Source organism: Chionomys nivalis, chromosome 15 (genome assembly GCF_950005125.1).
Source record: "Chionomys nivalis chromosome 15, mChiNiv1.1, whole genome shotgun sequence".
Lineage (NCBI taxonomy): Eukaryota > Metazoa > Chordata > Mammalia > Rodentia > Cricetidae > Chionomys > Chionomys nivalis.
Window position 1 is genome coordinate 69,263,866 of NC_080100.1, and position 288,358 is coordinate 69,552,223.

The 288,358-nt window shown below is 39.5% G+C and overlaps 3 protein-coding genes, 1 long non-coding RNA gene and 1 pseudogene across 10 annotated transcripts in view; 4 read left to right on the forward strand and 1 right to left on the reverse strand.

Annotated features, from left to right (window-relative positions):
• The first annotated feature begins 42,649 nt into the window (after positions 1-42,649).
• On the forward strand, positions 42,650-156,242 carry Cast (calpastatin). Of its 5 annotated transcripts, none has more exons than XM_057789641.1 (31): positions 42,650-43,048; positions 56,647-56,709; positions 67,431-67,502; positions 98,764-98,823; positions 102,812-102,877; positions 103,408-103,446; positions 105,864-105,977; positions 108,268-108,357; positions 111,747-111,815; positions 113,005-113,100; positions 114,405-114,485; positions 115,061-115,099; positions 115,766-115,852; positions 115,983-116,072; positions 116,998-117,099; positions 120,183-120,266; positions 121,231-121,278; positions 122,069-122,164; positions 123,388-123,480; positions 125,187-125,288; positions 125,759-125,842; positions 128,973-129,023; positions 129,187-129,258; positions 142,766-142,864; positions 146,078-146,182; positions 147,774-147,866; positions 149,021-149,056; positions 149,562-149,654; positions 151,480-151,551; positions 153,926-153,986; positions 155,541-156,242. In XM_057789641.1, exons 1-30 carry the CDS (start codon positions 42,974-42,976, stop codon positions 153,971-153,973), a joined length of 2,319 nt encoding a protein of 772 aa, XP_057645624.1. In that variant the 5' UTR covers positions 42,650-42,973; the 3' UTR covers positions 153,974-153,986; positions 155,541-156,242. The 5 variants fall into 5 exon arrangements, with proteins under 5 accessions (XP_057645624.1, XP_057645626.1, XP_057645625.1 ...); XM_057789642.1 differs by lacking the exon at positions 42,650-43,048 and adding an exon at positions 43,581-43,688; XM_057789643.1 differs by lacking the exon at positions 102,812-102,877.
• On the forward strand, positions 87,248-87,326 carry LOC130887686 (small nucleolar RNA U3; annotated as a pseudogene).
• Positions 156,243-156,727: 485 nt separating the features above from the next.
• On the reverse strand, positions 156,728-198,192 carry Erap1 (endoplasmic reticulum aminopeptidase 1). 3 transcript variants are annotated; one of them, XM_057789638.1, is made up of 19 exons: positions 197,919-198,192; positions 192,499-193,042; positions 188,379-188,517; positions 185,735-185,869; positions 183,354-183,474; positions 182,201-182,355; positions 181,511-181,624; positions 180,278-180,409; positions 179,864-179,995; positions 179,678-179,749; positions 178,289-178,443; positions 176,709-176,788; positions 175,753-175,936; positions 165,711-165,867; positions 164,836-165,020; positions 163,090-163,251; positions 162,477-162,617; positions 162,003-162,084; positions 156,728-160,003 (listed from the first exon to the last, which is right to left on the reverse strand). In XM_057789638.1, the coding sequence occupies exons 2-19, from the start codon at positions 193,023-193,025 to the stop codon at positions 159,851-159,853; spliced, it is 2,826 nt and encodes a 941-aa protein (XP_057645621.1). In that variant the 5' UTR covers positions 193,026-193,042; positions 197,919-198,192; the 3' UTR covers positions 156,728-159,850. The 3 variants fall into 3 exon arrangements, with proteins under 3 accessions (XP_057645621.1, XP_057645622.1, XP_057645623.1); XM_057789639.1 differs by lacking the exon at positions 197,919-198,192 and adding an exon at positions 197,724-197,858; XM_057789640.1 differs by lacking the exon at positions 197,919-198,192 and adding an exon at positions 197,358-197,486.
• Positions 198,193-202,800: 4,608 nt separating this feature from the next.
• Positions 202,801-210,169, forward strand: LOC130887293 (uncharacterized). The gene is made up of 3 exons (XR_009058360.1): positions 202,801-202,970; positions 208,112-208,181; positions 209,779-210,169. It is a non-coding gene; the product is annotated as an uncharacterized LOC130887293 (long non-coding RNA).
• A 74,474-nt stretch (positions 210,170-284,643) lies between these two features.
• LOC130887134 (putative GTP-binding protein 6) overlaps positions 284,644-288,358 on the forward strand; it is a 4,874-nt gene continuing 1,159 nt past the window's right edge. The window contains exons 1-8 of the mRNA XM_057789394.1: positions 284,644-284,979; positions 285,250-285,384; positions 285,697-285,767; positions 286,138-286,268; positions 286,871-286,941; positions 287,167-287,325; positions 287,477-287,685; positions 287,847-287,995. Of these exons, the coding sequence (XP_057645377.1) occupies positions 284,646-284,979; positions 285,250-285,384; positions 285,697-285,767; positions 286,138-286,268; positions 286,871-286,941; positions 287,167-287,325; positions 287,477-287,685; positions 287,847-287,995 (1,259 nt within the window). The 5' untranslated portion in view covers positions 284,644-284,645. The remainder of the gene's footprint in view (positions 284,980-285,249; positions 285,385-285,696; positions 285,768-286,137; positions 286,269-286,870; positions 286,942-287,166; positions 287,326-287,476; positions 287,686-287,846; positions 287,996-288,358) is intronic.

The window sequence follows — 288,358 nt, forward strand, 5'->3', positions numbered from 1 at the left end:
AGAAATAACTGTGCCCATGTTCCCAAATATTGTTTATAAATGTTCTTTTACATTTAAAGGGGGATATGATATAGATATGAATAATTTGCATCGGTATGGATTTGACTTTATTGATATAAGTTTAAGGTCAATTTTATTATATGTATTTCTGATATTGATTAAGGTATTGTGATTGTGTAGTTTACTTAAAAATGTAATATATATAGGTTGTTAATGGATAATTATCAATAATAGTCAAGCTTGTAGTCATGTTAGTTAGATTTTCTAGATGTACATAGATATATTTTAGATAGGCATTCTTCATATCTTTCAAAGATTATAAAATATGGCATTTTAAGTGTTTTAATAACTTAGGGTTTTTCATGACAGTGAGACACGTCTGCTCCTGGCAGCACCAATCTACTTCAAGAAGAAAGAAGATGGGCATCGAAGAGGCACCTTATGGAGTTTGATAGCCATTTGGGCAAGAAACTGCTCTTGCTTGGACTATTGTATAAACTAGACACAGAGAACCCACAGAGAGAGGACTACTGAACTTTCCTAAAGGTGAGATGATCTTTTGGGGTTCCAGATTCATGAAAGAGTCTGCGAGACATTCTGCAGGACACAGCAGATAGTGACTGACTGCCTTTGAAATTTCCTGCTTCATTGAAATGTCTGCTGGAAACTATGGGCCTATAGGCCGAAGATGGATGCCCCAATGGTACAGAGAAACTTTGGGTGACTGTCAAGGCAGCGAGATGTCTCTGTTATTTCTAGAGTTTGAAAGTTGCTTATTTGTTGTTTGCTTGGGTAATATTGTATCCTTCTCGAGTCTTTGATGGAGTTGAAGAATAGATAATTAGTTATAGTTTTCCTTAGTTATGATAAAGATAAAATAGATGTAAATATTGTTATTTTTACTTGATAACTGTTTTGTTATATGTAATTTTGCTATGTTAAAGTTAAAGCCTTCCTTTTTTTTTTGTTTAAACAGAAAAAGAGGAAATGATGGAGGAAGGTCATTGGTTAAAAAATAAAGAAACTGCTTGGCCCTCATAGGTTAGAACATAGGTGGGTGGAGTAAACAGAACAGAATGCTGGGAGGAAGAGGAAGTGAGCTCAGACACCATGCTCCCCTCTCCCGGGAAGATGCAGGGCAGCTTCTCTGAGAGACAGACGCCATGCGGCTCATCGCCAGGGCAGGCGCAATGAAGCTCCGACCCAGGATGAACATAGGCTAGAATCTTCCTGGTAAGCACACCTTGAGGTGCTACACACATGAATAGAAATGGGCCAAGCAGTGTTTAAAAGAATATAGTTTGCGTGTTGTTATTTCGGGGCATAAGCTAGCTAGGCGACCAGGAGCTGGGGCAGCAGGAACACAACCCGCAGCTCCCACTACAGGTTAGGATTCAGTACACCCAATATTGCTTGAAGGGGCTGTTAGCTTCATCCCAGAGTCCCAGCAGCCCTGCTACTGGATTCAGGAAAGCCACCCCAATGCAGAGGACCACCAGCTTCATTCCAGAATCCAGGATGGGTGTCCCCTAGAGTATCCCATTGTGATTGTTTCTCAACTCTTCTCTTTAATAATAATAATAGTAAAATATGGGTTTTAATCATGAAAGGGAATCCATCTCTTTTTAGTCTTTATCACTCTGATCTTGGTCATGTAAAAACACTCCAGTTCCGTGAACTGTTGAGACTAATCTCCCTAATAAGCCTGTGCATGAGGAGGCTCCTGCAGTGACCTTTAGAGTGCTTGGCAACTTTCTGTAATCCTGGCCAGGTCCTGCCTTATCCTGCAGCAACCTCCCTTCTACTGATGTGTACTGCCTAGGGATGTCTTCTAAAGGGGACTAGCACAGTCTAGAGCAGTTCTTCACAAGGCAGTGATGTAGAGACAGTGGAACAGGAATGTGTACCCAGGGCACGCTTCCCAGGGCTGCAGCAGAGTTCACCAGTTTCTTGGGACTCAGGCAGACAGGCTCCTGAGCATAAGAGGGGCCAGAGGAAGAGTAAAGCCTGAGTAAAGAGCCATATTGTTTAAGGATCCCTGCTTTTGTGTGTGTTCTGGAGAAAAGTAGGGAACAAACCACTGATGTTCCCTGTTCTTTACTAGGACAATTGTCAAGATTCAGTCCAGGTATTTCTTTTATGCCTGTATCTCCAGAAGGCATTTCTCTTGGCCTATATGTTATCTTGCATTGAGTAGTATCCTAGTAACCCCCCTTCCTAGCTCTGCCTCCATTACAAAGTCCTAGGAAAGAGTCAGACAGAGGAAGTTTCCAGAGGTAGGACGTCTGGCCTCTTGAACTGTCACACTCCCTCAAAGCCAGAGGCTCTGTCAGTGTTAATGGAGCATGAACTCTGTCACTGGTCAACTTTGCTTCATCAGTATACTTTAACCTCACTACTGTTCTGTGAGGAAAAATATGTAAGTAAACAGCAGCACAGAATGGCCAGGTCACTTCAAAATCATTTACCAACTAAATGTACAGGTATAATATGAACATGTGACTAATGTTTTAGCCCTAATATAAGAGCTTTTAGATCCCAGATACAATATTAAGTAAGTGTGCTTTAAATTATTTATGAGAAAAGCTGCATTTTGGAAGATAACATGAGAAATAAGAATCCAACTATCCAAAGACAAGTTTCTGGCCAAACGAATGATACTATCTTAGGTGTTCTGCCATAGGTCACAAGGTTATGTTTAAGGGTTCTGTTTAAGGTTTAAGGGTTGTAGTTCTAAGCACACCCCAAGGTATGGTGCCCTGCCTACTGGAACTATAGCTGTATTTCCTTGGCACTGCTTTGACCACACCTCTCATCAAATTCCACCTTATCACTCTGACACACCTAGGCCACAACTCGAATCACAGTTAATACTTTGAGGCAGGTTACTACTGTGAATCACTTTGCCTTTGAGGGAAACCTTGTCTTGAAAACAACGACGACGACAACAACAACAACAAAGATATTCTTTCAACTGGATTCTACATTAATCTTTAGACCATAATCTTTCTGGGAATCTAAAAAAAATTACTAAAATTAGCTAACCAGCCCATTAGGGCAGTCATAATATACTAGTCTAGTATTGCTGCTACTGTCAGGATGAGAAGGCCAGGACCTCTGCTCCCTCACTTTATTTGTCTTCAAGGAAGACAGGCCCTAAATCCCACAGTTGGCTATCAGAAGTCAGAAGGACAATCTTTGAGATTAAAATGTTACAGATGTACAACTAGCTTTTAACCTTATTTTGCTGTTTTCAATTTCTACCCTTCCATCAAACCCATTACACCTCAAACTTCCAAACTTCTAACTGAAAATGCTCTCAGAACAGGATTATTAACAACCAATCACCAGTGAATTCAATTATTTAAAAGACAGTTAGTGTTTACATCTCAGTTCTCTTGTCTTGCATAACTGAAGGCTGTATCACACCAGAGATTCTGATCCTTTGGTAACTGTATCAGTTCAGCTACAGCCAACCTCCCATAGGCATACAATTGTAGCCATTTAAACAAGATGGGAGTTTAGTTTCAACAGTCAAGGTCTGGTGTGGCAGTTTCCTGGCCATTGTGGATCAGGTATCTTTCATCTTTGCCTCTGTCCTAGGGATTTTTCCCTTCTCTGCTGTCACTTTCGGATCTCAGGATTCTGTTGGAGCTCTGAAGAAAAGTGGGTAGAGGGGATGTCTGCTGGTAGGGCCAACTCTCTTTAAGCCCACCTTTCTGAAGTCCTGTGCATTTCTTAGGTTTCTATCACAGTGCCAGAACAGACACGCTGCCATCATTCATTACAAAAGGCATTTGGAAACACAGTCTCCTCCAGCTTTGTTGTAGACTTCATAAAAGGCAATGTTTGTATACTAGGGGAATAGGGGAGACTGCATCAAGGGAAAGCACCAAGACTTAAGCCCACAATGTGGCTTTAGTGACTGGGTAGTTAATCACATATGGCTCTGATCACAGTAGCTGCAGTTCTCTGTACCTCAGAGACCAGTGGCCAATAAAATATTGAATGTAATTCTGCTGATAGTGGAGCTCAATTGTTAGGTCAATAGGCAAGCAAGATGTTTAAAAAATACTTTGTCTTAGGGTTTTAAATTCCTACAATACAAAAATTTTTACATATTTGCAGTATTAAGGATTCTTATATTCTCTTGAGAATCTATTTATGGGGTTATAGCTATTCCTTAACTGGGTTATAAATTAATTCTTCAAGTAGCCAAAACCTCTTACAAAACAGAGACTGTTGCGGGAGCTCCTTCTGTTCTTTCAGCCAATAGCTGCTGAGATACCAGCCCATTGGGGCATGATCTCTCTCTCTCTCTCTCTCTCTCTCTCTCTCTCTCTCTCTCTCTCTCTTTAAAAAAGCTGCCACTGCCCTCCGCTTGCTCTCTGGCTTCCGGAACGGATTCTGGCGACTAGGCTCCCTTCCTAATTGGGCAGAGGGCTGTTGTCTGGGACGGTGATCTGTAAGTTTTTCCCCCTTAAATAAATAACCATTCTATTAATCATAATTCCAAACTGGTGTGGGATTGTATGTGACTTACGCCTTCAAGAGACTATTTCTTTTCTAATATATATCGATTAGGATTCACCTATATCCAGAATGATGAGTAGATATTCAGCCCATGGTTTAGAATTGGTAATGTACTGATGACTGTCTGCTGATTGAAGCATAAGTCTTATGGAACAATTTTTTAACCAGGAGTGAATCATTCAGTTGCTGCATGCAAACAGGAGCTAGAATTCCTCACTCAACATGATTTATAAGGCTTTAAACAGGAACCATGCACACAGTACAGTGTGGTGCCCGATGCCAGATACACTCTCCTAATACTTTCCTTTAGATCTGTGATTCTTCCCAACATTGAGCTTTAGTCTCATTCATCTGAGCAGTAAACAGAAGAATTTTCTCAGCTAAAGGCAGTAGTGAAGAGTGTCAGTGTTGACTGTACAAACAGAACAGCTGAGTTTTGTGAGGAAAGAATCCTGGATACCTATTTCTAGGAATAAAAAATCCGGCTACCCTGCAGAGCTTCCACTGTCTTAGGAAAAGACTTCAAAGTAAATCATGGTATATATTTACTGTAAAGAGCAAGACAAAAATAGGCAGACCTTTTACTTAGAAGGAACAAAAACAATTTTAAGATATATAAACCACGGGTGGCCATTTGTTGACTTATAGAAACCTCTAAGAAATAATTTCAAGGCAGTGGCAATAGTGCAATGTCCTAGCTTAGATCTGGCTATTTTCTGGTCCAAAGCAGTCATATCCAGTGATTCCTTGGAGTGGAAGGTCCTGTGAGGAATATAAATGGTCATGAACAGATTTATTCTGTCCTCAACCCCATAAATTGTATCATGTACAATATACATTTTTCTTTTGAGACAGAGACTCACTGTGTAATCAAATTTTCCAATTTGATCTGGAACTTAGTGTATTGGTAAAGCTGACTTCAAACTTGACTTGTTTCTTCTTCCCGGGGCCAGGGGCCAGGTGTGCACTAGCATGCCCGGCTTTTCTATTTTAGCTTAAACGTTCTCAGGCTGATCTAGAACTCCTGGCCCTGGCTGGTCCTCCTTCACATGCTGAGAACCTGAGCTCGACAAATGCGCCACCACATTCGCCCACCCAGGCACAACACCAGTGCTTTTCTCTGTCCCCTGTTGTCATTGCATCTTATTGGTCACAGAATCCAAATCACAATAATACCATTTGTTTTTCCAATAGCTCAAAAACAACCAGTCGAGTGAAAATTAAAACAGACGCTCTTAAATGAGTAGTACATGGTACTAAGTGTGAGCACGGAGCCTTTAAGATGAGGTTTTCAAAAATCGTTCATAATAGTAGCAGCTGCTGTCGAGTACGCTATCTGCTTTGTGAGGCGTTTAGAGTTATATACTCATTTAATTTTGTCATTGATGCTTAAAAGATACATTCATATTCTGGTCTTTCAGAAGACAAAAGAAAGAAAAGCTTGAGGTCTTGCTGTATCAGAATTCAGTGTCATTGTTTAAAACTGGGCCTGCCTGACATCAAAACCGTGCTCTTTTCTCCTGTTCATTTGTGAAGATTCAAATTCCTTTCTGCTGACAACTTTTAGCACATCTCCTTGGAAGAAAGGGGAAGAAATATAAAGGCTGGTTTTATTGGTATTGCTCTGTGTTTTAATTAAGAAATTCCTTAACTTTTAAGTGTAATTTAATTCATGTTATCAGGCTCAGATTTAAGTTGCAGGCGACATTTTCGCCCATTTTCCTAGGGTATTATTGGTCTGTCTTCTGTTGTATTTTACTTGAAAGTCCCTCCAAATTCTTCAAGGTTTAATGAATTCATCACACCTGACTCAGGCTATGCTATGGTGTATTGCTATTAGTTCATTCTTCGAGAAAGTGGAAACTCCCCTTAGCCAATAAGATGTGTTAACTCACAGACTGGGAATCAAACACTGAACAAGTTGAAAAGAGGGGGGACTTCCCAAGTTTCATGCAGGGATAAGGAAAAGCCTCTGACAACCAGGGGGGAAACATCTTTCAGAAAGAGATTTCACACACTTCTAACAACTTGTCAGACTTTCTTATAGAACTAGACTGTATGGTGGGCAGGCCTGGGACAGGACTGCTTAGATATGCATATTCTCATTCCTCTATTTAAACTCCTCCAGGAGTGCAGACAGGGAGTCACTGAGTCTCTCTGTCCCTTTTCCCAATTTGGTCATATTGAATAAACTTCCTTCTTTTCTTTCGCCCACCCATAAAAGAAAAGAAAAGAAGAGAAAAGAAAAGAAAAGAAGGGGAAGAGAGAAAAGAAAATAGAGTTAGAGGAAAGAGCTCGTCTAGTTTGTTTTATGATGAATTTTGTGGAATTATCTGGGAAGAATTTCTACAGAATTGTGAAAGAGATAACTGCTGAATTATAGGATTTCAAATAAATTTTCTTCTTTTTTCTTCGTAAATACATTACTATTTTAAGCCCCCCCAAGCAATATTTTGATGGATATTTTAAAGGACAAGGGTGTTCCCCAAGCCAAAAATGAGGAGGCAGAGGCAGAGTCACATTTGAACTCTTTTGCTCCATGGTCTCTTCCTGTATTATAATCACGAATATGAATATCTTTAACTCCTCTGTGTCACTATTGCATTTGATTGAAGGAGAAGCTAACTTCTGTAAAATAATTAATCCAATCACTGTGAGCCAATGGGCTCCACCACCTTCATGTGACTTTGTGTTTTCACTTCTTTTGTACAGGGATTATTTCTAGACAAGAGAATCATGGCATAGTTTTGAGTATCCATTTACATGGCAATATATGGATTTGATGAAGTGATATTGATATCTTTCCTATTTATCTTGTGTGAATTTTACAGCATTGTCCTTTCAAATAGAATCATTATTTTCCTGACAGATTGCTCCATTTTGTGATAAATATTTGAAACATCAGAGTTACAAATTGGCCTTCAATATTCTCAATAATACCTATAATTCCTTGAGCAGTCATAAAAAGTTCAATGAAATGTCATGTTTTCATTACAGTTTTTTTCTTTTTTCATTTCTTTTTCTTTCTTTTCTTTTTTTTTTTTTTTGAGACAGGATTTCTCTGCGTAACAGCCCTGGCTGTACTGGAACTTGCTCTGTAGACTAGGTTGGTCTCCAACTCACAGAGATCCACCTGTCTCTCTGCCTTTGAAGTGCTGGAATCAAAGGTGTGTGCCATCATGCCCTTCTTATTTTTCTTGGAACTTATTTTCCTTTCACCTTTTATCCCTTTGCTTAGGTGTCTGCAGAGGAGCTTAGAACCACTCAGTGATGGCTCCAGTCTACTCGGTGACCTGCGCTGTGGGAGCTGCTGACTAGTCCTCAGTGATGGGCTGGGCAGCCTTCGGTAGGGAACTGCTGAATGGGTATGGAGGTCACCTGCACACCCTCAGACCAGTCTGCCCCACTCTGGCTGAGCAGCAGTGAATGCAGGAGCTGGCATGGTCCATTTGCCCTGAAATTCTTCTTTGATCACAGTCTTCTCAGCAGTAGCCTGTCTTTCTTCTCAATCTCCTCTGGGTCTCTGTGGAAGTTAAAGATCAGATATAACTTCTTAAGGTGCACACTGGAGGCAGTTCCACACATATGAAGTACTTCCCGGGCCAGAATTCATCACATCATACCCACTGAGTGAGCTCTGTTGGTACGTGGATGGTAGTCACCATGTAACACAGATGAGCCTGTCATACAGAGCAATAATGGGAAGGCTGACATAAGACACTTCTGTTAGGGGTTGTTGATCAACCCTGGGAGCAAACACAACTAGATGTTGTGGCTCCCTGAAGGCTGCTTGGATTTGGTTAGTGAAGGCCCTAGGCTTGAAGCAGCCAGCAATAGTCTGTTTGACAAAGATCCATCAAAACAGGACCATATGATGGACACCATGCCACCTTTGGTTTTCATCTCCACCTGATGCATACTTTGGGGACATTTAACATTTGTATAATCTTGGGATATTAGATTGATAAGAAATTTCATAGGAATAATTTTTGCCTTTTCCCAGGAATGCTGCTTCTAAGGTTCCCCAGGAAAGTCCTGAGCATACTACCCTACCCACCCCCACCCCCCACTTTTAAGGAGATATCCTTATCTACTTTATTGGAGGTTGTAACACACATAAAGAAGCCAGAGGTTCCTTTATGAGGCTATGAGATATTCAGGAACAAGATAATCAAAGTGAAGTAAACTTATAGAGGTCATCAAAATTCAGTGGGCTAGATGAGTTGGCCACAGATCAGATTAGATTGTCAGCCTCTTCCCACTATACACTCAGCCAATTACACGGCATATACAGCAACAAAGTTAGAATCACGGAAGTTAGCTCAGCCCTTCACAGAGACTTATACTGATGAGCAAAGTATAGAGTGGAAAGATGATAGAAGAAGGAGATGTCCTGACCTCCCTTTCTTAGAAAAGTTTGCACATGCAGAACCATTGTGGTGTCATGTGATCAAGAAATAACAGAATGCCAGGATTAGACATAAGACAAATTATATAGAAATATAAAATATAAACATTGTATTATGCTAGAATTTGAATGATAACTTCAGCAGCTTTGGCCTGAGGATTTCAGGGGAGGGCACTCTAACCATTAAGAGTTAATAATACACTGCTTGGGACATGGCACTATGCCTGGGATGGCTTGAATATTTTGTTTTGACCTAGTGTCCTCATAGCCACAAAAACTACTAGCTTTAGAATAGGCTAGCATATGCCCCTAGATTCTCAAAAATTGAATTATAGGGTTAATGAGTAAAAATGACAAGTGTTTATAAATGCTGTCAAAACTGGAGGGATAATGATTGAAAATGAAAACTCTTTTCTGTCATAGTTTATTAATGTTGACTAAAAGATGAGCAAAGGGAAGTAAAACACATGTCCTAAACCAAAAATGATATGATCTATGCTTTGGAAGAACATGAATGTGTTCCTGCTGTTGTATTTAATTATGCTGGTTTGCCCTGTCTCCTGGGCACCCTATCCTTTTAAGAGACAAGCTCTTCCCGCTCTCACAATGGGTCAAAAAATAAAATGCCTTTCTAGTATAGATTCTATAAAGTGTGTTATCAGTTGTGTTTCTCCTTCTTGATACTAAATATCTCTCCCACTCTCACTTTAAAAAATAGGAGTTTTCCCTTGGTCTTTATTGGAATGGAACAGAACAAACTTTTTTCTCAAATTATTTCTTGTAGTTTTTTTTCCCCGTAAATAACTAAAACTAGGTAAACAATACCTGGGAAGCTCAAAGAACAGGGTACTAGACCAGTTTACCACCATGCTTCTTGTCCTGTTTTCCTCCCATCTACCTGGGCTTCCAGTTTCTCACTAGTCAAACAATCTGTAACAACAAAGGGAAGACCAGTTTGAAGGTCTTCTAGAAGTATTCTAGAAATGAAGATGACATAATCTAAATTAGCATATTGTTTTTCAAGCACTAGAGAATACCAAGCTGCATTCCCAATTGATGCTACCTTTCTCTACATTTTAAAGTTTGAGACTGAGTGAAGGAAATTCCTCACTACCCTCTGAAGGGATGAGGTAGATGAACCAAAGAAAGAACTTGACTTTTGAATAGTTTGGGATGATGGACCTGATAGGTCCATGGAGATTAATTCTTCCAGTTTCTGGAAGTTTGGGCCTACTGCTAGGAGGGATGATGACTTAGAGTGGAAAAGGTGAGGTATGAGAGTCTTCTTGATGAGCAACCATTCCAGATGCTGTATTGTGGGATGTTCCACAGTATTTATGCTGAGCTTATACTAACCTGTCTGATGCCATTATTTGAGCATGGCAAAGGTAGTGGGAGGCCCATTCTTGTTCTACGCAGAACATTCACGATTGACATCTCCTCTTGAATTCCCTGTCAACAAGGTTAGACGCTCTAAATTCTCCTGTAATTTGAGTTACCTGCTAGTCTTACTTCCACCTCTAGAAAGATCTAGGCTGACGTTACAGTCTGATGCTAGCCACTTCTTCTTAACCTCCCCAGTCAACCTTTCCTCCTCTGTGGGTGTTCCCCAGTTAAGCTCCCAGGTATCTAAAACTATGTTGGCATTTGATGCTCAGATAAGAGCTGGTGCAGGTGGGAAGAGTCAGTTGGAGACTTAGGCTATTCAATGAACCAGGAACCTTTAAAAAGTAGCTGTTCCTTTCCCATAGATATTACCAAAAGCTGAGGGGCACCTTTTTGCACCTTTTTGCACCTGGTTGACTTGCTTTTCTCTTAACTTCTACAATGATTAAAGAAAATGGTTAGGCCAGGTCCTTTCTAACATACACCTTCCCATTTCTCTTACACGATAATCAATTCATCAGAACCTTTACAGACCTTTTAGTCTAGGCACTGCTTCCTTCTCCAATTTTGTTTCTTCTTATTATATCCTTCAAACCTCTTGCTTGGCCTTCTTTGCCTTTCTCAAAGGCATTGAAGAGCTGTCTCCTGACAGTCCTTTTATGCTCTTTTTTTTTTTATTGAAAAAATTTCCGCCTCCTCCCCACCTCCCATTTCCCTCCCCCTCCCCCCACTCCTTTGCCCCTCCTTCTCCAGTCCGAAGAGCATTCAGGGTTCCCTGCCCTGTGGGAAGTCCAAGGTCCTCCCCCCTCCATCCAAGTCTAGGAAGGTGAGCATTCAAACAGGCTAGGCTCCCACAAAGCCAGTACATGCAGTAGGATCAAAACCCTTCTCATCAGCCCTCATTGTCCGCCGTGTTCAGAGAGTCCGGTTTTATCCAGCTGGCCTTGGTGACCTCCCAATAGATCAGCCTCACTGGCTCAGTGGGTGGGTGCACCCCTCGTGGTCCTGACTTCCTTGCTCATGTTCTCCCTCCTTCTGCTCCTCATTTGGACCTTGGGAGCTCAGTCCGGTGCTCCAATGTGGGTCTCTGTCTCTATCCCCATCCATCGCCAGATGAAGGTTCTATGGTGATATGCAAGATATTCATCCGTATGGCTATAGGATAGGGCCATTTCAGGTTCCCTCTCCTCAGCTGCCCAAGGAACTAACTGGGGACATCTCCCTGGACACCTGGGAGTCCCTCTAGAGTCAAGTCTCTTGCCAACCCTAAGATGGCTCCCTTAATTAAGATATATACTTCCCTGCTCCCATATCCACCCTTCCTTTATCCCAACCATCCCATTCCCCCAAGCTCCCCCCATCCTCCCCTTCTCACTTTTCTCTCCCCATTTCTCCTTACTCCCATGTCACCCCACCCCCAAGTTCCCAATTTTTGCCCTGCAACCTTGTCTACTTCTAATATCCAGGAGGATAACTATATGTTTTTCTTTGGGTTCACCTTCTTATTTATATGCTCTCTTTCTTATAAGCAAGCCAACCCTCCCCTGACCAAGCTGCTTATTCAGTGTCAGAGCCCAGATCTAACATCACTGCCTCAGAGAAGGGCTCACAGACTTCTTCCAAAGTCCTGCATCCTACCCTTCCTCCAGATTCTCATTCAACTTTCTTGACAAGTCCCTCCAATACTGTTTATATTATTGTCACCTCTCACTAAAGCTAAAACAAATACAAGCTGTTTGTTATCAGAAAGAAGTCTTGTGGCTCTGTTTATAGCAGGAACCACATCAGTAGTTTGTTTAATTAGTTGATACTCATTAAATGAAGTTTAACATTGGGTATTATCTTTATTCCAGTTCCACAACTTCAGGTAAATTCTATGATGCTTTTTAGTATTGTGGTAGTTTGAATGTAATTGACCTCCATAGTCTCATAGGAAGTGGCACTATTACAAGGTGTGGGTTTGCTGGAGTGGGTGTGGCCTTGTTGGAGGAAGTGTGTCACTGTAAGGGTGGTAGGCTTTGAAGTTTTCTATGCTCAGGATTCTTCCCTGTATCTCAGTCAACTTGCAGTTGCCTGCAAGATATAAGACTTTTAGGTACTACTCCAACACCATATCTACCTAAATGCTACCATGCTCCCAATCATGATTACAATACATGGAATTTCTGAACTGTAAGTGAGCCACCCCAATAAAATGTTTTCTTTACAAGAGTTGCAATGGTCATGGTGTCTCTTTACAGTAATAGAAAACCTTAAGGTATTTTCACCTTAAGTACTTTATTTGATGGAATATAAATTAATATATAGACCATATTCTAAGGCTATATAGACCATATTATAAAGCCTCAATCAAAACAAAATTATGTAAAAACACCTATATGCCAAGGGCAGAAACAAGAAACTATTGAAGTTGAATTTCAGGAACCAGTATTACAGAATGAGAAAGACAAGAGTACAAAGACCCTATTCTGATTCTCCATCTGTACCTGGGTGGTGGTGGTGTCGTAGTCTCTGATTGGCTACCTCTGTAAGATAAGGATAAGAGTATATACTTTTAAGAGTCCTACTTAGATGACACACAACAGTCTTCAGTGGTCACAGTACAGTCTTTGTAATGTCCCTAGGCCATTGTTAAAAGCAAAAGGTTTTTATGGCTCGGTGAGAATCATTCAGGTACAGCTAGTCAAGGCTTCTTTGAGGTCCTAGAAATCAATAGCTATTTCTCAGGATAACTGGAGTGAACTTGGAAGATTATCAGGAAGTTAACACAGTGCTGAACAAGAGAGTTCAGGCTAGCTAATGTGATCTCAAATTCTAACACATCCTCACCTGTCCTCTTATCCTCCAACATTCCACCCATAAACCTTTCAATCAACCATACTGCGTTCATGTATTTACTTCCCATCTTTGTAGCCCACTGCTCTGCTGCTTTGGAGCCATGTTGTCCCTTGGTATTGCTCTCTGCTCAGTCTTGAATAAGCTGGACAATGAGTCCAAGCATTTCTTGACTGATGATGTTGCAGTAATAAATTTCATTTGCCATAAATATTATGAATTTTATGAATACAAATTTAAACAATGACCAAGCCATAGACAAACTAGAACTAGAATATTATCGACCAGGTTTAGCAGGATTATAGAGTAATTCAACTTTTGGCTGCCTCTGGACCATTAAAGGAGAAGGCTTGATCTGCATTCTCATAACTTTCCACCCTGTGCTAGGCACTGGGGATAAATCATTAAATCAAATAATCAATCACATTTTCTATACACAGACTTTTTGAAAATTTATTCAGGGTTCATTTATGTTATAACAAGCATTAGCACTTATTTATTTTGATGGGTAAATTCATTCATGTGTAGGTACATTCATCTTTATCTGTTCATCTTTTGATAGAAACTGCTTTTCTTTCCAGCTCATGTGAGTAATGCTATTATGAACATCTGTGTACACTTTTTTAAGTGAATACTTATTTTCAATATTCTCAAATATTTATTTAAAAGAGAATGGCCCCATTGTGTAATAATACCAGGTTTAACTTTTTATTTCATAATCACTATTTTGCTTCAACCATTTTACTTTCCAGCCAGCAATGTATGTGTCTTCCAGCTTCCGTCCCCTCAGCAGCCGCTCTCCTGCATTTTCAGTTATTATCATAGTAGGTGTATAATGGCTGTCGACTGATCTCCTCCTTTTCACTGGGTTTTCCTGGCACTCTAGTCAAACAATTTCACTATAAATAAACTGCCTATTTCTGTTTTGACAATTATTTTCTATTTCTGTCTGTATTCCATGTATGTCAGTACTGTATCATCTTGATAGAAAGATTTAAATTGCCAAATGCCAAATTCCTTTTATGAAGCTACAGTTACTCTGATACCAAAACCACACAAAGAAATATACTGAAAGAAAAAAACCATATGATCATTTCATTAGATGCTGAAAAAGAATTCGACAAAATTCAACACCCTTTTATGATAAAGGTCTTGGAGAGATTAGGGATACAAGAGTCATACCTAAATATAATAAAAGCTATTTACAGCAAGCCGACAGCTAACATTAAATTAAATGGAGAAAAACTCAAAGCCATCCCACTAAAATCAGGAACACGACAAGGATGTCCACTCTCTCCATACCTCTTCAATATAGTGCTTGAAGTTCTAGCAATAGCAATAAGACAACATAAGGGGATCAAGGGGATTCATATTGGGAAGGAAGAAGTTAAGCTTTCGTTATTTGCAGATGATATGATAGTATACATAAGCGACCCCAAAAAACTCTACCAAAGAACTCCTACAGCTGATAAACACCTTTAGTAACATGGCAGGATACAATATCAACTCCAAAAAATCAGTTGCCTTCCTATACACTAAGGATAAGGAAGCAGAGAGGGAAATCAGAGAAGCATCACCTTTCACGATAGCCACAAATAGTATAAAATATTTTGGGGTAACTCTGACCAAGGAGTAAAAGATCTATTTGACAAGAACTTTAAGTCTTTAAAGAAAGAAATTGAAGAGGACACCAGAAAATGGAAGGATCTCTCTTGCTCTTGGATTGGGAGGATCAACATAGTAAAAATGGCAATTCTACCAAAAGCAATCTATAGATTCAATGCAATCCCCATCAAAATCCCATCAAAATTCTTCACAAATCTGGAGAAGACAATAATCAAGTTTATATGGAAAAACAAAAAACCCAGGATAGCCAAAACAATCTTATATAATAAAGGATCGTCTGGAGGCATTACCATCCCTGACTTCAAACTCTATTACAGAGCTACAGTATTAAAAACAGCTTTGTATTGGCATAAAAACAGAGAAGTCGACCAATGGAATTGAATAGAAGACCATGACTTTAGCCCACAAACCTATGAACACCTGATTTTCGATAAAGGAGTTAAAAGTATACAGTGGAAAAAAGAGAGCATTTTCAACAAATTCTGCTGGAAAAACTGGATGTCAATCTGTAGAAGAATGAAAATAGATCCATGTCAATCACCATGCACAAAACTCAAGTCCAAATGGATTAAAGACCTCAATATCAGTCCAAACACACTGAACCTGATTGAAGAGAAAGTGGGAAGTACTCTACAACACATGGGTACAGGAGATCACTTCCTATGTATAACCCCAGCAGCACAGACATTAAGGACAACATTGAATAAATGGGACCTCCTGAGACTGAGAAGCTTCTGTAAATCAAAGGACACTGTCACTAAGACAAATAAGCAACCCACTGACTGGGAGAAGGTCTTCACCAACCCCGCAACTGACAAAGGTCTGATCTCCAAAATATATAAAGAACTCAAGAAACTAGACCGTAAAAGGCTAATCAACCCAATTATAAAATGGAGCACTGAGCTGAACAGAGAATTCTCAACAGAAGTTCAAATGGCCAAAAGACACTTAAGGTCATGCTCAACTTCCTTAGCGATCAGGGAAATGCAAATCAAGACAACTTTAAGATACCATCTTTACACCTGTCAGAATGGCTAAAATAAAAAACACCAATGATAGCCTTTGCTGGAGAGGTTGTGGAGAAAGGGGTACACTCATCCATTGCTGGTGGGAATGCCAACTTGTGCAACCACTTTGGAAAGTAGTATGGTGGTTTCTCAGGAAATTCGGGATCAACCTACCCCTGGACCCAGCAACACCACTCTTGGGAATATACCCAAGAGATGCCCTATCATACAACAAAAGTATATGCTCAACTATGTTCATAGCAGCATTGTTTGTAATAGCCAGAACCTGGAAACAATCTAGATGCCCTTCAGTGGAAGAATGGATGAAGAAAATATGGAATATATACATATTAGAGTACTACTCAGCAGTAAAAAACAATGACTTCTTGAATTTTGCATGCAAATGGACGGAAATAGAAAACTCTATCCTGAGTGAGGTAAGCCAGACCCCAAAAGAGGAACATGGGATGTACTCACTCATATTTGGTTTCTAGTCATAAATAAAGGATATTGAGCCTATAATTTGTGATCCTAGAGATGCTAAATAAGAAGGGGAACCCAAAGAAAAACATATAAGCATCCTCCGGAATATTTACCTTCATCAGGCAATGAAAGGAAACAGAGACAGAGACCCACATTGGAGCACTGGACTAAAATCTCAAGGTCCAAATCAGAAGCAGAAGGAGAGAGAGCACGAGCAAGGAACTCAGGACCGCGAGGGGTGCACCCACATACTGAGACAATGGGGATGTTCTATTGGGAACTCACCAAGGCCAGCTGGCCCGGGTAGGAAAAAGCATGGGATAAAACCAGACTCCCTAGTGCTGGGATTAATCCCAGCACTCGGGAGGCAGAGGCACGTGGATCTCTGTGAGTTCAAGGCCAGCCTGGTCTACAAGAGCTTTAATAAACAAATAAATAAATAAATAAAATATTTAAATTGGAAGTGGAATCATCTAACTTTACTTTTCTTTCTCAATGTTTGCTATTTGGTACCCACTATAGCTGAAAGCTAGAACTCTCTTTGGATAGAGGCCAAATTTTGGGTAGCATTGTGAGATCAATAATATTAAACCTTTGATTCCATGAATATAGAATAGACTGTCTGTCTGTTTGTTTAGGTTTTTAAAATTCCTTTTTAATGATTTTCTCTCAGTTTTTAGTGTGCAAGCTTTGCCGCAATTTGTTAAAGTTTTTCCTAATATTAATTTTTATTGATACTATAAAAATTGTAATGGCTCTCTTAATTGAATTTTCAGATTAGAATATTATCTTATGTAAAACTCATCTTGCTCTTCGCATCCTCCAGATGACAATCGAAAGACCCATGTGATGTCTTCAATATTCTATGTACATACTTGCATTATATGAACCTCTACTAGGTGCACAAATCTATCTAATTCCTATCTCCTTTATTGTGGATAAACTCAGTGTTCAGTTTCCACTTCCCTCAGGATCTATGATAAACAGGACTGGTAAAGACCAGGGTTCAAACCTGATTTGAAAGAAGGCTAGAAGAATTTGAAAGCTTAGTAAGACAGTTTAGAGAGGGAAACCGTGATGTGGCTATCTTTCAGGGAGATTACATCTCAGTCATCTTCCTTTCTAAAATTTGCTCCTCTTCCTTCACCATCGTATGTCCAATTGATAGTTCTCTAACCAGTAATCCATCCTAACTCCCATAACAGTTTTGTCAAAGCTCAAAAATAATTTAACTATTTATTATGTCTCTCTGAGTTCTCTATTCCAAGCTGTATTAGATCCTTGGGAAAACAAAGTTTTATATTGTGTGCTCCACAGGTGTGATGACTAACTATATTACTACCCATCCTCTCACAGAATACAAACAATTCTGCATTTCCCATTTGCTTTTGCCTGATTTTCAAGTGACGAGGGACTCAGAGAAAGTAGAATTTCAATTATTTCTCGCCTCATTATATATACTATCTAATCATTATTAAATTGAGGGTGTTTTGTTCACTATGTAAACATGAAGTTTTGGTTACAAATGTAAATTTTGCTTCTTTTCAATATGGGATCCACTCATCACTTCAACTTCAGATGAACTAAATCAGGGAGAGTGTACTGTTCTCTTGGGGAAAGAGCTAGGCCTTACAGTATAGAAGCAGGACCATTTCCCTACCTCCTCTGGTGCACCAGATTTAGGAAATGCCAAGGGTGTCTCCAGTCCAATTCCCACCAACACAATGTCTCATGTAGGACACCCTCTGAGGTGAGATCTGTAGCACCCCAAAACAGTTTATATTTAGAGCCACCTTTTAAAAATATGTTCTATGTAACTATAATTTTCTGCACTGAGATTTTAAGAAACCCATTGAAACCTCAAGACTGAAATACATTCATGAAACTATCTGTGATTAAAAACAAATGAATATTTGCATTCTTTATGGCACTCAGATGTTTGGAGGAATAAGAGGAGAAGTGTTGGACATGATTTCTTTTCTTAGAAGGTTTCTCGTTTCACAGTGTATATCACCAGGCCTGCCTCTGGAACACAGCAGCAATTGGTGATGCACTCCCCAAGCCCCAGCTCTCTCATATATGTTAGACAATAGAGAAGGTTAATTTTAGGGTAAAAAATCTATGTACTTGTAGATATTGTCCATATCCAACAAAGACTTTCTCTAATGCTCGCAATTTTATTTGGTATGGCTTGCCAGTCTCCCAGGTCTCCATTGAAAATTATTTCTATTGGTAAATGAATTCAGTTTCTTAGAACATATTTTGTAAATATTTCCCCTGTGATCTATTGTAGGGAAAGCAATCAAAGGAATTGTAGGTCTCTAAAATAACATGAACAGATAAATAGCTCAATTAACCTTTAGTAATTATAGTATTGCCATATTTTTAACCTTTAAGAGTTGGGGTAAAGATAGTTTGCTAGACTAGCAATTGCATTGATAAAATAATGGTCTTACCAGAAAAATAAATAAATTTAACTACTTAAGTGAAATATGATCACATGAGAAATCTATGTAAATATGTCAATCAAGAAAGTTCAAAGATTCAGAGTTTGGCCTTATATGCTGAGTTCATTTTTCCAGAGAAAATATAACTGGGCCTTGTGGAGAGATGGCTGCATTCCTAAGTGATTATTACCTTAGAAAAGTCACTAGAAAAAATGCAGTTTTCTTCCTTGAGTGAACTGGCTAGGAAAAGCTGTGTTCTCAGACTGGAAGAACAGGCAGAACATATGGTTTGGCAGGAGGCTTGAGTCCCTTGCTTGGGGACTCAAATGAGCAATACAAAGTACACAGGCAATGGTTTACTGGGCCATGTATCACAATTGATTACTCCCCTGTGGAAAAGCTTTCGATTCCATTTTTTATTTTTTGTTGGAAAGGCCTTTGGGTTTCATTAGAAGATTCACTCAAATTCCTAGGATGTTTTGTACCAGAGCCTGATAGGAAGTGACATTTCTTCCTTTTATTCATGACCATTTGTTTCAAATGTAGTTCTTCAACTCTCAGTACACTGTACTCTTCCAACCACTCGCAACAAACATATTCCAGATGATGAGAGTAGGTTGAAGAAATGTGCATTTCCCAGAAGCCTATGCAACTCATTCATCTCAGTATTTCCTGTCAGTTCCATCAAATTCCAAGGGTTTCTTTTCTAAATGACCCATTAAATGAGTTGTAATTTTTTTTCTTTAATGATTGTGACATTTCTCTGCCTTTTTACTTTCATCTCTTTACCTGTAAAGTAGCCTCTAAGGAGAATACTGCCAGAGAGATAACTCCTGAGCATATCATTCCATATATATATCCTTGAAGATTATTTTGTCTGTTTGTGAAATTTTACATATTTTGATAGCCCACTCATGATTCTTTCCTGATAAGTATCAATAGATCCAGCATCAGTGGGTCATATACCAAAATTATGTAGCCCCATTTCAAGGCCTATTTGTCCTGGAAAAAATGAGGTCACCCTAAGTTGAGAAGATGCATGAACAGAGGAATTTCCATACATAAACTTAGCATGCAGGGCCTTTGTCTTGTGGTTAAAGGGTAAGCCCTGAGAACTTTCCCTGTACAGTACTCCCTCCTGTCCTCTATAGAATAGAAACACAATCTGAGTCAGATATAACTGTATTTTTAAGAACATAGAAAACCACATTTAATGAAAAAAAATTTCCTTGGAATTTCCTCTGTAGTTCACTGTTGGAAGTTAAGGCCTACCAGGCCAAAAGGAAGCAACTTGAAGTCTGCCTGGCACTGTCAGAGGTCCTAACCATGCCTACCTAGCTAACACGGAGTAACCCAAGTGTTATTTCCTGAGTGCCTAGCAACAGGTGCTGTCAGAGGTCCTGATCATGCCTAACCAATGAGGGACAAGCGTGAGATGTCAACTGTCAATGGATCAAAACGCCTGGGTCCTAGGAGGGTATATAAGCCCCCTCCCTATTGTTAAATTAATGAGTCTGCTGTAAGTCTTCTACCTGACTCCCAGTGTCTGAGATGTTGACATTGCATGTTTTTACCCCCTCTTCTGAGGAAGACATTAGGGCCCAGCAACAGTTCACCTCTTTAAGTAGATGCTCTTTATACAAGCTTAAGTGTACTCAGTTGGGAGCTAGCATTTTACTGATCTACCCAAATCTTCTGATACTGAAAGGACCAAACATTAGACCTGTGAGTTTTTCTATTTGTTATTTTTTTGAAGCTCTGTTTTCCTAACAAAGGAAAATTAAAATCTTATGTGTAGTCATTAGTAAGTAGACATATTTTATTTTTGAAAAGTTACCTTTTGAATAAAGGTTTACAAATAAGGGCTTTAATTTTGATTTTTTCTTCAGTATAAAAAATGTCATGGTGGCATATTATAATGTAATCCTAACTTTTCGTAGGATAATTAATTGTTGTTATGGAAACCTAATATCTAGCTACCACCCTGTAGATGTGGACAAATGTTACCAAGTATGTGTGTTATATTTTGTTGCTCTGTATGCTGCAACTAAGACAAGGACTACCAATTAACATAGGTGCATGCAATGTTTTTAAAATTCATAAACTAAGCATGATAAATTGTCAGTGTAGTTTAGAATTTGCTAACTTTACTATATTCCTTTATTATATAGATGCAGGGAAGTCATAGAGATCATAAACTCAGTTTAAGTAAAGTTTAAAGCTATATTTTTAGTAAAGGCCTTTAGACTCAAGATGGTCAAAGCACTGATACTATGCACTTGCTATAAAGAGAATTATAGGTTTTATTGTTCTGATATTAAAAGTTATTAGTAAAGATTTGTTCCCACTCCAGCAGATGATCAGCAGGTAATATTCCTGTGGGCCGACCCCTCCAACTTCTCTACCACCAACTCCCTTGACATACAATTCCCATGGCTTCAGAAGACTCTGAGGCATAGGTTCTTTTGTACCAACTGGATGCAAAGATGAATGACTGGTCTCCCAGGTGCATAGCCCCAGCCTCAGTTCTTATATTCCGGGATAAATCCTATGCTCCTGTCCCACCCATTGAAGCCCCAGCAACCAGTCAGAAAGAAATACTCCTGAAGGCAGACCCCTCCAGCATCCCTACACCCATTCCCCAGTCCAAACAACCCCAAAGCATCAGAGGCACAGATACACCTGCACTGACTGGAGGAAGAATCAACATCTGAACCTGCAATTACCCCAAACCAAGATGGGTAGATGACAAAGTAAGAATACATTCAACAACAAAGATTAATATTGCACCACCAGAAACTAGTGATTCTACAACAGCAAGACCTGAACATCCCAACACAGATGAAGCAGAAGAAAATGACTTTAAAAATAACTTTACAAAGATGATAGAGATCTGTAAAGAAGAAATGAATGATTTTCTTAAAGATATCAAGGAAAAGACAAATAAAAATTGGAAGAAATCAATAAGTCCCTTAAAGAAAGCCAAGAGAAAACAAACAGGTGAAGGAAACAGCTCAACACTTGAAAATTGAAATAGAGGCAATAAACAAAACACAAAATGAGGAAATTTTGGAAATGGAAAAGCTGGATTAATAAACAGAAGCTATAGGTGCAATCATAACCAACAGAATGCAAGAGATGGAAGAGAGATTCTAGGCACTAAAGATACAATAGAGGAAATAGATTCATCGATCAAAAAAAAAAACATTAAATCCAAAAAACCAAAAAAAGTCTTAACAAAAAATATCCAGGAAATCTGAAACACCATGAACAGATCAAAACTATGAACAAAAAGGATAGAAGTCCAACTCAAAGGCACAGAAAACATATTCAACAAAACCATAGAAGAAAACTTTCCCAATCTAAAGAAAGACATACCTAGGAAGATACAAAAAGCTTACAGAACACCAAACTGACTGGAAAAAAAAAGTCTGGCAGCACATAATAATCAAACCACTTCATAAAGAACAAAGAAAGAATATTAAGAGCTGTAAATCAAAAAGGTCAAGTAACATATTAAGGGCAGACCTATCAGAGTAACACCTAACATCTCAATGGAAATGCTAAAAGTCAAAAGATTCAGGAGAGACACTTTATAGACACTAAGATACTATGGTTGCCAGCCCAGACTCCTACATCCAGCAAAACTTTCAAACACCATAGATGAAGAAAACAAGATTTTTCCATGATAAAACCAGATTTAAACAATACCTATCAAAAAATCCAGCCCTACCAAAAGTACTAAAAGGAAAACTCCAACCTAAGGAAGTTAGTTTCAGCCATGAAAATGCAGACAATAGATAATTTCATACCTGCAAATCCCAAAAAAGAAACACACACACACACTATCACCACCATCAATAAAAACAAACAAACAAAAAATAACAGGAATTAACAATCACTGGTCATTAATATCCCCTAATACAAATGGACTAATTTGCCTATAAAAAGACATAGGAATAGATAGAAAACAGGATCCATCCTTCTGATCCATATAAGAAATACAGCTCAACTTCAAAGACAGACATTACTTCAGAGTAAAGTCTTGGGAAAAGATTTTCCAATAATAAGGATTTAAGAAAGAAGCTGATATAACTTCAAATGAAGTTATCTTAATATCTAATGAAATAGACTTCAAACTAAATTTATTCAAAAGGGATAAAGAAGGATATTTCATATTCATCACAGGAAAAAAATCCATCAAGATAATGTCTCCATTATGAATTTATATGTCCCCAATACAAGGGCACACACATTTGTAAAAGAAACATTACTAATGCTTAAATCACACATCAACCCACACACACTAATAGTGGGGGACTTCAACACCTACTCTCACCAATGGACAGGTCAGCCAGAGAGTAACTTAACAAAGAAATAAGGGAACTAACAGTTCTTATGACTCAAATAGACATAATAGACGTCTATAGAACATTCCACCAAACACAAAAGAATATACCTTTTTCTCAGCACCCCGTGGAACCTTCTTTAATATCAACTACATAATTGGTCAAAAATCAAATCTTAACAGATACAAAAAAAATGGAGTAAACCCTGTATCTTAGCAGATCACCATGACAAAGTTAGAAAACAACAACATAAACTGTAGAAAACATACAAATTCATGAAAACTGAGTAAAACTCAACTGAATCTCTACAGTGTCAAGGAAGAAATAAAGAAATTAAAGACTTCTTAGAATTCAATGAAAATGAATGCACAGCATACCCAAATTTATGGTACACTATGAAAGCAGTGTTAAGAAAAAAGTTCATTGTACTAACTACCTACATAAAGAATTTGGGGATATCTTACACTAGTGACATAACAGCATACCTGAAAATTCCAGAACAAAAAGAAGGAAACTCATCCAGGAATATGAGATGCCGGGAAATAATCAAATTGAAGGCTGAAATCAATAAAATAGAAACAAAGACAGCAATAGTAAGAGTCAATGAAGCAAAGAGTTGGTTCTTGGAGAAAATCACAAGATAGACAAACCTTTATCCAAACTAAGCAAAAGGCAGAGAGAGATTATACATATTAACAAAATCAGAAATGGAAGGGGGACATGACAACAGAAACTGAGGCAATCCAGAGAATCAATAGGTCATACTTCAAAAATCTGTACTCCACGAAATTGGAAAATGTAAAAGAAATGGACAATTTCTCGATAGGTACCACATACCAAAATTAAAGCAAAAACAGATACAAAACTTAAATAGATTTATAACCCCTGCAGAAATATAAGCAGTTATTAAAGTCTCCCAACCAAAACAAGGTCAGGGACAGATGGTTTCAGTGCAGTTCTACCAGAATTTCAAAGAAGAGCTAATACAAATACTCCCCAAATTGTTCTACACAATAGGAAAAGAAGGAACATTACCAAACTCTTTTTATGAGGCTATAGTTACCCCGATGGTCAAAGACACAACAAAGAAAGAGAATTGCAGACCAATCTCCTTCCTGAACATTGATGAAATGATACTCAATAACATACTGACAAACCAAATCCAAGAACACATCAAAATATCATCCAACATGACTAGGCTGGTAGATTCCCTTGTCTCTGATGTTAATCCCCCCCAAACTCTATACACCTAAATTATAATGCTCAAACGACGGGTATTAGGTAGTGGGCTGTTGAGCGATAAAGAGATCATAAAAGCAGAGCCCTCCTGAAGGATATTAGTGCCCTTAAGAAAGAAACACTAGAAAAACTCCTTACCTTTTTACTGCCTGGGTTATGATAAGAAGATGTGGCTCTCAACAGACACTGAATATGCTGACACCTAAATCTTCTACCCTCTAATCCACAGAGATGTGGAGTAATAAACCTTTGCATTTATAGCATTTTGTTAAAGAAACCTAAATGCCCCAATTCAGGCTGAAATAGAAAGCAACATCTTTAGTCCATATTAATGCATAAATTGTTAAATAAAATAATAAATGCAGAAGAGAAAAATGTTTCACACACAGAATGTCAGTTAGTTTAATAGCTATTTTCTTAACGAGGTGAGCTTGTATTCTAGTTAAGTGGTCGACTCTCAAAGAATATGAGAAAAGCAACTTTTCAGTGAGCAACTTGCCAAACACTGCAGACAGTAAAGGTAGCATTATACCTGATGGCTCCCACTTTGTTCTTGACAAGATCCTTCACTTCTTCAATAGTCCTCAAAAGTCTATATCCACAGACTAGACAAGTACTAAACAAACCCAAATTAAAGTACCTGATTTTCGTTTCTCAACACATTTAAGGTCATCAAGACCAAGATAAATCTGAGAAACTTAAACATAAGTTCCTATTAAAATATGGCCAATATATGTAAAGTAGTGTCTGGGATAGGATCTTAAAATGGGGAAAAGATATTATGAAAAGTGAAACATAAATTTAGTTAGAGTTTAATTAGTGGTAGAAAGTGAACGTTGGTTGATTAATTGTGACAAGTGTATCAGAGATAGTATTTGAAGGACTGCCAGATGTAGTCATGCATGCTTGAGGTCCAGCCCTTGGAACCCAGTTGCAAGAGGATCTGAGAGAAAGGTGAGTCTGGGATCTATAATGAAACCAGAGTAAAATAAACTAAATATAAATCAAATGGTGAGAGAAGCCACAGACAGAGCATTTAAAAAACCTTTACATAATCATTATGACTCTATAACTACTTTAAAAATACCTTTGAAAAATAACTATGAATTAATTAACATATTAATATACACTTGAAACAGTAAAGAAGAGAGCTGATAAAATTTCCAGGTAAATATTAGTTGCTATTTGTTGGAGGTAGCCATAACTTTGCAATGGGACATAGTAGGTGAAGCCAAGGAACTAGCAAATACACACAGCTGTGTTTAAATCCCAGCATGTAACATTGATCAGTCACCTGATCTTTTTGTTCCTCAGTTCCTGCACCTGTTACCTGTGGGTAATAAAACTGAGCTTAGGGTCTTAGGGTCTTTCTGAGGCCTGAGTGAGCTGTGTATAATTGCACAATACATCATAGCTGCAATTATTAAATTGTGTGTTATTATTATATATTGAATACTAAAAACTGAAGGTGGTTTTCTAAACAGGGTAAAGGATTTTTTTTTAAACTGGATTTTAGGTCAGAAGCAACTTCTTGCTCAATGATGAATGCTCTATACCTATTTCCATTCTGTGAACATTCTAGATATTCTCCAGACTGGAGGGGAGCCATGTAGGTTGAGCAATAGGAAAGCTCTGGCCTAGACCACACTCTTCAAGTTAACGGCAAGAATTGAACTGAATATGCCCACCCCCAAGAGTGATGTTGTTTTAATTTCCTGAGAAAATAGAAATTCGATTGAGAAGTGGGTCAGTGCGGATAAAATGACTGGTTATCTGAAATCACTCCAACATTTACTATGTAACAAAGAAAATGAGTCTGGGACGATGTGTGCTTAGTAATGATGATATGCACCACAAATCTCTGTCATTCTCCTGTTTAGAGACTAGTTAGATGTTCATTATTGTCCCTCATACCTAAAGGTAGCAGAGGAGACAACTGACCCAGATTTTTCAGCTATGGTCGCTGTCCTGTCATTTTCATTCTTTTCCCACTCTGTAAGCAACCTTTATGTTGGATTAATATCTGATACAAAAATTTCAATCCTCTCTAATGCAAACAGCTTGCTTCCAAAACTTAAGAATATTAGATGAATTCATTAATGTGTTGATTTTGTCTAAAGTTTCCTAGGAGAAAGTGATGCACAGAAATCAACTCGCTGTAGTTGGAACTTTCTTGTTGGGCCACCAGCTCCCAAATCACAAAATAAAGACTTCTTATCAATTATGAAAGCTTGGCCTTTGGCTTAGGCTCCTTCCCAACTAGCTCTTATAACTTAAATTAACCTGTTTCTATTAATCTACATTCTGCCATGTGACTTTTTATAATTTAAATTAACCTGTTTCTATTAATCTACGTTCTGCCATGTGACTTTTTACCTCTTTTGCATTCTGTATGCCTGACTCTCTCTGTGTCTCCTCAGTGGCTTCTCCTGTGTGCCTAAATTTGCCTCCATCTAAGTTCCTCTCTCAGCTGGGAAGTCCCACCTATTCTCTCCTGGTTAACTACTTATTATCAAGCTCTTTATTAAACCAATCAGAAGGTGCCCTGACGAAAATATATCTACACGGTGTACAAAAGATTATCCCACAACAACTCATAAAAATCATTTATGACAGCCGGGCGGTGGTGGCGCACGCCTTTAATCCCAGCACTCGGGAGGCAGAGGCAGGCGGATCTCTGTGAGTTCGAGGCCAGCTGGTCTACAAGAGCTAGTTCCGGGACAGGCACCAAAGCTACAGAGAAACCCTGCCTCGAAAATCCAAAAAAAAAAAAAAAAAAAAAAAAAAATCATTTATGACAGACAGAAAGCAAAATTAATAGTGTCATCTTTTCTAATATCTGTATCAAGTCCACCACCTCCTACTAGCAACAAAATAGTCATGCTGGAGCTAGAGAGTTGGCTCAGCAGTTAAAGGTACCTGCTACCCTTGCAGAGGACCTAGATCAGTTCTCAGTACTGATATGGTGGCTCCCAACCATTTCATGACTCCAGTTTCAAGGCATCTAATTACTTCTTGTGACTCCTCAGGTACCAGTATGTGTTTTAGGCATATATGTAGACGACAACAAAACATTCATATACATAAAATAAAACAAATCAATCTAATTAATTTAAAAATTAATCTAAAAAATTTCTCTAGGCAATAGGCATATATATCCCTGACCCAGCCCTCATTTCCTCTTTTAAGACTTCTCCTTTCCCCTCCTGACCTCCTCCTCTTTTTTATCCTCCCCTCCACTTCTCTCCTTTACCCTTCCCTTTCCCTCATGCATCCCAGGCTATCCTCAGACTATCCAGCATACTCAGTCTCACAGATGCTGGAGTTACAAGCATGCACCAGCACAAGACTTGCTTGCAGAATATCTAGAAGTCATTCAGAGTAGATGGCGTGCTGAACAAGCCACATTCCTTCATTATATATAAAAAAAAAAAAACACCTCCCACTATTGCTCATCAATGTGACTCACACCAGACTTCCACCACCACACCCAAACCACACAATGTTGCAGAAGATCTGGTTAGACTAATCCAGAAAATATGATCATCATGGGTGAAGATGTCAATGGCTGTCAAACAACACTTCTCTCCAGTGTTTATAGTAGTCTTGACTTGTCTGTCAAATCACTTCACATTACATGCACAACTTTTGTCTTATTTATTTTAAAAGTTTTAAAGTTATTTTTGTTTGTGTTACTGGACTAAAAGCCACACCCTTACATGTGCAAGGCAAGTGTGCTATCACTGACTTTAATTCTTAGTCTTTGGGTTTGCTCTTATTTCCTTCTTGTCTTTTCTATGTCAGGTTCAGGACACCACATTAGGACAACATGCTGAGGAGGCTTTTTTGCCCATTTAAAGAATCATACATAGTTATTTTTATTGAGGAAAAAAGTGCCTCTTTAACAAAAACAATTTGGGCATATAAATAATCTTGATTTCTTAACCTAATTTAATACTAATGGGAAATGTATTTTGTAAATGTGTGCATATAAAAGTAAACAAATCCAAAAATCAATAGATTATGTTAGATCATTTGGAATTTCTGCTCGATCTCCCTCAGATACTCTTTGGAGTGGACAGTTAATGCTTGACCATTCTTTTCCTTCCTGAGCCCTCATTTGACCAAGGCAGACTTGCTTTGAACTCACCCAAACAGGGTTGCTTTCCCTGATGGGAAGTGACAACTAGATTAAGAAAAATATCTTCAGGTGGCAGGAACTGCAGCAGGAAGCCAGACTGGCCTGTATTATGGGAACTGAGGCCAGAAATCCAGCCTCTGTAATAAGACTGATCAGGCCTCCGAGGAGGGGGAAGGAAGTGTGGACTTAGAGCACCACCACAGCCCTCAGCTGTGCAAGCCCTCCACGGAGCCCTGCCCCATTGCAGTCAGAAATCTTTAACAGAAAAAGGTGTCTTATATCTCTGAAGTCATCTCCCTGGGTTTTGTCTGAATGCATGCTAGATGCTTTCCTGTTTCTTAAGAACTAAAAGTTCCAACAGATTTAGAAGTTAACCAAAATACATAGGAAGTATGCAAATCAGCTTTGGATAAACTGATTTTTCTTATGTTTCTCCTACATAGTTCTCAGGAAGGAAAAAGCAATTTATCCTGCAACCAGTCCATATAATTTTTTCACATAAGTACAGCATGAAGTTTCATTAAACAAATTTTGTCTTTATTACTTATTGTCAAGTAAAAACATAGTAATAGAAAATATTTCTTATAAGTGTAGAAGGATTAATGGGAACAAACCCAAAAAAATAAAAAATAAGGATTAGGAAAAATATCTTCTAATAATGGTAATTGTCTACTCATTTTTATTTAAGTCTGGAATACATAAAAAGAAGCCCAAATGTGCCTCTGGAACACTATTAAATGTGGTTTTGTTTTCTTTCTTTTAAAAGAAATTGACTCAAGCTTAAAAATCTTGGTTTACTGAAATAAATTATTGAGAATGATGATGGCAGGTCATAGGTAAATTATATATGTATATATATATATATATATATATATATATATATACTTTTTTCTTTATCTCTCTGCCACTCTATCTCTCCCCTATTTTCTAACTTGTTTGTTTTGAGACAGGGTCTCACCATGTACCTTTTGTTGTCCTGGAACTTACTGAATAGAATAGGCTGACCTTGAATTCACCTAGATCTACCTGCCTTTGGCTCCAGAGTGTTGGGATTAAAACTGCTCAAAGTGACCAACCAAATTTTACAATATACTGATTGTACCCTGGTTTTAAAAGCATTGGGTCAACTATGTTATTAAGTACCAACCACAAGGGCAGCTAAGGAAAAGCAAGCAGTATCCTTGCTCTAACCTAGACTGTTCTCAGTTTGGAAGCTCTCCCCTTGAGAAATTTCATTTTTACTCCTGTACTACTTTTAACTGCTACTTTTGGGTGGGGGGACGGCATTCTCTCTTGACTATGGGCCCCCATTCAAATCCACTTCTCCTTACTGGTCTTTCGGTGATGGTAAAGAACGGGTCCTGTAAGCTTTCCCTTTGCTTGGCTCCCCACCTTGTCCAAAGACAGCCAGCTCAACTGTCCTCCCTGATCATAGTGCCTTCGCCCACTGAACCACACATGAACTGTGTTCCTTACTCCATTCCTAAAGTTTTCCCCATTGCTGTTCTTGCTGGAGAGGGTCTTTTCCCGTAATTTAAATCCTGCATAGTCTACATGACCCAGCACAGTCTAACCCACTAAGAGGCCTCAACATTATTCTGCTCCACATTTTTTTCCTTTTTTGATCTTTTAAGGGACTTTAAGCATTTCTATTTATTATTCAGTAACACAGAAAAATGTCCAGGAACAAATGTAAGAAAAACTGCATATATTGTATAGCCATATGAAAAACTGACATGACATGTACTTGGTTTATGTTTTCTCAATCATTTTTACAGCAAACACATAGCATAATAAAAGTAGCAAAAGAAAAATATTTAAATTCCTGATGTTTCAAGGACTTTCAGAATTCAAGCCTTTTCATAGTTTAGCACCACGTTTTATGCTCATTAATTGTTCTCTGCTAATTAATTCAGCCTAGCTTCCACTTGCAAAAAATACTGCAATATTCTTAAAGCTCTGCACTTTGCTCTTCTTTTTCTTACCATTCAGCTTTCTGTTCCACATATTTTATATGCTAGTTATTACCTGATTAACTTATTTTTGACAACATCTGAATACAGTCAAATGATAGCTATATTATATATGTCTACATGTTTGTGTGATATCAAATGATAGCTATATTATACATGTCTCCATGTTTGTGGAATACCTTGCTTCTTTCAAACAGCTGAAAGGTCTTGATACCAGACAGAACATTGTGTTTTAAATTTAAGTGTAACTGTTAAAGAAGACAATGAAATGTCCTTCACCATCTCCTTTCATTAACTTTGGTTCAAAGTTTATTTTGTTAGATATTAAGATGCTATACCAGCTTGCTTTTTAAGTCCATTTAATTGGAAAAATCTTTTTCCACTCTTTTATCCTGCGGTATTATTTATCTTTGGTGTTGAGTGTGTTTCTTGTGTGCAGCAGAAGGATGGGTCATGTTTTTGCATCCATTCTCTTAGCCTGGATCTTTTGGAGGGAATTCAGTTCATTGATGTTGATAGTTAGTTCCTGATGTTTTGTTTTTGGTGGTGGTAGTGTGTATGTGTGTGTGTTTTTCCTTCTTTAGGTTTTTCTGGTGTGGGGTTATTTATTGCCTGTGTTTTCGTAGGTGTAATTAACCTCTTTGGGGTGGAATTTACATTTCGTAGTACTGGATTTATGGATAGATATTGGCTTAAATTTGACTTTGTTATAGAATAACTTATTTTCTTCATCTATAGTGATTGAAAGTTTTGTTTGGTATTGTAGTCTGGGCTGGCATCTGTGGTCTCTTAGAGTCTGCCAGACATCTACCTGTACAGGCCCTTCTGGATTTTAGAGTCCTTACTAAGAGGTCAGGTAAAACAACCTAGATGTCAATCAACAGAAGAATAGATAAAGAAAATGTGGTGTATCTACACAATGGAGTATTACTCATTTATTAGAAACAATGACATCATGAAATTTCTGGCAAATGCATGGAACTAGAAAAGATTATCCTGTGTGAGGTAACACAGATGCAGAAAGACAAAAATGGTAAGTGGTTATTATCTGTAAAGTAAAGGATGACCAAGCTATAATTCACAGACCCAAACAAACTAAGTAACAAAGAAGGCTCAAGGTGGGGTCAGGGGTGACACTAATCTCACTACAGAAGGGAAATAGACTTGACATTACAGGTGGATGGGGGAAAGAGGTCTGGATGAGTAATGGGCATGGGAACAGCAGAGATCAGGTGAGGGGAGGATAGACGGAGAGAGAACTATGAAGGACACGTAGAACCAGGAGCACCTCTGGGATAAGATAGAAATCTAGTGCAATGGAAACTCCCAGGAATCTCTGAGGATTATCCTAGCTAAGACCCCTAGAAATGCTAAGATACAGAGCCTGAACTGGCCATTAACTGAAACCAGGAAAGGCTGTCAGTGGAGGGTTTAGGACCCTAACCCAATCCCACAACTTCTGACCTATAATTTGTTCTACCTATAAGATATGCTGGGGCAAAGGTAGAGCAGAAATTATGGGAGTGGCAAACAAATGACTGGTCCAGCTTGATACTCGTGCTATGAGAGGGAGCACACCCCTGACAAGTCCTTCAGGGTCAGGTCATAGAGCCTAGACAGCTTGATACTCGTGCTGTGAGAGGGAGCACACCCCTGACAAGTCCTTCAGGGTCAGGTCATAGAGCCTAGACAGCTTGATACTCGTACTGTGAGAGGGAACACACCCCTGACAAGTCCTTCAGGGTCAGGTCATAGAGCCTAGACAGCTTGATACTCATGCTGTGAGAGGGAGCACACCCCTGACAAGTCCTTCAGGGTCAGGTCATAGAGCCTAGACAGCTCAGAAATCGTGGATAGACTGAACTTGACTGGAAAAAAGAAAAAAAAATCAATGAAATGATTCCTAATGATTTTTTCTATGCTCATAGATCATTGCCTGGCCTAATTGTCATTAGAGGCTTCACCCTGCAACTTATGGAAACAACTGCAGAGACCCACAGCCAAACACTGCCCAGACCTTGAGAAATCCTGTGGAAGAAGGGAAAGAGGGGTTATGCAAGCCAGAGGACCAATGACACCATGGAAAAACATGCAGAGTCAATTGACCAGGACTCATAGGGGCTCATAGAGATTTTACTGCCAACCAGAGAATTTGTATGGGATTGATCCTGCCCCTCCGCACATGTGTTAGAGCACATATGGGACTCCTCGCAGAGGGAGCAGGAGCTATCTCTGATTCTGTTGCCTGTTCTTGGGACCCTTTCCTCTTGCTGGGTTGCCTTGCCCAGCCTTAAAAGGAAAGGAGGTGCCTAGTCTTACTTAACATCCTGTCTGACTGATATACATGGAAGTCCTGCAGTTTTCTGAAGGAAAGGGAGAGGTAGTGGATAGGGAGGATTGAGAGAGGGAATGGGAGAAGAAGAGGGAGGGATGAGAAGCTTAATCAGGCTGGAAAAAATTAATTCATCAATTAATTAATAAAAAATAAAAAACTGAAAAAAAGAAAAGACAATGATTTGTTTTTGAAACTGGTAATCTTGCACACACACGAATTTCTTTGTCCACATCACATTTGCACGTTTGCACACTCTCCACACTTCAGGTTCATAAGGGGAAAACACAAAGGAAAATGTGGAAATTAGAGGAAGTAAAAGAAATTTTTTTAAAAAAATAAGAGAGAATCTCATCAAGAAAACAGCAAAGAAACAGGATATTTAATAGAAAAGGAGAGGGGAAGAAGGAAATGACTTGTGAGAAGGCAGGGGTTAAAGGGGAAGTCTGAGGTGGGAACTTTAAAGGAAAATAAATATTAAACCAAAGCCTGCTACTAGGAAAGGATTGAGAATTCGTAGGGATGTGTGTTTGCTTGTTATGTTAAAGAACACTGTTGTGATGCCTGAAACTTTTTTTTTTGCTTAATGCAGTCAAAATAAAAATATTCATTGGTTTTCCAAATATAAGATCAAAGCACAAAATAAAGATGACAGGAGATAGAGGGAAAAGAAGACAATTTTTAAAAGTTATTTGGACTTATCTACTTGTATTGTTTTGTTTTCTGAATCCTTGCAGCAGTATTGCCAGGTTTTCTTGGTACCCTCATGTCACTCATGTCGCAGAGAAGGAGAAGGCTGGTCCAGAAGAGAAATGTTCATCCCATTCGTCCCACACCTGCAGAGGCAGGCTGGCTACAAAGATAGGTCACAAATTCCTGGCCTCCAGGTCCTGTCCTCTTTCTAAAAGCCTCTCTTTTTCAGATCCCTGCCACCCCCACACACTGAGTGACACATCATTCAGGAACCTACTTTTCATTTAGCTCACTCCCACATCCATACCTACAGCCAGGGCTTACCCCTGTGCTCAGGGGAATGCCATGATGATGAACACCTGTCTGCTTATCTTCAATTACAGGTTTGGCCCTGGCTCTGCTGCAAAGCGGGGAATGTAGATTGGTTGGCCTGATGTCTATTACTACTCCTGGGGAGGTCTTATCAATGGAGATACAAGATAAACTTAGGTACAGAGTCGTATCTCACTGGAGCCTGGGAGAATACAGCCTAGGCAGTAGCTCTTTGATCTGGGGAGTAATGACTGAGGGAATGACAGTGATAGGTGGATCCTGCTGAGTCTTCTGAGAGATGCTCCTCTAGCACTCAGCTGAACCAGTCCAGCTCCTTATGTAGAGCTGTCCAGTTCAGCTTTTTTCCCAAACCTATAGTACTTCAGGAAAGGGTACCATGCAGTGTGTGTTCCATCACAAATGTGCAATAGTCAGCTCTTGGATTCCTAGTGGTCACAGTTTCTGTCACCACTCTTTCTTGTTTTAAGGATCCTTTACTCATTGTATCTTACATTTAGCTTTGCATTACATTTAAGATCACTAAGGTGACCACACATGCAGAGTACATACCAAGGGACAATCTTGAATGAAGGTGCATGTCTCATTCATTCTGTGGGTTTGGATGAAAGCTGGGTATCAGGATTTTCCATGATCATTTAAGGAGGCTTCAAAGAGGAGTCGCCTAACCATAGGGTTTCTTCTTGTGGGTGTGCCTGACTGTATCAGTAGCCAAATTTATAATTAGGTACTATAGGTTACTCAGTTCTACTTCATGTCTCTCCTGAAGGGCTTTAATTGTACATTATTTAGTGCTTAGGATAAAATGAAATTATATCTACTGTCTTTGTTTAAAGATAACCCCCATGTCCCATTCATTGTATAGTCACCCCAAAGCTTGTTATTCTTACACCATGAATATTCTAGTTATAGACTGAAGGTCAGAAATCACTCAAAATTATTAAATAAAGAAAAGCCAAACATTTTAACCCTGTTGGGAAATATTTAGCATCGGTCAATCTTACATGATCTGAACACTGTCTTCATAAAACTATAAGACAGCAGTTGCCTGCTTTCTGCTCCACATGGCCATGGACAACAGAATTCTATATGGAAAAAAAGATATAGACTTTAGACTCAGGTAAAAATAGATTTGAATCACAGCTTTGGGACTTAGTTGTGAGGTACTAAGCTACTTAGTGGACCTCTCTGAGATTCAATATATTTTTCTATATTGAGTGTGTTAATAAGAGCTGTTTTTTTTTTGGTTTTTTTTTGTTTTTGTTTTTTTTTTTTTTGGATTTTCGAGACAGCAGGGTTTCTCCGTAGCTTTTAGTTCCTGTCCTGGAACTAAACTAGCTCTTCTAGACCAGGCTGGCCTCGAACTCACAGAGATCCACCTGCCTCTGCCTTCCGAATGCTGGGATTAAAGGCGTGCGCCACCACCACCCGACAAGAGCTGTTTTTTTTATTATATACCACAGGAAAATTCTAGCTTAATGAATAGATTGATCATGTATTTTTATCCCTTTTCTCATCATGTATTTTTATCCCTTTTCTCACATGGAACCCCAATAAAATGGGGAAAATGAATTTAAATCAAAAAGGAAAGTTATAAATTACATAGATAAAGGGATTAGGATATGGGGCAATTGCAGACATAGATATTAATGCAGTCTTACAACAGGAAAGCAGGAGAGGAGTAGTGGAAACTGACCTGTTACAGAGTGAAGAAAGCTACAATTTGAGAGCCTTGAGGGTGGACTCAGAGTACCGAGCAAGGCGCAAGGCCAGTTTGAGGGCTCTAATGTAAACAGAGACAACTCATTCATTTCCTGGCCACTCAGACCCGAATAATCACACAGAAACTATATTAATTACAAGACTGTTTGGTCAATGGTACAAGCATATTCCTGGCTTACTCTTATATCTTAAATTAACCCATTTCTATTAATCTATATATTGCCACGAGGCTGTGGCCTAATGTAAAGTCCGTCAGGCATCTGTCTCCTTAGGCAGTAACATGATGTCTCCCTAATTCTGCCTACTCTCTACATCTTTGTTTGGACTTTACACCTGGCTTTACTCTGCTAAGACATTGGCAGAAATAGCTTTATTCATTAACCATTAAAAGCAACACTTACACAGAAGGACTTCCCACATCACTCTAACTTCGTACCCAGGCTGAAAAGAGAGGTTCTGCAGCTCATAGTCTACATCTCAGGCACTTTTCTTCATTTCACAGAGCAAGGCAGATACACCATCTCAATGTTTAAAAGGTTAAGTGGTTCCCAACAAAGTAGAGTGTGCAGGGAGGATAAACTGTTAGACAATCAACTCAAAACACATAGTGTCTGCCTAGTATATATTCTAAAAAGAGACAGCAACACACACACACACACTTGGGCACATCACCAGCATTTTGTTCCAAATGAAAACATTCTAGAGATGCTCTAGAGACTCTGAGATGCTACAGAGCAGGGGAGCCCTCACTTCACCACAAGTCTCTGGCATCTTCCTCAGGAAACTCTGCATTGATATTGAAGAATCTAGGCCACAATAGATCTTTGTTTAATTTATACAAATAACATGAGGAGAACTAAGTCAACCGTACCTTCTCTTCAAAGTTATATTATCTGATTTTTCATTTCTTCATTCAAAAAATGTTTTCAGTATATTCTTAGAGATTATCTATACATACTGTCACCAGTATTCAATCTTGTGAGAAAAGAAACAATTAACATATTAATCAACACATACTTAAATGTCAAAATCTGAAAATAGAATTTTAAATTTCAAGCATAGAGTTCTAATTATCAGAGTTGCTCTAATCCTTTGAGAAAAACATCTTTTCCAATTCTCTCTATATCGACCTTCAAAGTATAGTGTAAATTTGAAAATCAATAAATACTGTTTATAATAGTATCGTTCCTTTCTTTTCCTCCATCTAGTCTCTCAAACAAGCATTCACAGACATGTATACACACATGCTCATCAATCACCTGGGCATATCACTTGCGCTCTGTCCATACATATGTAAATATAGCACACTCAAGATTATTTAAGAGATAGACACTAAGGCTATTCTAGTGTATGAGTAGAAAATAGAGAGCTATGAAGAAATAATTCCAGGTATGGGATACCTCCTTATGAACTTTGCTCAGAGAATATAATGGAGCATCCAAAACAACACAGACTATTATCATAGTTATCTACCATAACTGGACAGTAAGACCCTATGCTGAAAGTTTTGTATACTTTAGATGCAAGTCATAGACAAATTAATAAAGAACTGATCTAACAATCTTCCTGTCTGTTGAGTAGCTTTCATAGTGCCAGAAGGTGCTAAATAGAATGCTGGGGGTGGGGAGAAGTTTTAAGAGAACCACCCAGCAGTAATCCCTGCATGCTATTTATCTGCAAGGCAAGATGTGCCTACTGGTGAAACAGTGGCAAGACTGTTGGGGGGTGTAGTCAACCACTTCTCAGTTTGATTTGATTCCCAATTGGATTTGAGTCTTGTTGTTCATAAGGAAATATGTGCCTAGTATTGTAAACCTGGTCAGAACCTGGTAAGACCATAGAGGGGTCTTAGTTTGTGTTTCTATTGTGTGATAAAACAAAATGGCTAAAAGTAACTTAAGAAGAAATGGGTTTATTTCACATTGCAACTTATTAGTCCATCACAGAGGGAAGCCAGGGATGGAACTTAAAGGCAAGAAAAGATGCAGGGGCCATGGAGGAATGCTGTTTACTGACTTGTCCCTCATGCCTTGTTTAACCTGCTTTCTACATCACCCCAGGACCACAAGCCCATGGATGACACCTCCCACAGTGAGTTGTTCTGCCCTACATCAATCACTAATTAAGAAAATGCATGACAGCCTTGCCCATTGGTCAATCTGGTGGAAATATTTTTCCAATTTGGATCCACTGTTCCCTAATAGATCTAGCTTATGGCAAGTTGACACAAAACTAGCCAACACAGGAGGTCACAGGCCCGAGGGGTGATTTACTGCCATTTTTCTGATAAATGGTCATGGCATCAAGCTTCTAGATATTTATGGTTATATGATATGGAATTCCCCTCTGTATGAATACCATTGGTTAATAAAGGAACTGGCTTGGCCTGATAGATAATTGGCATTGCCTAGAACAGCAAGAAGAGACAAAACCCAAACTTCAGGCAAGTAAAAGATCCTGGTAAAACAAAGAAATTTCTTTGTGATGCTATGTTTCTTTTCACAGAACTATGCTCTGTCCGTTTAAATAAAAGATTATCTTTATTGTGTGATCTTATGCAGCAAATGCCTTTGGAGTCTACACTGGATCTAATGGAGAAATACAATGTACATAAAACCCCTAGGGTTCTGTTGATACCATGGATGCTTCCCCACCCCCTTAAGAATTAGAGGAACATGAAACCACAATGATAAGGAGAGAACATTCCAGGACAACCCACCTGGTTACTCCCAGTATCTGGCAGCAGGAAGATATAGATTTGTCTTCCCAGGTCAGATACTGCAATTCTTGGAGGGCATGGTGAAGGCTTGTCTCTGTTGGTACCTAATGTCCATCAGGACGATCAACAATGAGATGGGATGATTCGCACAGCCTAGTCAAATGATGGCCCATCAAAGACAGTGACTTTTAAGAGTGGAGCTCTTTCTATAGCTCCACACCTCAGGGGACGCAAAGTTTCAAGTCTTAGAAAATTTACTGAAGAAAGCAACCCATAGACAGAAAGATCATGTGACTTCCTAATAAACAGAAAGTACCTGATTCATCTGTGTGCTGCCAGATTTGTAAACTTACAACTTTGTTTATTGTTAATATCAATTGACAAATCTAGAAGTGGAAGTTATATTTATTCTTTATATACAATCATTTGTAGTAATCCACAGGCAGCAAAATTGTTTCTATAACCCTAGATGGTAATATTGACTTCATGACTGTTCCATGAATCAAATTATTTTTTAGTAACCGCTCTTGAATCATAGCAGAAAGGGAGAGATGTAAATAACTGGGTGATATTTTCAGTTCCAATGCTTCATGATGGAGCAGTCTGACAACATGCTTCTGCAATATGTATTCCCTCCTCAATTTTACTTGCTAAGTTTTATGGTGTTGTGCAGCACTGAATAGTGGACTAGATGTGACAAGTCATTCTGACATTTTCCAGCAGTAACAGAGACCTTGCCTTAGCTCCTAGGAATGCTTCCAGGAGACAGACCTTATCTGTTAAACTAATTTGGGAGTTGCTCTCTCCTCACCAATAATAATAGCTAGTGTCTGCTTGTTCCAGGTATATTCAAAGGTTAGCTCCTGTTCTCCAGACGTAATCTCAGACAACTATAAATGACCATCCCATGATAAGAACCTGCAATGTTACCTGAGACATCTATTGAACCTGCCTTCCAGCTCAGCATCTTCATTTGCCTCCTCATCTCTCCTTCCTCAAGTGTCCTTTCTACTAGAAGCACTCCTGAGAAAACTGAAACCATCCTTTTTGGTTTACAGAAATAAGGAAAATAGCACGTGAAGGTCATTTGTGGGCATCTTAGTTTGTTTTTAATTTGGAGCAAAGTAGAGCAAAACTCATGAATAACAAACTCTTAAGGACTCAGCTGTAGGTCCTGTATGAATCAAGTTCTTGCTTGGTGGCAGAGCCAGTCAAAAACTGCTTTTTGCCCTCTTCCTTTGCTCTTTCCTCTTCCTTTGCTCTTCCATATCAATTGTTTTCCCTCCACTCATTACACTGTAACCAGGTGCACACTTTAAGTGTATGACCTGAGAAGCACTCTAAACTCCTATGGCCTCCTGTGGTCTCCAAGGAAGACACACTTTTTTTTGCATAGATTTTATTTTACCAGTAAAATCATGTTTTGAGGGAATTTAACAATCAGAATTTTGAAGCTCCTATGCAGCTATGTTCATGTTACACAGGGCATAGGAGGAGAAACTGTGAGGGATGGACTTATTTTGCTTATCAATCTGTCTATTTGTGAAGACTCTTTTCTTCTTTCAGGAAACAATAGCTATAGAGCAAAGAAAACTTGGCTAAAAGGAAATGAAGAAAAACCCAAGGAGACTGGAAGATGCTGCTTTTCATCTGGAAGACCCAGGTTTTGTGGCAGTGCTTCTTTTCTAGGGATGGGAAACAGTGTGGAAATAAACAGTATCCGAAGTGGAAAGGGACTTCCAGGACTACGGGTAATGTGGGATTCCCGTCTGTATGCTGTGAATATGCTTTATTATCGTTAATGAATGAAAGCTGCTTTGGCCTATGGCAGGGCAGAATAGAGCAAGGTGGGAATTCCAAGAAAGAGTAGAGAAGTAGGCGGAGTCAAGGGGATGCTGCATTGCTGCTGAAGGAGACAGATGCCCAGTTGCCTGGAACCTTACCAGTAAACCACGAGTTTTGTGATAAAATAAAAAAATAATAAAATGGGTTAATTTAATATGTAAGAGTTAGTTAAAAATAATCCCAAGATAATAGGCTTGGCACTGTTGTAATTAATACAGTTCCTGTGTGATTTTTTTTGGGGGGGTGGGGTCAGGGCAGCATGGAAACAAACAAGCAGTCTCTGCCTACATATGGGTACCTCAAAATTACTTATCTGCTATCTGAGATAACCAAAAACTCGCAGATTCCATAGAACTGTTCCTTCCTCATCCGATTCAACCTTTGGACTACATCTTTTATGTCTATATAACCCATATTGAGAATTCCTCCTTGCCTTGGCCTCTAGAGTCTAAAGGTCTACCAGTTTCCTTCTGCCCCTGAAGTCCTCTCTCAGCTCCAAATTCATTTTTTTTCCTTTTCTCCTTTTACCCATTTTCCATTGAGAAGGAGTAAGGTTTTTTTTTTTTAATTTTTTTTCCATTCAAAAATTTACACTTCCTCCCCTCCTACCATTCCCCTTCCGCCCCCCCCTTCAACCTCCTCCCTCTCCCTCCCTCCTTAAGAGAGGGCAGGGAATCCTGCCCTGTGGGAAGCCCAAGGCCCTCCCCCTCTACATCCAGGCCTAGGAAGCTTTGCATCCAAATAGACTAGGGTCCCAAAAAGCCACTACTTGCAGTAGAAACAAGTCCCAGGGCCTTTATCAATGGTTTCTCAGTCAGCCCCCATTGTCAGCCCAAGGACCTAGCTGGGGACATCCCCGTGGACACCTGGGATCCCCTCTAGAGCAAAGTCTCTTGCCAACCCTAAAATGGCTCCCTTAATGTAGATATCTTCTTCCCTGCTATTATATCTGCCCTTCCTCCATTCCACCCTCCCACTCCCCCAAGCTCTCTCCAGTCTTTCCTTTCTCCCTTTTCTACTACTCAGCGGTAAAAATAATGACATTTTGAATTTTGCATGCAAATGGATGGAAATAGAAAACACTATCCTGAGTGAGATAACCCAGACCCAAAAAGATGAATATAGTATGTACCCACTCATTAGTGGACTCTAACCATAATCAAAGGACATTAAGCCTATAGTTCACAAGCCTAGAGAAGCCAAATAGCAAAGTGAACCCCAAAAAAAACATATATAGATCCTCCTGGAAATTGGAAGCAAACAAGATTGCCGGGCAAAAGATGGGAGCATGGGGGTGGGGGTAGGGGTGGGGGTGGGGTGGGGGAAGGGGAGACGGTGAGGGATAAGTTCTAAACCAGAGTCGAAACAGAGGGTATGAAAAGAGGACCTTGACTCACAGGGATCAAGCATGTGAAAAAGGAACAGGTGAGAGAAGTCTTTTTCCATGGTTGACCGACAGTCCCTTTTCCATTGAAGCAAGAAACCCCTTCACAGAATCCTAGAGCGGTCCTCTCCCCACCTCTGCCTGCTTTTGGCCCTGTCCTGTAAGCAGGGGAAAGTGACTATGTGTTTTCTTTTGTGTTTCCCCTATACTCCTATAAAATCCCTTAGCATAGGTCCCTGATACCTGATACCTCCTTGTAGCAGGAAACTGATGCTGTTTTGCTTGGTTTACATAAATAGTTAACAATGTAACAATATGCACAGACATTGTTTCAGGAAATTCTCTGTCTATACAGGGGATCTCTAAGATCACCCCATGAGGAACCAACCTCCTTTCATGGTCTCAGTAACTCTTCATTACGAAGTGAAATACTTCAACTTCTTTGAGATTAGTTTTTATTCATGGCTGTAATAGGTTCTGTGAATTCTACTAATGTGAATTCTGAGTCAAGCAAAGCCTGAGGAATAGCATTGTTATCTTTAGTATATTTTGATTCTGCCAAGCTCCTTATAGCATGATTAGTCGGACTTCCATCTCTCCAACTGTCTAAATCAGCACTCCAGCATGTTGTCTTAAGGCCAGAAGGGACGATCCTATTGCAGTGGTGCAGGCTTTTCCATTGCCTGCACCAGCCAACAGCAGCTGCAGGCTGGCAGACTCTTTGGGTGAGCACGCCAAGGGATTGTTAAATTTTACATCTAACCTCAAACCAGGAAGTGCTGCCTAAGATCAGCCCAACACAAAAGCAAAACAACCTCAGAAACAAAACCCACAGCCTTCAGAAAAGGATGTAAGAGTTTAAAATCTGTGCTTATCTACCGGTTTGGACCAGGGCCGGCAGGCTCCTGCTTGTAAAACATTAGGAAACTTGCAGAATTGCAATAATAATAATAATTATTATTAATAATAATAAATAAATAAAAAGGACATAAAACGCACAAGTACCCAAATGCATGCTCACACTCAGAGACCAATTTGTTTTTAAAATCCGCTTTCAACGAGTTCAAACTTAGGCTACATTTGAGTTAATGACAGATTGAAGGAAAGGTGTCTAATTCTCCAAATTCTTCGTAAAGAGGGTCTAGGCCACGCCCCAGTCTAACTCTCTGGTTGCACAATCGCTAGTTTGGCCTAAAGTCGACCCGGGAACGGCAACCTCCGGCTCCCCCTGTTTGTGTCCCACCGAGACAGCTCTGGGGCTCGCCCGGAGAGGGTACAAACCCGGAGCGGAGGGTGTTAAGTTGCGGTTCTGGGCCAGTGACAAGTCAGGCCGGCCGCTGTGAGCTGCGGGCAGGAAGGGGAGGGCCTAGCGGGGCAAAGGGGAGCGGGGCGCGGGCTCAGGGCTGGGTCGGAAAGCTACTTCACTGCGCAGTCCGGCCGCTCCCGCCCCGAGCTCTGGCCCGGGCGTCTGGTAGCTTCTGCGCCTACCCCTGAGGCTGAGCCCGCAGCGCCTTCCCCAGAATGTCCCAGCCGGGTAGGAAGCCCGCCGCCTCCCCCAGGCCTCGGCGCGCCGCTGCAGACCGCCACACCCAGGAGGTGAGTAGCTCCCCAGCCTGAGCTGCCCCGGGGCTAGCGGCAGAGGGATCCTGCTCCAGGAGTGGCCCGCCTCAGTCCTGGGGCGTTGTCTAACCTGTCCGGGCTTGGCACCTTCCAGGATCCGGGAAAGGATCAGGGCTCAGTGCCTGCGGGAAAGCAGGTGGCCCGAGGCTCTTCGTACTGGGTAGTGACGTTAGTGGGGTACGGGGGCTCGTGGAGAAAAGTGGGCTAATGAAACAGGCGTGCGCATGGGCGTGGAAGGGGGGTAAAGTTCACTCGGGATCTCCAGAGTGAGTGGGCTCGCGTCACTGGATAAGGGGGCCTGTCCTCTGTGTGAAGTCGCCCCCAAACCTGTAGGGAGTGGCACCCTGAAGAACCGACACCTCTTCCCTAACCAGCCTCAGGCCAAGTCGGATGGGGCGGGGCCGCGGTAGCGGTGGGCGGATCCTAGTGTCCCTCCCCTTAGCGCCCTCCCACCGAGCGGCTGCGGGGCGCCCAGCGGGGTGCCAGTAAGGTCCTAGCCTGGGAGAGTCAGCCTGGGGCCACCACTTCACTCTGCGTCGTCGACGGATCCCCAGCCGCACGGCTAGAGCAAGTCTGGGTTGGCGCCATGGCATTCGCAAGTTGGTGGTACAAGACGGTAAATAGAAGGAGCCTCGGCAGGACTGGGGAAGGGAGTGTATTTACTTCGCCCATGTGGGTGGTAGAGGAAATACTGTCAGAAGTTTGTAAGGGCAGGAATGGAGACGGATGGGTGCGACCTCCTTGCAAACCTGGTTAGGCTGGGGCAAAAGGCAGAGGCTCACCCTTCTGTGGTATGCGGATGCGCTCTGGGCTGTAGAGTCTAGGAGCTAGGTGCACCAAGTTAAATGGAAAGTAATCCTTAATTCTGTCCTTTGGAACGCATGCCTGGATACAAGAGCCACTGGAGCCCAGATCTAGTTTTTCAACTGCTAAATAAAGCTAAAAACTTAAAAAGAATGCTGGACGTGCAGTTTCAAACTCGAAAGAGGAGGGAGGGGAATGGAAAAGAAGAAAACATCAGAGAGCAACTGAAATGAAACGAAAGCAATGGAGAGAGAGGTGAACAATGGGCTGGGATGGGAGAGAATAAGAATATCTCACTACTGTATTTTACTTTGCAAGCGGATAAATGTGTTCTATTTGTTTAGTGCACTGAATGTCTGTCCTACCAGTTAGGTGCGATACCCTGTCAAGCTGGCCTTTGTAATGTTTTGAAACCAGGGAGCGAGGAGGTTTTAACATTAAATTAAAACAATCGAACAAACAAACAAAAAAGGCTTCACAAACACTTTGTTGACAGAGAGACATAAGTTGATTTATGGCTGGAATTTCAAAAATTTAGGTCTACCTCCTTTCAGCATGTGCTATGGTAAAATTAATTACTAACGAGGCAGTCATTGCATCTAGCAACTGTGTGTTCGAATTAGAAATTGGTCACCTAGGTGTGCTAGCTTCTTGCGTGATCTTAACTCAGTTGGCAAAACTATCAATAAGTCAGTCTTTTAAAATAGATTTCTTTTTCTGTAAAATAGCCAAGATAAACATAAGGAGTAGATTCTCTGGACATGCCACATTCATATTTCCAATGATGCTTCTTCATGAGTATTCCCCATTATTCTTTTCTGTGCTATTTAAGCATGTAGTTTTATTGATGTGTTCTAAGAGCAAAAGTTTGCTTTGAGTGATAACTGTCCAACAATTAAATTATCTGCAAATATGGATGACAGGTGTTCAACTAACAGACTTCTCCACCCAAACTCAGCATTGCCTAAAGGAAATTGTGCCAGATTCCTTAGATGAAGATGGTCTAAATCTTTTCATTTATTACCTACTGTAATGTGCTAGCCACTTTGCTGTTTCTGCTAAAATATCCACTAGAATCCGCTTTGAGAACTATTGCTTAAAGACTTCTGCTTGATGGTAACTTGTAGAATCTTCAGCATGCCTGTAATCAGGCTCTGACTTTAACAGAAACGTACGGTGAGCGACAAATGGTTTTAAAAAATTTAACAGCCACATTCACACAAATGTTTTAAGAGGTAAAATTAATGCTAGTAACATTTTTGTTAACATCCCCATCCCAGGTAACACTTGAGCATGTAATTATGTTCTAACAATTATGGTAACTCACCTCTTTTTTGTATTAATTATTTAAAATCTGGATGTGCTTTGTATTTTATACCTATATTATCTCCCAATTTGCAGTTCCCACAAGAGCATTTACTTGTCACGGTGGCTAGTGGCATAGCATCAGACAGGAGAGCTCTAGAGAGACAGTTCCTAAACTTAAAAAAAAAGCCATTTATATGTGATCACAGATCACTGTAAGAATTAAATAGAAGTCATGTAGTACTTCCTCTCAACAATATACATATATAAAATGCAGCTTTGGGGCATGCAGAGTTTGTTCATAAATCTCTTTCTAGTTGTTTTTAGAATCAGTTTTTAACATATAAATACATATACATGCATATGTTGTATATATATTCTATGTATATACAACATATGCATACATTTTCCATATATATAGTTGATTTGTTTATGTACCAAGGAATAAAGATATGCAGTTGGACCCTTTTGTCCCTGTATTCAGCCACAATCAAAAATAATTTACAAAAATGTGTCTTTACTGAACAGGCACCAATTTTTTGTTATTATTCTTCAAACAAAATAGTGTAAAACTGTTGAAATGTCTTAATATTGGTTATTATAAAGCACACATGGGAGACTGTGCATAGGTAGATGTAACATGTCATTTTAGATAAGCCATTTGAGTGTCTGCAGGATTTGGTTCCTGAAGTCAGTTTCCAAAAGATACCAAAGGATGGCTGCACACACCTCCATCTCAGAATACGTCTAGTAAATCCTATAATTAGAGTACCTTTAGTGGGATTCTTTAAATGCTAAAAATAATGTGAATGATCTAACTTTAGGCACAATAAAATTAGAATAATGTGAAGTTGTGTTCATGTAAGAGCATGCTATCTGTAAAGCCAGCCAAAGAAATGTAGTATTGTATATTGTCACACTGAACACCATTGCTGTCTGAAAAAAATTTCTGATTATGATAAAAAAGTCACTTCATAAGATATTAAAAAGCTACATATAAAGAATATCTTATAAACATTATAATTATCAGACTTAATAGTAAATTTGGGTCACATTACTAATCAGATTCCTGACTCATAAGTTGATTCTATTATCTTGTGATAATTAAAGGTGTTTCTTAGTTTAATTAGATTCATAGCCATAGCGAGAGCACAGACAAGAAGCCCAGTCATCTGGAAGACTCCATCTTTTCAGCCAGGCTGGGCAAAGTGTTGCAAACTCCCATGGCAAAACAGATGACTTTGCTACAGTGAATTTTAGGGTCTGCACAAAGGGCATAGTATTTAGGGTAGCAATAATTAAGAGGTTAAATGTCACTATTTTTTGCCTGGCCATCCCTGAATGGATCATTTTCCATTGCATTAAAGCCTTTTAAAGGAACATATGGTATTGTTATTTAATCAGTTTTCAAACTTCTCAGAAAGTTAATTATATTATGCAAGTGCTTTTAAAAAAGTGGTGTGGCTCTCTGGGGTGGAAACTCGGGGTGTCCATTTGAGAGTCCCAAGTGAACAAGGGGATAATTAGTTCCAAGAAGGCTATTTCAGGGCTTGCGGGGTGGGTCAGTCAAACCTTCATTTTTCCCACTTTGGGATAGTTTTAAGATGTAAATCTTTTTAGCACGACAGTAAAGTTCTGTTCCTCATGTTGTTTTATTTTCTTTTTATGAAAATTTCTAGCCATAAACAAAAAATATTGAGTCTATAGTTTGCCATCCTAGAGAAGCTAAGTAATATGGTGAACTCAAAGAAAAACATATATAGATCCTTTTGGAAATTGGAAGCAGACAAAATCGCCAGGCAAAAGATGGGAGCATGGGGGTGGGCGTGGGGTGCGGGAAAGAGGAGAGGGGGAGAGAGAAGGGAGAAGGGGAGGGTTGGGGAGAGCTTGGGGGAATGGGATGGTTGAGATGGAGGAAGGACGGATATGGGAGCAGGGAAGGAGATATCTTAATTAAGGGAGTAATTTTGGGGTTGGCAAGAGGCTTGGCTCTAGAGGGGTTCCCAGGAGTCCACGGGGATGTCCCCAGCTAGGACCCTGGGCAGTGGAGGAGAGGGTGCCTGAACTTGGTTTGTCCTGTAGTCAGACTGAATATCTTGAAAATCACCTTAGAACCTTCGTCTGGTGACAGATGTAGATAGAGACAGAGACCCACATTGGAGCACTGGACTGAGCTCCCAAGGTCCAGTTGAAGAGCAGAAGGAGGGAGAAAACAAGCAAGGAAGTCAGGACCAAGAGGGGTTGGTCCACCCACTGAGACAGTGTGCCTGTTCTAATGGGAGCTCACCAAATCCAGCTTGACTGGGACTGAACGAGCATGTGATTAAACCGGACTCTCTGAATGTGGCTGACAATTGAGGCTGACTGAGAAGCCAATGATAATGGCACTGGGATTTGTCTCTACTACACGTGCTAGTCTATTTGGATGTGCAGCTTCCTAAGCCTGGATGGAGGGGGGAGGGCCTTGAGCTTCCTAAAGGGCAGGCTTCCCTGCCCTCTCTTAGGACTGAAGGGGAGAGGGGGAGGATTAGTGGGGGAGTGGGGGTGGAGTGGGAGGAGGGGAAAAAGTGGAAATTTTGATTGATATTATTTATAAAGTAATATAAAAGAAAACTTATTAAGAAAGTTTTATGACTATCATAATTTTGAAAAAATGTCTATCAAATTTTACCAGTTAAAAAAATTACAAAAACTGTTCCATGTGAAGAAACTTGGTTGGATAAATTATCACTTTAGAAAAAGCTCTAGTTCGTTCAAGGGGAGTGTGTCGTGGGGCATGGGTGGTATCCGTATGCCATAGTGTTCGTGTGGAGGGCATAGGACAGTTGGGGGAACCAGGTCTCTCTTACTTGCTGTGTGGCTGCTGGGAATCAAACTCAGTTACCAGGCTTGCTGCTAAGTGTCTTTACCCACTGAGCCATCTTACTGGTCCACGTTCTTTGATATTTTCTATTTTGTTCCCACAACATTAGCTTCTAATGGACACTCACTGATTTTTCTTTTTTATAGTTAGTAAACTATATATATATATATATATATATATATATATATATACATATATATCTTTTCTGTGAGTTTTCACATTTTTCAGTTTTAACTAGAATAGCTAGGATTTTGCGTTTGGATAACTCAATGCGGCAAATATTCCTGAGATAAGAGTCACCTAAAGTTTTCAAAACGTTTTCTTAGTAAAACTTTACATACATATAGAAGAAAAGGGATATAATGAACTGTCACAAATCAAGTTGCGTCATTAATGACCAAGATTGTGCCAGTCTTGCTTTATCATCAGATCTGCTCTTACACGAAGTATTTTAATGCGTGTGAATTGCCACTTGAAGTGTTTCATGCACAGCCAAGTTGTAGGCTGTTGGAAAGAATGGACTTTTCATTCTACATGCAGTTAATGTGCTCTGGTATGATCTGGTAGGAGACAGTCTCATGCGCAGTGATGTGCCAGAGCACCAAACAAACGCTCACCATGGCAACTGGAGATAGTGAAACATGAAATTCCTTTCCCAGCTGTTTCCTGACATAGAAAGTGAAACTTTCATATCTATGCTTAGTTCTCTTATACATTTCACACAATCAGGCTGATACCAAGAGGAAAAGCTCTGTGGCATCACTTGATTGTACTTTTTAAGAACAGCTTTGTCTTTGAGGCCTACTTCTGTTCTCTATAGTTGTTAACTATATTCCCTCTGCCAGTGCAGCAAAAAACATGGGCTTAGAAAATTCTAAAATCTTATTCTTTCTGCAATAACACATTTTTCAATTATTCTTAATTAAAACTATTATTAGCCAGAAAAGAAAAAAATAACTGAACATTGGGCCAGGTTCCACCTTAAAATTGAAAATATACTGGGATAGTTACCTTTCTCTATTAAATTAGGAGAAACTAAAAGGTTGAATTATTTACCTAAGACTACGTGACCTTCAGGGCTCTCCAGTCTGTCAGTTTACTGCATCAACTAAGAGACAGATGTGATTCTGAGCATTTAAGTCTAGGGGAATGTGAGACAGGAATAGAAAACAAAGATTGGAAAACCAACAGAGAAAGGTGAGGTAATCAGACTTTAGAAGCTGGAGAAGCTACAATAACCATAGGCAGGAGGAACTAAGTGAGCTGCATTTTGGTCATGTAGAAGCCAAAATGACAATTCTTTTGGTCTGCAGACAGTATATCCTTGAGAGGCCCTGAGATCACAGAGAAGGTTGTGGTGCGGGGGACACATACATTCATATCACTCTAGGTCAGTGGTTCTCAACCTTCCTAATGTTTCCTCATATTGTGACCTCTAACCATGAAATTATTTTCATTACTACTTCATAAATGTAATTTTACTAACGTTATGAGTCATAGTGTAAATACCTGTGTTTTCTGATGGTCTTAGGTGATCTCTGTGAAAGGGTCATTTGACTACCAGAGCAGTTGAGAATCACTGCTCTAGATTCTCACAGACACTACTGGCCAAACCCAGTTTGAGATTATCCATTCTGCAAACTGGCCAGCCAAGATTTCTGATACCAACAGAGATGTGGTGAAGGGAGCCACTCCAGGTACACAGCCAGGACTGCCGTTTTGAAGCAAAAGCAGCTTTACATCTTGGCCCTTTGGCTTCAACTAGCAAAGCACATACAAACATATAAGGTTTTGTTGTTGTTTTCTTTTGGAAAGCTTCAATTTGCACATGGACTCTTAAATTTTAAACCTATTTCTCAACCTTCCTTCTTTATCTAGTTTAGTGACCTAAAAAGACCAGACATACTTCTTAGGGGATTTTTAAAGGCTTATGGAAATAAATGCATTTAAACAAGCTTTGCAATTCATAGTCTCACCTGCCATGACCATAAAAAGAGAGGATATAATTTCCGTCTGGTTAGAAAGGCAATATGTGCATTCAGATAGTCATCAGTAAGCAAGTGCCAATCAAGTAGCTGTTTGTTTGCTTTACTGAGAGATAGACAGCAGTACACATAGGAAGTATGGTCCTTTCCTACAAGGCTTGGAATTGGGCCAGAGAAAATAGAGCACTGAGCTCCATGGTTGAGCAGTCTGTTTCCCCAGACTATATAGAACTATATAGCCTGCCTGACCCTGGGAAACTCCCCATAATACCAGCTCAGTTGGTGTTCTAAGAAGCAAAGAGTTCTGTAATGGTGTCTACAAGACTCCCTTCAATGATGGAGGAGTTACTTTCATTTAATAAAGAAACTGCCTTGGCCCATTTATAGGCCAGCCCTTAGGTGGGTGGAGTAAACAAAACAGAATGCTGGGAGAAAGAAGCCGAGTCAGTGAGTCGCCATGATTCTCTCACTCCAGACAGACGCAGGTTAAGATCTTTCCTGGTAAGCCAGCTCGTGGTGCTACACAGAATATTAGAAATGGGCTAGATCAATATATAAAAGCTAGCCAATAAGAGGCTGGAGCTAATGGGCCAGGCAGTGATTAAAAGAATACAGTTTCCGTGTAATTATTTTGGGTAAAGCCATCGGGTGCTGGGGACGCAGCCCCGCCGCTCATATTACTACACTTCAAAACCAGTAGTTCCTGGTTCTGGATGCATAATAGAAATAGCAGAGGAATTTTAGAAAAATAGATAGACTTCCTGACCTACACAGGCACAATCTAATATCCTACACACTGGCTCAGGTGTTTTCCAAAACTCCTTCAGTGCTTGTCGCGTGCTGGGCGGGAGGGAAGCCTTGCTAGACTAACTGGGTGGTTTCTGTCCTCAGGAGGGCACTGGAACAAATCATGTCCAAGTTTGTGACAGCATCGACAGCTGGGTTTCTTGTGCTGGGGAGATCCAGGGCTCTGAAGAAAACCTTGTCCTTGCTTCACAGTTTTGCCGTTATGTCTCTGGGCGTGGCTGTGTACATCTGAGTGACCTATCTCCAAGTTGAAGGACAGTTTTCAAGTAACATTTTCAATTTTTCAAGCAATTTTTTTTAGACATCACACTCTTTAATCATGTAATTTACTCATTAAAGTACATGATCAGTATTTTAAAGTTTATTTCTAGATTGATGCAACCATTCTTACAGATTGTATCTGTTTCCTCCTGAAAGAAACTTTATATCTTTTTCTTTTTAATCCTTAGTTTCAGAAGCACACTAGTCTCACTAGTCTTAGGCACCTCTTATACTACTGGAATTCCTTGTTCTCTGCCTTTCCTTGTAGGCAGATGTTTATATCCCACTTGTCTGTGCGTGGACCTGTGTGTGTCTAGATAACACTAAGAGAGGTCTCCAGTTTCTGCAAAGCTGAAGCCTGGTGGAAGTTCGTAGCAGGGTAAGAGCTCCTGCCGCAACCCTGTAGACTCCTAACTTCCTCATAGGTTTGTGTCTTTGCTGTGGGGAACTATTTCAAGCATATAATACTATGTCTTAGAATGAGGACTCTGGACAGCTGTCCTTGCCAAATTTCTGCCAGTGTATGGGATAGAATGGATTTGGAGGATTATTCCTCCTTGATGTAAGACAGAAAAAGTCTTTTAACTATTACCCGTCCCAAACACACATCTGCCACTAATCTCCTGCAGCATTGGCCACCTCTCCCTGTCTTAGCCCTGTGTGGTTTCCCCTCTTGCTCTTTTCTGACTTTGACTTTTCCTCTAATTCACACATATTACAGATTGGTTTTAGAATCGGAAGATGTTTTGCTCTGCTGTTTTGCTTTCATGTTAGAGAGCTATATTACCCTAAAGACTAGATGCAAATCACAAAATCCTATATAGATTATACCTGGTTCTATATGGTGCAATCTTCGACTAGACTGTAATCTTTAAGTATCTTGGCAGAGTAGAGCATCAGCTCTCTTTATCCTTAGATGAGGCGACAGTGTGTGGTCCCTAGAGTCATTATGGAGAACAAAGGGGAACACATGCCTAGTACCTAATATTGTCACTAGTCTCTTTTCCCTCATATGTGGTCCTTTAATAATATAGTCTATTCTATTTTGGAATCTGTTACTCATTCCCTGCCTCATGCTTCTCTCCTCTGTGACCATCCTACCAGCCACATATGGTAACAATAAACTAAGTCCTCCTTGTTATCTTTTAGAAAGAGTACTGTAGGTTTCTGATCTGTGTCAAATATGATGTGTATCATCCCCACATATTTTATTCACCAATATAAATGAATGAATTATGGTCAGTTATTTTCATCATTGAATTTTCTGTACTTGAATTTCAGTGAAAACATTTAACTGATTTGATATTATTAGCAGGAATATATATATATATTATCCTCAAGAAGCTATGAGGCAATGATTATAAAGTGGTTGTTTACTGGAAATTGAATGTCATTAGGGAATTTTTGTTAATGTTCTTGACATAATAATGGCAATGGGTTTATACTGGGACCTGTGCTAAATTTAAGGAGTTGCTTAGTATTTGAAATGTTTAGTGTTAAATTTCAAGACTTTTATAGCTTACTTTCAAGTACAGGTATACATCATAATCCTGTGCCCATGTATGTGCAAGCATAGCAAAAATATAGTGTACTGGATGATTTTGTTTCATTTGAGAAGAGGGAACATCAATTAAGAAAACGCCTCTATAGGGTCTGGCTTTCTTAGTTGGGAGTGGTGCCATCCCTGGGCTGGTGTTGACAGAGGTTTTTGTCCCACTGGGTCCTGGAGCCATTCAGTCCCAAAAAAACACACAGAGATCTACATTAATTATAAACTGACCTATTAGCAGAGGATTTCTTATTAATTAACTCTTATATTGTACATTAATCCATTATTTTTGTCTGTGTTAACTACGTGGCTTGATACCTTTTATCAGCAAGGCATTTTCATATTGTTTCCTCTGTGTCTGGGTGATGAATGTAGACTGAGCCTTTTCTCTTTCCAGAATTTTTCAGTTCTCATCACCTGACTATACTTCCTGCCTGTTCACCCCACCTATACTTCCTGTCTGGCTACTGGCCAATCAGCATTTTATTAAAACAGTACAAGTGACAAATCTTTACAGGTACAAGACCATTGTCCTACAGCAGGCTGGTGGTCACAGGTGCTATATGGAAGTAGGCCGAGAAAGTCATGAGGAGAAAGTCTGTAAGGAGCACCCTCCATGACCTCTGCATCGGCTTTTGCATCTAGATTGTTACCCTGTTTAAACCCCTATCCTGCTCCTTTGATGATGAACAGTGATATGGAAGTGTAAGCTGAATAAACCTCTTTCCTCCCCAAGTTTTTTTGTCCATGGTGTTTTATCACAGCAATATAGCCCCAACTAAGACATACAGTAACAATATTAATTAGCTTCTGAATCTAAGTAGTGAGAATACCGAAAATCAGGATATTATTCTTAAAACATTTATGTGTGTTTAGAAAACTTTAATAAAATGCTAGATTTAAAAAATCACTAGAAAAATGTTATCTAAGAAGGTATAAAAAATGTTGGGGCTTGATCATAAGTGATTTTTATTATTGTCATTTATTGCTAATGAAAACCTTTCCATTCATTTAAAATGTAATTTTTTGTTAATAAAAATACTACTGCCTATAATATATTTTTAAAGTTGAAATTGTAACTCATCATTTTGGAAAACACTCATTACAGATAACTCTCTGGAAATAGCATTTGGAATCTTTAGGCCTTGGGGGATTTTGTGTGTGTGTGTGTGTGTGTGTATGAAACTAAATGATTGGGACTTCAGTAAAAATCATTTAAAGCATTCCATTAAAAGAATTTTAAAAATGTGTTTAAATCATACACATTGTTAATACTTCAATGGGGAAATTTCTATCAACACTCCTGCTGGTGGGTAGTGTCTATGACTCACATTTGCCCCATGAGCAAGAAGCAGAGTGAGGTCCTTGCTTGAAGGAGAGGGGAGACTTGTACTGGAAAGAGCAATATAGGTTTTTCCTCTTGTAGAATGGAATGCCATACTGCCGGAAAGGAAAGTCCGCACTCAAAGCAGTGAAGCAGCAATGAAACCGTGGGTGTTGTTACTTTGCTGACACTGAAAAGGGAGATGTGGTTACAGAGAGCAAGCAAATGTGCTGTCCTGGTTCTGGAGTTATGAATCTTCAAGGAGACAGATGGGATAAATCTGTGTTTTTGTAGATTTGACCTTACCAGACACTATCTTCACACTGAGTGGCTCTTTTAGAGATGTGAAATAAAATAAATTTAAGTGAGATTTTTCTGAGATATGATATAATTCATGATTAGGGCAGCACTAAAACCTAGAAGAGAGCTAGGTTTCATCAGCAGGATGTGGGGGTGCTTTCACAGACTGAAGACAGATAAATTACTGGATTGGCTACATCTAGGCCTTTGCTTTATTTAGGTTTTGATCTACTAGGAGGCCTGTAGTTTTGTAGCCAATCATCTAATTGGCTGTTTAAAATCATTTGTGGTATCTGGACTTTCTTTTTATTTATAAAGTCCATTACTAATACAGCATTTAGCTTCTGTTTCAGGAGCTGATGCAAGAATGTTCTACAGAGCTAATCTCAAACTAATGGTTGTGTGATTTGAGGAAATTATTCTCTAGCTCTTAGTATTGTCATTGTGTTCACCAATTATAACTTGGTATATAGTTTTACTGTATATGTGAACTTGTGGACCTGCTTATTATTTGTATGCTTAATGAGACCAAGTCTCAACATGTTTCCCAGACTGATTTCAAGTTCCAGGGGTCAAGTAATCCTTCCACTTTAAGTTCCAGTAAGTCTATATTGTCACATTTGTGTTATACATAGGCCTTTAGGTCCTGTTGTTTGTTTTTGGTTTTGTTTTATATTTTTTTTTAAGATTCATTAATTCCTCATTGCCGATTGCTCTCACTTTTAGATAAGCAAACCCTTGATCTGGACACATAACAATAATAAGCCCTGCAGGAAATTCTTTTCATCAAACTGTTCAATATGGCTCATTTCAGTAGATTCAATTCACTTATCCCAGAAAGTGCTTTTGTAGGGGATGAAGTTTACATTCACTTAAAGTTATTCATATAAAATACAATGAAGGGAATGTTCTTGCCATAAGTGAGTTCTTTTATCTTGGCCATTTTTTTCCTTTTAATATATCTATTGATATATTAGAAACAACAGATTTGAAGTAAAAAAACTTGCTTTGTGACTGTTTCACATTTACTAGATATGTGTCTTAAAAACACCAAATTGCTAGTATGCTTAATTTCTCTTTTATAAAATTGGATAGCTCAGTTTTTCAGTTCATATAGAATGTCATAAAATATCTGTGGATAATGCAAATTGTTACTATTATTATTATTATTATAATTTCTGTCTACATATCAATGTTTTGATTCTTCTCTAGAAAATATATTATTTTCAAATTTGGTTTATTTTTTATTTTATTGTTCTAAGTGTATAAATGTTTAGCCTGTATGTCTGTGCACCATGTACAAGTCTGGTGTCTATGGAGGACAGAAGAGGGTTTTCCCCTAGAATTGAAGTTACAGATGGCTGTCAGTTACGATGTGAATACTGGTATCCAAACCTGTGTCCTTTGGAAGAGAAGTCTGTGCTCTTAACCATGGAGCCATCTCTAGCCCCTGCAATTTGGTTTCAATAAAGATGATCAGAATTGGAACCAACAGAGAACTGTCATTTTTCTCACATTTGACTCCCTTGTCTTATTTTTTTTCAGTGCCTAACACTTTTCACAGTAAGAAATTAGATAATGTTTTGTTTCTTCTTCTGAAGAGCATGCAAATATTTTTTTCTAAAAAAAGTGATCAATAGAGGAAAGTGAATGTATTGACTTACTTTACCTATTGTCAAAACAAATGACTATATGAACTTCTTGAAACTCTGTGTTCCTCATAAAAATACTTACATCTTTCTTTATTGTGTAGGAAAATAATGATGATTCTATTCATGCACATAATTAAAATTTAAAATCACAAATAGGAGCAGTTACATGCGTGGTCTTTCTCTTCATAGTTATAATTTCATATTGGTGAATATTTGATGGAAGAACTCTAAGAAAATGTAGAACTGTTGGAACTGATGGGTGACCTGTAAGGTTGTAGACCTTTGTTCTTTTACTAGATATCTGCTTGTGCCCATGCTGAACTAATGGTTAAGTATGGCTTCACATACAATATGGTCTTTAAAAGATCTCATCTCAATAATGAGCCAGATGTTTCCCCTACTAGCAATTCGTGCTTCAGAAATCCATGAGAAGTATACTTACAGGGGATTAGATGCCAAAGAGGCATTACCATCAGTTTTTCACATGGTTAGTTATAAACTGATTTCCTGACTCCTAAATCAATATCTGTATGATCCTATGGTTTTTAGAGCCTCTGAATAATGAAGAATTCCAATATTCTCTAGGGAACATAAAAGGGGTGCTTGTTTTCTTGTTTGTTTTGTTGTTGTTTATGCATTTGATCTTTCTGAATTAAAGATGCAATTGTCTTATATCACCTTCCTTTATTAATTATTACCTGCTTTTCTGTTTTTATATTTTTAGCATGTTAACAAAAAGAATTCTGGATCATCCTCTAAATCAGGAGAAAATAAAGGATCAGATGAGGTAATTTCTGTAATAGTTATTATCATTTTTTTTGCTTTGCTTTTAAAATTGTGACTCCTGTTTTGCAATATTAAATAATGATGTAGTAAGTAAGGTGTACTTATTGAACAGTTGACAAATTTAGGGATTTTTTATATGTATTTGAACTATGCTATGTCTGTGTGCATCTGTGCAATGATGTTTGTAAATGTGGATTCTGTAGGTGCACACGTACCCATGTGCATGGGTTTAGAGGTCAGAGGTCAGTTGCCTTCAACTTTCAGAGTCTCTGTTATTTCTCTGCTCTGTATACAAGGTTAGTTGACCTAGCCATTTCCAGGAATTCTCCTGATCTGCCTTCCATGTCCCTGGAGGAGCCCTGGGGTTACAGACTTTCACCCTATGAATCTCGAAATTTGAACTTGGATCCTCATGTTTACACAGCAAATGATTTTGACCACTGAACCACCTACCCAGTCTTAAAAAATTTATCTTGAACTAAGATGTGATTGAAGAATATTAGTCAGAAATCTTGAAAATAAAATCTCCATAGTGACCCTCAGAAAGGAACCTTTTGGGTAGTTTCAATTTTAAAACAGAGCTCAGTTTTGAATGTCTTCTGATTAGAATCGGGAGTTGTTTTGTTATGAGCATGGCAAATATAAAAAGAACCCAAATGCAATGGCAGGAGGGAATAGATGTTTTCAGGAGAATGCACCATGGAAGGAGAGCAGTGATGGCCTAGAATAACAGATCATTCAGAATGGAGACAAAAGGAAGAGAACTGTTTTTATCTACATTAGTTCAGTAGAGACACTGTAAGAACAATTCTCTGTCAGAATGGCTAAGATCAAAAATACTAAGGAAAGCTTATGCTGGAGAGGATGTGGAGTCAGGGGAACACTCCTCCACTGCTGGTGGAAGTGCAAACTTGTACGGTCATTCTGGAAATCAGTATGATGATTTCTCAGAAAGTTAGGAATCAATCTACCTCAAGATCCAGAGATAGAACTCTTGGGCATATACCCAAAGGATACTCAATAATACTACAAGGACATTTTTTCAACTATGTTCATAGCAGCATTATTTGCAATAGCCAGAACCGGTAAACAACCTATATGACCCTCAACTAAAGAATGGATACAAAACATGTGGTTCATTTACACAATGGAGTATTACTCAGCTTTAAAAAAAAATGACATCATGAAATTTGCAGGCAAGTGGATGGAACTAGAAAAAACAAACAAACAAAAAACAAAACAAAAAAACTATCCTGAGTGAGGTAACCCAGACTCAGAAATACAAACACAGTGGGTACTCACTCGTAAATGGATAGAAGATATAAAATCAGCCTGGTCTACAAGAGCTAGTTCCAGGACAGGCTCCAAAACTACAAAGAAACCTTGTCTCGAAAAACACACACACACACACACACACACACACACACACACACACACACACAAAAGAAGATATAAAGAAATGGGAGCATGGGGTATAGAGGGAGGAGGAAGGGTGGAGTGAAGAATGGAGGAAGGGGAATGGGAAAAATATATAGCCCAATAAAAACAATAATAAAAAGTTACAAGAAGAACAATTCTCCTTGCTTTGAGGTATGTCTTTTTTGCCCTCCTGAATATCTGCTTTGATTGATGGCACTCCATTGTGTACTACCAGTGCTGACCTACTTCATTACAGAAGTGCCCTGTAATAGTCTTGTTCTCCAGAGGGCACTGGGTTTCCATCTCTGTCCTGTTACTGATGTTTAGAGGATTACATCTGCTGGCACACAAGAAGCACTCTTCTGGGAAGAGAGTCCCAGTCAGGGACGTCATTCATTGTGAGTTGTTCACTCAAAGAACTGCTAGGGAAGAATTATACGCTGCTGTCTGCTCTCTTGGCAGATATTCTCAGTAGATCTCACCACTTTTCCTCAGAAGAAATTGCCTCATTTTGAATGGTTAGTAGCTATATGGCCCTGAAAGACTGGATACATAAAAAAACATACAGTGGTGGTCTTATTTTTTTTTTTCATTATCAATATTGAGCAAGTGCTTTTGTAAGTTCGGGCTCTCTTCCTTCTCCTTTTCTGTTCTGGAGCATTTATATGTAAGGAGGAGTCAAGAACTGGGACTTGCCATGTGCTGTTTTCTCTCCAACCTACCAATATCCATGAAAATGTACTTCAGAGTATTTCTTTGTGCTATGTTCTAGCCTTCAGCATTGCTAGTGTGCAAGTGTGCATGTATGTATGTGTGTGTGTAAGTCATTTATCCAACAGTGTGTTTATTGAGGCCAGAGGAAAAGTCTTTGAGGAGTTACTTCCACACTGTGGATCCCAGAGGTCAAGCTCAGGTCACCATAGATTGCAGCAAGAACCTTGACCCAGTGAACCACCTTACGGACCTTAATTTACAATGTTTCTTACCAATGATATTTTTATTGAAAGTTTTTGTTTCTATGAAATGCAAATTTTTTAAAATGAAAATAAATGTAAGATTCCATTCCATTTCCTTTAAAAATCACTAAATAATGAATTCCCATATGGAAACTAACATTTTTCATTTTTAATATTATGTCAGTATTGGACATTATTTAATTATTTTACCAACACTACCCTTTAAATATATTTCCAAATTAGTTATCTTTTAAATAAATTTTAATGAAACAAATTGCAGGAACTTTATGTCTGAAATCACAGTGTCCTTTATTCTTCAAAGGGGACATATACTCTGCGATGTCATTCTCAATTGATGTAGAGATTAAACTAGATGCACGCAAAGGAAAATCTTTTCTGGTACAGCAAAGTGCACGATAAAGTAGTTTCCATGCTGTTTTTCTGACCAATTGCATTATAATCTGGAAGCTTTAAAATCGTATCTTGAATAGACAGGCATTATTGGTGTAGGCTTAATTGCTACCACAGTCTTTGTGATATGTGGATCATTAAAGCCGGTCCTACTGTCAGAGGCTCAGGAGGACTACTCAGAAGCCTGTGCGTGATGCTGTTAGGAAAGAAAAAAAGATCTGATTCTGCCAAGGCATCCTTCACTTCATACTTAAACTGTCAAGTCATAATATAGATCAAAAGTGGAGAAAAACTGTTCTCCTGACTGTTAGCATTTGAAACAGTTCTGACGTTGTTCGATGCTCGAAAATTCACAACTCCTGACCCTGTAGTAGAGGCTGTTTGGCTCTGTTCCAACTGGAATACATAAAGTCTTTCCTCTCCCTCATAGCTTAAATTATGGCTTTAGACAAAACAAATTCAGTAGAGTGTAAACATATGAACGATAATCCATGAACCAAACGCCTTCCAATATTAAGAATTCTATGAGCTCTGGGATCTCATCAAATTCTGACTACTTCTTTTGGTTAGAGAAGATAAACATGGAAATTGATACTTAATAACTAAGATGTTTCCAAAAACAATTATCTTCTCAAAAATCTCTAATGCATGTGGCAAATGATGAGGTATTGTGACCCAGGTGATAGTTCAAGAAACAGTTACATTAAGCACTATTTTAACCTTTGTATTCATGGTATTACGGCTAATTCAAGAAACAGTCTTACATTAAGCACTGTCTTAACCTTTGTATTCATGGTATTACGGCTAATTCAAGAAACAGTCTTACATTAAGCACTGTCTTAACCTTTGTATTCATGGTATTACGGCTAATTCAAGAAACAGTCTTACATTAAGCACTATCTTAACCTTTGTATTCATGGTATTATGGCTAATTCAAGAAACAGTCTTACATTAAGCACTATTTTAACCTTTGTATTCATGGTATTATGGCTAATGCTTTTTCAGTTACTAAAGTGCGATTAGTAAAACCAGGGTCAGAAAATGGGGTTCAACCTGAAGATCTAAAAAGTAAAACAGCCAGCCACTGTCTCTTAACCTCAGTCTGAAATAGTGATCCTGTGTCTAGCATCTCAGAATGAAACGGTGTCTGAGAACTGTTTCCTCCCATTTTATAATCCTCTATAGGGCTGGAATTAAAGGCATGCATCACCATCATTAAAGGCATGCACTGCCCAGTTTCTATGGCAACTAGTGTGGCTACTGAGATTAAAGGTGTGTGTTACCATAACCTGGTCTGTAAGGGTGACCAATGGGACTGTTTCAGTCTCAGATCTTCAGACAGTCTTTATTTATTAAAATACAATTGAAATGCTACTACAAGTTACTGTATCTTTTCTTTCCAAAACTGCTGGAAAAGGGCCTCATGAAACTAATTCTTTTTTTCAATTATGTATCATTTCTTTTCTCTACCCCTCTTCTGAAAAACATGGGTAGGATTAAGAACATTTGAATGGGTTTTCTGTTACAGAGCTGTCATTGCTACTTGGAAGGCTGAGATCAGGGTGCCTAAACCCAAATTTTGTGTGGGAGTCCTCTCTGTGTGCTGTAATTACCATTAATGAATAAATAGACTGTTTTGGTCTGTTGATAGGGCAGAACTTATGTAGGCAGGGAAGACAGAACTGAATGCTGGCCGGAAGAAGAGTCAGGGAAACACCATGGATCTGCTGCCAGAGATAGATGTGCTCGAATTTTGCTGGCAGGCCACGACCTTGTGGTGATACACAGATTAATAGAAATGGGTTAAATTAAGATGTAAGAGTTATCCAATAAGAAGTTAGAGCTAATGGGCCAAGCAGTGATTTAATTAATACAGTTTCTGTGTGTTTATTTCAGGGCTAAGCTAGCCAGGTGGCTGGGACAAACAAGTGGTCCCTGCTCCTACACTAAGTCAATCTGATTTACAGTGTGAGGCCCTGTTTCAAAACAAGAAGGCACATGAGAAACAGACAAGTTTGTGTTTTGGTAATCCATTTTCAAACCAGAACATGAAGCAGGAATTCTTAAAGATTGTCTCACTTTTAGGCAAGTTCAACAGTCATTTCTCTGCAGGTGTTGCATGTACAATTCATCAAACAGTCTAGGCTAGAGCAGATACTTGCCCAGATGTCTAACCAATTCCATAAGGAGCCTCTTTGGTGCCCATCTTCCTCTTGAAGTAATTGGTGCTGCCAGGAGCAGATGTGTCTCATTGTCATGAAAAGTCCTAAGTTCTTAAAACATTTTAAATGCCATATTCTGAAGGTCTCTGAAAGATTTGAAGAATACCTAACTGAAATATATCTCTGTATATCTAGAAAACCCATTTAACATGACTACAAGCTTGGTTAGTATGACTATCTATTAACCTATATTTCTTAATTATACATTACATTTTTAATTGAGCTACACAAACACAATGCTTTAATTAAGATCAGAAATATATATATATATATATATATATAACAAAATTGATCTTAAATTTGTATCAATAAACCAAGATCCATATCAGTGTAAAATATTCATCTCTGTAGCATATCCCCCTTTAAATGTAAAAAAACATTTACAAAGAATATTTGGGAATATGGGCATAGTATTCTCCAATCTGCGTCCTGGTGTTTATTGGGCAAAGTAATTTTTTGAGCCATGTTCAAGGTGGTCTTTTGGAGGGTCTTGGTCCATCAAACCACATTAGTCTGGAAGAAATCCACAGATTCTCATCCTCTGTGGAAACAAAAGAAGAACCTCTTTTCCAAACAACATATCCTTAGACCCATATTCTGAATTCAAGATACCTTTAAAACATATATGCTGGTTTAGTTTAACAGCCCATACAATGAAATGTCTCTCTGTACTTAGCTCCTTCATAGTCAAAAAATTAGAAGAAAACACAATTTATATATATATATGTACATATATATATTCCAGTCTCTGAATTTTCCATATTTACATGGCTTATTTTTTTACTCCTTTTAATCTATTACTGTCTGTATTCTGTCTCTTTAAAGACTTTGTTTATTTTTTTTTAACAATTTGCTTCTTTTCCAACTTTCTATAGTCCTTTTCTTCTTTCTCCCACACCTCTGTACATTTATCCATCACTGTGTCCCATTTAAAGGTGTTTGTCTTCATTGCATATCTGTAATTATTTTCTGATGAGAAGTGCTTCTTAAAAGGCTAAGCTCTTCTTATAAACTTAAGTGACACCATTGCTAGGGCAAATATGGCACTGCCTGCTTGCCCCACCTAGTCCACCATGGCGAAGCTGTTTGCTGCCTCTGGGAGCCAGGCTCACAGCCCCATTTTTAGGCACACAGGCAGTCTATGTTTCCATTAAGCAAGTTGTAGCACTCTGTTCAAAAACCTCATTTAAATGCTCGGTCTCCTGAAACAGCCAGAGGTCGCTCTGGCAGCATAGCCCAGAAAGCCGGCATTTCAAAACTGCAGCTTTTTCCTGCTGTTGCTGAGTCAGGAAAAGCTCTCTTAAAGGAGATGTGGCATGCCACCACCAAACAGCAAGAAGCTGTGTTAAGCTCTTCATTTTTGTGTCTAGAATTCCTTTTTAAGTTTTTTAGGTTTTACATGGATTTTAGTTGGCCATGTGGGTGCCAATTTGTTTTATGGAGACTGCTTGGTCATTCCTGCCACTTGGCAGCTCAGACCTGATATAAGCACACATAAACTATATTATTTAAAACACTGCTTGGCCCATTTGCTCTAGCTTCTTATTTGATAACTCTTACATTTGAATTTAAAACATCTCCATTAATCTGTGTATCACCACGAGGTCATGGCTTACCAGCAAAGTTTCAGCATGTCTATTTCTGGCAATGGCTCCATGTCTTCTCCTGACTCTGCCTCCTTTCTCCCAGCAATCAGTTTAGTTTTCCCTGCCTACCTAAGTTATGTCCTATCTACAAGCCAAGTTAGTTTATTTATTCACCATTGGTATGCACAGCATACAGAGGGAAATCCCAAATCATTGATTGCAGGGAGCTCAACCACATTGACACATCTACAAAACAACCTCTACACCTAAGGCTCAAGGAATATCACAGAAGAGGATCTTAAAAGATTGTGAGGACCAGAGGACCAGGATAGGACATCTGCTTCAAGACAGTGTATTCTGTATATGACAGCAAAGATTGCACCCATGAGATCTCAAAAATATGATCTCCTAAACAAGACATGTACAATGACAATACCAGCTCTCATGCTGTCATGGTTAGTTTTATGCCAACTTGACAGAAGCAACAATGATTTAGAAGGGGGACTCTCCATTGATAGTTTTATAATTTCCTTCATAAGGCAAATCTGGTTGACTTCTTGATTAGTGATTGATGTGGGAGGGCCCACACTACCATGAGTAGAACCAGTCCTGGACAGGTGGGTGTTGACTGTGTAAGAAAGCAGGCTGAGCGAGATATGAGCAGCAAGCTGGTATGCAGCGTTCTTCCAGGGTTTCTGTTTCAGTTCCCATCTCCAAGTTCCAACCTTGAGTTCCTTCCCTGACTGCTCTCAGTGACAGAATATGAGTAGAGTGTTGTAAATTAAAATAAACCCCTCCTTCCCAAATTGCTTCTCATCATGGTGGTGTTTGGTGTTTTAATACAGCAAAAGACAGCTAGCTAAGACATATACCGATGAAACCTTACAAGGTCCCACTCCAGATGATGAACTATGGACAGCTAATACCTACTGAAGAGAGAATCACTCTTTTCCAGGCATGGACTGTTTGATAGATTATCTGAACTAAGTGGTCAATATTACACAGGTATACAAGTCATACTAAATGGATTCAGCCACTTATAAATTTGTATGTATGCATATATGCATGTAACAATATATTTTTATATGTTAGTGTGTATATATGTCCATGTATGAATGTATTTAAGTACATGCATATACTTAAGTATATGTATTAATTAGGGTTCTCTAGCGTAACACAATTTATAAAATGAATCTATATATGTAAATATATATACATATATAAAGGGGATTTATTAGAATGATTTACAGGATGCAGTTCGGCTAACCCAACAATGGCCGGTTGTGAACAGAAAGTCCCAGAATCCTTAAGTTGCCTAGTCCATGAGGCTGGAGTTCCAGCTGGTCTAGGTAGTTGCTGGAATTCTGAAGAAGTAGACGTAATGTTAGTAAAAGAATGGGCTTTCTAGCAGTGCTAAGGCAAGTAGGCAAAGAGCAAAACCTTCCTTCTTCCCTTACTTATATAGACTTTCAGCACAAGGTGTGGCCCAGATTAAAAGCATGTCTGCCTGTCTCCAGATCCAGATTAATAGAATGTGTCTTCCTGCCTCAAATATCAGGGTTAGAAGTGGATCTCCCTAATTTAAATTAAGTAAAATTCCTTCAGAGATGTGCCCTCCATTTCTGTATTTTAGTTAATTCCAGATAAGCCTTTGTTTACCTTTGAGGATATTCAGATAGTGCGCTACAGTTTAAGTAGTTCAACAAACAGGGACCCAAACCTATTTTTAGCAGTTATTTGAGCATGGTAGCTTCCAAGTTAAGCCTTTGAAAGCTTCAGCAGTCATTCAGACACAAAAGTTTGTGTAGTCAAAACTGTCGTTCATAGCATCAGAGCAGTCACTTGTAGATCATTGCAAACTAGAGTCAGAACCCTGGGCCCTGGACTCTGGGATTCGTTTTTATGTCTTAAGTAGAAAGGTGGGCCAGTGCCCTCATACACTCATCTTCACTGTATGTGAAGACAGAAACGAGAATTGTTGGGTTGGGGATAAGCTGCAATCTCACCAGCTGCCTTGTGTGAGGCAGATGGCATCATCATCACTGAGTATCTGGGGAATATAAACTTGAAAACCTGCTTTTTCCTTTATTTTATACTGTGCATGAATCAACTCCAATAGTGATTAAATCAAAGTCACCAAGAATGAATCAGTGTCTCATTAAAAAAATAATAAAATAGAGATTCCTGGAGTCATTTAAGCAGGAGTGGTCCAGATTTGAATTTTCTTCTCCATGATCTCTATGGCTTACATCTTCTCTCTGTTGTGCGAGTCTGAATCTGTGCCTGCCTAAAGGGTGTCTTGTGAATCTGTGTCTGTGTTCTGTCTGTGTATCTTTCCCTGTGTATATCTGTGTGTCTTTATCCTTGGTACAGGACTTTGCTCTGTTTTTATTGAACAGCTCAGACAGTATCCCATAGGGGAAGGAAGAGGATACTTCTCAGAAATCTTAACTAAGTTTCCTAAGGGGCTAAGCCACTGGATCTGACTGACCCCAACCGACCCAGACAGCAAACAGTATTACAGTCATCATGGTTCATCAGCCAATGTCCCTATGTCTATAACTTTGTGTTCAAACTTTATTGTGAATTTTAGGTGGTTGATTTCAACCTTTATATTTACTGCTTTCAACAACTGAACCATATGTATTACTCTGGGTCAGGGCATGGAAGAGTAAATAATTCAAGATTACAGCTATGCCTTAAGTTGGGTTGTAAAAGTTGATTATCTGGAAATCCACGGAAAGTAAGGGTAGTTGTTACATTGTCCTCTTTAAAGGCAAAGTACACAGTAGGATAGCAGTCTTTAGTCTTAAGTGACCACAAGGTGGCCTGTGGTTGTGTGATCCAGCAGAAGTTCCAGTTTCAGAATGGAAGAAGTATTTTCATAATAATGCATTGTCATAATATCCAACCCTTCTTTGGGATTTATTAAAATTCTTAGATTGTTAGGCTTATATTTCTCATAGAATTTGAAAACATTTTGATCATTTTAAAGTATTTTATTTCTATACCTTCACACCTTTCCTTGGAAATTTACAGTTACATGTGAACTAGCAGCTTGACTTCACCCTACTAATGCCCACATGCTCTTTGTACTTTCCTCTGACTCTTTTGCTCTCTGTGGTCTTTTGGGACATTTTCTTTTCTTTTTTTTTTTTTTTTTTGGTTTTTCGAGACAGGGTTTCTCTGTGGTTGGGACATTTTCTGTTACCATGCCTCCAGTGTTTTCTTCTGCAATTTGTAATCAGTTCCTAATTGCATTTTCTTTACATAGATATTGATTACTATATCCATATTGATTATATGTTGATATTGATGATATATTTATAGCACAATATCAAAACTAGGGTATTGATGCTTGTGCATCATGTATACATCATTCTGGCCCTGTTACTATTTGTGTAGATCTGTGTCACCAGCACTACAATGACGATACTCTTGACACAAGGCACTCTGGAAACACCGTGTGGGAAATAACTCTGTATTTTATTTTGTCTGTGTATGTCTTGTCTTGTTACTTTTGGTTATTCTATATATACATATATATATTTATATATGTATAAATAATATCTTGTTCATATATCTTTGTTCCTACCATATTGACCTCAGAATTTTCTTCTGTTTGTTGATGGCAGTCAGCATGTGTTCGACACATCATATGTTCTCAATATACCCAAGTACTATGTATACTGTTTTCAGTTTCTTGATGTTATAGTGGTTTACCTTTTTATAGAAAAGTTCTTGCTTTTATTTCTCTAAGACAACATTTTCTAAGTATAATTATGTCCTTAAGATCTATTACTAAATCACCCTCCAGAAAAGTTGTGTGACTTTATGCTCTGTCAAACCATAAAAAAGGGGGTAGGCTCTATATAGGAAATGACATTTTTGGAAGGACTTCATGGTTCAATATGGTGACTGCTCGGGTGAGGATTTTTGCGAAACTTGCTTATCTTTGTATTATTTAGATATTCTTCAGGCAACACTGCGAAAATTACAAACTTTCATTTATTGTGTGTGGTAGCGTATTAATCTGACTGCTGTTTAATAAAGTGTTTTAATGGTATGATCATTTGCACACTGTTCAGGTGTTCTCTCGAACTGAAATTAATATTTTCTGTTTCCAAGAAAAAAGAAGCCAGTTTGGGGAGCAGTCAGCCATCCAGAACCCATGCTGGTGGAGCTGCCACAGCCACCAAGGTAGGTCATTTCTGAATCCAAGAAAACCTTTGTTCTTCTCTGTTCTACAAGAAAGGCATCAGTCAGTGAGGCTCAGAGGGAAAGTAACCAGTATACATACACCCCAGGACCCCAGTCTTTAGTGTCATCCTTTCTCTGGCAAGGCTACACTTGCTAAAACTCTGTAAACATCATTACCAATTGGTGTGCCAGTGATCACGTACCATTGCCCACAGGAGGCATTTATCACTCAGCCACATAGGTGCTTGCTTGCTTTGATATCTGACTGAAAGAGCATTACATACATAAAATTATTAGATATATGATTTCTAAAGTGTGAGAAGAAAGAATGTAGCTTTTAAAAATTATATATTATTTGTGTGTTAGTTCCTATGTGAGCTTTTGTGCACCAAGCAGGTGCAGGTGCTCTCTGAGCCAAGAGGTGTTGGAAGCCCTGGATCTGGAGTTACAAGTAGTTCTTGTAACTGACACGCATGCTGACATGCGTGGAAAATGAATCCAGGTCCTCTTGAAGAGCAGGTGCTCTTCCCTACTCGACCATCTCTCCCATCCTGGATGGAGCTACTTCACATAGTTTGAATGATTTAAAATCTAGTAAAACCATTTATGGTATAAGTATTGCGACATATAATGTGTTCAATAGGTATTATTATAATAAATATCTGTAAATAGTCTTAGGCTTTTTCATATACTGTGAGCAAACTATTGTTCTGTTCTACTTCTTCAGAAAATAAATCAAATATCTCTCATAGTCATTTATCACATCAGGCTCTCTGCTAAGCGTTGTGTAAACTCCCTCAGAATTTTATATTATTTATTTTTCTATTCCTTAGGAAACAATAGTTCGGAGAGGTTAGGTAAACTTGATGTGCTCCCCTCATGAATAAGATAGAGTTTGGATTGACCTAGGTTTCCTGAATGGCCCTTCACAATGAGAGGTTCCATGAAATCTGAGTATTTTATTGTAATATTAAAACCTCTAAGCTTTGCAACTTATTACAGAATCACTGCAGCATCACTTTTCAAGTCAAAAAATAAAAGAAAATTTTCTGTTGATCCTATTTCTACTCTGTGCTGTGGTCAGTTATGTACAAGATTATCTGAAACCTTATGCTATTTCAGAGTTCTTTACACAATATTTTATTTAAACACCTTTTCTTTAAAGCTAATGATTATCCTATGAAGTCTGGTGATTTTTAAATTTATGCCATTTTTGATGAATGGTTGATGTTTTAGTGTGTCTAAAATCATCAAGGTACTCAATCCAACAGTCAGTAAAAAACTAATGTTGAGCCTGTAAAATCAAGTTAGCGCCAGTACCACTGAAATTTAAGGTCTTGAGTTTATCTTATAGACCTTTTCAAATCTCTCTTCTACTGCCCAGTAAAAATTACTAAAGCATTGTAAGACGATGACTCTTAAATATCAGAGTTTACTGTTTTAGAGCTGCACTATTTTAACCTTTGCTGATGCTGGGGATCCATGACACTGACACTCGCTCAAGAGGTACTGCTTCCGTGGAGTAGCAGTGTGAAGTTTGGGTTTCCTCTTTGCCATGCATTTTCATTTATTTATTTATTCATTCATTCATTTATTTATTTATTTATTTATTTAATATGTATGCAATATTCTGTCTGTGTATATGCCTGCAGGCCAGCAGAGGGCACCAGACCCCCTTACAGATGGTTGTGAGCCATCATGTGGTTGCTGGGAATTGAACTCAGGACCTTTGAAAGAGCAGGCAATGCTCTTAACCTCTGAGCCATCTCTCCAGCCCCTTTACCATGTATTTTCTTATTTAAATGACTGAGCTCAGCAGCAGGTGAATATGATCTTTGTTGTAATGGCTGCTGTGAAGCTGAAAATGAGATAGAATGTATTGAAGCATGGCACCCTGGGCTGGACAGCTGCCAACTCCTGTGAAACCTGCTCACCATGGTTCCTCTGGTCAATCCTCATTATTTGTTGTTAAGGTACTGAAGAAGATTTTCCAACTCTTAATTTTATGTTATTGGGGCCTATATTTAATGCCTTACATCTAATTTATGCCTTTAAAATGTGATGTAATTTATGAGGAAATCCATGTGCACAGTGGTACTTAGTGAAGTCATTTGAAGGTTCCAGAATTACTGGATGTTCAGTACTAAGGATTGGAAAACAATCCCTAGTTTTTTTCTAGCATAGATATGTGACGTGAGAGACCTTTTCTATCATTTTTTTCACACAGAAAGCTACCATCTCACCTTTCTGAGGTTAGGTGATCAGTAAACCTGTTCTCTTTTTAGAAATAGAGGGACATGGCATAGGTGAAAACTGGAAGCATTTTGACCACATCTTTTTTGTTAAAGGAAAGCTTGAAAGATCTTTCCTCGGCTTTTATAACTGCCCTTTATCCTTTAATCTCAGGTTTCACCTTGCTCTTCCTTGGTGCCTTTCTGAGTCACTTTCTTTCACTAGTTTCTTGAAGACTAGATTTTGTAGGGTTTAATTGTAACTCTTTTGCCTTCTTAGTTCTTAGGAGACTTTAGGCTGCATTAGTTACCTTTCTATTGTGATCAAATAGGATGACTAAGGAACTCACAGAACGGAGAATTTATTTGGACTGGCAGTTGCGGAGGGCTAAGAGGAATGGTAACGAGGTGGGAACATGTAGCAGGAAGCTGAGAGAACACATCTCAACATCAAGCACTAAGCAAAAAGAGTGAGCTAGACCTGGTGTGAGGCTTTAAACTTTGAACGTCTGCCATGAGGGCAGCAGTTCCTCCAGCAAGGCTGCACCATCCAAACCTTTGTAAACAGTAAAGCAACTGGTGACTAAGTGTCAAGTACTGCAGCCTAGGGAAGACACCATTCAAACTACCACATAGGCATTTGCCTGCTTCCTTCCATACCATGTTGAAAGGGCTGTAACTCAGTAATAGCATCTCAGGGAACAATAAAAAAAGCAGGGGTTATTAGTGTGGAATAAGTGAAGCCTTTTACTGCAGAATTGCCATAATACATATAAGAAAGCAAATATTATCCTGAAACAGAGAAGTCATACCAAATGGCAGATACAGCAGGCTGTCAAGTTTAATCCTAGTTTTCTTGATTATGGACACATTCATCATGACAGTTAAAATAACTAATAATTTTATACTTGTTGATAACTATTAAATCAGAAATAAATGTGTTTTTGATTTTATGCTAGTGATGTGTTTATAGAATGTTTCTGCCTATTCCTAAACAGAATTTGTCCTAACAAAGTTAATGATTATCTTCATAAGCAATATCCTGTCTGCCATGTAATTATAGGCTTAAAAGATCTAAAATTATGACATAATTTAGATATATCTAACTCAAAATAGTGACTGAAAAGTGTTAAGCACCTAAAATTCAGTTTTTAATAAATAATGAACACTGATGAAATTGTCAACTTTATATAGTCTCTGACTAAAGTCAATATGACAATAATTGTGAATCATAATTTGTCATTTGGTTTTATAACTGCAAGAGTCCTGACAACTATTTTGATCATCAAAATAGCTTGTATGGTTGTCTCAGTAGAAGAGTATGCTATCAGGATATAGTATTCAGAGTTATGTCTGATTAGAACACACCCTGACTACTAGTTTAGGATAGAAAGGAATTTCTTCAGGGACAGTAAATAGTTCATAGACAACTCATAAAAATCCAGCAGAAGGAGACTCAAACTTTGCTCCTGTATTACTGTACAGCATCACATAGATCTTTTCTGTCTAAATCCTGCTACAACCACGGCCCAGCATTTAGCTCCATTAGGACTGGTAGCAGAGCCTGTTGCTGTCAAGCCCGTTCTGTAGAATTGCTGTTCTTATGGTTAGATGCCTCTTCACATTGTTCACCTCCAAGCTCTTCTTAGTAACAACAAAAGAATTTATTTTTATTTTTGTGAATGTGTATGTGTATGGTTATATGCCACATGAGTAGGTGCTCTCAGAGACCAGAAGAACGTGTTGAATTCCCGGGCCTGCTATTTTAGGCAATGGTAAATTGCCTGGTGTGGGAACTAGAAACTGAACTCAGGTGTCCCGGAAGAAAAGCAAACCGCAGCTCTCATTCTGAATTTTCCAAGTATAGAACATTTGACGAGCCAATGTAACTAACAAGACTCAATCTTTCTACAAGAGACTATGGACATAACTTTTCTACATTCTAGTTTGGGGAGACACACACTATTGAAATGAAAAATTAGCAATATACTAAAGATTTTTAATGTGCCATCAGCTGTCAAGTGGCAAGTCTTCACTAAAGATCGAAAGACACAGGAGAACTCTCTAATTGAACAGAAAGTTCAGTTAGGTCACTGATGGTTTGTTCCTCGGCAACAACCTGCGTATAAACAGAAGAAACCACACGCACCATTTTTTTTTTTCCAGTCTGGATGGGAAAAGATCAACAAAAGCAAAGCAGCCTTCAGGGAAATGCTTCGCACATCTTAACTTTGGTACTACAGACATCCAAAGCTCTTGCTTTTCTTCCTTCTCCTTAGTCAGCGCCAGGAGCTGGACTAATTCTGATGTTCAAAATTAGAATCCCCTGGGTACTCTGAATCATGTGGGTCATACATATACTGCAATGTACTATGAAGTGGCACTTTAACCTCATAATCATATCAATATTGTTGCTTAAGGCAAGGATAAGTTCTTGAATTTAAAGGAAAATTCATTCTAAAATTAGTAATCATAAAATAATTGCAGCACATTTTAAAATATTTTCTAAGTAACGTACAAGTGACTAACATTTGTCAATACATTCCTGCTGGTAACCTTCATGTTATTTTTATATACAATTGAATCTTTGGAAGTTATTAAAATGAGATTTCTGATTAAGGAAGTCTGGGGTGAGGCTGATACTCTGCTTTTCTCACAAGCTCCCAGCTGTTTAACTACTCTGTCTTTAGATTACCTGTGTATCAATGGAGAATTTGGCCAAAATGAACATGTTCAGCTTTGAAGCCAAAGAATCAATTCCCAGTGTGGAACAAGATGTAGTATTTTAAGTGTTGACTAGGCACAGCCAGGTGATGAAAACACCATATGATCTGAAAACCATAAGCAGACAGAGGACAACCCTCAAAGAACATGACAAGCACAGCAATGGTTGGCCACAGAGGCAGGAAGAATGTCTTTGCTCCTTTCCAAGCCTGGGAGCCCCTTTCTCCCTGGCTAACTTCACTGGACAGTTTCCTTCTAGCCCTGTGGTTACTCTTCTGACTCATCCTGGGCCCAGAAACCTTCCCCTCCACCCACTTTTCATTGAAGTCACAGCTGCCTAATGCTGGAAGCTAGGAGCCAGGACTGGAGTATGTCCAACCAAGTCAGGAGGAATATCATTCAGTAAAAACTAGGAGAACTGAAATACCCTACTTCTCCCAAGGAAAGAACAATTCTCACAATCAACAAGAAGTGAAATTTAAGTTATATTTTCATTAAGATGAATTCTAACAAGATATTTTGGGGGACTATAAAATATCACAGCTGGACATTGTCTTACTTCACAGGCTCTATTTGATAGAAGTAAAAGAAAACTGAAAACAAGTCCATTGTGCTGACCTCCCTGAGTGGGAAGGCAGAGTGGCACCTGCCCCGACTGGCAGTGGGATGTGGAGAAGAACATAACAGGGAAAGGGAGAGCTTCGCTCCCCAGTGATCCTTAGTTATCACCTCTGTGTTGGCATCTCAGCTGGGACTGAGGTCTCCACTCCTCAAACACCTGTCACCATGATTCCCCTCACTCCAATTCCAAGCCAAGGACAAGGGCGGTTATCCTAGTAAGTTTGTGACTTTAGAAAAACTTAGATTGCCATGTGACTTTTAAAATATGGTAACTAACTGCATCAGTCACTTTTTAACTTGGTTTTCTTCTCAAAGAGTTGTGCCTTAATTAACTAATTTATTTATCTTCCTAGAATAGCAGTATCCATTTATGAATTCACATATTTTATTCACTGGTTTCAAAACATTTTTTGATGTTTTCAAATGTGAAATTGTATAATAGTCAATGATTTAGTACAATTCAGATTCTGTTAGACTGTTCTTTTTAAATTTTTTCTTTCTTTTTTTATTGTTACTTAAAAAAATACCAATCCAAATTCTTACTCCCTCCCCTCCTTTCAGTCCCCTCCCTCTCTCTCCACAGACCCTCCCCCACATCTCCAGCCCTAAGGGAGTGCCATGCACCCCGCCCTGTGGAAAGTCCAAAGACCTCCCTACTACATCTAGGTTGAGCAAGGTTTACATCCAAAGAGAATAGGATCTCATGACGCCAATATATGCAGTAGAGACACATCCCAGTGTCACTATCAGTGGCCCCTCAGTCTGCCCCAGCTGTCAACCCCCTTCAGAGGGTCTTGGTTGTTCCCATGCTCATTCACTCCTAGTCCAGTTGGAGTTGGTGAGCTCCCATTAGCTCAAGCAAACTGTCTCAGTGGTCAGTGGATGACCCCCTCATGGTCTTGAATTCCTTGCTCATACTCTCACTCCTTCCACTCTTCAAATGGATCTTGGAGCTCAGTCCAGTGCTCCAATGTGGGTCATTGCTTCTGTTCCCATCTGTCATTGGACGAAGGCTCTATGGTGATATTTAAGATAATCATCAGTCGGACTACAGGGTAACGTCAGTTCAGACACCCTCTCCTCTATTGCTTGGGGTTTTAGCTGGGGTCATCCCTGTGAGTTCTTGGGCATTTTGGGCTCTAATCAGGTTTCTTGCTAACTCTATAATGGCTCCCTTAATCAAGATATCTCTTCCCTTGTTCTCATATCTGTCCTTCCTTCATCTCGACTATCCCATTCCCTCAAGTTCTCCTCAACCCCCCTTCTCCACTTCCTTCTACTCCCTGCCCCCAACTCCCAAATTTTTGTCTAATTCTAATTTCCAGGTGGGTCTATACATGTTTTTCTTTGGGTTCACCTTATTACTTAGTTTCTCTAGGATCCTGAGCTAAAGGCTCATTGCCCTTTGTTTATAACTAGTATCCACTTATGACTGAGTACATACCATATTCGTTGTTTTGGGTCTGGGTTACCTCACTCAGGATAATGTTTTCTAATTCCGTCCATTTGCATGCAAAATTTAAGATGTCATTGTTTTACTGCTGAGTAGTACTCTAATGTGTAGATGTGCCACACTTTCTTTATCCATTCTTCAGTTGAGGGGCATCTAGGTTGTTTCCAGGTTCTGGCTATTACAAATAATGCTGCTATGAACATAGTTGAACAAATGCTCTTGTACTATGATTGAGCATCTTTTGGGTATATTCCCAAGAGTGGAATTGCTGGATCCTGAGGTAGGTTGATTCCCAGTTTTCTGAGAAACCACCACACTGATTTCCAAAGTGGTTGCACAAGTTTGCATTCCCACCAGCAACGGACGAGTGTTCCACTTGCTCCAGCAAAGGCTATCATTAGTGTTTTTGATCTTAGCCATTCTGACCAGTGTAAGATGGTATCTCAAAGTTGTTTTGATTTGCATTTCCCTGATAGCTAAAGAAGAAGAACATGTCCTTAAGTATCTTTTGGCCATTTGAAATTCTTCTGTTGAGAATTTTCTGTTTAGTTCAGTACACCATCAATCTGTAGTTTTACAGGTGTTTGGAATCGGTATTACCATTGCTACCTTTCATTAACTTCATGACTTCAAATGGCTATTTAGGGAGTGTGCTAAGAAGGATGTCAACCATTGCTGCTCATTTTGTTAGTCTAAAAGTGACATCAAAAAGAAGACCTGCCATCCTCTGCCGCTTACAGTACTTAGGGCACATAGGACATGTGGCCTGCATCACACATTGTGGGCTTAGTTACCTAGCCTGGGGATGCCAAGCGCCACCACTAGAGAGCACCAAGGGACCTCAGCCCAGGCGGAACAGGTTCAGTGCAGGAGTCCTGAGGAGGAGGGCGAGAGCACCGGCAGGCCCCGCCCAGCCCTGTGAGTCACTCTGAGGGTTCAGTTTACACTCGGAACTGAAAGGCGGAGGTTGAGTTTCTACCGGAATGCAGTCATCCCCTAAACCAAGCTGAGGTCTCCGGCCCGGCATCACGCTCTGAGTGAGTACTGATTTGGGTCGCTTTGCTCCAAAACCGCCTCTGCCTTTCGCGAGCTCTAAACCTGTCTGTGCCAGGATCCTGCCTCTGACTCTTGGCCGGGGATTCGGTCTCTTTCTGTTGTCATGACTGAAGCTAGCATTTCTCCCCAGATAGGCTCTAACTCTGAAGGACTTTGTTCTCCACCCTTCCTGTCTGGAACACTCTTGCTGGCCCTATAGCTGGGAAGTTATCTGCTGACAGGACAAGAAGGATTACAAAATAGGGGTTTGTGCCCCCTGGACCTCATGTTGAAAGAGTAACAGCAGCAGCTACCTAATGATTTGGCTTGACACTCTTTGGTCTCCAGCATCAGATGCCCCCCCCACCCGACCCTGGAGGCCTGTGCCCAGCCCCAGCCCCAGGGCCCCCAGTCTATCTGTTTCAGAGAATGAGCTCACTGTGTGTGACCTTTCAGTGTACCTGACACATACTGGGTGTGGTGGGGCAAGTGTTGTAACACGTTTGAGCTCTGTTTCCCTGAACATAAACCAAGACTGTGGAAGGATAAAGTCACTGATGAAAGTTTCACATCTATCAAGAACACAGAGTCTTCCCAGAGATTTCAGAATGTCTTCCGAAGTACTAGGGCTCCACATTGTCCACTTGTTTACTCTCTAAGAAGCAAGTTCATTATTCCCATTGTGCATGCACCTTGAGAAAACAAGAGAGAGTTTATGCAGCTTCCCACATTCAGTAGAACTGGGAGCCAGGAGTCTTTAAGAACCCACCACTCAGTCAGTGAGACACGGATGCTTTATTCAGAAACTCTGGAAGCTTCCTGCATGTCATTTTTTTTTTCTAGAGGGAATTTCTCCAGTGTAGAGCGGCTCAACAAGGAGCGGCATGTACTGCTCAAAGACAGAATGTGTGTTCTCTTACCAAGAGCTAATATTTTGCTTGTGGGAATGAATTTAATTTTCAATATCTGGAAGGAGTATTAAGTTTCATGGGGATGTGGTAAGGGGTTACACTTGACTCTAAGACGCTTAAAGGGCTGAAATGAACTGGCAAAGGTTAGCAATTTCATGTCAAACTAGAAAACTCACATTGGAGACTAACGGAGAAGTAGAGGAGACGGCCATTGGAGTGAAAGAGTAAAGAAGGAAAGCGTGCGAGTGTGTGTGTGTGTCCGCGCGCACACATTTTAATAACTTCTTGTCTGTTACAAACTTGTGCTTTACACACTGTGAGATGGTGTTTATGAAGCAGTCATTCTGAAATGAATGCTGTCTTTGTTGCAGTTCTGTTGTTTTGAGAGAGGATTCCCAGTGCATGATTACATATAATTATCCTTCAAGTAACTTCAGTTAGACTAGAGACAGTTCCTCTAGTATCTGGAAGGATTGGATAAGAATACATCTCCCCCACAATGAAAATGTAAAACAATAATTTAGAAGAATGAAACCAAACAGAAAAACAACAAAAATGGTGTAATTAGTTTGAACTAGTTTCTTAAAATTTGGTGAGGTATTAGTTTTCCTATTGATGATTTGTAACAATGGCTATATCTTTAAGTCATTACATATTCTTAGGTAGAAGTACTTCCTTTCCACAAATATCAGCTGTCTGATGAATCTAGGCTTGTATTCTTGTGCACACAAATGTCTTTGCATCTTCTCCCTATTAAAAAATATTACAGTTTCCTCATTTTGGAGATGATGTGAATCTGAAATAAATATATTAGCATCCTTATGTTTGGACTGAGAGCATACTTTTTTTTCAGTATGCTGTATTAATAATAGGACTTCTGGGAAAGCACAGTTGTTCTTCATAAACAATTATATGTTCCTCCGTGAATGACTTGCAGAAAAGCACATCAGTTACCCATTGCTTTTCAACAGACAACTTTTGGAACTTTGTGTGACAGTTCCAAGTTATTCTGTTACCTTGATATTTTAAGGATAATTTACAACATCCAGAACTTTATGGCTTCTGAGTATGTCTATGCATTTGAACATTAGGTATTCGGATACCAACTATATTCATGTTAGTAGCAAAGAGGCATTGTTTAGTTCATACATAGTAGTGCTCTATATTGTCTACACTAAACAGTAATACGTTACTTCAAAGTGACTGCAATAGGCCCATGAAAATAAGTTAGCATAGTTTGTATTGAAACAATATTAATACTCATGGACACATTTTCTGAAAAATACTATGTTCTGAACTACACTGAGTATTGATATGACAGTGATGATGTAGATATAAAATACATTTATTGAATCCATCTTAAATATTAGGAAAGTAATATCACCCCCCATTTATTATTTCCTCTGATATATTCAACAGCTATCTACAAAAAACTTTCTAAGCATTGAGTCTTAATGCATGAAAGGTTATTGCATAATCTAGTCTCGTTTGGTTGCAATAACCTTAGTTTTCAGAATTTCAGGTTTCCTATCCTGTGAGCCTGCCAAAGGCACAACCTCATCTTTGAACTGCCACATCATCTACCATAGTGTCTTCCACAAGCACTCACTCAATCAGTATCTCTTTAAATGGGTTGCAAACATATATTAGTTTTATTTTAATATGAATAGAACCCTGGGATGCTCTTACATTAATATCCGTTTCTTACTTCTATTTTTATACAATATACTCTTAAACTTTTGTCAAATAATAAACATGTTAAGTTTCAAAAAGTATTTGCATCTTATAGAGTATTATAATGAATGCCATTTTATATTTCTTTCTAACACCAAAACAAGTTTCTTCATCAATGCAACAGTATCCAGAGACTGTCGTATTAGAATAAAACTAATCTGGCTGATTGTAAAACCCTCCTTTGAGATTCCGTTGATTAATCTCCCCTGGTTGTGGACTGGGTTTCCATTCATTGTCATGTGTGCCAGTGATTTTTACTTTGTCCTGGTGCTTTCCACAGCTGAACTGGAACCCTCATAGCAGCAGCTTAAACCAGCTGTGAGAGTGTTTTCTCCAGCTGTTCATCTTGGTTGGCATGTGTTTGTGTCTTTATTTTTCTTGACAAGAATGCCAACGTATAAAAAAAGGAGAGGCAAGCTTATGGGCATCTAGAATCCCATCCTTTTTCAATCTCTAATGATGCAATTCTTTCAGTTTAGTTCCTGATCTCATATTTGGCATTCAGAGTCTGGAGGATGCTGCCTTTAGTTAGAGGGGAAGAAACCCATACAGTTTTACATATTTAGAAAATTATTTTCTTGTCTCTTTCCACACAAATGGTTCACAGACATTCATTCCAAAGTGTTTAATATTTAGAGTTGATAGTAGTTATATGTTTCATTACTAGTCCCTTTGAATACTCTTTAAGATTTGAATTTCTTTTAAATTGTATGTATATTTATATATGGACAGGTGAATTTGAGTATAGGTGTCCATAGAGACCATTGGCATTGAATGACAGATGAATTTACAGATATCTCTATGCTGCCATATCTGAGATTATACCTGAACTTGGTCCTCTCCGAGAGAACAGTACATACTCTTAGTCAGTGAGTGATCTCTCCAGTTCCTGCTATACTCGTAAAATAATAGCAATTAAAAATATAACTTTGAGCCTCCGTGTGGTGGTGTAAGCCTTTAGTCCAAGTGCTTGGGAGGCAGAGGCAGGAAGATTACTGTGAGTTCAAGGCTGGACTGATCTACATAATGAGTTCCAGAACAACTCGAGCTATAGTGACCCTGTTTTTAAAAAATAAAACAAAAATGAAATAAATTGTTGTGTGAGTGATGCCTGTCAGAGTTCAGAAGTCTAACAGTCTATTAAAGAAACCTCTATGTTCTACCAACAGGCACTGCTTTTGGTCAGTCTTATTAAAAGTGTAGCCAGAGAAAGTTTCAAAAATAGAATTATTAGTCCATTTTCCAGTTATATGTCCTTTTTCTTTGCTGTACATATGAACAGGGCAAATGAAATTATTTTTTATAAGTCAGCTTCAAAGACTAGCCATCATTAGTCACATAACATCATTTTTTTGAGGTGTACTTTTTATAAGACACAATTTCAAAGATGTCTAGGCCTACAACAAGGAACTAAAACTCATGACCATAATTTAAACTGTTCACAACTGTGACTTCTCTTTAATATTCTCCATCTCTTTTCCTCTGCTGCAGTTAGATAAATGTCTGCAACTGCCTCATCCACTCCCTTATGTCCCTGTTCAGTTATTCATAATTCATGCTTTTATCTATGAATGATATGACAGTTTCATTCCTTTGTCTCTGAACTTTAAAACATTTCAAGTCTGCTTCAGATTACCTTGTTGTATCCAGCCCTTGAAGATGATTTCTCCAGTGTTTGCAACTGTTGACTTTCACTAACAGTGTGTCCTTTCCAGATGGCATTTGAAACAAACTCAGAAGAGTTTCAGGGAAGATTGTTTCCATGAGTTTGTCTCTTTGTGTTGTAGACTTGTTTCACCAGATATTCATAAAACACTCTGGCTGTCATCATTTAGGTCTTATGTGTGTGGCTGCTTAGCTTGGAACGCTTTGCCACATGGAGAGAGTGATTTGATTTCTGAATGTTTGATGTCATAGCTGTGGCTTTCCTCTTTCTCATTGTGTGTTTTTAAAGTCTTGGTTACATCTAGAGAAAAAGTTCATTGCTGTTGCCCAGGGTAGGGATGTTGGGGTGGTGTTGCTTAATATGTGCTGTGGATAGTGTATTCTTTGTATTTCCCAGCTTTATGCCAATAACTCTTCACAAAGTCTGCAGCCAAGATTCCTTTCATCTTGATATACTGGGAACCCAGTATTGGGTCTGTTTCTAATATCACCATGAGCTGATCATCTTTTAGTGTGCTCAGGAGATCTCTCCAACAACTACTACTCTAAATCATTCACATAACTTTCATTTATTCTCAGTATTTGTATATTCATAAGGTATATTAAGACATTTTAATATATCTAATTCTAATGCAATATTTTCTATGTAAATGTATAAAGTCATATTTATAAATAAAGTTCCAGAGTCCCAGAGAAGTAGCAAGATTTGATTTGATTCTGATTATGGCTAGTGAATAATCTTACAAAGTCCTACACTTTATGTTATGTGCATAACTAAGCAGAATTTGTATCTGAATTCAAGTAAGCATTGGAAATCAATCTTATACTTTTATTGTTGTGCCCATTATATTAATATTATCTGTTTTTTTTTAAATAAATGTTTATGCCTACTGATTGGAATTAGAAGATCTGGTGGTTAGTTTTGTGTCAACTTGATGCAAACTAAAGTCATTTGAAAGGCAGGAACCTCAGTTGAGAAAATGCCCCCATAAGATAGGCAAACGTATGGGGCATTTTTAAAGTTAGTTATTAATGGGAGAGGGCCGAGCTCATTGTCGATGGTACCATTCCTGGCTGGTAGTCCTGGGTTCTATAAGAAAACAGAATGAACAAGCAACGAGGAACAATTCAGTTAGTGGTATTCCATGGACTCTGCTTCAGTTCCTGTCTTCAGCTTCATGCTCTGCTTGAGTTCCTGTTTTGGCCTCCCTCAATGGACTATGACTTTGAATATGTAAGACAAATAAACCCATTTCTCCCTAAGTTGGTTTTGGTCATGGTATTTCATCATGCCAATACTAACCCTAAGATAGAATAGGGTTATTTAGATCCTTTACATATGCAGCATAAAAGAAGTGTTAGCCATCTTTGAATATAGAAAAATATCATTAGTTAAGAGTAGAATATATTAATAGTAATATTAATACTATTATATAGTAGAATTAATAGTAGTATATAACCAAAAATTCTTTTACTATGTAGGAAATTACAGGACTTCTGTTCAAATTGAAAGATAAGTATCATTGCCTTTATTGTTTAACTCAATTTCAAATAAATCATACCTTAAAACATACTCTATCCCACTATATTTCTGCCTGAAGTGAGGGTGGCATGAATTAGTAATAAACTGAAAGACATTTATCTGAAATAGGCACAACATAGTTCAGGACTTTGCTGTAGGTCACACAGCAGTTCAAGACCCACAGATACTCCTCTCTAATGTCACGATGACTCTTCAACATTTGTGAAGACTTACTTAGTTTGCCATTAGTGAAGATTGTGAATTTCCAGGTTTCATTTTTTTCATTCCCCATTTTAATTTTGGTCTTCTGAAAGTCAACTTGTATAAGAGAACCTTTCTATAATTTCTGCCATTTTAACATTCTTATTAAGAACACAGTTTAGAGTCAGACATTGGGATGCATACCTCTAATCCTGACATTGCAAAGGCAGAGAAAGTTTCTTTGAGAAAGGTAAACAAGATTAGTGTGTAACTTCTTAAAGCAATGATAAATACACAACTGTCTGCCGTTCTCGAACAGCTTGACTCACCAGCTAAAGTAAATTCTTACTAGAAAAGCTTGACTTTTTGACTTTTGTGGACTTTCATAAGCTTATAGAATCCCCAGTGACAGGATTTATAATCAGAGACACATAAGTATAGTCACTCATACTCTGATCTTCCTAGCTTGTGCTGATTTCATACATCAGCTGTGGCTATTGTCCCAGTTGCTAGGCAACATTTGCATGTTTATTTTGATTACACCAGAGGCCAAAGTTTCATTTATGCTCCACTGCCAAGAGCAATTTGAGTTTTGATACTCTATTTTTTATCTTAAATATATTCATCATTTTAATATACCTCATAAATGTATGATATTCTCAGCAGAGATGTCATCATCCACCCCTCCTGCCAGATGATATTCAAATTGCCTCAATCTGGAGTACTAGATATGCTACAGTCTGAACTGAGTATCTGTAGGATTTCCTCATATCCAAGTTTTACCTAAGTTATGTTGCTCATCTGGAATGCTTACCTCATTCAAGCATTCATCTGCAGTTTTTGTAACCTCCAACTATTTTTAGTTTTGTAAATGAAGGAATGGAATTTGTCATAGCAAAATATTTATGGACCCTGTTATCAGGTTTGTGACCAAACGAAGGTTCCATCACTTTGAAGCCTCACTTTGCTCACTTATTAAATGCTGATAGTGATGTTTACCTCCTAAGTGTTGGTTGACGTACCCTGAAATTAGGAAGGAGAAGCATTTGATCCAGTTCATAACAAGGGGAAGAGTCTGTAGCTCCTCACCTACCTGTAGGTTATACTGACTAAATATGCAATGAATAGCATCTCCTTCCTCTGTGAAGCCTTCCCTAATCATCTTTTGGACACATCTTGAGAAATGCAGATTGCCTCTGCTGACCACCTATGATGTTTAATTCTACAATAGGTGTTTTCATGATCAGTCTACTATCCTCTAATATATAAGTGACCCACTAGCACACTGTTGTGTTTTTCCTGAGATAGCTCAACTTCATTTATAAATGACAATTTGCTTATTTGTTATAAGATTCATATTTCATTATATTAAACATTATATGTTGTTAATCAGAGCTTCTTAAACCTTTCCACCCATAACTCCTTTTATCACAAGAAAATTTAAATAACAGTGGATAGAAGTTATATAAAATAGGTATACAACTTGAACATTTATTGATAGTAAATCATAAAGAAATTTTACTTTGAAACAATTAGTTTCTATGTACATAATTTTGCCATTAAAGATAAAAGTCAAAATACAGACTGATAAGATGGATTTGCTTATTTATTTTTATATTAAGAATTCAGTCCTGATTGAACACTTAATACTGAAAAACATACAGCATCTTCAGTGTAATTTGGAGTTGATTTTATGATTTTCAGAGCTGAGAATGCTATTTCCATAAATACATAGTACAAAATAGCAGAAGGATGTGTAGGGCTATTTTAAAATTATTGAAAACACTCTCCTAATCCAAAGCAAAAATTCACTTAATTGTATTTTTGTGAAACTCAAGTCAACAATTCAAAGAGCAGTTTTTCAAAACCAAACATATTATTATAACACAATTCAAACTAATTTTATACTTACTAGTTAAGGAACGATAAGAAGGAAATGTTGAAAGGCTTTGTTTTCCTCAGTTAAATCATTGTGTTTTCAAAATCATGAATCATATGTGCAGTAAAATCTCTGTAATTCATAATGGTAGCCAACATTCTCAGCTGAGGTTCTTCTGGAAGAATCTATTGGCATTTAATGATGTGATCTCATGCACAGTGCACTTTGGCTGTGTTGTATGTTCAGAATCAAGGCCACAGTAAAGTTCCATCATGTGACATGGATTGGCACTTCACAGTTCTTTGTACAGGAAGAAAGTCTGTTTGTGGTTACGGTTCCAGTGCAATAGGAGTCCATTCTGGCTTGGTAGCATGGCAGTAAGTGACAGGCATGGAAACAGAAGCAGGAAGCTGCAAGATGACATCTTCAAGTCCAAGAAGGCCTGAAACTAAGGCAGAACTGGACCAACATCCACTCAGGAGGATCCTGCCAAAGATTCTCAGTGGGTCTTTCTGGAGCTATTCCCACCTCACAGCTTGAAGAATGTCCCCAAACCTCCATCTTAATATTCTAGAGCTCACAATTATTGAATTTGAATTATTCTTTGGTAATTTCATGTTTAGAAATCTTTTACTCTTGGCATTTTTTGTAACCTCTATGTTCATTTAGATGACCCTCACAAGAAATTGCAGTTCTTATTAAAAGCACAGTTTTATTTAATAGTTAAAGGTACACAAATATATTCTATGATATGACAACATTACACACAGTAAGAAATCAGAATGTCTGTATATTCACTTTCTGAAGTGAATAACCCACTATTAAGAAGGAAACATATAAACTTGTATTCACTGGGTGCAGTATTGCTGTTTGTAGAGAGTGTAGTTTTCTCTAGGCAGGCACTTGCTAGGGAATAAGGCATTTACTTATTGTTTCTTACAGTTGTCCTGAAAAAAAAAAAAAAGACGCTTTAGGGCTTGACTGTCTAGATCTCCTTTTTCTAAGATGCTCAACAACTAATTAGTGAATGTAGTCGTGTAAATGGCGAAATGTTCACAGAATGCCTTATCTTTACCATTTTTCTCTTCTCTTCTCTATGTGAACTTTCTGGTGATCATGCAGTAAAGTTCACACGATGCTGCATTTGGACAAATTCTAATAATTTGTGTTTATTGTTGTGCAAAATTCATACAAATACACATTGAGCCACTTCTGTATAGTTAGCTTTGGAAACTGGCAGGGTATGGAGCACCTGGGATAGGTCTCCTTGAGGGGTGCATATTCTTCTTTATTTCAGAGATCTTGTGGTTACATCCTTCATTTCTTTTACATTATTTGAAGTGTGTTATTAAACAAGACCTAGTTTGTGAATCAGAAATGAATTTCCGTCTCTCTTGTACATCTAGTAGTGCTAATTTTAGAAGTTAAAAATCAGTGTTGATTTGTCAGCCTTTATTAAATTTAGACAATGGTTAGTATTAGTTTTGTATTTTGTTCCAATTGCCCTTTGCTTTAGGATATATAAATGAATCTTATAATAACCCCATAGAGCACCTAGTCCTGCAGTCAGGAGATGTTAGGGTTAATTAACATCCTGTGAGGGCATAAAGAAGCCTCCAAGACTGAAACTTAACTCTTGTGACATACAATTGGTTCTAGGCAAAAAAAATAAAAAAAAAAAGAACAGGTATTAAAACTATAGTTTATTATTGAATGTTAAAAATGGAATCAAGATTTCACTCAACTGGTGATTTTTGAGCTCCTTTTTGCTGCAATATACTCAGCACATAGGCACTGGAGAGAATGGGATACCTTATTTCTTTATAAGCCCATAGCTTTACTGATAAATCATGACCCTTAAGAACTGGGTTATGCCTCCAGAATATATGATTACACCTTCAAGTGAGAAGTACAAAATTTATGGATCATATCTTAAACTTGTGAAAGGTTTCCTAGGGATGGGGAGGGATGGCATGGTGAGGACGTCAGAGGTGGGAGCAGCATGATGCTGAAGCTTTGACAACAGGTAATGTTTTACAGCAGTTGCTGTTCATCAGCCCTCCATTCATATATTAGCTTACCCTTAAAACAGTTTTCAGAATGCTTTAACTAAGGAAAAATTATAGCTATTCTCATTTTGCCTCTGCGAAAACTGAGGCATAGAGTGGCGAAATAACTTTCCTGAGTTTGTGCATTCACTGAACTGTCAGATGTATCCCATCAAGCAGTCCTGAGGCTGGGTTTCCTCCTTTGCACTATGAATTAGAGCACAGGACTACTTGCTGAGGTTCTGATGAGATGACAGGGACTCCATCCTGGTGGAAGGGATCATACGTTAGGGAGCCATAGTAAGAAAATAAATCAGTTGACTAAACAGATCAAATAATGAAGATTTTTTTTTAAACAAAAAAGACAGAAAGCACTGCACTATATCCAACATAGAAGATTATTGATATTATTAGTGTGGAAATAAGATGCCTTATTCATTCTGGAAACATTTGTTAAGCAGCTATAGATCAGAAGGATTTGAGAAATAAATTGAAATATGGATGCCAGTGGGAGAGAACAAAGCCCCGAAACTATTAGAAGAACCTTGGTATAATATAACTGTTGGTGTTGGCAGCTAGACCAAGAGTGTGTGAAATGAAAAAACAAAAAAACAAAATGAAATGGTGGGAGGTTAACAGCCAACACTGCTAATACAGGATATTCTAAGTGAGATAAATTCCTTACAAGGCCAAAGCCAATGGGTACTATGCCCATTTTACAGATGTTGAAATTTAGACCCCAAAGAGTTCAATAATTGGGATGAATAAGTTACAAAGCAAGGATATTAACTCAAGTCTTTCTTAGTTTCCTCTTTTTAAAGTAGTCTAGTGGCAAAGCAGACTTATTGATAAAATAAAGTGAATTGCTCATACAATGGAAGATACTTAAAACTATAAAGAATTCAATATTCTGAGAAAGCAACATTTTAAAAGTCATAGTGACTGATAGGATTATGAATGAGTAGTAAGGAGCTTGGAGTAGGTGGAAGAGGCTTCCAGAAGAAAGCAGATCCAAACCTGAGACTCCCAAGGTCACAGCAGCCAGTGGAAAAGAATAGCAGAGGCGTGGGGCCTGTTGTTTTTGGTAACCTTTAACAAAGGCAGGTCCATGAATATGAAGGACCACAGGCAGGGGGAATGTTAAGGCTGGTATTGCTACTTGGGAAAAAAAGCAAGGTCTAACTTACAAGAATAAAATCTAGTACGTCTGATGCTCCATTCTGTCTTTTCTGAACTGAACCAGCAGGTTAAGACGAGGAGAGATTGAAGTGAGGCCAGCTAGCCCCAGCAGAGGCCGTGAGAATCACAAAAGACATGAGCATGCCTGAAAAGAAGCCAAATGCCTCTGGCAGACAAACATTAAGTTAGGGTTTCTGTTCTGCAACCAGAGAGTAAGGAACTGAGGGAATAATTTTTCTTTTAACTGGAATTAGCATCAACAGAATGGGTAAAGGATCATAACAGAAGTCTATCACTTCATCAGAAGCCCTAAACCCCCACCTTTTCCCATTTATCAGAACCTTTGGAGGCTCTCAGAACCAAAATCTACTCAACCTTTACAAATGGTCCTCTCGTAATCAAGAATAAATACAGAACTAACAAGTTCCTGTCAAGTACTGTTAATGTGTTTTCCAAGCTTTATAAATGTTCCAGGTAATATGAGACAACTCTGCCTTTTCAGCTAATATCTTCTTTTGACGAAATAAGAAATCTGCCATATTAAGACTATACTTTCAGGGATCATTTCTATAGTTCGTTACTAGAGAAGTTTCTCTGACTGCAAAACAAAATTTTCCAGGATAAAAACAAATTTAAACAATACGTAGCCACAAATCCAGCCTTACAGAAAGTAATTGAAGGAAAATCACAAACCAAGGAGTCCAACAATGCCCACAATAACTCAGTCATCTAATGACCCTTCACCAGCACAACTTGAAGAAGGGAAACAAACAAACTCTACTACCAAAAAAAAAAAAAAGAAAGAAAGAAAGAAAAAATGACCGGAGTTAACAACCACTGGTCATTAATATCACTTAATATCAATGGACTCAACTCACCTATAAAGAGGCACAGGCTAAGAGATTGGATACGAAAACAGGATCCAACATTCTGCTGTTTACAAGAAACACACCTCAACCACAAAGACAGACATCTACTTAGAGTAAAGGGCTGGGAAAAGGTTTATCAAGCAAATGGACCTAAGAAACAAGCAGGTGTGGCCATACTAATTTCTAACAAAGTTGACTTCAAACTAAAATCAATCAGAAGAGATGGAGAGGGACATTTTATACTAATAACAGGAACAATTCATCAGGATGAAGTCTCAATCCTGAATATATATGCCCCTAATATAAAAGCACCCACTTATGTAAAAGAAACATTACTAAAACTCAAGGCAGTCAACAAACCACACACACTAATAGTAGGAGATTTCAACACTCCTCCCTCACCAATGGACAGGTCAATCAGACAGAAACCTAACAGACAAATAAGAGGATTAAGGGAGGTAATGAATCAAATGGACTTAACAGACATCTATAGAACATTCCACCCAAATAAGAAAGAATATACCTTCTTCTCTGCAGCTCATGGAACCTTCTCGAAAATAGACCACATACTCGGTAACAAAGCAAACGTACACAGTTACAAAAAAATATTAGTAACCACCTGTGTCTTATCAGATCACTATGAATTAAAGTTAGAATTCAACAACAATGCTACCCCCAGAAAGCCTACGAACTCATGGAAACTGGACAGTCAACTACTGAACCACACCTGGATCAAGGAAGAAATAAAGAAAGAAATTAAAGTCTTTCTTGAATTCAGTGAAAACGAAGACTCAACATACTCAAACCTATGGGACACTATTAAAGCAGTGCTAAGAGGAAAGTTCATAGCATTAAGCACCCACTTAATGGAAATGGAAAAAGCACACATTGGAGACTTAATAGCCCACCTGAAAGCTCTAGAATGAAAAGAAGCAGACTCACCTAGGAGAAGTAGAAGACTGGAAATAATCAAACTGAGGGCTGAAATCAACAAAATTGAAACACAGAAAACAATCCAAAGAATCAATGAAACAAAAAGCTGGTTCTTGGAGAAAATCAACAAGATTGATAAACCCCTATCCAAACTAATCAAACAGCGGAGAGAGAATATGCAAATTAACAAGATCAGAAACGAAAAGGGAGACATAACCACAGACACAGAGGAAATTCAGAGAATCATTAGATCTTACTACAGAAGCCGGTATGCCACAAAATTGGAAAATGTAAAAGAAATGGACACTTTTTTAGATAAGTACCATATACCAAAGTTAAACCAGGACCAGGTGAACAATCTAAATAGACCTGTTAGTCGCGAAGAATTAGAAGTTGTTATAAAAAACCTCCTTACCAAGAAAAGCCCAGATCCAGATGGCTTCAATGTAGAATTCTACCAGAACTTCCAAGAAGACCTAAAACCTATACTCCTTAATGTATTTCACAATATAGAAACAGAGAAGTCATTGCCAAATTCCTTTTATGAAGCTGCAGTTACTCTGATACCAAAACTACACAAAGACACAACCAAGAAAGAGAACTACAGGCCAATCTCACTCATGAACATCAATGTGAAAATCCTCAATAAAATACTGGCAAACCGAATCTAAGAACACATTAGAAAAATTATCCATTATGATCAAGTAGGCTTCGTCCCAGAGATGCAGGTTCAACATATGAAAATCTATCAATGTAATCCATCATATAAATAAACTGAAAGAAAAAAACCAAATGATCATTTCATTAGATGCTGAAAAAGCATTTGACAAATTTCAACATCCCTTTATGATAAAGGTCTTAGAGAGATTAGGGATACAAAGGTCATACCTAACTATAATAAAAGCTATTTATAGCAAGCCGACAGCTAACATCAAATTAAAGGAGAGAAACTCAAAGCTATTCCACTAAAATCAGGAACACGACAAGGCTGTCCACTCTCTCCATACCTCTTTAATATAGTGCTTGAAATTCTAGCGATAGCAATAAGACAACATAAGGGGATCAAAGGGATTCAAATTGGAAAGGAAGAAGTTAAACTTTCATTATTTGCAGACGATATGATAGTGTACATAAACGACCCCAAAAACTCCAGCAAAGATCTCCTACAGCTGATAAACACCTTTAGTAGCATGGCAGGATACAAGATCAATTCCAAAAAAATCAGTTGCCCTCCTATACACAAAGGATAAGGAAGCAGAGAGGGAAATCAGAGAAGCATCACCCTTCACGATAGCCACAAATAGCATAAAATATCTTGGGGTAACCCTAACCAAGGAAGTGAAGGATCTATTTGACAAGAACTTTAAGTCTTTGAAGAAAGAAATTGAGGAGGATACCAGAAAATGGAAGGATCTCCCTTGCTCTTGGATTGGGAGGATCAACATAGTAAAAATGGCAATTCTACCAAGGGCAATTTATAGATTCAATGAAATCTCCATTAAAATCCCATCAAAATTCTTCACAGATATTGAGAGAATATTAATCAACTTTATATGGAAAAACAAAAAACCCAGGATAGCCAAAACAATCTTATATAATAAAGGATCGTCTGGAGGCATTACCATCCCTGACTTGAAACTCTATTACAGAGCTTCAGTATTGAAAACAGCTTGGTATTGGCATAAAAACAGAGAAGTCGATCAATGGAACCGAGTAGAAGACCCTGATTTTTAACCCACAAACATATGAGCACCTGATATTTGATAAAGGAGCTAAAAGTATTCAATAGAAAAAAGAGAGCATCTTCAACAAATGGTGCTGTTAGTACTGGTTGTTAACCTGTAGAAGAATGAAAATTGACCCATATCTATCGCCATGCATAAAACTCAAGTCCAAATAGATGAAAGACCTCAATATCAGTCTGAACACACTGAACCTGATAGAAGAAAAAGTGGGAAGTACTCTACAACATATGGGTACAGGAGATCACTTCCTACGTTTATCCCCAGCAGCACAGACATTAAGGACAACATTGAATAAATGGGACCTCCTGAGACTGAGAAGCTTCTGTAAAGCAAAGGACACTGTCACTAAGACAGAAAGGCAACCCACTGACTAGGAGAAGATCTTCACCAACCCTGCAACAGACAAAGGTCTGATCTCCAAAATACATAAAGAACTCAAGAAACTAGACTTTAAAATGCTAATTAACCCAATTAAAAAATGGGGCACTGAACTGAACAGAGAATTCTCAACAGAAGAAATCCAAATGGCCAAAAGACACTTAAGGTCATGCTCAACCTCCTTAGCGATCAGGGAAATGCAAATTAAAACAACTTTGAGATACCGTCTTACACCTGTCAGAATGGCTAAAATCAAAAACACCAATGATAGCCTTTGCTGGAGAGGTTGTGGAATAAGGGGTACACTCATCCATTTTGGTGGGAATGCAAGTAAATCAGTGTGACGATTTCTCAGGAAATTTGGGAATAACCTACCCCAACATCCAGTAATACCACTCTTGGGAATATACCAAGAGATGCCCTATCATATGACAAAAGTATCTGTTCAACTATGTTCATAGCAGCATTGTTTGTAATAGCCAGAACCTGGAAACAACCTAGATGCCCTTCAATGGAGGAATGGATGAAGAAACTGTGGAATATATACATATTACAGTACTACTCAGTGGTAAAAAACAATGACTTCTCAAATTTTGCGTGCAAATGGATGGAAATAGAAAACACTATCCTGAGTGAGGTATCCCAGACCCAAAAAGAGGAGCATGGGATGTATTCACTCATAATTGGTTTCTAGCCATAAATAAAGGACATTGAGCATATAATTTGTGATCCTAGAGAAGGTAAATAAGAAAGTGAACCCAAAGAAAATCGTATAGTCATCCGCCTGGATAGGGAAAGTAGACAAGATTGCCGGGCAAAAACTGGGAACTTGCGGGTGAGGTGGCATGGGTCTAAGGGGAAATGGGGTGAGAAACGTGAGAAGGGGAGGATGGGAGGAGCTTGGGGGAATGGGATGGTTGGGATATAGGAAGGGTGGATATGGGAGCAGCGAAGTATATATCCTAACTAAGGGAGCCATCTTAGGGTTGGCAAGAGACTTGACTCTAGAGGGGCTCGCAGGTGTCCAGGGAGATGTCCCCCAGCTGGTACCTTGGGCAACTGAGGAGAGGGACCCTGAAATGACCCTATCCTATACTGATGAATATCTTGCATATCACCTTAGAACCTTCATCTGGCGATGGATTGAGATAGAGATAGAGACCCAATTTGGAGCAAGGGTCTGAGCTCTTAAGGTCCAAATGAGGAGCAGAAGGAGGGAGAACATGAGCAAGGAAGTCAGGACCACGAGGCGTGCACCCACCCACTGTGACAGTGGAACTGATCTATTGGGAGCCCACCAAGGCCAGCTGGACTGGGACTGAATAAGCATGGGTTGAAACTGGACTCTCTGAACATGGCAGACAATGAAGGCTGATGAGAAGCCAAGGACAATGACACTAGCTTTTGATCCTAATACATGAACTGGCTTTGTGGGAGCTTAGCCTGTTTGGATGCTCACCTTCCTGGACCTAGATAGAAGTGGGAGGACCTTGGTCTTCCTGCAGGGCAGGGAATTTGGACTGCTCTTCAGTATCGAGAGGGAGGGGGAATGGAGTGGGGGGAGGAGAAGAGGAGTGGGGATAGGGGGAGGGGGGAGGGGGCAATATGTGGGAGGAGGGGGAGGGAAATGGGAAATGGGGAGAAGGTGGAAAGTTTAATTAAAAAAGAATAAAAATAAATAAAAAAATCTGCCATATTTTCAAGTTGAGTGAATACAAATATTACTAAACTGGAGACGCCCATTTCTTTTCTTTTTTCTTTTCTTTTTTTTATTGAAAATTTCCACCTCCTTCCGTCCTCCCACTTCCCTCCCCTCCCCATTCTCCCTCCCCCTCCCTCTCCAGTCCAAGGAGCAGTCAGGGTTCTTTACCATATGGGAAGTCCAAGGTCCTCCTAGCTCCGCCCAGGTCCGGGAAGGTGAGCATCCAAACAGACTAGGCTCCCACAAAGCCTGTCCATGCAGTAGAACCAAAACCCAATGCTGAGAAGTCCTTGGCTTCTCAGTCAGCCTCCACCATCAGCCACATTAAGAGAGTCCAGTTTGATCACATGCTCCATCAGTCCCAGTCCAACTGGCCTTGGTGATCTCCCATTAGAGCAGTCCCCCCATCTCAGTGGGTGGACACACCCCTCGCGGTCCTGACTTCCTTGCTCATGTTCTCCCTCCTTCTGCTCTTCATATGGACCTTGGGAGCTCAGTCCAGTGCTCCAATGTGGGTCTCTGTCTCTATCTCCATCCATCCCCTATTCATCAGTGTGGCTATAGGATAAGGTCAGTTCAGGCACCCTCTCTGCTGCCCAAGGAACAAGCTGGGGACATCTCCTTGGACACCTGGGAACCCCTCCAAAGTCAAGTCTCTTGCCAACCCTAAAATGGCTCCCTTAATTAAGATATCTACTTCCTTGCTCCCACATCTACCCTTCCTCCATCCCAACCATCCCATTCCCTCAAGCCTCTCCCCATCTCCCCTAATCCCCACCCCACCCCCACCCCCATGCTCCCAGCCCTTGTCGAGCAATCTTGTCCACTTCCAATATCCAGGAAGATAACTATATGTTATTCTTTGGGTTCACCTTCTTATTTAGCTTCTCTAGGATCACAAATTATAGGCTCAATGTCCTTTATTTATAGCTAGAATCCACTTATGAGTGAGTACATACCATATTCATCTTTTTGGGTTTGGGTTACCTCACTCAGGATAGTGTTTTCTATTTCCATCCATTTGCATGCAAAATTCAAGATGTCATTGTTTTTTTTACCACTGTGTAGAACTCCAAAGTGTATATGTGCAACATTTTCTTTATCCATTCTTCCACTGAGGGGCATCTAGGTTGTTTGCAGGTTCTGGCTATTACAAATAGTGCTGCTATGAACATAGTTGAACAAATGCTTTTGTAGTATGTTTGGGCATCTTTTGGGTATATTCCCAAGAGTGGAATTGCTGGGTCCTGAGGTAGGTTGACTCCCAGTTTCCTGAGAAACCCAATCTCTCAAACTTTTAAAAATACCTTCACATACACCTAAGTAGAAATCTACTGTTATATATCAGCATTTAGTGTTCATGCTCCACATCTTTCATCTGTTACACAAATAAAGCCTAGTGTTCTGTTTTAAAAAGTTAAAAATTCTCATTTTTTTTAAAATTGACAATATTAAATAGATTTTCTGTGAATAATAACAATGTGATAAGGTTTCTTGACATATTGTGTTCAAATATTGCCTTTTATTATTCTTTGTATAATTTCTAAGCATATATAACAAAACATGTAAAATATATCCTTGATTACTCAAAACTGAATTTTATCTAAGTATTTGAACCGTATCTTTTATCCAGTTCATGAGTAGATTTATTTTAATAGGTTCTTTATTTAAAATGTTGACTCAAATTTTTAATATTCCAATTAAAATGAATGATTAAAACAGTGTCATAAAAATCTAAAAAACAAAACAAAACAAAAAAAAACAAAAACAAATGGTCCTCTCTTCTCAGGCAGCCTCATAACAAGCTTGAGTTTGAGTGTCTGCTGAGTAACCTTTTAGTTCACTGGACTTAACCCCTCAAGGCCATGGTTATGTCTAATTGCGTAGTCTCAACTCCTGGGGCAGTGCTTTTTAAACAATGGCTCTTAAGTGGGAGGATGGTGAATTACTTTTATCAGGTCATTTCTCTGATGCTTGTTAGTCTGACTCTGCCTTATCTCACATTAAAGAATCAGTACTACTTTGGGTACTAAGAAATTTCCTTGGATATTTGATAGGACAAGTATTGTTTCAACTGCACTCTGGTCTGACCTGCAGTGCTAGTTCCCTGGAGCATTTCAGTGTGTGGGAATACTTAAAATCTGGCAGCCCCTTGACATTTCTAGGACCAATGAGTTCTAGGCATCACAGTACATAGACACAGATGAACTTCACGTTGGTTCTGGCATACACAATTATGCATGCCTTATTTATGGATCATCTCCCGGCATCTTAGTTTGAGTTTCTATTGTGGTGAAAAAGCGTCAAGACCACAGCAACTCTTATAAAGGAAAACATTTAGTTTGCTGGCTTACAGTTCAGAGGTTCAGTCCATTCTCATCACAGTGGCATGCAGGCAAATATGATGCTGGAGAAGGACCTGAGAGTTCGACAACTTGATCCATAGGCAGCAGAAGTGACTGTGTACTGGGAGTAGCTTGAGCATATAAGTGGCACACTTCCTCCAACAAGGTCACACTCATTCCAGCAAGGCCATACCTCCTTATAGTGCCACTCCCTATGGGCCAAACGTTTCAACCCATGAGACTTTAGGAGCCATAACTATTCAAACCACGACACTGGCCTTTGTCTTTGTGGTTTCCCCCTTGCCCTCTGCAATACCTTCAGAATCACCTGTCTCAGCTGTCCTCTGTTATGGTTCCATAGTTGGGTTTTCATGAGACTCTGACTTGTAACGTGATTGTTTAACTCTTGTCAACCTGGATAGGCTCTACCTTTCACAAAGGCTTATCTGTTGATCTCACCACAGTATCCCCAGAACTTAACAGAGGTACACACTGTGTTCCACATAAACTGGATCCAGTAAACTGCAGTAAACCCTGGACATGAGATTCCATTTTCTCATCTGTTTAAAGTCTATATGTTAGTCTTTAACAAGGTTATTGCTAAGGTTCATACCCTTTAAAGATCTATGAGTTAACTTTTCATAATTTTTTATTCAAAATTAATATTTACATTCATGTTTGGCAATTCAAATGGTACAAAATGAAGGCATATTCAGTCCTTTACATGAGATAATAAACATTAAACATTCTTTACCTTCACTTCTAATATAAGAGGTGAACAAGACACAATAACCCAGAGTTGTTGGGTCTGTAATGGGGTAGGGTCATTTCCCTTGCCCCCAGCTGCCAAGGATCAGCATCCATATTTCAGTTTTAGAAAACTTGACATGTCTTAATGTAGAGCTTCCATAGAAATCTCCATGCTGAGGATAGGTGGAGCCAACTGGCCTTAGGCTAAAGTCCATTATGACCATGCTTATTTGTAGGTGCTATATGGAGAGGTTTTATTATTCTTGGTGGGCCATTCAATGTCTACATTATTGCACATGAGGTACACTTTCAGGGATTATTTAATGGAATAGTATTCAGGCAGGAATAATCTGGAGATATATGATCTTATAAACATTTTAATAAATTTATATGATTAAGGTGGGCTGGAAAGATTGTTCTATGGAAGACAGTACTTGATACTTGTTGTAGGGAGACTGCTTGTCATATCCCGGCTGCCCAGACTCCCAAAATAATGACACAGAAACTGTATTATTTAAAACACTGCTTGGCCCATTAGCTCTAGCTTCTTATTGGCTAACTCTTACATCTTAATTTAACCCATCCCCATTAATTTGTGCATCACCATGAGGTCATGGCTGACCAGCAAAGTTTCAGCATGCCTGTCTTCATAGGCAGCTCCATGGCTTCTCTTTAAACTGCGCCTTTTTTCTCCCAACATTCAGTTTAGTTTTCCCTGCCTACCTAAGCTCTGCCCTGGTATAGGTCCAAAGCAGTCCTTTATTCACAGCTGACAGAGGGGAATCCCACATCAGGGACTCTTGCAGAGTATCCTGGTTCACTTTTAAACACACCCTTGGTGGTTCACAACATCTATAATTCTAGTTTCTAGGGAACATGATATTCTTTTCTGACTGCCCACTGGACACCAGACATACACATAGTACATATACTGACATGTAGTTAAATACTCAGACAAATAAAATAAGTGATAAAACTCTTTTAAAATTTAATTTTTGCATAAAGATTTTCACCATAAAAAGCATTTTTATTTACAGAATTTATTTCTGCTACTAGTGATTGCATGATTGTGAACTTACTGAATTTGATTAGAGATTTGTACATTTCTACCATTCCACTGTGAAGATAGAATTATCTCAGTATGAGCACTTTATTTCCCATCAAATTTTACTCTTAATAAAAAATATTTCTCCACTAATTTAACTATAAGAAAAACCTATCTTTGTATATGTTCTAGTTTTTTATCCCAAAGAGAATGTAAAAGAGGTTATTACAGTGTGTGTGTGTGTGTGTGTGTGTGTGTGTGTGTGTGTGTGTATGTGTGTGGTGCATGCTATTGGGAGGCAGACCTGATGGCTGCCTAAGAATGCTTATAAATAAGTAAGTTCATATGGCTTTGTTTGAAAAGTCAGTGTGCTAAAACTGTGGTCTTCTATCTGTAAGTCACCACACTTTAGCTGTAGTATTAGTTGAGGTCCAGGGGTAAGTGATTTTGGTCATGGTCATCAGGTAGTAACAGAGTCATCCTATCATCCCCTTGAATGGGCATGTCAGTGGGAGAAGAACAGTAATGGGTCTTTGCTGCTTTGTCATAGCTTCCAAAGTGGCTCAGGGCCAGGCATTGGAGACAGAGTGGAGGCCCACATTGTAGAGTTTTCCCAACTTCCTGACAGTCACAACTATTTACTAACAGTGGCTTGCTTAGGCAGCTTGTTCCAGATGGAATCCTTGAGCTGCAAATTCTATGAATTCAAATGTGAAGAGATTTAAGTGAACTTGAATGATAAATGCCTATTTTTAATATTATCACGGTGTTACAAGCTAAGTAATGGAACAGTACTCAATACCATGCATGCATTGACATGCTCAGGTGCTACCCACTGCTTGGGTGATTCACTTGCAGGACTCCACCTCCCCCATGCATTCCAAAGGAGGGTTATTTACTAAGTCTTATGCTCCAAGGAGGAGCCAATATGACACAGCAACATTCTTTCTATACCCCTGTCTTCCATCTTTTTTTCTTATATAGAATTACAAGGACAATTGTTATTCATGTTATATATTTGTTTCTTCTATTTTTTAATGTAGAGATAGATGATAGATAGATGAATGGATAGATGAATAGATAGATGAATGGATGGATGATAAGTTACTGGTAGCTATGATATAACACCTGAAAGAATTTTTATAAAGAAAGCAGGTTTATTTTAGCTCATAGTTTCATGGATACAGTCCATCCCCTAACCATGCCATCCTAATGACCACTTTCTCCAACTAGGTTCTATTTCTAAAAGTTCTCTCAAAAATGCACTAGTTGGAGACCAAGTATTTAAATACACTTGGAGCTTCTTTCATACTCAAACTATGTCCCTATTTGAAATAATGTGCTAGTAATTTTGTTAACATTTATAATGTGGTGGAAATTTTCCACAATTATTGCAAGTACTTATAAAACTTGCAAAATAGACACTAAGACCCACTTTTACATATATGAAAAACTGAGGCTTAAAGTCACAATGCTAGTAAATAACAGAGCTAGCTAGGATTTAAACAGGGTTTAAAAAGAGCTCTAACAAGTGTCAAAGTGCACGTTCTTTTTAAAAATAGTATTAACAGGTATAGCAAAGATTACTGAACAGTTATGTATATAAACTTGTAAGGTAATTGTTATCTATTGAAGAAAAGTTGTGCGTGGAAACTAAAGATCAAAATCTTTAAGTAACTGGTTAATATTATGTAGCGCATTCCAGACTCTACATCTGAGCCCATTTGATCTGGTCACAGACGTTGGCCGGCAATACCTATTGGGATTTGTGAACATGGTACTACAAGCTAGGTGAAATCAAGGTGGAAAGTTAAGGGAAGTGTGGAGAAGAAAAGCTGGGGATAATTTTAAGTGGGTGTCTTAGATAGGGTTTTCTTGCTGTGATGAAACACCAATACCAAAAGCAAGTTGGGAAGGTAATGGTTTGTTTGTTAAACTTACACTTCAGCATTGCTGTTCATCATTGAAGGAAGTCAGCATGGGAACTCAAACGGGGCAGGTCTGGAAGCACTAACTGATGCAGAGGTCACAGAGGGGAGATGCTTACTTGCTTGCTTCCTATGGCTTGCTCAGCCTACCTTCTTATAGAATCCAGGACTAGCAGCCCACGGATGGCACCACCCACAGTGGGCACTCCCCCATTGATCACTAGATGAGAAAATGCCTTGCAGCTTGATCTCAGGATCCTCAGCTGAGGCTCCTTCCTTCGATGACTCTAGCTTGTGTCAAATTGACACACAAAACCACCCAGTAGGGTGTCATGGCAAGTCTGACTTTTTGTTTCCTTTTAGGTGCCTGCTTCCTTGGCTGCAACCAGCAAATTTCCCAGTATGAGTACCACAGAAGCTAAGGTAAAGAACCGTTGAAGGGCAACCTGAGTGAATGCCACTTCAAGTTTATCATGAGCAATATCCTTGTTGACAGACGGGTTCCTTATCTTAGGATGATCACATTCTGGAAGTCGGTGTCTTCTTCCTGAGTTGGAAGCTTGTGCAAATTCTCCTCTTAAGAGAATTTCTGTCCAAGAGGTGTATGTTGTTTCAGAGTATTTCAAAAGTGTTACTGCTAGAATTCCCCCCTTGATTACAGTTTTGAAAAGAAAAGAGATAATTTCTCTAAATACATTCCTCTGGAACTGAGAAAATAGGGAGTCTAGCTTCCTGGTAACAATAGTAATATTTTTGGTAGACATTTAGAATTGAACAAATTTATACTAAGTGACCTAAGTGACCACAGAAGCAAAGGGAAAGAGTATGGTTGTTTGAGATGCATTCTAATCCTGTGCCTGACAGAGAAGAGGATTGTCTCTATGACAAACGTCTTAGAGCCCTAGTGGGTATTTATTTTCATATGTATCCCTCAGAATTTCAAAACAATGAAAGAGGTGTCATTGCTGCACAGGGTGACCCCAGTTCTGACAAACGACTGAAGCTGCGATTACTCAAACTGTTTCTTAGAACTGTTTCAGGGTAGAAATAAAAAGAAGAGACATTTGTAAAATGTTCTCAACCTCTTTGTGCATTCCATTATTTGGCTGTTTTAAGAACTCCCAGCTCCATTATTATTAAATTGCTTTATCAACAGTTTTCAGCCTATGTATGCTGTCTGTGTCCCCTGTCACTGTGCTGTCTCGGCAGTTTCCTGTTCCAGGGGAAGTGGCAGCAGAAGTTACTACCAGGGATCCTCTTGCCTTATCTTGAATTAGAACAGTGAAAATATTTGGGAGTGTCCTTTTGCCTAAGTTTTATAAAGGTTAACTTAAATTTTATATTTTCCTGACTTAAAGTTTTACCTTCAGACTAATTTCTTAAATATGTTATAATATTAACTATACTATCTATTAGTAACTAATTAGTTGCCTTTTGTTAAATTATTTTAAAATCATATGTACAAATATACATATATAGATTTGTAGTACTGGGAATTAAACACAAGACCTTGAGACTTCATGTGTGCAAACAACTAAATACTATACCTTTGAGGGATGTCTCTAGCTGCCTCAACCTATTTTAACTTTGAAAGACTAAAGAAGGGATACATACAAACCAAAATACAAAGTAAAACCCCATTGAATTTGATATCAAGGGCTAGGATAGACAGATAATTGGGCTGTTTCTATGTTTTTGGTTCATGTAGCTGTTGCCCAAGGATGATCCTGTGTTACCTGAGGGCCAGTGTTTATTTCTATGTGCCATGGTTTCCAGAGCAAGTATCAATAATCCTTGGGTATCACAAATCATTTATCATGAGAATTCCTGGCAGTCAAAACAAACAAAACCTTTGAAGGAGGAAGAAATATGGGAGATGGAAGAGAAGGGCCAAAGAATGAGACACATGTGATCAGGCCTTACCGTTGTCAGATGTAGACACATGTGATCAAGTCTTACCGTTGTCTGATTTAGACCATTTGTGGCCTCTATTTTTGTTCCTTTGGAGTGTGTCAGTCACACAGCTCTCAGTCATTGTATCTTCATTGCTTCTTCTGTTTCTCGTGATTACACAGTGACGACTGTAGTAGCCTCCTTTTGGAGATGTCAGTACCTGGAGCTTCAAAGGTTCACATCTGCAAATACTTTGAGCTTTTAGTGAAAAGATGATGGAGGAAGGTCATTGGTTAATAAAGAAACTACCTTGGCCCCTTTAATAGGACAGAAAATTAGGTAGGCGGAGTAGACAGAACAGAATGCTGGGAGAGGGAAGCCAAGTCAGGCAGTGGCCATGATTCTCCCACTCCAGACAGGCGCAGGTTAAGATCTTTCCTGGTAAGCCAGCTCATGGTGCTATACAAAATATTAGAAATGGGTTAGATCAATATGTAAGAGATAGCCAATAAGAGGTTAAAACTAATGGACCAAGCATTGTTAAAAAGAGTACAGTAGCCGGGCGACAGTGGCGCACGCCTTTAATCCCAGCACTCGGGAGGCAGAGGCAGGCGGATCTCTGTGAGTTCGAGACCAGCCTGGTCTACAGAGCTAGTTCCAGGACAGGCTCCAAAGCCACAGAGAAACCCTGTCTCGAAAAAAAACCAAAAAAAAAAAAAATGTAAAAAGAGTACAGTTTTCGTATAATTATTTGGGGGCATAAGCTAGCCATGCGGACGGCCGGGGACGCAGCCCGCCACTCTTATTACAACAAAAAGATGCTAATTCATTGAAGTAGCAACTACAGAACCTTAACCTATTTACACTTTTCAAATAGGAAAGACTATGTATAAAGAAGCGTCTAGACATACAATAGGAGTTCTGTATTTTTGTCTCTGAAATGTTAAATTGCTTTTCATACCACTAATTGTATTCATGATGCAGTTCCTGATAATATATGCATCATGGACACTGGAGCCAGACTACAAATCTGAGAATGCTATTTCTGTGCCAGCTATGGTGCTGGACAGCCCTTCCTTGCATAAGAAAACAAACAGTGGACAGTGCCTGTCGCAAAGCTAGTGCCCACTGTGAGCACTACAGCTGACCAGTAGCCACCATGCAGCCTTGTCACTGCATACACAACTCCAGCTCTATCACACACTCTTCTTGAGAATTTCCTGGAATTTTAGATCTTTAATTATTTACTGGAAAGAGGTATAATAACAATGTTGTCTCTGAGAGTCATGACACATTACAATTGAGCTGGTAATTGCACTTAGGGAAAGTCCTGGTACCTCTGTGCTGATAGACAGCCCCTCGTGCATTATTTCTCCCATTAGGATTAAGTTTGGTACCATTACTACCAAATATAATTTTTGCGTTTATTGATTTAAATTTATATTATATTAAGAAGCTTCTTAGGTCTGAATACAGAATGTTAATTGTAGTTTAAAGTTTTCCCAAGTACTATCTTGATTACCAAATTGTGAATGTGAAGTTTTTGATAAATCCAAATTCTGGTAATGCTAGCTGGTTTATTTCCTTTGTAAATTATTTAATGAATTGCATTTGTGTAAACTAAAAGAGGATTCACAAATAGAGGAACACAAACAAAAATTTATCAGCAAAGACATAGTGTGAAAGGACCCCAAATTTCTTTAGAAACATTTGATAGTGAACTTTGATTTTTTTGTTACTCCAAACAATAGGTTTACTGGTACAACTGGGAGGCATTTTGTGAAGATGACTGTACCTAAACCAATACAGCACCAGGGATAATAAATTAAAAGAATATTTGACTTAGTGTCTTCAAATTATAAAATTTAAGTTGAAGCTTTGTGGACAACTTGAAATGTCCAAGAGGGAAAACATTAACAGACGGCATTAAGACTGATTTGTGGTCATCACCTTGGAACATTTAGAAACATGTATCAAGTTCTGTGCTGATTTCTGTCTTGCCTCCATCAATGTTGATTGTATGCATTTATGGAGATTTTTGCTCTTTGTTTGTTTGGAGAGTTCAGCTTTAGCTAGTGAAAAGTCTGTAAAACATTGTACTAGAGAGCCCTTTAGAAGCATGTTTAGAACTTTAGAATAAATTTTATATTCAGGAATATAACACATAACTTACAAAATTGTTTTTAAAACTACAAACAGAATTTCAAAAAGCTGATCATGACATGGGTCTTTTATTCATAGACAAATATGGGAAATACAGGTATAAAAAGACTATGAGAGCTTTTACACAAAGATTTAACCTTAAAAATTAATTTTGTAAATGAAAATCCTCATGAAAAAATATAAATACAAGCTTAAAGACTTCCTTGGTCACTTGGTGTTTGTGTGCCTAAATCCAAGTAGAATTAGATATGTATTCATGTAGGAGATGTGTTAAGCTAGAAGAATGAATCTTGATATAAACATTTTAGCCATTTATGTAGATTGTCAGATAAAAATGAAATCACTCTTATATTAGGCCATTCCAGTCTCCAAACAGATGGAAGGACCACATCCACATGACAAGAAAAGGCACAGGAAACAGGTGATGTGGTTCACTGTGCCTGGCAGTAATGTGTATTAGTCACTTCAGCCTCTCAGCATACACTGTCCTCTCTAAGGCTTCAGCATGGCCTTCCTCTGGGCTTACCCACCTAGCACATGCCGTACTAAAAATAACTGCTCTGCTCTGTTCACCACCCTTTTCTTTCATACTTTGAACCCAATCCATGGCTAGTATTTCAATGATAAAAAAATTACATTTGTAACTTGGAAGTACAGAGCCCTTGGATTTGAAGAAGGAAGGAAGACTTACATTTTATGTGGCTTCTGTGTTTACTACAATGTTATTAGTAAACTCTCTATGTATTCTTGATGCACAGAGTAAGAAGTAAAGGGTTAATTACCATATGACCAGTAATATCTGAAGTGTGTAAGCAACTTAAGTCAAAAATTTTATATTGATAATAATACCAAAATCACACATAGTTGAGGAAACTCTGTTACCATCTTAGTAAACTATCTCCATTGTAATTTTTAACTTCTCTTTCCATTTAATTTTTTTTCTAAATTTAGGCTGTGAAAACAGAGTCTGAGAAGTCACAATCAAATAAGGTAAATAATTTAAGTCTGAGTGAATTATTCTGACCCTTTTTTAATAATAATGAATGAGTTGTTTCCTATATGGGTAAAGGAATTTGTCAGCTAATTTAAATAACTTTGACTATTCTGCTGAATATAAATCCATAGAATACATATAAAATATTTACCACATTAATTTCATGCATTGATAATAAGATATACAGTATTTATAGACAAAAGTATTTCACAAGTTGTTTTATTCAAATCTAGATTTTAATCAATATTTTTTTAAAGAAAGTAATGAAGGAGGGAAGGTCAAGCAGAGAAAATAGTCTGGGAATTAAAGGTGCTTGCTATGTAAGCTTGACGACCCGAGTTCAACCCCCAGAACCAACAGCTGAAAGAGAAAACCAATTCCTGAAAGTTGCCTTTTAACTTCTATTACTCCACCATGGCACATGCTTGTGCAAGCATACATGTGCACACACAAATATACACACACATACACAAATACTCATGTACATGCATGCACCTATACACATACTTACACACATGCACTCAACTTGTGCACATACGTGCATACACATATAACATACACAGCACATATTCATGCACACACATGTACACTCACATGCATGCATGCACTAATAATTTTAAAAGGACAAAGGTCATAGGTACCTTGAAACACTAGGAACAGTGTGCTGAACCTGTCCCTAGATCTTTAGAGACAGTCTTCTCTGGGATGGTGGAGATGTCATGAATCACTCAGGATCTTTGTCCTGTGAACAGCTATTGTTGCTTCCCTGATGCTTGGCTGTCCAATCTGAAAGTCTTTCTGCCTTCACAGTAATGTGGATTCCAGAGTACCAACAGCAACACATCTTTCTCTTCAGTGCAGTGCTGCATTTCATTCTTTCAACTATTTAAGCAAATACTTAGATAAGACCCTAAGGTTTTCTGTAGGGCAGAGAACTGAGTGAAATATTGGAAGCACAGATATAGATAGGGCCATGGGGTGAATAAGGAAGGCTTATCTGATGCTGTAAAAAGCCTATCAGCGGGTTTTGATCCTACTTCATGTTCTGGCTTTGTGGGAGTCTAGACAGTTTGAATGTTCACCTTACTAGACCTGGATGGAGGGGGGAGCACCTTGAACTTTCCACAGGGCAGGGAACCCTGACTGCTCTTGGGACTGGAGAGGGAGGAGAAGAGGAGTGGGGGGAGGGGGAGGGGGCTGGGAGGAGGGGGAGGGAATTGGGAGGCGGGGAGGAAGCGGGAAAAATTTTTTTTTTCAATTAAAAAAAAAAAGGAAAAAAAAAGGCCTATCAGCGGACCCCTGCCTTCAGCCTTTGCATAAGGGATTTTAGAGCAAGTAGGTGAAAATTGTCTTTGTTTCATATTTCAATGTTTGTGGGTTTTCTACCAAATGTCAAAAGAATTGGCCCTTAGGGGATGTGCCTATATTTCGTCTCCTATGGACAGAGACTTTTCAAAATGAATGAGTGGCAGAGAGCACAGCAAACTCAGCTCAGCGAACTTAGTGCTCACCTTAATCTTTTGATGCCATTGTAGGTTGCCTGACAACTACTGATCAATCTTAGGGGATGTGCAAAGCAGCTCAGAGGTTAGAGGAATGTGTGTCTTTGGAGACATCTTAAAGACCCAGTTTTCCCTTGCTGGTGATTGTAACTAATGGAGACTGTTGGCAGGTCATTGATGACTACAGTATATGCCTGGAGTTTCTCCTGAGGACAGAGTGGGTTAGCCCAAATTGTGTTTGTGGGCCACCTTATAATTATAAAAATAGTATATTCTAACACATTAATTTATTTTTTACTTATTTGAAATTAAGAGCCATCTGTGGCTCATGAGAAAGATAAATGCTGTTAGCTAGGATTTGATCGTGTATATCAATTTCTGTTATGAGACAGGCTTGTTTCCTCAGCTGACCCAGAACCATTATGTGGCCATAGCAATGTTCACTGTTCCCCCACTCCCTCTGAGATAAGGTCTTTCTGTATAGCCTTGACTGTCATGGAACTAGCTCTATAGGCCAGGCTGGCCTTGAACTCATAGAGATCTCCAAGCATCTGCTTCCCAAGTGCTGAGATTAAAGGCATGTGCCACCATCACCTGGCATAGTCAGTGATTCTTAATGAAAGTTTTGGGAAGATTTGCAGTATTTCAGATTTTGTACCTAAAGTATGATGGTGGTGGTGCACACGGATCTTTGTGAGTTTGAGGCCAGTCTGGTCTAAAGAGCTAGTTCCAGGACAGCCAAGGCTACACATAGAAATCCTCTCTTAAAAAAAATTACAATGGCATTTACCTCACACTAACTGATATTTGTGCAATACAAAACTGCAAAAAGCACAGCCCTCATTCTATAAAGAAAAATATCTGAACTGATTTAAACCACCATCATGTTAATAATATATGTGTACTTTCAGCCCCCAAATTTTCCAAAGCATGCATCAGATACAGGAAGTAAACATGCTCATAAAGAAAAAGAAGTTTCCAGATCAAATGAGAAGATTGTGTCAGAGAAATCAACAGAACCAAAGGTGAGCTTGATAAATATGTAGCCACTAATATCAACTATCTAATATCACAGACTGAATCTGTGGGGTTGAACTGGATGCAGTTGGTATTGTAACGATTTAGAACTGTTGTTGCCCTGGTTTTGCAAGATGCAATTGTTGGAATATGGAATTATGGAGAATTATGTGCCTGAGAAAGGCATGCAGATAGATTTAGAGAAATGCACTGTCCAACCTTCTCATTCTGCACATGGTGACCATCATGACAACAGGAGAGCAGACTTTTCTGTCTCCAAACCAGAAAGTTTGAAATAAGGCTGTTTCCTAGTCCCCTCTAAACTTGGGTCAGCGAACGATTGCAAATGCCCTACAATCTCGTTCACTTGTTCATATTTGCGCTCTCTCTTTCTCTGTTTCTGTGTCCATCATTCTGTCTGTCTGTCTCTCTCTCTGTGTTACTCAATCTATGCTTGAATCTATGGACTCAAATAATTTCCTCCTCAACCTTCAAAGCATCTGGGATTACAGCATGACTGACTCCCTCTGCTTCTTTTTTTTTATTTATTTATTAAAAATTTCCACCTCCTCCAATCCTCTCATTTCCCTCCCACTCCCCCATTCCCCCTCCCCATCCCTCTCCAGTCCTAAGAGAACTGCCCTGCCCTGTGGGAAGTCCAAGGCCCTCCCCTCTCCATCCAGGTCTAGGAAGGTGTTCATCCAAACAGACTAGGCTCCCAAAAAGCCAGTACATGCAGTAGAATCAAAACCCAGTGTCATTTTCATTGGCTTCTCAGTCCGCCCTCATCGTCAGCAATATTCAGAGAGTCAGGTTTGATCACATGCTTGTTCAATCCCAGTTCAGCTGGCCTTGGTGAGTTCCCATTAGATCAGTCACACTGTCTCCGTGGGTGGGCGCACCTCTCATGGTCCTGACTTTGCATGCAAATGGATGGAAATAGAAAACACTTTACTAAGTGAGATAACCCAGATCCAAAGAGAGGAATATGGTATGTACTCACTCATAACTGGATTCTAGCCATAAACAAAGGACATTGAGCCTATAGTTCGTGATCCTAGAGAAGCTAAATAGAAAGGTGAACCCAAAGAAAAATGTATATTTATCCTCTTGGATTTTGGAAGTAGACAAGATCACTAGGAAAAAGCTGGGAGCACGGGGGTGCGGGTGGGTTGGGGGGATGGGGAGAGAGAAAAAGGAGAAGGGGAGAATTGGGGAGAGCTTGGGGGAAAGGGATGGTTGAGATGGAGGAAGGGTGGATATGGGAGCAGGGAAGAAAATATCTTAACTAAGGGAGCCATTTTAGGGTTGGCAAGAGACTTGGCTCTAGAGGGGTTCCCAGGTGTCCAAGGGGATTTCCCCAGCTAGGTCCTTGGACAGCAGAGGAGAGGGCGCCTGAACTGGCCTTCTCCCATAGCCACACTGATGAATATTTTGCATATCACCATAGAACCTTCATCTGGCGATGGATGGAGATAGAGACAGAGACCCACAATGGAGCACTGGACTGAGCTCCCAAGGCCCAGATGAAGAGCAGAAGGAGGGAGAATATGAGCAAGGAACTACTTCTGCTTCTTTATACAGAAGTCCTCATGCTTATTTTGCATCATAAGACATGAATTCATGAAACATAAACTCAGGAATCAATTCTGAGTTAGAGGCACTTTGCCCTTAGAAAAAGAAATATCTATGAGACGTTTCTCATTGAGAGCATTTTGGAAGATAATACTAGGCCGGCCCAGTTTACAATGCATTTTATATCAGATATCAGAGTTCACAAATATATGATTCAGGAGTTAAATACAAGAACATGGGTTTTTGGTTTGGCTAACAATATTGTTGAAAATTATTTCTAACAGGCTCAAAATTATTTTTAATTAGGTACTGGCAAAAGATACCAGGACATTTCACGTAAAAGATACCAGGACATTTCACGTAAAATCCCAATTCGTAGCTTCTCTTAGAAGTCAAACTATGTGGAGAACTGGGTTTAGATGAGAGCAGCTGACAGGGGCAACCCCAGCTCATTTGTGGGCTCCAGTTCAGCACAGCACACTGAGCTCATTGGTCAGGGGCAATGGTGTTTTCACATCTGTCTGCCCTGAATGAACACTGGAGGCTCGAGCCCACCCCTGTGCTGTGCCCAGCATTGCACTACATGCAGAAAAAGCTAGCAAATGTTTTCAACAGTGGATCCATGAAAGCAAACTGTCAGGTGTTGGTGACATCTGAAACTCACGCTCTTGGTCATAGTCAAAGGTGCTTACTTAGTCCTGTCACTCTTCTGTCTTTGCTCAGACAAAATCACAAGGTGTTCCTTCTGCTGCTGGTGAGGGTGTGGCTGCTGGTGTGACTGTGACTGCAGCATCGGAGAAGGCAGATGACAAGGTGAGTACACATTCAGATGTAACATGATCTTTTATGTCAGACTTCTGTTCTAAGAAGCACACAGAAGACAGAAATAATAGGCACTCTGTATGAATTTTTGTGAAGAAGAACATATGTTTTCAGAATCTGTAGTACTAAAGACTAAAATAGTAAGTAGTTTTCAAAACTAAAATAGTTTTGAAATGTGTGCATCCATTAAATACTTATTGGGCACCTGGCATATAATGGTATCAATGCCAAAGAAATTAAAATGTAAGTTGGTTCAGGCCCTGCCTTCTAGACTCACAGGCATGAAGTCAAGATCATAAAACATTAATGCTTAGGTACGTATTATACTTACCTTAGAATGTTTCCATTAGCAGTCTTACCACTAAGTCAGTTACAGCAAGGGTGTGAGTGGATAGCATGGCAAGCCTTCACATCACGAGTGTAGATGTACTGGCCAAACCAGGAAGCCTGCCTTTGCACCTTGGAGGAGCTCCAGTTGCCAGTCCTAAAGTCTCAGACAAAATAAAAAGTGTGACACATGCCCTGAAACATCTTGCTATATGGTATCTTGGGATATCATGCACATTACTTTAACCAAGCTCACAGAAACTTTTAAGTAGAAACACTCACATATGAGGGCTTTTGCAATAAATTGCTTGTATATTTGGTCAGGACCCACCATTACCTGGAATGATCTTATCACCGTGGTTGTAATGAACTAATATGAAAATGAGTAGATTTCAGGTCAAGTTTGGATATGTTACAACTCCTCATGAGTGCTGCCCCTAAGCCTCTGGTTTCCTTTGAAAGGTTGAAAAGCTTGTAGAATTCATGTGAGATAAGGGTGCCTAGTTTAGGCTAGACTAAATGAATGTATTCAAAATTTGAGGTTTGATTCTGCATATAAACCAGCCCAAGTCATCAGTAAAAGCTAAATGATCCCACTAAGAAAAGTTTGCATAGAATTCTGTTATACATTGGCTTGATTCTGAAACTTTCCATAAGTTATTTTATTTGATTACTCCTGATTCTGTCCCAAATTAATCAGATCTGTCTTAATTTCATATATGGCGTTATAATTGACTGAGAATGTACTAGCTTCTGGGCATTAGTGGCGCACGCCTTTAATCCCAGCACTGGAGAGGCAGAGGCAGGCAGATCTTTGGGAGTCAAGATCAGCCTGGTCTATAAGAGCTAGTTCCAGGACAGGCTCCAAAGCTACAGAGAAACCCTGTTCTTAAACAAACAAAGGAAAAGAATGCCCTAGTTACAGGCTAGCCCATCTAGTGTTGAAGTAGAGGAACTTTAACTCAAGGCAGAATAAGAGAGGCTCCTAAAGAGAGATATTTTGTAAGGAAAGGGTAGATTTCATCTTACTTGGGGAAACCATAGCACTTTGAGAGAGCAGAGACATTTGAGGTAGGCATGGAAGGACAGCCGGGATTCCAGGTTCACAAAGGCTTCAGGGTATTGCCAATTGTCACATGAGTTCTGGGCACAAACACATTCCAGTGTCAGAAGGCAGAGTCCAGAGGCAGCAGTAAGACCAGAAGGACAGGTTAAGGCTGCTCAAGAGAATGCTGTGGAGCATGTTGGTAGTAACGGGGATAAAGGTTGCTGGGGGCTGTTCAAAGGTACTAGTGAGTCATTATGTAGTGTGGCTAAGAGCTAGAATAGAGGAAAAAACTGGGAGCTAATCAAAGTTATTGCAGAGGTGAAGTCTTCAGGTTTTAGAGGGAGTTGGCCAACGAGGGCAGAAGTAAAGTAAAATACAGTGTTCTGGGACTTCAGAATCTGGCCTGAGTACACTGATTACACCTAAGTAAGGCAAGACAGATGCTGCAACACAAAGCTTTTGGAAGTTGTCACTGTGTGGTCCACACCCAGGGTCAACTGTGAGCACGTGCCTCCTTAGGAGTGGAGTGGAGGCCTTGCAGTGCTGTCCCAGAACCTCTGGTTACCCTTGAAAGGCCGAGAAGCTCATAGACTTCATGTGGAGGAAAGGGTGCCTAGTTCGGGCTACACTTAATTGAAGTTTATGACAGGCTAAGAGGGAATGTGTAGCAAACTATTGTTTGGTGCACAGAAGAAGGGAGGACAGAGAGAGATGAGGGAAGGGAGAGAATGAAGAGAGAAAAAGGAAGAGATTGTGCTGACAGAAGGAATAGGAAGGTGTGTGAATGTCTCTACACAAAGTGGTAACTGACTCCCCAAAGGTGGCTCAGATCCCAGATCACAGCTTGTACATAACAGGGATTTCAACACCAAAGTCGTAGCAGTTGATTATTAGTCTTTAGTTGTATGCAAGTACTTACATTGTGCTTGTCAAGTATCGTCAACACAATCCTCACATCCCCTAGTTAGGTAACATCACTGTCCTCACATCATCACTGTGAAACCAAGGAATAGCGCAAGTGACTGCAACATTTTAAGCAGCCATGCATGTCACTGCTGGTGTACAAATGCAGGCAACCTGGGATCTGCTTCCCAAAGTTGATGCTTCCTAAGTGAATGAAGCCTCATCCATATAATCCCTGCCAAAAGTTTAGTCCCTGGCCCTAGAAGATTTGGGATAGATCATCATCACAAATCAGGAACATACAGAATGTGTGCCATTGGAAACAAGCAAGAGACCCAAGGTGCCAAGACAAGGGCACAAACCCAGCAGCAGAATCAGAATGTTGCTTTGCTATGGTAGGTTGAGGGATGTGAGCTGACATCTTCAGAAATCATGTCTGAACAGAGGCAGGATGCTACAGGTAGGAAAGTTACTAGCTGTCTTTGAGAGGAAGTATGGTAATTAATGATGAGAGAGGAAAATCAAGGAAAGAACAAGGATATACCAAGGCAAGCAACACAGTGGTCTTGATGAGTTGATGCGAAGACCCAGGGAACAGTGGCTACAAGAAGCAATTTCAGAAAGAACTTGGAGGGTTGAAAGGCCCAGGACAAGTATGGTGAATAAAGGCCAGGCAGTCCTGATACAGATCATGGCTTTGTTCCTTGCTCTGCAACCCATGGAAAGTTGCCTCATCTCCTTTATCTTCCTTCTTTTTCCTCTCTCAATCTTTTCCTTCCTATCCCCCTCTGCTTCCTTTCCCTCCCTTTCTTTCTTTTCTTCCATCTCTATCTCTTTCATATACCAAACAATATTTTAATTGCCTTTCTATAAGGAAAGCCTTTTATCACAAATCAGATACATACATACTCTCTTTCACATCACTAAATAGGCTTCACATTTATAGTTAGTTCTGAAACATGCAACATTGCTCTCCAGAGCAGATTAGGGGACTAGTACATGATCTAAGCTATTACATTTGAATAATTCATCTTAAATGTGTCATAAAGTTGTTTCATAAAGGTATATGAAAGTTTTTAAAGTCCTTCTAAATTCCCACTAGAAAAAAGAAAAGAAATCATTAACACCAGCTTCACCAGTGGAGTCCAAAGTAAACAAGCCATCTGACAAGGTATGGACATCACATCAGTTCTTCATCAGACATTTGTCCTCTGCTGCTTGTCTCAGTCTGATGTCTTGTGATTTTAAAGCAAAAATTTAATGACTTTGAGTTTAAAGAAATTATGACCAAGTTGAAAGTGAGGCCTTCACACTGTTTGTACCATTTCATGATAAAAGCCTGTTTGAAACTCTAGTTCCAATACACTGAGCTTATTAATAGTTTCTATTTTTAAAATGTGTTCTTTAGCAACATCATAACTGATTAAGACTTGACTTTGCCCGTCACTTGGTTGTAGAGTAGGGACAGCTTGAGAGTTAAGTATTACCTCTCTAAGTATTCCGTATTGGTAAAGAATATAAGGTACTGTCTAACTATTCTGTATTGGTAAAGAATATAAGGTACTTTTTTGAATTCTATCCTCTCTCCAAGAAATACCAACAGTAACTTAAAAAGGAAAAATAGTCCAAAGTTAGTAGACCCTAATTTCTATTACTTATATCAATAGTGATGAGTCCTAAAACCATCGTGGGAATGTGGTCATGTTCAGTGACATGTTTAGTCTGCAGTGAGGGTCTTTCCATTTCAGGTGCCTGTCCATTCTGAGTTATCCATAACTACAAAGCAAGGTGGTAGATACTTCTCATTAACATGCTGAGTTCATGTTTCAAACTAAACTGACAGTTCATATATATTTTACCATTGATCTCAAATGATTTCTCTTCAGAGCTATCTTTGGGCAAGCAAGTGAGCAACAACAATGCTCATAAAGAAATGGAAAAACGCAGGAGAATTCATTTTTAAAAATAGCTTCTATTTGGAAGACATGCTGTCTACAGATTATGTACTATGAAACGTGAGAGTGGGGGAATGAAAAGCAACAAGTACCAAGTGGCTAATTCTTGCATTTGTTTTTCTTTTTCGGTTTTTACTGTCAGTATCTTGACTTGATAGCCATTGTGAACTAATAAATTTGTTGCTGTAATTAATGACTTGGTACATTTTGAAATGGTGATTCTTACCTGAATGTAGCCTTTTATCTTTCCAACTTAGAATCTGGACTCTGTATCTTCATAATAAAAATGGGCTGAGTTTTAACTCTTTTTGGAAAAGTTACAGTACCTGATAAATTTTTGTAGTTAAAAATCAAGGGCAATATATCTACCAAATAACATTTACATTCTTTCTATTTCCTTTCCAGTCAGACATGGATGCTTTAGATGACCTGATAGACACTTTAGGGGAACCTGAAGAAACTAGCAAAGATGATTCATGGTACACTGGACCAGAAGTTTTGGTATGTAATTGGAAGCCAGTAAGAATTCATCTTCAGTGGATAGGCAAGCACATGAAGCTGTGACTGTTAAGTATAGGAGGACATATCATATTCTGTTGAATATGTAGAAGCAGGATGGTATCAACATTGATAATAGAAACCAAAAGTTAGTGGTCAGCATGGAAACAGTCTGCCTTGTGACAGCTACACAATTTCATTGGCTCAGAAAATATCTGATGGTGCTAGGACTCTCCCTGACTCGCTCAGAAAGTCTTCTTTTATGTCCTTTAGATTTGATGTAGTGCACTTGAACTTATTTTGAGTTTTATATCCTTATAATCTGAGTTAATCTATTCTTACTTTCCAAAAAGTAATATAATTTTGTTTCCTGATATTAAAAATGTTGTTAATTAGATGAAAACATTTTCAATAGATACCATTAAATATTTGTTTCTACAATTTACAATAAATAGAAAACCAGAGAAAAAGACAACTCAGAAGAAAATTAAGAAGTTGTTTGGACAATGAGCAAATAACATTCACCAGGGAATTAGGAAAATGACTTAAAGCATGGTGTGGTGCCATTTGTATGACCAGACTTCCAAAAGTTTGAAAGTCAGACAACTCAACTAAGGCACTAGATACTAAAAATAAGTGTCCCTTTCAGTCATAGGTCCCTTCCAGGGAGAGCCTAGGAGCTTTGCCAGTGTGTTCTGCAAGAAGCATAGCTGGCAGAACATTTGGAAACAATATAGTTAACAGAATATAGGGAGCTACTCAGTGCTTTCTAAAGGGAAAGTGGCTTCCTTATTCATCAACATGGATATAATACAAAGCCATAATTTTGAATAAACCAGACCAACAAAATTATATTATTTATATGGCATTAGAAACATGCAAAGTTATGGTGTATAATGTTTATGAATAATCCCACATGCAGAATAATATTTTTAAACTATGATCCACTTTAATGTCTAAAAATTGATAAAATTACATTTATCATGGTATAAGAAATAAACCATAGATGAGATGAAAATATTTTAAAATGTAACAAAGTTTTACTTCTAGAGTTTATGAAGGATAAAAAACACAGAGAAAATGGTGGAAATGATGGACTTAAAGAGCAATGTGCTATCTGTAAGACTAACTAAATAATTGTTAGCATACCGGAAGAACTTTTGGGGCATGTTCAGTTTTAGCTTCTTAATGATTTATTTTCATCTCAATAGTTACAAAAAAATTAGTATTGGCATATCCTTTTATTTTATATATCATTGTCAGCATATTAATGGCATAATCAATCTTCATGTGTGATTTAATTCTAGGATCCAATGGATTCTACCTACCTGGAGCCACTTGGTATAAGAGAAGGAACTATTCCTCCAGAGTACAGGGAACTTCTGGCTGTAAGTTTTCTTCTACTTTTATTTCTTTCTTGGAAGATAATTTCCTATCAATACCAAAGTTTAGAAAGTTGAATGGGGCATATACAGTGGTTAATAAAAAGTGTGCTAACCTTTTAGAACATCCCTGACAATGTATTACAAACTGGATAGCTTAAGCAAGAAAAATGTGTCATCTGCTGTTTCCAGAGTCTGCAAGTCACAGTTAGGCTCTGGGATAGCTGGCTTCTTCAAGGTCTCTGAGAGGCAGCTTCTTCCAGGCCTGTTTGCTAGGCTTGTTGATGGCTATCTTCTGCCCGAGTCCTTTCACATCGCCTTCCCTCGGTTGCTCTGGGCCTCAGTTTGCTCTCTTCATAAGGACATGAGTTTCACTTGATAAGGATCCCCACTAATGACCTAGCTTTACTGAATTTCTTATTTAGAGATCCTGTGTCCCATAAGATACCATTCTGAGGTTCTTTGTAACTTCAGCATATCCGTGGGAAATTACACAGTTTAGTTCATAATAGACTGAGAATACATTTTATCAATCAGAAGAATTAATTTTGACTTCTCGCTTTTTTTCATTTTTGTTTCAGAAAAAGGAAGGAATCACAGGACCTCCTTCAGACTCCCCTGTGAGTTTGTGTTCATGTATTTTCAGATCTGTATCAATGCGGTGTATCTTCCTTTGGGGGTATAGAACTACCAGTCCCAAACTGGGTTTGGTGATGCCGTTCTGTAATCCCAGTTATTTAGGAGGCTGAGTTCATGGCAGCCTGGGTAAATTATACTCTGTCACAAAATCAAAAGTAAAATGTTATCTGGGGATATAGCTCAGTGGCAGCGTACTTGTTTGGTGTGCCCAAAACTCTGGGTTCAATCTCCAGGATCAGACAAAACACAATGAAAAAGCCCGAACAATTCTGTATCTGAAGATGATTACCACACCAATCTCTTAATCAGATAATGTTTCTTTTCTGTTTCTAGAAAAAAAGGTAGGCATGGGGCTGTTTCACTGTTCCTTGGCCATGTATATGTATGGAGTGATGGGGTCAAGAAGATAAAAGGATATAGCAAATACTGATAATTATTAGTATGGCGAGCACATATAACCACATGTAACTTGGTTAGAAGGAGGGAAAAGGAGAAGCCACCCACTCCCTTCCAAACATGGCCTCCTTCTGAGTTATTTCGTTAATGTTTTTCATTTGGTATCTAAGGAATGCAAAAAAAATGTTTCTTTGCAAGTCTCGTAATCTCTAGTTTGGCAATTAGGAGTTATTCTGTGCTCTTTTCTCTAGAAACCCATGGGACCTGATGATGCTATAGACGCCTTGTCTTCTGACTTCACCTGTAGTTCTCCGACTGAAAAACAAGCTAAGGAAGAGGTATTGTTTTTAGCTCTGTTAAGGAAGCCTCTGCTAGAAAGTGTCTTGGATGTAAAAATAGTATTTTAGTTCTGTTTATAACAATTGAACTTCCATCATCTATAAATATCTGTTGTATTTTCTTTTTCAGAAATCTACAGGTGAGGTTTCTAAAGCTCAGTCTGCTGGAGTGACCAGAAGTGCTGTTCCTCCCCAGGAGAAGAAAAGGAAGGTGGAAGAGGTACGCTCTTCCTTAAATAGCCAGAGCCCAGATGACAACAGTTATTTGCCTGATTTTGCTTAGTTATGAATAATTTTAGAGCATAACCTTTACTATTGTCATACAAGACCATCTCATGTTGTAACACAGAGACAGACACAACTCTTGAAACATGGAATCTTAGACTTGAGTTCCTCAAGGGAGCTTTGTGGGTCATTTTAGGGATGTCAGCAAAGCTGTTTCTGCTGCCTCAGCAACAAGCTGTAACCGAACTCTGTCTTCAGGGTTGATCCTGCAGCTCCAGGCTGGATGTGGGCACGTGTGCCCTGTGTGAGGGGTGCTGATAATGCTAAGGGCCATTTCTATCAGGGCTGCCTCTGCTTCGGCCCTGCTGGAGGGAATAGTTTATTTTTATCTCAATGGCTGGGAGAGCTGTGAGGAGCACCACGCCCTGGCAGTGGGAGTTCTCAGAGCCCTGACATTGTCTTCAGAGGCCGCTTCAGCTTTCACGGTTACTTGAACTCAGCTGTTTTGCTGAAGGGCCGAGCTTTCAGAAGACATTTCAAACACATTTTTAAAAAGAGAAAGAAAAACAGGATTGTGCAAGTCTACTTGCTTGCAGCTTTTATTTTGATCAGGGTCTTTTGTAATATCATTTTTATTATAATCATATATCTTACTTGCAAAATAAGTCTTGAGTGTACCCTCTAGCTGTGCTATAGGAACAGGTCTGGTGTCTTAGGCCAAGCTTTCATTCATCGGTAAGTCCTTTTTCTTCCTCTTGTAATTTTCAAATAATGCTTCCTCTCTAGTAATTTCCCAATCCACAATTCACCTTCTGTATTTAAAATGTATATTTAACAAATAAATGATTATATGGATTCTCTAAACTCTAAAACTGAAGAATTTTCTGTTTTGTTTTTATGCACTGTTTCCCTTTTAACAGGATGTCATGAGTGATGAAGCCCTGCAGGCCCTGTCAGAGTCACTGGGCAGCCGGCAGCCAGACCCTGAGTGCCACATTAGCGAAGACGACCAAGTCAAAGAGGTACTGACCTATAATTCATATATGAAGCTGAACACTGGCACAGGACGAGAATTCTTTTACATTGATAGAATTGAAAATGAGCAACTCTTCATTATCTCATTTTTAGGATCTGGTAAATGTAGGTATTTATTTCTGGACAGTGAGAAACCACGGCAGATGTTTCAGTGTTTATGTAAAACATCTACTGTGTTAATGCTTGAAAAGTGAGCGTGAGGCTCAGTGGTCAGGTGCTGACTTGGCCTGTGCAAGGACCTGGGCTGGAATCCAGCACTTCAAGAATGCAAAACCTTTTCGTTCAGTATGTTGGCATACATCTGTGATCCCAGAACTTAGGAGGCCGAAGTAGGAGAATTATGAGCATGTGAGATCCTGTCAGGAAAGAAGGAGGAATGGGGTGCAGGGAGAAAAAGAAAGAAACACTAATCTGCTTTCTCAAAGCTAAGGAGGCAACAAGATAACAGTAGTGCTGAGGTGAGAATCTGTGAAATTTGTTTTTGCTAGGTATTGTGAGTTTGTGTTTTCAGAAGAGTGCTTGTGGAAGGAGGTGATCATGGAAGAGTGTGATGAACCTTCTTCTGTATAACTATGGGGAAGAAGATTGACAAATCATCTCAGGTTAAAACAAACTGAGCAGCAATCACTCAACTGCTTATTTACTGGAGCTCACACACACGTGCAGCACATTTGTCTCATAGCCTCCCAGCCCTTAGCAAGCCCGTCCAAGCTTGTAGCAGGTAGAAGTAATGATTAAGTTGTGATTTCAGGAAAAGGACAGAAGTAAACCTCCTGTATCTGACAAAGCAGGAATCCTGGAGCGAGACAACCAAAGGCTTTAGGAGCACTACCCTATCAGTTCAGGGAAAGGAGCTGGCAAGTAGCCGTGTCACAATGCCCTGACTCTGCTGTCACTTCCTGTTCTGAGTTGTCAGGCAAGGACAGTCTCCCTGACTCCCAGGAACTCTGCCTGAGTCTGAATTGGCCCAGGTCTATTATGGGCCAGTTTCTCTCTTCTACTTTTTGGGAGGGCTCCCCTGCTGCAGTGTGGCATGAGAAGCTTCATGATGCTGAACACAAGGGAGACGGAGAAACAATCCCTGCCCTTCAAGATCATGTGATGTGCTCAGAAGAAAGGGAACATGGGTCCAGATACCGTGAGGTGCACATTACTCAGAGCCTGCTGTCTCTAAGGATGGTGGTCTTGGTGGAGTCTGGGTGTGACCAGGAGGTTCTATGCCATGAATCTATCACCTGGGGGCTATGGATTTCACTTTTGTCAAGGCTTTATATAAATAATTAGAATAATAATTAGAATAATTTAATAAGACTACACACAGACAGACAGACACATGCACATACATATAAATATATGTAGTTTTTTTTCCATATATATGGAGTGAAAATGTGTAAACCTAATAGGAGAACCAGGATAGTCTAACTAACCCAGTCACTAACCCAGATGAATAATTGGAAAACAGTGATGTAAAAGGAACTCATGCAGCACCACGGGTAATGTCGTTGCTCTCCAGATTATGTATAGGAGTGTGTTCACTGTCCTAGAAGCTAGTGAGTACCAAAACACTAATAAAATACCTTTCCACATGTCAGGTGACCTTTCTCCTAGTCCTCAACGACAACTATTTCATAAGAAGCTCTTCCAATCCTCTAAATTCTTGAGCTAATTCGTCGAGTCTGGGGGTGATCATTCATAATGAATAGCCTTGTGTTTTGATAAGCCTTGCAACAGTCCTTGCTTCTTATCGGAGTCCAGGCCATCCCAGCACCTCCCACATTAGGCAGCACCTATACAAACAATGGAAGTCTCCAGAGAACAGACCCAATCCCACTTATAACACATAAACTTTGTTTTGCCTACAGTGATACCTTTTAAGCCATCTGATTTTTAGGTATGTGTACCTGGTCAAGCATGTTTTCAGTATGGTGGACTTCCTTTTGTTCTAACTTCTGTTCCTTTGGTGTCTTGTATGGTGTGGCCATTTTAAAAACATAAGGAGCAAACAAAGAGGTGAAAAAAGAGATCCATCTATGTGTATATCTGCTCATAGCCTGGAAGTATGGAGACAATCTTCCTGTTTGGATGACCCTTGATATTCATGGAGTCCCCTTAGGGACTAGACACAGCACACCTCCCTGAGTTGGGCAGTATTTTTGCGTATCAGTACTCCCACTGACAATAACAGAGTAAAATCTGAAGTTCGAAAATAAGCAAAAAACTTTCCACTCTAAACAACATACAATTCTAATCCCAGAACAAAAAGTGCCTGACTGATTAAAATTGCTTGAAAATTTTTAAGACTTAATCAAAAAATTAGCCAGTCCAGTCTGAGATTAAGGTGAAGATGGGAGCAGTGAGTTGGCTCAGAATTTGCTAAAGTTATTGTGCCGGCTACCTTAGGTTCTGAATTATAAACCCTTGCCTTGAGATAGATACAAATCCTTATACATGGGATGTTACAGCACTCACCTGAAGGTTCCATTACAGGCGCTATAGAGGAGAAACAGTAGTCTACTATAGAGCTAGTTATTTCTGATGTGTCTGTTTGCTCCTGGTTCACTGATCTTGTGAAGTAAGTCCTGTTGGAAGGAGTCCTTTATAAATCGGTAAAGCCAGTTCTCCACGAAGAAGCCACACTTATGACTGTCTGCTTCCCCCAGTGCTGAACTGGATATGTACTTTTCTCTCTCCTTAGCTAACTGCCCTGTTGGGCATATATGGAGCTATTAAAATAATTGCAGCTAACTTCTGCCCTGTGCTTACTGTCCTCCAAGGAACGTTTATTTACTTTGGTGACCCTTCAAAGTTAATGAGCTAAGGAAGGATTATTAGCCAGAGAGGCAACACTCTCAAGGGTGCCATGGCTTCCTAAATCTTGAACCAAGCGGGGAGTCTATCCTAATACCTTCTCACAACTGCTCTCCACAGACTTGCACTTTGTGGTTTAGGGAGCATTCCAAATACTTTAACCCAATTCTGAGTTGTTCTGTAGCACACGAAGTAGGGGACATCAGTTTCTATTAATTATATCATCTTACTGCTGCTTTTTTCTCCTCTTCATTTTCATCAGGCAAAATCAAAAGAAGAAAGGCAGGAGAAATGTGGTGAGGATGAGGACACAGTCCCCTCTGAGTACAGGTTAAAGCCAGCTATGGTAAGCTTTCCGCAGAACAGGACTTCTAAAGTAGTCATTAAAGCTCTAACCTATTTCACTGGAAGGAGGAGAAAACGTTTCCTAAATTGTGAAATTTCATGTTCAAGACTTAAACAGTGTTTAAAATACAAAAATGATTTTTATCCCCATCCGCATTTGGAGAATTGAGGCAGGCTTTCGAAGGAGCCTTGACTAGCCCCTAACTCCCTCGGTAGGTAGTGGAGACTGTCCTTGAGTTCCTGATCCCTGGAACTCACTCGGTAGATAGTGGAGGCTGTCCTTGACTTCCTGATCTCCCCCCCAACTCACTCAGTAGGTAGTGGAGGCTGTCCTTGAGCTCCTGATCCCCACCCCCAACTCATTAGGTAGGTAGTGGAGGCTATCCTTGAGCTCCCAATCCCCTCTAGCTCCCAACTGCTGGGATCACAATCTTGATCCTACATACCCAGCTCCTTAAAAGTAAGGTTTTTCTTTAATCTTCTATTAAGGAAGGGGTAGCGAGATGACTTAGTGGGTAGACATGCTTGTTACAAAGATTGACTACTTAAGTTTGAGCCCTGGGACCCATGGGATATGAAATGAACTAACCCTGCTCTCCCATACACACAGTAAATACTCAAAACCAACCCATTGACACAATTGTACTATTCTTGTAAAAGTCTTTTTGTTTCTTTGTTTTTAATTTTGTTTTTTTATACATCTTTTTGCTTTACCAAACAATAAATTTTTCAGTAACTTGTAATAAAAAATAAATGATAGCATCCTTAGAAGTGTTTGGGCTTTTGAACAGATTCCTGTGTTGGTACTTACAGAAATTAAATCTAAAACTAATTTACTCAAATATAATAATAAAAAAAATAAGCTTACATCTTACATCCTGGGCTTGCCTCAAACTAACATAACAGGGGACATGAAAGCAAATTTTTCTATTTTATCTCCAATAAATTTCTAATTTTATTTTCAGGATAAAGATGGAAAACCACTATTGCCAGAGCCTGAAGAAAAGTCTAAGGTTGGAAAATAAGATTTCCCTAACACTTATAGATAACAGAAATCTATAGTGTAAATTAGGATCTTTTTAAAAGATCACATATCACACACAACCTAGTACTGAGGCAATTTCTGGTGGTAACTCAAGACTGAGGCCTCTGTTCTTTTACATATATTTTACTGGTGGTTTCCTTATATTTATTACTAGACTATTATTTTTTAAGCAGCATTACCAATCATTAGGAGTTAATATATTATTTTAACATTTGATTTAGAATTGTATTTAGTAACTGTGTGAAATACTCTAGCAGTTTTATATTGCCTTAAATATACATAGTTTCCTGTCATGATGGCACCAGTCAGCATTTTTAATCACCTGCTATATGCTTAACACTGCTTTAAGTGCTTTTCTTTTTTCTCCATTTTCTTTTCTTCTCCATTTCATTTTTAATGAGCCATCAGGTAGAGTTAACATTGCTTGCATGAGTTCATTATTCATTATTCATTAGAGCATGGGTAGTTTCTCAGTAGATATGCCACTAGAGAAAAATAGCCTCCCGTGTTCTGATGCCTGGTAGACCAGGTGTTAACTACCAGTAGCTCCTTAAAGAGTTAAGTGGCTTCCTGACCTGCTCTTCCATCTGGGATGGAATGCATCTGTAAATGAAGAATACACTTTATCAAGCTAGCTTTTGATTTTAGATAATACAATGTAGCTAAACTATATCAACCAAGGGGGGTGGGGTGGGGAATACTGTGCTATGCTTTTTACAGAGCACAGCGTCTTCCTAACACAGCCTTTCTTGTTATAGCACCTGAGCGAAGCAGAGCTGATAGGGCAGCTTTCGGAAGATTTTGGCCGATCTACATATCAGGACAAGCCATCTATACCAGCTGAGAAAATAAAAGTATGCTTCTTATAATGTCTTAGGGGGTTTTAATGTTCATTCTCACTCTGAAAATGTGTGAAGCCAAAATTATTATTACATAGAGGAGCTGATTTTAAAAGCCCATGGGCCACGTTTTGTACATGATGCTTGCATCTTGCTTTTTCTAGATGTATTTTCTGTTGCCCTCCTAACCCAAATATTTCTAAAGTTTAAACCCTGCAGTCATTCCTTCAGGGAAATGCTTCTATCTGAGCTTTCCTTTAGATTGTTTCTAGTGAGCTGGTTTAAATAAAACTGCCACACTTCTCAGTTCTTCCCACCTTTATATCCACCAAAGTCACCCTTCCTAAAGGATGTTTCTAGTTACATCATTCCTCTGCTCCAAACCTGAGCTTCCCATTCCCTATGAACTGATTCTGTTCATGCCCCTAGTATATGCTTGCCACCGTGGCTTCCCTTCCACTGGGCTTACTGCATTACTCTTTTACTCAATGGGAAGGCTCTGCACAAATGACTTTTTGTTGTTGGTGCTTTCCTTCCCTTGATCACTACACCCCTTACTAAAAGGAATTCTCACGGCAGGATTCTTAGTTGCTTTTTTGTTTGTTTGTTTGTTTGTTTGTTTGTGGGTTTGTGTGTGTGTGTGTGCGAGCGCATGCGTGCCCTATTAAAGCAATTGTTTAAGAAGGATCTGAGCTGTACTGGTACTTCTCCACCCTAACATCTATGAGTATACAGTCTTAAGGATAATGAGAGTATACTTTGGTACGGCTCTTTCTCCAGGGTGCTGTGCTAAAGTGTCTGGATTAAAAGCATTTGAAAATTACTGGGACTTTGCCTCTAGAATCCCTCACTGCATTGTGGTGAGAATCTAAGAATATATATTCCTCAAAAGATCTCCAGTACCACTGAGGCTACTGTCCAGGGACCACTCTGAAACTCCTATTCAGTGTCATTCCTTACATTCATGCACAGATTTGTAACTGCTGTATGCTCTCAGATCAGGCCTTGAGATGTTGTGTGTATTTTCAATGTTCTCCTATCACACATGTGAAACTGAGTTTGTCAGTTGCTATTACAGTAACTGAAGATTTTTTTTAACGCATGCATATTGCTCAATAAGCATTCAAAAGAATCATGCTTACAACTTACATCTTGTAGTATGTAATTGAGCCACCATTATTCAGTTTTATTAGTCAGGTAGTTCTAAAGTTATTCAGAGCGCTTGCTTCTTTTCCCAGAAATCGAAGGACACATCCCCTACTGTGTCTGAGACTGTGCCTCAGGCCTCCATGTGCAGTATCCAGGCGGCACCACCCAAAACAGCCTCATCGGTGAGTGATGCCCTTAGCATTGAAATGAAGTGAGAGCTAATGCAGAGTTGTTATTGTTCTTCGGGCTTCAGGGCTGTGCCAGAAACCTCATCTGTACTTAACTTTAATTCAGGTGCTGCATGTGGCTTTGCTTTTCTCTTCTGAACCTCTAATAGTCTACAGTCCTCCAGTAGTCCCTGCATTCTGAAGTTTGACAGAAAAGCTGGTGCCATATTTCTTCCTGGCTTTGCACTCAAATGATGACCAAGATCCTTCCCCGCTTCCCCTTTGGAGGGAAGATCGCAGCATCCCTCTGCCAAGCCTTCATTGTTTCTTGTCTTCTAATTTTTGAATGAAATGTGATATTTTGATGACTAAGGGTTTCATTTTTATTCTCTGATGACTCAGAGGTCACTGCTTCACTCTTACAAAATCTGAATCCTGAATGATTAGTTTTCCCCTTATAGGACACATGTATTCCAGATCTTGCATAGTATCTTCTCGTTATTGTCTGTAGGAGTAAGGATGGTGCTGGGGCTTGATCCATGCTTCCCAGGAATTCCTTTACTGACGTGCATTTCCTGCTAGTCTCCTCATTCGATGTTGATAAGGATACTGTAAAGTCTTTCCTTATCACTGTTGTGTACAGGTGAGGACTGCCAGGCTTTATGTTGACCTTGAGCAGCTTACCTGTTATCCTGGTCCTTAACTGGGATGAGAATGAGAAATACAGTCCTGCTCTTGGATATCCTTCAGGCTTGTACAGATATGAGCCAGACCTCAAGTTATGACACAGTCTGGACTTTTCCATATGGAGAACTGCAGATGGAGCATAGATGAAGGAATCTTCTTTTGTAGGAATTTACAAAGGCAGAGTCACACTGAGAATAAGAATAACATTTCCCAGGGAAACCAGTGAGGCAGAAATGCGAAGTTTTTGCTGTGCTTGGGATATGTTCATTTAGATGGTTTAGAGACCTATACAATAATAATACTAAAAAAAACCTTTTATGAATGGTGCTTATTCAGGTTAAGTGTGATGTATTGTTTTCTATTTATGAAAAGCATTCTGACCAGGAGACATTCAAATAATTTTTAATAATCACTAAGGAACATTTATGATGCATCGTTTGGAAAGCCAGAACCTGTTCTCTCACTTGGCTCATACCTGGTTTCTTCATTTCCCTTTACATGCCTCGTCTATGCTTCCTGTTTATTTGTTTGAATGTTGGCATAGCCAAATCTGGCTGATAGCATCATGGAGTTAGCACATTTCATTCTGAATATCAAGATTCAAGGAGGTCGTTGCCATTCTGCACTGAGGACGGTCAGTCACAAACAGGGAGATCCTGAGTCAACTGTTAGTCATGTGATTAGTGAAAGTGCCAGGGAACAAAATTGCTCCTCCCCAGGGCCTGGCCAAACTTGGTGAGAGATCCTGCCTTCTTTCCCTTCTGTCAGCTTCGGTTATCTTTATCTTCTTTTTTTCATGGGTCAAAATTCCAGCTGGATCTTTTAAGGTTTTTAGTATTAGTATATAAATTGCTACACAGTTTTTAATATAAGAAACTTGCTTTTTTTAAACATTCTTAACATTTCAAAACCTCCATTTTAATCATATTGATGGTTCACATTATTAAAGATTACGGCGACCTGAAATGAGCATGTGCCTTTCTAAATTGGTAAGGATGAATAACAACTTAGGTTTACCCTCTGTGTCCTTGCAGAAGGACATGGTGCCAGATGATGCTGTAGAAACCTTGGCTGGAAGCCTAGGGAAAAGGGAAACAAATCCAGAAGATGAAAAACCTGTGGTGAATAAAGTAAAGGTAATAGCAGCTCAAATGCTTCTACAAAATGACTTATTAACCATGCCTCTCTGCTTTCTAATAAGTTAAAACTTTGCTTTTAAAAATATGTCTGTAAAGCATGATCAGTCTTTCTTTGATACTGCACATATCCTCTTTAGTAAGCTAAACCTTAGGAAGTGCTAATGTTGATCCACTCTAGTGGCTAGGTAGCATACCTGTGTCCAAGTCTGTGAATCCCCATCTTTGTCTACCTGTATTCATTCTTTTTCCTAAGAAAAGTAGCATGTGCCTAATACTCCTTCCAACCTTCCCTTAGCCCAGCAACCTGCTAACCTGAAAACAGTGTTTAAGTTTAAGCTGTTGAGCGTATGTTAAACAATGGCCATATGCATGTTTGAAGCTAACAACAGATTACCTCAAATTTAAGATCTGAGGAATGTGTTATATAGGAGGAGATACTAATCCTAAAAATTACTTCTTGTTTTTAGGACAAAGCAAAAGAAGAAGACCTTGAGAAACTTGGTGAAAAAGAAGAAACAATTCCTCCTGACTATAGACTAGAAGAGGTCAAGGTAAGCAGATGAGTGTTACCCTGTTTTGTTTCCTAACTGAATGTTATGTACATAAGAAGGGGGCCGAGAGCAGATCTGGAATATAAACTTCCCGTTTCTTTATGTTCTGACCCTAAGTTGTATTATTGCTAATACCATGTTAGAATACCAGATAAGGAACTAAAACATATTCTTTTAAAATATGTTCATTTTTAACTTCGTATGTGTGTGTATCCTGAATTTATGCCTTTTCCCATCCTCTCTCTCCTCTTCTCCTTCAAATTCATAGCCTCTTTTTCTTTATTATTGTCACATATGCAAACATACACACACATAGATATAAGTTAATATATAAATAAATCTAATGAGTCCATTTAGTGATGCTTGTCTGTATGTTTGTTTTTAGGGCTTACCACTTGGTTTGGATAAACAGTTGTTGAGCTCATCCCTGGGGAATATTCTTTCTACCTCTCAGCATTAATTAGCCCCTATATTTCTTCATCTAGAGATGGGACTCCTTGAAATTTCTCCCTTCTACATCAGGAAGTCAGCTGATATTGTCATTGTTCAAATCTTGTTCAGGCAACCAAACTGTTGAGATGTCATGAGTGCAGCTTCCCTGTCATACACAGAAGATGCAGCCCTGCAGTAGAGATCCTGAATTTTTGTCAGTTGTAGCTTTTTGTAACAGTCCCCATCCGCTGCAACAAGAGATTCTTTGATGAGGGATGAGAGGTACACTTTTCTGTGGAGATAAGGATTACTGTTGAGAGCTCAGTTAAGATTGATACAAGTAACATAGGAACTCAACAGCTTATATTTGGGAATATATACAAAACTAGATATGCACACAATAATAATTGATGAAAAAGGCTACAAATTTGAAGGAGAGTGAGGAGTGATTTATGGGAGTGTTTGAAGGGAGAAAAGGAAACGGAGAGATGTTGTAATTAAAATAAAATATCAAAACCAATCAGGGAATGCAGTTAAAGGAAATAATGGTTTGGGAGATTTGCAGTAATAGACTCTTCTCAAAGTTCTATGGCCTCATTAGCCATGGATACTCGGCTGTGTTTATGATACCAGTCAGAAATTCTTTCCTAGGCGTCAAGACTTAAGTCCAACTAGAAAGCTGATATGCATCATTGAGATATGTGTCACCACTTTACCTTTAGGGATATCTTGTCATACTAGTCCCTGTAGTTCACACCCTTCACATCTGGGTAGTGCACCTTCTAATACAGCAAAAGCTAGTTCCCAGGGAGGGGCTTCAGGGCCGATTCATCCAAGTCCTGTGTCCAGAGTTGTAGTGGTGTCAGCAACAGGGACTTACCTTCAAATTCTGAGAGGCAACCAACGGTGACAGCAATAGAGAATAAAATATATTAAGTAAGCTTTTCTTCCTTTAATATGAAGGAAAACTAGCATCTAGGCTACCAAATATTTTCCCTTTAGACATGTGGTTTCTTATAGTACCACAAATATAGGAAAACCATTTGCAGATTAAACAGACAAACAAAAACCAACATGTACAATTACTTCCTTTGCGGAAAACTTTTTAATCCTTAAATATAAGTTGAAGACATGAGAACTTGTTAAACACTGAGTAAAGTGATAAGTTGACCTGTCCTCTTCATACTGAAAGGACAGGATGTATAGAACAAGCGGCCAATGGAGAGACCCCATTATGATCAGTTCCATTGTGCATTTTAAACAGAGCAGACACATAGGCGTTGAATAAATAGTCATCTTCACGCCATGCCACTAACAGGAAAGTTCCAGTGTACTTTAATTGCAGTCATGAGAAGCTGAATTCATAGTTCTCAAGATCTTACACTGAATTCCCCTTAAAGTTTTTTATTCTGGACACTTGTGGATTTTATACTGCAACCAAAAGTGATGGAGTTTCTATTATTCACAGCTTTTATGTACATTGTTTTAATTCTTCTGCATATTTTCAAGGACACAAATCTATCTGTCTCTGATCCTAGTTCCATAGAAGCAGGCCATGTGCAGTTAACTCAGTAGGAAGCTGCCCTTACTGAATCTCAGGGATTGGTTTTCCTGGCCCCTTTATTTAGTGCTAGTTTTGTCCTCTGAACTTATCTCACACATTGTTAGTTATGCATTGCTTTGTCACATTTCCAGGTTGCTGGCTTGACTTCTTGTTTAAATACTGTTGTCTTTCATTAGCTAGGCTCACATTAGGTCACTGTAGCAAGGGTCTGCTCTCTGTGGTCAGACTCAAATTTCCCCTTCCTGCCACCAGATGATAAGGTAGTAGAAGGTGGATTTCAATTTTAATGCATAGCACAGGAGCTCCCAGGGTCCCATGCCTCACTTGTGATCTTTACTGCCTTTTCAGGTGACACATGGTCTGGAAATAGAAGATTCCTCCTTTAAAAAAGGGCCAAACCTAAAAGTGAATTCAGAGGGCGGGAAGAGGCTTGTGTTAACTATAAGAAAGCAGCAGGTCAGATAGCTCTAAATAATTACAGAACACATTTGAAATACAGAAAACAAAGCAAAACATTGTGATCACTTTTCTTGGAGAAATCTTTGTCCACACTCATTTATTTTTGTACATGTAAATAAATGGAATTTATCATTTATTTATAGGTCTTTTATTAAAGATTATTGTTATTATTTATTATAATTATGGTTTGTTCTGTTATTCAAAAATACTACTTAAAACCACATATGAAGCTTAGCATATCTAAGTACTAAATTTGAGTGTTCCACCCAAACATAAGCTCTCTGAGGGTTGGAACTTCAGCTGACTTTGTATTATGGTCCCAGTGTTCCTTTATAAATAAGATGTTTGCTGACACGCCTCTGAAACATACTGCTTTAATAGTTCACGTGTGTGTGTGTGTTTGTGTGTGTGTGTATTTCTCTTCTTTTGGGTCACAAGCCACATTGACTGTGCTGTTAGACTCCGTGGCCAAGGAAGGCTTGATGCATATAAGTTGGCTGTGGATATGAACTGAATTACAGTGGATATATTCTCTGTTACAATAATAATTCTTTAATGAATGAGCTATGTTAAAATATACAGTAGGTTTAGCCTGTTCATTCCTTGTTTAGTGTGTAGGTTCCGTGTTTGAGATAACATGTAAAATAATTAATGTTATGTTTTCACTATGAATAGGATAAGGATGGAAAACCACTCCTGCCAAAAGAGTCCAAAGAACAACTTCCAGTAAGCAATGTGCTTTCTCTGAGTTTGTCTTCTGTGGCCTGCAATTGGCAATCTGGGAAGGGCATAGCTTTCCCATTTAGTGAGCTTATCAGATGTGATAATGGTGAATACCAAAGAGGAGGTATGCCAGCATTGATTTTGTTGTGTTTTCTGTTTCTTCCAGCCCTTGAGTAATGAGCTCCTTCTTGATGCCTTGTCTCAGGACTTCTCCAGTCCGGGAAACATATCGTCTCTTGTAAGTATGAAGCACCTGGTCGAGAAATTTTTCTTTTTGTTCTTTCTTTCTTTCTTTCTTTCTTTCTTTCTTTCTTTCTTTCTTTCTTTCTTTCTTTCTTTCCTTCCTTCCTTCCTTCCTTCCTTCCTTCCTTCCTTCCTTCCTTCCTTCCTTTCTTTCCCTCCCTTTCTCCCTCTATCCCTCCCTCCCTCCCATTTTCTCTTTCATTCTCTATTCCTTTCTTTCTCTCTCTAGTTTTTTTTGAGCCAGGGTTTATGTGCACACCTTGGAACTGTAATACTGAACTGTGTCACCCCCTCTCTGAGACATGTCTAAGCAGATTTGAGATAAAGCAATTTACTCTTTAAAATGTTCTTTTAGAAAGTTAACATTGTAAGTATACAAACTATAGTTAACGAAATAGAAATAACTAAGTTTGGGAAATATCAAATAACAGGTTAGAAAATCATTTGGTACACTGTTACAAACCCCAGTGACAAAGTCTCATATATTGGCTTTTAAAATTCAAAAGAATGGAATAACTACTGTATGTACCATCCTTGTTGGTCATAGTAAAATAGAACAGAAATTATAGGGAAAGTAGAATTTTTAAAATGTTCTCCAAATAATATTAAAATCAAGAAATAAATTCAGAATACACTACTGATAATAAAACAACATAAAATTAAATTAAAAAATAGCCAATGAAGTATTCATGTATTTCCCACCATTTGTCTTTAAAAATAAAACAAGGTAAATTTGATGAATCTGATATCTGTGGAATTTTAATTTCCCAAAGTATTAGTATGGACAGTAGGAAGTTTGAGCACTGAACATGCTGGCACAGAGCCACAGCCTCATTTCTAACTGACCAGAAGCTGTTCCTTTTGGAAAGCACAGGTGGTTTGTAAAATACTAACAAGTGTACATGCATGTCAGAGATAAATTCTGTTTTTATATTTCAAAGCCAATTATTAGTTGGTTCTTATAAATATCAAATCTTTAAAAAGTACTGGTGAGTATAATAGAGGAAAACAACACAGAAACCTCAAATTTAATGTAAAATTTAAATTTGATGTAACAGAAAGGTGGAACAGGCAGTAGAAGAGTTAAACTGATTTGGGGAAAATTGCATGTAAAAATTTAAAGAAATTCTAGACAAAAATACAATCAGTACAATTCATAACACTTAAACAAAAAAGCAAAACTAAAGAAAAAGGGAGAACTGCTCACAAATTCCTTCCACTAGACGTGAAGGGCTTGTTCTTCTAAACGTCACTGTCTAGGTGGTCCCTCTGTGACATCAGTATGTCCTGAGAAGGAGGACATTCTGCAAAGTGGCTTCTTACAATCATTGCCACTTTAAAAATCTCATCAAGTATGACAGTGTCAGTCAGTAAAGTCACTTTAGTTGACAGGTAAAAAATTATTGGCATGCACTATAACAATTATTAAAGTCTTTATTTGTCAAATCTTAGAATTCATTGGCAAGGAAATTGGCAATATAGCATAGTAATATAGCCACTATCAATAATAAAGTAGCTATGTTCATATGAAAGATTTGTTTATAGGCCAGGTTTGGTGGTGTATGTCTCTAATCCCAGCAAGAGGCAGATGGATCTCTGTGAGTTCAAGGCTAGTCTGGTGGACATAGCAAGATCCGGTCTCAAAAACTGCAACAAGGCTGGAGAGTTTTCTCAGTGGTTAAGGTCTTTTAACCACTTGAACCTACATGGTGGCTCACAACTGTCTGTAACTATAGGGAAGGTATGATGTCCACTTCTTTGCTTCACAGGCACCAGGAACATATATGGTGTATATATCCACATGCAGATAAAACATTCATATACATGGAATAAATAAATTTTGAAAACAAAACTATATATTTGATATTTAACATACATTCATGCTTTAAATAAAAACCTTGAAAGAGTGGCAATCCCTTTTGTTCATTGCCAAGAACAAAATGTTGAATATGAAATAAGCGACTTTTATAAAATTATAAAACTTTGATTTCTTTTAAAGGGAAAATCATGCCGGGTGGTGGTGGCACACGCCTTTAATCCCAGCACTCGGGAGGCAGAGACAGGCGGATCTTTGTAAGTTTGAGGCCAGCCTGGTCTACAAGAGCTAGTTCCAGGACAGGCTCCGTAGCTACAGAGAAACCCTGTCTCGAAAAAGCAAAGGAAAAAAAAAAAAAGAAATAAAGGGAAAATCATTAGCAACAAATGTAAAGTAATTGACAAACATTCATAAGAAATGCCTGCATAGAATTGTGGGTATGACTGTTTGTATAAAAAACATATATATGATATCATGTATGCTAGCTTCTTGTTAAAAACAAATCAGTAAATTTTATTAATAAGAGATTCTAAATTTACATAAAAAGCACAAAATAAAAAATGAGTATGAAAATAAAGGCACAGAAATAGAAATATATTTATCTAAGATGGGTTCATTGTTCTCAATAAGCAATGACTATTCTCTTGTACAGTTAATAAATTATTTTGTTATTAAAATATCACTACGGTACCTTCTATAACTGAGTAAAATTATTCTAAAATGTATTAGAAAAGTTAATTTATAAAAATATGAAACCATAAGTATTTTTAAATGTTTTAGGTGTTATTAACCCATTAAACATTTGGGGCTTTAGTACATTAATGGTAAGTAAAAACTATAGTCCAAGAATTAGCTTACAGCAGAGTGCACAGGAGTCAAATAGAAATCAATGTAGATGAGGAATGTAGCATACTAAAGGGAAACTGGAATAATTTGTTACACATCATTCAGAAGAAACCACCGCTGCTGGCTTAAGGTATATAGCGCAGTGTGCCTTTGGCAGTTATCAGAAGTGAACACATAATGTAAAAGTTTAATTATGGCAATAGCAAACAGGACTATGTCCATTGTTTTCAGCAGTATGTATTCTTATTAGAAAGTGTCAGTGCTGTGGATTTTTTAAGACTCATTCATTTAAAAACTGAAGTAAATGTTTCTTAATGGTATAAAAAAGTATTTTTTAACATAAGAAATGATAAATATTTGCAGAGATAGTTTAAACATCACTTAAAATTACATAATATATAAATATATTTTGGCATTGTACTTTACTCTATTAATATATGCAGATTTTCCAGTCTTTTTTTAAAATGTTTATTTATTTAATATTATGTATACAATATTCTGTCTGTGTGTATGCCTGAAGGCCAGAAGAGGGCACCAGACCTCATTACAGATGGTTGTGAGCCACCATGTGGTTGCTGGGAATTGAACTCAGGACCTTTGGAAGAACAGGCAATGCTCTTAACCACTGAGCCATCTCTCCAGCCCTCCAGTCTTTTATATCAGTTAAAAATAAGTTTAAAATTTTCTCTTACATGGAATTCCTCTCTTTCATCAATGACTGTAATACTGAATATCACAATTTTTAAAGATCCAACTCTGTCTATCTGGAACTTCAGATATGAGACTGTGTTCCATCTTCTAACCTCCAAAGCCCTCCTCAATTTGGAACCCCAGACCTCGGTCCATCTAAGGGAAATGGTCTCTAAGCTACTCCAGGATGCTAGCTTCATAATGTTGATAGGTCTTTTCCCATTGGCACTTCCCATTATGTCTTGCCTTTGATCTTGAATTCATTTGAACAGAAGTTAAACTGCAAAAAAGATTTTTTAAACACTCCCCAAAGACATGTCTATAACTTATATATAGCATAATTTAAAAATAATTTAATTTTTTTTTAATAACTCAGTGTCCAACAAGAAACACATAAATAAGCCACAGAACTCTGAATAGATTGTTGGATGGCATTTAGAGTAACAAATGTGAAATAGAAAGAGGAAATCATTGGCTGGACAGATATCTCAGTGGTTAAGAACACATACTGGGTTTTTTTATTATATATTTTTATTTTTTTTTAATTTCATTTTACATTCCAAACATAGTTTTTCCCCATCTCTCCTCCCTCCCCCCTTCACCTCCCTGCCAGAACACCCCCCATCCACTTCTCTCAATGGGTAAGGGCTCCCATGGGGAGTCAACAAAGTCTGGTACATTATGTTGGGCCAGAACCAAGACCCTCCCCCCTGCATTAAGGCCAAGAATGGCATCCCATCATAGGGAATGTCCTCCAACAGGCTAGCTTGTGCACAAGGGATAGATTCTGGTTCCACTGCCAGGGGCCTCTCAGGTAGTCCAAGCTTCACCACTGTATCCCACATATGGAGGGCCTAGTTTGGTCCTATGAAGGCTCCACAGCTGTGGGTCTAGAGTTAATGAGTTTTCAAGAACTTTCAAGAGCTGTCTCTGTAGATTTCTCCATCATGATCTTGACCACCCTTGCTCCACTCTTCGATTGGATTCCTGGAGCTTAGCCTGGTGCTTGGTTGTGGATCTCAGCATCTGGTTCCATCCGTTACTGAATGAAGGCTCTATGATAATAGTTGGGGTGTTCACCAATCTGATTACAGGGGAAGGCCAGTTAAGGCACCCTCTCCATACTGCTAGGAGTCTTTAACTGGAGTCATCCTTGCAGATTCTTGGGAATTTACCTGGCCTGGTTTTTCCCTAACCCCATAGTGACTCTCTCTATCAAGATCTCTTTTCATTGCTATCCTACTCTGTCCCTCTCCCTGCTCAACCATCCCATGCTCTCTTGTTCTCATCTCCCACCCCCTTCCATTTACTGCCCCCCACCCCCAGTTTACTCAGGAGATTTCCTCTAATTCCCCTTTGCAGGGCAATTCATGTGTCTCTCCTAGGGTCATCCTTGTTACCTAGGTTTTCTGGGGCTGTGGATTGTAGTGTGGTTATCCTTGGTTTTACACCTAATATCCACTTATGAGTGAATACATACCATGTTTATCTTTCTGAGTCTTGATTACCTCACTCAGGATGGTTTTTTTCTAGTTCCATCAATTTGCCTGCAAATTTCATGATGTCATTGTTTTTGACAGCTGAGTAATATTCCATTATGTAAATGTATCACACTTTCTTCATACATTCTTCAATTGAGGGACATGTAGGTTGGTTCCAGGTTCTGGCTATTATAAATAATGCTCCTATGAATATTGTTGAGCAAGTGTCCTTGTGATATGATTGAGCATCCTTTAGGTATATGCCCAGCAGTGGTATTGCTCGGTCTTAAGGTAGGTTGATTCCCAGTTTTCTGAGAAATCACCATACTGATTTCCAAAGTGGTGGTACAATCACCAGCAGTGGAGGAGTATTCCACTGATTCCACATCCTCTCCAACATAAGCTGTCCTCAGTATTTTTGATCTTAACCATTCTGATGGGTGTAAGATGGTATCTCAGAGTCGTTTTGATTTGCATTTCCCTGATTATTAAGGATGGTAAGTCAATTCCTTAAATGTCTTTCAGCCATCTGAGATTTTGCTGAGAATTCTGTGTAGTTCTAAACCCCATTTTTAATAGGATTATTTTGTATTTTGATATCTAGTTTCTTGAGTTCTTTTTTTTTCTTTTTTTTCCTTTTTTTTATTCTTTTTTAATTAAAATTTCCACCTGCTCCCCGTTTCCCATTTCCCTCCCCTCCTCCCAAATATTGCCCCCTCCCCCCACTCCCTTCCCCCTATCCTCACTCCTCTTCTCCTCCCCCCAAACCATTCCCCCCCCCTCTCGATACTGAAGAGCAGTCCAAATTCTCTGCCCTGCGGGAAGATGAAGGTCTTCTATCTATGTCCAGGAAGGTGAGCATCTAAACAGGCTAAGCTCCCACAAAGCCAGTTCATGTATTAGGCTCGAAACCTAGTGCCATTGTCCTTGGCTTCTCATCAGCCTTCATTGTCCGCCTAGCTCAGAGAGTCCAGTTTCAACCCATGCTTATTCAGTCCCAGACCAGCTGGCCTTGGTGGGCTCCCAATAAATCAGTTCCACTGTCACAGTGGGTGGGTGCATCCCTTGTGGTCCTGATTTCCTTGCTCATGTTCTCCCTCCTTCTGCTCCTCATTTGGACCTTAAGAGCTCAGACCTTTGCTTCAAATTGAGTCTCTGTCTCTACCTCGATACATCGCCAGATGAAGGTTCTAAGGTGATATATATGTAAGATATTCATCAGTATAGGATAGGGTCATTTCAGGTTCCCTCTCCTCAGTTGCCCAAGGTACCAGCTGGGGACATCTCTCTGGACCCCTGCGAACCCCTCTAGAGTCAAGTCTCTTGCCAACCCTAAGATGGCTCCCTTAGTAGGATATATACTTCGCTGCTCCCGAATCCACCCTTCCTATATCCCAACCATCCCAATCCCCCGAGCTCCTCCCATCCTCCCCTTCTCATGTTTCTCATCCCATTTCCCCTTTGCCCCATGCCACCTCACCCGCAAGTTCCCAGTTTTTGCCCTGCAATCTTGTCTATTTCCCTTCTCCAGGCGGATGACTATACGATTTTCTTTGGATTCACTTTCTTATTTAGCTTCTCTAGGATCACAAATTATATGCTCAATGTCCTTTATTTATGGCTAGAAACCGATTATGAGTGAGTACATCCCATGTTCCTCTTTTTGGGTCTGGGATACCTCACTCAGGATAGTGTTTTCTATTTCCATCCGTTTGCATGCAAAATTCGAGAAGTCGTTTTTTACCGCTTAGTAGTACTCTAATATGTATATATTCCACACTTTCTTCATCCATTCCTCCATTGAAGGGCATCTAGGTTGTTTCCAGGTTTGGGCTATTACAAACAATGCTGCTATGAACATAGTTGAACAGATACTTTTGTCATTTGATGGGGCATCTCTTGGGTATATTCCCAATAGTGGTATTTCTGGATCTTGGGGTAGGTTGATCCCAAATTTCCTGAGAAATCGCCACACTGATTTCCAAAGTGGTTGCACAAGTTTGCATTCCCACCAGCAATGAATGAGTGTGCCCCTTTCTCCACAACCTCTCCAGCAAAGGCTATCATTGGTGTTTTTGATTTTAGCCATTCTGACAGGTGTAAGATGGTATCTCAAAATTGTTTTAATTTGCATTTCACTTATCACTAAGGAGGTTGAGCATGGCCTTAAGTGTCTTTTGGCCATTTGAATTTCTTCTGTTGAGAATTCTCTGTTCAGTTCAGAGCCCCATTTTTTATTGGGTTAATTAGCATTTTAAAGTCTAGTTTCTTGAGTTCTTTATGTATTTTGGAGATCAGACCTTTGTCTGTTGCAGGGTTGGTGAAGATCTTCTCCCAGTCAGTGGGTTGCCTTTTTGTCTTAGTGACAGTGTCCTTTGCTTTACAGAAGCTTCTCAGTTTCAGGAGGTCCCATTTATTCAATGTTGTCCTTAATATCTGTGCTGCTGGGGATATACGTAGGAAGTGATCTCCTGTACCCATATGTTGTAGAGTACTTCCCACTTTTTCTTCTATCAGGTTCAGTGTGTTCAGACTAATATTGAGGTCTTTAATCCATTTGGACTTGAGTTTTGTGCATGGTGATAGATATGGATCTATTTTCATTCTTCTACACGTTGACAACCAGTTCTGCCAGCACCATTTGTTGAAGATGCTCTCTTTTTTCTATTGAATACTTTTAGCTCCTTGATCAAAAATTAAGTGTTCATATGTTTGTGGGTTAAAATCAGGGTCTTCTACTCGGTTCCATTGATCGACTTCTCTGTTTTTATGCCAATACCAAGCTGTTGTCAATACTGAGGCTCTGTAATAGGGTTTGAGGTCAGGGATGGTAATGCCTCCAGACGATCCTTTATTATATAAGATTGTTTTGGCTATCCTGGGTTTTTTGTTTCTCCATATAAAGTTGATTATTGTCCTCTCAAGATCTGTGAAGAATTTTGATGGGATTTTAATGGGGATTCCATTGAATCTATAAATTGCCCTTGGTAGAATTGCCATTTTTACTATGTTGATCCTCCCAATCCAAGAGCAAGGGAGATCCTTCCATTTTCTGGTATCCTCCTCAATTTCTTTCTTCAAAGACTTAAAGTTCTTGTCAAATAGATCCTTCACTTCCTTGGTTAGAGTTACCCCAAGATATTTTATGCTATTTGTGGCTATCGTGAAGGGTGATGCTTCTCTGATTTCCATCTCTGCTTCCTTATCCTTTGTGTATAGGAGGGCAACTGATTTTTTGGAATTGATCTTGTAAACTGCAACGCTACTAAAGGTGTTTATCAGCTGAAGGGGTTCTTTGCTGGAGTTTTTGGGGTCGCTTATGTACACTATCATATCGTCTGCAAATAATGAAAGTTTAACTTCTTCCTTTCCAATTTGAATCCCTTTGATCCCCTTATTGTCTTATTGCTATCGCTAGAATTTCAAGCACTATATTAAAGAGGTATGGAGAGAGTGGACAACCTTGTCGTGTTCCTGATTTTAGTGGAATAGCTTTGAGTTTCTCTCCATTAAATTTGATGTTAGCTGACGGCTTGCTATAAATAGCTTTTATTATACTTAGGTACGACCCTTGTATTCCTAATCTCTCTAAGACCTTTATCATAAAGGGATGTTGAATTTTGTCAAATGCTTTTTCAGCATCTAATGAAATGATCATATGTTTTTTTTCTTTCAGTTTATTTATATGATGGATTACATTGATAGATTTTCGTATGTTGAACCAGCCCTGCATCTCTGGGATGAAGCCTACTTGATCATAATGGATAATTTTTCTAATGTGTTCTTGGATTCGGTTTGCCAGTATTTTATTGAGGATTTTTGCGTCGATGTTCATGAGTGAGATTGGCCTGTAATTCTCTTTCTTGGTTGTGTCTTTGTGTGGTTTTGGTATCAGAGTAACTGCAGCTTCATAAAAGGAATTTGACAATGACTTCTCTGTTTCTATATTGTGAAATACATTAAGGAGTATAGGTCTTAGGTCTTCTTGGAAGTTCTGGTAGAATTCTGCATTGAAGCCATCTGGACCTGGGCTTTTTTTGGTGGGGAGGTTTTTTATAACAACTTCTAATTCTTCGCTACTAACAGGTCTATTTAGGTTGTTCACCTGGTCCTGGTTTAACTTTGGTATATGGTACTTATCTAAAAAAGTGTCCATTTCTTTTACATTTTCCAATTTTGTGGCATACAGGTTTTTGTAGTAAGATCTAATGATTCTCTGAATTTCCTCTGTGTCTGTGGTTATGTTTACCTTTTCATTTCTGATTGTGTCAATTTGCGTATTCTCTGTCCGCCGTTTGATTAGTTTGGATAGGGGTTTATCAATCTTATTGATTTTCTACATGAACCAGCTTTTTGTTTCATTGATTCTTTGGATTGTTTTCTGTGTTTCTATTTTGTTGATTTCAGCCCTCAATTTGATTATTTCCAGTCTTCTACTTCTCCTAGGTGAGTCTGCTTCTTTTTTTTCTAAAGCTTTCAGGTGGGCTATTAAGTCTTCAATGTGTGCTTTCTCCGTTTTCTTTAAGTGGGCACTTAATGCTATGAACTTTCCTCTTAGCACTGCTTTCATAGTGTCCCATAGGTTTGAGTATGTTGAGTCTTCGTTTTCATTGAATTCAAGAAAGACTTTAATTTCTTTCTTTATTTATTCCTTGATCCAGGTGTGGTTCAGTAGTTGACTGTCCAGTTTCCATGAGTTCATAGGCTTTCTGGGGATAGCATTGTTGTTGAATTCTAACTTTAATCCATGGTGATCTGATAAGACACTGGTGGTTACCGATATTTTTTTGTAACTGTGTAAGTTTGCTTTGTTACCGAGTATGTGGTCTATTTTCGAGAAGGTTCCATGAGCTGCAGAGAAGAAGGTATATTCTTTCCTATTTGCGTGGAATGTTCTATAGATGTCTGTTAAGTCCATTTGATTCATTACCTCCCTTAATCCTCTTATTTGTCTGTTAGGTTTCTGTCTGATTGACCTGTCCATTGGTGAGAGAGGAGTGTTGAAATCTCCTACTATTAGTGTGTGTGGTTTGTTGACTGCCTTGAGTTTTAGTAATGTTTCTTTTACATAAGTGGGTGCTTTTATATTAGGGGCATATATATTCAGGATTGAGACTTCATCTTGGTGAATTGTTCCTGTTATGAGTAAAAAATGTCCCTCTCCATCTCTTCTGATTGATTTTAGTTTGAAGTCAACTTTCTTAGAAATTAGTATGGCCACACCTGCTTGTTTCTTAGGTCCGTTTGCTTGATAAACCTTTTCCCAGCCCTTTACTCTGAGTAGATGTCTGTCTTTGTGGTTGAGGTGTGTTTCTTGTAAGCAGCAGAATGTTGAATCCTGTTTTTGTATCCAATCTCTTAGCCTGTGCCTGTTTACAGGTGAGTTGAGTCCATTGATATTAAGTGATATTAATGACCAGTGGTTGTTAACTCCGGTCATTTTTCCTTTCTTTCTTTCTTTCTTTCTTTCTTTCTTTCTTTCTTTCTTTCTTTTGTTAGTAGAATTTGTGTGTTTCCCTTCTTCAAGTTGTGCTAGTGAATGGTCATTAGATGTCTGAGTAGTTGTGGGCATTGTTGGACTCCTTGGTTTGTGATTTTCCTTCTATTACTTTCTGTAAGGCTGGATTTGTGGCTACGTATTGTTTAAATTTGTTTTTATCCTGGAAAATTTTGTTTTCTCCATTTATAGTGAACAAAAGCTTGGCTGGGTATAGTAGTCTGGGCTTGCATCCATGGTCTCTTAGTTTCTGCAGTACATCTATCCAGGACCTTCTGGCTTTCATGGTTTCCATAGAGAAATCAGGTGTAAGTCTGATAGGTTTACCTTTATAGGTAACTTGACCTTTTTCCTTTGCAGCTCTTAATATTCTTTCTTCATTCTGTATGTTTTGTGTTTTGATTATTATATGACGAGGAGATTTTTTTTTTGATCCAGTCGATTCGGTGTTCTGTATGCTTCTTGGACCTTCAAGGGAATATCTTTCTTAAGGTTGGGAAAGTTTTCTTCTATAATTTTATTAAATATATTTTCTGGACCATTGAGCTGTACTTCTTCTCCTTCTTCTATCCCTATTATTCTTAGGTTTGGTCTTTTTATTGTGTCCCAGATTTCCTGAATGTTTTGTGATGAGAATTTGTTGGTTATGCTGTTTTCTTTGATCAGAGTGTTTATTTTCTTTATGGTATCTTCAGTGTCTGAGATTCTTTCTTCTATCTCTTGTAATCTGTTGGTGGTACTTGTCTCTGTAGTTCCTGTTCGTTTATCCAAATTTTCCATCTCCATCCTTCCCTCGGTTTGTGTTTTCTTTATTACTTCCACTTCATTCTTCAAGTCTTGAACCGTTTCCCTTACCTATCTGATTACTTTTTCTTGTTTCTCTTGGTTTTCTTGGGTATCTTTGAGAAATTTATTCATTTCTTCTACCTTTTTGTTTGTAATCTCTAATTGATTATGGCAGTTTTTCACCTCCTGTTTAAGGTCCTCTATTATTTTCATATAATTCACTTTTGAGTCGAATTTTTCTTATTCTTCTGGATTAGGGTGTGCACTTCTTCTTTCAGGATTCCTGGATTCTGGTGATGTCACGTTGCCTTTCAAGTTGTTGGGGGAATTCTTGCATTGGCGCCTGCCAATCTTTTCCTTCAAATGGAGCCAGGAGAGGCCTGGTGTCTTGGACCAGTCTTTGCTGTGACTAACTCTCTGGGTGTATCTCCTCAGTGTAGGGGCAGGAACCGTTCCCTTCCAGATGAACTCCTCAACACCAAAACAGGGATGCCTGGTATTCCAATGACCCGCAGAAAGAAGGGTGAATGCAAGGGGTAGGGCGGGGTCGAGTAGAACACAGGCGACACTGCAGTACAAGCTGGAGGTGCCTGCACTCCCTTTCAGGGGTTGCTGAGGCCTGCCCACTAGGCAGACACTCACTGCTCTGGTTGGGTAGCCTTAGTGTAGGGGCGTTTGTGCTCTCTACCGGGACCGTCCGCCCCAGGATAGCACACACTCACCCGTCCAGATGGAACTTCTCAGCACCTACACAGGGACTCCTGGTAGCCCCAATGAGCCAGGGACCAAGGGATGTAGGGCGCAGGCAGAGCGGGTCCAGGAGAGCACAGCAGACACTGCAGCCCCAGCAGCAGGGGCCCGCGTTCCCTGGCGGGGACCTTGAGGCCTGCCCTCTAGACAGGCACTCACTGCTCTGGGTTGGTAGCCTTAGTGAAAGGGCAGGAAGCTGTTCCACAGCAAAGGACCTTGCAGACAAGGCAGGCTTGGGGGTCTCTTGAGTTCTTTATGTATTTGGGAGATCAGCCCTCTGACAGATGTGGGGGAAAATCTTTGCCCATTCTGTATGCTGTCTTTTTGTCTTATTTACCATGTCCTTTGCCTTACCCCAAAAACTCTACCTGGACACTCCCACAGCTGATAAACACCTTCAATAATGTGGCGGGATACAAGATTAACTAAAAAAAAAAAAAAAAAATCAGTGCCCCTTCTACATAAATGATAAACAGACTGAGAAATAAATCGAAGAAATATCACCCTTTACAATATCCACAAATGAAAAACATCTTGGGTTAACACTAACCAAACAAGTGAAAAACCTGTATGACAAGAACTTTAAATCTCTAAAGAAAGAAATTTAAGAAGATATCAGAAAATGGAAAGATCTTTCATACATTTGGATAGATAGGATCAACATTAAAAAAAATAGCAATCTTACCAAAAGCAATCCCCATTAAAATCACAGCACAATTCTTCACAGACCTTGAAAGAACAATATTCAATTTTATATGGAAAAACAAAAACCCAGAATAGCTAAAACAATCCTGTCCTGAGGGACTTGCGGAGGCATCACCATCCCTGACTTCAAGCTCTACTATAGAGCTATAGTGATAAAAACAGCTTGATATTAGCATGAAAACATACGTGTGGATCAATGAAATAGAATCAAAGACCCTGACATTAATCCACACACCTATGAACACCCGATTTTTGACAAAGAAGCCAAAATGGTACAATGGAAAAAGGAAAGCATCTTTAACAAATTGTGCTGGTATAACTGGATGTCAATGTGTAGAAGAATGGAAATAGATCCATATCGATCACCATGTACAAAACTCAAGTCCAAATGGATCAAGGACCTCAACATAAATAGTTACATTGAACTGATATAAGAGAAAGTGGGAATTAGCCTTGAACTCAGTGGCACAGGAGACCACTTCCTAAATATAACCCCAGTAGCAAAGACACTGAGAGCAACAACCAATAAATGGGACTTCCTAAAAGAGCACAATCTGTTCTGTCAGAGGACCCAAATTCAGTTCCCAGCACCCACAAAATGCCTCACAACCTTATGTAACTACAGCTCCAGGGGACCTAAGGACCACTTATGACTTTCATGGACAACTCTACTTGTATACACATACAGCCTTACATACACATACTTACATGTAATTAATAATAAAAATAGGTCTAAGAATATAAAAATGAGAAATTGTAAAAATACTATAGAAATGGAAATCAAAAAATAGTGCTTTAAAGATTGCTACAAGGCATGCATTTGAATAAAGGGACTAAGCAACTAAGCAGTTTTAAGAGTTGTATTTTAAACAAAGATATCATGGTCATAATATTATATGTAACATGTAAATAATAATGTCTTTAATAAAAGGAATTTGATGATGCCAAGCTTTCTGCTGCCATCTCTGAAGTAGTTTCCCAGACTCCTGCTCCTAGCACTCATACTGCAGCCCCAGTACCTGACACTGAGGTAAGTAGATTACCTTTCTTGGAAATATTTTTAAAGCAGCAACAAGAAAGAAAATAAAGCACCTGTCCAGCCCCTTGTATTACAGAAAGACTTAGATTGGTGTTTTCGAGAAACAACAAGTTCTCTCTCTCTCTCTCTCTCTCTCTCTCTCTCTCTCTCTCTCTCTCTCTCTGTCTCTATCTCTCTCTCTGTCTCTGTCTCTCTCTCACACACACACACACTCTCTCTCTCATTCATATATATATGAATATATATATGTATATATAATACAGATAGATATAGATGGAGGAGGGTCTATCTATCTGTATATCATCTATTATCTGTCTATCTATAAAATTACTAGATTAAAAAATGCCCCTAGTTTTTCTCAAAACTGATTTACTTTGTCTTTCTTAGCCTATTCTGTAATTTACTACACATCATTTGATCCCATTTATTGTATGAAATTTCTGAGCATTTGAGCTATTCTGAGAAAAAAAAAATGACAAGTGTGTCATGGAATTGCATTGTTCTTCCACCATTTCAAAAGTGAAAATTTGTCCTTTTTATATCAGCATTAGAAAATTCACAGCATTAATATTGCTTTAATTGTGTCTTGTGAGGCAAGGCTATGGAACTAAAGCTTTTCCTGACTTCTTTGTCTATGGTGCCAAACCAGACATTATCCATTGAACATAAAAAGACAAAGTGGTACCCTTACCCAAGTCTCATCCTCTCTGTTGAGAGAAGTGGCTTGTTTGCTACATGAAGTTCCCTTAGTGGAGTAAGCTTTGCTTTTGTTCCTTTTGATGTGATGTCAAAACTTTCTTAATACGGTGGTCTTGGATTCTGATGAATTTTTATCCTGTTGGGTCAGCTCAAGATCATCTGAGAGATGATCAAAATATCCAGAGAGAGCTGACAAAGTCCAAACTAACCACAGGTAGCTCCACCATTTACAGCTGTGTTCCTGTATTTTATTGGAAATCAGTTGCTTAAAACAAGCAAAATACTCCCTTCCATGTGTGTATGTTTAGTCTACATGACTAAAAGGTGCAGCAGAAAGAATCAGTGAATCAGCCACTCTCATTGCTGCAGTTCTTTTCTCAATTCAGATCTAAGCCTCTGCCTTTCAGGATATTTTTACAGTGGTTCCTTTCCTTTGCTTTTCCCATTAGAGAATTGTGTGTGTGTGTGTGTGTTTAGAATGTCAGTAAAACTAGGTAAAAATGTTTATTTTAATGAATTATATGTGAACATCAGAGTTTACTATCATAATTCTTGCAAATTTTCTTTGCTTTGTCTAGCAATCTTTCAAAAAAAATTACATATGTGCAGAGTATCCTGAGAAAAGTTTTAAAAAGCTTTGTGCTTAAATCACCCTTGCAGGAAAACCTTGAGAAGAACCTAGCAAAGTATAAACATGACTGAGAATGGCGGGGAAAAATTCACCATGCTTTCAGTCCAAGGACCTGGCTTTCCACTCACTCCTTAGCAATGTGTTTTTTTTTTTTTATTGAAAAAAAAATTTTTTTCCGCCTCCTCCCCGCCTCCCATTTTCCTCCCCCTCCTCCCGCCCCTCTCCCCCTCCCCCCACTCCTCTTCTCCTCCCTCTCCAGTCCCAGGAGCAGTCAGGGTTCCCTGCCCTGTGGAAAGTCCAAGGTCCTCCCCCCTCCATCCAGGTCTAGGAAGTTGAACATCCAAACTGTCTCGGCTCCCACAAAGCCAGAACCTGAAGTAGGATCAAAACCCCGTGCCATTGTCCTTGGCCTCTCGTCAGCTCTCATTGTCCGCCATGTTCAGAGAGTCCGGTTTTATCCCATGCTTTTTCAGTCACAGTCCAGCTGGCCTTGGTGAGCTCCCAATAGATCGGCCCCACTGTCTCAGTGGGTGGTGCACCCTTCGTGGTCCTGACTTCGTTGTACATGTTCTCCCTCCTTCTGCTCCTCATTAGGACCTTGGGAGCTCAGTCCGGTGCTCCAGTGTGGGTCTCTGTCTCTATCTCCATCCATCGCTAGATGAAGGTTCTATGGTGATATGCAAGATATTCATCAGTATGGCTATAGGATAGGTTCATTTCAGGTTCCCTATCCTCAGGTGCCCAAGGAACTAACTGGGGACATTGCCCTGGGCATCTGGTAGCCACTCTAAGTTCAAGTCTCTTGCCAACCCTTAGGTGGTTCCCTTAACTAAGATATGAGTTTCCCTGCTCCCCTATCCAACCTTCCTATATCCCCAATCATCCCGTTTCCCCAAGTTCCCCTCATCCTCTCCTTCACACTTTTCTCTCTCCATCTCCCCTTACCCCCATCCCACCCTACCCCCAAGATTCCAATTTTTTGCCCGGCAATCTTGTCTATTTCCCATAGCCAGGAGGATAACTATATGTTTTTCCTTGGGTTTGCCCTCTTGTTTAGCTTCTTTAGGACCACAAATTATAGACTCAGTGGCCCCCTATCCATGGCTAGAAACCAATTATGAGTGAGTACATCCCATGATCTTCTTTTTGGGTCTGGGTTACCTCACTCAGGATAGTATTTTCTATTTCCATCCATTTGCATGCAAAATTCGAGAAGTCATTGTTTTTTACTGCAGAGTAGTACTCTAATGTGTATATATTCCACACTTTCTTCATCCATTCTTCCATTGAAGGACACCTAGGATGCGTCCAGGTTCTGGCTATTACAAATAATGCTGCTATGAACATAGTTGAACAAATGCTTTTGTCATATGATAAGGGATCTCTTGGGTATATTCCCAAGAGTGGTATTGAGCTCCAACAAATGGCAGAATAATGGTACTGAGTTTTATGGCTCTACTTTGTCATGTTCCTCCCCCATCTGATCTTAGAGTAACCACAAAACAAAGACATATTTATGTTCCACTGAAAATCTGCTTGCTAGCCATCTGACTACACCAGTGGGTTAAAAAGGAAAGTTATTTGTTTGTTTATGGAACCTCTAAGTAAGATTTAGGTCCCTTTGGGTGCAGCCCCTGATATTTCCACCAAAAGCCTTTTTTAACCTGGTGGTATTTCTTTGAGGCATCTGGGTAGGGAAGGCAGATGCTCTCGCTGCTTTTTGTCTCTTCCACCATCAGCATATTCTGTGCTCTGACACTGTCTATCCCTGTGACTTACTCCTAGATGTCTATAATAAAATGGTAAGGTTCCTTGGTGATTTCCCTGAGCAGTTTGGCCAACTTATAACTTATTCAGAATTATTTACTTTTTAGCATGGAGACAAAGAACTCAATGACGCATTGGATGAACTCTCTGACAGTCTTGGGCAAAGACAGCCTGACCCAGATGAGAACAAACCAGTAGATGATAAAGTAAAGGTAAAAGATATTTCCCACCCCACCTCCACGGACTCTCTGGCATTGTCTGGGGGTGGTTAGCAGCTGGGCCATTTCATTTAATTTTCCTGTTTTTCGGTGTAGATTGCATTTTTTTCTCACTGAAAATTATATTTTCAGTGCACATTGCATAACAGGAAACATTCCTGTTTCCAAATTTAATTTTAAAATGAAAGCACAGGTATGTTTTAAGGAATTTTCTCTTCCAATATTTTTTCCTGGTCTTATTTGGGAATAACGGCATATTGCTCAAAAGCATATACTTGTTGAGTGGCTATACTTTGTATTTGTAATGGCAGAGATCACACATAGCACAGGCTTCCCCTGCACCTCTTTTACAAGCATAACTGAATCTGAATTCAAACTCTATATAAAAACTTATACTCTGCAGACATATGTCTAGACAGTCACAATAAACTAACTGAACTATATTCAATGTGTATAAACATTTATATTTAAAATACAATATTTAACAAGCCATTTCAACTGACTTCATCATGTTTTAGAATCAAAAAATAGCTGGAGTTAGGGAGATGGCTCAGTGGGTAAAGTGCTTGCCACACAAGCCTTACAGCCTGAGTTCAAATCCTTAGTCATTTAGCGTGATTGTCTATAATTCCAGCCCATACACAGAGATCAAAGGCACAGATAGTAGAGCTGTCTGTCGGAAGCTAGTAGGCCAGCTAGCCTGGCATATGCATAGCAAAAGCAATAGACCCTATATCAAACAAAGTGAAAATTGAGGAATCACATTCAAGATTGTTCTTCAACCTCTATATGCATGATGTGGCATGCACATGCCTGTGCACACACACAAAAATCATACACACAAAAATAATAAAATGAAATAATAAAGGAGGTAACTTTCTAAGCATCTGAAACAATGTCCCAAAGACAGGACATTATCATTTGCATTCTCTCATCATTGTATGAATATTGAGATCAACTTTACCTATATTTTAGAAACTATATTGTAATGTTGCAAAGAGATTAATCTGTACTCCAAAAAATCTATGATAGAGACCAGGGGATGTCACAGGTAGGGGTTGTTAGTGTTTGGGTATCTATACTGGCCTGCCCTTGGGTTCCTGACAAAATAAATCCTTATCTACAGCCACTAAGAACACACCCTGTGCACATTTGCTATGTTCCCTTTTAAAAGGCAAGCGTTACCCACTTCCTGTCTCTTTCTCTCCCTTTCTATCTTTCTCTTCTTCCACTCTTGTCCCCAGAGACTGGTCTCTGCTACCCTCTCTGCCCCTTCTCTCTCCTCTTCCAATAAATGTGCTATGTTAGCCTTATTGCAAGGCATGACTTCTCTTCGTGGCATTTTTAAATATATTACAACATTGGTTTCCTGACCAGGAATTGAACCCATAGCACGGCAGTGATAGTAATGAGTCCTAGCCACTAGACAACTGATATGGGCATATTCACATTTTCAGAAGCTCTTGCTTACTATTCATTTTGTTGCTTTAAGTTTTGCTTCAGGAAAATACAATAGTGTAGTGTCTGCCCTTTGAATTGTGAAGAAAGAAATGAACATCTTTTTTTTCCTCTTCAATGTTTATAGGAAAAAATTAAAGCAGAACATAAAGAGAAACTGGGAGAAAGAGACGACACCATCCCACCTGAGTATAGGCATCTTCTGGACAATGATGGGCAGGTAAATTAAGGCACACAGTCTAGATCATGTCGCTGCTCTCACTTCTCTGGAAGTGAATGAAGGCTTCACTCTTACAGCACATAAAAACATATCATGACAGTACTTTCACTGTGTCTTCAGAGGTGATGAGCAGGATTTCTACCCTCTGCTATATCTTCTTGAAATAGTCCTATTACTCATGTTCTGAGCCCTGATGTTGAGTTGTACTTCTTGGCTCTTCATAATGATTCCAAGAATATATAGTTAAGAGTTAATTTTTCAAGAACGTTCTCTAAAAATGACCGAAGCAATGAGATGTCAAAGGAAGCAGTTTGTGTGTAAAGAAACCAGAGAAGGGGCAGTGGTGAATTGAGGGGGCAATTTCCCACAGTATCTCTAAACTTTTGTTTCTTTAAGCCAACTTGATTGCCTCTCCTTTTCTGTTTGGGGATGGATGAATCATCCCTCTCAGGCCTGCTCATCAAATGGAGCAAGGAAGTTCAGGTGCCATCTGTATGCTCTGAAATCTCAGTGGGGAAGCCCCTCCTTGACCAAAGTCTCAGTGTTTACTAGAATAGGACTCCTTCATTTTGCTTGCATTAAGTATTCCTGGAAATTCTGTATCCTGCTATCATTCACCCTCCCCCATGTTGATATTGCCACATCATCTGCTTACCATCATTGGAGGTGTTTCATTTAGTGCCCTTGCTTTACGATGGATAAAAGCCCTAGATGTTAGTGGTACTTATAATCTTTGAAAATACAATGAGCATCAGGCTTAATGCAGACCTTTAGTCAGGTATTTGGAAGGCTGAAGAAAAAGCATTGGAAGTTCAAGACAAGCCAAGGCAATTTAGTGTTTTTAAAGAAAGCAAAACAATAACAACAAACAATAATAAAAACAAATAAAAGAGCTCATATAGCTCAAGTGGATATAAATTTTATTATCTGGTGGCAAACAGTTTCTACATAATCTCTGTGCCACTTCCAGAATCAAATCCTTGTATCCCCGTGGCTACTGAAAGGGCTGTGAAGGTAAAGATCTGGGAGAGATCTAGGTTAGGTGCTAAGGTTATCAATTCTGTACAGTCCTTGAATTCTAAACATACTGTCTATGACTAAGTGAGCCTGTACAAAGAGATTGTGGTTAACCAAAAGTCTTCCTTATTTTTAAGGACAAACCACAGAAGCCACCTACGAAGAAATCAAAGGTAATACCATGATGTATACTTTCATTGTTTTTCATGTAGGTGTGGCCTTTTTTTAAGCTTTAAAGAAGCTAAACATTGTTAAATATTTTTGTTCTGTAATAATGTGTGCAGATAGGCCTGTATTACTAACTCCAATTTATTTCTCACAAGAGCCATTTAAAAATAGTACCAGCTTCCTGGGTGAGAAAACCTGTAGTGAAGAGTGTAAGATGGACCTAGCATAGTGGTACATGTTTGTAATCCCAACTCTTGATACGGGACATGGGAAAATAAGAGGTTTGCGGTGAGTTTAAGATTGGCTCAGCCTACATGAGACTGTCCCCCTCACTGCCCCCAAGAAAAAGAATAGGAGAAAATGAAGATGCTTGGGTTTTCATGCTTCATGTCCCCTTTATGTAGTATAGTGTTTTAGGGAAATAAACACCAGTAAGCTTTTCTTCTTAAACATGTTTTACTGTTAAGAACATGAGATGATAATCTCTCTGTGGTTCTACTAATACCCTAGAAGCCTGCTCATGACCAGGACCCCATTGATGCCCTCTCCAAAGATTTGGATAGCTGCCCCTCAACTGCAGAGACTGCACAGAATACAGCAAAGGTACTGTGTTTTTTCATAGTGATTTCTTTGAAATACACATGAGCATGTAAGTATACATCTATGTGATTTTTACAGTGTAGAGTTAATAGAATAATCTTATAGGCACCCTTAAGGAAAAGTTATAATTCTACAGCCCACACCACTATTATTTGATGTATTTCCTTGTCTTTGTCAGTAAATATTTTTACAAAAGTGTCCTCATGATGTGTTTATTCTACATAGTTTAATAGCATTTTATCAGGGTTCTGCATGTGGCCTATAACCTGCAAAGCCATCATTTTTGTTTGCCACATAATTTTGTGAGTGCACAGACAGTAAGTCTCATTTCTTTTTTTTTTTTTAGTTTTTTATTGAAAAAAAAAATTTTTCCGCCTCCTCCCCGCCTCCCATTTCCCTCCCCCTCCTCCCGCCCCTCTCCCCCTCCCCCACTCCTCATTTCTCATGATAGTCTTTGATCCCCTAGACTCTCTTCCACTCAATAGTTCTCTGGAGTTTCCTCCTGTCGCTTGTGGTGCAGCTGTCTGACTCCAGCTCTGCTGGACCACTTCTGGCCTTTGTCCCATTTCAAACCATCCTGGTAGCCTTTGCACATTCTCTTCCTGCTTGTGGTCACCTGGCACCAGATGCCTATTTCCCAATGAGCTGGATACTATGTAGAGTAATTGGATCTTCAATTTCTGTGCCCAAATTAGCAGAAGGCTGATGTTTAATAAGTGCTCAGAACATGTAATTTGAACTGAATCTTTCTAAACTGTAGTGATATTTTATTTGTATTTTAATAAATGAAGCTTTCCTGAAGTTAAGAGAGTAAAACATCCACACTGATCAGCCTCACAAACCAGGCAGTGGTGACACACACCTTTAATCCCAGCACTCAGGAAACAGAGACAGGTGAATCTCTGTGAGTTCGAGGTCTGCTGGTCTACAGATCAAATTCCCGAACAGGCTCCAAAGCTAAAGAGAAACCTTGTCTCTGAAAAACAAAAACAAAATCAGAGCTCTTCTTTACTTACGTTGACTTTTTATGTGCCATGAAGGAAAACAAAAAATCCCAAACCCCTGTTTTCAGTGTTAGCAGAGAAATTAATCTAACCATAGAAACTGTTACATTTGAAAGCTGTATAGCCTTCATGCAAAAACATAGGATATTTATCAAAGAAGAGGAAAGAATAGATTGGAACAGAGTGGAGAAAGAGAAGGGGATGAGAAGAAATGAATGGGAAAATAAAGTGAAGGGGGGGACAAGGGAAAAAAAGAGGAAAGGAAAGGAGACAGAAACGTCAATTAGGTGTTTCCAGAAGAGAGAAGCAGGAGGCTGAGAGAGTCTGTAAATTAAATTCAGTGGTGTAGAGGACATGATCATGAGTTAGGTTTAATGCAGCCAAAACAGCAGCAAATAGACTACAACATCCACCCTTCCTGTTGTGTGATTTATGAGATATGCTTTATAGATTAAGTGCACCACAACTGTTGAATTATATATTTGTTTTCATCTTACTAACATATGGGAGAAAACAATGTTTTTTTTAAGCTCTGGTTTTCTAAAAGAAAATTGTGGGAATACATTTGAGGTTCACATGAAATGATGGGATATATTAAGCACCAGTGTAACCCACAGTTCTCTCTTATTAGCCTTTTTTATGTCCTGACTAAAATATGAGTATAGTCACTGTTATTTTAAAGATTAGTACCAAGCTACTCATTTTTATTCAGTTAAGTTGGGGGTGTGCAGGCTGTTAACAGTAGTAGCCTGGATTCATCTAATGATCCAATGTCTCCGTGGACTGGTGATGGCAGTAGCCTCATTACATTTCCATTGTTTTAGGAGAAGAGCAAAAAGATGGGTTCAAGTTCCAAAGCACCCAAGAATGGAGTGAAAACAAAGAACTCGTCAAAGGTAAACATGGCCATAAATATATCAGTATTTGTTTAACAATTGCAAAGAAGTAATATTTACCTGTTAGCTAAAGCTTGATGTTGTAAGCTATTTAGAGAGAAAGACTTTTAAGTAATAACTATCCCCATGCCTTACTAAAAAGATAGAAGGATGGATGGATGGATGGATGGATGGATGGATGGATGGATGACGGACAGGCAGATAAGTAAATTAAAAAGTCCATCTCTTGGGGGCTGGAGCAATGACTGAGCTCTTAAAAGCAATGACTGAGCTCTTAAAAGCACTGACTGTTTCTGGGGATCTGTATTTGGTTCTCAATACCCACATGTAACTCACAACCATCTATAATTCCTGTTCCAGGAAATAGAATGCTGTTCCAGCCTCTGGGGGCACCAGGCATGCATGTGGTATACAGACATACATGCAGGCAAAATACCAGTACACATAAATTTTTTAAAAAAATTCATAACGTTATCTAAGTTGAAACTTTAAAGATAGAAATATATATTTTACATGTATGTATATATAATGTTTTTAAGTAACTTGTGCTTTGAAAATATAAATGAAATGTGTCCTTCAAACAGTTCAAATAGCATGTGGTTTGCTTTTATTACTGCACCACCAGAGCATGTGATTTACATAGATTTTATAACATGAAGATTATTCTAGTTTGATTTCAGGTACTATAATATAACACCAGGACCAAAAAGTACCTTAATGGAAAAAGGAGTTTGTTTGGCTTACACTTCCAGATCACAATCAGTCATTGAGAAAAATCAGGAACTCAAGCAGAAACTTGAAGCAGAAACCATGGATATAAGGTCACTTGGTAGCTCTTTCCCAGACTACTGCTGAGCCAGGCTCACTTTTCCAGGACTAATGCTGCTTAGAGTGGGCTCAGCCTTCTTACATCAATTACAAGATAGTCCTCTACTGACATGCTCACAGAGCAGTCTGGATTGAACAATCTCTCAGCTGAGAATCCCTTCTCAGGTGCCTCTAGGATGTTAAGTTGACAGAGCTCTAACTAGGACAGGGGTAATTTATAAAGTTAGGGAAGACATTAGAGTTTTCACAGTATTAATTGGATGGTGTTTGGGAGGGAGATTAGTAAATAATAATACAATCCATATAATGACCAGCATCATGTCACTGTATACTTGAGATAGTTATGTTACAAAGAGAAAATCCATCTTATGATTGATTATCATATTGCTTTGTTCCTCTCATGAGGCAGTGCTTTAAAATAGGAATCTGTTGCGGGGTAAACTGCTCACCTCATAAGTCAGGAAACACAGAAGAGATGGGATACCACAACCCTGAGTGAGATATGGTCACACCCCCAATGGCTGGCCTAAGGACACCTTATAAGGCCCTGCCTTGTTAAAGTCGTTTTACACATGGTTCTTAAGGGGCATTTAATATCCAATTCATATAGCAGTACCTAACTTTCTGTGTTGTACAAAGTAGGATGAGAACTAATGGGTGGAAGTTATAGGTTTAAGGTAAATGTTGAGAACTGGGCATTTGTAGCATCATGGTTGCACATCTCCTGTCACTAAAATTTCTCAGGCTGGAGTCAGAGATGGATATTGGCTCAGACAATTTTTAAGTCCCTTCCAATTCTATGTATGTCTTATTTTAAATAACTACAATCTTTATTTGGACCATAATGAAAAATAAAAAACCCTAATAGACTAGTTACTCTTTTCTTTTTAAGATTATAATTAAATCAATGTGCCCGTCCCAGTCCTTCCTCCAAACTCTCCAATATATCCTCCCTTGCTCTCTTCCAAATTCATGGTCTCTTTTTTCATTGATTCATCAGCACGTCTTACGAACAAGCTAATGAAGTCTTTATGTAACTGATTTCATCACAGGATACAAGAATATTATGTCTCAGGTTAAATTATTAATCCCTTATCTTTTAATTATAATTACAAAAGTGCCTGACCAACCCATATATGAAAACCTACACAGTGGAGATGAGTTAGCTAGCCCCTTCCCAATGCAGAAAAAGATGGGGTCATGGTGGGATGGTGAAACACTGTCCTAATTCCAGAAACACTTCTGCACTTGAAAGTTTTCTTGTACCGACAATAAAAAAAAGTTTAAAGTGGAAAATTTAGGATGATTTAAGGCTACTTATAGCTTATAACTAAAACCTAGTGGAAAGGACAGAGTCTGTTTGTGTCAAATGAAGAAAAACATAGACTAGGCTATTTTATCCCCAGCTCTCACCCCACCCTCTTTACTACCTGTTTGTTTAATCCTTAGGAGCCCATTTTTTTTTCATGAAACTTTCCTGGTGAAACAGTGGTTTAGCACTGATTTAGAAATGAAAGCACTGACTCTAGCTTTGCTTCCCCCTTAGAAGACAGAAGAAGCGTCCAGTCCAAAGGCTGACAAAAAGGAAAGTTAAAGTTACACATTTCGTAAGTTGAGTTTTTACTGTAAATAGCAATAACTGTCCATTCTAGCAGCTTGCATTGTGGGAAGAGACAAGAATTTTATCTCTTGAGTATTTCATACTTGTTGTGGCCTACTCTCAGGAAATGGTGCAAAGTTCAAAGCAGTCCCTTATCTAAAAGGCACTAAAGGGAATATTGTGCTACTAGAATTTAAAAACAAAATTTATGTGATTAAGAGCTCTTTAAGAGCTGAGTAGTGGTGGCACACACCTTTAATTCCACCTCTCAGGAGATGGAAGATGGTGGATCTTTGTAAGTTCATGGCCAGCATGGTCTACAGAGTGAGTTCCAGGACAGCCAGGGATATACATAGAAGCCTATGTTGGGAAACCAAAAACGAAAAACAAAAACAAAACAAAACAAAAAATACCTTTTATACTACTCAGACTTTTAAAGAAAATCATATATCAGAACCTGTAGTGGGGAGCGACAGGCTGCTTCCCTGTCGCCCCAGCTCCCAGCCGCCTGGCTAGCTTATACCCCGAAATAATTACACAAATGATGGAGGAGGGTCTATGTGTTACTTTCATTGGTTAATAAAGAAACAGCCTAGGCCTTGATAGGACAGAAAATTAGGTAGGCGGAGTAGACAGAACAAAATGCTGGGAGAAAGAAGCAGAGGCAAACAGTCGCCATGATTCTCCCACCCGACACAGACGCAGGTTAAGACCTTTCCTGGTAAGCCAAACCTAGTGGTGCTACACAGTTTATTAAATATGGGTTAAAAAAAGATGTAAAAATTAACCCTAAAACTAATGGGCCAGTATTTAAAAGAATACAATTTGTGTGTTGTTATTTCGGGTAAAGCCAGCCATGAGGAGCTGGGCGGGAACACAGTCCACCACAGCTCCTTCCAACAAGAACCTAGTAGAGTCTTTGAAATCCAGATAATTGTACAGATTTTTGTTGCAAAGCAAATTAATGTATTACAATTTGTAGCAAAATGGCATTAATTGGTTTCTGAAATAACAATCATGCTGAGCGGTAGAAACCATAGAGTTTGGGAACCATAGTTTAACCTTGTTAATTTCGAGAACAATGATTGATTCTGACCTATCCTTCAATAGATGGGCTCTGACCGTCTTATAAGCCATAAAATGAAACTGCTTACCCAACAAAGCCAAAAAAAGAAAAGAAAGAAAGAAAGAAAGAAAGAAAGAAAGAAAGAAAGAAAGAAAGAAAGAAAGAAAATGAAATGGGGCTGGGGCTGGCATGGTGACTGAGCAGGTAAAGATGCTTGGCATCAAGCCTGACCACCCAAGTTCCATCCTTGGGACCCACGTGGTAGATCTACAAAATTCACCTTCTAACTTCACTTTCACCTGTGGCATAAACACCCAAATGAAAATGTGAAGTGAGAACCTCTTAGAAGAAAATTGTGGGTTAAATCGGCTCCGTTTTCCCCATGATCCATGACATGTAGAGGAGCCAGTGCCACCACCTCGAGCTGCTGCACATCTTCTCAGTTAAACGAGGATTTCACATTAAGAAACTAATCGTATTTTCTTGTATTTTCAGGGTATCTGAATAAAAACTTTTCTACTGGTGGATGGTGATTTGAAGAACAAAGGCTTTGGTGACAATTTTTTTGGGTGGCTTCTAGACAGTGGTATTTGTGATGTCTTTGGACATCTTAAACACTGGTTTTTCAAAAAGAAAATGAATTTCTCTGGTTCACCTGTGTTGCTATATCAGTATGGATAAACTTCAAAGATTTTTAATTACCTTTAGGTGGGAGAAGGAAGCTTTATATTTGTAAGAAACATATTTCATAGTTTCTTAAAACACCAACAAAAAAAAAAAAAAAACCAACCAGAAAACCTTTGCAAACTTTTGCACATTATACGTTCAGTGCCTGTAAATCTCATTACTATTTTTGGTTTGCACTTAATTTTTTTAGCATTTGAAAAATAATGCTTTCATCTTTTGTCAGTATTCTGATTTCTTATTACCTCTTTTTCTCTTGGGCTTTTGAACTGTATTTGATGTATCTTTGGGTTAATGTTGATAAGTCAAATATAAAATATTGTATATTGGGCACATAACTCCTTTGGCGCTGCTAGTAATAAATTAATGATAGATAACCTGGGTAAACCAGGGAACACCAATCTTTCGTACCTGATCTCTCCTTTACTAGGAATGAGGACAGAAGAGACTTGAGACAGAGAGGACACACTAAAACTTGAATTAAGTCAGCAGAAGAGCAAAGCACAGGCTAGTGATGTCAGTGCACAGCAAGTTTCAGCAATATAGTTGGGATTCTTAGAATACTCATATGGTTTGAACTATATTGGTTTACCATAGCATTAAACTGTGGTTCCACTCTCTACATGAACCTCAGATTGTAATCATTTGCTTAGAGACATTTGCCACATTGTCTATATGTGGCTTTACAGGAGTCAAATTTATGAAACACAAAAATGAATTTCTTTAAAAATAATGCACACACAGTATGTATATAATGAAATTTAAAATCTGCTTCTATATCAAAGTAGGTTAAGGTATCCTCACATCTTTGAATAGTATCTCAGATTTTTCTGAGCACTGCAGTAGTGTCAATGATGGAATTTTGAAAAAAAAATTCCATCTATATTTCTTGGCATTGAATGCTGGAAAAGATGTCAGGTATATATAAACCAGACTTCAACTTTCTTGTTTCCAAAGATCACAGCCTTTGATACAAATGAAAATATTTTATTAGGATTTAATTAACTTTACTAAACATAACTAACATCACCAGTAATTCCTGGGAGGGGGGCAGGTAAGACCAAGCAAAAGTAATAATACTTAAATTGAACGTGATATTTGTAACTGTCTCCAAAAGTACAAATCATCCATGCACCATTTAGATATCAAATTCTACACACACAAGTGTTAAATTCCTAGTTCTATAAAAAGGGTGGTCACTGTTCTGTTTTCAAGGCACTGACAAGAAAAGAATATCCTGCCTGAGAGATTTGAACCTATTGGTGTCTAATACTTGACTCTGGGCAGTATAGATGTTTGTTCCTTTTGTTTCTAAAAATACACCGAGACCTTTGACATTGACAAATACACCTCCAAAGTCATAACTGTAGTATACAAATGTCCATGCACATATAGGAATATTCTTAAATGATTAACAAAATAACATAAACTTAAGAGTACCTGTAAAATCTCATGTACACTTAAGGTACCTAAAATAGTTTTCTTAATTGGGAATTTTCTCAAGAATTGGGCAATTGATGGTAACTCAAAGTGACTTGCATAAGCCATGGGATCTAAAGAAGTCCTTTTAAATTCTCTTTTACCTTTTATTTTTTAATTCATTTGGTTGAAAGAAAATAATTGCAGCTATTTCCTTTGAAGTAAAGAGCAGGTGGATTTTATTACCAAACAGTTGTTGCACATGTAACATTTTATCTGTTTAGGAAATGGGATTTTCCAAAAGTGAAAGTGACCAAAGCAGTATTTGTGTTTCTTTAATCAAGATATAAAATGCAATTAAAGGAAAATATTTTACAGGAAAGTCTTGGCTGTATGTTCTTTTTTAGATGTACTCTGTGGAAAAAAATATTAGTGGATTATTTTTATTTTGTTCTCAAGCCTTCATATGCAGTCAATATAAAAAATAGAATTGTAAACACATTTGTTGTGGTTTGGATATGAAGTGTCCCTCCAGGAGACTCACATGTTGAAGCCTTGGTTCCCAGTTGGCAATAGTAAAAGAGGGAACTGGATCATGAGGGCTCAGCTCCTTAGTAGGTTAATCCATTTACAGTCACCAATTTATTTATGACTTCATACTTGAATGGGCTATTAGGAGGTAGGTGTTAGTTCGAGGAAATAGGTCTAGTCTGTGGGAGTATGGCTTTGACAGTATGCTGTGATACAGTACATGGTGTCCCCAGACACCTCTCTGGTCCTTCTATTTTCTGGCCACTAGTGGGTAACCATTCTTCCCTGATAACTGTTATGGTAGCCATATTATCTCACCATAGGCCAGTAACAACAGAGCCAGCAAGCCTTAAGCTAAAAACACTGAGACAAAATATTTTCTCATTTAAGCTGATTACCTCAGATACTTTTTTAGAGCAATGAAAATATAATTGAGCCCCCCCACCCCTAAACTCTCTTTTTCCATCATATATTACAGCATTATATTTTGACATCATTCCTATTGATTATATTCATTTATACTGTAATTTATGCTATACATCTAAAAATTCTTATATAAGACTTAAAGAATTCTTTCCTTATACTAATATAAGCATGTTATTCTTATTATCCTTTCTTAATGAGTCCTCAGAGATGTATTTGCAATAAGTGCCAATGTGAGTTCTTCAGGAATTTAAAACACTATTCCCTACTTAAGGATCAGTGACTTTCCAGTATATCTTAAAATGAATGTATTCTGTCTTTTACCTTATCAAAACTCTGTGATAACTTCTGAAAGTCAAATTCAACAGCTTGGACCCTTTTAGGTAAGTTCCTAGTACCTTTAGATAAGGAGTCAATTTTGCCTATCATGGTATTAATCCTATCAATTAATTCCACATACTTCCATAATGATATAACATTAAGAAGGAAACTAAAACCTAATAACAAGTAAGTTGAGGTACCTCCATAGGCATATAGGCCACTTGTGATTTCTACCAAAGTGGCAGCAAAAGCCGCGGCTAGAGTTCCATTAAAAAAGAAACCTGCCATTTTACCTGTTAGCCAGCAGATGGTACTGTTTCCGAGTCGCGACTGGAATCAATGCCCACCCAGAGTCCGTGAGAACAGCTGCGACAGCCAGGAAAGGAGGAGCAACGGAACCAAGAGAGCGAGCGAGCAGAGGGCTGCCGCTCTTTTTTAAAGAGAAATAGACCATGCCCCAGTGGGCTGGTATTTCAGCAGCTATTGGCTGAAGGAGCAAAAGGCGCTCGCGCAGCACAGTGGGCTGGTATTTCAGCGGCTATTGGAAGGCGCTCCTGCAGCATGAAGGGTATTTCCCATACAGACCTGAGTCCACTGTTTTTTTTTTTTTTTTTTCAGAAGTGAGGTTCAAAAGGAAGTATGTGGCTCTCATATTTGACTTATCTAAGGAAGCTTCTAAATGCACATTTTTACAAAAGTTCAAGTAGGGTGTGTAAAAATAACCAGTACTACCATGACAGGTATCACCAGGTTCCTGCTCTTTCCCTTACCCTGAATGCACAAGGAGGAGGCAATTACCACAGACAAGAAATAGAAAAGGACTGTGTGAAAAAGAAAGCTATCTCAGAAGTAAAACTTCTACCCCGTCCCTCCTGGATTCCAACTCCAAACTCCTAGAGTTGTCTATCAGTAAAAACCCAGAGGGCAAAGATGCCTGGTTAACTGGACCCTGCATGGCAACACCCATACATGCAGCCAGGAAGACAGGGTGGACAGTAGATTTAGGGAGAGCAATAGGAGGGTTGGCACACTGCCATTTTCCAGTGAGGCTGATAATCCAAGTATTTGCTACACATGTGCCTCACTACCCACAGTCTTGCAGAGACATTGACGAATGACTGACACAGAAGGCACAGGGGTTTGCGAGCTGTGGGGTGGATGCATAAAGTATGAAATGAGAAGAGGCCCCCTGGCTTTTCTGTGGCAAGGAACTGGGCACTTGGGTTTACACAGCAGGGCCACATCTTAGCCAGACCCATGGCAGCAACAGACATTGAAGACAAACTTTTCTCAGACATGATCAAGTCAAATGAAATAAGGAAATATCTTCAGTGGGAACCAAAGCAACCATCTTTAGCTTGAAAATACTCAAATTGAGCAAACTTTTGCTGATTATAAATCACAGGAACTTGACAAGAAACAAACTGTCACATTTCCAACTTCTCCTTTTGCAGCCATAGCCTGATTTTTTCAAAATTCTTATCCATCCATCGTATGTTTTCCTCAATGGCCTCAATGGCTTGTTGAACACAACGGAGCTGAGAACCATTCTCTTTCAAGGAACTAAAGAATCCTTTTACCTTGGGAAGAAAAAGTGAATTTTAAAAGCATTAGTTTGTTACATTAAGCGAATGGTTATTTAAGGCCAGTTATAAGAAAAGTCAAGCCAGATTCCAGCATTTGGTATCATTCTATATAGAAGGAAGTCCAAGGGTCTGGATACATTTACATATAACTTAAGTCTGAGCTACACAAAATGAGCTCATGACACCTGATGTCAGCTTCTTTTTCTCCTGTAGCTCTTATTTATTTGCAGTTGCCAGACTTTAAAATGCTTTGCATATACCATTTCACAATGAAGGGTTAATTGACTGTGTCTATTTAATATGAATTCTGTTATACAGATATGCAGACTTAAGTTTTAAATATTATATCTGAAAGGCAGAATGTGCAGATGTTTTCTTTGCCGTGGAAAACATTATCGATGATATAAATACAGTCTTTCTTTTGGGTCTGGCCTATATTACTGCCAACACTATGAGGAATGGGCTCTTAACAAGTTATGGTGGTAAGATTCCAAACTTTGCCAATATTTTGTCGATATCTACATAGAGTTGCCCACACTTCTGGAAAGATAAATAAAAGACTGCAGCACTCTCTCCTCAAAACGTATCTTGGTCTTGTTGCATCCCTAGGTATCTCAGCTCAAATGATAAAGATAGGCTGCTCTTACCAAAGCACTGAAAAATCATGCTATTTCCTTTCACCTTCAAGGTTTCTTAACAATAACCCATAAATTTTCAGTATTATTAATCTTTTATTTGTAGCTAGTAAGCAAGTATAGGCCACTATGTTTTTTTTTTTTTAGCATGAATTCCAGACAGCTAACTCCTCAAAAACCTATATCATAATACCATGTTATGGGTTCTCCAATAGCAAGTAGGAGAAAGTTTGACTTTTAGAAAGATCAAGTTCCAGTGAGAAATGATGCAGAATTGTTTTAAAATTACTTGGGAGTCCAGTTTCTGGGGAAGAGAAGAGACACTCCCTTCTATGTGCCCTGCCCTGTGCTTCAGCTCTGTGTACTGCTGTAGAACACAAGATTGATTCCTCATCACTTTGGGTAATCATCAACAATCAGACATCAATAATTTCACTTCACTTATTGTTTGAAATATTTCATTATCCTCAAAGAGCCCATTGTGATGAAATGTGGACTCCTACAGAGCTCTATCAAAGCCAGCCTTTAACAGTTCCCCTGACCCCAGACTAAGATCCAGCTAAGTACCCAATTCAGACATGCCTCTCTGCTTAGAAGGGTGGAGGAATGTCTCTTTTTGTAGAACTTATATATGCGTTCTCAGTCTATCTTGCCACACAGTTTCATACCAATTTCTTATTTTTGCCTGACCACTGGGAAGCTCCATAATAACTGTCAAATGTCATTGCAATAGGAATCTTCAGTGTAGGGTCCTCATATACTTATCTCCTGTCCTCCTTGCAGCTTTCCATTCTTTAGTATTTATTTTACAGATGGATCTTATAGATGCCTAGATTCTTTTGGGAAGAACATGATGTTATAATTGAGAATAGAAACATTACTTTGGGTACCGAAGCACCTGGGCCCTCTCTGCCTCTTTCACCACCTCAGCCATCCGCACCTCTGGGATTTACTTTTATCTTCTCTAAACAAGAGCCCATTGTGTTGGGTCATTTTTTTTTAAGTTGAAAAGTTTTTGTTGTTTTTCATTTTGTTTTGAGACAAGATGTCACTATGTAATCCTAACTAGCCTGGAATTTGTTTTATTGACTAGGTTAACTTTTAACTCGGAGATATCTGCCTGCTGCTGCCTCCAAAGTGTTTGGATTAAATGTGTATGCCACAAAACCTGGCAAAATCCAAGTTTTTAATTGCAGAGCAAAGCTTGTCTCATGAGAGGCATATACACGGGAACTCAAAACTTGTATCAAATGACAAGATTAAGTCTCAAAATACCACAAATGTGCTCCTGCTCTTTTATAATAGCTAATTGATACTTAAGTTCAAAAGATGGAATTTCTCATACACATGCCCCTTACCTCTTCAAGACGTGCTCTGGTGGAAAACTGGTCTGTTGTTCCCATAACCATGTGAGCTATAGTTGCTGAGCCAAGTTCAAACCTAGAAATGACAGAAGCTGTCCATTCAATTTACATGTTAAGTGTCTTATATATCCTATAGTAATACAACAATCTATTTGTAAAATGTAATCCATATCAAGAGTTAATTAAGATTAAGAACCTAAGGGAAATGACAGCTCTATGCACTTCTGTAAGAGTTAGGGGAAAGCTGCACTGACCTTGCAAGAGGGAGGCAGATCAGGTAGAAAGCATCACTGGGTGTATGGGTTAGCAATGGACTCAGGTTTTAAATTACATAGGGATATTTTAATTTGAAAAGTTATCTTCAACCTAAGATAATCCTTCATATAAATAGCAAAGGTTAAACACACACATGGGGTAGGGGCGTAAAAGAATGCATTCAGTCCCACCACAATTTTTGGCATTACTTACTTTTGTACAAGTTTATTCCAGTTTTCCCTCAGAAACTTCCAGGCCAATGGATACCCCACTGGGTTTCTGCCAATGAGTATGAGAATATATGGAAATTCCTGAGTTTTTATTATCTCTCCCTTAAAACTTTGATCTAGAAGCCTATAATGATTAAAAGAAGAAATGTTACTAATTAATTATAACTGATTGAAGAGTTACAAAAATGTTCAATAAAATAATTTATAAAAGAAATAATTCTGTTTGTCATAATAAAGTCCTAAAAGGTAAACTGGTCGAGTCTCGCTAAACCCACTCGAGCAACATGATTAAAAACTAACATTTACATAGTGTCTACAAGACCTACACCATATGTTACCTCATTTCCTCAAAACAATTTCCAGAAGTAATCCTAAATACTTCAAATATGTTACACACAGTACACACGACTTAAATATTTTCCCAATACTTCGTTTTAAAAACATGGCATCCTCCTTGGGTGTGTGTCCATGTGCCCATTTGTTGCAGTGTTTCTAGAAGAATAAATAATTCCTGGGAAATAGAGCAAAAACTAGTGCCATAATGATCTATATCATTCAATTTTTCCTGGCCATGTGGACATCAATGCATGACTCACCACTGGAGCTTTTCTGGATCTTGGCTTGTGCAGAGGGCAAATTCAATTTGGCTTTTTTCAGTACTAGACAAAGATGACTGATATTTACTATAAAGAAAATCCCATCCTTCTGTGCTCTGGGCCCCCACAGCAAACACTGCCAAGGTCACATCAATAGGGAGGCTATGGAAAAGAATAAAACTATAAGATCCTGAGACAGAGCAAGTCTTCTTTATCACAGGCTCACACCTGAAAACATAAATTACTGTTTCCTTCTGTTATACTTTAAGAAAACAGGCAAGAGAAAATGTCTAAAATTAGATTTGAGCAGTTTCAGAAATACAGTTATAAATATCACTCATACATGCCTACACATCTATCTTTTAAATGATAAGAAAGATATTAAATTCACATTCAAAATTTATTCCATGTAGAAGTCAGGGATCTCAATAGCATTGTGGTTGGTAAACATGTCATTTATAATATGAGCAAAGAGGTCAAGACCATGATGGGAACACCTGCTGAAACAGTTTACCTGAGCTAATGGGAGCTCACCAACTCCAGCTGGACAGGGAAGGAACCAGCGTAGAACCAAACTAATTCCTCTGAATGTGGTTGACAGTTACACGGCTGGGGCAGACTATGGGGTCACTGGCAGTGGCATCAGGATTTATCCCTACTGCATATACTGGCTTTTTGGGAATTCATTCTTTTTGGATGGATACCTTGCTCAACCTAGATATAGTAGGGAGGGCTTTGGACCTTCCCCAAAGCAATGTGCCTTACCCTCTCTGAGGAGTGGATGAGGGATGGGTTCTGTGGGGGGGGAGTGGCAAAAATGGGAGGAGGGAAAGGATTGGGAACTGGAATTGGTAAGGTAAAATGAAAAAAGATAGTTTGTTTTCCTTTTTTTGTTAAAAAAAATGTCATTTTTAAAGGCATGTATCCAGATGGTGCCATAAATGATTCCTGGATGCCATTAAGTTCCAAATACAAAAGGGCTAGCAGGACTTGAGACTGAAGACACTGCAGAACCTATGATTCCAGTGTGAACAATTACCAGATACCCTGGACAGGGTTTTTGAAGACAGAAACTCCTGTAAAGGGCTGGAGTAATGGCTCAGTGGTTAAGAGCACTGGTTGTTCTTCCAGAGGACACGAGTTCAATTCCCAGCATCCACATGCAGCTCACAACTATATGTAACTCCAGTTCCAAGGGATCTGATACCTTCACAGCAACACATAGTTAAATAAATTAAAAAATAAATAAAAAATAAAAAAAAGAAACTCCTGTAAAATACATTGCCTCTGTTCTAGCCTGCCATGGCCATGTCTGTTCAGTCATCTTATACACACTACATAAAGTAGAGTTACTGTAATTGTGGGGTTTTTTTTTGGTTTGGTTTTTCGAGACAAGGGACAGGGTTTCACTGTGTAACAACCCTAGCTGTCCTAGAACTAGCTCTGTAGACCAGGCTGGCCTTGCACTCACAGAGATCCGCTAGTACTGCACCACCACTACCCGGCATCTGTAATCATGTTCTAACTCCACCCAGGACATTGATTTTCAGGCATAGAGAAGTTCTTTGTTGCATTTCTTAAAATAGAAAGTTGAACATTTAAAAGTATTAATTTAAAAGGTCCATTTATTTTCCAAAAACGTGAAGTAGGGAAGACTTGTCTATCCAGCTTCTCCCTATGGTTAATGCCAATGATGAGAAACAGGAGAGATACCCTTTTTATACAACCTGTTCAGTGAGAACTGACCTCAAGTTTCCATTGGATGCCTTCCACTCTCTGAAATAACCCTCTGCCTTCTGCACACAGGGCTGATACTTGCGTACACATGCGAGGAGGAGGAGCTGGCTCCTGAGCATCCTCTCTGAGACAGAGCCCTCATCTGACCACATCTGCTTATCAATAAGGTCCTTCAGCAGCCTGAGGAGGAAGGCCTGTGAAGGATGATGGGAATAGTGACAGGAATTAGGGGTAGTGTCACAACAGTTCATGGTCACACAGCCTAGTTCTCCTGGTGATGAGAAACATCACATAAATACATATTGAATGTATTTTAATAATTTTAAGGGAATGGTCAAGTGGAAATAATCTTTAAAACTCAACCCCACTTCTTTAAAAGTTTTCAACTCTATTTAATTTAGTTTTAAAGGGGAAATAAAGCAAAAAAATGATTTTAACATTACCACAGTAATCATGTCTAAAATATTCCATCTACTTAAATCAGGATGAACAGACTAAACTTATGAGCAAAGTATACAGATCCTCACAATATTTGATTAAAGAAATTAGCAACTTTGGGTCTCTTCTGCAAGTGCCACTTAGAATCCGGGAGAATCAGGATTAGTAATTATAGCATATATGTCAAGTCAAATAAAATACTTGTTGGGGAAAAACATGAAAATTAAGTACAGACTCTAACATCACTATTTCTATTTAGTATCAAAGTCTAACCTTCGCTAGTCAATCCAAACTAAATTTTTATTTGCTTTTCCTTAATGAATAAGATGACATATATGTCTATTTTTATGTATATATACATTCAAATACATATAATAATAAGCACGTTCTTATCCACAAGAAAATTATAATTATACTTTAGCTATTTGATTCATCTCAGGCATTACCTTGAATTGAGTTTCCACTTCATTCATATCTCTTTTCTCCATTAACTTATACATAGGTATCAGTTCATTCAAACCTTGGAATACAGGCATAATTTCTGTTTCATTTTTCAAGTACAGGGTTAAATCCAGGGCTTTTTCAACTGATAACTTTCCAATGCTGAGCAAGAGACAAGATGGTCACAGGTTTATAGGAAATCATCCTTTTGTTTCAACATATATTATAATAACCTTCCAGAAAGCAGCAATCATTTTTAAATAATGAATTTTGCAGTAGAATAATTTCTGTTCCACACAAGATGACATTGGGAAAGAAAATTCATAAAGTCCAGCTTGCGACTAATATGAAATTATGCATGTTAGTGTCTGTAACATAGAATATACCAAACTGTGTGACCTTTCAGCCTAAGCTAAGAACTTCAATACAAGATCCTTCAGGGATCCAGGTCAGTGAGATTGCTGCTTAGAAAAAAATAAGAATGCTTTTCATAAATGCATCTTCTCTGTTCAAAAATACCCTGAATAGCAGACCCCTCTGGAATTCCAGTTGCAGTAGGTCATGCAGATGAACTTGTGTTCAAGAACAAGCAACTGTTCAAGCAATCTTTAATTTCTCTCTGCTTTTTTCACCTTAGGAGACTCATTGTAGTAATATGAGGACCGGAAGGAAGGACTCTACATTCAGGGTAGAGAGATATGGAATCTGAGAATTACAGAGCTGTTTCTTCCTACCCAGATGGAGCACTTGGAACTTCATCACCACATGAAAGATGAAGGCATTCATGTTTCCAGTTTGGAAAATATTTCCTTCCCCAATTGTAAAACAGGAAGGAAAGAGTATGTTCACTCTGGCCTCGGTTAGTCAAAGATCATTTGACAGGGTCAAATTACATAAACTATATTCCATAAAGATGCATTATCTTTAAAAGAGAAATCTCTCTTTTGATACAATAGATGTAATGTAAACAAATGGGCCTGCATTAATTTGTCTCACAAGAAGGCTTCAAGAGGTTTAAGAACCCAGCAAGGGAGAACCCCATTCCTATAGCACAGACAGAAAAGCTGCTGGTCAAAGCTATAGAAATAGGCAAGGGGCTCACTAGGATGCTCTCAAGGCTTCCTGCACATTTGCCTTAGATTTGAGTTATTAATGAGAGAGATTAAAATACAAGTTTTGTATTTTACATCAACTAGCAATTAAAGACAGAAGGTTGAGTTTCAGGCTAAAGCTATGTTGCACTGTTGAAAGAACTTGGGGAGAAAGCAGCCTCTGAAGGAGCAGGTAAGAGGGAGGGACCACCAGGGGAGCAGGCCCAAGCCAGAGACCCCTGTGGGACCAGGCCCAAGCCAGGGACCTCAGCAGGAACAGGCCTGAATGGCCTCCAGGATTGCAGAGCAACACCATGGAGTGCTGAGTGACCTCCGGGAACACTAAGTGACCTCCATGGTGACTGGAACCATGGCCCCAACTACACCATGAGGAGCAACCATCTGAGCCTTGGATCCACAGGCATCTGGAAGGCTGATCACCAGAAACACAGCACAAACTACACCAATCAGAAGAAAGGATGGATAGACAAGGTAAGAACACACTCAGAACCACAAAAAGCAACATGACACCAACAAAAACTAGTGGTCCTACAACAGCAAGATTTGAACAGCAAAATATAGATGAAAAAGAGGAAAATTACCAAAAAAGTAATGTTAAGAGATTGTTTGAGGCCCTTAAGGAAGAAATGAAAAAGTTCCTCAAAGAAATGGAGGAAAAGACAAACAAAAAATTGGGAGAAATAAACAAATCCATTAAAGAAAACCAAGAAAAATAAACCAAACATATGAAAGAAATGATTCAACTCTTGAAAACCAAACTAGAGACAATAAAGGAAACACAAACCAAGAAAATTCTGGAAATGAAAAATATGGGAAAATAATCAGGAACCACAAATGCAAGCATAAACAGTAGAATATAAGAGATGGAAGGGAGAATCTCAAGTGCTGAAAATACAATAGAGAAAATAGACTCATAGGTCAAAGAAAACATTAAGTCTAACAAAATGTTAACACAAAATATCTAGGAAATCTGGGACACTATGAGAAAACCAAACCTAAGAATAATAGGGATAGAAGACGAAGAAGTCCAACTCAAAAGCACAGAAAGTATATGCAACAAAATCATAGAAGAAAACTTTCTCAAACTAAAGAAAGATATGCATATAAAGATATAAAAAGTTTACAGAACACCAAATAGACTGGATCAAAAAGAAAGCCCCCTTGCTATACAATAAACAAAACACTAAACATACAGAATAAAGAAAGAATATTGGGGGTGGCAAAAACAAAAAGATTATTAAGAGCTACAAAGGAAGAAGATCAAGTAACATATAAAGGCAGACCTATCAGAATTATACCTGACTTCTCAATGGAAACAATGAGAGCCAGCAGGTTCTGGTTAAGCATTATACAGACATTAAATGGCCACGGATGTAGGCCCAGACTACTAAACCCAGCAAAACTTTTAATCACCATAGGCAGACAGAACAAGATATTCAATGACAGAACCAGATTTAACCAGTACTTACTAACAAAGTACTAGAAGGAAAACTCCATCACAAGAAAGTTGTTAGCTATATCCACAAAAACATAGACAATAGATGATCTCACAGCAGTAAATCCCAAAGAAGGGGAAAACACAATAACATCACCAACGATGAAAATTAAAATAACAAGAACTAGCTATCACTGGTCATTATATTCCTTAATATAAATAGACTCAGCTCACCTATAAAGAGACACAGGTTAAGAGATTGGATATGAAAAAAGAATCAATCCTTCTGCTGTATACAAAGAACACACCTCAACTTCAAAGACAGACATTGCCTCAGAGTAAAGGGCTGGGAAAAGATTTTCCAATCACATGGACCTAAGAAATAAATTGGTGTAGCTATCCTAATGTCTAACAAAATAGACTTCAAACTAAAATCAATCAAAACAGACAAAGGACATTTCATATTAGTCACAGGAAAAATCCATCAAGAGGAAATCTCAATACTGAACATCTATGCCCCAAATACAAGGACACCCTCATATGTAAAAGAAACACTATTAAAGCTTAAATCATACATTAAACCCCACACACTAATAGTGGGAGACTTCAACACCCCACTCTCACCACTGGACAGGTCTGCCAGACAGAAACTTAAAAGAGAAATAAGGGAACTAACAGATGTTATGACTCAAATGGGCTTAACAGACATCTATGGAACATTCCATCCAAACATAAAAGAATATGCCTTCTTCTCAGCACCTCATAGAACCTTCTCAAAAACTGATCACATACTTGGTAATAAAGCAAACATCAACAGGCACAAAAATTTGGAATAGCCCTATTTATGTTATTGGATCACCATGGCTCAAAAATAGAATTCAACAGCAACACTAATTTCAGAAAGCCCACAAACACATGGAAATTAAACAATGCTCACATTACTCACCAATGTGTCAAGGAAGAAATTAAGGACTTCATAAAATTCAATGAAAATGACCACACAACATACCCAAATTTATGGGACACAATGAGAGCAGTGTCCCATATAACACGTAATTCCTACATAAAAAAACTGGAAAAATATCAAACTAATGAGTTAACAGAAAACCTAAAAACTCTAGAACAAAAATAAGCAAAGTCACCCAGTAGGACTAGATGGCAGGAAATAAACTGAGAGCTGAAATCAACAAAATAGAAACAAATAAAACAATACAAAGAATGAATGAGACAAAGTTTGTTCTTCAATAAAAATCAACAAAATAGACAAACCTTTATCCAAACTAATCAAAAGGCAGAGAGAGAATATCAAAATTAACAAATCAGAAATGAAAAGGGGTACATATCAAGAGACAAGGAGGAAATCCAGAGAATTATCAGATCATATTTTGAAAACCTATACTCCACAAAATTAGAAAACGTAAAGGAAATGGACAGTTTTCTGGATAAATATCACTTTCAAAATTAAATCAAGATCAGATAAACAAATTAAATAGATCTATAATGACTAAGAAAATAGAAACATTCATCAAAAGTCTCCCAACCAAAAACAAGACAAAACAAAAAAACAAAGCAAAACAAAACAAAGAAAACCCAGGACCAGATGGTTTCAGTTCAGAATTCTACAACAATTTCAAAGAAGAACTAACACCAATATTCCTCAAATTGTTCCACAAAATAGAAACAGAAGGAACATTGCTAAACTCTTTTTATGAGGCTACAATTACCCTGATACCCGAAGCACAGAAAGACATTAGTAGGAAAGAGAATTACAGACCAATCTCACTCATGAACATTGATGAAAAAACACTCAAAAATATTGACAACCCGAATCCAAAAATACATCAGGAAAACCATCCACCATGACCAAGTAGAATTCATCCCAGAGATGCAGGGATGGGTCAACATATGAAAATCTTTCAATGTAATCCTCCATATAAACAAACTGAAAAAAAAAACACAATAATCTCATTAGATGCTGAAAAAGACTTTAACAAAATACAAGATCCCTTCATGATAAAGGTCTTGGTGAGAACAGGGATACAAGGAACATACCTAAACATAATAAAGGAAATATATAGCAAGCCAACAGCCAACATCAAGGTAAATGGAGATAAACTCGAAGTGATCCCACTAAAATCAGGAACAAGACAAAGTTGTACACACTCTCCAACCTATTCAATATAGTACTTGAGGTTCTAGATACAGCAATAAGACAAAAAAAAAAAAAAGGAGATCGAGATGGTACAATTTGAAAAGCAGTCAAACTATCACTATTTGCTGATGATATGACAGTTTACCTAAGTGATCCCCAAAATTCTACAAATGAACTTCTACAACTCATAAATACCTTCAGTAATGTAGCACGATACAAGATTAACTCGAAAAAATCAGTATCCCTCATTTACACAGATGATAAATGGGCTGAGAAAGAAATCAGAGAAACATCACGTTTTGCAACAGCCACAAATAACTTATAACAAATAATCTTGGATTAACTCTAACCAAACAAGTGGAAGTCCTGTATGACAAGAACTTTAAATCTTTGAAGAAAGAAACTGAAGAAGACACCAGAAAATGGAAAGATCTCCCATGTGATGTGGGAGTGATTTCTTTATAATCTGTTGCTTTCATTGGTTAATTGATGTGGGAGTGTCATATTATACCCATGTTATTTTGGGTATAAAGCTAACCATGCGGGAGCCGGGCTGTGGGAAGAGGCCCGCAGTTCCTACTACAGATGGCTCCCAACATGTGGATGACTATATCCACAGAAAGCCTGAGAAAGCTTGGGAAATAGTAGAATAAAGCATGTTTTCTTGGTAGCAGCAATTTCTCTGTTCTACTCTGCTTGCTAGAGGCAAGCAAGTGCTCTCATGTAAGAGAGGCTTCCTGACTCAGCTTTAGCTGCAAAATCCTGCAGCTCATTAAGAGGTCCTGCCACGAAACACTGAAATGGTATTGATAGAAGCTGACTGCATGCTTGTTTGTTTTCAGCCGTAGCAGGAAAAAAGTTGTGCTGTTTTAAAGTGCTGGCGTTCTGGTCTGTCCTGCCAGGGCAAACTCCGACTCTGTGGCAGGAGGTCAGCTACAGAGAGAGCATTTGAGTGTTGTAGCTTGTTTGCTGGCAAGGACCTTGAAACGCCACAGAGTTGTGGTGATAAACATGGCTACAGCCAGTACCTCAGCCATGAGGCTAGAAAGCTAAGGAATGGCTGGCTCCAGCCGTCAAAGCCACGGCTTTCATCCTACTGATACTACTTGGTAAATTAAAGACTCATGTGGTCAGAAAAAGAGAGATATACAGTAAAGAGAGATTCAAAGACAAAGAAAACTTTAAATGATTTACAGTGTGTTTAAAAATATATACAGGCTGAAAATTAAAGTTCTTAAAAGTAAAATAAGGAAGAAAGAGAGCAGTTGGGTGTGGTAGTACACACCTTTAATCCCAACACTTAGGAGACTGAGGGAGATTGACCTCTGTGACTTCAAGGTGTGGTAGCACATGCCTTTAATCCCAATGCCTGGGAGGCAGAGACAGGCGGATCTCTGAGAGTTCAAGGACAGCCTGGTCTACAGAGTTATTCCAGGACAAATATATACAGAGAATATGAAACAAAAGTAAAAATAAACAAAGTAGAGTTAAAATAAAGCTGCACAAAGATGGAAAATACAATGAGAATCTTGATACTATATGCTATTATGCTCTGTTTGAATTGTTTGAATGCTGAGGAAGGAGAAACAGATGCTAAAAGATATTTGTTTATAAATGTTGCTAAACTAATCCAAGATAGATATTTTGAAAATACCTTGACTTCAGAATTTGGATCTAAGGATATGATACTTTGGAAAAGAGTTTCTTCTTTTGTTTTCACAGAGGATGAGACTCTTTGGATTGCTTCTATTTCAATATGGTATGATGGACCACGCCCTCCTGAAGGGTTGCTGTGAACACCTTTAAAAAATTACTTTGCTCAACTGCTGACTGAGAGGAACCTAGCACACAGGTTATACCATGAAAGACCCGAATAACAGCGCCCCCATTCAGCAGGAAGCAGTTTGGAGAGAAATAACTATGTCTGTATTCCCAAATATTGTTTATAAATGTTCTTTTACATTTAAAGGGGGATATGATATAGGTATGAATAATTTGCATTGATATGGATTTTGCTTTAGTGATTTAAATTTAAGGTCAATTTTGTTATATGTATATGTATTTCTGATATTGATTAAGGTATTGTGATTGTGTAGCTCATGTAAAAATGTTATGTATATAAGTTGTTAATGAATAGTTATTTATAATAGTCAAGTTTGTAGTCATGTTAGATTTTCTAGATGTGCATAGATATATTTTAGATAGAATTCTTCATATCTTTCAAAGATTATAAAATATGGCATTTTAAGTGTTTTAATAACTTAGGGTTTTTCATGACAATGAGACACTCTGCTCCTGGCAGCACCAATCTACTTCAAGCAGAAGATGGGCATCGAAGAGGCACCTTATGGAGTTTGATAGCCATTTGGGCAAGAAATTGCTCTTGCCTGGACTATTTTATAAACTGGACACAAAGAACCCACAGAGAGAGGACTACTGAACTTGCCTAAAGGTGAGATGATCTTTCGGGGTTCCTGATTCATGAAAGAGTCTGCGAGACATTCTGCAGGACACAGCAGATAGTGACTGAATTGCCTTTGAAATTTCCTGCTTTATGGAAATGACTGCTGGAAACTATGGGCCTGTAGGCCGAAGATGGATGCCCCAACGGTACAGAGGAACTTTGGGTGACTGTCCAGGCAATGAGATGTCTCTGTCATTTCTAGAGTTTTGAAAATTGCTTACTTTTTGTTTGCTTAGGTAATATTGTATTCTTCTGGCGTCTTTGATGGAGTTGAAGAATAGATAGTTATAGTTTTCCATTGTTATGATAAAAGATAAAATAGATATAACTGTTTTGTCATATGTAATTTTGCTATGTTAAAGTTAAAGCCTTCCTTTTTTTATTTAAACAGAAAAAGGGGAAGTGATGTGGGAGTGTCATATCAATCTGTTGATTTCATTGGTTAAGTAATAAAGAAACTGCTTGGCCCTCATAGGTTAAAACATAGGTGGGTGGAGTAAACAGAATAGAATGCTGGGAGGAAGAGGAAGTGAGCTCAGATGCAGGGCAGCTCCTCTGAGAGACAGACGCCATGCTCTCCTCTCCAGAGCAGACACGATGAAGCTCTGACCCAGGATGGACGTAGGCTAGAATCTTCCCGGTAAGCACACATTGGGGTGCTACACACATGAATAGAAATGGGCCAAGCAGTGTTTAAAAGAATACAGTTTGTGTGTCATTATTTTGGGGCATAAGCTAGCCAGGCGACCATGAGCTGGGGCGGCAGGAACACAGCCCACAGCTCCTACTACAGTTAATTAATAAAGAAACTGCCTAGGCCCATTTGATAGGCCAACCTTTAGGTGGGTGGAGTAGACAGAACAGAATGCTGGGAGAAAGAAGCCGAGTCAGTGAGTTGCCATGATTCTCCCACTCCAGACAGACGCAGGTTAAGATCTTTCCTGGTAAGCCAGCTCGTGGTACTACACAGAATATTAGAAATGGGTTAGATCAATATGTAAGAGCTATCCAATAAGAGGCTGGAACTAATGGGCCAGGCAGTGATTTAAAGAATACAGTTTCCATGTAATTATTTTGGGTAAAGCCATGCGGGCAGCCGGGTGCCGGGGACGCAGCCCTGCCGCTCATATTACAACACCCATGCCCTTGGGTAGGTAGAATTAACATACTAAAAATATCAGTTTTAACAAAAGCAATCTACAGATTCAATGAAATGCCCATCAAAATCCTAGAAAATTTTTTAATATAACTTCAAAGATCAACACAAAAGCAAAAAACCCAGGATAGCCAAAACAATCCTGTACAATAAAGGAACTTCTGGAGGCATTCCTATCCCTAACTTCAAACTCTACTACCGAACTAGTACTGAAAACACCTTGGTATTGGCATAAAAACAGACAGGAGGACCAATGGAGCCAAACTGAATATGCAAGTATCGATCCACACACCTACAAACACCTGATTTTTGACAAATAAGCAAATAAGAAAATGGAAAAAAGAAAGAATATTAAACAAATGGTGCTGGCATAGCTGGATATCAACATGTAGAAGAATGAAAATAGATTCATATCTATCACAATGTATAAAATTCAAGTTCAGTGGATCAAAGACCTCAATATAAGACCAACCACACTGATAATCATAGAAGAGAAAGTTGGATGTAGCTTGAACGCTTGGCACAGGAGACCACTTTCTATCTATAACTCCAGTAACACAGACACTGTGAGAAACAATTAATAAATGGGACTTCCTGAATCTGAGAAGCTTCTGTAAAGCAAAGGACATGGTCAACAAGATAAAATGGCAGCCTACACAATGGGAAAAGATCTTCACTAACCCCACATCAGACAGAGGGTTGATCTTTAAAATATACAAAAAACTCAAGAAATTTTTCATCAAAAGAACAAATAATCCAATTTAAAAATGGGGTATAAATTCAAACAATCCTCTCAACAGATGAATCTAAAATGGCTGAAAGACACTTAAGGAAATGCTCAACATTCTTAGCTATCAGAGAAATGCAAATCAAAATAACTCTGAGATTCCATCTTACACCTGTAAGAATGGCCAAGATCAAAACACTGATGACAACTTATGCTGGAGAGGATGTGGGTTAAAGGGAACACTCCTTCATTGTTGGTGGGAATACAAACTGGTGCAGCTGCTTTGGATATCAATATGGCGATTTCTCAAAAAATTAGGAAACAACCTACCTCAAGACCCCAGCAATACCACTTTTGAGTATATACCCAAAGGATGCTTAATCATACCTCAAGGAAATGTGTTTAACTATGTTCACAGCAGCATTATTTATCATGGCCAGAACCTGAAAACAACCTCGACTGATGAATGGATAAGGAAAATGTGGTACATTTACACAATGGAGTACTACACAGCAGAAAAAAATGACATCTTAAAATTTGCAGGTGAGTGGATGGAGCTAGAAAATATCATATTGAGTGAGGTAACCCAGACCCAGAAAAACAAATATAATATGTACTTACTCATAAGTGGCTTTTAGACATAAAGCAAAAAAAAAAAAAACCAGCCTACAATTCACAATTACAGAGAACCTAGACAACAAAGAGGATTCTAAAAGAGGCATACATGGATCTAATCTACATGGGAAGCAGAAAACGATAAGATCTCCTGAATAAATTGGGAGAATGAGGATTAAGGGAGAGGGTAGATGGGTTGGGGGGGATAAAGTGAGGGGTGCAGAGAACAATATATAGCTCAATAAAAAATTAATAAAAGAACTTGGGGAGGTGATGCCTTTTGAATGCTCATTATCAATCCATCACTGTCATCTCTAGAAACCAAGTATTTGAACAGTAACAGCTGCTTTCAGAAATAAACTACAACTTGATGCAGCCTGCATTACCTGACAAGCTGAAATGCGTTGTTGATGAGACTTGCCCGGTCATTACTGCTGATTGCTGTATGTGCTTCTTTTAAAAGGCCACTCAAAGAATCCCATCCATCATCCTCATAATGCACAATGTAATAGCCATTCATTCCCACATTAAATTTGATCCACTCCACTGCTTCTGGGAGGATGAGAACATCTAGAGAAAATAGGATAAATCTCAGAATCATTTACTCCCTGGATGGATAGAAGTTTTTGAATCTGAGGTTATACAATGAAACTAGGGAAAACCCCAAGACTAAACAAATATCTTGTAGAAACTACATAACTGCCACCCAAGTAGACAAATGCCAAAGGTAGCATTAGACACAGATTCTATGAGGTTTATAGAAATGATGCAATCACATTTATGACCAACATATATTTCCCACTATTGTTAACAAAGCAATGAGGATTTTTATTGCTAATCTATTCTATTGAGTCATAGCACTCAAGTGTTTGAATTTATGTCATTATATTTCCTTTTTAAAAATCCAATCCCTGTGAATTTTTATAAGTGAGGGCACGTGTGCACATATATATATATATATATATATATATATATATATATATATATATATATATATATATCAGGGCTGAACATTGTCTGTTCCTCAGATTCTGTACATTTTTGTCAGGAAAAGACATGCAATAGGAACACTCTCTGGCCTTCCTTCCCAGCACTGAAGTCACAATCATGATGGCAACACTCACCTTCTTTGGTATTGTAACTGTTGGAGATCAGACTCAAATCCTCACATTATAAGATAAGCACTCTACCAATGGAGCCATCTTCCAAATCCAGCAAGAATTCTCAATTGATTCCCTTTTCTTTTAACCAAAATCAACACTGAAAGAAGCTCGGTAGCTAGTTTCTATTCACTTCTATACTTCTTACTTGAATTAAATTAATTATTTCCATGACAAATTACCTGTCTTTGTCTTTAGCAAAAACCTCTGGACTGTGTCTGATCTACTGGTAATAAATGTCAGGGGAACATGCCACAGGTACCTAAAAGAAAGCAAGTACAAGTATGCATTGCTCGTTGTCTTTACTCACTCAACAAGCAGCTTTTAATACCTCTTCCTATCACGTGCCAGGCTAGTTTAAAACAGAGTGGTATAAGAACGTTATGCCAAGACCTGACATCATGCTTAGGCTACCTTCCAGCTCAGCTACTATTCCTCCTCCTCAGACTCTAATGTAGAAAGAGAAAAGCGAGCTCAAAGCCAGGCAGTGGTGGCGCACGCCTTTAATCCCAGCACTCGGGAGGCAGAGGCAGGCGGATCCCTGTGAGTTCAAGGCCAGCCTGGTCTAGAAGAGCTAGTTCCAGGACAGGAACCAAAAGCTACAGAGAAACCCTGTCTCGAAAATAAAAAAAAAAAAAATTAAAAAAAAGTGAGCTCAAGTAATTAATGACTAACCTTAAATAATGATTACTAGGTTAGCAAGCCTAACCTTAAATAATGATTACTAGTAATGGCACAAATTGGTACCATGTCCCTCCTCCTTAATCATGTACCAAAAGACCTATGTCACTCCTCTTCTGGAGTTTCTCCTAAATCTGATCAAGAAGAAACAGTAGAAGAAAATATAAGTCAAGAAAATTCCAGTAAAGTAGTGTCCTGAACTAGAAAAGCTGAAAAATGTCAAGGGACACAAGGTGGGAGAATTGCTGCCAAAAAAAGTAAAACCAAAACTGTGTGGTGATAAAATATAAAATGTACTAAATTTGGGAGTAAAATTTTTCTATTTTGATATAAAGACATTTTAAGACAATATGAGAAATTGGATTGGCTTTATGAATTAAATTGTGATTTTGTATAGGATTGTTTCCTAATTTTGAAAATTGTGTGATGATTACATAAGTAAACGTTTTTATTTTCTTGAAAATACAACTTCTTTGTATATCTTCATTTATATATATGTAATAAGTTATATGCACTATTACATTCATATTGCCTACACCCATATAGGCTATATATTATGTAATCCTTTCTTTTTATATGCACATAGAGGATCATAAATCAAGTATGATAAAATTAACACATATTTGTGCAAAGCATATGTAGAAATTCTTTTCAATACTTTTGTAATGTTCTGATTGAAATTAGTTCAAGATACAGCAAATATTTTACAAGTTACAACATATCATTTCTAATAAGGGCTTCCAGGGTGTAACTCAGACTTCTAAAGAAGAGAACTGAGTGTCTCTTAGTTGGTTTTGTCATCTCCAACCAATGCCAGACACTTCTATGACTTAATAGCAGCTGTTAACTTAGATCAGACTGACTTCAGGCCAACAACTAGAAATTATATCCTATTAAACTACAAAACAGATAGCCAGGTTTGCAGAGATCCAAAACTCAAAACCTCTTTAATACTTTTGGGAAAGTTGGGGTATAGGTCAACTGAGTGGAACACACAGATTCAGCTAAAACATTCTACGGACAGGACTTCAAAAGAAAGACTCTTTCCCACCAAAAAGGAGTTATCCACTGTGAACATTACCCAGTCTCTTGGATGCTTTCTGAACCCTTCATATAGTGTTCCTGCTTCATGTGCACGTTGCGCCCTCTCACAGTGATGGTTATCAGGGGAAAGCCCTTCTGCAGTGTCCATGTGTTCATCATGGTTTTCACATCTATGCCTTCCTGATGCCAGTGCTGGTTATAAGACAAAAATGGGGGGAAATTCATCATCTGAGATGTGTGCTCCCAGACTCACTAGCCCCTGCCAGTCTCCCCTGTTCTTCAGTTTCCTGCCCTGGCTGCCCTCCCCTCCTGTTCCCACCACTGAGCCATGACTGCCTGCCTTTCTATCATCTCCTCTAAACCTATGTGTCTTGATGGGTAGGTAGTACAGTTGGCCCTGTTTGGCACAGCTAATGGCCAGGCATATTCGACAAACACAAAGCTGGCATGAGCAACAGAATGAGAGAAACAGAGAGGCAGGGTGTGTGGGGAGGACAGCAAGGTTTCAACACCAACATGACTATGCTGGCTCTCGGAAAACTGAGGTAGAAAAACTGGTCAGGGAATGGGTTGTGCTTTTAAAGTGACAGCTCTGAAATGGCTTGCGCTTGACCAGCAGTTGGAAATACAGAAGATGTGTTCCTTGGCACTAGAAAAGCTTTTTAAAAAGATAAAATATAAAACATTTTACTGTATAAATGATTAACAAAGCTATCCCTGCAAGGAAATAAAGATATGGTAAATAAAATTTGGTTGAATTTCTAGTCATCCATAATTGTCTATGAAAATATCCCCTAAATTCAGATTGAACAGGGTGAGATCATTTTGTGTCTCGGCTGGTATGATTCTTGATAGCTGAACAGTTGAAAACATGAGTCAAAATGGAATTCAGTCCCTACTCTACAAGTTACCACCATGTGCTCTTAGATATCACATTCACATTACCACATTTAAAGACCTGGATAGTAATAGCAGTTGGTTCCAGGATCTGTTGAGAGGAGTAAAGATGACATGCTAATTGTTCAGCATGTGCCTGATGTGCAGTAAATATCTAAGAGTTTTCTCTGTCATTGTGTGATTTTGTTTTTTCGTATGAAGTGGTCTGGAAATGACTGACATCTTCTTTACTGATAGAATCTAATCCTAGCCCACCACTGAAACTTGACCTAACCCCACTGTTTTAGGGAAAGTGGACTGAAAGGAACGAATGTCTGTGAGAAGTTGTCACCAGGGTTGTGACACGCTCTTACGTAGACAATTCTTAGGAAAATCTATAAAAGGCTGTTAACTGGTTTAGTTAGAATGCTTTAATTTGATTTGAATCAAAGTGACTTAACTGAGAACCTCAAAAAGGTTGGCACAGAGGTACCGCTCAAAGAATATGGAGAAGAATATGCATGGGGGGTGGGTGCAGATGGAGACTTACTGAGGTTGATGATGAGTGTTTGCTTCTAGAGCAAAAGCCATCCATTGTTTGGGTACCATCTGTGTGACAAATCTGAAACCAAAAATAAAATAACACCCTCATTTCTGTGGAAAGCACTTTGATTCTTTGAGAAGGAGTACCATAGTAGAGGAAAGCAACAGAAGAGAGGTCTCTAGCACTACTCACACTCGCCATGCTATTCCAAAGGTCCTCGTTTTTCGTGTTTTTATAACTATACTTTTGGAGATACTGCACAATTCCTCTTTTAAATGTATCTGCACTCAGATAATCTCTTAGCATATTCAAAATACAAGCCCCCTGAAAAGATAAGACAAATAATCATTAGGTATAGTTTGTACATTTCAATGCAGATGCATTATTTTTTTCCAAATTTTCAACCATAGAAAGAGTAAAATATTGACCAGAATCTAAGCTTTAGGATTATGGACCAATCTACAGGTTCAACCTGAAAGATTCAAGTCAGCTAGTATCGTTAGGAGCCCCTGATGGAGAGAAAGCTATTGCACACCTGAACTATAACCCTTCTGTCCAACCACTAACGAACACAGTCCAAACTGTACCTCTATAGTCTGCTTTTACCTTTTCATAAGAAACATCATCAAACATTTCCCGAATCTGTGCAGGGTTCTCCACAGGTGTGGATACAGGGTGCGAGGAGTTGAATGCATCAACTTCCATTGCACTGAAACACTTGCCAAAGAAATGTTCTTCCTATGGATAAAAAGAAGAAAAAGGAAGAGGGGAAAGTATCATCCCTAAGCTACATTTATATAAAAAAGAATGAAAGGAAGAAGGCTTGATCTATGGTAACAGAACTAGAATTTCAATTTCTGTGTCAACTGATTTCATATTTCTAGAATTAATACTTTGCTAAGCTTTTTAAAGAGCATCCAAGCACCTAAACAGTGGTTGTAAGTAATTTATATTTCATTTATTTTGGGTATTTACCACTTTAGAATAAAGTTAATCTCATGTTAACCTAAAAACAAGACCATTGCACTTACAGTCAAAAACAAAAAAAACAGAAAAGCAAAATGTATAGTTATTCCATCAAAGCATATATATTTAACTTTAGACCATGTAGTGAAAAACAGTAAATTAAAAACAAATTCCAACCTCAGCTTCTTTTCTTGGAACATTCAGCCAACTGTGTATCCATAATCATTTTTATTATTAAAGGTTATGTAGAAATGGGATACACTTATGATGCATGGCACTATAACATAATATGTACCTATAATTATAACTATTTATAAACAGATTATGGGTACAGATATGTGAAAACGGGAAATAAAAAACTACCCATCAATGAAAATTATACTAAATATTAAATTTTATAGAGAGTGAATTTATTTTTGTTTGCTATTTATGATTTTATTGTGGTTAACACATGGTATTTGAATATACATCTGAGTTCTAAAACATTAAATCTGTGAGCTACAATTCTAGGTTGATAATGTAATGTATGTTTACTTCAGCCATAATTCATGCAATCTGTCAATTTAAATTCTGTGCAGAATAACAGTAATATGCACCTAATATTTAAATAGCAATGAGCAAGCTGAAAGTTGGGAAATATCACAGAACACTCAGCCTATCATTAGGTCTATTTCATTAATGTTAAAGGAAAATAATACAATTTAACACTTCATTTATATTGAAAGTTCATTTAGCATTTTCAAACATGATTCATCTCTAAACTTTCAATGAAGTTATCATTTCTATAAATTATATATTCAAAAATTTATTTTTGCAAAAACAATAAAAAATAGATTAGCCTAAGATATAAAAGCATAAATAGCAACCACGTACAACTTTTAGTTCAGGATGTGTCACGGTGACAGACACAAACTCCATAAACTTGGCAAATCCTTCATTGAGCCAAAGGTCATTCCACCATTCCATAGTGACCAGATTCCCGAACCACTGAAACGAAAGCAACTCTGCTTATTTTCAAATTTATAGAGAAACTGTATTATCTGCTATGTATTATGGCAGAAATAGATGCAATAAACTTAGAAACATGCAACATGACCATCAGCTTATAAATGCAAACATATTTATTAACTATTTTATCAGAGTAAAAAGAACTTTTCAACATTCATTAAAATCATGAAACTTAATGCTTTAAGGAAATAGCTCTTCTATGAAATAACAAGGTACACATGATAATTATATGAGTAGCTTTATTTGTCCCAAAAGAGACATGAACATTAAACCACACTAAAAATAATTCTTCTCTGAGAGTGTGGCTGCTATATTTCATATTCTTCAGTGAAGGATCCACCCATATGCCTGTGGGCAACACTAATTATATTTAATTATTATCAAAAATAAAACAAAAAATAAAGAAGACATGAAGTTGGGAGATGGATGTTTTGCTAGGAGGACCTAGAAAGAGTTGGATGGGGACAGAAATAGAGTGCATATGATCCTATGTTATTGTATACACTTATGGAATCCCAAAGTGTGGGGGGGGGATGTGTGACTAAGTGTTCTTACCTGGTGAGCCAGTTCATGGGACACAGTCATTGTGATGCCAAGCTTACTGGATGCAGATGACTTTTCCTTATCATACAAAAGAGAGGATTCTCTGTATGTGGTCAGACCCCAGTTCTCCATAGCACCAGACTGAAAGTCAGGAATTGCAGCGAGATCTTGGGCAGGAAGGAATACAGCTCATTATGAATCTCACAGCAACATACTCTCCAAAACATACAAAATAAACATGAAAATGAATGGATGTTATGATAAAATGAAAAGCTAAGCTATGCATCCAGAATTAGGGAGTTCCAGAGGAAACAAGCTTTCCTTGTGGAGAAAGAAAGGTTTCATGACTATCATGTTGCTACCCAAATGACTCAGACTTAGACTAGAACCTCTAAGGACATCCATCCGATTCTCTCCACCACCCCTCCCCACACACTTTATTTGACAGTGAGATTGAACCTAGGTCCCTGTGCGTGCTACACATGTGCTCTACCACTGAGATATATGCCCATGCCTCTTTACTTTTTATTTTGAGACAGATCTAACTCCATTTCTTAGTCTGGCCTTGAACTCACAATCCTCTTGCCTCAGCCTCCTGAGTTCCTGGGAATACAGCCTGAGGAATCAGTCTTGGCTCTATCTCTAAAATTTAGACCATGAGTTTGGAAATTGAACAACTGAAAAGAATTACCTCCTTAATCCATTGTATTTTGGATACCTACAGCCACATATCTAAAAACTCAATACCCAATAGCTTTGAAGGTTCATAGTAAATCTGCATTTTCTTATTCTTATGCTAGGCAAATATACTCATTCAGAAAAGTTTAATGAGTTGCTTTCTATTCTCGTGTCAAGTATGTACTGATAATGACAAAAACCAGCGTCTGTACTCTTCTGTCTCCTCTATAACACCTGAATGCAAAGCCATCCTCAGGCCACATTGTCAGGAACTGTACAGTGATGTATAGTGATTTATCATTAGTAGTTGATCGTATAAATCAGAGGTGAGGGGATTCTCAGAAGGATAAACCTGTTGTTTAAACTTTGCTGGGAACTTCATTATGTGAAGAGCATTGTGGAGAATGATGGGGATGCAGAAGTAATAATAATATGGTTTATGTTGGGGGCCATCAAATAAAACCCGGAAATGTCTGTAATATGCTACCTTGCTTGGGTAAAGGATATGGAATGCTGAAATAATCCTCATAAAATTCTAGAAGAGTCACTGCAGCATCCAGAGCATAATCTGCTTGATTTATCTTGTCTGGCACAGCATACACAGAGACCTAAAGAGGAAGGCACAGGAGAGTATTCAAATAACATAGTGGCTTTACCACACAACTGGGAAGAAGAATGACTTTAATGGTTCTTACTACAGGATATGGATGTTAATGTTATAAAAGACATTTGGGAATTCCATTATTTTAATTCTGTCTGCTCCTAATCAACTTTATTTCCAAAAACAACTACAAAAAGCTACAAATATAGGTTCAAAGCAGTTTTCTGAAATGTTTTCATAGTATGACAATACATATGACTTAGAAAGCAATAGTAGGATGTCAACTGGACCAGGCAGTGGTGGTACACACCTTTAATCCCAGCACTCAGGTGACAGAGACAGGTGAATCTCTACTAGTTCAAGGTCAGCCTGGTCTACAAGAGCTAGCTCTAGGACAGGCTCCAAAGCTACAGAGAAACCCTGTCTTGAGAAAAAAAAAAAAAAAAAAAAAAAAAAAGATGTCAACTGAACCCTAGGAAGTCATCAGGGCATCACAGACAGCCTTTCCTCTGTGGATCCTAGTCCAACACAGATGGACTGGAGCTCTTGTTCTCATGGCACTGAGAGACTCTAGGGACAAAGGATAAAATCCAGGTCCTGGCCAAGGCAAGAATAGCAGAAGATACCAGCCCTCCATAAAACCACATTCCAAAGGCTACTTTCTTAGTGTATAAATAAACTAAAAATAAGTTGCAATTCTTTCAACAAAACTGCAAGTGAATGAAAAAAGGCAGGGAGGAGGAAAGGAGGGAAGGAGGAAAGGAAGGAAGAAAGAAGGAAGGAGGAAAGGAAAGGAAAGCCTTTGCTATATTGGTATTACACAAAGGAGAATGGGAAAGTCTTAAAGAAACTGTAGTTTAAAATGAATCTTTATAGTACTTAAGAGCTGAAACTTCAGTAACTGGATAACCTAAAATCTTGAAGCTAAGACTATCGTTTAAAGCGATCTTTGGATTGGAAGAACTCTGTCACCTGGCTGGAGTGAAGACATGTTTTCAAGAAGAGTCCACTTTTGACTGAGGAATAACCCATAATAAGTGCAAAAAATAAGATACCACGAACAAGAGCCTGCAGAAACAAGATAGACAAAAACGACAGATATGACGATGGCCATGCCCAGGATGTATATGTAATATGTATACGAAATGTGTTCCAAGGAAGAGAAGGAAGAGAAAAAATGTAAGCATTATAAAAACCATGCACAATAGATTCATAAAAAACCTGCAAAGCAAAGGGCAGGTTAGAATATTCTTTTCACTTACGGCACTAATCCTCCTTTCAAATATCCACAGCACTAGAAGAACAAATAGTAACTCAGAGTGGCCCAGCTACTCCGACCTCATCGCAAACATAGGAAGTAACTTCAGCTCCCATTTAAGATGTTTCCTTTCTAGGCCATGTGACAGCATTATGAAGGTAGAAGTGCTGAACCCAGATGAAAATGATGCTTGAAGCAAGGGCTTAATTCCAGCATTCTAATATCCTCTGATATAAAATGCTCTTCCCCCTAGCCGGGCAGTGGTGGCGCACACCTTTAATCCCAGCACTTGGGAGGCAGAGGCAGGCGGATCTCTGTGAGTCCAGCCTGGTCTACAAGAGCTAGTTCCAGGACAGGAACCAAAAGCTACAGAGAAACCCTGTCTCGAAAAATCAAAAAAAATAAAAAATAAATAAATACATAAATAAATAAAATAAAATGTTCTTCCCAAAGACTCCTTCTACTCCAAACCAGCAAGCATCTTTATCTTCTCTCCTCCCCACAACCAGTACCATTGCCTTCAATGCTGTGGACACTTATAACCAGAAGCAAGCTTAGAAACCTCTGCTAGTTGTACTACGGCTTACTTATTCTTTGTTTATTTGCTTGTTTGGTTTTTTTGTTTGTTTTTTTTTTTTTTTTTTGAGATAGGATCTCACTCTGTAGACCTAGCTGGCCTGGAACTCACTATGTAAACCAGACTGGCCTTGAACTGGTCTAATCATTTCTGTCATGATGCCTGGACAACTTATACATTTAAAAGAAACATGGTCTACATTCCACAAGGAAAATAGTCAAGGTCAGGGAGCCAATTAGCACATATTCAGATAACTCACGACTTACACATGCCATGGGCATTCTATGTTTTTATTATTAGGACATTGCTATCAGGTAAGCTTTTGTGACAATAGAATCATTAACTATTCTGTTTTTCCTAAGGCTGAGGGATTCTCAGGAAGCAGGAGCAGCAGCACAGGTTGATCATCTTGTGAGGCAAATACATGCTCACCTTGACTCCACTCTTAGTCATCTTGCTCACAGACTTAAAATCGGAAATAATGAAGGCCACCAAGTAGGTGCTCATCTTCACAGTGACGTCAAAGTGATCTTCTATGAGTCCTTCAGCAATGTTCACAGATTTCACCTATTATCAGAGTAAATAACCACATAATCTAATCACTCAACACACTGGCACACATTACAAAGAGAAATTTCCCAAACAGACATATTGAAAGGAATAGCATGGTATTTCTTTAATTACTTTGAAATCTGATGAGAATTTAGATGTCAAGGCCAGACTATTTGATTTAATTTCTTTTTTATTGGGATATAAGTACACTCTATACTGGGCAAATACATACATAACCATTTGCTGCCTAAAAAGAACTTCTGATTTTTTCATTAAGTTGAAAGTGCCCTATGACTTTTCCTAATATGAAAATTCTCTCCCAATCTCAGTCTTGTTTTATTGAAATAGGTTTTAAGTACAAGCAGGGTGCTTGCCTTGAAGAATGGTTGCATGTTGGTGGGAACATTCTAAGAGGCATGGTCCCAGAGAGAAAGCCTAATATTTCAGGACAATAAGTTCTGAGGTGAGAACTTAGAGAAAGAATCAGCCTGGGGAAGAGCATGTAGCCAGACACTTTCCTACAATCCATCCCATACCTGCCCATTTTTGGGCCTTCATCCTTTCCCACCAGTCACTAAGTATTGTATTTGTTGGTCACCTTCTGGTAATTTCAACCAGTCGTGCTGAACAAGTTAGCTTTACTCCTCAAGAATCTCAAGCTATTCTTTCTGTTTAAATGGCTTCTACATATGCAGTCAAAATTTCCATTTTTGACGTGCTAATTAATAACAAAGCAACTTAATTGTACTAATCTAAATTAAGATGTGCTTAAGTCCCTGCCGGCTGCCTAACTTTCAATGTTCTCACGGTATAAAAAATTGGACCTTCCATTCCCTCAAAATACCCATTGTTCTTCCTCTCAGCTCCTTATCTGTGTGGGAAACTGGGCCATTCCAGTTAGATTATTTCAGTGGGAAACTTTCCTGCTCCAGGAGCAAGATGGCAGTAGGGGCTTTCCTGTGCTCACAAGGCAGATCCTGGATATCACATGGATTATGATGCCGTTACCTTTATGGTATTTCTAGAGCTCCCTGCCTTCCGTCTGGAAGCCTATGATTTTTTTCCACAAATTTCTTGGTGTTCCTTTATTTTCCTAGAGTTGGGACACTCTCATTTGAGAATACACTACTGTACTACAGAACAACAGCATAACATTGCGTGTCTATCTCAAATTTATTCCAAGAAGGCAGTCTAATTATTTGTTTATTTATATACAAAAGTGGGAACAGGAAAAGAGCTAAATGGTAATGGTCTTCAAAGGACATAGAATTCTAGGATGGGCAGAGTTTTGCTGGATAACAGGATCTTTCAGATGTTCAAAAGTAGGTACAGAGTTGTAATGTTGATGTGCTTATTTTGGGGTTCTGTGTGCCTTTGTTGCAGTCACCATAATGAAGTCAGAGACTCTTTAGAATCCTAGACAGATTATTCTACCCTGGGTCTCACTTAATGCCAATCAACTGCAAACCACAACAAAACCATGTGTTTCCCAGCGAAGATCAGCACCAGCTGTGCCACAGCTGTGATGGACTCAGCAGCCATATCATGAGACAAAGGAGGTAGCTGATTGGTTTTATTCCTCTGGCATGGACATCTTCCTGCCACTTTAAAAAATCTGAGTGCAGCCACACCTGCCTTGAAATTAGAGAAATGACTTCTCATAAGGGAGTTAAGGCATCTATTACTATTCAGCTATGACATTACAGGCTCTGAAAAGACTACTGTTCCTTTGGATGTTTATCCAATGTCACACATACAATTATCTGCTGTATAGTTAATGTAATCAGAGATTAAATGGAAATTATTATTACTTTATTTTATTTTTGAGATTTTAATATAATCACATAATTTCCCCTTCCCTTTCCTCCCTCCATGCCCTTATACACACTCCTCCATTCTCTTTCAAATGCATGACTGCTTTTTTCATTCATCATAGTTATATGAATCTATGTGTATATTCCTAAATATACCTTGATATAAGTCTGTTAATGCTACTTGTATGTATCTTTTCAGCTTCTTTATTTAGTGTCATGTATTTAGGTTTGGTTATTTGGTTTTGGATAACCAACTGGTGTGCTCTTCCCTGGGGGATTATTTCTCCCAGACTCAGCATTCCCTGGTTGTCTGTAATTCTTTGTGTGGAGTTGAAGCCCCTCATGAGCTCCCCCTGTTCACACTGCCATGTATAATGTTGTCCTTGCTCAGCTCATGTTCAGGCAGTTATGTCAGGGGAAATTATGGGAGTGAAAGCACTTGGTGAAGGAAACTATCTGTTAAACCTGGTGTGAACTCCTGACAATCCCCTCCATGTGTGTAAATTGTGCTGAAAACCTGAATTTTTAAGGGACATTATTTTCTTTGGTTATCAACAAAATGTAGCTTGAAACAAAAACATTTGTTGGAAGTGAAGTGAAAAGTTATTAAATATAATTGTCAGGAAATAAAAAAGATAAATGAAATGTTGGTGTATTGGACATCACAGAGAAGGGCAATTTTCCCAGGAGCAGATGCTGTTCACACTCACCAAGGGCATATTGGAGATGGCCAAGTGCTTTGGTTCCCTCCTAATCTTGATGGAGAAACTTGCTTTGAGTGCAGGCTCATCAAAGCAGGGAAATGCCATTCTAGCAGCTGTGGGCTCAAACTGTGTTGATGCAAGGATTCTACAACCACAAGAAGTGAAATGAAATCAAGGGTTGTGCACCAAAGTCTCCAAAGTAGGTATTTGCATCTTAATTCCTAGAGTTAATTTAAGATCTTAGATTGGATTACTAAGTTTTTTTTAAGACAGGCATTGCTCTGGCTTGCCTGGAATTTGCTATGGGTACCAGGCTGCCTCAAATTCAGAGATCTACCTGCTGTGGGAGAATGCTTTTGTACACTGCAAAGATTTGTCACACGTATTGGTTTAATAAAATGCTGACTGCCCAGTAGCCAGGCAGGAAATATAGGCTGAGCAATCAGATTAGGAGAATTCTGGGAAGAAGAAAGGCAGAAATGCAGATGACAACAGCCACCAAAAAAGCAAGATGTGAGGAAAAACCCACGAGACTCATGGTAAAATATAAAATAATAGCAATGGGTTAATTTAAGATGTAAGAGTTAGGTAATAAGATGCCTGAGCTAATAGGTCAAAAAGTTTATAATTAATATAAGCCTCTGTGTGCTTCTTTGGGACTGAATGGCTGTGGGACTAGGAGGGATAGAAACTTCCATCTACATCTACCTACCTTTGCTTCCCAAGTTCTAGATTAAGAGGATTTTCTTAATGTAAAGAAAGAGCTATATAAATGGCATGAGGACCTGTTCAGATCTCTAGCATGCACATGAAAAGCTGGATATGAAGACATGTAGCTGTAACCCAAACACTTGGAAGACTAAAACAGGTAGCTTCCCAGAGTTTACTGGCCATCCAGTCTCTTCAATCAATAAATATTAACTAGGTTCAGTGGCTTGATAAATAAATAAACATATGAAGGAATAAAATAAATAAACAGGAAGGAAGAGAGGGAAGGGGATGGCGGGAGAGAAGAAGAAAACAGGAAGAGGTAAGAAGGGAAGAAGGAAGAGAGGAAAGAAGGAAGGGAGGGAGGAAGGGAGGGAGGGAGGGAGGGAGGGAGGGAGGGAGGGAGGGAGGGAGGGAGGGAGGGACTGTGTGCATTTGTGAATGCACACACGTGTACACACATTCATGCAAATACAACAAAAGGAAAGAAAAGGGTAAAAGAAAAATTCTATAACAAAATCTGTTATCAAAAAAATACATAGAAAAATATGAAAGGAAGAATTAATAGTCTTTGACAATAAACTCTAAATTGATTAGAAAACACTCAATGACATAATGGAATCTCAGAGATAAGCAATTCAGAAAGGAAACATATATCATTAATAAATATGCCTAAAATTGTTCTACTATCTTAATGAGTAAACAAGTAAGAATTGAGGGAGACATCATTTTTTAACATTTTGCTTTTCAATGAAGACCTTAATCAGAAGTAAGAAAACAGGGTTTTCATTAGGTTGTAGACTCTTGCTAATTGATTTTATTCTCATGAATATTTATTTACATTATATATAATGGTATTCTTTAAATGATTGTTGACGCTATAAAGTTGAAACAACTTTATTTCTATACATTATATATTAAATAAATTAATATATTTTAATAAAATCACTGACATGATATAATGATAACAAACATTTTTAAAACCTTGCTTCCTAAAGTAGAAAATATGAGTTCATTTTCATATAGTAACATGCATGAATATCCAGGAATAAATCTGCAAGGATATCTCCTGGGGGCTATGAAACTTTCTTGGAATAATCTGATTTTGACCTTTTATTTTATCAAAAGAATATGGACTCAACATAATCTACAAAAAAAATTGATGTTAAAATTTGGCATAAGACCTCCTTAAATAGTCCAGATGTGGTTGTGTACATTAAGCTCAGCATTTGGGAAGCAGAAGCTGGTAGATTGTGAATTCAAGGCCAGTCTGAGGTATAAAGTGAGATCCTCCCTACAAACAGAAAGGAAGAAAGAAGAAAGGGAGGGAGGGAGGGAGGGAGGGAGGGAGGGAGGGAGGGAGGGAGGGAGGGAGGGAGGGAGGGAGGGAAGGGAAGGGAGGGAGGGGAGGGAAGGAAGGGAGGGGAGGGAGGGGAGTGAAGAAGGGAGGGGAAGAAAGACAAAGAAAGAAATTCATTCCTAATTTGAGGTCTGTGGTGGTGGATGGCTGATTAAAGAACACTGGTTGCTCTTCCAGTGCACTTGGATTTGATTCGTAGCATGCACATGACAGCTCATAAGCAATGATAATTCCAGTCCCAAGGGATCCAATGTCATCTTCTGGCCTCCTCAGGCACAAGGTACATATGTGGTACACAAGAATACATGCAGGCAAAAACACTTTTAAGGATAAATAAAAATAAAAACTACTAAAAACAGAGCTTCACTACAGAGAATCATTCAGTTGGTCTGGCCTAACAGTTTGAGAGGTATCATTGTGGGTTTTTCAAGTTAAAGTCCCTGGTTCCAAGGACATCATGTGCCTTTCAAATCCTGAGAAATAGAGACAATCCTTCACCTAATGAAGCTTTCAGACTGATTTGTGTTTTTCTCTATGTTCCCTTAAAAATCAAGAAAGCATGGAAGGTAGACAGGACAATTGGTCTTACATATCAATCCTGTGTACCCTGTATAGCTAGCAAACTGTGGGGGGGTGGGTGGGAGGGGGATGGGGGGTGTCTCTGCAGGTATCCAGGCAGGGATAAGAATAAAAGCCTGGTGCAGATTGACTTTATCAACCTGGATCACACTTGGGAAGTTTAACAGGTAGTTTATTCCCAATGTATAATTTGGGGGAAAGTTTCCTGGTGTAATACAATCCCCATTGCACAAGGAAATGATATAGGAGGCTGCCAGTTCATTTCCCTCCTACAACAAGGAAGGGAAATTACATTGAAACTCAACCCAGGGTGCATGTCATTTCTTCCAAGAAGATCGTTTCTAGGGATATGCTACCTATACTAGTTTAAGGGCCTAAGGGTCTGGCCTGGTGTCCTCATACAGATAATGTATAGATCATTTGAACTATTAGCCGCCTCTGGTCCTGGTTGTGGGAGCTTGATATAGCCTGGCCCAAGAGATGATACAGATCACCGGGCTGTTAACCACTTCCAAGTCTCGGCTTTCTGGATAGAACAGGCTTTTCCTCTTTCCCATTGGAAGGACAATCCTTTATGCTTAACATTTCTGGTTTCTCTAGAGATCTGTGGGCACAAGGACCTTCCTGTTAGGCTCGCAACAACAAATATCACTGTATCCTGGCACCTACAGTTGTATTGATCCTGGTAATTGTGTCTATATTCTGTTTCTGATGAAGGTATCAAAAATCTGATTGCTCCCAATAAATTTGTCAGTTTTGCTGTGGCCCATGATGAATTACTTGGCTGGTCATACCAGGTAACCTTGGCCCAGAAGCACAGCTGCTTACATTTTCCAAATGTATACTTTCCTTAAAAGCAAAACTAAAGCAAGAAATTGGAGTCATCTTTTAAAAAAATTAACTGAGAGAAAAATATGACCTTTGAATGCATGTTGAGGTCCTGACTTCCAGTATGTCTAAGTGTGACCATATTTGAAAATGGGATCTTTGCAAATGAAATAAAACTAAGAAGAGGTTATTGAACTCAACTGGTATTCTAATTTGGAAATTTGAATTCTAGGTACACAGAGCACAGGAAGGATAAGAGCAGAGAGGAGCAGGAGACAACAAAGCAAGGAGAGATTTCAGCCAGAGTCAGAGGAAACACAGGCCTTGTTCTAGCCTCCAAGCCTGCGAGAAAAATCAAGACTAAGGAACCTAGTTTTTGGCAGCTGTCCTAACAGGTCAACTAATACAAAAAATTAAATATATATTATATCTCAGAAATCTAATTATATAAACAAATAGATATTCACTTTGTTAGAGCTGGAGGAATGAAAATGGAAGGGAAAATAAGGTGAAAAAAGCAAAGAAGATTTAGTCATCTTTAACAGGTTAAAGACAAAAATGTGACTGAACAGAATTCGGTTAGAAAGGAACAAGCATCTAAATGATAGATTTAGTATGGGCACACTTGAAGCTGAAAACACTTCCCGTTACCTCATTTCTCCTTCCTGGGTTCTGTAGGTGCTTTTATAAAATCCATGGAAGCTCTCAGAAAGGTTTGCAGCATAGTTGATGATAATTGTGTACAGGGGTCCAGCAAGGAGTGGTTGGGAAGCCAGCAGTGCAACTTGCTCGTGAGCTGGGTACTCCAGGACTCTCAGTGGTTCTTCAGACAGCCTATCTTCAGCTCCTCTCTTGAGGGTGGCCTTAGAGATTCTCAGCTGGTGACTATGCATGATAATGGTGCTGGTGGGCTGACTGGCTCTGATTTCTACTTCTGTTGTTCCCCAGAAGGTCAGAGTGCTAAGGTTTGCATGGATCATGAGATCATAATGAATTGGAATGATATGCTCAGGAAGTCTCATGTTATTCCAAGGGAATGGGGCCCCATTACTTGCTTTTGGAGATACTGTATCACTGCTCTGACACCAAGAGAAAGATGACACAGCTAAAAACGTCAACAGTAAGGAAAGTAGAGAGGGCATGCTTGTAAGTGGCCATTTGAGGGGCAGAGACACCATCTCCTTGCTCAAATTACCTACAGGAACAATAAAAGAAAAATTTAGAGAAGCAAAATTAAAATCCAGTAATATTAAAAGTTATGACAGCATGTCAAAATACATCAATCAAGAATTAACAGGCACAGAGGAATCTTCCAAAAGTTCGAGATATTAAAAATTGCCTCCCTTGTGCAACTGGGAGAACTCTTCATTCTTTTTGTTTTCCTAAGCTAGCCTCACTGTGTGTCCATGGGTAGGCTGAAACTTGTTACATAAAGCAGGCTAGCCTTCCGAGTGCAGTGATCCTCCTGCCTCTGTCTCTGAATAATAGAACTGAAGCACAGCTGGCTAGCAGCACTTTCAGACCCACTATAAAGCATCACTTCACTTTGAAATTTTAACTGTATTTTATTTCAATTAAGGTAATAGAATAAAATAACAAAGTAATAGAACAAACTTTAATTTGAAAAAAGAAGAAATATTAGATGGTCTACAGTTGCTCAATAAATGGACATTTGGAAATTAAACACGTAAAGACAGTCAGGCAAAGCTGCAGCAGAGTATGATCAAAGCACCATTGCTCATTTAACCTTGGGTGGAGTCCTGTAGTACTCTTCTGCCCTGGAGTCAGACTCCAGCTCTGCTGTAGCCATGGCTACAATGATGTCTTATGGACCCTATAACACTTCAGTAGCTTTGAAGTTGACTTGTCTGAACTGAAGTGAGGTGTCCACAATACTAAGCAGGGGAAAGAAACAGCAAGAAAATAAGCAGGAGGTGCAAGATAAAGAGAGATAAGGACACATGATAGAACGCAGATTGATGAAAATACAAGTTAATTTAACTTATAAGAGCTAGTTAGGGGGTTAGAGAGATGACTCAGAGGTTACGAGCACTGACTGTTCCTCCAGAGGTCCTGAGTTCAATTCCCAGCCACCTCATGGTAGCTAGTAACCATCTGCGACGAAATTTAATGCCTTCTTCTGGTATGCAGGCAAAATGTAGACAGAGCTCTGTATTCACAATAAATATTCTTTAAAAAAAAGAGCTAATTAGTAAAAAGCCTAAGCTACAGGTTGAGCTTTTATAATTAATAAATCTTCATGTGAGTTTGTGAGCGGGAGCCCAAAGAAAAATCCGACTAAGAAATGGTTCCTAAGAGATGAGCTTAAAGCAGAGCATAACAAGTACTGCATTTGGAGTAAGTGGCAGGGACCTTGAAATGCCATAGAGTTGTGGCAATAAACCTGGCTCCTGCGGTACCTCTGCCATGAGGCTGGAATCTCAGAAAGTTAAAGAATGGGCTGGATCCAGCTGTCAAAGCCACAACTTTAATTCTAGCCATATTGCTTACCAAATTAAAGACTTGTGTGGTCGGAAAAAGAGAGATATACAGTAAAGAGAGATTCAAAGATGAAGAAAACCTTTAAATGGTTTACAGTGTGTTAAAAAATATATTCAGGCTTGGGAGAGAAAACAAAAAGGTTAAAGTCCTTAAAATAAAAAAGAAAGAAAGAGAGTAGCTGGGTGTGTAGCACACACCTTTAATCCCAGTACTTGGGAGGCAGAGACAGGTGAATCTCTGTGAGTTCAAGGAAAAGAGTGAGTTCCACAGGGAAAAAAAAAACAACTACAACAACAACAACAAAAAACAACTACAACAACAACAAAAAAACCACAGAAACCTTGTCTCAGAAAACCAAAAATTAAAAATGAAAGAAACAGATTTAAAATAAAGCCATGGGAGCTCCAGAGGCGCAATCGGTTAGCGCGCGGTACTTATACAAAATAAAGCCATGTAAAGATGGAAAACACACAGAGAATCTGGATACTGTAGTTATTATGTTCTCTTTGAATTGTTTGAATGCTGAGGAAGAAGCAACAGCTGCCAAAAGATATTTGTTTATAAATGCTACTGAATTAATCTAAGATATGTATTTTGAAAATACCTTGACTTCAAAATTGATGTTAAAAGGTATGTTACTTTAGAGAAGAGATTTTGTTTTTGTTTCCACAGAAAATGACAGACTGAGGATTCATTCTGAGTTAAAAAAAAATCAGGTTTGATCAAGTAAGACCACCTGAGAAAACTCTGAATGGACCAGATGTGTGAGTTCTACATCCAGAACATATTCAAGACTGCTGCCTGAGGTGATCAAGTATCACAGGATACTACAATTATGACTTGATGATAATTCTAAATTTTCTTTAGGTCCCCATAAGATTATCGGCACCCCCAACCAACAGGAAGTATGTTGCGGGAGGTCCTTCTGCTCCTCCAGCCAATAGCCGCTGAGATACCAGCCCATTGGGGCATGGTCTCTCTCCCTTTAAAAAAGCGGCTACTTCCTTCCTCGTTCTCTTTACTTCCTGCTCCGGTTCCGGCGACTAGACTTCTTCCTAATTGCACAGAGGGCTGTTGTCTGGGATGGTGATCTGTAAGTTTATTCCCCTTTAAATAAATACCACCCTATTAATCACAATTCCAAACTGGTGTGGGATTGTTTATGACTTGCACCTTCAGAAGTAGCCTAGAAAACTAGGCCCACATTCCAAAAAAATGGACTATGGATATATTCCTTTATTTAGAATGTTGGTTACAAGTTGTTATGAATAATGGTCAGCAGAAAAGCTAAACAAAGGATATTAGATTCAGAGTTTTTGTTCCTTAAAACGGGGGGAGGGTTGCTGTGGGACAATGCTCTGTAACCTGTCAATTACATTTTAATAAAACACTGTTTGGCCAGTAGCCAGGCAGGAAGTAGAGGCAGGACAACCAGACAGAAGTAGAGGTGGGTCGATGAGAACAGGATACTTCTGGGAAGAAGGAAATCCTAGTCTGCAGTCATGACCAGCCACAGAAGAAACAAGATGTGACTGCCTTTTCGAATAAGGAGCCTAGCCGCGTGGCTAACTTAAACAAGAATTATGGGCTAATGTAAGTTATAAGAATTAGTTAATAAGAAGCCTGAACTAATGGGCTAATCAGTTTATAACTTAAAAAAAGAGTTAAAATTTGAAAGTTAAGTGATAGAGAGCAATAATGCATCTATCTTCACATCTTCCACAGCACCTAAAAGGACAACTTGCATATGAGAGGTGTTTCACTGTTAAAATTCTTTGGCTAATCCCCACCAATCTGAGATCATTTTCCAGTATGTTTAGATTTTTCCTTGAGAAGTGGCTGTTCTCATCTAGTGTAAGTGTTCATTTCAAAATAGCATTTCATAGTTCTGAGTAATCTTCTAAGCCTTGGCTTTATTGAACATCCTCTAAGAATAAACATGGGGAATAAGCTCCCTAAAACAACAATTTATTCAATGTATGCAACTGCTTCACTAACAATTAAAAGAGCAGAGGTCAGAGAGGAAATAAAAACTACTGACCTCTGATGGAGCACCACCAGCATTTCACACTTGTCATCTTGATCTAGTAGTTTATAATCACAGACACACACACACACACACACACACGTACACATAGGCAGAAAGGACAATCTGGCTTTTAGTCTTTCTTTCAGCACCGACTTTATGACCTTGGTGAGGTTACGTTAGTTCTTGTTTCATTTTCTTTATGTGTAAAATGAGCAATACCTCCCTCACAAGGTTGCTGTAAATATCAAATATGCTTAAGTTTTTTTCAATAATGGATAACACAAATATTTATTAAGACCTATGAGTGGTCTTTGTAATTTTAAGAACACTGTAAATTACTTTCCTTTTTCATATGATGAAAAATTGTTCATTGTTAACTTGTGGCAGGCTCTATCACCTAACTTTAACGCAAGAGTGCCATTTTAGAAATTTTACTGAGCTGCCTGTGATGATTCTGACTTTTCGTGCTCCTCAAGGAAGTTAAAGGCAAGTGTTTGGATGATGTCCCGTTTGTATTAGGCCAACCAATGCAAAACAATGAACAATCAGGAACAGGAGTTCTTCCTAACTTCCCCCAGTATAATCCAAACTGTAAAGTTAACAAGCACTGGAAACAGCTCATTACTGCTGGCAAATTATTTCAATGTGGATTTAAATGCATGTGACTCTACTAGAATTTTTCTATTAGGTCCACCTTAAAAAGTTTCTAATTCAAGATGTATTTCCAAATCTGGGCAGGAAAGGGATGGAGGTGGGAGCTGTGACATCTGTGGCCAATTTGAGATATTTTTTAAATTGTTTGTCATATACGGAACCTACAGTAATTCTGGCATTCAAAAGAAAAACACAGTTTTCTTTCCAAACCTGAGTTACCCAAACCTGAGTTACCCAAAGAACTGTCATCAAAAGCTTTTAAGAAAGCGTTTGCTTTCTTGCTGCTTCCCTTCCTCTAAGGAAATTAACTACTCCAGCAGCATACCTTGTGAGTGAGGCGCCCAGAAAAAGCACTCACTCTGCTCAAACACAGCTTTGTCTCTATAAAGGTTAAGTAGGGACTCGGTGGTGGGGTTCGCAGCAGGGAGTACAGGAGTCCCAGGTAAGGAACTGGCCTTCAGGACATTCCAAGCTCTCCCCTGAGCCTGTTTGCGGGAACACCCTCAAGGTGCCCTCCAAGGCCTGTACCCCAGGTCCACCCCGCTCTCCCTGGTCACCATTAGGCCTTAGTTCAGGGGCTGCAGCGGCTGGCCAGCCTCCAGCTCCGTGGCGGAGCGTGGCCAGGAGCGTGGCCAGAGGCCGGCCAGCCTGACTGTGACTCGTCTCAGAGCCTTGGCCTTCTCTAGGTCACCTTCCCGGGTCCGCCTGCCGCGTCCACGCGCGGAGAAGCGCGCTGCGGAGCCCTGCTCGCGACACACCGCGCCGGTCCTGGTCCTGCCGACTGGAGCCTGGGTCCCGCCGATGGGTCCAGAGCCCTCCCGCAGCTGCCCGCAGCCCGGTACCCCGCCGGCCCCGCGCTCCCCTCGGCCCGGCCAAGACGCCTCACCTTCACCACGGCCGCCAACCTCGCTCTCCGACCGAAAGTGAAAGTGGAGCTGGGCAGAGGCAGCGAGGGCGCGTGGGGCCAAGGAACCGGCAGACTTGGGTTATCCCCGACCGAGGCGCAAAGGAGAACGAGCCCAGGGTGCGTCCTGACCAGGGCTACCCCAGCTCCGGGGCCCAAATTTAGGAACCCAAATTGGAAATTAATGCTTCAGGACTGGCAGAGCAATCGGCAGGGAGGCGCACCCAGCGGAAAGCAGAGTGTTTTTTCCTGTGTGTCTTATGGTGTGTTTAGTTTGCGAACTTCAGTAGTGAAATGATCTCAGCAATGTGTAAAGTTGGTGCTCAAAGCAGTGCGTTCAAACTTGTTTTTAACCTGCCAAATCTGAAGGGACACCCATTGGATGGAGAAGATGCTCATCATTTCCTTTCTGCAAGTGACTGATAGCCTTGTCCCGCCCCCCCCCAAACCCGGAAGTCCCTTGTTGTGGTTAGTCCCCGGAAGTAAGCCACAGTCAGTAATTTTAATTTTTAATTGTCTTTTTTTCTGGAATCTGGTTTTTTTCCTGGAATAAATTTTGCTTCTGGTTTATTAGACTTCGGTGGTCTGTCCCCAACTTTGCACAACCTCCGTGGACCAAACAATACAGAAATCCCTTGAAAATACCGGAGGAAGTCACTGTCTCTGTGTGAACTGGGCAGGAAAGAGCTGGCCAATGGGCAAGGAAAAAGGTAACAGCACTGCTCGCTCACTCTGGCTTAGAGTTATGCGGTTACACTGACTGCGGTTTAGTTTTATTTTATTTTATTTTATTTTTGGTTTTTCGAGACAGGGTTTCTCTGTGGCTGTGGAGCCTGTCCTGGAACTAGCTCTGTAGACCAGGCTGGTCTCGAACTCACAGAGATCCGCCTACCTCTGCCTCCCAAGTGCTGGGATTAAAGGCGTGCGCCACCACCGCCCGGCTGCGGTTTAGTTTTATAGTATCAAAGAGCAATACAGAATAGAGTGTAAGAGTAGATTTGGCAGCACTGACTTCTATTTCCAAACACTACCTGTGATTTTGAAAACGCTGATCTTCGAGTTGAGAATTAAAGTTTTAAGTTTAGTTATAGCGTCTATAAAATGAAAACTAAGAAAACTACCAAACTCAGTAATACTCAGAGGGAAAGAGAAAGGACACCTACCGTTGCTAGAGGCCCCTAGTTCGTTTCCTGGCTGTGCAGACTCACGAAATAATCACATAGAAACTATATTATTTGAAACACTGCTTGGCCATGACTCTAGCATATTCCTAGCTAGTTCTTACATATTAAATCAATCCATTTCTCTTATTTTATATTTTACCACGAGGCTCAGGGCCTACGAGCAAGGCTCCAGCTTTGTAGTGTCTTTCTCTGCTGGCAGCTCCATGGTTTCTCTTGACTCTGCCTTTTTTTCCTCAGTATTTAGTTTAGTTTTCCCCACCTAGCTCTACTTTGCCCTATCTCAGGCCAATGGAGTTTCTTTATTAATCAATAGAATTACAACATACAGAGGGAAATCCTCCATCATCACCTCCCCTTTTCTCTCTAAATGAAAAGCAAGTTTTTAATTTCAACATAGTAAAATTACATATAAAAACAGGTATCAAAAAAGAATTACAGTTACAATATTTATGTCTACTATATTTTATTATAATTAGGAAAAACTATAATTACAACTATATATTCTTCAACTCCATCAAAGGCTCCAGAAGGATATAATATTACCTAAGTAAACAACTTCCAAAACTCTAGAACTGACAAAGACATCCCACTGCCACGACAGTCACTCAGATGTTTTCTGTGTTGTTGGAGCATCCAGCTTCAGCCCAGAGGCCCATAGTGTCCAGAAGACTTTTCCATGAAGAAGGAAATTTCAAAGACAGTTCCACCTATATTGGCAGTTTACAGCCACTTTCTTCTGTGTCCTACAAAATGCCTGACAGACTCTTTCATGAAGCAGGAACCCCGAAGGACTGTCTCACCTTCTTTAGGAAGGTTCAGAAGCTTCTTGGACCCTGCATGTCCAGTTCATGTAGGATAACATCAAGCAGTCCAGGCAAGAGCAGTTTCTTGCCCAAATGGCTAACCAACTCCATGAGGAGCCTCTTCTGTGCCCATCATCCATTTGAAGTAATTGGTCCTGCCAGGAGCAGATGTTACTTATTGTCATGAAAAGTCCTAAATTTTTAGAACATTTTAAATGCCATATTCTGTAGGTCTATGAAAGATTTGAAGAATACCTGTCTAACTGAAACATATATATATATATATATATATATATATATATATATATATAGAGAGAGAGAGAGAGAACTTAACATGACTACAAGCTAGACTATTATAGATGACTATCTATTAACCTGTATTTCTTAATTATACATTACAGTTTTAAATGAGCTGTGCACACAATACCTCAATCAAGAGCAGAAATACACATATAACAAAATTGATCTTAAATTGATCCATACCAATGCAAACGATTCATCTCTATATCATATCCCTGTTTAAATGTAAACAAACATTTATAAACAATCATTTAGGGAGTTTGGGCACTGTTCTCTCCAAACTGCCTCCACTTTTTGTTGAGTGAAGTAACTTTTGGGGGTGTTCACAGTGACCTGTCAAAGGGTCTTGATCCATCAAACCACATTAGTCTGGAAGGAATCAATAGGTTATCATCTTCTGTGAAAACAAAAGAAGAACCTATTTTTCCAAAGTAACATAGCCTTAGACTTAAATTGTGAAATCAAAACACCTTTAAAAATTTATATGTTGGTTTAACTTAGCAACCCATACAATGAAATGCCTGTCTATACTTACCTCCTTCATAGTCAAAAAATTCAAAGAAAACACAATAATAAACATAATCCAGACTCTCTGTTTATATTCAATCTTTATGTGGCTTATTTTTCTTAATCTATTACTTTTTCTACAAGTTTAATATTTATTTTATTATCTTTACTGCTTTAACCTATAACTGTCTGCACTCTTTTATATTACTCTTACTGTCTCTTTATTCTTTTTTCTCTCTCCCAAACCTATGTACAATTTTAAAACACACCGTGTCTTGTTTAGAGGTCTTTTATGACTGAATCTGTCCTATTGTATATCTGAAATCCTTTTCTGTCCAGGAATGCTTCTTAAAATACTAAGCACTTCTTAAAAAGCTAAAAGTCAGCATGACTAGGAGTAAGGCTGCTTTGTGTTTTGGCTCCACCCAGTTGACATGGCAGAGGCATGGTCACTGCCTCTGTATGCTGCACACATCGCCCCAGGTCCAAGTATGCAGCAGCTCTATGTTGAGCCATTAAGCAGTTTGTAATATGCTTTCTTACAAACCCTATTTAAATGTCCCTTGGCTGGACCTCCCGAAAGAGTCAGTGCCATCTGTGCTGACAAACAAGGATGCTGCTGTTTTGAAACCACATGATTTTTATTGTTGTTGTTGTTTTCGTTTTGTTTTTGCTACCACTGATTCAGGAAGACCTCTCTTAAAGGAACTGCAACATGCTTTCAGCAAGCAGAGCCCATCCAAAAAAAATGCAGCTAAACTTTGTTTATTAGTGTCTAGAATTCCTTTCCAAGCCCTCTCAGGTTTTATGTGGATTTAGCTTGCACACGTTGGAGCACCCCAATCTGTTGTTAGAGGTCCCAACAGCCCAGACTCTACAAATAGTACTTTGGAAAGGAAACAGCAATGCCAAATGAACACAGGAGCAAACACAGGCAACATGTCTGGATCAAGTCTCCACACTATATGAGTGATGTGCCTTTGCAAGACATTTCAAAATACTGAGTATTTAATAGACTTTGAAGTCCATGTAATACCCTCATTGGCTGACTCAAATAACTTTACTAATAGAACACGAACACATTCCCCAAGAGTAAGGAAGGGTACATGTGCTGGTCTATCTCAGGCAAAAACCAGAGGTGAGAAGATTACAGAATGACATTGAAATGAGCAATGAGTGCCCCCAGTCCAGTCATGTAGAGCAAAAGCAGGTATTCCCTATAGAGTTGAATTACTACATATACTTTAGAAACTATGTAACCTTATAATCTACCACCTTGTTGATCATAACACTTCCAAGTTTATAACATATTTTGTATTCATGCAAGTTCAAAAAGAATAAGAAAACCTAAAACACCAATGATATTTTAAAAATTGTGGAACAGTGCAGGCAGAGTGCCTCCTCCGGGTACTTGTTGTGGACTCTCTTTTATTCTTGCTTGCCTTCAGTGTAGTCAGGGCAAGGAGAGGGCTGAATACTACATCAGAGCCATAAGGTTTGACTCACAAAAGAGAGCCTGGGGATCCAGAATTTCTGGGATTTCCTGTATGAGGGTAATAAATTATTGCAAGACAAAAGTATCAAGATGCTTCAGTCTACCCTTTTCTCCGGATATGATGACATGCTAGTAGGGACATCCCTGGCCATAGTAAAGACAGCTTTTTGGAGATCTCAGGAGGTAGGGAGGGTTTATATATACCTGCAGCACCCAGGAGGCATAGAACCAAAACACCCACCCTCACCTCACTGCCCAAGATGAGTTTGGGTGATTTGGCAGCTTCTTGGCATCCCTGGGGAACTTGAACCAAGTGGGCTACAATGTTAAGTGTTGTGTCTCAGAGGTCTGAGGCTGAGTGTGTGGCAGGGGAAACCAGGAACTTAGTGAGAGGATTTCTTTCAACTATACTACCGAGGCTCTCTTGACTTTTCAAGGGTTTTGATGTTTAACAAAATTAGAATGGGAATTGACAGGTAGGTGGGTTAAAAATAGGACTCCGAGGTTTTAAGGTAAGGATTTAGACCGCTGGACTCCTAATCTGATGACTAATATGTGTTATGTCTTGTAGATGTCACCTTTGGTGGGAAGACCCAGCAGGGAGTCATATTTATATTTCACAGAAGTGTAGGAGTACTGAACACTAAGCCTTCCTGGGTTTTCCAGCCCCTGTGAGCAGCTGGACATATCCCAGACTTCTTTGGCTCTGCCCTTTGAAAAGGTCTAGAAACACCTGTATACTCTGGTAAGTTATGCCATTGTCCCTTTCGTTTTAGAATTTAAAAGCTAGCATGCAATTCTAGGTAGGTTCCACCAGATGGCACAGTCTCCTGGCTTAGGCCTCCTAGAGCCATGAAAGTAAGAAGTGGTATCCTGATTTGCAGTTGCTATAAAGGGTAGTGTCTTTGGTTCTTTACAGATCTAATTTTTGGATCCTTTGATATGAACAGGTATGAACTTAGGGAGACTGAAGCAGCCTGGGGAACTAGAAATATCCTTTTAGAACTGGGAAGTCAGTGGAGAGGGAACTGGAGTCCTGGGGGAATGCCGAACCCTCAGAGGAGCCTTAATTTTATTTACCCCCATTCACTCTCAGCAGGGGCCACCTCATCATATCTGCCAGCCATCTCTCACCATCTTGCCCTCCATGTTGAACCAAGAGATGCTATGGGACAATGGTCTTTTATCCTGTCACTTGAATTATTTTAATAAAATGCTGACTGATCAGTAGCCAGGCAGGAAGTATAGGCATGGCAACCAGGCAGGAAGTAGAGGTGGAGCAATGAGAACAGTAAAATTCTGGAAAGAGGAAAGAGTCAGTCTGCAGTGTGTCCCAGACACAGAGGAAACAAGATGAGAATGCATTGCTGATAAAAGTAGCAAGCCACGTGGCTAACACAGACATGAATTATTGGTTAATTTGTGGAAATTAGTTAATAAGAAGCCTGAGCTAATAGGCCAACCAGTTTATAATTAATGTAATAGACATCAGTGTGTTTCTTTGGGACTGAAAGACTGCAGGACTGGGCAGGACAGAAGCCTCTGTCAACAAAAAGTCTGTAAGGAATCCCTGCATCCTGGTGAGCTAAGCCAGGAACCTGCAGAGATCTGTACCTGTCAGTGGGCCGTGCAAGAGCATGTCTGCCTTAGGAAGGGACAATTGGTGGGTCTTTCTCAGGCAGGTAAGAGGCCAGTTCTAGTTATACTCAGCACTTTCTCCTCAGTCTTTTTCCAGTGTCAACTTTAGCTTCTGCCTCAAAGTCTCTAGAAAATACATCCCCAATTGTGCAGTCTGGAAGACCACTTGAGTGTGGCAAACTGTAGGGTGGGATATAAAGACTGAGTCATTTAGGTATGAGAGACTGACTCACCATGTGTAGAGACAGACTCACTTCAGGTGTAGAGATAGAACTCCAACTGGACTGGCAGAAGCAAAAGCGAGGGATCCTGTGGGTGCTGTTCCTGGCCTCCAAGAAGGCCACCCTTATCTCAACCCTAACTCATTCAGAACAAGACTCAGGAGGATGGCAGAGAAGTGAAGATCTACCTCAGGGTATAGCCTGAAGGTGGAGGTGACCTGACCTATGAAGATGGCCTCATAGAACAAAAGACTTCAGCAGTGTATCTGTCTATCTGTCTGTCTATCTATCTATCTGCCTGTGTCTACACCTGTAAGGCTTACTCTGAATGGCCTGGGATTCTTGGGAGTCTGAAGAAGAAGCCCTTCCATCAGAAGAGCCAGACATCAGTGTTTATGCCTACAGAGCAATGAGAAGTGTCGGATTGTGCCCTGAGCACATAGCAGGAGAAGAAGGACTTATAAGGAGGATTATAGAGACCCCAAAGTCCCTGAATCTGTGAATTTCCCCCTCCCTTGGCCCCACTCTACCTGATTCACATTGCCTTCAATTTCTCCTTGGACACCCAAGTGCCCATTATAGTCATAACCTCTAGCCAATCCTATACTACCAGAACAAGATTTGGATAGAGGACAAGGAAAGAACTTGGGAGGACAGGCCTGGCACCTAATGCAGGTCCCTGGGGAAGGGACGACTGTCCCCTTCTCAAGGCTATCCTGCTTCCCAGGCCCAGATCCAGTGGACTGCAGTGAGGACATCTCTGTACCTGATGTACAGATGTATCTGTGCAAGTGAGTGAGACTGGTAGATGAAAAAGAGTCAGGGACACCCTAGCTGAAAAGCCTTAAAGGTCTGTAAGCATCTCTGGGTTTCATCTTTCTCTATAGTAAGTGATGTGGGAGTGTCATATATCAATCTGTTGATTTCATTGGTTAAGTAATAAAGAAACTGCTTGGCCCTCATAGGTTAAAACATAGGTGGGTGGAGTAAACAGAACAGAATGCTGGGAGGAAGAGGAAGTGAGCTCAGACTCGACAGCTCTGCTCTCTGGAGCAGACGCCATGCTCTCCTCACCAGAGTAGATGCGATGAAGCTCTGACCCAGGATGGACGTAGGCTAGAATCTTCCTGGTAAGCACACCTTGGGGTGCTACATACACGAATAGAAATGGGTCAGGCAGTGTTTAAATGAATAGAGTTTGTGTGTCATTATTTAGGGGCATAAGCTAGCCAGGCGGACCAGGAGCTGGGGCGGTAGAAACGCAGCCCAGCAGCTCCTACTACAGATGGCGCCCAGACATGGGGCACTGAATCTACAGAAAGCTTGAGAAAGCTTGGGAAAGAATAGAGTAAAGCATGTTTTCTTGGTAGCAACAATTTCTTGGGTTTGCTCTGCTTGCTAGAGGCAAGGAAGCGCTCTCATCTAAGAGAGGCTTCCTGACTCAGCTTTAGCTGCAAAATCCTGCAGCTCATTAAGAGTTCCTGCCACGAAACACTTAAATGGTATTGATAAAAGCTGACTGCATGCTTGTTTGTTTTCAGACGTAGCAGGAAAAAAGTTGTGATGTTTTAAAACTCTGGCATTCTGGTCCATCCTGCCAGGGTCGGTACCTCCGCCATGAAGCTGGAAAGCTAAGGAATGGCCTGGATTTAGTTGGCAAAGCCACGGCTTTAGTCCTACCCATATTGCTCAGTAATTTCAAGGCTCGTGTGGTCAGAAAAAGAGAGATATACAGTAAAAGAAAGATTCAAAGACAAAGCAAACCTTTAAATGATTTACAGTGTGCTTAAAAATATATGCAGGCTAAATGTTAAAAGTTCTTAAAAGTAAAATAAGGAAGAAAGAGAGTAGTTGGGTGTGGTAGTGCACACCTTTAATCCCAACACTTTGGAGGCAGAGGGAGATTGACCTTTGTGACTTCAAGGTGTGGTAGCACACGCCTTTAATCCCAATGCCTGGAAGGCAGAGACAGAAGGATCTCTGAGAGTTCAAGGACAGTCTGGTCTACAGAGTTATTCCAGGACAAATATATACAGAGAATATAAAACAAAAGTAAAAATAAACAAAATAGAGTTAAAATAAAGCTGCACAAAGATGGAAAATACACAGAGAATCTTGATACTGTATGCTATTATGCTCTCTTTTAATTGTTTGAATGCTGAGGAAGGAGCAACAGATGCTAAGAGATACTTGTTTATAAATGCTGTTGAACTAATCCAAGATAGATATTTTCAAAATACCTTGACTTCAGAATTTGGATCTAAGGATATGATACTTTGGAGAAGAGTTTCTTCTTTTGTTTTCACAGAGGATGAGACTCTTTGGATTGCTTCTATTTCAATATGGTATGATAGACCACGCCCCCCTGAAGGGTTGCTGTGAACACCTTCAAAAAATTACTTTGTTTAACTGCCGACTGAGAGGAACCTAGCACACAGGTTATACCATGAAAGACCTGATTAACAGCGCCCCCATTCAGCAGGAAGCAGTTTGGAGAGAAAAAACTGCGTCCATATTCCCAAATATTGTTTATAAATGTTCTTTTACATTTAAAGGGGGAGATGATATAGGTATGAATAATTTTCATTGCTATAGATTTTAAGGTCAATTTTGTTATAGGTATATGTATTTCTGACCTTGATTAAGGTATTGTGATTGTGTAGTTCACTTAAAAATGTAATGTATATAGGTTGTTAATAGATAATTATCAATAATAGTCAAGTTTGTAGTCATGTTAGTTAGATTTTCTAGATGTGCATGCATATATTTCAGATAGGCATTCATCATATCTTTCAAAGGCTAGAGAATATGGTATTTTAAAGGTTTTAATAACTTAGGGTTTTTCATGACAATGAGACACTCTGCTCCTGGCAGCACCAATCTACTTCAAGCAGAAGATGGGCATCGAAGAGGCACCTTATGGAGTTTGATAGCCATTTGGGCAAGAAATTGCTCTTGCCTGGACTGTTGCATAAACTGGACACAAAGAACCCACAGAGAGAGGACTACTGAACTTGCCTAAAGGTGAGATGATCTTTCGGGGTTCCTGATTCATGAAGGAGTCTGCGAGACATTCTGCAGGAAACAGCAGATAGTGACTGAACTGACTTTGAAATTTCCTGCTTCATGGAAATGTCTCTGGATACTATGGGCCTGTGGGCCGAAGATGGATGCCCCAACAGTACAGAGGAACTTTGGGTGACTGTCCAGGCAGCGAGATGTCTCTGTCATTTCTAGAGTTTTGAAAATTGCTTACTTTTTGTTTGCTTAGGTAATATTGTATCTTTCTGGAGTCTTTGATGAAGTTGAAGAATAGTTAGTTATAGTTTTCCTTTGTTATAAAAGATAAAATAGATGTAAATATTGTAACTGTAATTCTTATTGATAACTGTTTGTTATATGTGATTTTGCTATGTTAAAGTTAAAGCCTTCTTTTTTTTTTTAAACAGAAAAAGGGGAAGTGATGTGGCAGTGTCATATATCAATCTGTTGATTTCATTGGTTAAGTAATAAAGAAACTGCTTGGCCCTCATAGGTTAAAACATAGGTGGGTGGAGTAAACAGAACAGAATGCTGGGAGGAAGAGGAAGTGAGCTCAGACTCAACAGCTCTGCTCTCTGGAGCAGACGCCATGCTCTCCTCTCCAGAGTAGATGCGATGAAGCTCTGACCCAGGATGGACGTAGGCTTGAATCTTCCTGGTAAGCACACCTTGGGGTGCTACATACATGAATAGAAGTGGGCCAGGCAGTGTTTAAATGAATAGAGTTTGTGTGTCATTATTTAGGGGCATAAGCCAGGCGGACCAGGAGCTGGGGCAGTAGAAACGCAGCCCAGCAGCTCCTACTACAAGTAAGCACTTGTTTCTCTTACTCTAAGCAGATCAAATGAAGTATTTCCATCTTGCCTAATGCCTGCCTCAACTAGGGCCTGGTCCGAAGGGCAAGTCCAACTCTGCTGTTACCAGGCCCCATTTCCCTGTTTGTGGATTCATTCTTCAGTGTCCTTACCCTGTGTGTCCTCTCCAGGGAGAAGAAACATGTGTACCTGCGTGGCAAAAACTCACTGAACCTAATGTTCCATGCCCAAAATATGGATGTGAGTGGTACCTGTTGGGTCTACAGGGGTCAGGCCAAGATGGGACAAACCACCAAAGTCTAGTAAACAAGAAGCAAACTTTATTTCAGGAACAAAATAAAAAATTAAAAAAAAATCTCCATGGGGCACAAAAAACTTATCATCTAGTTGAGATGACAGCCAGAGATGAACTTGTAAAGCTACGGCTAAGGGTGGTTGCTGAATTACCCCTTTTTATAGAAAGGAGCAATAAGCATTAGGCATGAACAAAGGAATTTTTACAATTTTGCAGTAAAACTCAGATATAAATCCCCCCCCTTTTTTTACACTTTTCATTAACAGGATATTTTTTCAGTTAAACTAGTGTTTGTATTTAGTCCATTGTTTCTTCTGGCACTTTCTGATGTTATTTACAAAAGCTCTACACTCCCTTGTTACTGCCAGTTTTGTGTAGCAGAGTAGGGTATAGGAAAGTGCACAACCAACGTGTCAGGTACATCCCATCATTTAAAAGTTAACTCAGCTCACATTAATTTATGGTCATAAGTGCCTGGGGGAGTATCTAAAGCTGACCCTTAGTTTGTAGAGGACCGTATCAGTCTTACAGACAAAGCTATGGGTTGTAAAGCAAAGTAACCCATTGTTAATAGTTAATACTTAAGCTGCAGGAGACAGCTGTGGAAATGCTATTTGCAAGAAGATGATGTGGGAGTGTCATATCAATCTGTTGATTTCATTGGTTAAGTAATAAAGAAACTGCTTGGCCCTCATAGGTTAAAACATAGGTGGGTGGAGTAAACAGAATAGAATGCTGGGAGGAAGAGGAAGTGAGCTCAGATGCAAGGCAGCTCCTCTCAGAGACAGACGCCATGTTCTCCTCTCCAGAGCAGACGCGATGAAACTCCAACCCAGGATGGACGTAGGCTAGAATCTTCCCGGTAAGCGCACCTTGGGTGCTACACATGTGAACAGAAATGGGTCAAGCAGTGTTTAAAAGAATACAGTTTGTGTGTTGTTATTTCTGGTGTAAAGCTAGTCGTGCAGGAGCCGGGCAGGACGAAAAGCAGGCCCGCAGCTCCTACTACAAGAAGAGTCTAAAATTTTATAGCAACAGGGAAAAGCAAAAGGACTTGAGATTTCCCAAGATCCAATTCTTGGTGAGGGCACTTATGCTGACTCACAGGCCAAACACTTTATGATGAATAAATCTTGTCCCTATGCCACAAAGCAGCCTTAAATGCTTGGGACAGAAGAAAAACATATAGTTATTCTCCTAGATATTGGAAGTAGACAAGATTGCCAGGCAAAAATTGGGAACTTGCGGGTGGGGGTGGGGTGGAGGTAAGGGGACTTGGGGAGAGAAAAGTGAGAAGGGGAGGACGGGGAGAGCTTGGGGGAATGGGAAAGTTGGGATGGAGGAAGGGTAGATATGGGAGCAGGGAAGTATATATCTTAATTAAGGGAGTCATTTTATAGTTGGTGAGAGACTTGACTCTATAGGGGTTCCTAGGGGTCCTGAGAGATGTCCCCAGTTATTTCCTTGGGCAGCTGAGGAGAAGGAGCCTGAAATGACCCTATCTTATTGCCATACTGATGAATATCTTGCATATTACCATAGAACCTTCATCTGGCGATGGATGGAGATAGAGACAGAGCCCCACATTGCATCAATGGACTGAGCTCCCAAGGTCCAAATGAGGATCAGAAGGAGGGAGAACATGAGCAAAGAAGTCAAGACCATGAGGCGTGCACCCACCCACTGAGATGTTGGGGCTGATCTAATGGGAGCTCACCAAGGCCAGCTGAACTGGGACTGAAAAATCATGGGATAAAACTGGACTCTCTGAACATGGCAGACAATGAGGGCTGACTGAGAAGCCAAGGACAATGGCACTGGGTTTTGATCCTACCACATGTACTGGCTTTGTGGGAGATTAGTCTGCTTGGATGCTCACCTTCCTAGACCTGGATGGAGGGGGGAGGACCTTGGACTTCCCACAGGGCAGGGAACCCTGACTGCTCTTTGGACTGGAGAGGGCAGAGGAGGGGAAGTGGGGGGATGGGGGAGAAATGGGAGGAGGTGGAAATTTTTAATAATAATAATAATAATAAAAAGGCAGAAAAAAGAAAATAGAAGGTGGGGGAGCGCTGAAGGAGGGAGGGGAGAGACAGGGAGGCAAGCAGAGAAAAATGTAGAGCTCAATAAAAATAAATTTAAAAAAAAGAAAAAAATGCTTGGGACAGGATTCAAGTACCAGGAAAATTAATTATATCACATACCTGGGTTAAACAGGGGTAGAGAGAACCCTTTAGTGACTTTTTACAAAGCTTAACTAAGTCTGTACAAATAGGAGTAACAGACCCAGAAGTTAGATAAGTACATATTTAAATTCTCGTTTTTGAAAATGTCAACTTAGAATGCAAAAAGATACTTGGGGCTTAAATCTCAGATAAGCACCAATGGGTGAATGGATCCTGAACACAATGAACATTGAGACATTTGACTCTAATACTGAATCTTGGGTAGGAGAAGCAATTTCCAAAGGAATAAGGAGATGTCAAATGCCAAATGTTTTAATTGTGGTAGAATAGGACATCTGAGAAGGGATTGTAGACAAGGAATTCCTAGAAATAATTTCTCCTCTGGGAGTGGCAAAAATAAAAGGTAACAACCTTCTGGATTATGTAGAAGATTTGGCAAAGGCTAACATTTGGACCAATGAATGCAGATCAACAAAAAACTGACAAAGCAATTCAGTAGCAGCAGAAAACTCCTTTAGGGGCCCCTCACAGGCCCTCAACTCAAAAGTAGTTCAGTCACTCCCAGTCACTGTGGAGGACATGTCTCACCAGGACAGTTAAAAAAATCCAGGGCCTTCTGTAAAAAAAACCATACTGATTTGGATGATGGAATAAATATGGAGGATGGATCAAAAATTCCAATAGGAAATAGGAAACATACATTCTGGCAGACTTCTATAAATGATCAAAGACCAAAGCTAAGAGTGCATATAAATTGCTTTGTAATTGTGGTGTTGATAGACATGGGTGAGCACATGAGTATCATTACTCCAGAATCTTGGCATTCAAATTGACTTCATCAAGAGGCAGGTGTTCAATTCCTGGGAATTGGAACCCTATCTCAAGTGAAATAAAGCACAAGATGGGTTAAATTCATAGGACTTGAAGGACAGAGAGGAAGGCTGAGGCTTTATGTGGATAATATTATAGTGAATTTATGGGGTTGTGATCTGCTGCATCAATGAAATACCCCGGTTATTATTCCTGCAGTCTCAGACACTCATATTTCTGGGAAGGATATTATAAGGTACAGTTTTCTAAATCTGAAATTTACCATTACATGAATGACATTTTGTTATCTGATTCAAACATAAATACTTTAGAAAGAATATTTAAAGAAGTACAGAAAGTTTTGCCAAAATTGGCATTACAAATTGCTCCTGAAAATATAAAGAGGGGAGATTCTGACAATTACTTTGGCTGTAAAATAGGTTCAGAGAAAGTTAGAACACAAAAGGCACAAATTAGGAGAGACTGATTGCAAACTATTAATGACTTTCAAAGACTGTTAGGAGACATTTCCAATCTATGTCCAGATGTTGGGATAGCAACCTATCTGATAGTTCAGTTAAACAAAACTTTAGAAGGTGACAAAGACTTAAATAGTTCCAGAGAAATAACAGCTGAAACTGAAAAGGAATTGGTTGTCATTGAAGAGAAATTACAGGAGGCATATGTGGATAGAGTGAATCCAAATCTTAATTGCATTCTAGTCATATTGCCTTCCATAATTTCCCCTACAGGAATTTTAATGCAAAGGGAAGATATTATCTTAGAACAGATCTTTTTACATCCTAAACCAGAAAAAATTAAGAATTTATGTAGAAAAATTCTCTGATTTAATAATTAAAAGAAAATTGACACTTCATCAACTAGCACAAATGACCCAGCAGAGACTGTAGTTGCCTTTTACTACTGATGAAATTAAATATTTATGGGAAGACAATGAACTGTGACAAAGAGCTTGTGCTAATTTTCTTAGGAGAGATTAATAACAATTATCCCAAAATTTATAGAATTAGCATTATGAAGAGAACTACTTGGATCCTTCCTTTCATTGTACATGACACACCAATAGCTAGATCCCATACATTCTATATGAATGTAAATAAATTATAAAAGGCAAGGTACAAATCAGAAGCTTTAAATGAAGTGGATCAAAGCCCTTATACCTCTGTTCAAAAGACAGTTATGTGCTATTCTTATGGTACTAAGGGATTATAAAGAAGCTCTCAATTTAGTTATTGATTCACAATATGCAGAAAGAGTTGTCTTGCATATTGAAACCACTGAATTTATACCAGATAATACAGAATTGATTTCATTGTTCATACAGGTTCAAGATAAAATCAGGTGTAGGCTTTGTCCTAGATATATAACCCACATCTCATCCCATACAGGTCTGCCATGTCTTCTAGCACAAGGTGATGCAGAAATTGATTATCATTGGAAGTGTGTTGAAGGCCTCAGAATTTCATAAAAACCAACATGTCAATAGCAAACGTTAAAATAAAGAGTTTTCTATTACATGGCAACAAGGTAAAAAGATTATAAAGAGATGTCCTACTTACTCTTTCTATAACCAAACATCATTCCCTACAGGGAGTAACCCAAAGAATATTCAAAAGAATGAAATCTGGAAGATGGATGTGTTCCACTTTGCAGATTTAGTAAAATTAAAATATGTACACGACACCATTGATACTTATTCAGGTTTTCAATGGGCAACTGCTTTGAGCTCAGAAAAGGCTGATTCAGTAATCACACATTTATTAGAAGTTATGGCCATCATGGGTATACCTGCACAAATAAAGACAGATTATGGTCTAGCATATGTTTCTAAGAAAATGAAATAGCTTTTTGCTTATTATAATATAAAGCATATTACAGGTATACAAAACAATTCTACAGTTATAGAAAAATCAAATCAAACTATAAAGGATATGTTAAACAAAGAGAAAGAAATGCAAAATACCCCCAGAAATTGATTACATAATGCTTTATTAACCATGAATTTTTTAACACTAATGAGAAAGTAACAACAGCAGCAGAGAGACATTGGATAATAGAAAAATTTTCTGAATTAAATCAGCCAGTGTATTTCAAGGATGCATTGACCTTAAAATGGAAACCAGGAGATGTGGTACATTGGAGAAGAGATGTCACTCTTGTTTCCACAGGAGAAGAAAAGCTATGGATATCATCAAAATTAATAAAGATTTTGTTTGAAAATGAGAAACCTCTTGAGAAAGAAAAATGACAGCTCATTCACATAGGTGACAACCATACAGGTAGTAAGGAAGCCCCATAAGGGTTGGGGCAGGGTTCTGCTCTTTTCTTTGAAGGGAAATACTTATCTTCAAAATGTCAAGAGACCCTGGACATCTAGATGTCTAAAGAGGAAAAGATAATTATCCAGATAGAATTACCAACAAAGAGAATTATGACTTATGAGAACAGGTCATCTGAGAGTAAGAATCACTATATATATGTCTCTCTGTGTGTGTGTGCTACCTACTATAATAATAGTCATGACTCACTTAAAAATAACAGCTGGCTTTGGAGTTGAACAATGGCTCTGTCCTTGTCTAAATCCAAGCATGTTTTTTAATTGAAAGAAAAATTCAGACTTTCTGTCTCATTTCAAGAGTCATCTGGTATTGGACAGAAAGAAGAAAGAATTTAGAAAATATTTTACTTTTCTTCATACCTATTTTTGTCTCTATCATACCTTTCATTGAATATATGTGTGTATAATATAATAAATAATGTTTAAGTTTTCCACAATGAACAATGAATTTTCCTGTTGTAATCTTTGAAGTTTCCAGGTAGAAGATGGGGATGCAAAACAAAAACTCCAACTGGTTGATATGATGTCATGATGCTAATAGCACTATTATATGATCTGTTTTGGGTACCAGCTGCTCAAGATGGTTCCAACATGGTTAGCTGAAATTGTGCACCTTTTTATAATGTTCTGGCCAGACTCCAAATAGGATCCTAAGGAAAACCCTACTGAATACTCAGAGACTTTTTGCAATTATACCAAACAGTAATCTTAAAACTTAACAATCATTTTACTTTCACAGGATCTCAGAGAAAGAAATTTGCCCTTATGACAGCTGGAAGTAATTCTAAAAGACTACATCCCCTCTCCCAACAAAATTTGTCCTTAGGGTTAGTGACATCAATTAGTGGTTGATTATAATTGGTATAGGGTTGGAATTTGGGGTGGAAATTATGTAGGCTCAGGTATCTCTTTAAAAAAAGAGAAAAATTGGATGGGATAATAGATTAGTGTGAGCATACTCACACTAATAATAATAGTGAGTAATAGAGTGAATACTTGTGAGCTATTTTTTATAGGCAATTTACAATGGTATAGATTTGTGTATACTGATACAATTTTAAATTATATGGAATATTTTCCTGTTTTTGTCTACAATATTTGTAGACCTAGGCAAAGTTATTTTGTCACATTGTATGCGTACTTAAGGCATTTTGCATATTGATACATTTTAGGATGTATTTATCATATTGCAATATACACTTCTACTTTTGATCAAGATGCTTATACATGGTTTACATTTTGAAGTCATTGACTTCATTTGTTGCACAGTTGTTTAAAGGTTGTTTAATATTTAATATGAAGTCTTAGTCTTTAAGCTATATAGGTATTAAGAATTATAGGTCAGTAGTCATCCATGTTTGTCATACTTTTAGTTAGACTAATCAGGTTCTCTAGATACATGGAGATTGTATTCTGCAAAGATAGGTAATCTTCAACCACTTCAAAGAGCTATAGAATATGGCATGTAAATAACTTAGTGTTTTGTTGATGTGAGACTGTCAAATCTTGCCAAGACAGGGTAAGATGGTTTTGAAAAATTTCCTGCCTCTGAAAAATGGTCTTTCAGTTACTCTAGGCCTTAGCCAAAGTTGGTTGCTCCAACATTGCAAATAAGACGCAGGTAGCCAGTTGTCTCTGTCATTTGTTGTACATTTTAGAAGTTGCTTGATTGCACTTCTTGCTTACTCAAGTAATATTATTTCCTTTCTTGGATTGTTGAAGGGGTTTAAGACTAGTTAGTCATAGTTACTTTCCTTTCATGACTTGGCCAAGTTATTTATAATATAAGCCTTAGATTCCTCGGGATATGATAAATATTGAAACATTTATCACATATTTCTTGCTTGATATTGGTTATGCTGGCTGTAATTCTGATTTTTATACTTAATATTTTTTTATTTTATATAAATTATTATTAGGCTTAGAACTCTCTTTTTCTGAACAAAAGGGGACAGTGCTGTAGGAACTTTTTCAGGCAGTAGCCCTTAAGTTACCAGCCACTTGGGTGTGACCTTTTATACATTAAAAGCTGATGTAAGGAATGTGAGTGGGAGAGACTGAGGCTATCCACCCAGAGGGGTGAGTGTCTGCCTGCCAGGCTGAATGGTCCCTGAAAGAGAGTGCAGAGTACCTCCAGCTCCTGATGCAGGGGCTTCTTTGTTCCACACAACTCTTTCTAACCCAAGCCTGACCTATTGTCTGTGAGGTCCTTGGCCCAGGAACAGATCCTGCTCCTGCACTGAAGAGATCTAGCCAGAGGGCACTCCTTTCCATCTGCAGGGTCCTTAGATCCACCAGCACAACCGGCTCCAGTGCCGAAGGGCCCTAAGAGAGGCCAGACCAAGAAAATACCCCAAGTACACAGTCAGTCACAGCAAAGATTGGACGAAGATGCCAAGACTCTCCTGGCTGCATTTGAAGGAAGAGATGGGCAGGTGTCAATGCAATAATTCTTCCAACAACCTGAAAGGCAATATGACAACACCAAAATCCAGGGATCACACAACAAGAAGACTTGAACACCCTATTCCAGAAGAAGTAGAAGAAATCGACTTTAAACATAACATTATGAAAATAATAGAGGACCTAAAACAAGATATGAAAAACTCCTTTAAAGAAATGGAGAAGACAAACAAAAGGGTAGAAGAAATGAATAAATCTCTCAAAGACACCCAAGAAAACCATGAAAAAGCAATCAAACAGGTAATGGAAACAGTTCAAGACTTGAAAAATGAAATGGAGGCAATGAAGAAAACACAAACTGAGAGATGGCAGGATATGGAAAATCTGGGTAATTGAACAGGGACTACAGAGACAAGTATAACCAACAGAATACAAGATAGAGAAGAAAGAATCTCAGACGCTGAAGATACTATAGAGGAAATAAACTCATTGATTAAAGAAAACAATAAATGCAACAAATTCTTAACACAAAATATCCAGGAAATCTGGGACACCATGAAAATACCAGACCTAAAAATAATAGGGGTAGAAGAAGGAGAATTACAGCTCAAAGGCCCAGAAAATATATTCAACAAAATTATGGAAGAAAACTTTCCCAACCTAAAGAAGGATATTCCTATGAAGATTCAAGAAGCATACAGAACACCAAATAGACTGGATCAAAAAAAAAAAATTCTCTCGCCATATAATAATCAAAACACAAAACATACAGAATAAAGAAAGAATATTAAGAGTGGCAAAGGAAAAAGGTCAAGTAACTTATAAAGGTAAACCTATCAGAATTACACCTGATTTCTTTATGGAAACCATGAAAGCCAGAAGGTCTTGGATAGATGTGCTGCAAAAACTAAGAGACCACAGATGCAAGCCCAAACTACTATACCCAGAAAAGCTTGCATTCACCATCGATGGAGAAAGCAAGATATTCCAGGACAAAAACAAATTTAAACAATACGTAGCCACAAATCCAGCCTTACAGAAAACATTAGAAGGAAAACCACAAACCAAGGAAGCCACAAACAACCATAATAACAAAGGCATTTGACAATCCTCCACCAGCACAACTCAAAGAAGGGAAACACACAAACACTACCACCAAAATAATAATAATAATAATAATCAAATTAATAACCACTGGTCATTAATATTACATATCAATGGACTCAATTTACCTACAAAAAGACACAGGTTAAGAGAATGGATATGACAACAGGATCCAACATTCTGCTATTTACAAGAAACACACCTCAACCTCAAAGACAGACCTCTATTCAGAGTAAAGGGTTGTGAAAAGGTTTTCCAATCAAATGGACATAAGAAAGAAGTGGGTGTGGCTATACTAATATCTAAGAAAATTTATTTCAGACTAAAGTCAATCAGAAGAGATGGAGATGGACACTTTATACTCATAACAGGAACAATTCATCAGGATGAACTCTCAATCCTGAATATCTATGTCCCTAATATAAAAGCACCCACATATGTAAAAGAAACATTATTAGAACTCAAAGCATACATCAAACCCCAAACTCTAATAGTAGGAGATTTCAACACTCCTCTCTCACCAATAAACAGGTCAACCAGACAGAAACTTAACAGAGAAACAAGAAAACTAACAGATGTAATGAACCAAATGGACTTAACAGACATCTAAAGAATATTCCATCCAAACAAAAAGAATATACCTTCTTCTCAGCATCTCATGGAACCTTCTCAAAAATTGATCACATAAGTGTTAACAAAGCAAATTTCCACAAATACAAAAAAATGTAGTAACCACATGTGTACTATTGGATCACCATGGAATAAATTTAGAATTCAACAGCAATTCTACCCCAGAAACCCTACAAACTCATGGAAACTGAACAGTCAACCACTGAACCATGCCTGGGTCAAATAAGAAATAAAGAAAGAATTAAAGTCTTTCTTGAATTCAATAAAAATAAAGACACAACATGCCCAAACCTATTGAACACTATGAAAGCAGTGCTAAAAGGAAAAGTTCATAGCACTAAGTGCCCACATATAGAAAATGGAGAAAGCTCACAAGAGATTTAACAGCATGGCAGACAACTGTAGAAAAAAAGAAGCAGACTCACCCAGGAGGAGTAGAAGACTGGAAATAATCAAACTGAGGGCTGAAATCAACAAAATAGAAACACATAAAACATTCCAAAGGATCAATGAAACAAAGAGCTGGTTCTTTGAGAAAGTCAACAAGATTGACAAACTTTTATCCAAACTAATCAAAGGGCAGAGAGAGAACACACAAATTAACAAGATCAGAAATGAAAAGGGGGATATAATCACAGACACAGAGGAAATTCAGAGAATCATTAGATCTTACTACAAAAGCCTGTGTGCCACAAAATTGGAAAATGTGAATGAAATGGACACTTTTTTAGTACCATATACCAAAATTAAATCAAGACCAAGTGAACAATTTAAATAGACCTATACATCACGAAGAATTAGAAGCTGTCGTCAAAAACCTCCCTACTAAAAAAAAGTCCAGAACCAGATGGTTTCAATGCCGAATTCTACCAGAACTTCCAAGAAGAGCTAATACCTAAACTCCTTAATGTGTTTTACAAAAGAGAAACAGAAGAGTCATTGCCAAACTCCTTTTATGAAGCTACAGTTACCCTGATTCCAAAACCACACAAAGACTCAACCAAGAAAGAGAATTACAGAACAATCTCACTCATGAACATCAACACAAAAATTCTCAATAAAATACTGGTAAACAAAATTCAAGAACACATCAAAAAATTATCCAGTGTGATCAAGTAGGCTTCATCCCAGAGATACAGGGCTAGTTCAATATACAAAAATCTATCAATGTAATCCATTATATAAATAAACTGAAAGAAAAAACATATGATTATTTTATTAGATGCTGAAAAAGCATTTGACAAAATTTAACATCCCTTTATTATAAATGTCTTTGAGAATTTAGGGATACAAGGTTCATTCCTAAATATAATAAAAGCAATATATAGCAAACCAACAGCTAATATCAAATTAAATAGAGAGAAACTTAAAGCCATTCCACTAAAATCAGGAACACAACAAGGCTGTCCACTCTCTCCATACTTCTTCAATATAGTGCTGGAAGTTCTAGCAGTAGCAATAAGACAACATAAAAAGATCTAGGGGATTTGAATTGTAAAGGAAGAAGTCAAACTTTTGTTATTTGCAGATGATATGATAATATACTTAAGTGACCCCAAAAACTCTACCAAAGAACTCCTACAGCTGATAAGCACCTTTAGTAATGTGGCAGGATACAAGATCAACTCCAAAAAATCAGTAGCCCTCCTATACACAAAGACCAAAGAAACAGAGAGGGAAATCAGAGAAACATCACCTTTCATGATAGCCACAAATAGCATAAAGTATCTTTGGGTAACTCTAACCAAGAAAGTGAAAGATCTATTTGACGATAACTTTAAGTCTTTGAAGAAAGAAATTGAAGAGGACACCAGAAAATGGAAGGATCTCCCATGTTTTTGGATTGGGAGGATCAACATAGTAAAAATGGCAATTCTACCAGAAGCAATCTATAAATTCAATGCAATCCCCATTAAAATACCAACAAAATTCTTCACAGACCATGAGAGAACAATAATCAACTTTGTATCAAAAGACCTAGGATAGCCAGAACAATCGCATACAATAAAAGTACCTCCAGAGGCATTACCATCCCTGACTTCAAACTCTATTACAGAGGTACAGTAATGAAAACATCTTGTTATTGGCATAAAAATAATGATGTTGACCAATGGAATCAAATAGAAGACCCGGATATTAAACCACAAACCTATGAACACCTAATTTTTGACAAAGGAGCTAAAATTATGTCATGGAAGAAAGAAAGCATCTTTAACAAATGGTGCTGGCATAACTGGATGTCAACCTGTAGAAGAATGAAAATAGATCCATATCTATCACCATGCACAAAATTCAAGTCCAAATGGATTAAAGACCACACTGAACCTGATAGAAGAGAAAGTTGGAAGGAGTCTGCAATACATGGGCACAGGAGACCACTTCTTACATATAATCCCAGTAGAGTGGACAATAAGAGCAACAATGAATAAGTAGGACCTCCTGAAACTGAGAAGCTTCTGTCAAGCAAATGACACTACCATTAAGACAAAAAGTCAATCTACTGAATGGGAGAAGATCTTGACCAACCCCACATCAGACAAAAGTCTCATCTCCAAAATATATAAAGAACTCAAGAAACTAGACATTAAAATTCTGAATAATCCAATTTAAAAAATGAGGTACTGAACTGAACAGAGAATTTTCAACAGAAGTTCAAATGGCCAAAAAATACTTCAGGTCATGTTCAACTTCCTTAGCAATCAGGGAAATGCAAATCAAAACAACTTTGAGATACCATTTTACACCTGGCAGAATGGCTAAAATCAAAAACACCAATGATAACCTATGCTGGAGAGGATGTGGAGTAAGGGGAACACTCATCCATTGCTGGTGGGAATGTAAACTTGTGCAACCACTTTGGAAATCAGTTAGCAGTTTCTCAGGAAACTGGGAGTCAACCTACCTCAGGATCCAGCAATTCCACTCTTGGGAATATACCCAAGAGATGCCCAATCATACTACAAAAGTATTTGTTCAACTATGTTCATAGCAGCACTATTGGTAATAGCCAGAACCTGGAAACAACCTAGGTGCCTCTCAATGGAAGAATGGATAAAGAGGGTGTGGCACATATACACATTAGAGTTCTACTCAGTGGAAAAAACAAACAAACAAACAAAAACAAAACAAAACAAAAAAAGTGACATCTTGAATTTTGCGTACAAATGAATGGAAATAGAAAACATTTTGCTGAGTGAGATAACCCAGAACCTAAAAGATGAATATGGTATGTACTCACTCATTAGTGGATTCTAGCCCTAAAGAAAGGACATTGAGCTTATAGTTCATGATCCTAGAGAACCTAAATAATAAAGTGAACCTAAAGAAAAACATATATTTATCCTCCTGGATATTGATAGTAGACAAGATCATCAGGCAAAAATTGGCAGCATGGGGGTTGGGGTGAGGTGGGGGGAAGGGAAGGTGGGGATAGAGAAGGGAGAACGATAGGATTAGGGAGAACTTGGGGGAGTAAGATGGTTGAGATGGACGAAGAGTGGATATGGGAGCAGGAAAGAAGATATCTTAATTGAGGGAGCTATTTTAGGGTTGGCAAGAGACTTTGCTCTAGAGGAGTTCCCGGGTGTCCAAGTTTATGTCCCCAGCTAGGTCCTTGGGCAGCAGAGGAGAGGGTGCCTGAACTGGCCTTGTCCCAAAGCCACACTGATAAATGTCTTGCATATCACCATAGAACCTTCATCTGGCAAGGGATGGAGACAGAGACAGATACTCACATTGGAGCACTGGACTGAGCTCCCAAGGTCCAGATGAAGAACAGAAGGAGGGGAACATGAGAAAGGAAGTCAGGACCATGAGGGCTTTGTCCACCCACTGAGATGGTGTGACTGATCTAATGGGAGCTCACCCAAGCCAGCTGGACTGGGATCTGATGGAGCATGTGATCAATCCAGACTCTTCGAATGTGGCTGAGAATGAGAGCTGACTGAGAATCCAAAGACAATGGCACTGGGTTTTGATTCTATTCCATGTACTGGCTTTGTGGGAGCCTAATCTGTTTGGATGCACACCTTTCTAGACCTGGATGGAGCAGGGAGGGCCTTGGACTTCCCACAGGATAGGGCACCCTGGCTTCTCTTAGGACTGGATAAGGAGAGGGGACGGGGATTGAGGGGGAGGGAGAGGGAAATGGGAGGAGGGGAGGAGGTGGAAATTTTTAATAAATAAATAAATAAATAAATAAATAGAATGAGTGCACGCACACTCTCTCTTTCAGCTGCTCGATTCAGTTACTGTTCCCCATTCGAGCAGAGGACTGTGATCTGAGTCTACTCCTAAATAAATAACCCTTTAATTTAATTCTGATCTAGTGTGGGATTTCTTTTTAGAATCAGTCTACTTCTGCTGACTGCAGGTCAAAATGCAGAACTCTTATCTTCTTTCTCTGGAATCATGGCTGTGCCTGCACACTGTCGTGCTCCGCTCATGATGATGATGGACTAAACCTTTGATATTGTGTGACAGCCTCAATTAAATGTTTTCTGTCCTTTATAGTAGTTGTGGTGGTCATGGTGTCTCTATAGCAATAGCAATAGAAACCCTAACTAATCAGAGTTTCTCACTGCACCTGGGGCTTGCCTTTTTTTTTTTTTTTTTTTTTTTTTTTTTTTTTTTTAGAGTTGGCCAACCATAAAGTTCTCAGGATGTGTCTGGCCCATATGTCATGTGTGGGCATCAAACTCAGATCTGCCTGCTTACACACATTATACTGAACTGTCTCCTAACCTATGCCTCTTCTTTGTCTCTAAGATTTATTTTATTTTATATACACAGTGAGACCCTGCATTTAAAACATAAATTTGGCAAATGTTTTTCTCTTGCTTAGTGGCCACACCTGAGTCTACTGATATTTCATTTACTATCTTTGCCCTGTGGCTCCACAGTCAGCATCCCACCTCTCAGACAGCACACTGACAGGATCTTGAGTCACAATGACACCTGCTTGGCTGCAGCTGTCAAAAGTAGAGTGTCAAAGTCTGTCTTTCTATTGCAGTGGGAGACTGCTTGTTTGTTTCTGGCTACCCAGACCCAAAATAACCACAGATAAACTGTATTAATCAAAACACTGCTTGGCCAATCACTTAAGCATATTGCTAGCTGGCTCTTATATCTTAAATTAACCCATTTCTATCATTTTATATTTTACCATGAGCCTTGTGGTTTACTGGTAAATTTCCCAGGTATCTGTCTCCTTCGGCAGCTACATAGCTTCTAATTGACTCCACCTACTTTTTCCTCCTCTATCTGCTTGGAATTTCTGCCTTGCCCTATTCTGCACTGCAATAGGCCCAAAGCAGATTCTTTATTAACCAATGCTATTCATAGCATACATAGGGGAAATCCACATCATTCTACTTATTAATAAAGACTCAGGAGTCAGATGTTGAGGTGAAAACCTGTTAGGTCAGAGAATCTGAGAAGCAACCAGCTGACCTTGTCTTTTGGCTGGAGATCTAAGAGAAGTATCTCTCCATTGGTCCTAAACCAAAACAGACTGCAAATCACTAAGTACCTCCCTACTCTTTCCTGTGCATCTTCTTTTCTGTCTTCCTGACTCCTCTCTCTTCTCTATGGCTAATTTCTGTGAACTAGCCACTGGCTCTGCCCCTGATCCAAGGCTAATTTTATTAACACAGTCTCAAAATTTCACAGTGCAATCAAATATCCCATAACAACTGGTACTTTATCTGTGTGTCTGCAAGACACAGCTTATGTGTGGAGTTTAGAGGACAACTTTCAGATGTGGGTTCTCTAGTTCTGCCACATGAGTCTCATGGTCACATTCAACTCATTTCAACAGTCCTTTCATTTTGAGACAGAGTCTTCCACTGTGCCCCAGGCTTCCCTGGAAGTCAGATCCTCCTGACTGCTGGGGTAGTAGGCACACTCTGCCTTGCCATGTCTGTCATAGAGAATTTGTGATTTCCCCAAACACCTCACTTCTCAACACTCAGACCTGAGATTCTCACACTTGGTCCACCGAGGGCATGTAGGTCACCCACATACCTGTCTCTGGAGTCTTCATCTGTCTTCTTCTGTGCTGCTACTGATGCTTCCTCCAGGACCCAGCTCCACCTCTCCTTGTCACATCACTTTGGTCTGGATGACACAGACCCTGTGGCAACCATTAGTCAATAGAATCACTTTATTTTAAATTTCTTTTTATTATTTATTTATTCATTCATTCATTTTTTTATGCAGAGTTTCATGTAGTCCAGTCTGGCCTCCAACTACATATGTAGTGGCGGCTAACCTTGGACTACTGCTCCTCCAGCCTCCACATCAAGCTGGAAAGACAGAAATGTATCATTGTTTGTGCAGTTGAACACTTTCTTCTTTTCTGAACAACACTGGGAGGGCAGCTGAGTGAGTAAGGTGTTTCACTGGTTCTCATATTATACCTCATGCCTGACATATTCACAATGGGCTGCCCCTCCTTCCAATATTCTAATCACCCTAATATCTGTGTCAGAGTCCCTGATGTCAGTCTGTAGCTGGCTAATTTGTATGAAAGTGCAAATATACCTGCCCAACCCTAGTGGCTGCCTGTACATTCTGGCTTTTCAAACCTAGGCCACAGGAGTCTGCAGGTCCATGCTGAGTAAATGGAGATTTGCATTCTGTCCTTTATATCCATGCAGTACCCAAAACACCCAGAGAAGGGTGATATGTTCCCATTTGGTAACTTCAGTGACCCAATGTGTCCAATATATCCTCATGTAGTACGCAAAGACTCCAGAAAAGGCAATAGGTCCCTGTGCCGAACCCCACACAGTACACAAAGTATTCCAGAAGATGATTTCCCAAAGTATCCAAAGTAAGTTTCCAGAAAAGGGTGATAAAGTCTCCAGCAATATCAAAAGAATCCAGAACTGCGTGATAGATTACCCTTGGAGTACCCTTGAAGTATTCTATCTTAGAGTACCCTTGAAGAAGCCAATAGATCTCCCTGCAATATACTCAGAATCCTGAAGATGGCAATGGATCTTTATTAACATCCCCATGCAGTATACAAAGTATCCAGAAATGGACAACAAGAAACAGGAAAGGCTCACTTTCAGTACCCAGAGTAACTAAAAGAGGGTGATGGATCACCATGCCTTTCCCAGATTATCCAGAAGACGGTGATAGTTTCCTACATAGTAATGTCAGCAAGCAGAAGAATGGCATAGATTCCCTTCCTGTACCCAAAGCATGCAGAACCAGGTGGTAGTTCCCCCAATTCCTTAACAAAAGCATCAAAACAGCTATAGATGCTATCTTAGTTAGGATTTCTATGGCTACTATAAAACATCATGACCAAGAAGCAAGTTGGGGAAGAAAGGATTTATTTAGCTTAAACTTCCATATTGCTGTTAATTATTGAAGGTAGTCAGGACAAAAGTTCAAACTCAAGGTACATAGGAGAGAGTGATAGATTCCCTATGTACATCCCCATGATATACCCAAAGCATCCAGATGTCAGCAACTGCTGTTCCCACTACAGAGTGGCGCCCAGCGTGGTAACTAACTCCACATAAAACCTAAAAGGGCTTAAAAAGGAATTACACAAATAGAGAATTTAATGCAACTTTTTGCTGTTTTTGTGTGGTTTGGCGCAAAGAAATTTTCCTGACTCAGCAGCAGGAAAAAACTGGCTGTTTTAAAATGCCAGCTTTCTGGGCTGTGCCGCCATCCTGATCTCTGTCTGGCTCCTGAGGGAGACAGAGCTTTTGAATGGAGCATTTGGAGTAAAGTGCTACGGCTTGCTTGATGGCAATGTGGACTGCTGTGTGCCTGGAACTGTGTGTGGTTCAGGGGCACCAAATGGCTCTGAGGCAGGATCAGCTTGGCTCTGCCTTGCTAAACTGTGCTGGTCTCAGGCGGGAACTACTGTAATTACCATAATAACAGTGCAGTCAAGGTTTAGACTGGGCAGGACACAGGTGGTACCGTATTACCTCCACATGGTGCAACTTAAGTTTTTAAGAAGTGCTTAGCATTTTAAGAAGTGCTCCTGGATAGTAAAAAATTACAGATTCACAATAAAACAGATTCAGACATAAAAGACCACTAAATTGATCACAGTGTTGGATGAGTGTATGTAGGCTTGAGAGACAGAAGAAAAAAAAATAGAGAGAATAAAGTTAAAAGGGTAAAGTCTTATTGAGTCTATAATTTGTGATCCTAAAGAAGCTAAAAAAGAAGATGAACCCAAAGAAAAACATATAGTTATCCTTCTGGATATGGGAAGTAGACAAGATTGCTGGGCAAAAAATTGGGATCTTGGGGGTGGGGTGGGATAGGAGTAAGGGGAGATGGGGAGAGAAAAGTGAGAAGGGGAGGATGGAGGGAACTTGGGGAATTGGGATGGTTGGGATAAACGAAGGATGGATATGGGAGCAAGGAAGCACATATCTTAATTAAGGGAGCCATCTTAGGCTTGGCAAGAGACTTGAACCTAGAGGGGCTCCCAGGTGCCCAGGGGGATGTCCCCAGTTAGTTCCTTGGGCAGCTGAGGATAGGGAACCTGAAATGGCCCTATCCTATAGCCATACTGATGAATATTTTGCATATCACCATAGAACTTTCATCTGGCGATGGATGGAGACAGAGACAGAGACCCACATTGGAGCACCGGACTGAGCTCCCAAGGTCCCAATGAGGAGCAGAAGGAGGGAGAACATGAGCAAGGAACTCAGGACCGCGAGGGGTGCACCCACCCACTGAGACAGAGGGACTGATCTATTGGGAGCTCACCAAGGCCAGCTGGACTGGAACTGAAAAAGCATGGGATAAAACCGGACTCTCTGAACACGGTGGACAATGAGGGTTGATGAGAAGCCAAGGAAAATGGCACTGGGTTTTGATCCTACTTCATGTTCTGGCTTTGTGGGAGCCTAGCCAGTTGGGATGCTCACCTTCCTATACCTAGATGGAGGGGGGAAGACCTTGGACTTTCCACAGTGTATGGAACCCTGACTGCTCTTTGGACTGGAGAGGGATGGGGAAAGGAGTGGGGGGAGGGGGAGAGGAGTGGGAGGAGGGGGAGGGAAATGGGAGGCTGGGAGGAGGCAGAAATATTTTTTCAATAAAAAAATAATAAAATAAATAAATAAAGACAGTGATTTAATAAGGAAAAAAAGAATATGTTGGGGATTGCCTGGTTGCAACAATATTTATATACCCTTAATCATAAAACAATAAAAATTTTAATTACAAAAAAGGGTAAAGTCTTTAAAGAGACAGAATAAAGTGATAGAGTAAAAATAAGCCACGTAAAAATGGAAAATTCACAGAGAGTCTGGATTCTTTGTATTATTGTGTTTTCTTTAAAGTTTTTGACTGTAAAGGAGCTAAGTACAGAGATACATTTCATTATATGGGCTGCCAAGCTAAACCAGAATGGATATCATAAGGGTATTATGATTTCAGAATTTGGGCCTAAGGATATGATGCTTTGGAAAAGTCCTTCTTGTTTTCACAGAGGATGAGACCTTGTGGATTGCTTCTATCCCAATATGCTATAATAGACCACGCCCTCCTGAAAGGTTGCTGTGAACACCCTCAAAAAATTACTTCACTCAACTGCCAACTGACATGAATCTAGCACACAGGTTATACCATGAAAGACCTAAATAACAGCGCCCCCATTCAGCAGGAAGCAGTTTGGAGAGAAAAAACTGCACCCATGTTCCCAAATATTGTTTATAAATGTTCTTTTACATTTAAAGGGGGATATGATATAGATATGAATAATTTGCATTGGTATGGATTTTAAGGTCAGTTTTGTTATATGTATATGCATATTTATAATCTTGATTAAGGTATTGTGATTGTGTAGTTCATTTAAAAATGTAATGTTTAATTAGGAAATATAGGTTGCTAATGGATAATCATCAATAATAGTCAAGTTTGTAGTCATGTTAGTTAGATTTTCTAGATATATAGAGATATATTTCAATTAGATAGGCATTCTTCATATCTTTCAAAGACTACAGAATATGACATTTTTTTTTAATTTTTATTTTTTTTTATTCTTTTTTACTTAAAATTTCCAACTGCTCCCCGTTTCCCATTTCCCTCCCCCTCCTCCCACATATTGCCCCCTCCCCCCACTCCCCTCCCCCTATCCCCACTCCACTTCTCCTCCCCCTAGTCCACTCCCCCTCCCTCTCGATACTGAAGAGCAGTCCAAATTCCCTGCTCTACATGAAGACCAAGGTCCTCCCACTTCTATCTAGGTCCAGGAAGGTGAGCATCCAAACAGGCTACGCTCCCACAAAGCCAGTTCATGTATTAGGATCGAAACCTAGTGCCATTGTCCTTGGCTTCTCATCAGCCTTCATTGTCCGCCTTGTTCAGAGAGTCCAGTTTCAACCCATGCTTATTCAGTCCCAGTCCAGCTGGCCTTGGAGAGCTCCCAATAGATCAGTTCCACTGTCACAGTGGGTGGGTGCACCCCTCGTGGTCCTGATTTCCTTGCTCATGTTCTCCCTCCTTCTGCTCCTCATTTGGACCTTAAGAGCTCAGACCTTTGCTCCAAATTGGGTCGCTGTCTCTCTCTCGATCCATCGCCAGATGAAAGTTCCTGTGCCATTCTCCTTGGCCTCTCGTCAGCTCTCATTGTCCACCACATTAAGAGAGTCCGGTTTTATCTTATGTTTTTTTCAGTAGCAGTCCAGCTGGCCTTGGTGAGCTCCTAATAGATCGGCCCCCCTGTCTCAGTGGTTGGGTGCACCCCTCATGGTCCTGACTTCCTTGTTCATGTTCTCTCTCCTTCTGCTCCTCATTATTACCTTGGGAGCTCAGTCCGGTGCTCCAGTGTGGGTCTCTGTCTCTATCTCCATCCATCGCTAGATGAAGGTTCTATGGCGATATGCAAGATATTCATCAGTATGATTATAGTATAGGTTCATTTCAGGTTCCCTATCCTCAGGTGCCCCAATGAACTAACTGGGGACATTGCCCTGGGCTTCTGGTAGCCATTCCAGGTTCAAGTCTCTTGCCAACCCTTAGGTGGCTCCCTTAACTAAGGTATGAGTTTCCCTGCTCCCCCATCCAACCTTCCTTTACCCCCAATCACCCTGATTCTCCCAGTTCCCCTCATCCTCTCCTTCACACTTTTCTCTCCCCATCTCCCCTCATCCCCATCCCACCCCACCCCCCAAGATTCCCATTTTTTGCCCATCAATGTTGACTATTTCCCATAGCTGGGAGGATATCTATATGTTTTTCCTTGGGTTTACCCTCTTGTTTAGCTTCTTTAGGATCACAAATTATAGACTCAGTGGCCCCTATCCATGGCTAGAAACCAATTATGAGTGAGTACATCCCATGATCTTCTTTTTGGGTCTGGGTTACCTCACTCAGGATCGTATTTTCTATTTCCATCCATTTGCATGCAAAATTCGAGAAGTCATTGTTTTTTACCGCAGAGTAGTACTCTAATGTATATATATTCCACAATTTCTTCATCCATTCTTCTATTGAAGGGCATCTAGGTTGCTTCCAGGTTCTGGCTATTACAAATAATGCTGCTATGAACATAGTTGGACAAATGCTTTTGTCATAATGCTAGGGCATCTCTTGGGTATATTCCCAAGAGTGCTATTGCTGGGTCCAGGGGTAGGTTGATCCCAATTTTTCTGAGAAACCGCGACACTGCTTTCCAAAGTGGTTGCACAAGTTTGCAGTCCCACCAGCAATGGATGAGGGTACCCCTTTCTCCACAACCTCTCCAGCAAAGGCTATCCTTGGTGTTTTTGATTTTAGCCATTCTGACAGGTGTAAGATGATATCTCAAAGTTGTTTTGATTTGCATTTCTCTGATCGCTAAGGAGGTTGAGCATGACCTTAAGTATCTTTTGGCCATTTTAACTTCTTCTGATGAGAATTCTCTGTTCAGTTCAGTGCCCCATTTTTTAATTGGGTTAATTATCCTTTTAAAGTCTAGTTTCTTGAGTTCTTTATATATTTTGGAGATCAGACCTTTGTCTGTAGCGGGGTTAGTGAAGATCTTCTCCCAGTCAGTAGGCTGCCTTTTTGTCTTAATGACAGTGTCCTTTGCTTTACAGAAGCTTCTCAGTTTCAGGAGGTCCCATTTATTCAATGTTGCCCTTAATGTCTGTGCTGCTGGGGTTATACATAGGAAGCGATCTCCTGTGCCCATATGTTGTAGGGTACTTCCCATTTTCTCTTCTATCAGGTTCAGTGTGTTCAGATTGATATTGAGGTCTTTGATCCATTTGGACTTGAGTTTTGTGCATGGTGATAGATATGGGTCTATTTTCATTCTTCTACAGGTTGACATCCAATTGTGCCAGCACCATTTGTTGAAGATGCTTTCTTTCTTCCATTGTATACTTTTAGCTCCTTTATCGAAAATTAGTTGTTCATAGGTTTGTGGGTTAAAATCCGGGTCTTCTATACGATTCCATTGGTCGACTGCTCTGTTTTTATGCCAGTACCACGCTGTTTTCATTACTGTAGCTCTGTAATAGAGTTTGAAGTCAGGGATGGTAATGCCTCCCGAAGTTCCTTTATTATATAAGATTGTTTTGGCTATCCTGGGTTTTTTGTTTCTCCATATAAAGTTGATTATTGTCCTTTCAAGATCTGTGAAGAATTTTGATGGGATTTTAATGGGGATTGCATTGAATCTATAAATTGCCCTTGGTAGAATTGCCATTTTTACTATGTTGATCCTCCCAATCCAGGAGCAAGGGAGATCCTTCCATTTTCTGGTATCCTCTTCAATTTCTTTCTTCAATGCCTTAAAGTTCTTGTCAAATAGATCTTTCACTTCCTTGGTTAGAGTTACCCCAAGATAGTTTATGCTTTTTGTGGCTATCGTGAAAGGTGATGATTCTCTTATTTCCCTCTCTGCTTCCATATCCTTTGTGTATAAGAGGGCGACTGATTTTTTGGAGTTGATCTTGTATCCTGCCACATTACTAAAGGCGTTTATCAGCTGTAGGAGTTCTTTGGTGGAGTTTTTGGGGTCGCTCATGTACACTATCATATCATCTGCAAATAATGCAAGTTTAACTTCTTCCTTTCCAATTTGAATCCCCTTTATCCCCTTATGTTGTCTTATTGCTATTGCTAAAACTTCGAGAACTATATTGAAGAGGTATGGAGAGAGTGGACAGCCTTGGCGTGTTCCTGATTTTAGTTGGATGGCTTTAAGTTTCTCTCCATTTAATTTGATATTAGCTGTCGGCTTGCTGTATATAGCTTTAATTAAATTTAGGTATGACCCTTGTATCCCTAATCTCTCCAAGACTTTTATCATAAAGTGATGTTGAATTTTGTCAAATGCTTTTTCAGCGTCTAATGAAACGATCATATGGTTTTTTTCTTTCAGTTTATTTATATGATGGATTACATTGATAGATTTGCGTATGTTAAACCAGCCCTGCATCTCTGGTATGAAGCCTACTTGATCATAATGGATAATTTTTCTAATGTGTTCTTGGATTCGGTTTGCCAGAATTTTGTTGAGGATTTTTGCATCGATGTTCATGAGTGAGATTGGCCTGTAATTTTCTTTCTTGGTTGGGTCTTTGTGTGGTTTTGGTATCAGAGTTACTGTAGCTTCATAAAAGGAATTTGGCAATGACTCTTCTGTTTCTATATTGTGAAATACCTTAAGGAGTATAGGTATTAGGTCTTCTTGGAAGTTCTGGTAGAATTCCGCATTGAAACCATCTGGTCCTGGACTTTTTTTGGAAGGGAGGTTTTTGATAACTGCTTCTAATTCTTCACGACTAACAGGTCTATTTAGGTTGTTCACCTGGTCCTGGTTTAACTTTGGTATATGGTATTTATCTAAAAAAGTGTCCATTTCTTTTACATTTTCCAGTTTTGTGGCATACAGGCTTTTGTAGTAAGATCTAATGATTCTCTGAATTTCCTCTGTGTCTGTGGTTATGTCTCCCTTTTCATTTCTGATCTTATTAATTTGCAAATTCTCTCTCTGCCGTTTGATTAGTTTGGATAGGGGTTTATCAATCTTGTTGATTTTCTCCAGGAACCAGCTTTTTGATTTATTGATTCTTTCGATTGTTTTCTGTGTCTCTATTTTGTTGATTTCAGCCCTCAGTTTGATTATTTCCAGTCTTCTACCCCTTCTAGGTGAGTCTGCTTCTTTTTTTTCTAGAGCTTTCAGGTGGGCTGTTAAGTCTCCAATGTGTGCTTTCTCTGTTTTCTTTAAGTGGGCAGTTAGTGCTATGAACTTTCCTCTCAGGACTGCTTTCATAGTGTCCCATAGGTTTGAGTATGTTGTTTCTTTATTTTCATTGTCTTCAAGGAAGACTTTAATTTCTTTCTTTATTTCTTCCTTAATCCAGGTATGGTTCAGTAGTTGACTATTCAGTTTCCATGAGTTTGTAGGCTTTCTGGGGGTAGCATTGTTGCTGAATTCTAGCTTTAATCCATGGTGATCTGATAAGATACAGGTGGTTATAATATTTTTTTGTAACTGTGAATGTTTGCTTTGTTACCGAGTATGTGGTCGATTTTTGAGAAGGTTCCATGAGCTGCAGAGAAGAAGGTATATTCTTTCCTATTTGGGTGGAATATTCTATAGATGTCTGTTAAGTCCATTTGATTCATTACCTCCATTAATTCTCTTATTTCTCTGTTAGGTTTCTGTCTGATTGACCTGTCCATTGGTGAGAGAGGAGTATTAAAGTCTCCTACTATTAATGTGTGCGGTTTGATGGCTGCCTTGAGTTTTAACAATGTTTCTTTTACGTACGTGGGTGCTTTTATATTAGGGGCATAGATATTCAGGATTGAGATTTCATCTTGATGAATTGTTCCTGTTATGAGTAGAAAATGTCCCTCTCCATCTCTTCTGATTGATTTAAGTTTGAAGTCAACTTTGTTAGATATTAGTATGGCCACACCTGCTTGTTTCCTAGGTCCATTTACTTGATAAGCCTTATCCCAGCCCTTTACTCTGAGTAGGTGCCTGTCTTTGTGGTTGAGGTGTGTTTCTTGTAAACAGCAGAATGTTGGATCCTGTTTTCGTATCCAATCTCTTAGTCTGTGCCTTTTTATAGGTGAGTTGAGTCCATTGACATTAAGTGATATTAATGACCAGTGGTTTTTTAACTCCGGTCATTTTTTTTTAGTAGTAGATTTTGTGTGTTTCCCTTCTTTGAGATGTGCTGGTAAAGGGTTTCTAGATGTCTGAGTTATTGTGGTCATTGTTGGACTCCTTGATTAGTGATTTTCCTTCTATTACTTTCTGTAAGGCTGGATTTGTGGCTACGTATTGTTTAAATTTGTTTTTATCCTGGAAATTTTGTTTTCTCCATTTATAGTGAACGAAAGCTTGGCTGGGTATAGTAGTCTGGGCTTGCATCCATGGTCTCTTAGTTTCTGCAGTACATCTATCCAGGACCTTCTGGCTTTCATGGTTTCCATAGAGAAGTCAGGTGTAAGTCTGATAGGTTTACCTTTATAAGTAACTTGGCCTTTTTCCTTTGCTGCTCTTAGTATTCTTTCTTTATTCTGTATGCTTTGTGTTTTGATTATTATATGGTGAGAGGATGTTTTTTTTTGATCCAGCCTATTCGGTGTTCTGTATGCTTCTTGAACCTTCATAGGTATATCTTTCTTTAGGTTGGGAAAGTTTTCTTCTATAATTTTATTAAATATATTTTCTGGACCGTTGAGCTGCGCTTCTTCTCCTTCTTCTATTCCTATTATTCTTAGGTTTGGTCTTTTTATTGTGTCCCATATTTCCTGAATGTTTTGTGATGAGAATTTGTTGGCCTTGGCTGTTTTCTTTGATCAGCGTGTTTATTTTCTCTATGGTATCTTCAGAATCTGAGATTCTTTCTTCTATCTCTTGTATTCTGTTGGTTATGCTTGTTTCTGTAGTCTCTATTTGTTTACCTAGATTTTCCCTGTCCAGCTGGCCTTCTGTTTGTGTTTTCTTCTTTGCCTCCATTTCAGTTTTTAAGTCTTGAACTGTTTCCATTATTTGTTTGATTGTTTTTCCTTGGTTTCCTAGGGTATCATTCACTGATTTACTCAATTCTTCAAACTTTCTGTTATACTTCTCATCCATTTCTATAAGGGCATTTTTTACATGCTGTTTAAGGGCGTCAATCACTTTCATAAAGTCAATTTCATCTACTTCTTCATGATTAAGGTGTTCATGTCCTCCTGTTGTGAGGTCGCTGGGTTCTGGTGGATTCATATAGTTTTTCAGATTGTTGGGTGAATTCTTGCATTGGCGCCTGCCCATCTCTTTCTCCGAATGCTCCCCTATGGATCTTCTTTTACCGGATCAGGACTCCTTGCCTACTGATGTACTTTCCCAGTGATGGCACCCTGCAGTGATAGCTCTCCTGGTGCTCCAGTGATGTCTCTCCTGGTAGCAATATCAGATCTCCGTGCTCAAAGACGGCTCTCCTGGTACCCAGATTAGCTCTCCCACTGATGGCTCTCCTGGTGCCAAGATCAGATCTCCGTGCAGGTTGGGTAGTTCGTAAACAAAGGCCTTACCTTGCTTGGTGCAGGCAGGCCAGTGAACCAAAGGAAGTCTCGCCTTCCTACTTGCCCTGAGGATTTGCCCCCAGCGCCAGACAGACTGAGCTGGATGGTGTTATGTGCCCAAAGAGGAAAGGGGGCAGAAGGAAGAAGGGTTCTGGATGCAAGCTGGGTGGGACAAGAAGAGAGAGGCAGTATGCAGGGTGTAGAGCCCCTGCAGGGAGCCCAGGGAGTATAGGGTGGGGGATGAGGAACTTCAGAGTTCCCTGTCCAGGGCTGCTTCCGCCGCCGCTGGTCAGGTCACAAACTCACCCCGCTGCTGTCTCTCCTGGTGCCTAGATAAGATCTCCCTGCAGGTTGGGTAGTTTGTAAACAAAGGCCTTACCTTGCTTGATGCAGGCAGGCTGGAGAGACAAAGGAAGTCTCGCCTGCCTACTTGCCCTGAGGATTTGCCCCCAGCGCCAGACAGACTGAGCTGGATGGTGTTATGTGCCCAAAGAGGAAAGGGGGCAGAAGGAAGAAGGGTTCTGGATGCAAACTGGGTGGGACAAGAAGAGAGAGGCAGTATGCAGGGTGTAGAGCCCCTGCAGGGACTAGAATATGACATTTTAAATGTTTTAATAATTTAGGGCTTTTCATGACAATGAGACACGTCTGCTCCTGGCAGCACCAATCTACTTCAAGAGGAAGATGGGCATCGAAGAAGCTCCTTATGGAGTTTGATAGCCATTTGGGCAAGAAACTGCTCTTGCCTAGACTGTTGCATAAACTGGACACAAAGAATCTGCAGAGAAAGGACTCCTGAACTTGCCTAAAGGTGAGATGGTCTTTCGGGGTTCCTGACTCATGAAAGCATGTGCAAGACATTCTGCAGGACACAGCAGAAAGTGACTGAACTGTCTTTGAAATTTCCTGCTTCATGGAAATGTCTGCTGGATACTATGGGCCTGAAGGCTGAAGATGGATGCCCCAACGGTACAGAGGAACTTTGGATGACTGTACAGACAGTGAGATGTCTCTGTCATTTCTAGAGTTTTATACTTCATGTTTGCTTAGGTAATATTATATCCTTCTGGAGTCTTTGATGGAGTTGAAGAATGGTTAGTTATAGTTATAGTTTTCCTTAGTTATGATAAAAGATAAAATAGATATAAATATTGTAACTGTAATTCTTGCTTTATAACTGTTTTGCTATATGTAATTGTACTATGTTAAAATGAAAGCCTTCTGTTTTGTTTACACAGAAAAAGGGGAAATGATGGAGGTGGGTCATTTGTCTATCTATTGCTTTCATTGGTTAGCCTTTGATAGGACAGAAAATTAGGTAGGTGGAGTAGATAGAACAGAATGTTGGGAAGAAGGGAAGTGAGGCAGAGACGCCATGCCTCTCCTCTCTGAGACAAAAAGCAGGTTAGGATCCTTCCTGGTAAGCTACCACCTTGTGGTGGTACACAGATTATTAGAAATGGGTTAATCAAGATGTGAAGTTAGCCAATAAGAGGCTACAGATAACGGGCCAAGCAGTGCTTAAAAAAATACAGTTTCCGTGTAATTATTTCGGGTAAAGCTAGCCGGGTGGTGGGATGCAGCCTGATGCTGCTCCCACTACAATAGAATCCTTTGCAATATTCAAATTAGTCAATAGGAGGTAGTAGATTCAAATTTAGATCCCCACGCAGTACCCAAAGAAATCAAAAGAAAGTGATAGGTACACAAAGCACCTAGAAGAGTGTGATAGAGCCTTAAGCGGTAAAACAAACATGCAGAAGAGGGCAATAGATCAACTTGCAGTATTCAATGTACCCAGAAGAGACCACTTGAGCCCCAAGCAGTATTCAAGTATTGCAAAAGAGGGCACTATGCAAAACATCCAGAACTGGGTGACTGCTTTCTATTCAGTACCATCTGCACAGAGTAAAGATCCACATACAGTACCCAAAACTCCCAGGATAAGGCAATAGAGCAGTGTGTAGCACCAAAACATCCAGAAGAGGATGATAGCTTCCCGTAAAGTACCGCCAGAGACCAGATGGGAGTGATATCTCATCTTGTAGTACCCATAGTATCCAGAGAAAAGTGTTATGTTCTCAAGCTGACACCTGGGAAGCATCCAAAGCAACCAGATAAGGACAGTAAAGTTTCATACAACATCCTAAGCATCCAGAACTGGGCAATAGATTCCCCTGTGTACTCAAAGAATTCTAAAGTGGGCAATAAATCCAGTTGTAACAGTCATAGAATACTGGAAAGAGCAATAGATCTTCATTATTAGTTAGGGGTGGGAAGTAGGGGTTGGGGAAGGTGTATCATAGCTATCTCCTGTTGGCTACCACTATAGCAGGCAGGGTTGCTGGTTGCTACTGATATGGCATGGGTGTGTGTGGGATGAAAAAATAAAAAGGAATTCTCCACTTTATACTTTCTTTCCTTTGCTTCAAAGCCTGCTTGTTTCTCTCTGCCCTCTCTCCATAAACTGCAAATATTTCCCATTTGTATGCTTGTTTCAACATTGGAGTCAGAAATGGAGAGGCTCCTGCTCTTCCCTGCAAGGTCCAGAGCTTTTGCCTCTGTAGCATGTACACAGACAGTCCTCAGCACCAGAGCTTGCTGAATTCCCCCATGTCCATGGTACACCCTTGCAGATGTTTTCCCCTTCACACAGGGTTCCTTGTCCACCAGGATTGCTGTTCCTTTCATGGAGGACAGTCACACCTCCTGGAAGAACCTGCTTTTGCTGTTTCTCCCCCTGCACATGTGTGTGCTAGTATAGCTCCAACAACCTAATGCACCATGCGATCTCCTATTCCTTCCCATCTCCCAGGGGCTATTATCCTGTCTGCAGAAGCCTAAAAGACCTTCTAAAAATCTTTTTCTATATCTTAAAATTATGCTGTTAACTCTTATCTTAGGAATTAGAAGTTTCCCTTCAGGCCTCTATAATTCATAACAAAGTATTCTTCTCATCGAAATTTTTGTGTGTTGATTTCTCCAGAAAACATCATTAGAAAGTTTGTTTGTGCATTCTAGTGTATTCAACAAAAGCTCATATGTTTTTTTGGTGTTCTATTTTATTAAAAAGCTGTTTCTAGAGTTGGGGCCTTGTTTCTCCCCTCCTCTAGATCCAGGCATATTTAAATCCTTCCTCTAAGATCAGTGTCAAATTGAGTTTCATGGCACGAAGAGTAAAGCAGAACAGCCAAAAAATTAGACTTGTTTGTGTACACATTTTATGCCTCAAGATTTATAAGTTTATTTTATTGGATTTGGTTAAAAATCTGTTGAATATATAAAAAGGATAAACTTAAAACTGTTACCATATGGTTGACATTTAAAAATCTATACAGAGGCTTTAATCCTAGCACTTGGAAAGCAGAAGCAGGTAGATCTCTATGAGTTTGAGGTCAGCCTAGTCTACAAGAGCTAGTTCCAGAACATCTAGGCCTGTCTCAAAAAACCGAACCAAACCAAACCAAACCAAACCAAGCCAAACAGTAGCTTGCTGCCATATCTAGATGGCTTCATGGCTTGTCACCCACTTTTGTTAGGGTTGGAGAAGATGAATGTCATGTGACTTCACCACCATGTAATTAAAGGTGATCACATTGAATGGGCCTACCAAGGAGACAACAATAAATAAATCCTGAATATAAGATATTCAATAATCTACACAATTATACCTTGCTTTTACCTCCTGTGATTTATGGTTATGTCCTGTTTTATCCCTCTCAAAGTAAAAAAAGGGTACCTTATTTTTGAAAGATCTTAAACCTTTTTAAGAAGAAATTTTGAAATTTTACACTTAAATTAATTTATTATTATTAAATTAAATGATTATTATTAAGAATAATTATTAAAATCTGTTTAAGAAAAATCTTCTAAAAGTATTTACTATTTTTAAGGCATCAAAACATTTTCTATTCATAAAATATTCTAATATAATCTTGATAAATAGGTAGCTTTTGCAACAACAAACATCCATTTCTTTTCCCTAAGCTTCAGCTTCCTTCTCAGTTCTGTTTGTGTGTAAAATTTAGGCAACAGGCCTCACTCTCCTAGAGATTAGATATAGTTCATCTTGTTACCAATCTTAGAAAATAGATAAACTTACAAAACAGATTTCAAGGCAATTTTTTCCTGTTCCACTATTAAAGGAATTCATTCTGCAATGACTGCTCTCAGTAATCAACCAACCATGTCTCCTAGTAAATGATTAGATTTTTTTTTAAAAAAAAAAAGGTATAAAATTTAAACCTTAAGTTGTGCAGATCCATAAAAAAATGTTTTTAGGGGCTAAGAAGATGTATGTAAATCCAAGTTATAGAGGTCTGAGAACATTAAGACCTGTGTTGTGAGAATCTAAAAGGGTGTTTTGAGATAAATGAATGGGATTCAATTTGTAAAGGTATAAAAATGGCTTAAGGTATAGAAAAAGTGGTTCAGATTTCTTTCCCCTTATATGCCATTATTACACTAAGATTTCAAAATTTCAGAGTTTTAACATTAACCCATTAAGTTCTAACAAATTATTAATCTTATTGTTTAGTCACAGCTCATGATTCTATGTCTCCTTTGATCGTCCTTTAAATATAGGCTTAAAGGTGCTGTTCATCAGAGTAAAGCCATATTTGTCCAGTGTCTGTCTCACTGAACATAGGGTTCATGCTTTTTACCGCAAAGCTATAGGTTTTCCTATGACCCCAAGATCTAAACCTTTCAGCTGCTTATAGATGCCAATTAGCTGCCCTTTCTACAGTACGGATCCCAATACAATGGTAATGTTAATATAGTTCATACTTTTATCTCCTTTGGTAAGCTATGAATTTTATACATTTTGAGAAATCAAGTCATGAGGTTTGAATCCATCTGTTGATAAATCAAGCAAAAACGGTTCCAAATGTAAGATCTTTCTAAGCTTTTAAATTTTAAATTTTAATTTCTGTGCCTTAACAGATTTCCACTTGGCTGACAATCATCATCCAGGGAGTACCTGTCAACTAAGAGCTACTGAGCTCTGGACTTGCTGAAAGTTCTTATGAACCAGCCCAACTGATATGAATGCTCCTGGAATAGCTAGATGTTTCTGATAATGGCCATTGCCCAGTCTTTGACAAGCCTTCCAGCCTTCCTGGGTCCTGACAGCCTATGTCCCAGTTCATCTGAAAGCAGCTACAGAGGAGAATACATTGTCCCTGCCCCCATAACAATTGCTAAATAAGGATAAGTCAAAAGAAAACTGCCTGACAAAAGGGACAAAATGTTTACCTATAAGACTAATTAATATACAGAAAGATGAACTCAGATTTATCAACAGGTAGGTTCATTACAATTGTTCTATAATATGATAAAAATACACTTGGCATGTTTTATACAGAACAAAGAGATATTGTCCATCTTTTTGGCCCTTCTGCTTTTTCTTAATTACTATTGGCTCTTACATCATGGATATAATAACTAAATGATAGTGTCATTAACCTGATGATTATTAGATCTTAATGTAAACCAGTAACCATCATAGAATCAAGAATTTGACTCAGGATACAATTTCAAAAAAGTGCTAAGTCCAAAATTAACTTGTAAGCACCACTTGCCCAAAGCAGAAGTAACTTCCTGGGATTCTGAGAATCATAGTCCTTGACGTTCAACAGCAGAGTCTCATGGAAAAGTAAGGTGCCCTACTGATTTTGTCCATGCAAACCCCAACAACATTTATATCAAAGCCACACAGCTAGGAAATCTCCAGATGGTGGCCCTGACCAGATTTCACCTTGGTCAGTACTTAAAATTGTAATAAAAGCTAATTTTAAATTTTACATTGTGTCGTGTGTGTGTGTGTGTGTGTGTGTGTGTGTGTGTGTGTGTGTTTCAAATCTGGGACAAGATGCTAAGGTACCTATTTAACATATCAAAGCTGGACTTGGCTTCCAGGTTCTCCCAATGTCCCTCAGTTTCCTACCTGTTATATAGTATGGATCCTATAACCTGTCTTATATTTAAAAAAAACAGAAACAAAAATGAATACTAGCAATGGCTGTACCTTTACTAACTTTCAATTCAAGGCCGTCTGCTCACAATGGGAAACTGACCACCACATGAGGATTCCTTACAATTCCCAGTGCCAAGGGATCATAAAACAAAACAAAACAAAAAATAAAAAAATAAAAAAACCAAACTCTAAAGACTCAACTCAAAAACAAAAATTAACATAAAAACTCGAAACATCCTCCAATCTTGCTACACAGTGTTACCCCATGGATAAAATATGAAAGGGACCTGATCCTCTCCTCACAACAAAAAGGGATTTTGCTTGTGTTTTATTTCATAGAAAGGACCAGCTGAGGTTTATTTGAATCCAGCCAGAAATGTTGACATCACCCTGCCAACCAGAAGTATGTCCTAACTCTTAATGACTTGTCAGGGACAAAGCATATGGAAATAAAACCACCCTTTGCAGAACAGCAAAATCTCCTGAAAGGACATTCATAACCTAGTGGCCATTATCCAAGTCCTATGCCCCTCAAGCCTACCTCTATACTATTTTAATCACAGCCTTTGTTATATTTCAGGCCTGTCGTCCCACTGCTCATCCCCCTAATTCTCAACCCAACACCCACTGGCATTTTTCCCTTCAGGAAACCCATGAGGACAAAAGAACCAAGAGATTGGATCAATGGATTGCCCAACCAAGGGTGCTTTTGCTGTCTCAAAATCTAAATAACCATCTCATGATTATTTTAGGTGACCCTGGAGTAAAAGATTAAATATAGGAGTAAAACTATGTCCCACTGGTTATACTGCAGATATTTGTTCTTCTCAACAGCTTGTGTGGACCTTTCACTCCATGCTGACACATAAAAAATTTCTTAAACAGGAGATAGAGCTGAGAAGAAATGCTCAGTTTACCCTGGCTACAGCATTTTCAATGTGTTGCTGACTTTTTTCCTTTTAATACCCACCCGAATACCTCTGTTTATTTTGTGCATCAAGTAATACACTTCTGCTGACAGTTGTACTGGTCAATAACACTCCCCTTTAGCCCAGGACAACAGAAAGTTTCACTGCTTCTTACCTGTCAGACATTCTCTTATTGCACCAGCTCTTCAGTTTGCACTTCCAATCAGGACAAGCCTACTCATTACCAATGTCTCACTAACGTCACTATTTTCAGGTCAACATGTACTGGCCCTCTGCCATGCCTCCATGACCTGGAACCGAAACTGAGCCAAGGACGTCAGGATTAACACGCATACCCCAATCCACCCTCACCTCTTCTGAGGGCAACCTCTCAGCGTTCTCTAGTTCCCGATCTTTGTGGAAACTCCAATTGTAGCGCCCGCCTGTACTACGCGACACCTGCACTACAGGACCATTGGTGAGCCTTGGGCAAGGGGCTGGAAATTGAAACACACAAAGACACACAGATACAGCACAGACAAAGACACACACACCACTAGTCACTGGTAAAGAAGCCCTTTTTTAGACAGCACCACGGAGGCTTATATACCCAACAGTCAAGTGGTCCAGCAGGTGAAAACCTCATCTCCTGATCCTCAGTCAAGGAACATGTGCTCAGGAAGCAGAGCTGGACACAGCTTTCAGTACCTCAAATCAGAAGGCCAAGTAAAGTTCACTAACAGGGGAGAGCAAGTGGAGGCCAGGACTCCAAAAGGTCCCAACAGCCCTCTCCCTTCCTTGGTGTAAGGGAAAGATAACCACCTCAATAGACACCCCATTGCCAGGGCTTTGCATGTCTGTTGTGATTACTCCACAGGTCTGTTGGGAAACATTTATTTTAAAGTGTGTTATTTTTGTTTATGCTACATTTGTTTAACTCTGTAAATCTGTAATCTTCAGCTTGTCTAAACCACCTGATGGTTAAAAAAAAAAAAAACTGAATGGCCAACAGCAAGGCAAGAACAAGGATAGGTGGGGCTGGCAGGGAAGGAGTTTAAATAGGGAAAATGAGGAAGAAGAGCAACAAGAGAGCAAAGAGGACATCAGAGCCAGCCACCTATCTACCCAGTCATCCATACAGTAAGCATGATGCACAAAAGTAAAAAAACAGAAAAGTTCCAGAGGCAAATGGTAGGTAGAATAATATATGTTAAGGAAAAATGGCAAGAAATAAGCCAAGATAAGGCTGAACATTTATAACTTAGAATAAGCCTCTTTGTGATTCATTTGGGAGCTGGACCTTGGCAACCCTCCCTGCAAAAATCAAAAGAATAAAACATTGCATGACATTTTGACACCCAACATGGGACCAAATTTCCATGTAGGGCCTAAGAAAAAAAAAAAAGATGCACAGCTCCCTTTAAGAGGCAATGATGCTCAGCCAGCAGTCCTAAACACTAACTAGAAATGGCCAGCTAAGGAAAATCTACGTGTGGCAAAGGAAATACTGACTTCCACAGTTAGAAAGGTTTGGTGCAGTTCTCAGTCATGAGAGGTCTCCAACAGGTCACAAGCTTTAGGCTTTGCTTTCATGACTCAACCTGAGAGTGGGTAGAGCTAGCTACTAGGACATGCAGAAGTTTTGGTGTAGCTTAACAGTCTAAAGTTTGCTTTTGCCTTCAAAAAAACCTAAAAGATATGCAGGAAAAGATATCTAGACAGAAAAAGCTCTAAACAGGTTCCACTGTGTTTTACAATGTGTGTAGGCTTAAGAAAGAAAGAAAATGGGTATAGACAATCATAGAAAGAAAGAAATAGATTAGAAATTAATAATTTTTTGGTTGCTGAAAAGTAAAGGAAAGCTGCTAAGAGACCTGGAATTGAAAGAGGGACTGTTTAAACAAACATATATAGATACTTTGGGAATGCCTAAACTTTTAAAAATTCAAAAATTGTATTTCTCAAATGGAAATCAAAAATTCTTTGAAGAAGCAGATTTCCTTCTGTTTTTATAGGAAACAAGAGGTCATGGATTCATTCCCAATCAATATGAATCTGGTTTGATCAGGGGAGATTTCCTAAAACTTGACAGGTAATATCTATCAACAAAGGTTATAATTGGTCTTCCTAAGACTTAGTCATTATCTAATTTTTTCTTGAGAACTCCTGGGGTTGTCTTCACCCACAGCTAGCTAGAAGCAGTATGGGGAGGACTGTGCCCACAATTTCAAGAGAAAAGGGGGTGTGGGTGGTCTTTCCTTATTTTGTGGCTTATGGATATTTTTTATATTTATGGAAATATAGGAATATCTGATAAAAATACAACTGATATGCTCAGATATTTTGCATTGGCATGAATTTTGGTATATGTGTACAAATTCAAAGTCAATTTTGTTACAATGTATATATGTTTTTATTCTTGTTTAAAGGATTTTCGTTTATTGATACCAATTTAAAATTATAAAAACATTATATTGTATATATGTTTTTATTCTTGTTTAAGGTATTATACCTATGCAGTTCATTTAAAAATATAAGGTAAAATTTTAGTTTTTGGAAACTATTACTATGAACTATTTAGGATAATCAAAAAACACAGCTCAGTAGTTAGTCATCTATAACAGTCAAATTTGTAGATATATTAGGTATGTTTTCCAGATCATATATATATATATATATATATATATATATATATATATATATATATATATATTTTAGATAGATAGTCTACAAATACTTCAAAGACCTATAGAATATGGCATTTAAAATATTTTGTTAACTTAAAGTTTTTCATGACAATGAGATACATCTGCTTCTGGTAGCACCTATTTACTTCAGAGAAGACATGGACATTGAAGAAACTTCAAATGGAGTGTGCTTTCACTGTGGCAAGGTTAAACATTGAGCAAACAAACTGCTCTTGTCTTTGACTGCTGACTATGTGATGTACAGGCTGGACATGCAGGACTCACAGAAAAGTGACTGCTGCAGACTTTGCCAAAACAAGGCTGAAAATGCAATGTTACCAAGGACCTTTGGGTGATTGTCCAGGAAGTCAGATGTCTCTGTCATTTCTTGAATTTTTGTAAGTCATTTGCAATAAATTTTTTTTATTTAAATAACATATCCTTCTGGTGCCTATGATGGAGCTGAAGACTAGATAGTTATAGTTGTAGTTTTTCTTAGATATAATAGAAAGAAAGTTAGATATAAAATTTTGGATTTACTAAGATAAAATATATTATGGAGTATTTTCTTTAAATTTCTCAGACATAAATGAGTTTGAATTCAGCACATTGGGAATATAATCTTTACTTAATAATTGTTATTGTATACAGTATTGCTATGTTAAAATTAAAACTTTGTTTTTGTTTAGAAAGAAAAAAGAGGAAATGTTGGGGAATATTATTTTAAGCTGTAGTGCTTTGTTTATGCTGCATTTGTTTAACTTTGTGAAGCTGTGATTTTTCCCCCTGTTTAAAACACCTGATGGCCGAATAAAAAACCTTAATAGCCAACATCAAGGCAAGAACAAGGATAGGTGGGTCTGGCAAGTAGTGTATAAATTGAAAAACTTTCAAGAAACAAGCCAAGATAGAGGTCGGATGTTTATAACTAAGAATAAGCCTTCATATGGTTTATTTGGGAGCTTGGTGGCACCCCCCAAAAAATCAAAAGAATGAAACATCACATGGCACAGGTCTATATATATTAGGAGGAAGACGTGACATGGATACTACAAACCAAAGACAAGGTATATTCCTTCCATTACTAATAGGAATAGGACTTGTCATCTCCCTTTAAACTGCCTGGGCTACAAACATTGCTATTGTCCAGACACATAATTGGGCTGGAGACTTCAGATATAGACTGGATCAGACTGTGGCATCCATGATGGAAAACCTTGGATCTTTCCAGTGGGGTTATGCTCCAAAAAACAAGAACATTGGATCTAATACCTGCCAAATATGGGAGGACTTGCTTGATATTGGAGAAAGCCTGTTGTATCTATGTAAATGAATCAAATATTGTTGAAACTAATGTCAATACCCTCAAAAAGATTCTACAAAGACCTGCTCTCAAAATTCCAGGTCACAGAATAACTTAGCTGGTTCAGTAACCCCTTGTTTTCCTGGCTCCTACTCTTTATCAGTACTCTAATTATGTTGTTTTACTTTTGATGCTTCGTCTCTTCCCTCTGCCACCTTATTCAGTTCCTCCAATAGGAGATCACTGACACTGATGTATTTATCACTGACCAGTGTAGTGATGAGGCGAGCAGGCCTGCTTTTCATCCCACATGGCTAGCTTTACACCAGGAAGGTTCTAACCTACATCCATCTTGGGCCGGAGCTTCAAGGCATCTGCCTGACTCTGCTTTCTTCCTCCCAGAATTCTGTTCTGTCTACTCCACCCACCTTAAGGGATGGCTTATCAAAAGGCCAAGGCAGTTTCTTTATTAACCAATGAAAGTAACACATAGACAGATGACCCTCCTACAACAGACCAGGTCATGGTTCACTAAATGGTCCTGGGCCTTTCTGACACAGAGAACAGTTTGCTCAGAGCATAAAATGACACCTCTCCTTTATAAAATAAAACAGGGGAGATATTGAGAGGTTCTGTTTGCCAGAGGTTGCAGTCTACCTTGGCCTGGCAGCTTTCTCCAAGTTCAAAAACATTCGGAACTCCCTCCCCAGTGAGGACTTCCTGCTCCCTAGCTGCCCTTATTTGGAAAATGTCTGTAGGCCTGGAGTACTGACCTTATTTTAAACCTTATCTCTAGACCTGAATGTCTGATTTAATTCAAGTATAACCTTTGACAAAGATTCTTGCTGATTCTCTTTCCCTGCTTCATATATGATAGTTAAGTATTGTGCTCCAGCTCTATGACAGGAGCATGTCACTTAATTCAAATATTTCCCCAGGTGTCCCAATCCTATATATTTCCCATACTATGAAATAATTACTGAAACAATCTCCCAGAGGGTTTTGGCCATCATATCCAGATCCATTTGAACTCAGTTCCCCAAATCTTCTCCATCCACCCTCATGGAGTTATAGCCAACAATCTTGAGGAAGAAGGAAACCCACATAAGACCTCACAAAGAGTGAAATAAATGTTATTTCAATATCTAAAGGAACCAGAGAGGGCAAAATATCCCCCATACATATTCAGAAAATGTCAATAGTTTCCCATGCTATACTTCCAGTGACCAGAAGGGCAATAGATTCCTATGTAGTACTGAAAGAATCCAGGTGAGGGGGATAAATTTCAATGAAAATCCTTATGTAGTCTCCATAGCCTCCAGAAGAGGGCAATAGATTTCCACACAGTACCCACTGCTTCAGAAAAGAGCAATGAATCTCCTTGAAATTACCAAATCACTTAGAATTGCTTGATAGATTGATTTGTGTTTCCTAAAACACCAAAAAGAGGATAAAGGATTCCCCAAGCAATACCTAAAACATATAGAAAATGTGATGGATACATTTTGCAGAAGAAGAGGGTGATAGCTTCCCATACGGTATTATGAGTGACAAGCAGAGTATGATAGAACCCCATGCAATACACAAAGCACTAAGAATAGGATAAAATCATCCAGAAATGAGGAATATATTCCCCATTCAGATTCAAAAGCACCCAGAAGAGGATTATAGCATTCAGACAGTACCCAAAGAGCCCAGTGTTCAAGCATTAGTGAAATGATAAGGATTGGTCCCTATACAGTACCTAAACTATCCTCAAGTGTGCAATAATAACCCATGTGGTAGTAAAGTATCCAGAACACTACCTCTCAGGCAGTATGCATAGCAATCAGAAATGGGTAATCTATTGCCAAGTACTACCTAAAACATACATAACTGGAAAATATCTTCTCAAGCAGTACCTTTTGGTGCCAGAAAAGGGACAATAAATCCCTACGTACTACACAAAACATCAAAGACACAACAATAGATCCCCTTGCTTTACATTAAGCATTCAGAAGAGTTTGAAAGAGTTCTGTGTAGTCATCTAGAGGCCAATAGATCTCTTTGTAGTGACCCAATCACCAAGAAGAGATTGCCATGCAGTTTCCAAAACACCTATAGAAAGATGCTGTATTCCCAAAGAAAATACCAGTGGGTCACTCATGCAGTACCGAAAACATTCAGAAGAGAGTGATAAATGAATATTATTGTACTCAAAGCACTCAGAAAAGGGCAATAGTTCCCCATGCAATAACTGAAGCATTCAGAAGAGGGCAATAGCTTCCCATAAGTGCTGTCAATGACCAAAACTATATGATAAAACCCAATGTAGTAACCAAAGCACCCTGGAGAAGGTGAAAGAGTATAATGCAATATCAAGAACATCTAGAATAGGGCTATAGGTCCTCATGTAGTACTCCCAGAAAAGGATGCAAGATTCACATGTAGATTCCCATGCAGTACCCAATTCGTTCAGAAAAGGACACTAGAACTCCACATATTATCCAAAGAATTTGGAGGAGAGTGATTGATAATCTTATGTTGTGGGAACTCCTTTAGCCAATAGCCTTTAAGATATTTGCCAGATTTTGGCATGATTTCATGTACTGTATATGCAGACAAAAAGTGTGCACACAGAGGACTGTGGAACACTCCAATTCTGTGAGTCTACCCCCTAATAAATAAAATTTTACTATATTCCATTCTGGGCTAGTGTGGCTATCAATGGAGGAACTCCTACAGAAAATGTTTAATATCCCCACCTTGTGCCAATATTGTGTAAGTCAGTCACTGGAAATAATATGTAAACAATTTTTTAAATCTATAGATTATCATTACATGGATGACATTTTGCTATCTGATTCAACTGTAGATACTTTAGAAAGAATCTTTGAAGAAGTAAAGAAAGTTTTGCTGAATTGGGGATTGCAAATTGCTCTGAGAAAATAAAAAAAGGAGATTCTATCAATTGTCTAGGTTGTAAAACAGATTTACAGAAAATTAGAAAACAAAAATCACAAGCTAGAAAATATCAATTATCGACTCTTAATGGCTTTCAAAGATTTCTTGGAGACATTTCCAAGCTACATCCCACTTTTGGGATAACACCTGATCTAAAACTCATATAAACAAAACCTTAGATTATAAGGGGATGTCCTAGTTGTTCTTTCTATAACCAATCCCCACTACTACTCACTGGGAGTACCAAAAGCTTACTCAAAAGAATAAAATCTGGGTGATTGATGTGTTACACTTTAAAGAATTTGGAAAATTAAAATATATACACCAGTGACACCTCTTCAGGTTTTCAACAGGCAACTGCTTTGAGCTTGAAAAAGTCTTATTCAGTAATCACTAATCGTTTACTGTTATGACCTGCACAAATAATGACAGACAGTGGTCCAGCACATGACTATAAGATAATTAAATAGTTTTTTGTTCAGTGTAGTGAAAGGACAATTTGTTTGATCAAGTCTATTTGGTGTTCTGTAAGCTTCTTGTACCTTCATAAGCATACCCTTCTTTAGGTTGGAAAAGGTTTCTTCTATGATTTTGTTAAATATATTTTCCATGCCTTCAAGCTGGAATTCTTTTTCTTTTTCTGTCCCTATTATTCTTAAGTTTTATTTTTTCATTGTGTCACAGATTTCCTGGATATTTTGTGTTAAGAATTTGTTAGATTTAATGTTGTTTTTTTTAACCAATGGTTTATTTCCACTATATCTTCAAGACCTGAGATTCTCTTTTTCACCTCTTGTATCCTGTTGATTATACTTGCCTCTGTAGTTCCTGTTCATTTACTCAGATTTTGCATATTCAGAATTCCATCGGTTTGTGTTTTCTTTATTGTCTCCATCTCAGTCTTCAACTCTTTGTGTCGCCTGTTTATTTTTTCTTGTTTTTTTTGTTTCTTTGAGAGTTATTAATTTCTTCCACTCTTTTTGTTTGTCTTTTCCTCTATTTGTTTAAGGGAATTTCTCATTTTTTCTTTAAACATCTCCATCATCTTCATAAAGTTACATTTAAAATGTTTTCTTCTGCTTCTTCTGTGTTAGAATGATCAAGTCTTCATGTTGTGTGACCACTGGGATCTGGTGTTACCATATTGCATTTTAGTTTGTTGGATGAATTCTTGCATTGGCGCCTACCCATCTCTTCCATCAATTGATGGCAGCAGTGTCTTTGCATCTTGGTCCAATTCTTGCAGTGGATTTCTGAGTCTTTGAGAATTGCTCTGGTCCACTCTGTGCAGTCACAGCTTCTGCTTTAGGGTTCTCCTCTCTTGATCCTCTCCCTTGGTCCTCTCTCATGGTACTCTTAGCAGGAAACTCTCCTGCTCGCTGGCTAGAGAAGCTGAGGCAGTTGGGGGAGGGGCTTTGAGTTTTGAACACTATAGAAGGCCTTGAGGGTGTGGTTTCCTTTTGAGTGGCTGGTCATTTACCTCTTGGTTCTCTCTGTATTGTAGCAAGATGTGTTTCAGAGTTCTAAGAAGGTTGCAGGAAGATAGGACATATTTTTTTTTAAAAAAAGAAGCTATCTTTTTTCATTTTACATACAAATCCCAGTTCCCACTCACTCCCATCCTTCCATTACCTCCACCTTCTGCCCTACCCCACCCCACATCCATTCCCCACAGAGGGCAAGTCACATTGCTCTGAAGAAGGACAAAGGTGCTCCCCACTATATCCAGGCTGAGCAAGGTATCCATCCAAAGAGAAAGGATTCCAAAAAGTCAATAGAAGCAGCATGGATAAATCTTGGTACCACCCCACAGTCTGCCCCAGCCATACAACTGTCACCCACATTTAAGGGATCTAGCTTGGTCCTATGCTGGTTCCTGTCCTGTCTGGTCAGAGTTGGTAAGCTTCTATTAGCTAAGGTAAGCTATTTTAGTATGTGTCCCCATTATGGTCTTGATCTCTTTGCTCATATTTTCACTTCTCTCACTCTTCAAGTGGACTTGGGGAGTTCAGCCCAATGCTCCACTGTGGATCCCTGCCCATGTCTTCATTAGTTGCTGGATGAAGGTTCTATGCTGACATTTAAGATAGTCATCAATCTTACTACAGGGCAAGGTCAGTGTGGACATCCTCTCCAGTTTTGCTCAGGATCTTAGTTGGAATCACCTTTGTGGATTCCTGGGAATTTCTCTAGTGCAAGGTTTCTTGTTAACTCCCTCAATCAAAATATTTTTTCCTAACTCTCAGGCTCTGTCCTTCCCCATTTCAACTATCCCACTCCCTCAAGTTTTCCTCTCCTTTCATCCTCTCTTGTCCCCCTACCCCCATGCTCCCAATTTTATCAGGAGATCTTGTCTATTTCCCCTACCCATGGAATCTATGTATGTTTTTCTTAAGGTTCACCTTGTTATTTAGCTTCTCTAGGGTTGTGGACTCTAGGCTCATTATCCTTTGCTTTACAGCTGATATCCACTTATGAGTGAGTCCATACCATGTGTAACATCACTTTTTAATCAGCAGTTGTTTATAAGGGAGAGAAACAAAGAAGGAAGCTTGTTATACAATGATAGAAAGTGATACATAAATCTTCTTTTGGTAAAATAAGCATATCAATATGACTGGAAAAAATTGTTACTATATTTTCTGTTGATCAATTATTCATAGATAATTTTTAAACAAAAATTTTTTCACAAGATTTTTAAATTATGTCATTTTAAATAAGTCCTTCTTGAAATTCAATTTAAAATAATCTTCTAATTATAATGTATGCTAATTTAACTGCCAGGATTGTAAAAAGCTCAAGTTCATGCTATTTTACCTCACTCAAAAGACATCTCAAGGCTATATTTCTTTACTTACTTCCAAGTTTTGCCCCAATAAAAATGTCTGGTACTTCCTTGGAATTCTATTTTCTGTTCTGTTGTAGTTTGCTTTTGTTTGAAATCCTTTATCTGGCCTAAGAACTTGGTTTTGAAGTTTAATATCACTGAAACTCACCAGATTTGTTATGACTCTGCCAATGCCAAGCTTTAAATCAGCATCAGCACCAGGACTCAAGAATCCTGAGCAGATCACATTATCACAAAGGGGAAACATTGGATGTTCCTGTTCATATGGTAGGAGATAAGGATAGGTACTTTTTCTGCTGAACATGAGACAAGGCAGTGCAGAAATAGGACAGAATTTTAAAAAACCAAGAGCCTTTGTTGTTTAGAACCATAACCCATGGAACTAATTAGGTACATCATAATGCATTTTTTAGAAACCATCTCCCAAAAGCACTAGTAACATTTCCATTACGGTTCTTTTTTCCAATATTCAGGAGACTAATATCATATAGATAGCAACATATATGTACATATATGTATTTTCCATGTTTATATTTTTTGGATAAGATAGCCACTTAAATAATATACTGAAGTTGATATAGTAAATACACACATACAGTATCTCTTCCTCTCTGGCACACTCAAAGTAGAACAAAGTATTTCCCTGATAAGTGATAGATCATAAAATAATTTAATTTAGACACAGTACAACTTGAAATGTTACTTACTTTTAAGGAAAGTAATTCACAAATATAGCCAAAATAAAGGTACATCCTCATATACCTAAAATTATCCTCAGTGTTCTTTTTTTTTCCTTTCAAGTATTTTTTTATTAATTAATTAATTTAATTATTAAAGATTTCTGCCTCTTCCCCGCCACCACCTCCCATTCCCTCCCCCAATCAAGTCTTCCTTCCTCCTCAGCCCAAAGAGTAAGCAGGTTTCTCTGCCCTGTGGGAGGTCCAAGGACCACCCACCTCCATCCAGGTCTATTAAGGTGAGCATCCAAACTACCTGGGCTCCCACAAAGCCATTACATGCAATAGGATCAAGAACCCATTGCCATTGTTCTTCAGTTCTCAGTAGTCCTCATTGTCCATTATGTTCAGCGAGACCGGTTTTGTCCCATGCTTTTTCAGTCCCCGGCCAGCTGGCCTTGATGAGTTCCCGATAGATCATCCCCATTGCCTCAGTGTGTGGGTGCACCCCTCGCCGTCCTGAGTTCCTTGCTCGTGCTCACTCTCCTTCTGCTCCTCCTTTGGATCGTGAGACTTCAGTCCAGTGCTCCAATGTTGGTCTCTGTCTCTGTCTTCTTTCATCGCCTGATGAAGGTTAATATTCAGGGGGATGCTTATATGTTTTTCTTTGGGTTCACCTTCTTATTTAGCTTCTCTAGAGTCACGAATTATAGTCTCAATGTCCTTTATTTATGGCTAGAAACCAAATATGAGTGAGTACATCCCATGTTCCTCTTTTTGGATCTGGCTTACCTCACTCAGGATAGTGTTTTCAATTTCCGTCCATTTGTATGCAAAATTCAAGAAGTCATTGTTTTTTACTGCTGAGTAGTACTCTAATATGTATATATTCCATACTTTCTTCATCCATTCTTCCATTGAAGGACATCTAGGTTGTTTCCAGGTTCTGGCAATTACAAACAATGCTGCTATGAACATAGTTGAGCATATACTTTTGTTGTATGTTTGGGCATCTCTTGGGTATATTCCCAATAGTGGTATTGCTGGGTCAAGAGGTAGGTTGAACCCGACTTTCCTGAGAAACCGCCACACTGCTTTCCAAAGTGGTTGCACAAGTTTGCATTCCCACCAACAATGGATGAGAGTGCCCCTTTCTCCACAACCTCTCCAGCAGAGGCTATCATTGGTGTTTTTGATTTTAGCCATTCTGACTGGTGTAAGATGGTATCTTAATGTTGTCTTGATTTGCATTTCCCTGATTGCTAAGGAAGTTGAGCATGATCTTAAGTGACTTTTGGCCATTTGAACTTCTTCTGTTGAAAAGTCTCTGTTCAGCTCAGTGCCCCATTTTATAATTGGATTGATTAACCTTTTACGGTCTAATTTCTTGAGTTCTTTGTATATTTTGGATATCAGACCTTTGTCAGTTGCGGGGTTGGTGAAGATCTTCTCCCAGTCAGTGGGTTGCCTTTCTGTCTTAGTGACAGTGTCCTTTGCTTTACAGAAGCTTCTCAGTCTCAGGAGGTCCCATTTATTCAATGATGTCCTTAGTGTTTGTGCTGCTGGGGTTGTACGTAGGAAGTGTTCTCCTGTGCCCATGTGTTGTAGAGTACTTCCCACTTTCTCTTCTATCAGGTTCAGTGTGTTTGGACTGATATTGAGGTCTTTAATCCATTTGGACTTGAGTTTTGTGCATGGTGATATATATGGATCTATTTTCATTCTTCTACAGATTGACTTCCAGTTTTGCCAGCACAATTTGTTGAAGATGCTCTCTTTTTTCCATTGTATACTTTTAGCTCCTTTATCGAAAATCAGGTGTTCATAGGTTTGTGGGCTAAAGTCAGGGTCTTCTATTCTATTCCATTGGTCGACTTCTCTGTTTTTATGCCAGTACCAAGCCGTTTTCAGTACTGTAGCTCTGTAATAGAGTTTGAAGTCAGGGATGGTAATGCCTCCAGACAATCCTTTATTGTATAAGATTGTTTTGGCTATCCTGGGTTTTTTGTTTTTCCATATAAAGTTGATTATTGTCTTCTCCAGATCTGTGAAGAATTTTGATGGGATTTTGATGGGGATTGCGTTGAATCTATAGATTGCTTTTGGTAGAATTGCCATTTTTACTATGTTGATCCTCCCAATCCAAGAGCAAGGGAGGTCCTTCCATTTTCTGGTATCCTCTTCAATTTCTTTCTTCAAAGACTTAAAGTTCTTGCCAAATAGATCTTTCACTTCCTTGGTCAGAGTTACCCCAAGGTATTTTATGCTATTTGTGGCTATCGTGAAAGGTGATGCTTCTCTGATTTCCCTCTCTGCTTCCTTATCCTTAGTGTATAGGAAGGCAACTGATTTTTTGGAGTTGATTTTGTATCCTGCCACATTACCAAAGGTGTTTATCAGCTGTAGGAGTTCTTTGGTAGAGTTTTTGGGGTCGGTTATGTATACTATCATATCATCTGCAAATAATGAAAGCTTAACTTCTTCCTTTCCAATATGGATCCCCTTGATCCCCTTATGTTGTCTTATTGCTATTGCTAGAACTTCAAGCACTATATTGAAGAGGTATGGAGAGAGTGGACATCCTTGTCGTGTTCCTGATTTTAGTGGGATGGCTTTGAGTTTTTCTCCATTTAATTTAATGTTAGCTGTCGGCTTGCTGTAAATAGCTTTTATTATATTTAGGTATGCCCCTTGTATCCCTATTCTCTCCAAGACCTTTATCATAAAGGAGTGTTGAATTTTGTCGAATGCTTTTTCAGCATCTAATGAAATGATCATATGGTTTTTTTCTTTCAGTTTATTTATATGGTTGATTACATTGATAGATTTGCGTATGTTGAACCAGCCCTGCATCTCTGGAATGAAGCCTACTTGATCATAATGGATAACTTTTCTAATGTGTTCTTGGATTCGGTTTGCCAGTATTTTATTGAGAATTTTTGCTTCGATGTTCATGAGTGAGATAGGCCTGTAATTCTCTTTCTTGGTTGGGTCTTTGTGTGGTTTTGGTATCAGGGTAACTGTAGCTTCATAAAAGGAATTTGGCAATGACTCCTCTGTTTCTATATTGTGAAATACATTAAGAAGTATAGGTATTAGCTCTTCTTGGAAGTTCTGGTAGAATTCTGCATTGAAACCATCTGGCCCTGGGCTTTTTTTGGAAGGGAGATTTTTGATAACTGTTTCTAATTCTTCGCGACTAACAGGTCTATTTAGATCGTTCACCTGGTCTTGGTTTAGGTTTGGTATATGGTACTTATCTAAAAAAGTGTCCATTTCTTTTGCATTTTCCAGTTTTGTGGCATACAGGCTTTTGTAGTAAGATCTAATGATTCTCTGAATTTCCTCTGTGTCTGTGGTTATGTCCCCCTTTTCATTTCTGATCTTATTTATTTGCGTGTTCTCTCTCTGTCGTTTAATTAGTTTGGATAGGGGTTTGTCAATCTTGTTGATTTTCTCCAAGAACCAACTTTTTGTTTCATTGATTCTTTGGACTGTTTTCTGTGTTTCTATTTTGTTGATTTCTGCCCTCAGTTTGATTATTTCCAGTCTTCTACTCCTCCTGGGCGCGTCTGCTTCTTTTTTTTCTAGAGCTTTCAGGTGTGCTGTTAAGTCCCCAATGTATGCTTTCTCCGTTTTCTTTAAGTGGGCACTTAGTGCTATGAACTTTCCTCTTAGCACTGCTTTCATCGTGTCCCATAGGTTTGAGTATGTTGTCTCTTTGTTTTCATTAAATTCAAGGAAGACTTTAATTTCTTTCTTAATTTCTTCCTTGACCCAGGTGTGGTTCAGTAGTTGACTGTTCAGTTTTCATGAGTTTGTCAGCTTTCTGGGGGTAGCTTTGTTGGTGGCTTCTAACTTTAATCCGTGGTGATCTGATAAGACACAGGTGGACACTGATATTTTTTTGTATCTGTGGAGGTTTCCTTTGTTTCCAAGTATGTGGTCAATTTTCGAGAAGGTTCCATGAGCTGCAGAGAAGAAGGTGTATTCTTTCCTATTTGGGTGGAGTGTTCTATAGATGTCTGTTAAGTCCATTTGATTCATTACCTCCAACAATTCTCTTAATTCTCTATTAGTTTTCTGTCTGATTGACCTGTCCATTGGTGAGCGAGGTGTGTTGAAGTCTCCTACTACTAGTGTGTGTGATTTGATGTCTGCCTTGAGTTTTAGCAATATTTCTTTTACATAAGTGGGTGCTTTTATATTAGGGGCATAGATATTCAGGATTGAGACTTCATCCTGCTGAATCGTTCCTGTTATGAGTATAAAGTGTCCCTGTCGATCTCTTCTGATTGATTTTAGTTTGAAGTCAGTTTTGTTAGAAATTAGTATGGCCACACCTGCTTTTTTCTTAGGACCATTTGCTTGAAAAACCTTTTCCCAACCCTTTACTCTGAGTAGATGCCTGTCTTTGTGGTTGAGATGAGTTTCTTGCAAACAGCAGACTGTTGGATCCTGTTTTCGTATCCAATCTCTTAGCCTGTGCCTTTTTATTGGTGAATTGAGACCATTAATATTAAGTGATATTAATGACCAGTGGTTGTTAACTCCGGTTATTCTTACTGCTTTTGGTAGAAGAGTTTGTGTGTCTCCCTTCTTTGAGTTGTGCTGTTGAAGGGTCGCTAGATGCCTGGGTTATTGTAGGCAGTGTTGGCAATGTTGGATTCCTTGGGTTGTGATTTTCCTTCTATTACTTTCTGTAGGGCTGGATTTGTGGCAACGTATTGTTTAAATTTGTTCTTATCCTGGAATGTCTTGTTTTCTCCATTGATAGTGAACGATAGCTTGGCTGGGTATAGTAGTTTGGGTTTGCATCCATGGTCTCTTAGTTTCTGTAGTACCTCTATCCAGGACCTTCTGGCTTTCATGGTTTCCATAGAGAAGTCAGGTGTAAGTCTGATCGGTTTACCTTTATAAGTTACTTGGCCTTTTTCCTTTGCAGCTCTTAATATTCTTTCTTTAATCTGTATATTTTGTGTTTTGATTATTATATGGCGAGGGGACGTTTTTTTTGATCCAGTCTGTTTGGTGTTCTGTATGCTTCTTGAATATTCAAAGGAATATCTTTCTTTATGTTGGGGAAGTTTTCTTCCATAATTTTGTTAAAAATGTTTTCTGGACCTTTGAGCTGTGCCTCTTCTCCTTCTTCTATCCCTATTATTCTTAGGTTTGGTCTTTTTATTGTGTCCCATATTTCCTGAATGTTTTGTGATGAGAATTTGTTGGTTTTGGTGTTTTCTTTGATCAGTCCGTTTATTTTCTCTATGTTGTCTTCAGAATCTGAGATTCTTTCTTCTATCTCTTGTATTCTATTGATTATGCTTGTTTCTGTAGTCTCTGCTCGTTGACCTATATTTGCCATATCCAGCTGGTCCTCAGTTTGTGTTTTCTTCCTTGCTTCCATTTCAGTTTTCAATTCTTGGACTGTTTCCATTACCTGTTTGATCGTTTTTTCTTGGCTTCCCAGGGTATCATTTACGTATTTACTCATTTCTTCAAACTTTTTGTTATACTTCTCATCCATTTCTATGAGGGCGTTTTTTACATGTTGTTTAAGGGACTCTATTGCTTTCAAAAAGTCAGTTTTTTCCTCTTCTCCTGTGATAGGGTGTTCAAGTCCTTGTGTTGTAAGATCATTGGGTTCTGGTGTTTTCATGTTGTTTTTCAGATTGTTGGGTGAATTCTTGCCTTGGCGTCTGCCCATCTCCTCTTACCGATGCTATCTATTGGGTCTGATTTAATTGTAGCGGGGCAATCTGTTCTCAGTGCAGGCTTCACTGTTTCTTGCCCGCACTATCCTGTATCCAGTGCCTCTGCCGCCCGGGCCTGCCTCCCGGTGCCTCCGCCGCCCGGAACTGTCTGTGCGCCGGTGTTTCCGCCGCCCAGGCCTGCCTGCCAGTGCCTCCGCCACCTGGGCCTGCCTGCGCGCCGGTGCTTCTGCCGCCCAGGCCTGCCTGCCGGGCCCGACTGTCGGTGCCTCCGCCACCCGGGCCTGCCTGCACGCCGGTGCCTCTGCTGCCCGGACTTGCCTGCGTGCTGGTGCCTCCGCCGCCCGGGCCTGTCTGTGCGCCGGTGCCTCCGCCGCCTAGGCCTGCCCGCCGGGCCTGACTGCTGGTGCCTCCGCCACCCGGGCCCGCCTGCACGCCGGTGCCTCCGCCGCCAGGACCTGCCTGCGTGCTGGTGCCTCCGCCGCCCGGGCCCGCCCGCGCGCCGTTGCTTCCGCCGCCTAGGCCTGCCTGCCGGTGCCTCCGCCGGCCGGAACTGTCTGTGCGCCGGTGCTTCCACCGCCTAGGCCTGCCTGCCGGTGCCTCCGCCACCTGGGCCTGCCTGCGCGCCGGTGCTTCCGCCGCCTAGGCCTGCCTGCCGGGCCTGACTGCCGGTGCCTCCGCCACCCGGGCCCGCCTGCACGCCGGTGCCTCTGCCGCCCGGACTTGCCTGCGTGCTGGTGCCTCCGCTGCCCGGGCCTGCCTGCGCGCCGGTGCTTCCGCCGCCTAGGCCTGCCTGCTGGTGCCTCCGCCACCCGGAACTGTCTGTGCGCCGGTGCTTCCGCCGCCTAGGCCTGCCTGCCGGGCCTGACTGTCGGTGCCTCCGCCACCAGGGCCTGCCTGCACGCCGGTGCCTCTGCCGCCCGGACTTGCCTGCGTGCTGGTGCCTCCGCTGCCCGGGCCTGCCTGCGCGCTGGTGCTTCCGCCGCCTAGGCCTGCCTGCCGGTGCCTCCGCCACCCGGAACTGTCTGTCCAGAAATTCTTATAAACAGTAACTTGAGCTATCCTATTGGGTCTTTTCCCTCACAGATCCACCCCTTCCTTCTGTCCATCTCGAGGATCTCGTGAAGCGCATCCACGGGAACTGAGGGCATGCAGCACAGGTGCATATGGGAGAAGGCTAGGTGGGCTTAGGAGGCTAGAGACATGCTGCAGGCGCTCACTTACCTTCCTGAAATGGGATTGCAACGGTCCCTTGGTCCTCGAGCCACTCACAAGAGCTTCAAAGAATGTGGATCGGGTGGAGGTGCCCTTCCGCACATCGCACATCATGCACTTGAAGGCCTCGGCGCTGTTCCGGAAGGTGCAGACGCTGCAGTCCCAGTAGCCCTCATCCGAGGAGGGCTTCGGCTGCCGCTTCGGCCTGCAGGACACAACCGGACCTATCCTCAGTGTTCTTAAATCTACCACACCGTCCAGAATACAAGCAATGAAGACTTTTAATGCTATTTAATTAAATGGCAATATGAAAAAAGATCTATTTAAATGATACCAGTTCACTTAAAAGCTGTTTTTGTTGTGCGAAAATAGTAACTAAAGTATTTGAATTTGGGGGATAATAGCCCACATCTTCCTTAAATGAAGCAAGCAAGACAGAAACAAACAACCATACAAAAAATATCCAGGAATAGAATATACAAATCTGATGAACTGTATGGTAGTAAGTATAAACAGAATGTGGCCATGTCCACCTTTGATGATGATCGACATTTTGAGATAAACCACAAAGCAAGATATAAAGTTGAAATAAATGGTCAGTTCTTTCAGCATGAGATCCTGGACACAGTATATCCAAAACATGATAGCCTGAGTTTTTAGTCCACTCGGTACCACTAATGTCTTCATATTAAAGTGAAATCAGTCTATTTTTAGTGCTTCAAGATATTTTATAAGATTTATTTCTACCATTAAATCCTTCCAAAGGCAGAAAATTGGATGTATGATTCTCTTTCAGTTTAAAATATGTTCTCATGTTATATGGCCTCTTAGCTGGTTTGGTATATTTCCCTGAATCAATATTATAAAAGTGATCTTCCAACATGAGTACTGCACCTTTGAAAGTTGATTTCATCTATGGTCATTTCCTTGTTTTCTCATCATGCCATCATTTTAGGTAATGTCTTTAATTCTTCCTAGGTTTTAACTGCAACCATCTTCCATAAAGTTCCACACATTTATAATGTACAAATTGTTGATATTAGTATTGTTAAGAAAAACCTCTCTACCAGAGCAAAGAACTCCAATCAAACCAGTTTAAGCCAAATTAAATGTTCATGTTTAATAGACAGCACACTCCAGGTGAGCGGGAGAGAATGACGGGGAAGACAGAGGGAGCACAAACCCAAAACCATGTGTTCTTCTTTCTGGCACAAGCTTAAATACCCTGTGGGGTCAGCGCTTGACAGGCTGGGAGTTGGAGTCCAAACGCTTGGCAAACTGTGAGCGACAGTTCCAACTCAATATCATATTTCAGCCTCTTTGGATATAGGGGTGTTAGAGGACTGGGGTCTCACTTTTGACCAAACATCCCAGAGTCCTTGAATATAGGAGCATTGGCTTAAGTCTGTCTACTTCCTGTGGACATCGGGTGATGTGGGAGAGGGAGGAAACTGAGAGTTGGGCTCATTCTTAGCGAGAGGTGTGGCTGGTGTGGCATCTGGTTTGCTGTCATCCTGGAGTCCTCAGGCAGCTGCTTTTAGAGGGAGATGAGAAGGCAGGTGGCTAGGAAAAAATATTGTTATTACTGGTCCTATGCATTAACTGCCAGAAAGAATGGAACAGGGAAGTACCCTAGTTGAACAGGTAAGGCTCGAGTGTGTCAGATAGAATCAGATTTTAGTCAGTAGCTGTCTTTCATCTAGGAGAGTTGGTACCAATGGTGAAGTCCCAAGAGCTGGTGCAGGTGCTTGGCATTATCTGGAGAATACTTTGTGAATTGGTCTTGGCCCAGGCATCAGGAGTGACCTGTAAAATATGTTTGAAACTGGCTGAGATTAGCAAAAGGCTCTGGAGACTGCTAGTTTTTTCTTTGTTTGTTTTTGTTTGTTTGGTTGGTTGTTTTTTTTTACAAGACATGATTTTGATACAGCAGTAAAAATTTTCCAGGAACCTGTAAGAGAACTGTAACAGATTTACATCTCGGTGTCATAGCAAAAGGCTATTGCTTTGGTTAAGACAGTTAAAGTAATTGGGAACCCTGGATTTTTAAGATAAACCCAAAACCTGTTAGTAACACCTGTCTGTATTACAGCAATAAAACTTTTCCAGGAACCTGTACCTTAAATTGTCAAATGCCATTAGACAGATCTGGGAGGGATAAATGAGCAAAAATGAGACAGCTTTTTAGCCATGCAGGCAATCCCAAATCCTCTCCTAGTCCTTGGAGAACACCAGTCTTAGACGCAGCCATAAGCTGTTGAGTACAAGAGACCCAAAGATTTTTCCTGTGGGGGGAAGATTTTAGTCTGCCTGGCTTGGCAGGATGAAAAGATCGATTCCATGAAACTGAAAAGATGAAAGGCCGCTTTTTTGCTTTGTGGTTTGCTTTGCTAAACCCAGAGGCAAGGCGTGGAGGCAGAAGGTCTTCTGTCTTCTTGGAGGAGCTAAAGGATGCTGCAGAAGCTGTATGTCTAGAAGTTCTTGTTTAAATGACATAATCTCAGATCTGTAGAGGCACTTGAGAATCAGGTACCATTACCTGTTATTTTAAACTGGGCACATAAGCTAAATTTAGATGTTTATTTTATTTAATTAGTTACAGTTTACTAATGCTAGTAAAACACTAGCACATGTGGTTACCCTTACCAAAATGGGGGCTAGCACACGTGGTTGCCGTCACCAAAAATGGTGGTGAGGTCAAAATGGCGGCTTCCCACGAGTCTGTATTTTCCCAGAGCTGCTGCAATCTGGAATGACATATGCACACAGAAATATAAATTCACATACACAGATATCTTGTCGCCACATCATTTTAACAGACAGACAAATAAAGCAGTTTTAGAGCAAACGTTGTAAAGGAGGTGGGCCAAAGGCCAGGAAAGCACAGCAGACCACTGGAAGGGGGGGGGGGAGCCAGTGTGTTGTTAATTTGTTAGAAGGGGGGGGAAGGAGCCAGGGTGTTGTTAATTTGTTAGATAGCCCCAATTTAAAAGGATTTTTTTTTTAAAGGGCGCTTAAGGGCGATTTGGAAACAAAAAAAACACATTGTAATGCATGCCTATGTAACTCAAGTGTTTTCACAGCGTCCCAGATCAATCAAAATTCACCCCAGGGAAGCTTTCGCCTTGTGGGTCAGGTTTCCAGCGCGGGCTCAGGGCTTCATTGGAGAACCCAAAAGCGAATGGGTCACCCCCAAACCCTACCGGGCATGCACTTTAAAAAAGGGACTCACCTGAAACCTACTTAGGAAGGGCAGTTTCTAGCCTGGCCCTGGGCCCTGAGCCTGCGGTGGGGGGTGGGGGGGGGCACTGGACGACGACGTGGACACTTTAGGTGCCTGGGCAGGCAGCAGCAAGTGGACGGAGGCCTTGGTCCAAGGCGGCTCCAAGACTTCGTGCACCGAGACTGCAGTCTTGCTCTATGCCTTGCTGCTGGTACCCCTGCAGTTGAGGCTTGGTGCCGCATGGCAGGAGTTCTGGTTGCCCTAGCTCTTCAGGGCAGCACCGAGTCAGGTTAAGTCCACTCACACCTGGAAACCCTCTGACTGGTACTGCACCAGAGAGACTTGTTTGTGTAGGAGTCTTAGAAAGAACTACATTTGCATAGAGAAGATCACTGTGGGAACGTGAAGGAGGTGTGGCTTCAGAAGATTATTCAAATGTGAAGCTTTAAATTAAAAGTGTCTTAATAAACTTAAGTCCGTAGGTCATCGCCAGTCTCGTGTTTTAAAGCTATTGCACACAGTGGTGTATTGTGCTGAACCTGTGTTGTGAACCCAGAGAACATTTAAAACATCCTTGACAATGGAGCGCCCTCTGTTGGTACTGAATGTAAAATGCAGGGTGTAGCTGGGGTTTTAAAATTTAAACCGAAACACTTCTCACAGTTTCAAAATGTATTTATGCTGGAGAAAGAAAAGTGCATTTACTAGATTTCCTTTTTAGCTAGAAGAGTTTGGCTGCATTTGTGTATATTTCAAGTTGTACAATTATTAACAATAAGCTGTGTGCCATAGATCCTAAAGAAATGTACTAGAGATGACACTTGTCAGAAGTTAAAAATTTGTTCAAATAAGGGAGAACGGAAAGATAAAGTAACCAAGGTTACAAACGTAGAAGAAGCGTGAAGGGAAGGGATGGAGCTGAGAAAAAAGAGAAATGGGGAGTGCTTGTTGGTTTTATTTTCTTTTAACTTGACACTTAAAATAGTAGTCATCTGGAAAAAGGAACCCTCAACTGAAGATTTGACTCTGTCACATAGACCTGTGAGCATGCCTTGTGGGTATTTTCTTAACTGCTTTTGATGTGGGAGGGATCAGTTCTCTGCTGGGTAGGGGTTCCATCCTGGACAGGTGGTCCTGGCCTGTGTAAGAAGGCAGGTTGAGGAAGCCAGAAGAAGCAAACCAGCAAGGGGTATTCCTCCATTCTTCTACTTCACTTCCTGCCTCCAGGCGTGGGCTTGAGTCTTCCCCTTGCTTTCCTGGATGATGTATAAACCCGTAAGGTGAAAGAAATCTTTCTATACTCCCTCTCATTCTGATTTTGGACATAATGTTTATCACAGAAACAGAAATCAAACCAGGACACAATCAGAGAGGTATGACGATTACTCCTTATATAAAGACCAGGTGTTTAGTGCAAAGATAGTTCAGTGAGAATAAATTTTCGTTAATTATTGTATCCATGAAAGATGCATATAAATATGGATCTTGGCCTTATACTTGGTAATGAAAGTTTGTGATTTTGCTTTAAAATCTTACTTGGCTTTTTTTTTCTCCAATAAGGACTATCAAAAACAGGATAAACAATTAGTATTTTGACATGTAAACTGAATAATAAAGGCTGATATTTAAATAGCACTTACAGCTCCTACCACTAACCTGTAAGGCTGGAATTACTTCAATCTTATTTTGCAAATGAAACCCTCAAACTGGTAGTTTAAAGCCAATTTCTCAATTTAAATATGTGGCAGAATTTGCATTAAACTTCACTCCACCCTTCAATGCCATAATCTCTCCTTTGCACTTGCTTGTTGTGAAGGCTCTTTGGAATTAATGCTTTACAGGCATTGCTTTTCCTTCCTCATTCTGTTCCCAGCATCTTGCCATCATATATATGTTCATCTGACAATGGATAGAGACTGTAAAGATATTTTTCATAGTTATTGTTTTAGTAGTTTTCATGTCAAAGATGAGGTGCTTGCAAACAATTTTGAAAATTGAAAAGTTGACTTAAGTTTATAAGCTGATAAGCTTCTCTCAGGGGAGTTTGTACCAAGAATGAGGCCAGTTTAAGTTCTATGATAACTGAGCAATGAGGACAGGCAGGGAATTTGAGGGAAGAGGGTTTGTGATTTGGGTTTTATAAGGTGGGAGAGTATTGTAAGCAGGCTGGGTTAAAGTTTATAACAGGGATAAGCCTTAGGTATATTATATTCTTTAAAGAGAATGCCAAGCAGTACATAACATGTCATAAGAGAATGATTTATGCTTCTTGCAATGTAGGCAAAAAATTATAGTCTTGTTTTGATATTTTGAATTTTTACAAGACAAAAAATCATTTGTTTTCTTTTTGTTTTTCATAGTTGGATATTTGGCTAGATTGCAAAAAAGTTTTTGCTTGACTCAAGATTCTTCAAAATACTGGAATCCTCACATTTTTCCAGTACTCACGAATCGCTTTTCAATAATAGACTGATACTAGCATCCATTTAACATTTAACAGTCCTGTTCAGAGGGCTAATGTTCCCAAGTCACTGTTGGTCCTGAAGTCAGTTTCTTTCTGTGGAGCTGAATTAGAGTGGTTTCTGTAGAGCTTGAGCCATCCAAGTCTAATTCTGTGTGCAAAGAAAAGTTATTTCTAAAACTTAACTAAAATTTCCTACAGTGCTACCCATTATAATATTAAATGTGGGAAGGGTAAGTATGCTAAAATAATTTTCATTTGAGATCTAAACACCATAAAGATTTGGGATATATGTTTTTAGAGTATCCACAGAGTATTTACATAGCAGATGCAACTTGTTTAGATTTTTAGGAAGTTAATTTGCCACAAAATGCCTTCTTCAATGTCTTCTTCTTTTTAGTTTGTTGACAAGGTTTACATCAAAATTCTCTAATTCCACATCATCATTGTACTGTAAAGCAGCTCCTGTGCTCCTATGCAAGTATTCCCAGCCTCTGAACACTGCTAATACTTTCTGATCCAAATTTGCTTTTCTGGGCTTAAGTAAAACCACACAAACGCCATTTGTGTTTACTTTATTATACTGTTTTCTCTTGAGACTGTATAAATAAATAATGAATATTGGGAAGCTTGGACTTTATACACTGCTGCTATGAAGAAAAATAAGGAAGGTCCTCAGTTTTTCAAAAGGCTGAACATATCATTGACATGTTAGCCATAAATTATTCCCCTAAGATATACTTGAGAGAATAAAAGCATACATTCATATACAAAAAGACATTTTTCAGCTACAAAAAGAAAGGAAGTATTTATACAATCTGTTTTTATTATGACCATCCAAGTTGTATGTGAAATGATAGCTTAGTCTGGGTTTTAGTTGTATGCTCCTAATGACTAATGAATGAAGCACCTCTTCGCATATATATATATATATATATATATGTATGTATGTATGGCTTTTACTTTTGGTTGTTTTTGTTGAGTTGTTAAGTTCTTTGTTGGGTATATAATACTATATAGTATCTTGACTTTTGAAAGCTTATTAAACTTAATATGACTTACAAACATTCCCTCCCATTCTCTGAATTATATTTCTACTTTTGAAGTCTTTAGAAAAATACATTTAAACTTTGATAGTCTTAGTTCATTCTTTTGTTTCCTTTTAAGAGTCTCATAGTCTTCACTATGATACACTCTGAGTTAATTTTGGCTTTGATTCTTGTAGCAGCGTAAATGAATGCAGACAGATTGTAAAAATATATACAGCTGTAATGGGGAAAATAGACTTACAGAACCAGAGGTTCCCGAGGAGAACGGGAAAGCAGAAGGGGCGGCTGGGAGCATGCCTGCAATCTTTATAAGTAAAAAATATCCTTGGGGGACCCCGCCCCTGCTAGCAAGGTGATTGGCTGGGTCTCCTCTACAGATTCTTTAGTGTATGGCTGTTGTGATATTGAAGTCTGTTTTATCACTGTTATTTGACTGTGGGGTTGATGATGGGCTCTACATTCTGGTCCATTGGTCTGCACTTCTGTTTCTTACACTAACACCTTTGCTGTTTGGATTGTTGTTGCTTCATGGTGAGTCTTTAAAGGATTAAAGGTAAATTCTTCAACTTTGTTCTTTTTAAGATTTTTCATTGCTACTGTGGGCCCCTTGCAATTCCACATTAATTCTCTAATCAGTATTAATTTCAACAAAAGTACACTGGGCTTATACAATAGCAGTTGAACTGAATCTATAGATCAATTTTCGCTCTTTATTAGTCCTTTAATTCAATGAACACTAAGTAGCTTTACATTTATTTAAGCCTATTTTATCTTCATGTCGCTTTGAAGTTTACTGAATAGTTTTGTAGTTCTATTGTTTCTTTCTACTTATTTTATTTTTAATGCTGTTTTAAATGAAATGGTTTAATTTAACTAGTTTTTAAGAGTGCTTAATGCTGACTTACTGACATGCAACTGATATATTTATATTGATATTATATATTACCAATTGCAAAATTTATTTATTTGCTTTTGGGGGTATTTTTTAGTATTTTTCATGCAAATGATGACACACAAAATTAGCTGCATGTTTCTGTTTCCAGTATGAATGCAATATTTTTCTTACAAGGTGCTTCATCTAGAATTTGTTCTTCAATATTGATTGTAGAAAATGGCTTTGTGTTGCTTTTCTCTTAGAGGAAAGAGAATGTCTCAGTTTTTTGAGTAATTTGTTGTAATCTGTTGGTCTGGTCTGTCATGTGGGTACCCTGTCCCTTTAAGAGACAAACTGCCCACTCCCAACCTTCCCCCTTCTGCCACCTCCTTTCCAGTTCTCTCTCTCTCTCTCTCTCTCTCTCTCTCTCTCTCTCTCTCTCTCTCTCTCATACTCTCCCTTTTCTGGAGAGACAGCTTCTGCCTCTCTCTCTCTTCTCCTCCCTTCCCTTCCCCTTCCCTTCTCCCTCCATAACCCAGTAAGTAAATTCTATATCCCAGCTCTCTCTGCATGGTGTATCTGTTTGTCTCTCAGCCACCATGGTCTCTCACCCAATAAGGGAACCCACAGAGACCTCGGGTGGCCTGCCATTGCCCCTCATGGGACCACTACCCTTCGTGGGACCAGCCTCAGGTCACCATCTTATAAATGATAACATTGGTGCCTGACTTGTCCAGGCTCTCTCCATGCTCCTTCCTGCCTGTGGGCAGACCAGCTGAGGACATGTCGGGATCTTGAACTTGGACCACTTTCCAACATCCTGTGCCTGCTCCATCACTGCAAGGTAAGGTCAACTTCTCCAAGTCATCTTTTACCGACATTCATCTCTGATTATTGCCCACATCTGAGGACTGAGATCTGGCTTCTCATTCTCACACTGTAGTTCTTGTCTCATTCCCAACTATTGCTCCTTGGCTCTTCAGAGTGGACCTCAGTCCCCACCCTCTGAGGTGATGAGCCTTGAGCTATCTCTTGACTCTCACCCTCTTGCTTTGGGCAATAGACCTAAAACTTTCTGTCCAACCACCACCCTGGTATGTCTTTTACAGACCTTAAAACCTCTGCCTTACTTACAAATTTCTAACCTTACCCGCCTTTGCACTAACAAGTGGCCTACTTACCCCTTAAATAAAAAGCTAAAGTGGGAACTTCCTAATTCTATCAGCAAAGAGGCAGATTAAAAAAATTTTATCTAGCCATGCTCCAAATTGCTTGTGTCCAACCAGCATCCCACACCTGTCATCTTTTCCTTTCTCTGGGCAGCCTCACCCCACCAATCTGTAAATGCTCCTTTTCTTGCTTCTATTCTGTCTCTGCCACTGGAAAAACTAGCTGGATCCACAAGGTGGCTGTTTCATTTCCATCCCTCACTCCCCATGGCAGCTGGCATGGTAACTGGCATACAGCAGCTGGCAGTGCTGAGTAATTTTGTGTCTACTTCATGTATAAAAGAATGTGTGCCTGGTGTCGCCACACAGCTGTAATTCTGTTTTAAATGTTTGTTCTATACAGCCTTTCTGTCTCTCTTGCTCTTTGTACCTATTTAAAATTCTTGCCATAAAACTGCTGAAGAAATAGAAACAGTCATCAAAAGTCTCCCAACCAAAAAAAAGCCGAGGACCAGAGGTTTCAGCTCAGAATTCTACAAGACTTTCAAAGAAGAACTAATACCAATACTCTTCAAATTATTCCACACAATAGAAACAGAAGGAACAATGCCAAACTCTTTTTCTGAGGCTACAATTACCCTCATACCAAACCACAAAAAGACATTACTAAGAAGAATTACAGACCAATCTTACTCATGAACATTGATGCAAAAATATTAAATAAAATACTGGCAAATCAAATCCAAGAACACATCAGAACCATCATCCACCATGATCAAATCGGCTTCACCCAGAGACGCAGGAATAGTTCAACATATGAAAATCTGTCAATGTAATCCTCCATATAAACAAACTGAAAAATAAAATCCACATGATCATCTCATTAGATGCTGAAAAAGCTTTTGACAAAATACAAAATCCCTTCATGATAAAGGTCTTGGAGAGAGCAGGGATACAAGGAACATACCTAAACATAATAAAGGTAATATACAGCAAGCCAATAGACAACATCAAACTAAATGGAGAGAAACTCCCAGAGATCTCAGTGAAATCAGAAACAAGACAACGTTGTCCACTTTTTCCATATTTATTCAATATAGTTCTTGAGGTCCTGGATGGAGCAATAAGACACCAAAAGGAGATCAAGGGGATACAAGTCAGAAAAGAAGTCAAACTCACTGTTTGCTGACAATATAATAGTTTACATAAGCAATCCCAAAAATTCTACCAAAGAACTTCTACAACTCATAAACACTTTCAGTAATGTAGCAGGATACAAGATTAACTAAAAAAAAAAATCAGTAACCCTCCTGTACACAGATGATAAAAGGGCCAGAGAAGAAATCAGAGAAACACCACCCTTCACAATAGCCACAAATAACATAAAATATCTCAAAGTAACTCTAACCAAACAAGTGGAAGACTTGTATGACAAGAACTTTACATCTTTGAAGAAAGAAACTGAAGAAGACACCAGAAAGTGGAAAGATCTCCCATGCTCTTGGGTAGGCAGAATTAACATAGTAAAAATGGCAATCTTACCTACAGATTGAATGCTTTGCTCATCAAAATCCCAGCACAATTCTTCACATAACTCAAAAGAATGATACTAAACTTTATATGGAAAAGCAAAAAACCCAGGATAGCCAAAACAATCCTGTACAATAAAACAACTTCAGCAGGCATTGCAATCCCTGACTTCAAACTCTACTACAGAGCTACAGTACTGAAAACAGCCTGATATTGACACACGAACAGACAGGAGGACCAATGAACTGAATAGAAGACCCGGTTATTAATTCACACACCTTTGAACAACTGATTTTTGACAAAGAAGCAAAAAATGTCAAATGGGAAAAAAAGCATATTTAACAAGTGATACTGGCATAACTGAATATCAACGTGTAGAATAATGAAAATAGACCCATATCTATCACCATGCACAAAACTCAAGTCCAAATGTTTCTAAGACCTCAACATAAAGCCAGCCACACTGAACCTTATAAAAGAGAAAGTGGGAAATACACTTGAACACATTGGCACAGGAGACCACTTCCTAAATCTAACCCCAGCAGCCACACATTCTGAGAGAAAAAATTAATAAATGGGACCTCCTGAAACTGAAAAGCTTCTGGAAAGCAAAGGACACTGTCAATAAGACAAAACGACAGTCTACAAAATGGGAAAAGATCTTCACTAACCACATATCATACAAAGGTCTGATCTCCAAAATATAAAAAGAATTTAAGAAATTGGTCATCAAAAGAACAAATAGTCCAATGAAAAAAATGGAGTATAGACCTAAACAGAGAACTCTCAACAGAGGAATCTGCTAGATGTCTGAATTATTGTGGGCATTGTTGGGTTCCTTGGGTTGTGATTTTCTTTCTATTACTTTCTGTAAGGCTGGATTTGTGGCTATGTATTGTTTAAATTTGTTTTTATCCTGGAATATTTTGTTTTCTCTATTGATGGTGAATGAAAGCTTGGCTGGGTATAGTAGTCTGGGCTTGCATCCATGGTCTCTTAGTTTCTGCAGCAATCTATCCAAGACCTTCTGGCTTTCATGGTTTCCATAGAGAAATCAGGTGTAATTCTGATAAGTTTACCTTTATAAGTTACTTAACCTTTTTCCTTTGCCACTCTTAATATTCTTTCTTTTTTCTGTATGTTTCGTGGTTTGATTATTATATGGCGAGAGAATTTTTTTGATCCAGTCTATTTGGTGTTCTGTATGCTTCTTGAATCTTCATAGGAATATCCTTCTTTAGGTTGGGAAAGTTTTCTTCTATAATTTTGTTAAATATATTTTCTGGGCCAGTGAACTGTAATTCTTCTCCTTCTTCTACCCCCATTATTCTTAGGTTTGGTCTTTTTATGGTGTTCCAGATTTCCTGGATGTTTTGTGATGAGAATTTATTGGATTTGCTGTTTTCTTTGATCAGTGCATTTCTTTTCTCTATAGTGTCTTCAGCATCTGAGATTCTTTCTTCTATCTTTTGTATTCTGTTGGTTATCCTTGTCTCTGTAATCTCTGTTCATTTACCCAGATTTTCCATATCCAGTCGGCCCTCGGTTTATGTTTTCTTCATTGCCCCTGTTTCAGTTTTCAAGTCTTGAACTGTTTCCATTATCTGTTTGATTGTTTTTTTTTTTTTTTTTTTTTTTTTGGTTTCCTAGGGTATCTTTTAGGGATTTATTCATTTCTTCAAACTTTTGGTTATTCTTCTCATCCATTTCTTTTTTTTTCTTTTTCTTTTTTTGGGTTTTTTTTTATTTATTCATTTATTTATTTATTAAAGATTTCTGCCTTCTCCCCACCACCACCTCCCATTTCCCTCCCCCTCCCCCATCAAGTCCCCCTCCCTCATCCTCCCTAAGAGTAATCCGGGTTCCCTGCCCTGTGGGAAGTCCAAGGACCACCCAGCTCCATCCAGGACTAGTAAGGTGAGCATCCAAACTGCTAATTAAGAAGGTGAACCCAAAGAAAAACATTTAGGCGATGAAAGGAGACAGAGACAAAGACCCACATTGGAGCACCGGACTGAAATCTCAAGGTCCAAATCAAGAGCAGGAGATAGAGCACGAGCAAGGAACTCAGGACCGCGAGGGGTGCACCCACACACTGAGACAATGGAGATGTTCTATCAGGAACTCACCAAGGCCAGCTGGCCTGGGTCTGAAAAAGCATGGGATAAAACTGGACTTGCTGAACATAATAGACAATGAGGACTACTGAGAACTCAAGAACAATGGCAATGGGTTTTTTATCCTACTGCACGTACTGGCTTTGTGGGAGTCTCATCCATTTCTTTAAGGAAGTTTTTCACATTCTGTTTAAGGGACTCTATCACTTTCATAATGTCTATTTTTTCTACTTCTTCTGGATTAGGGTGTTCAAGCCTTCCTATTGTATGTTTGCTGGGATCTGGTGTTATGTTGTTTTTCAGATTGTTGGAGGAATTCTTATATTCACGCCTGCCCATTTCTTCCTTCAAATGCTCTCTGATAGATCTTCTGGTACAGGATCAGGGCCACTTGCTGGCCAGGGACCTCACAGATAAAAGAACTAGCTTGCTGCTTTGCAGGTTCAGTGAAACAAAGGAACTCCTGCCTGGTTGCACTCACTACCCCATCGAGAGCCTCAGCCCCAAAATAGGCTGAGTTGGGGGATCTTATGACCCCACAGAAGGGAAGTGGTGCCTGGGAGCAAGCTGGGATGGGATAGGAAGAAAGGCAGTAGCCAGGGAGAGAAGCCCCTCTCAGATGGATCTTCTGGTACAGGATCAGAGCCACTTGCTGGCCAGGGACCTCACAGACAAAAGGACTATCTTGCTGCTTGCAGGCTCAGTGAAACAAAGGAACTCCTGCCTGGTTGCACTCACCACTCCATCCCAGAGCCTCAGCCCCAAAATAGGCTGAGCTGGGGATCAGGCTATTAATTTTTTGAGTTTATCATGCTACATCACTGAAGGTATTTGTCAGCTGTAGGACTTCTCTAATAGAGTTTTTTGGTTCACTTTTGTGTACTATCATCTCATCTGCAAATAGCAAATATTTGACTTCTTCCTTTCCAAATTGAATTCCCTTGAGTTTCTTTTGTTGTCTTATTGCTATAGCCATAACTTCAAGAACTATGTTGAAGAGATATGGAGAGTGGACAGCCTTGTCTTGTTCCTGATTTTAGTCTAATCACTTTGAGTTTCTCTCCATTTAGTTTTATGTTGGCTGTTGGCTTGCTGTATATTGCTTTTTATTATGTTTAGATATGTTTCTTATATCCCTGATCTCTCCAAGATGTTTATTATGAAGGGGTTTTGGATTTTGTCAAGTGCTTTTTTTCAGCATCGAATGAGATGATAGTATATTTTTTCTTTCTGTTTATATGGTGTATTACTGTCATAGATTTACATATGTTGAACCAGCTCTGAATCTCTGGGATGAAGCCAACTTGATCATGGTGGATGAGTTTCTTGATTTGTTCTTGGATTTGGCCTGTCATTATATATTACTTGGCCTTTTTCCTTTTTGTAGCTCTTAATATTCTTTCTTTATTATGTATGCTTTGTGTCTTGATTATTATATGGTGATGGGACATTTTTCTTTTTGGTCTAGTCTATTTGGTGTTCTGTAAACTTTTTGTACCTTCATAGGAATTTTCTTCTTTAAGTTGGGAAAGTTTTCTTTTATGATTTATGATTTTGTTAAATATATTTTCTGTGTCCTTGAGCTGGAGTTCTTTTCCTTCTACCACCATTATTCCTAGGTTTGTTGTTTTCTTGGTGTCCCAGATTTCTTGGAAGTTTTCTGTTGAGAATTTGTTGGGTTAATGTTTTCTTTGACCAATGAATCTATTTCCTCTATAGTATCTTTAATAACTGGTATGCTCCCTTCCATTCTGCTGATTATGCTTGCCTCTGTAGTTCCTGTTCATTTTCCCTAATTTTCCATATCCAGGATTCTCTTGGTTTGTATTGTCTTAATTGGCTCTCTTTCAGTCTTTAAGTCTTGAACTGTTTGCTTCACCTGTTTGATTATTTTATCTAGATTTTCTTGGGTTTCTTTTAGAGATTTGTTAATTTCTTCTCATTTTTGTCCATTTCTTTTAGGAAATTTTTTATTTTCTCCTTAAAGGTCTCCATTATCCTCATAAAGTTATACTTAAAATTATTTTCTTCTGTTTCTTCTTGGTTAGGATGATCAAGTCTTCCTGTTGTATGACCACTGGGTTCTGGTGACATGCATGACAATGTTGCATTTTGGTTTGTTGGATGAATTCTTGCATTTGCCCCTACCAATTTCTTTCTTCATTTGGGCTGGCAGTATCTTTGCCTCCTGGTCAATTCTTTGCAGTGGCTCTTTGTGACTTTGGGGACTGTTCTTAGTCTGCTGTGTACTGTCACTGTCTGTGTTGCAGGGAACCCCTGAAGCCTCTCCTGGCCTGCTCTCTTGGTTTGCTCTCTGAGTCCACTCTGTGCAGTCATAGCTTGTGCTTCAGAGTTCCTCTCTTGGTCCTCTCTTCGCCTTATTTGTGTAGTTGCAGCTTGTGTTTCAGCATTCCTCTGAGGTTGTGGGGGATTATGAGGGTTTGGGGGTGGATTGGAACTTGTAGCTTTCATGGTCTGATGGATGGGATGAGAGTATTAGAGCAGTCTACCTGCAGGAAACTCACCTTCAGTCTGGCTAAAGAAGCAGAGGCAGGTGGGGGAGCATCATGGAATTTTGCCCCAGTATGGAGGGCCTAAAGAGTGGGGTGTCTTATTGGATAGGTGGTCACTCATTTCTTAGTCCTCTTTTGTAGTAGCATGCTGTGTTTCAGAGTTCCACTGTGGTTGCGGGGGACCCAAGTGTTTGTGGGTAGAGTGGGGCTTGTATCTTGCAGAGTCCAAGGGATGGGATAGGAGTATTGGACCAGTCTACCTGCAGGAAACTCACCTGTTGACTGGCTAGAGAAGCCAAGGCAGGTGGCAGAGGGGCCTGGAGTTTTGCTCCTGGTCTGGAGGGCCTAGAGAGTGGGGTGTTCCACTGAGTCTGTGGTCACTCTCCACTTGGTTTTCTCTGTGTAGTAGCAGGCTATGTCTTTTATTGATTGATCTTTTCTTGACTATTTAAAGTCTTTTTTCCATGTAATGTATAGATTACAGAATCAAAGGCCAAAGACTATATGGAACACAGTAAGATGTCATTGTGTATAGATAATTGCACTAAAATAGCATATTGTACCTATTTCCCCTCAAAAATTTGTGATTCCATTTTAAACCTAATGTGAGATGTAAATATAGTGATTTATTTACCTTAATTGAAAGTGTGAAAACTAGTTGTCACTTAGATTAGTTTCTGGATAGATGCCAAGGAAATTTTCACCTACAATATGCTTAATGTAATCCTTGTCTATTGTGCAGCTACTATGAATTGCAAACTAACTGCATAAATGTAGGGACATAGCCCCACCCATTGGGGGCGTGTTCGCCTCGGGCTAATGTTTACGGATAAATCTGCCGGGCGTGAGCCCAGCAGCCCTTTTCTTTTGCTCCGCTTTTCCGGTACACCGCGGGAACCTGTGGTCCTGTAAGTTTATTTCCTTATTAAAGCTGTATATATCTATATAATCTGTCTACATTCATTTGCGCCGCCACATTTGGCGTCCCAACGTCGGGCTATTTTGCCCCCGACCCGGCACAGGGGGGGCGCAAGCTCCACCTTTCCCGGCTAGTTGCCTGAGCTCAGGAAGGCGATTTACAGCGCGCTCCCTGCTCGCTTTCCCTTCCCCCACTCCAGGCCACTACAGTCCCAGAGCAGCGACCCCCCACAGAGCAGTTAATAGCTCCCTGCTTCTTCCAAACCCTCACTGCCTGATTTAAGTAAAGCACCCGCGGTTTTAAAGTAAAAGCCACCAACCCCTTCCCTTAACAGGCAGTACAATAATTTTTGTTTTGAGTTAATTGTTTCAGACCGGCTCTGGCTTAGACCACGTGGACTCAGGTGCATTTCTTTAGCCACCACTGGCAGGAAAACTTCATTACAGGTACATAATTTTCTTTTATAAATAAAAAAAATGTCTGAAAACATTACCATTCAAGACTTTAACAGCCTTTTCAGTTGTACCATGTGGGAGATTTTACAAGAAGTGTCTGTCAGCCCACAGATATGGATCTTTCTGGGATTCGTAGTTTTCCTTGGTACTGTATGGTTTGATAATAAAAATATGATAAAGTCTTTACGAGACGAGGTTAAACGCTTAAAAACAATTAAAAATGACAACAAAAAAAGAAGAAGAAGAAGAAGAAGAAGAAGAAGAAGAAGAAGAAGAAGAAGAAGAAGAAGAGGAAGAAGAAGGGGGTAACTGGTTTTTTGGGATGATTGGTATTTGTGAATTACTGTCTATAGAAAATTGTACTGGTACTGTTTCTTGTATATTGATATGTTAAATATTAAATATAAGTGTTCCTACCTCTATTTTTATATGAGTATGCTTATAACTTTGTCCATATTGTATTGATACATCTACCATATTACATTGTACATTTCTACCTCTGATACTATGACATTGTTTACAGTTGAAGATCATTGTCTTCATATATTGCACAGTTGTTTATTCTTTTAGTCTTCAAAGTTAGATAGGTATTGAGAATTATATGTTTGTCATATTTATTTTTAAGTTTATCAGGTCTTTTAGTTACATAGAGATTATATTTAATATAGATAGTATGATCTTCAGCCTCTTCAAAGAGCTGTAAAAAATGGCCTTTAATCTAACCTAAAATTTCTATGCCAAAGAGACACAATTACTCCTGGCAACACCACTCTACTCCCGAGAGAACGTTGAGCACCAAAGACACTCCACTGGGAGCTTGTCTTCTTGGCAGAACTGGCCTTTGGGTTAAGAAAAGCACATACCTCAACTTCTGACAAAGATACAAAATATCCCTAAGTGGATAAAACAGGATTGTCTTATCTTGCCAAGACAGGGTAGGATAGTCCTAAGAAAGTTCCTTGCCTTTAATAATGGTATGCCAGTTATGTTAGGCCTTAGCCAAAGTTGGTTGACTCAACATTACAAACGAGACTTTGGGTGATTGCCCAGGTAGTCAGTTGTCTCTGTCAATTGTTACACATTTTGGATATCTCTCGATTATTAAGTAATCTTTATTCCCTTCTCAGATCTTTGACGGAGTTAAAGATTATATAATTATAGTTACTCTCTATGTTATTTAGACTCCTTGAGATAGAATGTTTAGCAAAAGTTTTGTTCTCAATATTGTTTGTTATATTTATTATTTGTTATTATTGTATATAGTTGTATTTGGTTTGGTTTTATCTTATTTAGACAAAAGGGGGAGATGTAGGGACATAGCCCCACCCATTGGGGGCGTGTTCGCCTCGGGCTAATGTTTACGGATAAATCTGCCGGGCGTGAGCCCAGCAGCCCTTTTCTTTTGCTCCGCTTTTCCGGTACACCGCGGGAACCTGTGGTCCTGTAAGTTTATTTCCTTATTAAAGCTGTATATATCTATATAATCTGTCTACATTCATTTGCGCCGCCACACATAAAATGCAGATCAGAATGAGAAAAGCGAAGACTGGGGTGAGACACATTGCTGGGTCCTCTAAATACAGCAACAAATGAAGGTTTTGGGAGAGAATTAGGTATGTTAGTTGAGAAATGGTTATGACTTCGTTAAGGAGACTAAGTTTCATGTTTTTTAATGTATTGGAGACACTGCCATGTTCCTCTAAGTTCTGTAGCCCTTGGGATACTTACAGTACTGAACAAAATTCTGAGGTTATGGAGCTTGTATAGGCCTTGAAATAAAACCGGTACCTATAGTTTGTAAGATGAGAAATGGCAGGAAGTGTTGGCATTGAGCAACATTTTAGTTGGAGCAGCCCAAGAGAACTTTCCTAAGATGCTTACATGTGGGGTGTAGTTTTAAGGAAGTGAGGAAACCCAAGGAAAAAGCTTTCTGCCTAGGAGAAATGTAAATATAGTGATTTATTTACCTGAATTGAAAGTGTGAAAACTAGTTGCGAAATTCAGAGATTCTTTTGCTGTTGTATGTAGGGACATAGCCCCACCCATTGGGGGCGTGTTCGCCTCGGGCTAATGTTTACGGATAAATCTGCCGGGCGGGAGCCCAGCAGCCCTTTTTGTCTTTTGCTCCGCCGCGGGAACCTGTGGTCCTGTAAGTCTATTTCCTTATTAAAGCTGTATATATCTATATAATCTGTCTACATTCATTTGCTCCGCCACATTTGGCGTCCCAACGTCGGGCTATTTTGCCCCCGACCCGGCACAGGGGGGGCGCAAGCTCCACCTTTCCCGGCTAGTTGCCTGAGCTCAGGAAGGCGATTTACAGCGTGCTCCCTGCTCGCTTTCCCTTCCCCCACTCCAGGCCACTACGGTCGCAGAGCAGCAACCCCCACAGAGCAGTTAATAGCTCCCTGTTTCTTCCAAACCTTCACTGCCTGATTTAAGTGAAGCACCCGCGGTTTTGAAGTAAAAGCCACCAACCCCTTTCCTTAACAGGCAGTACAATAATTTTTGTTTTGAGTTAATTGTTTCAGACCGGCTCTGGCTTAGACCACGTGGACTCAGGTGCATTTCTTTAGCCACCACTGGCAGGAAAACTTCATTACAGGTACATAATTTTCTTTTATAAATAAGAAAAATGTCTGAAAACATTACCATTCAAGACTTTAACAGCCTTTTCAGTTGTACCATGTGGGAGATTTTACAAGAAGTGTCTGTCAGCCCACAGATATGGATCTTTCTGGGATTCGTAGTTTTCCTTGGTACTGTATGGTTTGACAATAGAAATATGATAAAGTCTTTACGAGACGAGGTTGAACGCTTAAAAATAATTGAGAATGACAACAATCTTCTCAAAAATCAGTTTGAAGTTCTCCAGACAGAGAACAGATCTTTGTTTAACACAACTCGACAAACTGAAAAACGCTTAAAAACAATTGAGAATGACAACAATCTTCTCAAAAATCAGTTTGAAGTTCTCCAGGCAGAGAACAGATCTTTGTTTAACACAACTCGACAAACTGAAAAAAATTTAGAAGAGGTACAGGCTGATGTTAAGGAGAAATTCATTACTATGGAAGAGGGAACAGCTGATTTGAGTTGTAAGCTTCAGTCCCTTTCAGTAGGAACTGAAATATTAACGGCTGATATTAAGGAGAAATTCATTACTATGGAAGAAGGAACAGCTGATTTGGATCGTAAGCTACAGTCCCTTTCAGTAGGAACAGAAACATTAACTGAGAGAATCAAAACTGCTGAATGTGACAATCGGATTTTGTCTAAAGCTTATGACAGATTGACAGAAAGATTATCTGTACAAGAAGGCACGGTATATGCTATAAAACTTATGTCCAAAGATGAGACATTATCTCTAATGGACAAACTTCATACTTTAGAATCCTCAATGAAGGCTTTAGAACATAATTCTGGACAGGAGATTCAGACATTAAAGAAGGCAATGGTGAATAGAATTGAAATGATTGAGGAATTTCTAAATTCTGAGGAAGAAGAGCAAGAGGTAGAAAAGCATATTTTAACTGTTGTAATTTGTTGCATCGCCCCCGCCCCTGTGGCTCTGTTGAGAATCACTGAAGGCATGGATCTATTCAGGTTAGGCACGTTCTTTACCACTGGGCAAATAAGTAGGCCATGGTGTAAGAGCCACTCACTATCCATGGCTCCTCATGTGGCTGAAGCAGGGTGTTGGTTTGCCAGGCTATGCAACACAAAAAGCCCTCATTTCAGGAAAAGAAAATCACAATTAATGTTAGTGTTTTCAGAATTCTCAAGTGAGCACACAGCCTTGAAGTCAGCGAGTTCTTCCTGCCTCTGTTTTGCGGTTTGTGTAAGATAGGATTTTTTTTTGTATCCCATACTCATGAATCTCTCTATGAGTTTAGGCTGATCTTGAACTTCTGATTTTTTAAAATTAATTTTCAAGTTACATGTGTTTTGATTTGTTATGCAGACAGACAACCAAGTACCTAATTCTCTTCACAGATTGATATTACAGATATTTTTCATGATCTGGTCAAAAGCAAACTCCTTAAAAGAAAATAGTAGACAAAGAGAAAAAAGGTAGGAACATTAACAATGATGATGAACTTAACTCTGCCACATGAATGATTTTTGGAGCTGGCTCAGCAATTAAGAGCACTGGCTGCTTTTCCAGAGGTCCTGAATTCAATTGCCAGCAAGCACATCGTAGCTGACAACCATCTATAACAGGATCTTCTGGTGTTTAAGTGTACATGCAGAGCACTCATAAATAAAATATGAGCACCCATACTTAAAATATAAATATACTTAAAGCGATTTATTTATTTTTAAGCGTATGAGTGTTTTGCCTACATGTATGTAAGTTCACCAGATGTGTACATTACCCTTAGAGGACAAAAGAGGGTATTAGATTCCCTAGAGCTAGATTCAGAGCTGGTTGAGGGCTGCCCTTGGGTTATGGAAACCAAACTCTTCTGTAAAAGCAGAAATTAATGGCTTAACTCACCCTTCATGGCTGAGTCATTTCTGCAGACACAGTCCTGGCATCCTGGTATCCCACTCAACCTTGAGAAAGGAAAATTGAGCACAAGGCTTATGACTGTAGTCCCAGCATGTGTCCGGCCTAGACAGGTAGAATACCCATGAGTTGAAGGCCAGTCTGGTCTACAAAGTGAGGCCCATGTCAGTTAATAGCATTGAGATCACAACTCAAAACAGAGAGAGAGAGAGAGAGAGAGAGAGAGAGAGAGAGAGAGAGAAACACTATACTGAGAAAGAGGACATTATACTAAGTAAAATAAGCCAATCACAATGATATACTAAGTACTACTGGTCTGGGGAGGTAGATAAATGTCTACAACCCCACGAGTCAGAATGCCGATGCAGGAAATCCAGTTTCAGGAAAGTGTGAGCTACCTGAGACTGTCTTAAATAAATTAAAGAAACAGGCATGACTTTAATTCCAGCACTCAGGAAACATAAAGAGGCAGTTTGAGGCTAGCCTGATCTAGAGAGTTCCAAGACAGCCAGGGCTATATAGAGAAACCATCTTGAAAAAAAACCAAAATGAATAAATTAATTCATTAAAACGCTCTTTGTGGGGACTCATACCTTATTCCTAGTACTCAGGAGGCAGAGTCAAGTAGATCTCTATGAGTTCAAGGCCATCCTGGTCAACATAAATGAATTCCAAGACACCCAGGGCTATGTAGAGACACCCTGTCTCAAAAAGCTCCTACCACCCCAAAATAAACGAACTAAAGGAAAATGGTGTGTGATTATATTTAATTACACGACACACTTAGTGAATAAGAAAGTCATAGAGACTAACTATGAGACTAACTATGAGAAAAGGGAATTTGTCTAGTAGACATTGAATTTTAGTTTTACAAGATGAAAGTTATGGAAATGGATGGTGGTGATGGGCACATAATACTATGAGTACATTCTATTTAATACCTATGAGCTGTAAACTTAAAGTAGAAACTACATGATATAATCTTACCATAACAAAAATAACTGGAAAAATATCAACAGAAACTCAAGAGATTAAACAAACAAAAAGGTGTGGGAGGGAAATGGTCAGATTATCCCACAAACTCCCTAATATAAAAAAACCAAGGACAGATTTTTTTTTAAATCCTTTTCTTTTGAGTAAAGTTCTCACTCACCGTGTAATACATGTTAGTCTGACATTTCAGAGTTTCCTAAATGCTCCTTCTCCTTTGTTATAATGTAGATTGCCTGGGGAAAGGTGTTTTCCAAAGCTGGTGACTTTAGTTACAGGGGTTTGGCTAGCCCTGTGTTCCCCTGAAAGAGAATATTAATGAGTATCCACCTTGGTTTACCTGGGGGTTAAATGGTGTTTTGTATAATAAACGTGGGTAGATCTTCAGGAATGGATGAAACCTGAGATGCCCTTCCGAGATGACTGTGTGAACTGTCTTGTTATTTCTCGCGCCTCTGTACCAGTCCAGTTAGGGGAAAAATAGTTTCTATGTGTTTGGATAAATTCTATGTGTTTGAATATCTGGGAATATCTTAAATGAAATGCTTTTTGCCTGGACCCTAAACACTGACCAATTGCTTGTCAATAAAAGTAATTGCAGGGAGGCAGATCCCTGAATTTACATAGGAAAACAGCCTGGGGGTACGGGAGAATTGTCTGTAATCTGTCAGTTATGTTATAAATAAACGCTGATTGGCCAGGCAGGAAATATAGGTGAGAAAACAAGACAGGAAGTAGAAATGATGTAATGAGAACAGGAGAATTCTGGGAAGGAGGAAGCTGATTCCTCCCATTCCTGCCCAGACCACCAAAGCGGCAGGATGTGATTTGCCCCACTGAAAAAGGTACTGAGCCACATGGCTAACATAGACCAGAATAATGGGTTAATCAAGATGTGAGAGTTAGCCAGTGAAAGGCTAGAGCTAATGGGCCAATCAGCTTATAATTTATAGAGACCTATGTGTGATTTTCTTTGGGGCTAAACAGTTGTGGGGTACCAGGCAGGACAGAAACCCCAACAAACAGGCACCCCATTCATGTTACAGCCTGGCAGTGAGAAACTGTCTTCACACATAGCTAGGGAAGTGTAATCAGTAAACCCCAAAGCATAGGAAAGACAGTAGTCAGTAAATGATCAAATATCTCAGAAATGTGGGAATTCTCAAATTTGTAACAGAAAGGGAATCAGCTACAGCAAAAAATCTACAGCAAAAAGTGACCAATTAATTCACAAGGCAATAATGCCAATTTGCCCTGTGTCTTGGTTTAAACATCCGTCAGAGCTCTTAGCTCTGATTAGTTGCCTTGTGAAATGAAAGTGGTTTTAATTACTGAATGATTATTCAGTTTCTAGCAGGGGTGGGACCTCCAAGGACCTTTCTATTTCCCCTCCCTATGAGAAGCCATGAACTGCAGGCAGGGGGCTGGGCCTCCCAGGTTCTACTTTCCCCGTGTATGGGGCGCATGTCCTGCAGTTAGGGGGTGTGGCCTGCCAAGTCCTACCTACTCCTCCACTGTGTGTGAGGGCATTAGGTGGCAGGCCATCTGTGAACTTCCTGGTCACCCAGAGTGGACATACCCACAGTCTAAGTGAACCACTTGGGAGGGCATGGGCTGTAGTTAGGGAGCAGCTCCTCTTGTGAGCTTCCTGTCCATAGAGCAGGGACACACCCCGGTCCCAATTGTGAGAGGGCATGGCTGACTGTGGCACCCCTTACAGAATGTGGCGCTGCTGTAAGAAAAGACTGACATCAACCAGCTGACCAACATCTTCTACTGCAAGTTCTGGGAACTCTACAGAGGTCATGACCTGTTCTTTGATGCACTTGACCTGGAGAGGCAGAATGACCATGTGAGCTTCAGTAGGGGCAAAGATGGGGCCTTGGGTGAGGTTGGAGCTCAGAAGTACAAGGGCTTAGATACAGACTTTGACCTGGTGCAGCACAAAGACCACAGTGAGCTTGGGTGGGGGTGGGGCCTGGGGTGAAGGCAGTGACTGCAGTGCGGGGCCATGGGGCAGAGGGTGGATTGTGGGGCTGCGAGATGGAGGGAGGAGCCTGGGATGAAGGAGGTGGGGCATTGGGATGGAAGGGAAGGGCAAGGATGGGGCCATAGGGTAGAGGGTGAGGCCTGGGATGTGGCAGGGGTTAGAGTGTGAAGCTGTCAGATTTAGGGGCAGAGGGTGTGTCCATGGGCAAAGGGCAGGACTATCAGATGGAGGGGCTAAACTGTGGCTAGAAGGGTGAGGTCTGGGGTGGAGGGTGGGGCTGCCAGTTGAGGGGCAGAGTCTTAGGCAGAGGGAGGGACTGTGGTTGTGAAAGACCCTACAGACCCCCTCCTCAGAACCCGCAGCCAGCAGGCTCCCCGGGAGAACGTCCTGTTTGCTTGAAAGATTCTCAAGATCAGCAGCTAGCCTGCTCTCGTGAGAGGAAAACAGGATATCTATAAGATAGGACATCTACAAAGCAAGATGGCTGCAAAGTAGGATATCTATAAGAGCAGGATGTCTGCTGCCAGACATCCATGCTGGGAGAGGAAAACCATTCATGCCCCCCGCCTCATTCCGATAACCAAGCTTCTGCTTCTGTAAATTGCTTTTTGCTGCCCTCTTTCCTATAAAAAGTCCTCCTCCCAGTCTGCAGGTGAGCAAGTCCTCCGAAAGACTTTGCCGCCTACAGGTACCTGTGTCTACCTAATAAACCTCTTGCAGTTTGCATCCGACTCGTGGTCTCGGCCTGGTCTGTGGGTCCGGGGTCTCCACCTGAGGGAAGGTCCCTACCGGGGTCTTTCAGTTGGAGGGGTGGGGCCTGGGGTAGAGTGCAGGCTTCAGGGATAGAGGGGCAGAGCTAATGGAAGAAGGGATGGGGCTGTCAGATCTAGGGGCGGATCTATAATGTGGAGGGCAAAACCATTGGCAGAGAGCAAGGGCTCAGGTATGGAAGGTAGCAGTTTGACAGAGGGGTGGGGCCTTAGAAAGAGGGGCTGTGCTCAGGGATGGTGGGGCAGAGCCAGGCCCCAGTCATCAAGTGTAAAGACTACCCTGCCTGGTTTTTCTTGCAACCATCTCCTCCAAGATGATTGGCAGGATTTTCTCATGCACCGTTATGTGGTAGGTGCTTTTGTGCTGCGTCATGTGAGGTCCTGTAGGTGGCGAGGAAGGGGTGGTGGTGGTTCCAGAGTGTCAGTGTCATCACTCACGGTCTCTGGTCTCTGTCATGTGACCAGGGTCACAGTACATGTGATACCTTCTGCCCCGTGGCTGCTGTTTGGGCTACACGTCCCACATCACTGTTGGTGGTGGGCGGTCATGTTACTGTCAGTGGGTGATTTCGCCACTGTGAGTGATGGGTGGGGCTGCTCTATTAGCAGTTATCCAAGCCCCATGAGAGGCCCCGTGTTCCCTGACCCCCACATGTAGGAGGGAGGGTGCAGCAGGATGGAAAAGTCAGCTACATGGACTTGGTGTGGTTCCTGATCTCAGATGAGGACAAAAAGACACAGAACAAGTGGGCAGATTCTAGGTCCACCGTCTATGACCATCTGTGGCCCCAGTGTTGTCACTCCATATTCTGTCAGATGCTCGTGTCGGATAATGGGCAGCGCAGTTAGATGCTCATATGACTTGGGGCAATACACAGTAAGATGCTCATGTATGACACGGGCAACGCAATCAGGAGATGGGTCAGTGTCGCCACAGCTAAATGCACACGGTCAACTGTCACCTGAGTTCCGTGCCAGGAACCCATTTGAGGGACGTGACTGAGCTTCACGCAAACGGCCCGAGCATGACACACATACACACATGCACACACTTCACCTCGTGCAGTCCCAAGCGTGACACACACACCACACATACCAACATATATATGCATCACACATGCACGCGCATGCATACACATACACACGCAGGTCACCTCAGCTGTGGTACCGAGCACACATACATCACCTTCGCTTTGGCGAGCGTCTGTGGGACTGCACTGCAGCTGGGGCTAAGGATATGCGTGTCCGATGTCCCACACAGCGGGTTAAGTCACAGTCCCCAGCCCTTTGCTGTTGCAAGTCTCCTGGACTTGGTAAGCATCCTCTACCCTGGACCCGAATGGACCCGCCTCCCGCCAATCAGAAGCCTATCTCTGGGGCAGTCGCTGGGAGCCCCGCCCCGCCGCCTTTGAGCGCTGAGGCCGCGAGTGTCTGCTCCTGCGGGGCTCTGGCTCTTGCACCCCCACCCCCGCCTTGGCCGCTCGCCCCACCCCCAGGCCCCGCCCCTGCCAGCTCCTCCCACTCCAGGGACCGCTCCTCCTTTCCGGCCACGCCCTCAGCATGGCGGCCACGCGCGCTGCCGCACGACCAGCGCTCAGGCTCCTGCTTAGCCGCGGCCTGGCCCCTCGCTATGCCCCGCCGTGCCTGCCACAGCCGGCCCGCGCAGGCAGCGTCGACATCCGGAGCCCCTGCGGCGGAGTTAGGAGCGGCTCCCACGTCCGCAGCTGGGAGAGCGGGGCCGGGGTGGTGGGGGAGGACCGAGAGGAGCCCGAGGAGGAGGAGGAGGAGGAGGAGCTGCTGAGCCGGGAACCACTGCTGCCCGCTGCGGCCCAGCGCGTGTGCGTCCTGCATCCTGACGTCAGGGGCCGCGCCGGAAGGAAGGCGCACGACACAGGTCAGCGGAAGGGCGGGGCGGGAGGAGACAGGCTGCGTGGGCATGGGTTCAGAAGGGGAGGTTTGAGGAGAAAGAAAGGTGGTGCGGACGCCCTGGGAGGCGCACAGGGGACAGGGGAACTACTATGGGCATCAGCGTGGAGGAGTTTTGGTGGGGCAGGCGGGGTTTGTGTGTGCTAGCCTCCCTGGGATCCATCCCCAGGGTCCATGCGAGCTGCGGCTCCCGACGGACGCCATCTACCCCCCCCCCCCCCCGTCTGTCCCCTCACAGAGTGTCAGGTGGCGGAGGCTGCCGCGCTGGTGCGCGCATTGCATGGCTGGTCGGTGGTGCGGACCCTGGTGGTGCCCACGGGGGTCCCAGACAGTAAGTTTGTCTTTGGCAAAGGAAACTTCCAGGAGCTGACGGGTAAGTAGCCCGCCCCTTCGTGTGACATGCTCCCTGCCCAACTGGTGTACCTGTGCATACATGCGTGTTCTTGCTATGTGAATGTGTGTGCTTCCCTCTGTGTACGTCCCATTGTGTATATTTCTCTTTGTGCATGTGTGTGCGTCCTTCTGTGCAGTGTTACAGTGTTACTTAGCATTCACATGCGTGTGCATGCCTCAGTGTAGCTTGTGCATGGTTCTCAGTGTGCACATATGTGTACCTCCCTCTTTGTGTAGCATGTGCACACCCAGACTTGCCTGCAACTGACGGACCCCTCCCCCTACTCCTCAGAGAAGATCAAGGGATCTGTGGACATTACGTGTGTGTTTCTGAATGTAGAGAGGATGACGGCTCTGACCAAGGTATGGAGTGTGTGATTGTGACCCATGTGTGTCAGTTCCACCCCTTCCCCTGACCCCCTTGTCCTGACCTCACCCCTTCCTTTGGCCCCGTGTCCTATCCTCACCCCTTCCTATGTCCCTGCATCCCCTGACCCTCCTGTGTCCCAACCTTTCCCTCCCTCTGAGCCCCAAGTCCCCATCTCACCCCTTTCTCTATCCCTGGGTCTCTGACCCTTGTGTCCTGGCCTCACCTGTTTCTCTGACCCCAGGACCCTGACCCCCTCTCATTCCCCTGACCTGCTTGTCCCAGCCTCATCCCTTACCCTGCTCCCTCTCTCCTGGTACCCATCTCCCAGCCTTTCCCCTGACCCTTTTTCCCATTTCCTGGCAGAAGACCCTGCAGACTGCCTGGGGCGTCCATGTGTTGGACAGGTTCACTATCGTACTGCACATATTCCGCTGTAATGCCCGCACCAAGGAGACCCGGCTGCAGCTGGCTCTGGCGGAGATCCCCCTGCTCAGGTGGGTTACGCCTTCTCTGGTGGGTCACTCCTGAAATTACCTGACACAAGTTAAAAGGAAACGCGGAACAAGTGACAAACCTGCTTAGGAGTTAGGGGGTGTGCACAGGACTGGGAAGTCAGTGTGCAGAGAAAGGGAGGAAGATGGCACGTCCAGCTTTTAAAAACTGCCTAGCGCATGCACACAGGGGTTGATGTGGCTACTTCATATGCAGATGATGGGACTCTCGCAGACGTGCAAGGGCTTAGCTGAGTCATACATGAATCACGGGAGGCCCTTTAACATCCCTGGGGGCCGTTAGGCACTTCTGCATGACGGCTTGTTTGTACCTGAATGACACCTAGAACCCGGACGTATCAGCCTTATGTGGCTGAAATCATTACAACCCCTGCCCAGGCGGGTCACCCCACACTCCTCCTCTTCCAACACCCTTCCTCCCCCCATACCCCCACATCCCCTTCCATACAGAGATACCAGCTGCACACCCCTTGGTGGTTGACACCCTATTCTGTTCAGTGTGCCCTAGGAGGGCTTGGCCTTGACCTGAGGACCCAAGTGCCAAAACTCACTAAGTGACACCTAAGCATGTATTTCCATCCCAGGTCTACCCTGAGCAGCTGCTCTGCCCGACTGGACCAGCAAGGAAGGGGTTCACGGTACATCATGGGGTCAGGTGAGGGTGCCACATGGCCTCCAGTGGGGAACACAGTCCAGGGCAATGGGAGCACGAGCCAACCAGCTGCAGAGTTTCCCAGCTGTCACAGTGGGTAACACTGGTTACACGGTCTCCAGTGGGGGATACCAGCTACATGCAGTGGGGTGCACCCACAGATACTCACACCCCTGGGACCCCCTGCACCTGGCTCCTACATACCAGTTTGCATATCCATGTCCACAGGAGAGTCATCCACAGAGCTGTGCCAACGGGCACTGAAGGAGAAGGAGGCGAAGATCAGGCGAGCGCTAGAGCGGTTGCGGGATAAGCGAAGTGTGCTAAGGAAGCAGCGCTTGCGGCGCGAGTTCCCCATTGTGTCTGTCGTCGGCTACACCAACTGTGGTGAGGGTCCCTGGGCTGCAACACTGCATCTCAGCACAGTAATGCGTAGGTGGGTCCGTGGGTGCAGCCCCACGTCTCCGCACAGGGTAGGTGGGAGAAGGTCCCCAGGGTGCAGTGTGTGTTCCCTATTCTCACATCGTGTCCCCTCCAGGGAAAACCACGCTCATCAAGGCCCTGACGGGGGAGGCCACTATGCAGCCATGTGACCAGCTGTTCACAACCCTAGATGTCACAGCACATGCAGGGTTGCTGCCGTCATGCATGCCCATCCTGTACATGGATACCATTGGCTTCCTATCACAGCTGCCGCACAGCCTGATCCAGTCGTTCTCCACCACGCTGGAGGACGTGGTGCATTCGGTGGGTATCCATGTGTCTATGTGAATGGGTATCCTTGGATCCGCCTTTGCCACCCTCTACATGGATTTGGTGTCCTTGGTGTTCCTCGGACTAACACTTCCTGTCCCCTGCCGCCCCTCCCTATGACACTTCTGGCCCCTGACTGCTCCTCCCCCTCACAGGATGTTATCCTGCATGTGAGGGACATGAGCCACCCCAACACAGAGCAACAGAAGGCCAGTGTCTTGTCTACACTGCGAGGTCTGCAGCTGCGGCCTGCGCTCTTGAACTCCATGTTGGAAGTTCACAACAAGGTGGATCTGGTTCCTGGGTAAGTTGGGCAGGGGTAGGCATGTGTGTCACTGTTCACACTGCAGGAATCTTCATGGTGTCCTCACCGCACCTATTCTCACTGCACCTCTCGTCACTGCACCTGTCCTAACTGCAGCTGTCCTCACCGCAGCTGTGCTCACTGCACCTGTCCTCACCGCAGCTGTGCTCACTGCACTTGTCCTCACCTCATCTGACCTCACTGCAGCTGTGCTCACTGCACCTGTCCTCACCTCATCTGACCTCACTGCAGCTGTGCTCACTGCACCTGTCCTCATCTCACCTGTCCTCACTGCAGCTGTGCTCACTGCACCTGTCCTCACCTCACCTATCTACACCACACATGTCCACATAACCCCATGGT

Excerpts from the sequence above, each read along its gene's own strand:
- Erap1 (XM_057789638.1), bottom strand. The coding sequence starts at position 193,025 with ATGGTGTCTCTGCCCCTCAAATGGCCACTTACAAGCATGCCCTCTCTA. Across the intron at positions 178,444-179,677 it reads AACACTCATCATCAACCTCA|CACTGGCATCAGGAAGGCAT; the intron begins GTAAGTCTCCAT and ends TCTTATAACCAG. Across the intron at positions 165,868-175,752 it reads AACGCATTTCAGCTTGTCAG|CATTGGAAAGTTATCAGTTG; the intron begins GTAATGCAGGCT and ends TCTCTTGCTCAG.
- Cast (XM_057789641.1), top strand. The coding sequence starts at position 42,974 with ATGTCCCAGCCGGGTAGGAAGCCCGCCGCCTCCCCCAGGCCTCGGCGC. Across the intron at positions 56,710-67,430 it reads AAAATAAAGGATCAGATGAG|AAAAAAGAAGCCAGTTTGGG; the intron begins GTAATTTCTGTA and ends TCTGTTTCCAAG. Across the intron at positions 67,503-98,763 it reads GAGCTGCCACAGCCACCAAG|GTGCCTGCTTCCTTGGCTGC; the intron begins GTAGGTCATTTC and ends GTTTCCTTTTAG.